Source organism: Trachypithecus francoisi, unplaced genomic scaffold (genome assembly GCF_009764315.1).
Source record: "Trachypithecus francoisi isolate TF-2019V2 unplaced genomic scaffold, Tfra_2.0 Lachesis_group8, whole genome shotgun sequence".
Classification (NCBI taxonomy): Eukaryota; Metazoa; Chordata; class Mammalia; order Primates; family Cercopithecidae; genus Trachypithecus; species Trachypithecus francoisi.
Window position 1 is genome coordinate 12,520,708 of NW_022681473.1, and position 237,067 is coordinate 12,757,774.

Here is a 237,067-nt window from a genome sequence, read left to right on the forward strand (position 1 = left end):
TTGTACAGTTAAATTCCAATGTCAAGTTCAGGAAGGGAAGAATCTTTCGATAGGAGTTAGAAGACCTGACTGGTAGTGCCTAGTTCACCACCTGTAAATATGGACAAGCAGTGTAACCCTGGTCTTTTTCACCTACAAAATGAAAATAATAGCTGTTCTGCCTTCTGCACATGAATGTTTTAAAAAACAGATAACAAATGTGAATGTTTTATAAACTACCTGAATATGAGGAAGTATATAGTGTGGGTGATCTTGGGCTCCAGAAAAGCTTTTGGCTTTAAAAAGCCAGGTGAAGGAGGGTTCAATGATAAAGTGAGCCACAGACCAGATGATAATGTGTATTGGTATCAGGAATGGCAAGATCAGTGTAAAAACAAACTTTAGGAGAAGAGACCTAGAGACATAGAGGGGCTATCAAGATGTGAAACTTAAGAAAGGAGGAAAAAAAAAGTAGTTGGAATACCTCAGAATGTAAATGAGTACTTTCAAATTGGGTTCCATGGTAATCCACATCTTAGGTGTACGTCATGCTTGCTAAGACACCTGTTCCTATGCTGTAGCAATCTCTAGTTAAGGTCTAGGCGTCTGGTTTTTATGCCCCAGATGACTTACAAACTAAATTGTGAGGACTGGTAGCTTAGAGGCAAAACTGAGCTTCATCTAGGAGGTACCATGGTGGTGTAGAAAAGGAAGGACTTTATGGTTACTCTAGGTTCAAATCCCAATTCAATTTCTAAGCTGAATGCCCTTGGACACATGACTTAACATCTGATTAATTTCCTTCTGCCTCATAGGATCATTATATGAATGAAATAACACTTTGCCAGGCACTGGATGAGGAGTAGTCTCTACAAGCTGCTGCCATGGTATGGAGCCGGAATCTGAATCTGTGTTCTAAATGCTTCCTAAACTGGGCCAGACCACTGCAGTCACTTGCTGGTTCTAGCCATGAGTGTGAGTAGCTGAGCAGGCCTCTGCCAGTTTATGACCAGGGCCTGTTGCTTTGCTCAGTTCTTGCCACTGTCCCAGAATGTTGGTACCTCCAGTTCTGTGTGGACTGTAAAGCGCTTCCCTTGACTCTAGTGAGCACAGCCTCTGGCCACGATAAATCTCAAAGACTAGCTACACTGATTCCTGTCCTCCACTGCCTCCACTGCACCAGAAATAAGACATTTCTGTTGTATGTCTTAATCATGTGACTAACTGCATCTACACAGGTGGTTCCATCAAGCATCAGGAAAAAATGAACATTGATCAAGCAACCCACAGGAAGCACAATGTCCTAAACCTCCACATAACCACCCAGTAAATGAGAGGACTTCCTATTCCTAATCACAGCCGCATTTTCAACCATCATCCTCATCCTCAAGTATGAGGAAATGGAATTTCCTTGATCCAGACAGACTCCTAAGGCAAGAGTTCTAGTTCTACCTGTTAATAACCAGATGTGTGGTGCTGGTTACGTCACTTCTCACCTCTAAGCCTGCAGAGTCTGGGGTTAGACTTGGTTCTTCTCTAAGATAGGTCTTTAAATTCTAATGGATTTTATAAGGTGCCCTTAAACTTCCAGTTGAGCCTTCCAATCATTTATATTGCTGTGGGGGTGAGCTTAACCAGTGAACCTCTAAATTAAATAGGCCATACAGAATGGGCTGTCTTCCAGTTTGATACCAGTGACTTCTTCAAAACAGGGAAAAAGTAGCAGAAAACGGGTATTAGTGGGATTTGTGATTATCAGGGCAGTTCCTATTGAAGGTTTTGTTATTGTTTCATGGTTGATTAGACCTATCTACTCTGGTTTTTGGATAGTCCCCAAGGGCAGCTGGGAGGCAAGGGCACAGAAGGGGTAGGAAACAAGAAAAAGCATCAGTGCTTTGGACAGCAGAGCCCCTCAGGATGAGAATGAGCCTGATCATAGTAAGAGTTAAAAACCAGCATAGAATGCTGAAAGTTACATTTTACTTTGAGTAAGAGCAGATAATCTAGGATTCATCTGAAAGCAGACAGAAGAGCCTCAAGGTTTTCTGAAGTGGATTCTGTCGTGGCTCCTCATGGCTTCTTGGAATTAAAAAACATGGCCACTGCTGGGCACAGCGGCTCACGCCCGTAATCCCAGCACTTTGGGAGGCCAAGGCGGGTGGATCACCTGAGGTCAGGAGTTCGAGACCAGCCTGGTCAATGTGGTGAAACCCCGTCTCTACTGAAAATACAAAAATTAGCTGGGCATGGTAGCGGGCACCTGTAATCCCAGCTACTTGAAAGGCTCAGGCAGGAGAATTGCTTGAACCTGGGAGGTGGAGGTTGCAGTGAGCCGAGATTGCACCATTGCACTCCAGCCTGGGCGACAAGAGCGAAACTCTGTCTCAAAAAAAAAAAAAAGAAAAAAAAAAAAAACATAGCCACTACCAAGAAAAACAGGAATAATTTTAAAGATGCTTACTTGGAGAAAGAAGTATACATTGATCTAGAGTGACAGTTCTCCTGCTTAAAAAAAAAAAAAAGTTCCTTTTATGTTAATTCCAAATTTTGTTTTTGAGACAGGGTCTCACTCCTGCACAGGTTGGAGTACAAACATAGCTCACTGCAGTCTTGACCTCCTGGGCTCAAGCTGTCCTCCTGCCACAGCCTCCTGAGTAGCTGGGACTACAGGTGTGCATCACTACACCTGGCTAATTTTTAAATTTTTTTTTTTTTTTGAGACAGAGTCTTGCCCTCTGTCATCCAGGCTGGAGTAGAGTGGCGCGATCTCGGCTCACTGCAACCTCCGCCTCCTGGGTTCACGCCATTCTCCTGCCTCAGCCTCCCAAGTAGCTGGGACTACAGGCGCCTGCCACCATGCCTGGCTAATTTTTTTTTTTTTTTGTATTTTTAGTAGAGACAGGGTTTCATCATGTTACCCAGGATGGTCTCAATCTCCTGACCTCGTTATCTGCCTGCCTCAGCCTCCCAAAGTGCTGGGATTACAGGCTTGAGCCACCGCACCTGGCCGAATTTTTAAATTTTTTGTAGAGACAAGGTTCTTACCATATTACCTAGGCTGGTCACAAATTCCTGGACTCATGTGATCCTCCTGCTTCAGCCTCCCAACGTGTTGGGATCACAAGTGTAAGCCACTGTGCCAGGCCTCAAAATAATAAAATAAGTGACAAAAAAAAAAATCAGCTGGTTGCAGTGGCTCACACCTGTGTACTCCTAGCACATTAGGAGGTAGAGGTGGGAGGATTGCTTGAGCTCAGGAGTTAGAGACCAGTCTGAGCAACATAGTGAGACCCTATCTCTACAATGAATACAAAAATTAGTTGGCTGGGCATGGTGGCTCACGCCTGTAACCCCAGCACTTTGGGAGGCCAGCAGGCAGATCACGAGGTCAGGAGTTTGAGACCAGCCTGGCCAGCATGGTGAAACCCCGTCTCTACCAAAAATACAAAAAAAAAATTAGCCCGGCATGGTGGTGCGCACCTGTATTCCCAGCTACTTGGGAGGCTGAGGCAGGAGAATCGCTTGAACCCAGGAGGCGGAGGTTGCGGTAAGCTGAGATTGTGCCACTGCACTGCAGTCTATCCAGTCTAGGTGACAGAGTGAGACCCCGTCTCAAAAAAAAAAAAAAAAAAAAAGCCAGGCATGATGGTGTGTGCCTACTTGAGAGGCTGATGTGGGAGGATCACGTGAGCTAGGGAGGCAGAGGTTGCAGTGAGCCAAGATCATGCCACTGCACTGCAGCCTGGATGACAGACTGAGACACTGTCTCCAAAATTTAAAGAAAAAAAAAAAAAGTTAGTTTAGAATATGCTTCTTCCAGTTACACATGGCCCACTGGAAACGGCTAACAATTCCCTGTAAGAAGAGTGAGACAAGATGCTGACTTTGGGGCAGAGTGAAGCAAATAAGCAGTCTTTTGCATGATGAGACTTGAAGAAGATACAGAGGATGGCAGTGCATTCAGGGTTAATTTAGGCTGTAGCTTGGGGAAGAAAATCAGTGGTCATCACTGCCTTTGTGTGCACACTGTGTCACTAAGCAAAGCTCCTGAGAACAAACCGCTGGGATAGTCACGACCCTCTCTTGGAGTAGATGAATTCTAGGGACAGGTGCCATAAGGAAAGGCTGCAACCCCCACAACAGAAAATACATATTTATTAAAAATAAAGTTAGTTTCATGATGACAGTAGAAAAATAACACTATGAGCTACTAAAAACGTTCTGGAAACTCAGTCTCCGAGGACTGGGGTGAGAGGCTTTCGCATCACTCTGGAAACCCACCAATATGAGGCTCTCTGTGCTCATGTGGGACAGGTATGGCACAACTCGTACAGGGAGCACGTGGCTCAGGTCCTGCTTGAAGCCCAAGGAGCCTAGATGGTCCACACAACATGCTCTGGCCACGGTGATCAAAGAGGAGAACTTGAGGTCAGCAGGGGACTGGTTCTGAGAAGGGGCAGGATGGGAATAACCTTGCCCGTCCCTATACCGGAGTGTAGAACAGTCTCTTGAGCTCATGGTCCTGGTTTAGAAGATGGTACCCACTGGCCTTATGCTGAGTTGCTTGCCCAAATGTCTGTGCTGAAGAAAAGCCACACAGCCTTTCTCAGGATAACTTGTCCCACCAATTCTCACTGGTGTGGCTAAAGTACCAGAAGCAATATGTGTGGTGTCAGCCTGATGGGGTGCTGGCTGAAATTCTGTACTTCAAATCCTGTCCATACTGATGGCAGAAAGAAAGAAAATGTTAAAAGACCAGTGAATGAGAGTAGCTGGCCTCGACTGTTCTATATTCCAAGTCTCCTGGCCCCAAAGAATAGGGAGGGTATCCTCCCTGAGTGGGAATCGATCTACCTACCCTAAACAGGAAGGCAATCCAATAGCCACCCCTTTCCCCTCCTCTAGAGAAAAGTCTTCTAGATCCCTTAGGCTTCAGAAGAATACTGAATCCCTCCCTGGGATGGGAACCCAACCCTCTAGTGATGAGAAATGGTCCCTCAGCGAAGCAGTACCTGGAGAAAGCAGCCAAGGTGAGCACCTCAAGTAAAAGCTCTGAGCCACAGAAGAAGAGCAAGATGCCGTTCATGATGGCTTCCAGGCGGAGTACATAGGTCTGCAGCAGCAGGTAATAGGAGGCCATCATGGCAGATGGGAAGGTCAAGGCCACGCTAATACTGAGTGGCATCTTTCGTTGGCAGAGGTTTCCCTTTGTACCTGTGTCAGACAGAACCCATGGAGTCATCTCCAAATGGTCTGCTTTTCCTGGCCCAGGGGAAAGATGTGGGAGATGTGATGGAATGGCAAGGCACAAAAAATGATCCTGAGTGGGGGTATGCAGATTTATAAATGGGGTCCCACTGTACTGAAAGTTTGAGGCTTGGCAGAGTTACAAGATTAAAGTCACTTAATCCAGAGGTCCTGCTTCCGGTCTGGTCCCCACTCAAGGGACAATGGGATCTTTATTTGGGGAAAAATTTTTTTTTTATTATAAAAATAATATATAATCATTTAAAAATTTTCAATGGCCAGGCATGGTGGCTCACGCCTGTAATCTCAGCACTCTGGGAGTCCGAGGCGGGCGGATCACAAGGTCAGGAGATCAAGACCATCCTGGCTAACACAGTGAAACCCCGTCTCTACTAAATATATTAAAAAAAGTGGCTCAAGCCTGTAATCCCAGCACTTTGGGAGGCCGAGACGGGCAGATCACGAGGTCAGGAGATCGAGACCATCCTGGCTAACACGGTGAAACCCCGTCTCTACTAAAAAATACAAAAAACTAAACGGGCGAGGTGGCAGGCACCTGTAGCCCCAGCTACTCGGGAGGCTGAGGCAGGAGAATGGCGTAAACCCGGGAGGTGGAGATTGCAGTGAGCTGAGATCCAGCCACTGCATTCCAGCCTGGGCGACAGAGCGAGACTCTGTCTCAAAAAAAAATAAAAATAAAAAAATAAAAAAATTAGCCAGGTGTGGTGGTGGGCACCTATTCCCAGCTACTCCAGAGGCTGAGGTAGGAGAATGGCGTGAACCCAGGAGGCGGGGCTTGCAGTGAGCAGATATCATGCCACTGCACTCCAGCCTGAGGAACAAAGTGAGACTCTGTCTCAAAAAAAAAAAAAAAAATTTCAACACAGAAAATAATTTTTGAGTATATAGAAAGTGAAAGGCCTCCATGTCTCTACACCCTGAAGATTATTAGAGAATGATGTGTATTGTTTAAGATTTTTTGTATGTATATATTCACATATTACTATTTATTATTATAAAAATAGAAGCATACTCTACATCCTGTTTCGCAACTTATTTTTCCCCACAGACATTTTTCCACACACAGAGCTACCTTAATTTTTTTTTTTTTAGATAGTGTTTCATTCTGTCACCCAGGCTGAAGTGCAGTTGCATCATCATAGCTCACTGCAGCCTCAAACACCTGGGCTCAAGGGATCTTCCCACTATAGGTACACGTCACTATGCCCAGCTAATTTTTTTTTTTTTTTTTGAGACAGAGTTTCTTGTCACCCAGGCTGGAGTGCAATGGAGTGATCTTGGCTCACTTCAACCTCCACCTCCCGGGTTCAAGCGATTATCCTGCCTCAGCCTCCCAAGTAGCTGGGATTACAGGTGCCCGCCACCATGCCCAGCTAATTTTCATATTTTTTAGTAGAAGCACTATTTCACCATGTTGGCCAGGCTGGTCACGAACTCCTGACCTCAGGCAATCCACCTGCCTCGGCCTCCCACAGTGCTGAGATTACAGGCGTGAGCCTGGCCAATCTTTTTTTATTTTATTTTTTGTCTCACTATGTTGACTAGGCTGGTCTCGAACTCCTGGCCTTAAGCAACCTTCCTGTCTCAGCCTCCCAAAGTTCTGATTACAGGCATAAGCCACTGCACCTGGCCTTAACTGTTTTTTTTATTTTTAAATTTTTAAAATTTTTTTATTTTTTGAGACGGAGTCTAGCTCTCTTGCCAGGCTGAAGTGTAGTGACGCGATCTCAGCTCACTACAACTTCCGCCTCCTGGGCTCAAGTGATTCTCCTGCCTTACCCTCCCTAGTAGCTGGGACTACAGGCACACGCCACCACACCCAGCTAATTTTTGTATTTTTAGTAGAGACGAGGTTTTACCATGTTGGCCAGGATGGTCTTGATCTCCTGACCTCGTAATCTGCCTGCCTTGGCCTCCCAAGTGCTGGGATTACAGGCGTGAGCCACCGTGCCCAGCAACTGTTCTCTTTTTTTTTTTTTTTGAGACGGAGTCTTGCTCCTCTGTCGCCCAGGCTGGAGTGCAGTGGCCGAATCTCAGCTCACTGCAAGCTCCGCCTCCCGGGTTTGCGCCATTCTCCTGCCTCAGCCTCCCAAGTAGCTGGGACTACAGGCGCCTGCCAACAAGCCCGGCTAGTTTTTTTGTATTTCTTAGTAGAGACGGGGTTTCACCGTGTTAGCCAGGATGGTCTCAATCTCCTGACCTCGTGATCCGCCCATCTCGGCCTCCCAAAGTGCTGGGATTACAGGCTTGAGCCACCGCGCCCGGCCGCAACTGTTCTTTTTTAATGGTTATATCTAAGTCCGTTGAATCAGTCCCGTAACTTATTTAATAATCCCATATGGACAGATGTTTAGTTTGTTTATAGTGTTTTGATGTTACCAAATTTTTGGCAATAAACATTCTCATATAGGTATCTTTGCATATCTGTGGAATTTTTTTTAAAATCTAGTTTAGAAGTGAAATTGTTGGGGCTAAGAGTAAAATATTACATGGTAATAACTATTACTGAAAAGAGTTGTACTAAATTAAATTACCACAAAAGTGTATAACAATCTGTTCCCCACACCCTAATACTGGGTGTTATAAATCTTTATCTTTGCCAATCTGATGGGTAAAAAAGTTACTTTGTTTCAATTTGATTTTTATTAGTGAGTTTGAGCATCTTGTCAAGTTTTACTGGTTCTCTGTAATTATTTTTACATGAACTGCCTATTAATGTCTCTTACCAATTTTTTTTTTTTTTTTTTTTTTTTTGATTCTCACTGTCGCCCAGGCTGGAGTGCAGTGGGTCATCTTGGCTCACTACAACCTCCGTCTCCTGGGTTCAAGTGATTCTCCTGCCTCAGCCTCCCGAGTAGCAGGGTTATAGGCACGCACCACCACACCTGGCTAATTTTTGTATTTTTAGTAGAGACAGGGTTTCACCATGTTGGCCAAGCTGGTCTCAAACTCCTCACCCACCTTGGCCTCCCAAAGTGCTGGGATTACAGGCGTGAGCCACTGTGCCCGGCCAATATTTAAAGTTATTTTGTCTTTTCCTTAGTGATTTATGTGAGCCTTCTTTTATCCTTTCTTATATGTTGCAAGTAATTTTGTTCCTAAGTTTGTGCTTTAACATTTATTTCAGGGATGACATATTCTAACAAATAAGGGTTTTGCTCTGTATTTCTGGGATTATAAAACCTGTCCTACAGGCCAGGCATGTTGGCTCATGCCTGTAATCCCAGCACCTTGGGGAGGCCAAGGCGGGAGGATTGCTTGAGGCCAGGAGTTTCAGACCAGCCTGGGCAACGAGACAAGACACTGTCTCTACAAAAAACACAAAATGAGCCAGGTATGATGTCGCACGCCTGTAGTCCCCGCTCCTCAGGAGGCTGAAGTCGGAGGACTGCTTGAGCCCAGGGCTTCAAGGCTGCTGTGCGTTATGATCGTACCACTGTACTCCAGCCTGTGACAGAATGAGACCCTGTCTCAAATAAATAAATGTTTAAAAAACAAAATCTGGTCAGGTGTGATGGCTCACACCTATAATCCCAAGCACTTTGGGAGGCCAAGACAGGTGGATCATGAAGTCAGGAGATCGAGACTATCCTGACCAACATGGTGAAACTCCATCTCTACTAAAAATACAAAAACTTGCCAGGCATGGTGGCGGGTGCCTGCAGTCCCAGCTACTCAAGAGTCTGAGGCAGGAGAATTGCTTGAACCCGGGAGGCGGAGGTTGCAGTGAGCTGAGATCGTGATACTGCACTCCAGCCTGGGAGACACAGCGAGACTCTGTCTCCAAAAAAAAAAAAAATCTGGCCAGGTGCAGTGGTAATCCCACCACTTTGGGAGGCTAAGGCAGGCGGATCACAAGGTCAAGAGATGGAGACCATCCTGGCCAATATGGTGAAACCCCATCTCTACTAAAAATACAAAAATTAGCTGGAAGCAGTGGTGAACGCCTGTAGTCCCAACTACTCGGCAGGCTGAGGCAGAAGAATCGCTTGATCCCGGGAGGCAGAGGTTGCAGTGATCCGAGATTGTGCCATTGCACTCCAGCCTGGCGACAGAGAGAGACTCCATCTCAAAAAAAAAAAAAAATCCTACTGAGATCCTTATTCAGAGAATTGTTAGGGATCTTAGTACTGATCTGTGCAGGATATGCTGCCTGCCCTGACATGGAGTTACAACTGAACCTGTTCCCCCAAGAATACCAGTGAGAAGAACCAGGCACTCCTTTTGCTGTTAGGCAGCTGGGAAGGTATCATATAATATCCCATTCTATTGCCCATCTCTAGCCTTACAGAACAACAAACAGGTAAATCCTGACCCAATGTAAGAAGCAGCAACTTGAAACTTCAGAGAGGGAGTAATGGGATATACAGATCCAGTCTCTGATAGTCAACCTAGGTTATGTACTTTTCTTGTTAATCAAGTTACAGATACCAGCTTGTCTCATAAAGAGTGGAAATATTCTCTGGACAACACTCACCAAAAAACAGGCGAATTACTTCAATTCCAAGATAAAGGAGGAGCATCACCACATCCAGTACTAGGTTAGCTGTTGGATATGGTAGCAGGACACCTGCCAATACAAAAGCCAGAGTTTGCAAACAGCATAAAACAGCACCCACAAGAACTGCCACACACTTGAGAAGAAAGAGGACATCAGTCTCAGCTTTCCATGAGCTAGTTGGTGAAATGTGGGCATTATTACAGCTGCAGGATACATAAACTCACAGTGTGACCCAGGCTCATTATTATGCTATTTTATTCCTAACTCCAAAAGACTCTGGGGACTCCACTCTCCAGAATGATTGGATGCACATGGGTACACGGGCCACTGAATAGTTTCTAAGGGTCATCAATGGGCTTACAGTGGAGCTCAGCAAAGACCAGTGATGTGGGCAGAGTCAGAATGGAGAAGCCCACATTCCCCAAACTCAAGAAATTCTTGGCCGGGCGCGGTGGCTCAAGCCTGTAATCCCAGCACTTTGGGAGGCCGAGACGGGCGGATCACGAGGTCAGGAGATCGAGACCATCCTGGCTAACACGGTGAAACCCCGTCTCTACTAAAAATATACAAAAAATTAGCCGGGCGAGATGGCGGGCGCCTGTAGTCCCAGCTACTCGGGAGGCTGAGGCAGGAGAATGGCGTAAACCCGGGAGGCGGAGCTTGCAGTGAGCTGAGATCCGGCCACTGCACTCCAGCCTGGGCGACAGAGCGAGACTCCGTCAAAAAAAAAAAAAAAAAAAAAAAAAAGAAATTCTTGCTGAGGGGCTGCCTATGGAATCATACTCAAAGAAGCCATCTGATGAGGAGGCCTGCCTTGCAGCGACAAAGAACTGCAGGGGGCAGAAAAGAGCGGAAAATAAAAAGGTTCTTGGTCCGGAGTTGGCTCTGAGCTGAAGTGGGGAAGGGATGCTGTCGTCAAGCCCCACGCCTTCCTTACCTTTATACAGAAATATGAAAAGTTCCAGTAGGAAATAGGTAGCATTATACCACGCGTTCAGAAAGAACAGGATTTCCAGCGGGGTGGAGGACAACCGTTTACCTGAAACAGCAGCATAGAAAAGTGGGATGGGCAGGAAGGCAGCTCCCTCTCTGCTCCTATGGGTTGGTGTCTAACTGGGGAAACCAGACGCCGCAACTAATGGGACTGGCCACCCAGGGGCACTTCTGGTTGCTGATAATGAGGGGCGAGGGTACGGGGTGGATGTGGAGGGGGCTTCCCTCGTTTCCCAGGAATCACCGTGAAACTCGACTCTTTGGCTTCAGGAGTAAAAGTCAAGAGGTAACTCTCAGCTGACAGACATCTCAAAGATCTCACCCTGTCACTATTTGGGAGGGGAAGTTGGGGCGTGGAGACCAACAGATTCGTACCTGAGCCATCCTAGAAGTGGCCCAGCCAAGGATCTGCGGCTATTTGAGCCACGCACCTTGAAACCTTCAGGGACCCGGGTGGGCGGGTCCGCGGAAGCCCGCTTTGGACCAGGGAGGCTCGATGTCCCTAACGCTACAGAATGGAGGGTTTAGGTCAAGCTCTGGGACAGAGGTGCGAGGGAGGGACCAAAGGGAAAGGGACCAGCGACTCACACACCTCCGGAATCTCACCTCGCGGCGCCATCTTCAGTCCCCGTGGAAACTGCGTACGCTGCCACAGCGGCTCCCGGAGCAACGCGGCGCTGCCGGAAACAGGGACTGAGCGGCCGGGGTTTCCGGCCCCTCTGCCCGCCCGCGGCACTCTGTGGTCACCCGGAGCCGGACGAGCTCGGGCCAGGCGGCAAGTGGCCCCCGCTCGGATGTCCTCTCTCCAGACCTAAGGGAAAACAGTGACCGCCCACGACGCCGTCGTCTGCAGGAGCTCGTGGGTGTGGGGTAGGACCCTGGAGGCCCTTGGGCTACCGGGCGTTGGGCGGAAGTGGCCAGTTGTGACAGTGTTACCAGGAGACTGGCAAATAGGTCCTCTCCCACGATTCCCATTTTTCGACGGAAGACGAGAAACGGTGTGAGCGACGGATATCTGCAGATGCGGGATGGGAGTTAGCATTGGTCTTTTCTGCGGCCGATTTACCTACCAGGTAGAGACACTAGGGAAATAGAGCGTCCTTTCCAGGAGCACACATAAAGAAACTGAAATGAGTCACCACGCGATCCCTAAAGTGGTGCAGTGGGAGCTGAGAGGACAAAGCGCTCCCAGGTGGAAATCTAAGTTAGTTTCCAAGAGACGGCCTGTGAGCTGGGCTTCAAAGCCTGCCTGATTCGGATTTGCAGCGGTAGGAGCGTGTTGCTGGCCGGGTTTAGTGGCTCACGCCTGTAATCCCAGCACTTTGGGAGGCCGAGGCGATGGATCATCTGAGGTCAGGAGTTCGAAACCAGCCTGGCCAACATGGCGAAACCCCGTCTGTACTAAAAATACAAAAATTAGCCAGACGTAGTGGCGCGCGCCAGTAGTAGTTCCAGCTACTTGGGAGGCTGAGGTAGGAGAATCGCTCGAACCCAGGAGGCGGAGGTTGCAGTGAGCCAAGATTGTGCCACCGCACTCCAGCCTGGGCGACAGTGAGACTCTGTCTCAAAAAAAAAAAAAAAAAAAAAGCATGTTGCTCCAGGCAGGGAAGTGCAAAAAGAAGGGTTTTGAGAGGACTCAGGTTGACTTGACTTGGCTGTTAGCCCGTTTGTCAATCAGGCTAAAGCCGGAAACAGATGGCACGCTCCAACCAGGTAACCTGAGGAAAGTGACTAGGCTTTATTTTATTTATTTAATTTTATTTTTGAGACGGAGTTTTGCTCTTGTCACCCAGGCTGGAGTGCAGTGGCGCTATCTCTGCACTCAGCCTCCCAAATAGCTGGGATTACAGGTGCCCCCCACCACACCCAGCTAATTTTTTTTTTGTATTTTTGGTAGGGACAGGGTTTCACCATCTTGGCCAGGCTGGTCTCAAAACTCCTGACCTCAGGTGACCCGCCCCCCTCGGCCTCCCAAAGTGCTGGGGTTACAGGCGGGAGCCACTGCCCCCGGCCAAGAGTGACTAAGCTTTAAGCCAAGTGCTGTACCCCTGGCTAATTGGGATGGGGTGGGGCAGTAATTGTTACTTCTAGGCTTAAAAGGGAAGGGCCTGAAACAATTCCCTGAAGCTGGAGAGAGTAATATGTGCATAGAAGGCCTCGCACTAGGAAACCCCACTCTCTAAGAGGCTAGTGGAGAAATAGCAGGGATCTCCCTTTCCCTTCTCCCGTCTCTGATCTCTGCTTGTGTCTCCCACTGGTACAACTTAACTGCAAGCTGGAGAGCAAGGAAGCCCTTAAATACATTTTTTAGGGTCAGTAGGAAAGCACAGAGCACAGAGGTTAAGGTGGAAAGGGATCCAGATCCTGCTTCCCCATCTTCGCTGCCTACAAGACAAGAGACATTAGACAAGTTCCTGCTCTGAGCCTCATACGGAAAGAAAGTGGGCCAGCTGCACCAGGCGCGGTGGCTCACACCTGTAATCCCAGCACTTTGGGAGGCCGAGGCAGGTGGATCACTTGAGGTCAGGAGTTCAAGACCAGCCTGACCAACATGGTGAAACCCCATCTCTACTAAAAATACAAAATTAGCCGGGCATGGTGGCACATTCCTCCAATCTCAGCTACTTGAGGGGCTGAGGCATAAGAATCGTTTGAACCTGGGAGGCGGAAGTTGTAGTGAGCTGAGACCGAGCCATTGCACTCCAGCCTGGGCAACAAGAGTGAAACTCCATCTCAAAAGAAAAAGAAAGAAAGTGGGCCAGCTGCACCAGGCGCGGTGGCTCACACCTGTAATCCCAGCACTTTGGGAGGCCGAGGCAGGTGGATCACTTGAGGTCAGGAGTTCAAGACCAGCCTGACCAACATGGTGAAACCCCATCTCTACTAAAAATACAAAATTAGCCGGGCATGGTGGCACATTCCTCCAATCTCAGCTACTTGAGGGGCTGAGGCATAAGAATCGTTTGAACCTGGGAGGCGGAAGTTGTAGTGAGCTGAGACCGAGCCATTGCACTCCAGCCTGGGCAACAAGAGTGAAACTCCATCTCAAAAGAAAAAGAAAGAAAGTGGGCCAGCTGCTTGTTTTTGTAAATAAAAGTCCTTTGGAGAACATCATCATGGTCACTTACTTACATGTTATTATATATTGCAGCTTTCATGCTGTTATGGCAATGTTAAGTAGTTGCAACAGAGACTACATGGCCCACAGCCTTAAATACCATCTGACCCTTTAAGAAAAATTTTGCTCACCTATGTCAGAGTATGCCACAATGTCACAGATGCCAAAAGCTGACAGTGAGGCCAAATTACTGATGGCAAACAGCAGGAACATCAACATGGCAACCTGGGCCCCCTGCTCCCAAGTCCTATGAGTGACACAATGACCCCAGATGGTGCTGCACTCAAGGAGTTATGCCACAGCTTGGCAGAGCCCAGAGCCAAAGGCTCAGTACCTTTTTTAGCAAGCAGCAAATAAAGCCAGGCCCCTTCCGCTGGGGTGGGAGAAATTACACTGTCATCACACTATGGTCACTTTGGTCTACTTAATTGCAATTGCTTGTGTGCTCAGTATCAGGAGACAGACTTTCAGTTTGACATAGTAAGAACATGCAGGGATGCTTGGGACCCATATAAGACTGTCCCAACAGCCAGTGCCCTTGCTAAATTGATTTTTTCTAGGAGGCTTGTTTTGTACATGATCACATCATCAGTAAATAAAGACATTTTTACTTCTTCTCAATCTCTATACCTTCAATTTCTTTCTTTTTTTTTTTTTTGAGACAGAGTCTCGCTCTGTCATCCGGGCTGGAGTGCAGTGGCCGGATCTCAGCTCACTGCAAGCTCCGCCTCCCGGGTTTACGCCATTCTCCTGCCTCAGCCTCCCAAGTAGCTGGGACTACAGGCGCCCGCCACCTCACCCGGCTAGTTTTTTGTATTTTTTAGTAGAGACAGGGTTTCACCGGGTTAGCCAGGATGGTCTCGATCACCTGACCTCGTGATCCGCCCGTCTTGGCCTCCCAAAGTGCTGGGATTACAGGCTTGAGCCACCGCGCCCGGCCCTTCGATTTCTTTTTCTTGCCTTATTGCACTGGCCAGGACTGCCAGTGTAATGTTGACCAGAAGTAGTGATGATGGATAGTCGTCTTGTTCCTAACCTCAGGGGAAACATTCAGTATCTCACCATTAATATGGTAGCTATAGGTATTTTTTGTAGATACTCTTTATCGGATTAAGAAAGTCCCTTATTATCCTAGTTTGCTAAAAGGATTATGATACATTTTATTAAGTGTGTTCTCTTAATCTATTGAGAGGACTATATGATTTTTCTCCTTTATTCTGCTAATATGAATTAAATTGATTTTCAGAGGTATGACCAACCATGTCTTCCTGGAAAAAATAAAAAAACTCATTTGCTTATGATACTGTACAGAAAAAACTTAACATAGCAGACCTGAGGCTGCTGTCTTTGGAGAGGCCTAACTGCAAGGTTGACCCTTGCCTGGTGTAAGGGAATTTTGGCTTTTGGGAGTGTTCCCACCAATTTAAAGTGGCTCACAGTGCCCAAACTGTACAAACAATGTGGCTTATGCTAAATACCTGTTCTCCTTCTCAGAGTCTGGAGTTTTGAAACATGTTAGGCAGAGGGTGCCTTCATGATCAGCTCCCAATAAAAACCTTGGGGGCTGGGTCCAGTGGCTCATGCCTGTAATCCCAGCACTTTGGGAAGCTGAGGCAGGAGGATCAGTTGAGCTCAGGAGTTCAAGACCAGCCTAGACAATATAGTGAGACCCTGTCTCTACCCAAACAAAAAAAAATTTAGCCAGGCATGGTGGTGCACACCTGTAGTCCCAGTTACTTCAGAGGCTGAGGCAGGAAGATTGCTTGAGCCCAAGAGGTAGAGGAAAGAGGCTGCAGTGAACCATAACTGTCTCAAAAAAAAAAGAAAAAAAAAAAAAACAAAAAAAACAGCTTGGACACTGAGTCTTAAGTGAGCTTTCCTGGCAGACAACGTTGCACCTATGTTATCAGAATTTGTTGCTGCAGGAATGATGAATGTTTTGTGTGATTCCCCCTGGAAGAGGCCTCTTGGAAGTGTGCTGCTGGTTTCTCCTGGATTGCGCCCCATGTACCTTTTCCCTTTGTTGATCTTGCTTTGTATTTCACTGTAATAGATCAGAGGCCTGAGTATACCTGTATGCTGGGTCCTGTAAGTCCTCATAGCAAATCAGCCAAACTGGGCGTGATCTTGGAGACCCCTGACAAAGATGTGTTATCCTTTTTTTTTTTTTTTGAGACGGAGTCTCGCTCTGTCGCCCAGGCTGGAGTGCAGTGGCCGGATCTCAGCTCACTGAAAGCTCCGCCTTCCGGGTTTATGCCATTCTCCTGCCTCAGCCTCTCAAGTAGCTGGGACTACAGGCGCCCGCCACCTCGCCCGGCTAGTTTTTTTGTATTTTTTAGTAGAGACAGGGTTTCACCGTGTTAGCCAGGATGGTCTCGAACTCCTGACCTCGTGATCCGCCCGTCTTGGCCTCCCAAAGTGCTGGAATTACAGGCTTGAGCCACCGCGCCCGGCCGTGTTATCCTTTTTATATGTCACTGGATTTCACTTGCTAATGTTGTACAGGTTTTATGTATGTTCATGAGAGAGATTCGTCTGTAATTTAACTTTCTTTGTCAAGGACCTTCTCAAGGGTGGGTATCCAGGTTAAGGTGGCTTCATCAAATAAAGCAAGAGGTGTTTCTTCTTTTTCTATTCTCTGGAAGAGATAGTAGAAGCTAGGTAATATTTCTTCTTCAAATATTTGAAAGAATACACTGATGAAGCCATCTAAACCTAAAATTTTTGGTGGGGGGAAAGTTTAAAATAATGAAATCCCTGTACTATATATAAGAACACTCAGATTTTCTACTTCTCCAGTAAGGTTTGCGTGAATTTGTGTTTGGGTAAACCTTGAGTAAGGTTTGAGTAAATCATTTTGTATACATTTCCAGATGTATTGGCGTGAAGGTTTTCATAACATTGCTCAATTCTTTTTTTTCTTTTTTCTGTATTATAAGTCACTTGTCCGGCCGGGCACAGTGGCTCACATCTGTAATCCCAGCACTTTTTTTTTTTTTTTTTTTTTTTGCGACAGAGTCTCGCTCTGTCGCCGGGCTGGAGTGCAGTGGCCGGATCTCAGCTCACTGCAAGCTCCGCCTCCCGGGTTCACACCATTCTCCTGCCTCAGCCTCCTGAGTAGCTGGGACTATAGGCGCCCGCCATCTCGCCCGGCTAGTTTTTTTGTATTTTTTATTTTATTTTATTATACTTTAAGTTCTAGGGTACATGTGCATAACGTTTATATCATGTATAACTCCCCAATGCAATCCCTCCCTCCTCCCCCCTCCCCATGATAGGCCCCAGTGTGTGATGTTCCCCTTCCCGAGTCCAAGTGATCTCATTGTTCAGTTCCCACCTATGAGTGAGAACATGCGGTGTTTGGTTTTCTGTTCTTGTGATAGTTTGCTAAGAATGATGGTTTCCAGCTGCATCCATGTCCCTACAAAGGACGCAAACTCATCCTTTTTGATGGCTGCATAGTATTCCATGGTGTATTTTTTAGTGGAGACGGGGTTTCACCGTGTTAGCCAGGATGGTCTCGATCTGCTGACCTCGTGATCCGCCCACCTCGGCCTCCCAAAGTGCTGGGATTACAGGCTTGAGCCACCGCGCCCGGCCTATCCCAGCACTTTGGGAGGCCAAGGCGGGTGGATCCCTTGAGGTCAGGAGTTCGAGACAGGTTGGCCAACATGGTGAAACCCTGTTTCTGCTAAAAATACAAAAAAATTAGCCAGGTGTGGTGGTGCCTGCCTGTAGTCCCTGGTACTCAGGACACTGAGGCAGGAGAATCGCTTGAACCCGGAAGGCAGATGTTGCAGTATGCCAAGATCATGACACTGCACTACTCCAGCCTGGGCAACAGAGTGAGACTCTGTCTAAAAAATAATAATAACTAATTAATTTTTAAAAATTAGAAAAGTCACCAGGCAGTCCTTAAATATTACTTAATGGATGTAAGAACTGCAGTGATGTCCCTTTTCTTTCATATTTTTTCTTCAATAGTTTTGATAGGTGTTTATCAATTTTATTAATGTTTTATTTTTGTTTTTTTATTTTTTTTTATGAGACAGGATCTCACTGTATCGCCCAGGCTGCAGTGCATTGGCATGATCTTGGCTCACTGCAACCTCTGCCTCCTGGGCTCAAGCAATTCTCGTGCCTCAGCCTCCCAAGTAGCTGGGACTACAGGCATGCACCACCACATCTGGCTTTTTTTTTTTTTTTTTCAGTAGAGACGGGGTTTGTCATGTTGCCCAGGCTGGTCTCGAACTCGTGAGCTCAGGCAGTCCACCTGCCTCAACCTCCCAAAGTGCTAGGATTACAGGCATGAGCCACCATGCCTGGTTTATTATTATATTATTATTATTATTATTATGAGATGGAGTCTCACTCTGTCACCCAGACTGGAGTGCAGTGGCACGATCTTGGCTCACTGCAAGCTCCGCCTCCCAGGTTCACGCCATTCTCCTGCCTCAGCCTCCCAAGTAGCTAGGATTACAGGCGCCTGCCACTGTGCCTGGCTAATTTTTGTATTTTTAGTAGAGATAGGGTTTCACCATGTTGGCCAGGCTGGTCTGGAACTCCTGACCTCATGATCCACTCTCCTCAGCCTCTCAAAGTGCTAGGATTACAGGTGTGAGCCACCACACCGGCCTTATTAATTTTTTAAAAAACAGCTTTTGACTTTCTTTTTCTTCATTGTATATTTGTTTTCAATTTTACAGATTTTGCTCTTTATAATTTCCTTCTTACTTTCTTTATGTTTTTTGTTTTGTTTTGTTTTGTTTTTGTTTTTATTTTTGTTTTTTGAGACAGAGTCTCACTCTGTTGCCCAGGCTGGAGTGCAGTGGTGCGATCTCAGCTCACAGCAGCCTCCACCTCCCAGGTTCAAAGCAATTCTCCTGTCTCAGCCTCCCGAGTAGCTGAGATTGCAGGTGCGTGCCACCACACCCAGATAATTTTTGTATTTTTAGTGGAGATGAGGTTTCACCATGTTGCCCAGGCTGATCTCAAACTCCTGACCACAAGTGATTTACCCACCTCAGCCTCCAAAAGTGCTGGGATTATAGGCGTGAGCCACTGCGCCCAGCCGGCTTCAAAGTGTTTTCTAATTTCCCTTATGATTTCTTCTTCGACCCATGGGCTATTTATAAGTGTATTTTGTTTTATTTATTATTTTATTTTATTTATTTTATTTTAAGACAGAGTCTCTGTCACCCACGCTGCAGCGCAGTGGTGCGATCTTGGCTCACTGCCACCTCTGCCTTGCAGGCTCAAGCTATTCTCATGCATCAGCCTCCCGAGTAGCTGGGGCTACAGGCGCGTGCCACCATGCCCAGCTAATTTTTGTATTTTTAGTAGAGATAGGGTTTTGCCATATTGCCCAAGCTGGTCTGGAATTCCTGGGCTCAAGTGATCCCCCAATGTCGGCCTCCCAAAATGCTGGGATTACAGGCGTGAGCCACCATGCCCAGCCTTATTTAATTTCTGAATATTTAGTGGTTTCCTAGTATGGCAGTTATCAACACATTGCCTCAGCTCCAGATTCACTCTCAGTACCTGTTCTGTTCCATGATAACCGGGTGGACGCTAAGCATTTATCCCGTACAGTGAGTACAGTATTAAGCTTTGTCAGCAGAGGGCACTAGAGGGCTATTGCAGAAACAAAGAGGCTCTCGTCCGCGTTTCAGTATGCAGCCTTCGGATTTTTCTAAGGAAACCATGGAGGTCAACTGTGACCGTGATTAGTTACAAAAATGATCAATTACAAAAACGAACACTGTAGTAGCAATGCATATTCTTCTTTGCTTCTTACATGCATGGGTTTATTTGTATGTACTGACCATGTCTTCTTTTTGCCTCCCTTTGTTATTTTATGTACAAATTGTTGGAGGTCAACTTTACAATCTAGTTTTTAGGTAATAGACTGTTTAATGGGATCATGACAAATTTGTGGAGTAATCTAACCAGCTATGGATACAGCGACTGTTTGGACTGTGTGTCTTATTTGGGGGAAGGCTGAGAACTTCACTTTTATAGAGGAGATATCTTGTTAGTAGGAATGTAGCTACTAAGGGAGTTCAAAGTTTGTGTAAAGAGTGCATATGGTAGTGGGTGGCTGGAAGAATGGTCTCTGCCAGTTACCTGTTTTTTTGCCTCTCAGCTTCATTATTTAACCTTCAGTGTCTGTTAAGCGATAATAACTGGACTCGAAGCATTTCTCCCTGCAGTGAGTACAATTTTAGGCCTTGTCAGCAGAGGACGCTAGAAGGACATTGCAGGAAGGAAAGGGCTTGTCTTCTGGTTCCAGTGCGCTCCAGCTAGGGGCCTTGCTCCATCGTCCATCAGCAGGGCACGCCTTGGGAGATCTGCTGGTGCTCTGCTCCAGCTGCACGCCCAAAGCTGGCACTCCCTTGGCAACTTTGCCGATCTGATCTCGGCCCCATGACCCACTTGCTGTGGACTCCCTGTGATGGTTGCCGCTTACTCCAGGCCCTCCGCCTGGGGCAGCTCCCTAACTCTGTGCACCTGCCCCCTAGTCTTGGCTTACCTATGCCACGGATGGTTTTCTCCAAAGCCCTGCAGGCATGGACAATGTACGCCCAAGGCTGTGCCCCCAACTTCCTCTGTGCGTCTGCTCATCAATCTGAATTCTTGTGCATCCCAGAGGGTTGATTCCCATCCTCCATACCCTGTGTGGACACCCTGCACTCCAAGCACATGGAGCACTCCAGCTCTTTTGATGCATCTGTCTGACAGCCAGGGCTCACCTGTGACCTGGGAGATTGTTTCCTAGGGGCCTCCCAATGCGGGTGCTGTATGCTCTGGGCAGGTGGTGTCCGCATGTGCTCTGAGCACCTGCCCACCAGCCTTAGCTTGCTTTTGGCCTGGAGGGTTGTTTCTTGCCTGGCAACTGTGAACCAGCTCTGGCCTGGGCTAATCAGTGAACTTCACCACCCACCCAGTGGGTGGCATACAGTGAAGTCTGAACCCCAGCCTTGGGGGTGGGGACTTTACTGAGTTTGTCCTTCCTTGGGTACTTTCCTCTTTTCTTCCTTATAATTCCTCTCATTATAGTTTAATACTTTTTTACTTTTTCTATTTTTTTTTTTTTTTTGAGACGGAGTCTCGCTTTGTCACCCAGGCTGGAGTGCACTGGCGCGATCTCGGCTCACTGCAAGCTCCGCCTCTGAGGTTCTTGCCAGTCTCCTGTCTCAGCCTCCCGAGTAATTGGGACTACAGATGCTCGCCACCTCGCCCAGCTAATTTTTTGTGTTTTTTTAGTAGAGATGGGGTTTCACCGTGTTAGCCAGGATGGTCTTGATCTCCTGACCTTGTGATCCGCCCGCCTTGGCCTCCCAAAGTGCTGGGATTACAGACGTGAGCCACCGCGCCCGGCCCCTGCCTTAATGTTTCTTATAGTGCAGCACTGTTGGCAACTAATTCTCTTAGTTTTCTTTTATTTGAAAATGTTTTTATTTCAGCTTCATTTTTGTTTTATTTTCAGTAGAGATGGGGTTTCACTATATCGGCCAGGCTGGTCCTGAACTCCAGGCCTCAGGTGATCCACCCACCTTGGCCTCCCCAAACCCTGGGATTATAGACATGAGCCACCTCACCCAGTCCGAGGTTGCCTGTTTTTTAATTTACTGAGATAATATTTTCTTTTCTTTCTTTTTTTTTTTTTTCTGAGACAGAGTCTCACTGTGTTGCCCAGGCTGGAAGTGCAGTGGTGCTATCTCGGCTTACCACAACCTCTGCCTCTCGGCTTCAAGCGATTCTCCCTGCTCAGGCTCCCAAGTAGCTGGGACTATAGGCACACGCCACCAGGCTCGACTAATTTTTGTATTTTTAATAGAGACGGGGTTTCACCATATTGGTCAGGCTGGTCTTTAACTCCTGACCTCAGGTGATCCGCCCGCCTCGGCATCCCAAAGTGCTGGGATTATAGGCGTGAGCCACTGTGCCCAGCCTTGAGATACTATTTTCACTGATGTTTTCATATTCTTGTTTGTTAATTCCGATATCTGGACCATCTCATTGTTGGTGGCAGTTGTAAATGTTGGAGACTCGTTTCTGTTACTTTTCTCCAAAGAGTGATGATTCTTTAATTTTATCAGGCGGTTAGCTCAGTTACATATATACTACAGTCACCCTGATTGAGTTGGCAGCTCCAGTCCTCAGTTTAGATCTTTTTTATTTTATTTTATTTTATTTTATTTTTAGAGATGGGGGGTGGTTCCTCGCTATGTTGCCTACACTGGTCTTGAATTCCTGGCTTCAGCGTCCTGAGTAGCTGAGATTATAGGTGCAAGACACCACACCTGGCCAGTTTAGATCTTCTGTCTTTGAGCTGCGTGGAGTCTGAGTTGCCTGTGTGGGGTTCAGCGCTTGGGTGGAGGTGTGGGCAGATGGAGTGTGGGGATTTCCCTCTCTCTGGCTCTTTCCTTTCTAAGATTCCCATCTTCCTCTCTAGTGGTTTCAGTTGCTCACACACAGGACCCTGTTTAAATATTGAGAAAGAGACCGGGCACAGTGGCTCATGCCTGTAATCCCGGCACTTTGGGAGGCCGAGGTGGGCGGATCACGAGGTCAGGAGTTCCAGAACAGCCTGGCCAACATGATGAAACTCCATGTCTACTAAAAATACAAAAAAAAAAAAATTGCCGGGCGTGGTAGTGGGCGCCTGTAATCCCAGCTACTCGGGAGGCTGAGGCAGGAGAATCTCTTGAACCCGGGAGGTGGAGGTTGCAGTGAGCTGAGATCGCACCACTGCACTCCAGTCTGTGTGACAGAATGAGACTCCGTCTCAAAAAAAAAAAAAAAAAAAATTGAGAAGGAGAAAAATCTTTTATCTGAGGAACATGGGTCTCTTTAAATTGTCAGGCTCAGAAATGCATTTAAAAACATAGCCACGGTCACGTCTCATTTCCCCCTTGAGTTAAATAGTCACCTCTTGAAGCTGCTTGCTATGTGGACTCTAGACTGACACCAAGGAGCCATAAAATACCATAAACCCTATAGTTTAACAAGGTATAGCCAATCACGAACCAATGTTCCTTCTGTAAATCAATAATTCCTGACGAACAATTTTATAACTACCCCCTCTCTTAATTAGCTTGGTTTAATTTTTTTTTTTTCTTTCGAGACAAGGTCTTGCTCTGCTGCCTAGACTGGGGTACAGTAGTGCAATCGCAGCTCGCTGCAGCCTCAACCTCCTGGATACAAGCAATCCTCCCACCTTAGCCTCCTGAGTAGTTGGGACTACAAATGCATACCACCACACCCAGCTAATTTTTAAAATTTTTATGTAGAGATGGGAGTTTTCCTATGTTGTCCAGGCTGGTCTTGAACTCCCAGTTTCAAGTAATCCACCCTCCTCAGTCTCCCAAAGTACTGGGATTACAGGCATGAGCCACTGCATCTGGCCAGAATCTTTGCTCTCGAATACACTCTCTTTAAAATACATTCTGACCCTTTTGATTATTTTAAGTTAAAGATATTTTGTTTATTTCTTCCATATTTTCCTTTTTTTTTTTTTTTTTTTGAGATGGAGTTTCGCTCTTCGCTCTTGTTGCCCAGGCTGGACTGCAGTGACACCATCTCAGCTCACTGCAACCTCCGCCTCCTGGGTTCAACAGATTCTCCTGGCTCAGCCTCCCAAGTAGCTGGGATTACAGGCATGCGCCACCATGCCGGGCTAATTTTTGTTTCCCTCTATTGTTGACTCCTTGTCTGCCTTTTTTAACATTTAGATCACCTATTTCTATGTCCTAGTTTTTCTCTTGTTTTATTGATATGGCCCTACCTCTTAACAAGCTAGTAATTTTTATTAGACCCAGAAATTGTCTATAAAAACTTATAGATGTTTTTTCTTCCAACCTTTCCTTGCTAGGCAGATAGAATGGGTGCTGATCACTTTAACCCCCTCAGGGACTTTATGGTTTGAGGCTGCACTACAATTTTTTTTTTTTTTTTTTTTTTTTTTTGAGATGGAGTCTCACTCGGTCACCCAGGCTGGAGTGCAGTGGCGTGATCTCGGCTCACTGCAACTTCTACCTCCCAGGTTCAAGCGATTCTCCTGCCTCAGCCTCCTAAGCAGCTGGGACTATAGGCACGTGCCACCATGCCCAGCTAATTTTTTGTACTTTCAGTAGAGACGGGGCTTCACCATGTTAGCCAGGCTGGTCTCGATCTCCTGACCTCGTGATCCGCCCGCCTTGGCCTTCCAAAGTGCCGAGATTACAGGCGTGAGCCACCATGCCTGGCCTGCATTACAATTCTGACAAATTTCAGTCCACCTGTTTCATCCTGTACCAGTAAGAAGCCCTCCTGAGCATTCATATGAAAGCCCTGTGTGTTTGCCAATCCCTTTGCCCAGGTGGGTCCTAAATTCTAATCTTCATCACCATCAGTCAGAAATTCTACTCTGCTTCTCAGAGGTTTGGGGCTTATTTTATTATTATTATTATTTATTTTGAGACAGAGTCTTGCTCTGTCACCCAGGCTGGAGTGCAGTGGCATGGTCACTGCACCTCCGCCTCCTGGGTTCAAGTGATTCTCCTGCCTCGGCCTCCCGAGTAGCTGGGATTACAGACACACGCCACCAGGCCCGGCTAATTTTTGCATTTTTAGTAGAGACAGGGGCTCACCGTGTTGGCCAGGCTGGTCTCGAACTCCTGGCCTCAGATGATCCACCCACCTCAGCCTCACCAAAGTGATGGGATTACAGGCATGAAGCACCGCGCCTGGCCGGAGGCTTTGATTTTTATAACCTCTAGTTCTACGCAGCTTCAGAATTTGGCAAATATCCTAAGGAAAAACTCTGTTATGTTTTAAAGGCTCTTTGACGTCCGGATTTTCTTCCTCCAGTGTTATGAGATGACTCAGCTCAGCTGGCTTTTCTGCAACCTTGTCTGGGCAATGCTTGGATTCTTAGCCTCTTGCCCAATCGTAGAATTAGTAAATGCCCCGGGGAGGATTCTGTTGCAATTGTCAGCTGGCTTCTCTATGATTCTCCCAACTCTAGAATTTTAGGCCTGCTGGTCCTTCTTGCTTCACCAGCTCTCTGAGAATATTAAAAACATGATTTTTAAAAATTATTATTTAGGCTGGGCGCAGTGGCTCAAGCCTGTAATCCTAGCACTTTGGGAGGCCGAGGCGGGCGGATCACGAGGTCAGGAGATCGAGACCATCCTGGCTAACATGGTGAAACCCCGTCTCTACTAAAAAATACAAAAGACTAGCCGGGCGAGGTGGCGGGCGCCTGTAGTCCCAGCTACTCAGGAGGCTGAGGCGGGAGAATGGAGTAAACCCGGGAGGTGGAGCTTGCAGTGAGCTGAGATCCGGCCACTGCACTCCAGCCTGGGCGACAGAGTGAGACTCCGTCTCAAAAAAAAAAAAAAAAAAAAAAAAAAAAATTATTATTTAGGCTGGGCACAGTGGCTCATGCCTGTAATCGCAACACCTTGAGAAACCAAGGCAGGCAGATCACCTGAGGTCAGGAGTTCGAGACCAGCCTTGCCAACATGGCGAAACCCCATCTCTACTAAAAATACAATATATATATATATTAAATATTTATATACATATATACATATATATCTCCCACGCCACTGCACTCCAACCTGGGCAATAAGAGTGAAACTCCATCTCAAAAGAAAAGCCTCAGGCCGGGCGTGGTGGCTCATGCCTGTAATCCCAGCACTTTGGGAGGCCGAGGCGGGCAAATCACAAGGTCAGGAGATCGAGACCACGGTGAAACCCCGTCTCTATTAAAAAATACAAAAAAATTAGCCGGGCGCGGTGGCAGGCGCCTATAGTCCCAGCTACTCAGGAGGCTGAGGCAGGAGAATGGCGTGAACCCGGGAGGCGGAGCTTGCAGTGAGCCGAGATTGCGTCATTGCACTCCAGCCTGGGCTACAGAGCGAGACTCCGCCTCAAAAAAAAAAAAAAAAAAAAGCCTCAAACTGAAAATCATATATATATATGATTTTTTTTTTTTAATCTGGCTTTTCTAGTTCCTCACTGGAGTGTTGGTCAGTTAGAAGAATGGAAGTCTCTAAGGCCTTTCAAAGTGCTTTTTTCCACCAAGTGCAGTGGCTCACGCTTGTAATCCCAGTACTTTGGGAAGCCCAGGCAGGAGGATTGCTTTAGGTCAGGAGTTTGATACCAGCCTGGGCAACAGTAGGAAGGCCCCATCGCTACAAAAAAAAAATTAAAATTAGCCAGATATGATGGTATGTGTGGGTGTTTTCTCACACTGACAAATTATTCAACATTAGCTGGGTGTCCTAGAATTCGATTCAATTCTGACACTACATGGAGTTGGCATCAGAGCCCACAGGTTAAGTAAGGCTCAGTCCCACAAGAATGCCCCCACTTCAAATGCTGATCGCAAGTCTGGCTCTGTGGTACTTCTGACCCACTGGCTATGAATCAGAGATTCCCACAGCCCTCTCCTTGGGTTCAGTAATTTGTTAGGATGGCTCATAGAACTCAGGAAAACAGTTGACTTACTAGATTGCTGGTTTATTACAAAAGGAAAGAACTCTAGAATAGCCAGATGGAAGAGACGCATAGGACAATGTATAGAAAAGAGCCAGGGAGCTTCCATGTCCTCCCTGGTGTAGACCAAAAGTAATATTCTAAGTCCCCTAACAGACCGAATGAACCCTCCCCTCAGCCAAGGGGATTCCAAACTCAACCTGCAAAACTAGTTCAGGTCATAATTGGAAGAGGTGTTTGGACGTGCTTCATCATACTCTCTTCCCTTTGGAATTCAGGCACAATTGACCAGTGCGAAAGGAAAATAAATCTTGGATGGCCAAGTTAGTGTAAACCCAGAAAATTTGAGACAGTTCTCAGTTAATTTAGAAAGTTTATTTTGCCAGGTTGAGAACAGGTGCCTGTAACAACACAGCCTCAGGAGGTCCTGACAACATGTGCTCAAGGTGGTCAGAGCACAGTTTGGTTTTATACATTTTAGGGAGACATGAGACATCAATCAGTATGTGTAAGATGTACATTGGTTTGGTCTAGAAAGGTGGGACTACTCTAAGCAGGGGAGCGGACTTCCAGGTCACAGGTAGATGAGAGACAACCAATTACATTCTTTTGAGTTTCTGATTAACTTATCACTGAATGCACAATTTACATGTGAGAGGAGGGTAGAGGAATAGTCACATATGCCTTAGTCTGGCTCAGTGAAACAATATGGCGGGACAACTCAAAGCAGGGAGGGGCTTACAGGTCATAGGTAGACAAGAGACAAATGGATGCATTCTTTTGAGTTTCTCATGAGTCTTTCTAAAGGAGGCAATCAGATACGCATTTGTCTCAGTGAGCAGAGCAGTGACTTTGATTAGAATGGGAGGCGGGCTTGCCCTAAGCAGTTCCCAGCTTGACTTTTGTCTTTAGCTGAGTGATTTGGGGGCCCAAGATACTTTCCTTTCACATTTCCTCCTTTTTCTTTTTAAAAATATTTTAGAGAAAGCATTTTAGAAAAAAATGAGTCTATCGTCTCAGGTTTCATCTGATCTCTCATGGCTAGGATGGTTTATTTCTAGACGAGTAGGTCCTGAGTTATTAGGAAAATTCATTTTTAGAAAGTTGTGAAGTGTCATGTCCTATGAAGAGAAAATAGGGGGAGGAAGGGAGAACAGCAACAAACAAAAGCACAATCCTGGAAAATCGCTATAAGCCACATTACTCTGAAGTCCAAATATCGGTAGGCAGGTATGTAAGTGGCTTATGTATGTAAATAGTTGCTGTTATTTTCTTCTGAAGTTGTCTAGATTCAGTTTGCAGGGCTTTACGAAAGCACAGCTTAGTTTTCAGTGACTCTAAATTAGAAAAAAATGGAAAAAAGAAGAAAAAAATTGAAAACATTATTTTGAAGACTTGTAGCCAAGAAAAATTAGAATTCAGTCCAAACTGTAGAAAATAATAAAATTGAAAAATATTAGGCCAGACTAGACTAACAACAGGTGTGCTATAGTTCTTGAAACAATTTTTCTCTTTCCAGTTTTCTTTTGTCTTTTTTTTGAGATGGAGTCTCGCTCTGTCATCCAGGTTGGAGTGCAGTGGCATGATCTCGTCTCACTGCAACCTCCACCTCCTGGGTTCAAGTGATTCTCCCGCCTCAGCCTCCTGAGTAGCTGGGATTATAGCCATGCACCACCACACTTGGCTACATTTTGTATTTTTAGTAGAGATGGGGTTTCACCATGTTGGCCAGGCTGGTCTTGAATTCCTGACCTCAGGTGATCCACCTGCCTCGGCTTCCCAAAGTGCTAGGATTATAGGCATGAGCTACTGCACCTGGCTGAATAATTATTTTTTACACAGGCTTTTACATTGGCTTTGATGAAACTTTGTTCCATAGAAAGAATCTCAGATAAGACTTTTTTAAAGCAGAGCCCAGCCAAGGATTTGTGCCATCAAATACCTATGAATTGCATGATCCTCTCCTCTTGAGGTTCCAAGATAAACTTGGGACTCCTGGGCCTGTCAGAAAGTGATGTTCTTTACTTGTCACAGGTCAGGAACCTTGGACAGGGGCTGTGTGGACAAAGGTATGGGGTCAGTTTTTCCAAGGGGCTTTTATTGGCTCCACAAAGTCAAATTTGATTGCTTAAAGGAAAGCACACCATTCCAGTAAAAGCCTTGGTAAAATAACCAGTTTCTCCAATTGTGTCCTGTTACAAATGAAAACAGATTCTTATTGCACTTATGCAAATAACTGTATTTCATAAGTTAAGAATACTCACACCTGGGTGCAGTGGCTCACGCCTGTAATCCCAGCACTTTGGGAGGCCAAGGTGGGTGGATCGCCTGAGGTCAGGAGTTTAAGACCAGCCTGGCCTACATAGTGAAACACCATCTCTACTAAAAATACAAAACTTAGCCAGGCATGGTGGTGCATGCCTGTAGTCCCAGCTACTCGGGAGGCTGAGGCAGGAGAATGGTTTGAACTCGGGAGGCAGAGGTTGTGGTGAGCCGAGATCACACCACTGCACTCCAGCCTGGGCAACAAGAGCGAAAGTCCATCTCAAAAAAAAAAAAAAAAAAAAAAAGTCTCACAATAATGTCCAAATTCTGTAGAAATCAGATAGAGAAAAACAAATATGCTCCAAATTTTGTTCATAGGAGTATACTCAATTGTTAAAAGCTGTAAATAGCTTAAAAGTTTTCTTGACTTTGAAAAACAAAACACAGGATCAGCAACGTTTTAAGTGTAAAGTTAAAAAGATCACTTCAGACACCTATTAGTTTAGCCCATGCAATTAATTCCTGTTCTGCTTGATTTTCATGAACATTTCAGTTCTCCATGAGTCGTGAAAGGTTTTCCTCTATTCTGATGTGACAGTCTCTAAAGTTATCAGAAACCTGTATTCAAGAGTACCTATTGGAGTTTGTTTGTTTGTTTGTTTGTTTTTGAGATAGAGTCTAGCTCTGACACCAGGCTGAAGTTCAGTAGCACCATCTCAGCTCACGGCAGCCTCTGCCTCCCAGGTTCAAACAATTCTCCTGCCTTAGCCTCCTGAGTAGCTAAGTAGCTGGGATTACAGACACCTGCCACCACACCCAGCTAATTTTTGTATTTTTAGTAGAGATGGGGCTTCACCTTGTTGGCCAGGATGGTCTCAATCTCCTGACATAATGATCTGCCCACCTTGGCCTCCCAAAGTGCTGGAATTACAGGTGTGAGCCACTGCACCTGGCCTAGAGTTTTATAGCTGATTATAAAACCACCTTCAAAAGAGGACCAAAACAAAACAATAATTGTCCATGGATAACAAAAAGTTTTAGGGCAGCTATAGTCAAAGACAAAATTGACAAGGAAATTTGTTACCTCTGTGGCACATAATAATTTAACATAATAATTATAATTATTACTGATAATATACATTAAGTCATATCAGAATTATAGGAGTTTCCAAGGCCAGTGGCGGTGGCTCATACCTGTAATCCCAGCACTTTGGGAGGCTGAGACAGGTCAGGAGTTCAAGATCAGCCTAACCAACATGGTGAAATCCTGTCTTTACTAAAAGAAAATACAAAAATTAGCTGGGTGTGGTGGTGGGTGCCTGTAATCCCAGCTACTTGGGAGGCTGAGGCAGGAGAATCACTTGAACCCAGGACGCAGAGGTTCCGGTAAGCTGAGATCGTGCCAGTGTACTTCAGCCTGAGTGATAGAGCAAAACTGTCTCAAAAAAAAAAAAAAAAAAGGAATGGGTGCGGTGGCTCACGCCTGTAATCCCAGCACTTTGGGAGGCTAAGGTGGGTGGATCACCTGAGGTCGGGAGTTTGAGACCAGCATGGCCAACATGGTGAAACCCCATCTCTACTAAAAATACAAAAATTAGCCGGGAGTGTTGGCAGGCACCTGTAGTCCCAGCTATTTGGGAGGCTGAGGCAGGAGAATCGCTTGAACCCAGGAGGCGGAGGTTGCAGTGAGCCAAGATCGCACCACTGTACTACTCCAGCCTGGGCGACAAGAGCAAGACTCCATCTTTAAAAAAAATAAAAAGAAAAAAGAATTATAGGAGTCTCCCATAATTTTAGAACACATCCAATAACATATTTATACAAATACAGCCCAAAGAAAACCAAACACCATTTTATATTTGACAATGTTTCCTGTATAATTTTTATACCCAGTAAGCCAAATATGTCATTTTTGGACTTCAGGGAACCTATTAATAATATCTTAAAAGGATTAATTAGGTCTGAAAAAGACATCATTGATAGTTTGATTTTGGAACTTTGTCAAATATCAAAGGTTATCACAGGCCATTGTTAAATAAGTCATTCATTCAACCAGTGATAACTCAAGGATTTCAAAAAAAAAAAAAAAAAAAGGTAAAAACCTTCTTTCTTTGAGGGAGGAGACTTAATTTTCCAAACAATAAGCCCTCATAAAACAGCATGAAGTCAATTAAATATAACTTCCATAAGCCTTTATAACTTTTATAACCTTTATTAAGAGTCAGTTACTGCTTCAAGAAAATCTTGTTGACCGGACACAGGGACCCATGTGCTGGTCTTGCATCAGTGTGCCTTTGACATTAATGGTTAATTTATAGAGGAACTGGACTTATTTTCTCTCTCAAAATCAGCCTTTACAATCTCCTATGTCCACCTCTTCCTTGAGAGTCCCTGGGCCTTGAGGAGTTGAATAGCTTTGATTTTCCAGCCCGGTGCTTCAGGAATGAAGTTTATTTTGATCGGCGTCTTCTACTGGGCCTGAAGATGGGGCTGTAATTGCTGTCAGTGTTTCACATTTAGCAGGACTTGCTGTCCTTCTTAGACCCAAGAGTCAAAGCCCTGTAACTCAATGTTGCAAGTATTTTAAAAGCGCATATAGACAGATATACAGATGTAATAACCTTAATTAAAAACTTTGTTTTAAATCTGTTTTTTCCCTAGGCAAACCAAACTTAATGTGGCAACCTGATCATATAAAAGTTTTTGGCTTTAAAAAAAAAAAAAGTAAATCCTCTTACTTCAACTTATACAGACTGTTAATGAAATGCTGGAACTTTCTGGTTTGTCCTGAACATCACTCCTTCTTTCTTTGTTGTTTTTTTTTTTTTGAGACAGAGTCTTGCTCTGTTGCCAGGCTGAAGTACAACGGCATGACCTCAGCTCACTGCAACTTCCACCTCCTGGGTTCAAGCAAGTCTCCTGTCTCAGCCTCCCTTGTAGCTGGGACTACAGGCACACACCACCACGTCCAGTTAATTTTTGTATTTTTAGTAGAGATGGGGTTTCACCATGTTGGCCAGGATGGTCTCAATCTCTTGACCTTGTGATCCGCCCGCCTCAGCCTCCCAAAGTGCTGGGATTACAGGCGTGAGCCATCGCACCTGGCCACATCCCTCCTTCTTTTTTTTTTTTTTTTTTTTTTTTTTTTGAGGCGGAGTCTCACTCTGTCGCCCAGGCTGGAGTGCAGTGGCCGGATCTCAGCTCACTGCAAGCTCCGCCTCCCGGGTTTTACGCCATTCTCCTGCCTCAGCCTCCCCAGTAGCTGGGACTACAGGCGCCCGCCATCTCGCCCGGCTAGTTTTTGTATTTTTAGTAGAGAAGGGGTTTCACCGTGTTAGCCAGGATGGTCTCGATCTCCTGACCTCGTGATCCGCCCGTCTCGGCCTCCCAAAGTGCTGGGATTACAGGCTTGAGCCACCGCGCCCGGCCATCCCTCCTTCTTAAACAACCAGTCATTTTACTCTAGGACTATATTTACCATACAAGATTCTTTCTCTCATGAAATTATTTCTCTTTAAACTTTCTTACCAATAATCATAACAATAATAAACTTCTTTATTTTTGTAACTTTCTTTACATTTCTTTCATTTCTTGGTTCCTTTTACCTTGTTTTATACACGACTTTTAAATAAGCTTTGAATCAGACAAAAATTATTCACTTTTGTGTGTGTGTTGCGGGGCGGACTGGGGGACAGAATTTCACTCTTTGTTGCCCAGGCTGGAGTACAAAGGTGTGATCTCGGCTCACTGCAACCTCTGCCTCCTGGGTTCAAGTGATTCTCCTGCCTCAACCTCCCGAGTAGCTGGGATCACAGGCATGGGCCACCATGCCCGGCTAATTTTTGTATTATTGGTAGAGACGGGGTTTCACCATGTTGACCAGGTTGTTCTTGAGCTACTAACCTCAGGTGATCCGCCTGCCTCAGCCTCCCAGCATGAGCCACCGTGCCTGGCTGAGAAATGGCTATTCTTCTAAGGGATCAACTTTTTTTTTTCTTTTCTTTTTTTTTTTTTTGAGACAGAGTCTCGCTCTGTCACCCAGGCTGGAGTGCAGTGGCCGGATCTCAGCTCACTGCAAGCTCCGCCTCCCGGGTTTACGCCATTCTCCTGCCTCAGCCTCCAGAGTAGCTGGGACTACAGGCGCCCACCACCTCGCCCGGCTAGTTTTTTTTTGTATTTTTTTAGTAGAGACGGGGTTTCACCATGTTAGCCAGGATGGTCTCGATCTCCTGACCTCGTGATCCGCCCGTCTCGGCCTCCCAAAGTGCTGGGATTACAGGCTTGAGCCACCGCGCCCGGCCTTTTTTTCTTTTTTGAGACGGAGTCTCGCTCTGTTGCCAGGCTAGAGTTTAGTGGCGCGATCTCGGCTCACTGCAACCTCCAACTCCCTGGTTCAAGTGATTCTTTTGCCTCAGCCTCCTGAGTAGCTGGGATTACAGGCACACACCACCATGCCCAGCTAATTTTTTGTATTTTTAGTAGAGACAGGTTTTCACCATGTTGGCCAGGATGGGCTCGATCTCCTGACCTTGTGATCTGCCCTCCTCGGCCTCCCAAAGTGTTCAGATTACAGGCGTGAGCCACTGTGCTGGCCTCACCTTTTTTAAGAGGACAGTTTTTTTGTTTTTTTGTTTTTTTTAAGAAAGCATGTTTTCCAGCTGGGCATGGTGGCGCATGCCTGCAATCCCAGCAACTCAGGAGGCTGAGGCCAGAGAATCATTTAAACCCGAGAGGCAGAGGTTGCAGTGAGCCGAGATCATGCCATTGCACTCCAGCCTGGGAGACAGAGTGAGACTCCGTCTCAAAAACAAAACAAAACTAAGAACCTTACCTTCTACACCCCCATATTATCTTAACTGCAAACATTTCTGTGGACTTCAACACTTTAGGTAGAATTGAAGACTTCAACTCTTTAGGCAGAATTTAACCCTTTTTTTTTTTCGAGATGGAGTCTTGCTCTGTTGCCCAGGCTGGAGTGCAGTGGTGCAATCTTGGCTCACTGCAACCTCTGCCTCCCAGGTTCAAGCAATTCTCCTGCCTCAGCCTCCAGAGTAGCTGGGATTACAGGCATGAGCCACCATGCCTTGCTAATTTTTGTATTCTTAGTGGAGACAGGATTTCACCATGTTGGCCAGGCTGGTCTTGAACTCTTGACCTCGTGATCCACCCACCTTGACCTCCCAAAGTTCTGGGATTACAGGTGCGAGCCACTATGCCCAGCCCAAATTTAACCCTTTCAACCAGTTGCCAATCAGAAATCTTTAAATCCACCTGACTTGCAAGGCGCTCCCTTTTGAGATGTCCTGCCTTTCTGGACGAAATCAATGTACACTTTGCATCTATTGATTTATGTCTCTGATTGTAACTTCTGTCCCCCTAAAATATATAAAATCAAGCTGTAACCTAACCACCTTGGGCATATGTTCTCAGGACCTCCTGGGGCTGTGTCATGGGTCACTGTCCTCACATTGGCTCAGAATAATACATCTCTTCAAGTATTTTAGAGTTCCACTTTTTTTTCTTTTTTATCAATACAAGCATCATCAGTGTGAAATCTAACAAATTCTTACTTGAGGAGCTAGACTTAGATTTCACACCTAAAGTAACAATTGGCATGTCCTTGTTTTATAGGAGGATATACATCTTGAAAGAGTTCAAAGCCAGCACAGAACGATTTCTGAGGGCAGTCATCTAAGGATGCCTGAGGCCTTTTTCCTTCCGCTGGGGGTCTGGGGTCTGGCTAATGCATAATGCTTTGACACAAGGCTGTGAAGTAACAGAAATTCATCTGGGGCTGGGCCAGGTGGCTCACTCCTGTAATCCCAGCACTTGGGGAGGCGGAGGTGGGCAGATTATAAGGTCAGGGGATCGAGACCATCTTGGCCAACATGGTGAAATCCCATCTCTGCTAAAAATACAAAAATTAGCTGGGCATGGTGGCACGTGCCTATAATCCCAGCAACTGGGGAGGCTAAGGCAAGAGAATCGCTTGAACCCGGGAGGCGGAGGTTGTAGTGAGCCAAGATCGCGCCACTGCACACCAGCCTGGTGACAGAGCTAGACTCCATCTCAAAATAAAATAAAATCATTTATTTGGGAAAGTGGGGCGGTGTTGCGTGACTCAGTCTCTACGCTGAACTTTCCCTCTGGCATAATGAGTTTGGGGGTCCTGAAATGTTTGGGGGCCCCCAGCTGAGGTTACTGCAGGCTAGCCAACTGCTAGTGGATCCCAAGGCCATCACAGCTGCCTAGCTGACCTGCAGTTGACACACAAGCGAGCCCAACTGAAACCACCCACACTTTCCTGTTACCTATGTATCCTATAGTCTATGGAAGCTTTCATGCTTCAGTGTCATGGTTGAGTGGTTGTACCCTCAAAATCTCAAATATTTACTATCTAGTCCTTCTCAAAAAAAGCTTGCCAACCCTGCCAAAGCATCTCTGAAGAACAGGTTTCACAGAGCAGCCCTCTGGCGTGAGAGACTGGGTGAATTAACCGCCCCCTTCTTTACTCTTCCTGTATTCATGCCTTTGGCCTTGAAACTTTGTAGCGTTTTTTTTTCTTTCTTTCTTTCTTTTTGAGACAGTCTCGCTCTGTCGCCCAGGCTGGAGTGCAGTGGCGCAATCTCGGCTCACTGCAAGCTCCGCCTCCCGGATTCACGCCATTCTCCTGCCTCAGCCTCCCCAGTAGCTGGGTCTACAGACGCCCGCCACCTCGCCTAGCTAATTTTTTGTATTTTTAGTAGAGATGGGGTTTCACCATGTTGGCCAGGATGGTCTCCATCTCCTGACCTTGTGATCCGCCCACCTCGGCCTCCCAAAGTGCTGGGATTACAGGTGTGAGCCACCACGCCCGTCCGAAACTTTGTAGTGCTTTTGAGACAGAGTAGAGACAGGGCGTGGCTTCAGCTCACCCCCACTACAGCATCCTTTCATGCATCCCCACTGACCACAAAACCCACACCTCTACCTTGCTGATGTATCCACTATTGCCAATGTGTTAGTCATACAAAGTAAATTGCCATTTTGTATTCATCTTCTGTGCTCTCACAATGTTTACCCAGGCCTTTTACTTAAAAGAATTCAGGAACTGGCCTTAGGAGGTCCAAAATATCAAACCAACATTGTGTGTGGAGTGTCCCTCCTCAGGAAAGAATACAGATTTGTTGCCATTGGCCAGACCACCTGGTGGTCCATTATTCAAGATAACCCTCACAACCAGATGCTGACCTGCACACCCTACCCCTCATGTGCTTTGCTCAGCCCAGCCTGCCTACCCTACCCGAGGTCAATTCCAACACTTTGCCTAAGAGAAAAACCCTGCAGGCTTTTTTCGGAGTCAGTCAGGGAACTCTCTCTTTCATTTGTGTTGTGTCCCTTATGCCCAGGCATAAGCTCCAATGAAGCCTTGTTGGCAAATTCTTTTAGCCTCATGTCAATTTCTATAGCAATGAGAGTCTAAGAACTTGTGGTTGGCAACCATTTCCCACTTTGATTCTGGGCTTAGTCGCATGACTTGCCTTGATCAATAGGAGTCTAAGAGATACAAGACAAGCACAGGCTTGAAACGGGGTTGCACACGGGACTTTCCTGCTCTGCCACTGGCGTGTGAGCAGATACAGGCTAGTCTGTGGGAAGTGAATCCTGCAAACCAGAACTGAGTAACCCCAGTCACTCCAGCTGAGGTCATGGCAGGCTAGCCAACTGCCAGTAGATCCCAAGGCCATCACAGATGCCTAGTTGACCTGTGGCTGACCAGACACATGAGCGAGCCCAGCTGAAACCACCCACACACAGCCTTGATCGGCTGAACCCAAGACAGAGAGCCAGGCAGCTGTTTATTGCTGTATGCCCCTGAACTTTGGTGGTGGTCTGTTACACAGTATTCTGGCAATAGAAAACTGATACTATGGACACATGAATTTTAAAAGTTGCTTTTGCCAAAACTGGCTAAGGAATATTTTTTTTCTTCTGAGGGCAGTTAAGGTTTCTGATAAGGACAGTCTGAACAGAGCACAGAAATCTGGAACTCCAGGAATGGGGGATGCAGCATCAGATTCCATCTTGAATTTCCACTAAAATACTTTGTACTCGGCCGGGCGCGGTGGCTCAAGCCTGTAATCCCAGCACTTTGGGAGGCCGAGACGGGCGGATCACGAGGTCAGGAGATCGAGACCATCCTGGCTAACACGGTGAAACCCCGTCTCTACTAAAAAATACAAAAAACTAGCCGGGCGTGGTGGTGGGCGCCTGTAGTCCCAGCTACTCGGGAGGCTGAAGCAGAATGGCGTAAACTCGGGAGGCGGAGCTTGCAGTGAGCTGAGATCCGGCCACTGCACTCCAGCCTGGGCGACACAGTGAGACTCCGTCTCAAAAAATAAAAAATAAAAAAAAAAACAAAACAACAACAACAACAAAAAATACTTTGTACTCATAGTGGAACTCAATAAAGATCTGTATTTCATCTGTGGCTCAATCTTTCCTCTGGGTCAAGTAGATGCTAAGCTGGACCTTGGCACGCCTCTTAACCGTGAAGAGATCTAGCTAGACAGACAGACTCCACCATTTATGGAACAAGAATTCAATTTATTCTCTATTTATAAAACATTTTTTAAAAGTGCCTTGGGTATAAAAATCTAAATGTCTGCGGTGTGATTGGTCAGGAGCATGTAACTATCACTCTTTGCATCCTTTGGTCACTGGGAGATCCTTTGGGGCTGAGAGGTCCTTCTGTCCCAGGCTAAAGGAAGAGCTTCACAAGGGTAAGAGCCACAGAACCCTCAGCAAGAAAGGCGAGTCAGGGAGAATGAATGGTACAGAGGAAAGGAAGGAAAGGGGGTGGAACGGAGGTAGGAGGCAAGGAAGGGATGCCGCACTGGAGACCGATGGGGACACTCTGATTTGCAAGAGGGAAGATCTTCCTTCTTGAATGCTGAACACAGCTGGTCTGAACCTTCCTTGGAAAGTCCAGCTGCTTCCCCATGCATAGGGCCAACTCTCCCTGCAGAGCAGCAAACACAGCTTCTATCAGGAAGGAAAAGTATCCATCAGTGTGACAAGAGGTCACCTTCGAACTTGCATGAACTCCTTGCGCAGCCACAAAGAGTCCTGGTAGAAGCGAGGGTCGCCTAGTCTTATGGCTGTCCGTTTATAGAAGTAGCAGTACAACACTGCCGCTGCAGGGAGGAAGCAGAAGAGAAGCCTCAGCGGTGCTCCTGAGTGTCATTTCAGGTTAAGAACAGAACCTAATGAGGCTGGGCAGCTCTGCCTCCTGATTTCCCATGGTCTTCCAGCAAGGGCAGGGGCAGTAATCCTTCCTTTCCTGGTATGGCTGTTGCAACCATCCCAAACCAGCTGGGACAGGGCTGGGAAGCCAGAATCAAGGGCCTTACTGAAAGAGACACATGTGGGACCCAAGAGAGGCCTGATCTTGCTCTGGTCCTTACCTAGTCTCTGGAATACAAACAGCGTTTGAAGTCCATCTGTCCATATGAAGCTGTTGGAGTTTTTCCAGCGTAAGTTCTGAAGGAGATGTGAGACACACAAAAGTTAACGGCCACAAGAGGCCCTCATGTCTCCAACTTGGTTAGCCGCAGATGCCAGTTGGTTTAAAATCACACTAACCTCTCCCTCCTTTCTACAACCCCAACGAGTGTTTCTCGAAGGAGCCTCAAGCTCCCTTTTTTGCTGCAAAGGGAATATCCTTTTAACTTTGAGGGAGGAAGTATGAACTAAGTTATTTATCCTCTTTCATTCCATAACCTTTGCCAAGGAGAAATGATATACTCATTATCTCAGGAGTTCAGCTGGTCAGTCTTGCCTTGAAAAACGCTGGCTCAGCTCTTGTCAGATAAAGACTTTGGTGCACTCAGGGTTTAATGAGATTAACGGCTTTTATAGTACAAAGCTAGGACCTATTTTGGCTCCAGGAACCAGAGCACAGAATCCTCTTCAGGAAGTGCCCAGAGACTCTGGTGTTGCTTTGCTTCTTTCCTGGGAGTTCTACTTCTCTCTGTGGAATCACAAGCGCAACCTAACAGGGGGTTCAGGTGTGAAAGTGGCTTCAATAATGAAGTGACAACTAGAGAACCCTGAGGTTTTAAAGAGTTCAATTCAATTGAGTGCATGAGAAACATATAAGATACTTAAAGAGCTGGAAGAATTTGTGAAGCAGAAGAAATCTGAAACCATGGACACTGGATCCGATCTGAGGCCTATGTTAGAACCAAAGGGAGGCATCTTGGAGGCCGGTTCTCCTAGTTAAAGTGATGGGAGCTCGGCAGAGGGCATGGAGCACTCAAGGGCAAGCAGCAATCCTGCTTGGCTACTTCCCAGAAACGGCCACTGCCTACAGCATTAGCCATGGGGCACTGATGCCTAAGAATAACCCGTATCGACATCCACCTGCCCGAATAACTAATGATGAAACACGTTCAACTACCTGTTCTAGCCCTGGTAGGCCTGTTTGGGGCAAAGGTGAATTGCATGTTCTGGAAGAGTCCGGTGACTCTTGGACATGGCTGTTTTTCAACACTTAAGGTTGGTCAAGAGTACCTTATGAAACTCTCACATGCCCAGAGCTCCAACCCAAACCACTTTCATTTCACCTGTTCTCTATGAAGGATTATGTGAGATGTCAAAGAGTGAAGCTGAGTTCCCAGAGAAAAGATATCCCAGTGGCCAGGCATGGTGGCTCATGCCTGTAATTCTAGCCCTTTCGGAGGCTGAGGCGGGAGGATCACGAGGTCAAGAGATTGAGACCATCCCGGCCAACATGGTGAAACCCTGTCTCTACTAAAAATAAAAAAATTAGCTGGGCATGGTGGCGCGTGCCTGTAATCCCAGGTACTCGCTTGAACCTGGGAAGTGGAGGTTGCAGTGAGCTGAGATCGTGCCACTGCACTGCACTCCAGCCTGGTGACAGAGCGCAACTCTGTCTCAAAAAAAAAAAAAAAAAAAAAAAAGAAAAGTTATCCCTAGCCCTTTAGGGATTCAGGAATTCAGAGTTCAGGCTGGGCACAGTGACTCATGCCTGTAATTTCAGCACTTTGGGAGGCAGAAGCAGGAGAATCGCTTGAGCTCAGGAGTTCGAGACCAGCCTTGGTAACATAGTAAGACCCCATCTCTATTTAAAATAAAAATTAAAAAAAGAATCCAGACTTCCACTCTTACCATGACCCAGACATGAAGGGAGATGCTGAGGGCAAAGTACACAGCTGTCAGGATGATGGTCCCTTTGAACTTATGGAATAGGAGGTTGACCAGGCCAGCCTGGAAGACGAAGGTGTTGAATAACATGAGGAAAATGATGATGATGTTGAAGAGGACTGCAATATCCTGGATGCTGTAGACATAAAAAAAGTACAACCAATGGAGGCCTGCGTGAGGACCCAAGAGCAGGTACTATGTCCTGAGGGACACCATGAGGCCTGTCCTTTCCTGTGAGATAGGCATCTGACATCTTAAACCCTCACAGAGATAACATGGGTTTTGGGACCTGAATGACATGAAGCTAAAATTACCTAAAATTACCCACTGGCCCCATCAGTTAGATTGCAGTCCATAGTCAAGGCTTTCCTGCTCTGATACTCTTTTTATTTTTAAAATTTCTTCCATACATAGTCCTATAGAAGATTCTCTGAGACTCTTTTTTTTCAAGACACGGTCTCATTCTGTTGCCCAGACTGGAGTGCAGTGGTATGATCACAGCTCACTGCAGCGACTTCCTGGGCTCCAGTGATCCTCCTGCCTCACCCTCCTGAGTAGCTGGGACCACAGGTGTGTGCCACTATACTCAGCTAATTAAAAAAAAATTAGCTCATGCCTGTAACTCCAGCACTTTGGAAGGCTGAGGTGGGTGGATCACTTGAGGTCAAGAGTTTGAGACCAGCCTGGCCAACATGGCAAAACCCCATCTCTACTAAAAATACAAAAATTAGCTAGGTGTGGTAAATTAGCGGGGTGTGGTAGCGTACACCTATAATCCCAGCTACTAGGGAGGCTGAGGCAGAATTGCTTGAACCCAGGGGGTGGAGGTTGCAGTGAGCTGAGATTGTGCCATGCCACTGCACTCCAGCCTGGTGACAGAGCTAGACTCCGTCTCAAAAAAAAAAAAAAAAATTATTTTTTAGTAGAAACGAGGTCTCACTATGTTGCCCAGGCTATCTGACACTCTTAACATTTTTTTTGTTTTTTGAGATGGAGTCTTGTTCTGTTGCCTAGGCTGGAGTACAGTGGCATGATCATGGCTCACTGCAACCTCTACCTCCTGGGTTCAAGCGATTCTCCTGCCTCAGCCTCCCAAGTAGCTAGAATTACAGGCATGTTACACCACGCCCATCTCATTTTTTTTTTTTTTTTTTTTTTTTTTTTTTTTGAGACGGAGTCTGGCTCTGCCGCCCAGGCTGGAGTGCAGTGGCCGGATCTCAGCTCACTGCAAGCTCCGCCTCCCGGGTTCACGCCGTTCTCCTGCCTCAGCCTCCCGAGTAGCTGGGACTACAGGCGCCCGCCACCACGCCCGGCTAATTTTTTTGTATTTTTTAGTAGAGACGGGGTTTCACCGTGTTAGCCAGGATGGTCTCGATCTCCTGACCTCGTGATCCGCCCGTCTCGGCCTCCCAAAGTGCTGGGATTACAGGCTTGAGCCACCGCGCCCAGCCGTCATTTTTATATTTTTAGTAGAGATGGGGTTTCTTCATGTTGGTCAGGCTGGTCTCGAATTCCCGACCTCGGGTGATCTGCCCACCTTTGCCTCCCAAAGTGCTGGGATTACAAGTATGAGCCACCGTGCCTGGCTTTTTTTTTTTTTTTTTTTTTTGAGATAGGGTCTTTGTCACCTGGTTGGAGTGCAGTGGCATGATCATGGCTCACTGTAGCCTTGAACTCCTGGGCTTAAGCAATCCTTCTACCTCAGCATCCTGAATCACTGGGATTACAGGTATGTGGCACCACGCCTAGCTAATTTTAAAAATTTTTATTAGGTAGGGACAGGGTCTTGCTATGTTGCCCAGGCTGGTCTTCAAACTCCCAGTCTCAAAAGATCCTCCTGCCTTGGTCTCCCAAAGTCCTGGGATTAAGGGTGTGAGCCACTGTACCCAGCCTACTAATAACTTTAAGACACTAAATCACCACTGTCAGGGCCTTTGAATTGCTTGGGTTCAGCTTTCAGAGTGCCTTACTGCACGCACATGAAGAGCACAAGCTGGATGACAGGAGCCTTTCGGAGCAGTTCTGAGAAGGAATTGACAAAGAGGTCATAGGACAGCAGCAGGAACTGCAGAGAGAGCACCAGGCTGTAGTTACTGGTCTGGAGCATCTTCCTTCTGTTTTCTTGGGCCCCCAAGGGCACATCCCACAGTTCCCCAGAAAACAGCTCCTGGCTGTCTCCCTACCACTAAGGGAGACGCTTCTAGTTCCTTTGAATCAGAGCTGTTTCCCTTGCTCTAAGGCAAGCACCTGTTGGGGCGAAAAAATAAGCAGGGTTAGAAATGTATTAATACCTGAAACATTTACTGGTGACCTACTATGTGCCAGGTACCACTCCAGTTGCGTGGGATACTTTAGTGAAAAACCCAACAACCAAAAATCCCCAAGAAGTCATTTATTCTAGGACCTTCACCAACTTTTCTCCACGCCTGGAACCTTCTAAATGCAGAGCTGTCTCTAACCAAAGGAACCTAGTAGTATTACTGAGAAGAATGACTGCCTGGTCATGTAGTAGCAGTGGTAACAAAAATGGCAGCAAATCCTTACACATTGCTTACAATGTGCCAGGGAGTGTTCTACAAGCACTAACATTATTTAAACCTCACAAGGTAGATGATATAATACATTATTACCTTCTCCATTTTACAGATGAGAAAATTGAGGCCAAGAGAGGTAAAATAATTTGTCCAAGGTCACATCGTTAGTAAGTAGCAGAGATGGTATTCGGATGCAGGCTGCCTGGTCCACAGTCTGTGCTCTTAACTACTAGACTTAAGCTGTCTCTTACAGAACTAATAGACCGAAACTTAACTAGGCAGGAAAAATGCCGGCACAGAAGTGTGAAGTGCGGTAGGCCTAAAAAGCAGAGAGGAAATAGGGGTCTCCCGGAAAGCTTTATCTTTAGGGTTATAGTAGCAACACAGTGGCAGTTGTTTCTTTTCATCTAGTCCAAGACCCACAAGTTGCTCTGGGGGTGTCCTATGACCCTGCTGCTGTGCCAAATCTATAAAGAAATTTCAAAATGCTTTGGAGTGTTAGCGATAAAATTAGCATCGGTAAAATGTTTTGCAATTTATAAGCTCTTTTCACATTTCTAACCTTACTTAATCCTACACCATCTTGAGAAGTAGCCATTATAATGTATATTATCCCCATTTTACACAGAAGCTCAGGAAGGTTAAGGCACCTCCTCCACCTCAGCTGGTGAAGTCCCACCTTACTGGACGTATGTACGCGGTTTCCTCATTCATTATATATATATATATAATGAATATATATATACACACACATATATATGGAGAGAGAATATATATACACACATACATATATATGGAAAGAGAGAGAGAGTCTTGCTCTGTCGCCAGGCTGGAGTGCAGTGGCATGATCTCGGCTCACTGCAACCTCCACCTCTCGGGTTCAAACGATTCTCCTGCCTCAGCCTCCCGAGTAGCTGGGACTACAGGCGCCCGCCACCACGCCTGGCTAATTTTTTGTATTTTTAGTAGAGACGGGGTTTCACCGTGTTAGCCAGGATGGTCTCGATCTCCTGACCTGGTGATCCACCCGCCTCGGCCTCCCAAAGTGCTGGGATTACAGGCGTGAGCCACCGCGCCCGGCCGCATTAAATAATACTGATAGCTACTACCTAGGTACCCACACCACGATAAACTTGTCAACCAAGATCATTCCCTTTAATCCTCCCTACAACTCTGCAAGGTGGGAATTATTCCCATCCTACAGGAAACAACACAGGAGTCAGAGTTCAAGGCATTCCTCCAGGTCTCAAGTCAGCAGTACCAGGCTTCGTAACTCTGACGCCAAATCCGTGCTCTTAATCACTACTCACAGGCCACCATCCAGGGCTGTTTTGTGGATCCGTTATGCAGAAACGCCCATGGCTGTCTCTACGTACGACGATCCCCTCCAGTTTAGGGCAGTGGGGATTCGCAAGCTCATGAAGCTCTTTAATTCGTCCACCGCTACCTGCCGCCTTCCCTTTGTACCTAGGGCAGTATTCTTCACGCCTCCCAATCCATTTAAAAACGAGGCTTCCTTGGCAAACAACAACAAAGCATAAAACCCATGCCCAAAACAACAGCACCAAAAATTCCCACTTCTCGTCAATCACTCTCACCTCCAAACGCCAACGTCGGTTGTCACGGTGACACCGTCCCGGCTTGCGGAAGCTGGCTTTAAATTCCGGAAGTAAATGGAGGACGCGGGCCCCGTCTGCGCCGTGCTGCTTGCTAGTCCCCGGCTTTCTCTTCCCGCTCTACGGCCAGTCCGGCCGCCATGTTGGAGCCTTCGCCGTTCGGGGCGCGGCCTGCTCCGGGCCCTCCCAGCTTCGCCGCTAGCTGACTTAGGGCTCCCGCCCACACTGCGCATGGCCTTGCTTAGGGCTGGCTCGTGGTGGGAGGCTTCGCGTTCACCTGAACATTTCCGTCCCCTCTAGATGCGGGATGAGAGGCGAAGCTAATGAATCACAGCAGTCCTGGATCCTGACTTAGGACTTGGAGAAGAAATGCCGAGGAGGAACGGGAGTTAGGGGGCTAGCACCTTGGCGCGCTAGGAGCCGGCCACCCCGGGCTTCTGGACTTCACTTCCCAGGAGGCCTCGCGCGCGACTGGAAGTGCTGCGAGCCTATAAGAAGGCGAGCCAGCGCCAGCCGGCTGTAGGCATTTGGGGCAGTGTCTTCTGCGTCTCCTAAGAACCTCGGGAGCTGCAGCTCCAGCGCCTGGTAGCGAGAGGCGGGTTCCGGAGATCCCGGCCCCACTTCGTCCCACTGTGGTTAGGGGTGAGAAAGATCCCGGTCTGGGAGTTCAGGGACCTGGGTTCGAATGCTGGCTCCGCTGCTATCTCGCTTCGCACTGTCGCGACCCCCTTGCTCGGCCTCATTTTTCTCTTTTAGAAAGTGGGCACCTTTCTCCGCGCTCTTCCTTCCAACGTGGTGGCTATAAAGGCACGAAAGCTCTTCAGAGGGCGCAGAAAGCAGCTGGAGCTCCTCGCCCCAATTTTCACCCATTGTTAGCTGGCATGAGCACCCAGCAGAGGAGTCAGGGATCACCCCTCGGGCGCCTGGAACGGTTCTTTGGTCACCAGAGCCGGACCTAGGCACAGTCCGAAGTCCGGGTCTGTAATTATTACAGTGCTAAGGCGTAACTTGTTCACCTACCTCCTTGGCTGGAATATTGAGCCCCTCACTCCTGATGTTCCGCCTTTAACAATGAGAATAAGGAATCCTCAGAGCTGAGAGGGAGTGGACCCGAATTCCTGTACCAGCCTGCCACTTACCTTGGCAAAGTCATTTTCTCGTTTTGGGCCCCAGTGTCACAGTGTTTTTGATTTGTAAGATGAGGGTTTAGGACTTATATCCTAAGGCTGGTCCTCAAGATTCTTGAAGTACCCCAGTCCATCGGGGAAGGAGAGCAGCAAACTGATTTTCTATCCCTTCATTTATTTGTGGTTCTTTTTTTTTTTTTTTTTTTGAGACGGAGTCTCGCTCTGTTGCCCAGGCTGGAGTGCAGTGGCCAGATCTCAGCTCACTGCAAGCTCCGCCTCCCAGGTTCACGCCATTCTCCTGCCTCAGCCTCCTGAGTAGCTGGGACTACAGGCGCCCGCCACCTCGCCCGGCTAGTTTTTTGTGTATTTTAGTAGAGACGGGGTTTCACCGTGTTAGCCAGGATGGTCTCGATCTCCTGACCTCGTGATCCGCCCGTCTCGGCCTCCCAAAGTGCTGGGATTACAGGCTTGAGCCACCGCGCCCGGCCTGTGGTTCTAAATTATAAAAGTAACACTGCAAGAGTTTGGAGTACAGCCTTTTTCTTTCTTTTTTTTCTGAGACGGAATCTCACTGTCGCCCAGGCTGGAATGCGGTGGCATGATCTCAGCTCACTGCAACCTCCGCCTCCCGGGTTCAAGCGATTCCCCTGCCTCAGCCTCCTAAGTAGCTGGAATTACAGGCGCCCGCTACCGCGCCCGGCTAATTTTTGCATTTTTTTGTAGAGACAGGGTTTCCCCATGTTAGCCAGGCTGGTCTTGAACTCCTGACCTTATGTGATCCGCCTGCCTGGGCCTCCCAAAGTGCTGGGATTACAGGCATGAGCCACCGCGCCCAGCCTGAGTAGAGCCTTTTTCAAAGACTAAGGGCTGGATAGGAACTAGCATTTATTTTATTTTATTTTTTTTTTGAGACAGAGTCTTGCTCTGTTGCCCAGGCTGGAGTGCAGTGGCTCAATCTTGGCTCACTGCAAGCTCCGTCTCCTGGGTTCACACCATTCTCCTGCGTCATCCTCCCAAGTATCTGGAACTACAGGCGCCCGCCACCATAAACGGCTAATTTTTTGTATTTTTAGTACAGGCGGGGTTTCACCGTGTCGGCCAGGATGGTCTCGATCTCCTGACCTCGTGATCTGCCCGCCTCAGCCTCCCAAAGTGTTGGGATTATAGGCGTGGAGCCACTGCGCCCGGCCGGGAACTACTTTTTCTTACCCCTGGACCCGACCTGTTTTAGCTCAGCCAGGAGAATCCTTTTTCGCAAGAAATTAATAATATTTTGTGGGCCGGGCGCGGTGGCTCAAGCCTGTAATCCCAGCACTTTGGGAGGCCGAGACGGGCGGATCACGAGGTCAGGAGATCGAGACCATCCTGGCTAATACGGTGAAACCCCGTCTCTACTAAAAAAATACAAAAAACTAGCCGGGCGCGTTGGCGGGCGCCTGTAGTCCCAGCTACTTGGGAGGCTGAGGCAGGAGAATGGCGGGAACCCGGGAGGCGGAGCTTGCAGTGAGCTGAGATCCAGCCACTGCACTCCAGCCTGGGCGACAGAGCGAGACTCCGTCTCAAAAAAAAAAAAAAAAAAAAAAATAATAATAATAATATTTTGTGGCATGAAAATTATGTGAAACTCAGACTTCAGAGTCCATAAATAAATATTACTGGAACACAGCCGTGGTGCTCATTTGTTAAGATGTTTATGTGGCTGCTCTTGCACGGGCAGAGTTGATGACATAGTTGTGACAGAGACCATGTGCTCTACAAAGCCTAGAATATTTACTACCTGGACCTTTACAGAAGAGCTTGCTCACTGCTCCCTTAGAATGGGACTCTGCAAAGTGAGGGCGCAACAGGAGGCGGAACCATGGTGAGCACACCCTGGGATCACAGCCCAGCCTGCCCTCTTAGAACAAATGAGAGGATATTTTCAAGCATTTGCGTTGCAATTTTCACTGGTTTCCTTTGTTTTTTGAGACAGGCTAGCTCTGTCGCCCAGGCTAGAGTGCAGTGGTGTGATCTCAGCTCACTTCAGCCTTCTCCTGGGCTCAAGCCATCCTCCCACCTCAGCCTCCTGAGTAGCTGAGACTACAGGCACATGCCACCACACCCAGCTAATTTTTTTTTTTTTTTTTGTAGAGATAGGGCTCACTGTTGCTCAGGCTGGTCTGGAACTCCTGGGTATTTATTTATTTATAGACAGAGTCTATCTCTGTTGCACAGGCTGCAGTGCAGTGGCGTGATCTTGGCTCACTACAACCTCTGCCTCCTGGGTTCAAGCAATTCTTGTGCCTCAGCTTCCTGTGTACCTTGGATTACAGGCGCATGCCTCTGTGCCAGGCTAATTTTTGTATTTTTAATAGAGACGGGGTTACACCATGCTGGCCAGGCTCGTCTCGAACTCCTGACATTAGGTAATCTACCTGCCTTGGCCTCCCAAAGTGCTGGGATTACAGGCATGAATCACTGCTGGTCCTTTACTGCATTCTTCCTTTTCTCCTGTTTTGCTCTATTTCAGGAAGTAGGAGGGCTTATCTGTGTATTGTGAGCAGGGCAATATAACTCTGCAGCTCTCTGTCAGGAAAGTGTGCCCAGGGTCTATTCTAGTCTATCACAGAGCAGTAAACCAGGACCTCTTCTAGGGTATGGCTTCAGATCCTTTTGGACTACATTTAGTTTTTACTTTTTTTTTTTTTTTTTTTTTTTTGAGACGGAGTCTCGCTCTTTCGCCCAGGCTGGAGTGCAGTGGCCGGATCTCAGCTCACTGCAAGCTCCGCCTCCCGGGTACGCCATTCTCCTGCCTCAGCCTCCCGAGTAGCTGGGACTACAGGCGCCCGCCACCTCGCCCGGCTAGTTTTTTGTATTTTTAGTAGAGACGGGGTTTCACCGTGTTAGCCAGGATGGTCTCGATCTCCTGACCTCGTGATCCGCCCGTCTCGGCCTCCCAAAGTGCTGGGATTACAGGCTTGAGCCACCGTGCTCGGCCTAGTTTTTACTTTTACAAAGAAAAAAAAAAAAAACAAAACAGTTGTGGAAGTAGATACTGTCAGATGAGTGAGCCTGCTGATCAAGATCTCTTATATTTCATTGAGGGATGGAGAGTGTTTTAGGTGAACATCTGGTGACCTGAAACGTCCTCTGCCCTTGGAGGAATTGAAGAGGCAGTTCTAAGGCTGGGTAGTAAATCTCTGAGTTAAGTAGTTGAGTCACAAAGCTTCTAGGAAGCTGGTGGCATGATTTTCTCCTGCCAGCTTCATGGAAGCTTTTCCCCCCCAGTCCTTGGACCTTCTTTTCTTTTTTTTGAGACAGTCTCGCTCTGTCCCCCAGGCTGGAGAGCAGTGGCATGATCTTGGCTCACTGCAGCCTCCACCTCCAGGGTTCAAGCAATTCTCTTGCCTCAGCCTCCCTAGTAGTTGGAATTATAGGTGAGCGCCACCACACCCAGCACATTTTTGCATTTTTAATAGAGACACGGTTTCACCATGTTGGCCAGGCTGGTGTTGAACTCCTGACCTCAAGTGATCCGCCCGCGTCAGCCTCCCAAAGTGCTGGGTTTATAGGCTTGAGCCACCGTGCCTGGCTGGACCTTCCTTTCTCAGAGATTACTGGCAAGTTGGGTCACCTTGTGAGAGTCCAGCATTTTCACCTAAGTAGGTGGACCTTTAGCATGGGGAGAGCTGGTATGGCATGACTGAGGGCCACTGAGAGGCCTGGGCAGGCACAAGGAACGTGAGTTGCATGTTTTTGTTAGTAATTAGGATGAAGTGCATGACAGCAATGACTAAGAATTCTATTTTTTTTTTTTTTTACACAGAGTCTTGCTCGGTCGCCAGGCTGGAGTGCAGTGACGTGATTGCGGCTCACTGCAGCCTCCGCCTCCTGGGTTCAAGCGATTTTCCTGCCTCAGCCTCCCGAGTAGCTGAGACTATAAGCATGTGCCACCACGCCCAGCTAATTTTTTAGTTTTAGTAGAGATGGGTGTCAGGGTTCACCATGTTGGCCAGGATGGTCTTGGTCTCTTGACCTCATGATCTGCCCACCTCGGCCTCCCAAAGTGCTAGGATTACAGGCGTGAGCCACTGCACCCAGCCTATTTATTTATTTATTTATTGAGATGAAGTTTCACTCTTGTTGCTCAGGCTGGAGTGCAATGGGCGCAATCTCAGCTCATTGCAACCTCTGCCTACCTAGTTCAAGCAATTCTTCTGCCTCAGCCTCCTGAGTAGCTGGGATTACAGGTGCCCATGACCACGCCCAGCTAATTTTGTATTTTTAGTAGAGATGGGGTTTCACCCTGTTGATCAGTCTGGTCTCGAACTCCTGACCTCAGGTGATCCACCTGCCTCAGCCTCCCAAAGTGCAGGATTACAGGCGTGAGCCGTTGCGCCCAGCCAAGAAGTCTAATACTTGACTTCTACAATGTGCTACATTCATTTTCTCACTTGATCTGCCAACCTGTGGTCAAGGAAGCGCGTGGGCCTTGAAGCTAAACATACAGGATTTGAAACTCCCCATCCACTCACTGGGTCCTCATACTAATTACTCATCTCTCTCAGCCTTAGTTTCCTCATGGATAATATGCCTCCCAGGGTTAAGAGGAATAAATGGGATCTTGTGTGTAAGGCTCTGGCGCTCGTAGCTGGTGTTCGTTATTCTTATTGTTCAAATATTCTTATTGCCATGTCTTTCTTGCAGGTGAGTCCTGCGAATGTTAAGTGATTTGCTCAAGGTGCCCATTTCGCAGGGATTGGAGCCCAGGCCAGTCCTCTGAGCCTATCATTAGGGCTAAAGGTGAGCAGTCAAGTGTTTTGCCTCCATGGGGGCTATTGGCTATTTCTTCTCTCTATTGGCTGGTTCTGAGTGAGGGGCCTCAATGCAGGAAGCCACATTGTTGCCTTCTTGGTGTGAGTCCATGGGACAGGGCGACTACCTTGATGCCTGGGCCCGTGCTGCCTACGTATTAGCTGAAAGCAGGGCCAGTCCTGCGGCTTTGCCCACTTGTCTGGGGTTTAAGAGCAGCTGCTCAGGGCTTTAAGCATTTGCCATGCCTGAAACTAGAGTTGGTTTCTGGGTTTATCAAGGACTTGCGGAAATCTCAAAATAAATCTCTTGCTTTCTGGACCGTGAGTTGTTGCTTCCTCTTTTCTTCTCTGGACTTTCCCCAGAGGAAGAGAAAGCAGAAGTCTCAGGTCTGGAGACAGCTGAGGGGCATCAGCTGGTTCAAGGCGTGGAGTGTGGGCAGTGGAGTGAAGGCCTGGTTACCTCTCCAGTGAATATTAGCCCCGTAGAGCTCACTCTCTGGGGAAGAACTTTTCTGACTTCTTCCTGTCTAGTGTGATAGTGGGATGTTGGCTCTTTTCAGATTGTAATTTTTGCCTTCTTATGTTAGAACCCAAGGCCTGGGCATTTGCATGATTTAGCCTGGATTTTGATTCCTGTCCCTTTTTTCCTGGGGGGTGTGGGGTGGTAATTCTTTACCTTCTGCTCCTGTGAGGGGAGAGCAATCCCAGGACTCTGGGTCTTGGGGCTTGGCATCTGGCCTTCACCACGGCCAGCCACAGCCTTGAGCTTGCTGCTCTGTCTGGGCACTGCCAGGTGCTGGGGTGGGGCCTCAGTCATTGTGACTGAAGATCAGGCCCACCTAGACATTGAGGCCTCGGGGGGGTGGTGCCCAGGCTGATGCAAGGGAACTGAAGCAAAAAGGTTCCGTCCCACAGGTCAAGAGCGAAATCAGTGTTACCTCCTTTAGCCAGAGAACTGAGTGCACCTGAGCCAGTGGAGACTTGTGACTTCTCCTTCTTCCAGGAGTGCATGATCAGAATGGCATCGGGATGGTTCTACCTGTCCTGCCTGCTGCTGGGGTCCCTGGGCTCCATGTGCATCCTCTTCACTATCTATTGGATGCAGTACTGGCGTGGTGGCTTTGCCTGGAATGGCAGTATCTACATGTTCAACTGGCACCCAGTGCTTATGGTTGCTGGCATGGTGGTATTCTACGGAGGTGGTGAGTAAGAGGTCAGGAAGGGAGGCGGGATAGGGCCCAGACTGGACAAAGCTGCACTTTCCCTCTCCAAGGCTGGCCTTTGTTAATGTTGGGTTTAGGGCCATGTGGGTAGGGTGGGTTGGGCTGTCTCTGGGCCCAGCTGTCATTTGGGGGAGGAAGGGATTAAGACTGGGGGCATCTCAGAAGGATGGCTTCACAGATACTCTAGGGCAGGAGTTGGCAAACTTTCTGTAGAGGGTCAGATAAATATTTCAGTGTTGTAAGACATAGAATCTGTGTTGCAGGTACTCAGCTCTGCCACTGTATTGTGAGAGCAGCCATAGACAACAGATAAACACTAGTGTGGCTCATGTGTTCCCATAAAGCTTTATTTGCAAACATAGGTAGCGAGCTGGATTTGGCCTTTGAGCTGTAGTGTTTTTTTTTTTTTGAGACAGAGTCTTGCTCTGTTGCCCAGGCTGGAGTGCAGTGGCGTGATCTCAGCTCACTGCAAGCTCCACCTCCCGGGTTCACGCCATTCTTGTGCTTCAGCTTCCCCAGTAGCTGAGACTACAGGCGCCCGCCACCTCGCCTGGCTAATTTTTTTGTATTTTTAGTAGAGACGGGGTTTCACCGTGTTAGCCAGGATGGTCTCGATCTCCTGACCTCGTGTGATCCACCCACCTCAGCCTCCCAAAGTGCTGGAATTACAGGCGTGAGCCACCACGCCCGACCTGAGCTGTAGTTTTTAACCAGCTCTAGAGAACAGGAGATTGAAGCCTCTCAGGGTTTAGTCAGGCCACCGAATGAGGGACTTGCTTGCTTTTCCGGGATCTTTTTTTTTTTTTCTTCTTCTTTTTTTGAGATGGAGTTTTGCTCTTGTCACCCAGGCTGGAGTACAATGGTCTGATTTTGGCTCACTGCAACCTCTGCCTCCTGGGTTCAGGCTATACTCCTGCCTCAGTCTCCCAAGTAGCTGGGATTACAGGTGCCTGCCATCATGCCCAGCTAATTTTTGTATTTTTTAGTAGAGATGGGGTTTCACCATGTTGGTCAGGCTGGTCTCGAACTCCTGACCTCAGGTGATCCACCCGCCTCTGCCTCCCAAAGTGCTGGGATTACAGGCGTGAGCCACCATGCCCAGCCTGGGATCCATCTTTGTAATCTTTGTCCCATGCTTTCAAATCTATGCCTTGGGGCCCTGGTGAGCCTCATTTTCCCCACTTGCAAAATGGCAATACAGTGCCATTGATGATAGCAGCTTATCACGTGTAGTTCACATATATCATCCCATTTTGTTCTTACAAGTTTCTGAGGTGGACTCTGTTATGTTCCTTTTACAGATGAGGAAATTGAAAGTTAGAAAGGAGAGGCCAAACAGCTAAGAGGCAGAGCCTGGATTTGGACCTATGTTGCCTGACCTTAGTACCTGTATTCTTGACAGCCAGCCTCAGTTGTGACAATTCAGTTTGATGAAATAATGACTGTCACAATGCTTTTTAGCCTAGAAACCGCAAACAAGCTGAATTTATTATTGTAAAAATAGAATGAGAGGTCTAAGAAACCTGCTTCTCCCCTCCACCTTTTTTTTTTTTTTTTTTTAGGAGACAGGGTTTCCCTCTTTTTCAGGCTAGAGTGCAGTGGGATGATCATAGCTTGCTGCAGCCTTGAACTGTTGGGCTCAAGTGATCCTCCCACCTCAGCCCCCCAAGTAGCTGAGAGTACAGGCATGTACCACCACGCCGGGGTAATTTATTTTTATTTTTATTTTTTTGTGGAGACAGGATCTTGCTATGTTGCCCAGGCTGGTCTTGAACTTCTCACCTCCCAAAGTGCTGACATGAGCCACCGTGCCCAGCCCTCCTCCCTTTTTAATTTGAATCTATTTATTTATTTCTCTCTGTGGCCCAGGCTAGATCGCAGTGGCATGATCATAGCTCACCGTAACCTCAAACTCCTGGTCTCAAGCAGTCCTCCCACCTTGGCTTCCCAAAAAGTGCTGGAATTACGGGCATCAGCCACCTTGCCCGACTCCTCCTCCCTTTTTAACTGGCCCTTCTCTCCTCCCTTCGTGGCTGACTGTTATCCCACAAATTACGGGAGGATAAAAGATGCCAAGGAGTTGATACCAGTGCCCTAGCATTTCCTGTTCCCTTGCTGGGAAACCGTGTAGGATCCTATCAGGGTTATTCCCTGATGTCTGGGTGAGCATGAGGGGAGAGGCTGAGCCCTGGGACTGCCCTCTCCTGGATGCTGAGCCCTAGGACTGCTCTCTCCTGCAGCGTCACTGGTGTACCGCCTGCCCCAGTCGTGGGTGGGGCCCAGACTGCCCTGGAAACTCCTCCATGCAGCGCTGCACCTGATGGCTTTCATCCTCACTGTTGTGGGGCTGGTTGCTGTCTTTACGTTTCACAACCATGGAAGGATTGCCAACCTCTACTCCCTGCACAGCTGGCTGGGCATCACTGCTGTCTTCCTCTTCGCCTGCCAGGTGGGTTCTGTCTGCACTTCTCCTCGAGGTTCCCAGAGCCATGAGCTCTGGTTGGGGGTTCACTTGCATGAGCACCAAATATTCCTTCTGCTCACTGCTTGGAGAGAACCTTGGAGGTTGTATCCTGTAGAATTGACAGTTTATTCAAGGGCCGTGGGAGGTCAGTGGCCTGAACTTACTCTGTTCCTTTTATCCCTCCCATTGCCCGTCTCTTGTCCCAGAGCCCTCTCTGCTAACTTTGTCATGGCACGTACCATGCTGACTCTAATCAGCCATCTGGCTTCCACTTTCCCCACTCCCACCTCTGTGAACCAAAAGAATTCTAGAAGTGCTTCCCATATTCTGATCTCAGGTCTGTGCAAGTGAGGAGTTTTATGAGCAAGGACTGGAAGGAAGCAGAGACAAACAAGGTGGTTAGGTTTGCTGGGAGTGGGATAGTAGCTAAGCATGTCATTTACTGTTATTGTTGCTTGGGTAATAGACAGGCCACATTGAGGAAGCTAGCATGGTGGTGGGCAATGCCTGGTGGGAGGGTCTGAGTTGTGAAAGAAGATCCAGGGAGTAGAGATGGGGAGGAGGCACTGCTGGAGTGGGTTGTACTTTGGTCACACACAACACAGTTGGGTGCGTCCTCCCTTTTGTCCACAGTGGTGCCTGGGCTTTGCTGTCTTCCTCCTGCCCTGGGCGTCCATGTGGCTGCGCAGCCTCCTGAAACCCATCCACGTCTTTTTTGGAGCCGCCATCCTCTCTCTGTCCATCGCGTCCGTTATTTCCGGCATTAATGAGAAGCTTTTCTTCAGTTTGTGAGTGCAGTGGGGTCCCCAACTCTAAGGTGAAGAGGAGGGAATAGGGTCTTCAAAAGATACACCCTGTGATCACAGAACTCACCCGAGGGAGGAGAGCTTTTGGGGTTGGGCCCATTCCTGATCTGGAAGTTAACAGAATTGATCTTTCTTTAGGCTGAAATTGGTAAGTCAGCAGATATTTATTGAGCATCAGTTTGATTTAGCACCTGCTGTGTGTCAGAAACTGTCCTAAGCACCTTACATTTAATCCTGTCAATCACCCTACATCATTGGTATTGTTGTCATTGCTATTTTCTTTTTCTTTTTTTTTTTTGAGATGGAGTCTCGCTCTGTCGCCCAGGCTGGAGCGCAGTGGCACAATCTTGGCTCACTGCAACCTCCAGTGAACTGCCAGGTTCAAGCAATTCTCCTGCCTCAGCCTCCCAAGTAGCTGGGTCTACAAGAACGTGCCACCATGCCCGGCTAACTTTTTGTATTTTTAGTAGAGACAGGGTTTCACCATGCTGGGCAGGCTGGTCTCAAACTCCTGACCTCGTGATCTGCCCGCCTCAGCCTCCCAAAGTGCTGGGATTACAGGCGTGAGACACCGTGCCTGTAATGCCATCATTGCCATTTTCAATTGAGGGAACAGATTCTGCAATAGGACTGTTCAGGTAAAAAGGAAACAAAACAAAACAAATGAGGGAACAGAGGGGTTACGTAAACTTAACCAACAGCACACAGCCAGTAAGTGGCAGAGCTGAGACTCGGGTTAGGCAGTCTGACTCTAGAGCCTTGCATGCCTGACCACTACTGTCCATTTTTTTGAGGCAGTGGGGTGTAGTGAAAAGCAACTAGGACTTAAGGTCAGACTGTGGTTTCGATCTTGGCTGTGCCATTTACTAATTATGCAACTTTGGGCAAGTTAATTTCATTGCTTTGAGCTTCAGTTTCATGGGTAAAAGGATTATTACAGCTGGGTGCAGTGGCATGCACCTGTAGTCCCAGCTACTAGTGAGGCTGAGGTGGAAGGAGTCCAGTCTGGGCAACGTAGGAAGACCCTCTCTCTCTCCTTTTATCCCCCCCACCAAGAGATAGCATCTCACTCTGTTGCCTAGGTTGGAGACCAATGGTATCATCATAGCTTACTGCAGCATCAAACTTCTGCACTCAAGCGATCTTCCCAATTTAGTCTCCCAAGTAAGCTAGGACTGCAGGCATGGACCACCTCACCCAGCTAAACTTTATTTTTGTAGAGACAGGATCTCACTATGTTGCAATGTTGCACAGGCTAGTCTGGAACTCCTGGGGTAAAGCAATCCTCATGCCTTGGCCTCCCAAAGTGCTGGGATTACAAGAGTGAGCCACTGTGCCTGGCTCATTATACAAATATTTGCAGGGACTTAGAAAGGGTGTTAAAATTCTAGATCACGGCCGGGCGCCGTGGCTCAAGCCTGTAATCCCAGCACTTTGGGAGGCCGAGACAGGCAGATCACGAGGTCAGGAGATCGAGACCATCCTGGCTAACACGGTGAAACCCCGTCTCTACTAAAAAAAAAAAAAAAAAAAATACAAAAAATTAGCTGGGCGAGGTGGTGGCGCCTGTAGTCCCAGCTACTCGGGAGGCTGAGGCAGGAGAATGGCGTAAACCCGGGAGCGGAGCTTGCAGTGAGCCGAGATCTGGCCACTGCACTCCAGCCTGGGCGACAGAGCGAGACTCCGTCTCGAAAAAAAAAAAAAAATTCTAGATCACATGTGGCCCTGGGAAGGTTTTCTCACCCTCTCTTAGTGACGTCGAGTCTCCCACTAGACAAAAATAGGTGGAAAAATCTCTCGAGGGCTCACATTGTTTTGTTATCTTCAGGAAAAACACCACCAGGCCATACAACAGCCTGCCCAGTGAGGCGGTCTTTGCCAACAGCACCGGGATGCTGGTGGTGGCCTTCGGGCTGCTGGTGCTCTACATCCTTCTGGCTTCATCTTGGAAGCGCCCAGAGCCAGGGATCTTGAGCGACAGACAGGTATGGGTTCCAGTCCCACATTCCAGGGTGAGACAGGGCCAGGTCTAGAGAAGGATCTCCCACAAAAGACGGGGGCCTTGACAAGACTAACCCTGTGGCACAGTGAGAAACTAAGTAACTTGAGGGTGGAGTTAGGGTGGCTGATGGGGAGCACTGGTTCCAAACCAGCACATCCCAGCGAAATGCTGGGACTCCCCAGGGTCTGTCCATTGGGCGACAGAATTTCCCCCCGAATTACTGTGGTTCTGTGGGGTGAAGTGTGGCCTTATCTTCTTCCCCAAGGAAGGGCTTGCCTATGACAAGGGTGTGTGATTTCTCCTTTACCAGCCTGGGGGCTAGTCTAGTGGGATGGGTACGTGGTGAGCAGCTGAGTGCTCAGAGCAGGTCTTGATGGGATGTAGGGAGATGGGGTGTGTACCAGGCTCAGGGACTTTGGGGCTTCCCTGAGGGATTTGGTGGCTTGGGTGGGGACCACCCTGCAGGTTGGGGGTCTCTCTGAATAGCTTGGGCCTGGTGTGACTCCTGCATCATGTCATTAACTCCTTGGCATCTGCCTGTCTTTCCAGTCCCTGCTGCATGATGGGGAGTGAAGCAGCAGGAAGGGGCTCCCAGGAGCTCCTGGTGGCACAGCCTGTGTTCCCCAGAAGCTCTGCTCTTCCCAGGGCTCCCAGCTGGTTTCAGCAGGCAACGTTCTTCGAATGCTGGGCCCAAACTTCTTGCCTGGGTACTGGGCCTGCCTTCTCCAGCTGCTTGCTGCCTGTCTGCTTTTCTTGGTGGCTTTGGCTTCTGTACTCCTTGGCATCAGCCTCTCAAGGTCCTCCATTCACATGAGGTCCTCCTTGCTCTGGCCACTCTTGCTGCTCCTGTCTGAAGAAATCAGACTGATTTCCTCTTAAGACTCCTAGGGATGTGGTGAAGAGCTGGGACTCAAGTGCAGTCCACGATGTGAACCATGAGGGAGGTGAGGTATCTGTCCGCTTCCCCCGTAAAGGCGTGCATTTCAGTTAGGCTGCCCCACCACAGAGCAGGCTTCATCTGCTCTGCCATCCAGCCCCGTCTGGATGTGAGGTGGGGTGGAGACATCATGGGGTGATTGCAGAAGCGGGGAGTGCTGGCCCACACAGCTTCTGCTGAGGAGCTGACTGCTCTGAGCTGTTCTGTTTCGTACTGCTGCTCTGTGTCTGCGTGTATTGTGACCATGCGGCTCCACCTCTTCCAGCTGCTGCTACAGCTGAGGCCTGGATCCCGGCCTTTCCCTGTGACTTATGTGCCTGTCACCGGCAGGCAGCCCTACGAATCCTGGTAACCTGCTCTCCCAAGAACAGAGCCTGTCCCCAGATGTCCCAGTAGCGATGAGTAACAGAGGTGGCTGTAGACTTCCTTTACTTCCCCTTGCTGGATCAGGGCCTTCCTTCCTCCTGCTGGGCAGATCTGGCCTTGCTCTCTTGGCAGGGCCCCAGCCCCTCTGATCACTCTGCAGCTCCCCATGCAATTGATGCCAAAGTTGTGGTGTCCTGTGTGCAGCAGCCCTGGGAGCCACTGCCACCTTCAGAGGGTTCCTTGCTGAGACCCACATTGCCTCACCTGCCCCCATCATGGCTGCTTGCCTAGCCCAACCCCGTGTTCTGTGCCATGTTAGAGCTTGAGCTATTTTTCTTCTTCAGAGGAGGAAATACGGTGGGGAGGGGGAAAGGTCTTGCTCCTCTCCTAAGTGTTGCTGCTGTGGCTTTTTTGCCTTCTCCAAAGACGCACTGCCAGGTCCCAAGCTCCAGGCTGCTGTGTTTAGTAGGCAAGTGAGAAGCCTAGGGTGTGGAGCCCACCTACTCTCTGGCAGCATCAGCATCCTACTCCTGGCAACATCAGGCCAACTGTCCGCCCCAGCCTCACATTGCCAGATGTTGGCAGAAGGGCTAATATTGAACGTCTTGATTGGCTGGAGCCTTCAAAGCCACTGGGATGTCCTCCGGGCACCTAGGTCCCATGACCAGCTCCCTGTCGCCATAGGGGTAGGCATTTCACTGGTTTATGAAGCCCGAGTTTCATTAAATATGTTAAGAATCAAAGCTGTCTTTGTTCAGGCTGCTCTAACAAAAATATAATAGCCTGGGTGACTTAAACAACAAGCGTTTATTTCTCTCAGTTCTGTAGGCTATAGACATCCGAGATCAAGGCACTGGCAAATGTGGTGTGTGGCAAGGGCCAGCTTCCTCAGAGACCCTCTTCTCACCATAACTTCACAGGGTGGAAAGGGCGTGAGAGCTCTCTGGGGCTCCACCCTCATAACCCAACCACCTCCCAAAGGCCCCACGTCCTAACACTACCATAGTGGGGGTGAGCCTTTCAACACAGGAAAGTGCGGGGGGACACAAACATTCAGTCTCTAATAACAGCCCTCTGATGAAATGATGCTGTGGTTAAATGAATTCTGGGCCAATGTGTAAAAGCCTCAGGACAGGTCTGACCCTCACAGACCTAGAGAGGGGCCAACCGGAAGGCACCAGAGATCCACATGATCCTCTGTCTTCATAGAATGGCATGTGTGGATTCACATGCAGCTCATTTATGTGCGGATGTCCTTAATTGCTAATGGCACTTGCTTATCTTGCGAGGAAGGAAATTTTTCCTATTTCATAATCTGAGAAAACAAGACTCAAAAAGGTTAAGTGACTAGGTTGAGGTCACCCAGCCAGGAAGTGACAGAGCTGGGATCCACATGCCACTGTCTGAGGCCAGCCTTCTTTGCAGCTGCTGAGCACACACCCCTGTGCAGGATGCCTTGTGGTCAGGGACATATGGTGCAGCCAACAGACAGGACCCTGGGTAGAGAAGCCCAGGCACTGGGGGAGCCTACAGCCAATTTGGGCGAAGTAGGTGACGGGGGTTGGGGGGTGCAGGAGGCTGTTTCCTACCAGCTAGTGGTGGAGCAGATGACCTGGGAGGGGCTGGGGGCCCAACCCTTGTGATAACTCCCAGTGAGTGAGCACTTGGACTGTGCTGGGCTTCATCTTCATCAGTTCATTGGAATCCTTTCATGTCCCCGTGAGGTGGGTACCATTCTGATTTTACAGATCCCAAGGGGCTAAAAAATAGGCCTTAGCTCATGTAACCAGGTTAAAGCAGAACCAGATTTCAGATCATGTGTATGAGTCAACAGCCAGTGCCTTTAACCACTCCCTACCCTACATGTGTGCCAGGCATGTGCTATTGGTCTCCACATGCACAGAATGCCCCTGCTCACCCTGGTGCCATCAGTGATTGCTCTAGAAAGAGACCTAGGGGCTGGCTTGGCCACAGCCCTCCTCTCCCCTCCCCTCCCCTTGCTTTGTTGCCCAGGCTGGAGTATAGTGGCATGATCATGGCTCACTGCAGCCTCAACCTCCTGGGCCCAAGCCATCCTCCCAACTCAGCCTCCCAGGAAGTTAGGACTACAGGCACACACTACCATGCCTGGCTAATTTTGTATTTTTTGGTAGAGCCAGGGTTTCACCATGTTGCCCAGGCTGGTCTTGAACTCCTGAGTGTAAGGGATCCCAAAGTGCTGGTATTGCAGGTGTGAGCCACCATGCCCAGCCTGGCTGCATTTTCTGATCTACAACTGAACCTTAGACTATGATGATTTATTTTCCTTCTGGTGTCCCAAATGCCCATTTGACTCACGAGGAGCCACTGAATTGTTAATTCGATGCTGAGAAAAGCCTTTCTACCATTCTTACACGAATCAAGTGTGTGTACTGGAAAAGGGACAGGTCGGGGGTCTCGGTGGAAGCAGCCCAGCTGAGGAGACACTGATTTAGGGGCTCAGGTAATAAAGATCTGCCTGGTAGAAGATGGGTCATGATGCCTGCAGCCAGGGCTGTGGGCCCCTTTGTTTACATGCACGGGAAAAGGTCCCTCAGAGGAGGCAGTGGCTTTCTTGCTTCCATGTATTATAGTTTATTAACTTTCTTTTCCATGCTCATTGGGATTAAGGTGCAGAAGGCATTTCATAGGGAGTCTTAAAACCAAATTAGGATTGCCAAATAAAGGCTGCACAAGGAAAATGCCTTATCTCTGAAGCCCAGAACTGGCAGGGGAGGGCGTGACCCAGGGACTCCACCCTCTCACAATTGAAAGGGCATGCTGGAGAGTCACGGGGACCCACTCCAGCTCGCTCTGGGTGCTGTCTGTAGTTCTGGAAGCTTGGTGGAGGATTTCCTGCTCAACTTAGAGGGTGGGCCAATGGAGCCAGGCCAGGGGAAGGTGACAGTTGGAAGGCAGAAAGAAGTGACAAAGGCCACCTCAGCACAGCAGTGAGAGGAGCTGAGGCCAAGGGAGGCAGTCACACACCCTAGCTCTGCAAGACCTCCAGGATGGCCCGGAGGATGGCAGCAGCTGCCACTGCCCCGGGGTCTGGCTGCTCCAGCCGTGCTGAGCTGATATAACTGGCTCTTCCGGCTCCAGCTTCCATATTCTTGGTGGCCTCTGCTGCAGCTTCAGCACTCTGGGGGATGGGGTGTGGGAGCAGGTTCAAGGGCAGGCCATCAGGCCGCCTCCTTCCTGCCATGGACAGAACGTCTCTGCCGTGCAGCCTGGCCCTGCACGCTCTTGCCCTGGCTCTGCCAGCACCCTCTGCTCTGTCACCAAATGGAAAGTTACCTCTTATCTACTTCCAGCAGGGAAAAGGGTCACCATTCACTGAGGCCCTGTCACATCCCAGGCAGTGTGCGGGGCTCTACATGTTTCCTTAGCCACATAACCACCTTCTGAGAGAGGTGCTCATCTCCATTGTACAGAGAAGGAAACTGTGATCCAGGAAGGTTATTAACTTGCTCAGGGTCACATGGAGACAGGAGTCTGGTGGCTAGAAGCCTGTCTCCCTGGGTGGCTGGGCCCAGCCTCACTCACCTTGACTGCTTTGGTCAGGACTTGCAACAGATCGGCTCCTGGGCTCTTCCAGGCTTGGAGCTCCTGCCCTGCTGCCCACAGAGAATCCAGCTGGATAAGGTGAGGGAAAGGGGGCTGAGCACAGGCCCTGCAACTGAGGGTGCTCTTTAGGGCTTACAGGCTCAAAAGGAGAAAGGTCTAGGGCCACAGCCTGAGTACACACCATAGTCCTGTCCCCTGGGGCAGCCTTTCCATACCTAGCAGGGAGAGAATGAAAGAGGCTCACTATAGGGAACCAAGGGAATCACTCTGAGGGTGGGGCTAGGGCCTGGCGGGGGGCAGATGTCACCAACCACCTCCCCCAGCCCACCCCTGGTCTGATGCACAAGGCTCCAGCTCACTTCTGCATGGCTTCCAGGCCGGCATCCATGGCAGCAGACCAGGCTGGGAGGCTGGTCTTGACCTTGAGGGGCTGGGCAGCCGCAGTCAGGAACAGGCCATAGAGCTGGGGAGGATGAGAACATTGAGCATGTGGTGCTGGCCTGGACCCCAGCCGGCCCAGCCACCTCCCTGTCAGCCCTTCAGCCCTCAGGCACCCACCGCTCCAGATGAGCCTCCCATTTTCTCCAGGAGCAGGACAGACAACTTGGAGAGCAGCTGGGCAGGGCTGGCAGGGGGTGGGCCCTCCTTGAGCCACTCCCGGATTGCTGCAGGCACAGAGAGACGGGGAGGAATTCGGAGACCCTCCCGCTATCTGCCAGACTTCCGGCCAGCACCAATGACGGCTGGAAAAGGCTGACAGGGAGGTGAAATGAAGGCATCCCAAGATCCCTTTCCACATTCAGTGTGCAGTCTAGAGAGGTGCTGGACTGTATAACCCAAAGGGGCCTGGGGAGGTGAAGTCTGCCTCGAAGCCCCTCCACCTGACACTGTGTACTCCGCTTCCTGGCTTGGTTTTTCTCCTTAGCCCTTTGTGCTAACATCCTCTGTGTTTTACTGATTTATCTTGTTGACTGTCTTCCACCCAGAACATAAGCCATGAGGGCAGTGATTTCTGTCTGCTCTGTTCACTACTGTATCCACAGTTGAGAGCAGTGCCTGCCCCATGGCAGACACCAAATACCTTTTTCTCAAATGAATGATGCTGGACAGTTAAGAACTTTTCACTGGTCTGGGTAAACTGAGAAAAATAAGGACAACAGAATAAGTTTTGCTTGAGTTGTAAGTTATTCACTGTGAAGGATTTCATTTAATTCTAAGATAATAACCTCGTACATTTGTGCTGTTAAGAAGGTCACTGTCGGCCAGGTGCAGTGGCTTATGCTGTAATCCCAGCACTTTGGGAGGCCAAGGTGAGCGATGGCTTGAGGTCAGGAGTTAGAGACCAGCCTGGCCAACATAGTGAACCCTGCCTCCACTAAAAACACAAAAGTTAGCCAGGCGTGTTTGCGCACGCCTGTAATCTCAGCTAGTCGGGAGACTGAAGCAGGAGAATCGCTTGAACCCGGCGGGACGGAGGCTGCAGGGAGCCGAGATCACGCCATCGCACACTCCAGCCCAGTGACAGAGTAAGACTCCTTCTTAAAAAAAAAAAAAAAGTCCCTGTCTTCAAGGCAACAGGTGGAAGGGGGTCTAGGGTTTTGTGGATGACCTAACTTGGAAAAGTCCCTGGCACCAACCTCTGGCCGCACGGCTGTGGGTGGTGCCACAGTCGCCGTCGCCAGCAGCCCGGTCCAGGGCATTCAGGTGTTCCTCCAGGCCCAGGAGGGTGCTGCACACCCGTTCCAGCACCAGCGCCATCCGCTTCGAGGCTGAGCCTAGAAAGGGAGGATGGTGAAGAACAGGTCCACCAGGCCCTTCTCACAACCACACTTGACTGAGGTGGGAGATGTGGGTGCCAGGGCCCCTACCCACCCCACCGCATACCCCTGCATCCTTTGGGAAGCCTGTCCCTTCCCCAGAGGCAGGAGTTGGTACCTCCTACAGCAGTGGAATCAAGGGCCTCCTGGGGCTCGGCAGGGGCTACCCGGTTCCGCTTCCTCCCAGTGATGGAGACTGCGGCCACGTGAGGCCAGGCTACTGCAGTGGTTTCAGCATCTAAGAGCAGCAAGATAACTCTCTTAGACATGGCTGTCCAGCCAGGGATTCAGCAGGGCTTGGACCCCCCATCCTGGCCCTGGTGGACTGGCTCCCTCAGCAGCCCTGGAGGGAGTCCACCAGAACAAGCATGGACTGAGTGCCTACTGTGTACAGGGGTATGGAGAGAGGGTCCCCAGGGAAAGGGTCAGGCCTATCTGAGGAGGATCCTAATACCAACTCCTCCTAGTACCAGTGACAGCTGGAGAAGGCTGGAGAAGCCCAGAAAGGTCCTTCTTCACAGGCTGCAGAGCCCTGATTGTCACGGTCAGCCCTGATGGAGTCTCCAAGTCTCCCTGGCTCCTTCCAGCTACAAGGAGCCCTGGCTTGGGTGACCCCAGGTTCCAAGTCTCACCTATCAGTTTCAGGAGAGGCTCATCCACCAGCAGGAGGGTGAGAGAAATGCCAGGCATCTCCAGTGCTGACATGAAGGTGCCCACCAGGGCACGGGCAATCTTCACCCCGCGGCCCTCTGCAATACCACAGCATGGCGGTCCAGAAGGGAAAAATGGGCATCAGGGAAAGAAACAAAACAACAGAAAAGCAAGGACCTTGGAAGCTGGGGAACTGAGGTCAGGACGGGGATGGCCTGATTTCCTCCTGGCAGGCATCCCTCAACCCCACAAATGACCATGTTCCCCGGAGGTGTCCCCTACTTCACGGCAGATAATTACAGGTCTCATTTACTCAGTTTGTGCCAGGTGCTGGGTGCTGTGTTGAGTGTCTTACATATGTTTAATCTCACTTAATCCTCACAACAACGGTACAACGCAGGTACCGTTATTATTACCCCCAATTTGCAGACAAGACAACAAACAGGCCGGGCGCGGTGGCTCAAGCCTGTAATCCCAGCACTTTGGGAGGCTGACACAGGCAGATCACGAGGTCAGGAGATCGAGACCATCTTGGCGAACACAGTGAAACCCCGTCTCTACTAAAAAATACAAAAAAACTAGCCGGACGAGGTGGTGGGCGCCTGTAGTCCCAGCTATTCAGGAGGCTGAGGCAGGAGAATGGCGTGAACCCGGGAGGCGGAGCTTGCAGTGGGCTGAGATCCGGCCACTGCACTCCAGCCTGGGCCACAGAGTGAGACTCCGTCTCAAAAAAAAAAAAAAAAAAGAAAACAAACAGAGGCTCAAGGTATCCGGCAATTAGGTGGCAGAGAGATGATTTAACTCAGGCTTATCTGACGCACAGTCCGTGTTCTGTGCCATCACAAGGCCCTCCCTCAGCCCTTTCCAGAGGGCTGCAGGCTCCCCTTCCCAATGCATGGCTCACCCAGGGAGCGAACGGCAGCATCGGCTATGATGCCCAGTTCCAGGAATGACAGGCCACCCAGGTTGTTGACCATCATCACAACTGAAGAGCCTGTGGGTAGACATGACACCCCAGGTGAGACCCTCTGGGCGTCTCCTGACCAGAGGTGTAGGAAGGGTTGGGAGACGTGGGCGAGAGGCTACCCACCGGGCTGCACAGGCACATGGGACGCATTGGTGGTGTCTGTCATGTGGTCGAGCATGAGTTTCACAATCTCATCAGCAGTTGCCATCTGTCACAGGGAGCCAGGAATGAGCTGCATCTGGGAGGCCTTGGCCTTAGGGTGGCCTGTGCCAGGGCGACCACTTACCTTTATCCGGCGCACACCAGCTTCCCCGTGGATCCCTGTGGATAGATGTGGTCACTGCTGACCCACTCAGGGCCTGGGGATTTGCTCATCGTTTTTATCAAGGGCCCACACAGTGCTGGACTCACACAGTAAGTGGGCGGGAGTCGGGGATGGAAATGGACAGAATAATGAAAAACATGGTCTCTGTTCTCTGGGAGCTCATGGCTTGGTGGTGGAGATAGCTTTAATTAGAGGTAGTCAAGGTGGAAGCCCAGGGGAGGAAGCAGAAAGCTTTGCAGCCAGGTGATCTTTGAAGAGCCCTTGAAAGAAGGGTGTATTCTGGCAGGGACAGGAGGACCTGGGAATGGTAGGCAAAGTCAAGGAGGTGGGCAGCGTACAGAGCTCCACATGGCCAGAGCCCTGGGTATAGACGGCAAAGCAGGTAGGAATCAGGCAGGTTGGGCCAGGCTGGGCCTCAAATGCCCAGATAAAAATGCTAAGACTACCTGGGGAGAGGACCAGGTTGATGGCTCTCAGGGTATACAAGGTGGGCAAAGTCCAGGGCTAAGGGGCAGGCAGGGCTGGGATGGGTGGCCACAAGCTTACCCAGGCCCAGCTCCACCTCATCGGCTGAGAGCTCGAAGGTGGGTTTGGAACCAGGGACGCTGCAGGAGGATAAGCTCACCCCCAGGGTACCTATGAGAAACAAGGCATGAAGGGATGACTGTTCTACTCTCAGCACTGGGCATCAGGAAGGGCGGCAGCAGCATCTCAGAAGTCCTGCCCACAGACACCCTCTTCTCTGAGAAAGCCTGCCGGACTCTCCACTCAGCCATGGTACCCAAGGCCACCAGTCCCCAGGAGCTCCCCCAGGGATACCTTCCCTAGACCCCTGGGAAATAACCCGGGGAGCACTGCTAGACAGCCAACAGGAACCTGCTCCTTGTCCCAGGGCTGTCCCAACCTTCCCCACTCTCCTCCCCAACTCCCAGGCTGGCACTCACCCATGGCCTTGGCGACCATGTTCACCTGCTTTGTGATCTCCTCCAGCCCCACACCTGCCTCGGCCAGAGCACCTGCCACCTGCAGCCACACAGAGTTAAAAGCCCCAGCGGGGCGGGTATCACTGTACCACGTGGGGTAGAAGACAGGCAGGGGGTGAGTTTCTTGTTGGGAAGGGGGAACCTCTTAGGATTTCCACAGTCAACCTGGCCCATCACATTTAGGGCAGAAGAGCAAACTCCCGCCATTCACATTGTACCTGCCAGAGATCTTCAAGAATTCTAGTCTGTTGGAGTCAGAAGAGACTTTACAAATGGGGAAATGGACCCAGAGAGGGGAGGTGACTTGTCCAATGTCACACAGCCAGTGGGTGGCCAGTTTCCCAACTCTAGAGTTCCAGAGTTCTCTCTCCCATAGCCTTGCTATTGTGGGTCACTTTACCCATCTATCCATCCATCCAGCCAGCCAATTTTTACCAAGCATCTAGTATATGCTGAAAAGGAAAAAAGGCAATGAAGTCACAATCCCCACCTTCAAGAACTCACAGCCTGGAGAGAGGGTAGGGAAGCAGACACACACAGATGGAAAATTTATGTGAGGTGGTAATTACAATTACACTAGGAGGGGCTGCCAGCCAGCTCAGGGTAGTGGGAGGATGTAGATCAGGGAGAGCCTTCCAGGTGGGGAGACATCAGAGCTGGGCCTCTGCAGAATGGTAGGAGTTAGCCAGGCCAAAAGGAGGCTGGACAAGGAAAGAATTTTCCAGGCCACAGTCACTGCATAAGCAAAGCCAGAGATGATCCACAGCCTGGCAGGTACAGGAGAGGCATGAATGGACCACAAGAGGAAGGCAACGATGGCCGGGTGCGGTGGCTCACGCTTGTCATCCCAGCACTTTGGGAGGCCGAGGAGGGCAGATCATTTGAGGTCAGGAGTTCGAGACCAGCCTGGCCAACATGGTAAAACCCCATCTCTACTAAAAATACAAAAATTAGCCAGGCGTGGTGGCAGGCGCCTGTAATCCCAGCTACTGGGGAGGCTGAGGAAAGAGAATCGCTTAAACCTGGGCGGCGGAGACTGCAGTGACCCAAGATTGCGCCACTGCATTCCAACCTGGGCAACAGAGTAAGACTCTGTCTCAAAAGAAAAATAAATAAAAAATAAATAAATAAAAGAAAATTTAAAAAGAGGAAGGCAGGGATGATAGGAGATGAAGGTGGGGAGTCACGGAGCTGGAGTGAGGGCTTGTGTTGATTCCAAGGACCCAAAAAGGCTTTCAGTGGATGAACCTAGTCAGATACACATTTTTTTTTTTTTGAGACAGAGTCTGGCTCTGTCACCCAGGCTGGAGTGCAGTGGCTGGATCTCAGCTCACTGCAAGCTCTGCCTCCCGGGTTCACGCCATTCTCCTGCCTCAGCCTCCCGAGTAGCTGGGACTACAGGCGCCCGCCACCTTGCCTGGCTAGTTTTTTACATTTTTTTTAGTAGAGACAGGGTTTCACCGTGTTAGCCAGGATGGTCTCGATCTCCTGACCTCGTGATCCACCCGTCTCAGCCTCCCAAAGTGCTGGGATTACAGGCTTGAGCCACCGCGCCCGACCCAGATACACATTTTAAAAAGACACCTCTGGCAGTAGTGTGAAGAATGGATGAGCAAGGCCAGAAGGCAGGAAGCAGGCAGGGGAGCCCAGTGAGGAGGTGGCTGCAGCCATCAGGCATGAGCAGATGACCCCCGAACCAAGGCAAAGCAGGAGGATGGGGTCTGAGGAGGATGTGTGTTATATACATTTGGGAGTAGAAGCGCCAGAACTCGGCAACTGATTGGGTGTGGAGAAGAGAAGGGGACGAGTCTGGGAAAATGCCTATATCTGGGCTTAGGTAGCTGAGGGGATGGCGGGGCCTTCTGAGATCAGGGAACACTGGAGAAAAAGAAGCAGCTTCTTGGGGAAGGGCTGGAAAGGTCCAGTTACAGGGTGCTGCCAGGCAAGGGAAGGCTGAAAGGGGCTCGCCAGTCTCTGCGTCTCCGGTGGAAGCCCATCTTGTGTATAAGCACCGTGCCACACAGCCCCCGCCGGCCTGCCTTCTTCAGGACGGTGAAGGCGCTGTCATCCCCGATCACCACCATCTCCACCGGGATGCCTTCAGCCCGCGCCTGCTCCCGGGCCAGGCCGAAGTTGAGCCGATCCCCAGTGTAGTTCTTCACGATGAGGAGGGTCCCCACTGCGGGAGCAGCCAGCAGGGCTCAGCGCGCTTACTGTGCCCTCCCCGCCGCAGCCCCTCCTGCATGCCAGGCTTACCTGTGCCGGCCTGGGCCACTGCCCTGATGGCTGCCAGGATGCTGCCCACTGCTGGGGAGGTGAACACGGCTCCTGTGACGACCCCGGTCAGCATCCCCTTCCCTATGAAACCTGGAGGTGGAAGGGGTGGAGTGAGCATGCCAGGTGGGACTCACGCCTGTAGTCACTGGGGCTTCCCACGCTCTGGGGGGTCATGGTTTGGTGAGCCCTACTGTGTGCTTGGTGCTCGGAGATCCCCCAGGTCTTCAAATGGCTGACTCCTTCCTAGGAGGCACCGTAGAGAGGCCTTCTGCGACCTCCCAGCCTGAAGCAGTCACCAGCTCCCTCCCCAGGGACTCACTGTTCCTCTGCCCTGTTTTACTGTCTGTACTAAGTCACTTAGCACCCTCTGAAATGATCTCATTTACTTTCGTGTTTACCTGGCTATTGTCTATCTCCCCTAAGTAGAATAAAAGCTCCACGAGCGCAGGAACCTTGCCTGTCTGGTTCATTGCTGTATCCCTAGTGCCCAGTACAGTGCCAGGTACACAATGGGCTCATGAGTGTTTGCCGAATGAATGGATTTTGCTGAAGGAAGACAGGAAGGGGACAAATGATGTACATCCTAGTCCCTGCCCTCCAGCAGCCCTCAAGGAGAGTTCGCGTCCCTGGCTCCACGTGTGGGGCACGGCAGGTGGGAATTCAGAAGAGGGGTGCTACTCTAGGCTGGAAGAGTCAGGAAGCCTTCATGGAAGAGGGGGTGGGTCTGCTGGGCCTGGAGGGTCCAGAAGGTTCATGGAATCACCGACTCTCAGAGCTAGAAGGACTTGAGGGATTGTTCGGCCCAACTTCATAGTTTTGTAGATGTAGAAACAGATTCAGAGAGGCCGTGATGGGCCCCTGAACCCAGCCGGAGGGAGTGGGAGAGTGGGAATCGGCCCCAGTTCCTGACTCTGGGCTGGGGTCTGTCCTGCACCTCATGGCAGCACTGAGGATCTCACAGGAGGCCCTGTCCACTCCACCAGTACCCCCTGCCCCACCCCAGGGTACTCACCAGCATGGGCAGGCTCATGGCCAGAGCCCCCACCCGACAGCAGTGCCACCCGGCCCTTGAGGCTGTCCAGGTCAGAACGGAGGGCCACGCGGTGGCCCTGCAGGAGCTGCAGGTTGGGGTTGCAGGCCACCAGGCCAGCAAGGGCGTCATCAGCACAGCCAGCCACCGAGTTCACCAGCTTCTTGGAGGTCTGCAGGGGAGGAGTGAGAAGGATGTCAGAATGTGGTCAGCACAGACCCCTCCATCCTGCCCAGCCACACTGCTGTGGTGTAGACCCCTCTCCCACATGCACCTAGGAACTCCAGGAGCGCAGGACTTGCTTGAGTTGGGCGACATCTTAGGTGGATATTTCTGTGAGTTTTCAATAATGTGTGACTTTCTATTCAGTACCTAATTTATGATGTGTCTTGCACCATACCTTCAATTTATTCGAAAAAATGGCTGCAATACAAAGAAAATGGGGGAGTTGCTGTCTGCAGTGTAAAATATTTTAATAAAACTGGGGCCCAACACCTTCTTCTGTCAAAAGGAAGAAAAGCCCCAGGCTGAGGCTCCAATGCTGGGGGAGGAGCTAAGCAGGTTTCACAGCCACCGCTGCTCCCTGGTGCTCCAATGTGGGACAAACATTTCCCCAGCCTCTTGGCATGCCAGGCCCAGCGCTAGACAGTGTGTAGAGATAACGGCCCAGGTGCAGTGGCTCATGCCTGTAATCCCAGCACTTTGGGAGGCTGAGGCAAGCAGATCGCTTGAGCCCAAGACTTTGAGACTGGCCTAGGCAACATGAGACTCCATCTCTACAAAAAATATGAAAAATGATCCAGGCATAGTGGTGCATGCCTAGAGTCCCACTACTGGGAACGCTGAGGTGGGAGGATCGCTTGAACCTGGGAGGTCATGGCTGCAGTGAGCTGTCATCGTGCCACTGCACTCCAGCCTGGGTGACAGAGTGAGACTCCATCTCAGAAATAAAAAAAGAGATAACAACGCTGTTCCTGCCCTCAGGGGAAACACAGCAGAGGTCATAACCATATGTGGTGGGCACTGCTATGCGAGGAGTGCACGTGCACCATGGGAGCATGGAGGAGGGGCCACAGCCTCCTGAGGGGCCTGGAGGTCTCTGTGAAGGATAAGCAGGATCGGGGTAGGCAAAAGGGCGCAGGAGGCATGGGGGGAGGGAAAAGGGAGGCTCTTCCAGGCAGAGGGGGAGCATAAGCCAAGGCCTGGATGAGTGAATAGTGTGGTGGTGCCAGGAAGCATGGTTGACCAGCAGGGAGGGGTAAGGAGGAGAGGGCTGGCCACAGGCAGCCTCAGGAGGGGTTGTGGGCAGGCTGGTGGAGGGTTGCAGAGCAGCACCGCCAGGCTTGACTGAGTGGATACGGGGTGCAGATAGAAGTGAGTAGCGTGGGGGCCAGAATGGAGCGTGGCTTGAGCTCTGCAGTTACAGGGACTTGGGTTCAAATCCCACTTCTGCCTCTGATTAGCTGCAGGAACTCAGGGAAGATAACATCATTGTTGGGAGCTATAATTCTTCCTCTGTAAAATAGGCATTTACTAGAACAGAGTATATGCCCGTGATATAGTGGAAACTCAATCACAGGAAGCGACTCCCTTTTTCAAACAGGCTGTGAAAAGCCTGAACAAGGGCTGAACAAGGGCTGCAGCCCCTGGTTTTGTCCTGAAGACAGAGACTGGGGCGCAACCTGGACTCAGAGGGCTGGGCTCCCACCGCCACCTGGTGGCCCAGTGGGAACCTGCAGCTGAGCCAGGTCCTGGCAAGGTGAACTTCTGGCTGTGGCTTCTTCCTGACCCGGCTAGCACCAGCTCCTTTGTACAAAATTTGGCTCTGCTGCCTCCCTGCCAACCTGTCCTGCTTCAGAGTCGCCTAGGTCTGTAGGGAGCAAGAAGAAGAATAAGATTGGTTCCATTTGCCGAGCAGTGACTAAGCACCAGGCTCAGTTGTAAGTGTTTTTGAGCATGTCTCATTTAATCTTCCCAACAAGCCGGGTGTGGTGGCTCATGCCTGTAATCCCAGCACTTTGGAAGGCCGAGGTGGGTGGATTACCTGAGGTTGGGAGTTCAAGACCAGCCTGACCAACATGGAGAAACCCCATTTCTACTAAAAATACAAAGTTAGCTGGGCATGGTGGTGCATGCCTGTGATTCCAGCAACTCGGGAGGCTGAGGCAGGAGAATCACTTGAACCTGGGAGGCAGAGGTTGCGGTGAGCCGAGACTGCACCATTGCACTCCAGCCTGGGCAACAAGAGCAAAACTCCATCTCAAAACAAACAAACAAAAAAAACAAACTTCCCAACAACCATATGGAGGCAAGATGAGCCCAGTGAGGCAACCGAGGCACAGTTAAATGATTTTGCCCGAGGTCACACAGCCAGCAGGTGTCCAGGTCTGCCTGGCTCCAAAGCTGGTTCCCTTTTGGCCATATTATGCTGCTTTCTTGAGGGGCTGGAGGGAGGTGGAGGGTGACAGAGGTTGCCCTAGAAAGGGCATGGGCTTGTGGCTCTCAGAGCCTATCAGGGACTGGAACATACAATGAAGTTGTAAGTTGGCCTCACTCTAAGCCCAGCCTCCAGCACCACTACCCTCCAAGAAAGTGGCCTGCTCCCCATCTTGATAATCTGTCTTGCCTGAGATTTTCAACAATCCCTCTGCCAGAGCCAGAGGAGGGTTTAGGGACCAGTGCTATCCCTGGTTTCAGTGGCCTGAGAGGATGGAAAAGGAAAGGAAGTCAAGTGAGGCCTCCAGGACTCTGCTTGATCAACACCACACAACCACTAGAGGTAGGCCTTAATTTGCCTTGTAATGCAGATGAAGAAAAAGAGGCTCAGAGAGGTCAAATCTTCTGCAAAAGGTGATGCAGCTGGTCAGTGGCAGGCTGAAATTTGAATGCAGATATGTTCAAGGCTTGTTTTGATTCAAATCAGTGGGCCTGGAGCAAAGCCCAAGGACATGGCCAGCCTCCCACACTGTAGATCCCAGCTCCAGACCGGCCCACATAAGCCCCAAGGTTAGGAACAGTCACATGATCATTCTTCATGGTTCCTTCTGTGACTGGCACAGTATCTATTACAGAGCAGGTAACTGTTACTGTTTCACTTTGAATGCAAGACCCAGATAGGGGGCACAACGGCTCTGAAGGGACTCAAGAGGCTGCAGCCCCAGGCCTGGCTGGGACCAGTGGCCTCCAGGAAATGAAGAAAAGCAGGGATCAGGCCCTGGGAGAGAGGATGACCCTCTCTCTTCACCCGTGAGCCTCAGGAGGTAGTAGCATCTCTCAGTCAAGGCGTAAGGAGCTCTAGCATGCCCAAGGCCGGGATCCTGCTTTGAGACCATGCTGCCATTCCCCTGCCCCGGCCCTGTATGACTCACCATGGTGGGGAGGCTCTGAAACAGGCTGAGTTCACACCGTTGCACTGAGCTGCTGGAGGATGGACAATCCTGTGCTACTTGGGTCTGAGTACAGTGGAGGCAGCAGCAGCACCTGCAGGAGTGGGTAATGATATAAGCTGCAGAAGGCACTCACGGCCGACTGGCACAATCAAGTTTCAGCGCCCTAGTAATTAGGGAGCTGCCCCAGACTTCGGTCCAAGTCCAAACTCTAGTACATGGGCTATGGATGGAGAAGAGTGTGGGGTTGACCAAGGTTCACACCTGCACTTGGCTGCCAGAAGACAGATCAATCCATGTCAAGCACAGGGCTGCCTTTATGCCAGGAACAGCACCCACTTCATCACTAAAGAACAATGATCCTCAGAATAACTATCTTTTACACGGCATCACATGCCGTGAAAAAGTTAACGAAGCTCTTCACACGCTTGCCCTCACTGTCCTTGGCACCAAAAGGGCACGGAATGGGGGGAGCTAGCCAGGTTTGTGACCCATTTTACTTCTGGGAAACAGACTCAGAGAGCTCTAGGGACTTGTCCAAGGTCATACAGGTAAGAGCCAGGATCTAAATCCCTGTCTAGTTTTTCTACCAGGAGTGTGTGTTTACTACTGATAATTCCATGCCTCCAAAGTCAGGCAGAGTCTCTGCTGTGGGAAAGGTAAGACATAAACCACGATGACGTTCTAGCTTTCCTCAGTTCAGCCTGGTTCAGCTGCGTGTTGGCCTCTGTGTGGGTGCACAATAGGAAGAATCAACATAGCTCTGCCTCAGCCTACTTGGGGTTGGGGGGAGGGTCTTAGTAAACCAATTCCTCCCTAAGCCTTAGCTTCCCCATCTGTAAAATGGGGGTTGGCTCCTCTCTGGCATTCTGCGAGTGTGCCAAGCCACGTGGTTCTCCTTTTGTTCCCGGGGAGCCTGTTTGATGTGGGGCACCCTGGAGGCTGCAGGGCTGACTGCCCTCCTGGCTCATTAAGGTTCCCTACGGAGAAATGTTGGTTTTGTGTTTGAGGTTCTAATTGGTAGAGTAATAGAGGCACCAATGACGTTGGGCAAGCAGACCAGGGGGCCCTTCGAAGTCTGAAGTATCAACGCGCAAAAGGGAGGAGGTGAGTCGGTGGTCGTTCTAACGTCAGCCGAGGGCACCAGCTGGATCTGGAGGAACTGAGAGAGTGAAAGGAAGGCAGGCAAGGTTCTAGTCTGGTATGTGCACGAATAGCGGTCGTCTCCCTTCCGTCTCTAGGCCTCCGCAGTCCTTCCCGTTCCAAAAGGAGGAACAGCCCCGAGGGCTCCTGGAGCAACGGAAGGAGGAGGACTGGATGCGGGGAAGGGCAAAGGGCGCGGAACGGGGTGGGGAGTCCGTAGGAGAGCTCCGAGGACACTGGCGCACCTCCCCCGCCAGCTCACAGCCGCATCCGCCACCTCCGCAGGCTCCGCGACTTCCCGGGGACCCCCAGTGGTGCGCTCTCATCCGGGTCCTGCGGGCGCTGGCGGAAAGAGGCGAGGCGGCGCCTCCGGGGGCGGGGCCTCCTTCGGTTGGCGGCCTCGGGCTTCGGGAGTCCTCCAAGAGGCCAGGTGAGGCCGTCCCGTGATGCCCCGCGCCCCGGCCGCTCTGGCCTGCAACGTGTCTCTGGGGCGGAGGCAGCGGCAGTGGAGTTTGCTGCGCGCTGTTGGGGGCCACCTGTCTCTTCGCTTGTGTCCGTCTCTCTAGTGTCGCGCTCGCGTCCCGACGGGCCGCTCTAAGCCTCGACATGTCGTACAACTACGTGGTAACGGCCCAGAAGCCCACCGCCGTGAACGGCTGCGTGACCGGTGAGGCTGCCGGGGCCGGAGACCCCGGCGAGGGAGGGAGCTGGGGGGAGCCGCGGCCTAGGGAGGCCCGCGGCCCCCGTGGCGGCCGGGCAGGAGTCGGCCCGGCTAATGGAAGGCCCTGGCGGCCGAGGAACCTCCCCAACCCCGCGACCTCGAAAGAGCCGTCCCAGTACGCGCTTTTTGGGGGTTGGAAGCCGCTCTCAAGGGTCCCTTTTCGTCCTGGGGAGGTCACTCGGCCTCGAGGACAGGGCGGGCCCAGTGAGACGGAGGAGTGTGAGTTGGTTGTGCGGTGTTGTTTGGGCCGGAAGATTGGCCTCCTGTGGCCGGGAAAAAGGGAGGTGGTAATGGCGACTTTGGGGTCAGGATTTTCCTGTGGGGAAGTCTGGGGGCCCCAGGAGGTAGAGGGATGTGAGGAATGGCCGCATTATCCCACAGAGGGAGAGGAGCCCTCTTCAGGCTAACCGCTTTGCCTGGGGCAGTTGTTTACATGAGGGCCGTGCTGGAGAAGAGGGTTTGGTTTGCCTGGCCCAGTGCTGGGTTTTCCTTATTGACGATGCGCTTGGACTCTTAAGGACACCGAAGTCCAGAACCCGGGAAGAGTCCTCTTAACCCACATTCTCAGCTGAATATGCAGACCCCAAGCTTGCATGTTTATATACACCCTAATCACGATTCCAAAACAAAACTGTTTTTCAGAGTTGGAGGTAGCTGAGTGTGGGTGGGGGTATTGGTAGACTACCAGGAGGGCAGGGGGTGTGGACAAAACAGTGTTTTCCTGTAAAGCTCTGGGACTTTTCATTTGACTTGGTCTGTCAGATAAAAGTTTTGTGAGACTTTAGATGAAGACTGGAAGAAACGAACACTTTCTCCGGCGTTCTCAATTAGAGCCTGCCACTGTAACTGTAATAGGAAGAGTAAAATTTGAGGGACCTGAGCCATGAGAAGGGATTACGCAGTCATTGTCAGTTGGAGGACACACGGCTCTTAGGTCCAGTCCAGTTTTCTTAGTCTGATTAAGAAAGTAGCTTTTTTGAATGCGTGAACTGAGACTCTTTGAGGTGCCGGGTATGATGATAAGGGGAGTACCTGGAGGGAGTTGGAGAAGTATGTGAAGTAAATGAGAATTTTGGAGGTATTTAGACATAAGTGATAGGATTATTTTGAAGGGATGGGAGGCCCTTCCCCTGAGTTCAAAAGTTAGAGGGTCTGTTCTTTCAGGACACTTTACTTCAGCCGAAGACTTAAACCTGTTGATTGCCAAAAACACGAGATTAGAGATCTATGTGGTCACTGCCGAGGGGCTTCGGCCCGTCAAAGAGGTGGGCATGTACGGGAAGATTGCGGTCATGGAGCTGTTCAGGCCCAAGGTAAGTGTTGCAGTTGGGACAAGCAGTGGAGGGAGAACTGTTGGTTGTAGGTTGTTTTATGTTATTTTTGTTTATTTATTTTCTTTGAAACGAGTGTCTCGCAGTGTTGCCCAGGATGTCTTGAACTCCTGGGCTCAAGCAATCCCTCCGCTTCAGCCTCTGGAGTAGAGTAGCTGAGGGATTGTAGGCATGCGCCAGCGTGCCTGGGCTGTGTTACGTTGTTTTGCGAATTCTTGAGATGGGTGGAATGTACCTTTAGGAGAGAAACTCTCTTCTCTTTTTTCTCTCTTTGGATGGCAAATTTCAGTATGTACTCTTGACCAAGCTTTCTAGAAGTAAAAGGAGAGATTTATTAGGAAACATTTATGAAGTTGACTTCTTTAGGAGACAGAGATTAAAGCAGTTTGTTTCAGAGGATAGGCTACAGAGTGGGGCAGTCTTGGCTTCATTCCTTGTTAATTCTGACTTTAGGTGTCACTTAAGGCACCTTTCAGATCAAGTTCCCTGGGTTATTGTGAAGATGAAATGATTCAGTAACATAGGGCCTATCATATAGCAAGTATTTAAAGTTATGTTAACAATTACCAGGCTGGATGTAGTGGCTCACGCCTGTAACCCCAGCACTTTGGGAGGCCAAGGTGGGTGGATCACCTGAGGTCAAGAGTTCGAGACCAGCCTGGCCAACATGGTGAAACCCTGTCTCTACTAAAAATACAAAAGTTAGCCAGGTGTGGTGGCATGCGCCTGTAATCCCAGCTACTTGGCAAGCTGAGGCACGAGAATTGCTTGAACCCAGGAGGCGGAAGTTGCAGTGAGCAGAGATGGTGCCCATTGCACTCCAGCCTGGGTGACAGAGCGAGACTCCATCTCAAAAAAAAAAAGAACCAAACAACAACAACAACAAAAAATTACCATCAGTATTTTTATTATTTTAGTGCAAATGTATTCACCCAAATCACCACTACATTCCTTTATGATGTCTTAACTGAATCTGGCAAGAAAGCAGTGGGTTCAAAATTTTAATTATAACCCTTTGAACAAAACAGTAATTTTTTGGAGTCTGTGTTGAATAAGTAAGACTTTGTTGATCCATTTTAGCTTACGTTGTTATTCCCACATTTTTTTTCTCTTTCTTCAAATACTTGGAGAGGAGTGGAGGAGGCATTACATTCATCTTTCAGAATTTGAATGGGATTATTGAGATTAGCTTGAGATTGAAATAGATGAAGACTTTGTATATAGAACAGAGAGATGGAGAATAATGAAAGTGAGAAATAGATGTTTACCAGCTTCAGTTCTGGCTTTTTGTACATGCCCTTAGGGTGTATGTGTACCTAATGTGGGTTACAAGCTCACCACGTATTTTCTCTTCAGGGAGAGAAGAATTTGGAAAATTCTTAAAGAATTTGGTGTGCTTAAAGACTGGACAGGTTGTTCCTGTTTTAAAAAGAATCTCTTTTGATAGCATAACATTGGTTTCCAGGGGGAGAGCAAGGATCTGCTGTTTATCTTGACAGCGAAGTATAATGCCTGCATCCTGGAGTATAAGCAGAGTGGCGAGAGCATTGACATCATTACACGAGCCCATGGCAATGTCCAGGTGAGGTGGCTGCTTTAGGCCGACAAAAGTTTTCTAAGTAGGACTGTCATGATTCATGGAAAAAAATTAAAATGCTGGGGGTAGCTTGCTATTCGATCAGAGAAGTGAGGAGAAGACACTATGGGTTTGAGCTTTTTGGAGAAAAGACTCCTGTAGTTCACTCAAGGCCCAAGGGACAGAGCAGTAATTCATTGAGATTCAGTGTTTCATGAAAAAGACATGCACTGACATTGGGGCTCTAACTATTTGGCCTATCAAATAGATCCATTAGTTTTACTACCTCTCCTAAAGTTTTGTTTGCAAGTGGTGCCCAGTGTCCTCTGTTGCTCTGTGGATGTTGAGGTTCTTCCCTAATCCCAATTTTGTTTCTCAGGACCGCATTGGCCGCCCCTCGGAGACCGGCATTATTGGCATCATTGACCCTGAGTGCCGGATGATTGGCCTGCGTCTCTATGATGGCCTTTTCAAGGTTATTCCACTAGATCGCGATAATAAAGAACTCAAGGCCTTCAACATCCGCCTGGAGGAGCTGCATGTCATTGATGTCAAGTTCCTATATGGTTGCCAAGCACCTACTATTTGCTTTGTCTACCAGGTACTGGATCGGGAGGAGAGGGGGAGAAACTGTGAGGCTGATGTGATAGTTGTTTTTGCTAACTGGAATGTCTGGGTTTGGTAGGCTAGAGAGAACCGTTTACTGTGTTTGTCCTGAAATGTTTTGAACAACACAATTAATATGGGTCAGACTTTTGTTGCTTCTTGAGTGCAGTAGTACTTATTGTGGAGGCAGCAAGCTCTCTGGGGCTTGTAGCAGGTTTTTTTTTTTTTTTTTTTTTTTGAGACAGAGTCTTGCTCTGTTGCCCAGGCTGGAGTGCAGTGGCCAGATTTCAGCTCACTGCAAGCTCCGCCTCCCGGGTTCCCGCCATTCTCCTGTCTCAGCCTCCCGAGTAGCTGGGACTACAGGCGCCCGCCACTGAGCCCGGCTAGTTTTTTGTATTTTTTATTAGAGATGGGGTTTCACCGTGTTAGCCAGGATGGTCTGGATCTCCTGACCTCGTGATCCGCCCATCTCGGCCTCCCAAAGTGCTGGGATTACAGGCTTGAGCCACCGCGCCCGGCCAATGTAGCAGGTTTTAATCCTGAGATTACACTCTGGTTGTGGGCCTTGGGAGATTTCACAGGATGACCTAGTTTATACTTTGATTCTCTTACTGGAGTGCTAGGGGATTATTAAAACTTAGCTGTCGAGAAATTATCTAGATCTTGGCCTTTATATTAAGTGAAGAGAAATTGTCTTGGTGATGCCTTATATGTGTTTTTAAGAAGAGGTTTACATTTTGTCCAGCAATCACTTGTGACTTGCTGGCTTATTTTTATTTTATTTTATTATTATTTTTTGAGACAGAGTCTCACTCTGTCGCCCAGGCCGGAGTGCGATGGCCTGATCTTGGCTCACTGCAACCTCTGCCTCCTGGGTTCAAGCGATTCTCCTGCCTCAGCCTCCTGAGTAGCTGGAATTACAGGTGCGCACCACCCGCCCAGCTAATTTTTGTATTTTTAGTAGAGACGGGGTTTCACCATGTTGGCCAGAATGGTCACGAACTCATGACCTCGTGACCCTCCTGCCTTGGCCTCCCAAAGTGCTGGGATTACAGATATGAGCCACTGCACCCAGCAACTTGCTGGCTCTTAACTTCTATTTTAGTCTGTGCCTAAAACTTTAGCAGAGCTGATCCTGGGCAGCTGTTCTCTGGTCCAGATCTGTTAAGCGGGGGTGGGGTGGTAGAGCACCAGACTAACATGCCAGTATCTTGGTAAAATCTCCGCCCTTTAACAAAGGGCTATGCAGCGTTAAGATCAGTTCATTTGCGTGTGGCTGAATGAGTGACGGAAGGAGATGATAGTCTAGTCCCACACAGACAGCTTGATGGCCTTGTTAGGTGTTGGAAGTGTTGATATCTTTTTGTATATTTCTTAGTGTTACTGTAGTTCTGAGGCTGTTGGAATAAGGCCCAATTGAATAAGGTTGAAACCAAGAGATTTTGTTTGATCTTACTAAGTATGAGTTAAAATAAAAACTTAGAATTTCTCTCTGTTTAGTTTTGTAAAATATTAGGTCATTAAAACTTTGATGTTGTTGATTATTCAAGGTTGGTTGTTCTCAGCTTCAGGGCTGCCAGTTGTGATCAGATCTTCATTTCTGCATGTGTGTCTCAGAGGCCCAAATCCACACTTGAACTTTTTGCGAAGCTGTGTCATAACCCTACTCATTGATGGGAAAATGTTTTCATCAGCCAAAAATTACTATCTCCGTTTTATGCCAAAAATTCAATTTGACAAATATTTAGGTGCTTAATGCTATGTGAAAGGTATTCATGCTTCAGGAGCTATAACAGTGACTAAGATGTGATCCCTGCCCTGAAACACATTGCTGAATTCCTTCCATAACTTCTTTGTTGAAGCCGTCTTCCACTGGCTGAGTGTAGCTTTCTTCCCGTCCCTGCTCTTTAGCATCTTAAAGGTGACCTTGGCATTCCCAGGACTGACATGAGTCCTAATTCAGAAAAAGGAGGGGAAAGTGGTGTTGACAATGGCAGGACTGAAAGTTTTGACTTAACGGAGCAATCAGTTGTATTCTCTACTGTTACTCCATCAGAATGCTTTTGAGAATTGTATCAATTTAAAAAAATCTCAGCCGGCGCGGTGGCTCAGGCCTGTAATCCCAGCACTTTGGGAGGCCGAGACGGGTGGATCACGAGGTCAGGAGATCGAGACCATCTGGCTAACACGGTGAAACCCCGTCTCTACTGAAAAAAATACAAAAAACTAGCCGGGCTCAGTGGCGGGCGCCTGTAGTCCCAGCTACTCGGGAGGCTGAGGCAGGAGAATGGCCTAAACTCGGGAGGCAAAGCTTGCAGTGAGCTGAGATCCGGCCACTGCACTGCACTCCAGCCTGGGCGACAGAGCCAGACTCCGTCTCAAAAAAAAAAAAAAAAAAAAGTCATAGGTGTAGCTTATCAATGCCTGTTTCACTTAGCTATTTTGTAAGTTTCTTGAGGCTAAGGAACACACACAGGCACACACACACAGTATCTCTTTTTTTTTTTTTTTGAGACGGAGTCTCGCTTTATCGCCCAGGCTGGAGTGCAGTGGCGCGATCTCAGCTCACTGCAAGCTCCGCCTCCCGGGTTCACGCCATTCTCCTGCCTCAGCCTCCAAGTAGCTGGGACTACAGGCACACACCAACATGTCCGGCTAATTTTTTGTATTTTTAGTAGAGACAGGGTTTCACCGTGTTAGAGCCACGATGGTCTCGATCTCCTTACCTTGCGATCCGCCCGCCTGGGCCTCCCAAAGTGCTGGGATTACAGGCGTGAGCCACCGCGCCCGGCCTTTTTTTTTTTTTTTTTTTTTTTCTGAGATGGAGTCTTGCTCTGTTGCCTAGGCTGGAGTACAGTGGTGCCATCTTGGCTCATTGCAACCTTCGCCTCCTGGGTTCAAGCGATTCTCCCGCCTCAGCCACCCGAGTAGCTGGGATGGTAGGCGTACGCCACCACACAGAGCTAATTTTTGTATTTTTAGTAGAGACAGGGTTTTGCCATGTTGGCCAGGCTGGTCTTGAATTCCTGACCTCAGGTGATCCACCCACCTCAGCCTTCCAAGGTTCTGGGATTACAGGCGTGAGCCACTGTGCCCGGCACACAGTATCTCTTATGGTACCTAGTGCAGTGTGACAAGTTCATTTTTCTAATTCTTTAAACCTTTCTTGATTGGTTGAATGGCTAGGAATGGTAGATCTCAGATGCTGCAGTCTACCTAGGAATTAATCCCAGGCTCAGCTGGTGATTGTCAGTGTACTGATGGATGAGGGGGGGAGGGCTGATGTGACGGGACTGTCAGATGCTGGGTGGTGGTAGCTTGTCCCTTTCAGCACCTCTCTTTAGCCCAAGGCTTACCCTTCCTAAGGGCTAACCATTTCACCTTTCCCCCACCCAGGACCCTCAGGGGCGGCATGTAAAAACCTATGAGGTATCTCTCCGAGAGAAGGAATTCAATAAGGGCCCTTGGAAACAGGAAAATGTCGAAGCTGAAGCTTCCATGGTGATTGCAGGTTGGTTGGGGGTTTAGGAAATATGCCTCCACCCGGGTCTAGGCTAGTTCCCTGTTCTTGTTCTCTCTCTCACCTTCTCTGCCCTTCGTTTTGGCGCTCAGTATTATTGAAGGTGTGCATTGTTTACCACACCTTTATGTCTGCTTTCTCTAAATTGTGCTTTGTTTTTTTCTGTCTTTGAGATTTTCTGTTTTTCATTCCTCCCCCCAAAAGTATAACTTCTGTTTTACTTGGGTGGAGGGATTGACTATAAAACACTGAGATTGATTTGCACAGTGGCATATGGAAATGAGTCTCATTATTTTATTGCTGGGCATAACATTTAAAATTGAAAGGAAGCCAGGATGTATAGTCCCAGCTACTCAAGAGGCTGAGGTGGGAGGTTCATTTGAGCTTAGGAGTTTCAGTTTAGCCTGGGCAGCGTAATGAGACCCCATCTCTTTAAAAAAGAAAACAAAAACAAAAAACCCAAAGGGAGCAGTAGAGCTTATCTGATTTCTTTACCTCATAGATGAGGAAACAGGGCCAGAGGGACCTGCCCATGTCTGTCCGTGATCTAGCCTGGGCTAGAATCCAGGCCTCTTCACTCCTTGTCCTAACTCTGCCCTTACATTATGTTTGTCTCACTCAGTAGGGAAGTTTTAAAATTCTTAAGAGAAAATTGACTCTTCTAAATGGTGGCCCTGATAATGGGGGGAAGTTAAGCTAAGGAACAAGAGTAGAGACCAGGAAAAAAAAAGTAAAAGCTTTTACTTGGAAAGGATTAGAAGTTGAGAAGAAAAGTGGGGGAGAATGCATGGGGAAGAACATGGAGAAGACTCCCCGCCCATAGGAATAGTCAAACACCAGAAGAGTGGCAGTAAAAATATTACCGGGATTAGATAATGGCCAGTCAACAAATTCTAAGAATCTTGTAAAGGCTATCATGTTCCCTGGGTTTTGATGTCCTTTTTAAAATAATGATGATCTTAAAGTTTGTCTTGGGGCTAACTAGACCTGTACTCTTGCCAGTCCTGGTTTGGCAGACCCGGAGTGCTGAGCTTTCTAATTTTGCTGTCTTTCCTGCAGTCCCAGAGCCCTTTGGGGGGGCCATCATCATTGGACAGGAGTCAATCACCTATCACAATGGTGACAAATACCTGGCTATTGCCCCTCCTATCATCAAGGTGAGCAGCAGTCCTCTACCTTTTTTCCTTTCATCTTTTCTTTCCTTGTCCTCACCTTGCTCCTCCCTTTCTCTCGTGTGTCAAAAGGAGATTCACAGATGCCTGTTACAGCATTTTCTGTTTATACAAGATATTGCGTTGGCCATTGGGAATACAGAAAGAGATTAGCCTGGATTTGCTTACAGAGAGCTTGGTTGCTAGCTTAGATAAATGATAATCAAAACAGGCTTCCCCTTTTCATTGACTGGGGCAACTTTTTTTGTCAAAGAGACAAGGTCTTACTCTGTCGCTCAGGCTGGAGAGCTAGAATGCAGTGACATGATTGTAGCTCACTGTAGCCTTGAACTCCTGGGCTCAAGTGATCCTCTTGTCTCAGCCTCCCAAGTAGCTAGAATTACAGGCATGAACTACCACATGGGGCAACTTTAAGAAGGGAAAATTTTGGCAATTCCTTCCTTTTTTTTTGAGATGGAGTTTTGCTCTTGTTGCCCAGGCTGGAGTGCAATAGCACGATCTCAGCTCACTGCAACCTCTGCCTCCCGGGTTCAAGTGATTCTCCTGCCTCAGCCTCCCTAGTACCTGGGGTTACAGGCATGTGCCACCACGCCTGGCTAATTTTGTATTTTTAGTAGAGATGAGGTTTCTCCATGTTGATCAGGCTGGTCTCAAACTCCCGACCGCAGGTGATCCACCCGCTTCGGCCTCCCAAAATGCCAGGATTACAGGCATGAGCCACTATGCCTGGCCGTAATTTTGGCAATTTCTGTTGCATGTAATGTGTTCAGGGCTCAAGTCATATAAAGTAATATATTGATAAATTATAAAGGCTAAAAAAGTCAAAAATTTCATGGACTTAGAATATGAAGTTGTAAAAATTAAGCCTTAAAAGTTTCATTTTACTTTCTTTTTGAGAAAAAAGAACAAAATCTAGCTGGCTGCAGTGGCAAGTGCCTGCAGTCCTAGCCACTTGAGTGGATGACTTGAGTCTAGGAGTTAGGCTGCAGTGCACCGTGATCATGCCTGTGAATAGCCACTGTACTTTAGCCTGGGTGACATAGCGAGACCCTGTCTCTAAAAAAGAACAAAATCTGTGGTAGCATTGCCACAGTGGTGGGGGTAATTAGTGGTATTAAGAATAAATAACTACATTTGTAATAGCATGCATAGTTCAGTGAATTTTGGCAGCAGCTTCCTATTCTGTGTATTTCTATTTTCCTGCAGAATGACGACATATCAGTAAACATATAAGATATATTGATGGAGCTCCTCAGAAAATTATCTTCAAAATAAAAAAGCTCCCCATTTTGTATTAATGGGGAATAGGATCTATCCTCATTTTCATGTAATGTTATCTGAGCGATTTGTCTGCCGGTAAAATGGCTGGGTTTGGTAAAGGGAGTGGTCCAGTAGGGTTTGTTTTCTGGTGTGGAAGATGCTGAATCTCTGACTGTTTCCTCCCCATTGGCAGCAAAGCACGATTGTGTGCCACAATCGAGTGGACCCTAATGGCTCAAGATACCTGCTGGGAGACATGGAAGGCCGGCTCTTCATGCTGCTTTTGGAGAAGGAGGAACAGATGGATGGCACCGTCACGCTCAAGGATCTCCGTGTAGAACTTCTTGGAGAGGTAGAACTTGTTCTCCCTGTTCCTCTACAATGTTCTCTTAGGTTCCTAAAGATCCCAAGTGTGTGGTCCCACACCTCAACTCTGGGAATTATGTTACTTAACATCTAACAACAAACAGTTGTTCTTGCTGTGGAAGTTGACTATTGAATGAGTTAGGTATTGGAGAATCTCACAGGATCCTGTGAGAATCTACCCAAGCTGCCCGTGAGAAAAGGAAAAGAAAGAGAAACAAAAGGATATAATCTGGAATTAAATGTCAATCTAGCTGGTTTCAGTGGCTCACACCTGTGATCCCAGCACTTTGGGAGGCCGAGTCAGGCAGATTGTATGAGCCCCAGGAGTTCGAGATTAGCCTGGTCAGTATGGCAAAACCCCATCTCTACAAAAAGTACAAAAATTAGCTGGGTATGGTGGTGTGTGCCTGTAGTCCCATCTACTTGGGAGGCTGAGGTAGGAGGATCACCTTAGCCTGGGGAGGTCAAGGTTGCAGTCTGTGAGCCAGGGTTGTACCACTGCACTCCAGCCTGGGTGACAGCGAGACCCTGTCTCAAAAAAAAAAAAAATTGCTGATTTCAGTTCTGGGAGGAGGTTCCCAAAAAGTTTAATATTAATACTTAGAGCCGGGCGCAGTAGCTCATGCCTGTAATCCCAGCACTTTGGGAGGCCAAGGTGGGCAGATCACAAGGTCAGGAGATCGAGACCATCCTGGCTAACATGGTGAAACCCCGTCTCTACTAAAAAAATACAAAAATTAAAAAATTAGCCAGGTGTGGTGGCGGGCACCTGTAGTCCCAGCTACTCGGGAGGCTGAGGCAGGAGAATGGCACGAACCCGGAAGGCGGAGCTTGCAGTGAGCAAGATAGCGCAACTGCACTCCAGCCTGGGTGGTGGAGCGAGACTCTGTCTCAGAAAAAAAAAAAAAAAATAGGAAGTATCTTTTGGAGCAGGAATATACAAGACAAATGATAGATTTTTTTGAGTGTAGGGATGCAACAGATGAAGAATCACAAACCAGAGATTTAGAAATGTTTGCTTAGTGTGACCTGGGAATTTGAAACAGAACTGTCCTGAATTACGGCTGCAGTTGGGAGTTTTCTCAGCAGATGTCTGAGATGTGGGTAGTATCTGGATCCCATGTGGAGTCCATTCTCATTTCTTTCACATTGCTTACTTTCTTCCAGACCTCTATTGCTGAGTGCTTGACATACCTTGATAATGGTGTTGTGTTTGTCGGGTCTCGCCTGGGTGACTCTCAGCTTGTGAAGGTGAGAAGACACTTGTTTCTGGTTTCTTTTTCGCTGTCCTCACTGTTTCCTCATCAAATTTCTCCTATGTTTGGTGCCTCTCAGAATCTCTCCATTTTATCCACATCCCTACTATCCAGCTTTCTACTTGGTTAATTTAACATCCTACCTCTGACTAGATCTTTGTCTTTGTGGTGCATTCAGCAAATTTGCCGGGCAAGGTGCTAGGTGCTGTGGATACATTGATGAATAAGACCCAGCTCCTACCTTCAAATAGGTTATAGTTTAATGTAATGGACTTCTAGAATATGAAAATTTCGGACCTTCTTTGCAGGAAAATGCATGCAAACATTTTACATTAATTTTCAAACATTCACTTCTTCTCTGAAATCCATCCATGGACTCTAGGTCAGCCATCCTTGGCTGATTAATGGGTCACCTGCGGGACAACCGTATTCCTTAGTCAACAGTCCCCTTCTGGAATCATCCCTTGGAACATGAGAATGGCAGATCTAGAAACTAGTTATTGAGAGTTTCTTTTGGACAATAACCATCTCTTTTGGGTGGGTCTGTTAGGGTGTTCTAGGACTAACATAACATTGTTCTTTCTTCTTAGCTCAACGTTGACAGTAATGAACAAGGCTCCTATGTAGTGGCCATGGAAACATTTACTAACTTAGGACCCATTGTGGATATGTGCGTGGTGGACCTGGAGAGGCAGGGGCAGGGGCAGGTAAGGGCCATTCTGAAAGTGGATAGTTGGTATATGCCCACTCAAACTGTGTCCTCCTAGCTATGCTTATCTAGAATGGGGAGGGTGCACTGAAAATACCTTTAAGACCCCCCTCATGAATCCGAATGATACAAGGATAACTACTGTTTATTGAGTGCCTATCTTGGTCTGCCAGGCACTTTATCTATATTATCTCTAATTACACAAGTACCCTAGATAGGGATTTTTGGCCATCTCGGAAGTGAGGAAAATTAGGGCTGAGAAAGATTAAGTAACTTTTTCCAAAGTCACCTAACTTAGTAAGTGGCAGGTGTATATAACTCCAGATCCTTTGCTCATTCTAGTAAACTAGGTCCCAGGGATCTAAGCAAGCTTGCTAGGAGCAGTGGTAGAAGCTTTTTGCTTCTTGCACTAGGATGTCCTGTCTGCTCCGTAAATTTGAAAAACTTTGGAAATCAACCTCTGCCAAGTCTGCATCCTCAAACCAGCCCCACAATAAAGGTTCTTGGATTTAGGTATGCCGTATTTGCTTTCTGGGCATCAGTATGACTGGCCCAGTTTCTTGAGGGGGTTCTTTAGAAATGTTTTCTCTGCTTGCAGCTGGTCACTTGCTCTGGGGCTTTCAAGGAAGGTTCCTTGCGGATCATCCGGAATGGAATTGGAATCCACGAGCATGCCAGCATTGACTTACCAGGCATCAAAGGTAGCTTTTTTGGTGAACACAGGATGCAGCTCTTATATGAGGGACTTTGGCCTTGTTATATGTTGTGAAGGTGTTTTGGTGAGAGCCAGAGGAAAGCAAATCAAATGAAGAGTGAAAGTCATAACAACAGATCAGAAGCTTAAACATATCTGAAAGTATAGAAGTAAACTTTAAAAAAAAAACTACTAATCAAAATTGGTAGTAGAACATAGGACAAGGGGATTAAAAGATTATAAATTAAATTTAATGTTTTTATGAGGGAACTGGTAGAATTCATAAAGAGACAGGATATTTTATGAAGATATATGTATAAATGTAACATCTAGTTAAAAAATGTAAATCTTCCTAAATTCCAGGAGAATTTTAATAAAAAAAAGATCAGAGGCTAGGCGAGGTGGCGTGGCTCATGCCTGTCATTACAGCACTTTGGGAGGCCAAGGTGGAAGGATTGCTTAAGCCCAGGAGTTTGAGACCAGCCTAGGCAATGTAAACCTCATCTCTATAAAAAAATTAAAAATTAGCCAGGGGTGATGGTGCATGCCTGTGGTTCCAGCTACTTGGTTCTAGCCTAGGTGTTTGTAGCCTTGAGGCTGTAGAGAGCCATGATTGTGCCACTGCACTCTAGCTTGGGCGACAGTGAGATCTTGTCTCCCCCCCCCAAAAAAAGAGAGGCTACACAGTGAAAGACATTTACAATGTATAAGCGTAACCTAAAACAATATGACAGAATTGATATGGAACATAGTTGTCATGTCAGTAAATGTAAATGTCCTGTTTGAGGACAACATAATCAGATCAAATCATAAAACAAAACCACCTTAAAGTTGTATATAGGAGGCACATCTTTAAAAGAGTAATTCTGAAGGCAGGTGCAGTGGCGTGTGTCTGTAGTCCCAGCCACTTGGGAGGCTGAGGCAGGAGGATTGCTTGAGTCCAGGAGTTTGAGACCAACCTGGGCAGCGTAGCAGGATCCCATCTTAATTTAAAAAAGGGAGTAATTCAGAATATGAAAAAAAGTATGGGAAAAGGTGAATAAAGAAATAGAAGTATGGCCAGGCATGTTGCCTGATGCCGGTAATGCCAGCAGTTTGGGAGGCCGAGGCAGGTGTATCACTTGATTTCAGGAGTTCGAGACCACCCTGGCCAACATGGTGAAACCCTGTCTCTACTAAAAATACAAAAAATTAGCCAAGCATGGTGTGGGTGCCTGTAATCCCAGCTACTCGGGAGGCTGAGACAGGAGAGGCACTTGAACCTGGGAGGCAGAGGTTGCAGTGAGCTGAGACTGTGCCGCTGCACTACAGCCTGGGCCACATGATGAGACTCCATCTCAAAAAAAAAAAAAAAAAAAAAGAAATAGAAGTATATGAAATTGCAAAGGAAGAGATCATGTAACTATAAACCCAAGATAATCAACTAAAAACCTACTATAGACAATAAAAATTCACTAAGGTAGCAGGATATAAAAGTAATGTACTAAAATTAATAGCTTTCATGTAAACACAATTAGAAAGTATAATAGAGGAAAGGGGGCAATTTACAATAACAAGAAAATGATAAAGTATCAAGGACTACATTTAACAAAATTGTGCAAAACCTATACAAGGAAAACTTAAAAATACTCCTAAAGGATGAAAAGAACAAGTTGATCAAATGAAAAAGACACACCAAGGTCTGCAAACCAATATAAAGTTGTTCTCTCTTTATATATAATGTACCTCAATATGTATACATTTTTTCTTTGACTTAGACAAGTCCAAATGGAAAGAGGAAGAAGCAGGCATAACCAGGAAAACTTTAAAAAGAGCAGTGAGAGGCAGGGCGTGATGCCTCATGCCTGTAATCCCAGTACTTTGGGAGGCCGAGGCGGGCAGATTACGAGGTCAGGAGATTGAGACCATCCTGGTCAACGTGGTGAAACCCCGTGTCTACTAAAATACAAAAAATTAGCTGGGAGTGGTGGCGCGTGCCTGTAGTCCCAGCTACTCGGGAGGCTGAGGCAGGGGAATCATTTGAACCCGGGAGGCGGAGGTTGCAGTGAGCCGAGATTGCGCCATTGCACTCCAGCCTGGCGACAGTGAGACTCCATCTCAAAAAAAAAAAAAGCAGCGAGACAGGTTAACCCTACCAGATACTGAAATGTACTGTTAAGCCTCTATAATTAGAAGTGTTGTATTGCTGATGAATAGGCAGAGTCTAATGGGCAGATTCAGAACTCCAGAAATGACAATTACATGTGGAAATTCAGTGTATGATAGTGGTGGCTTCTCAGTTCAGTGAGTAAAGTTGGGACTTTAAAAATTTTTATTTTTATTTTTATTCATTTTTTGAGATAGAGTCTCACTCTGTCACCCAGGCTGGAGTACAGTGGCATGATCACGGCTTACTATAGCCTCAGTCTCCTGGGCTCAAGTGATCTTCCCTGTCTCAGCCTCCCAGTAGCTGGGACTGCAACCATGTGCCACCATGCCTGGCTAATTTTATTTTTTTGGTAGAGACAGGGTCTCCCTATGTTGCCCAGGCTGGTCTCAAACTCCTGGGCTCAAGCGATCCTCCCTCCTTGGCCTTGTAAAGTGCTGTAATGACAGGCATGAGCCACTGAGCCTAGCTTAAAGTTGGGACTTAATAAATGGTGTTTTTGGGATAACTGATAGTCATTTGGGAAAAGACAAGTTTGGGTTCCTACTGCCTGCCAAATATACACTTGGCTAGAATCTAAATGGATGAAAAACTTAATGTAAAAAAATGAAGCCATAACTATGACTCAAAGTACAGAAGCCAGAAAGAAAGATTGATAAATTCAACTATATAAAGATAAAACACTTTATAGCAAAAGCAAAACAAAACACTATTAGCTAAGTCAGAAGAAATGACAAACTGGATAAAAATATTCTGTAGTTCATCTTAGAGACAAAAGGCCCAGTCTGTAGTTCATCTTATAGACAAAAGGCCCAGTCTTCCTAATTTATAGGAAATGTATAGGAAGATCACTAAATTTTCTGTCCCCAGACTAGCAAAGGACATGAATGGACAGGCAGCAGTCCTGAGAAATGCACATTAACACCAAACAACTCTACTAGTTGACCAAAATCCAGAAGTGTGACCACATGTGATGTTGGTCAGGCATGAGAAAATAAACATGCTTGTTTATTGGGCATAAACATGCCCAATCTATAGACGGGAATTGGGCAATATCAGACACAGCATTTAGCAGTTTACTTAGTAGTCCCAGTTCTGAGCCTCTACCTGACCTTCATATGTGTAAAGTGAGATAAAAATACAAGCTTATTTCTTGTGGCATTGTATGTTATAGCAAAATACTGTGTAAATGTCATGAGAAGGGATTTGTTAATCTGCATAATTTAATAATAATTGTATGGATAAATGATTTACACAAATATTGTGTTCTGATAAGGGCTTTAAGCATATATTGTTAAACGAAAGAACAACGTGCAGAATAGTGCTTGATAAACTATATTATATTTGTATTTGCTTGTAATACTCTATTTCCTTAAATTAAAAAAAAAATTAAGCTTGGTGTTGAGTGGTGGGCCTGTAGTCCTCACTATTCAGGAGGCTGAGGTGGGAGGATCACTTGAGCCCCGGAGATGGAGGCCAGACTGGAGCAACATAGTAAGATCCCCCCACACCCCATCTCTTTACTAGAAGGCTAAACAAGATGCTTTTATTGATTACTTGTTTGGGGAATGGGTTGGAGGGAGGTATGGAAATGAGACTTTTCTGTGTACTTTTAAAAAATATATTTAGGCCAGGTGCAGTGGCTCACACCTGTAATCCTAGTACTTTGGGAGACTGAGCCGGCGGATCATGAGGTCAGGAGATCGAGACCATCCTGGCTAACATGGTGAAACCCTGTCTTTACTAAAAATAGAAAAAATTAGCCGGGCGTGGTAATGCGCGCCTGTAGTCCCAGCTACTCGGGAGGCTGAGGCAGGAGAATTGCTTGAACCTGGAGGCAGAGGTTGTAGTGAGCCGAGATCATGCCACTGCATCCACGCCTGGGTGACAGAGCAAGAGTGTGTCTCAAAAAAAATAAAAAATAAAAAATAAATTTAGACTTTGGGTCATGGAAATGTATATAATCCAATCCCAAATTTAAAATAGGCTCAAAACAGCTTTTAAACTAACTTTTGGCCGGGCACGGTGGCTCACACCTGTAATCCCAGCACTTTGGGAGGCCGAGGAGGGCGGATCACGAGGTCAGGAGATTGAGACCATCCTGGCTAACACAGCCAAACCCTGTCTCTACTAAAAATACAAAAAATTAGCTGGGCATGGTGGTGGGCACCTGTGGTCCCAGCTACTTGGGAGACTGAGGCAGGAGAATGGCATGAACCTGGAAGGCAGAGCTTGCAGTGAGCTGAGATTGGGCCACTGCACTCCAGCCTGGGCGACAGAGCAAGACTCTCTCACAAAAAAAAAAAGGCCAAAAACAACTAACTTTTTAGAGCCTTAAAACCAAGAAGGAGCAGAGAGGGAGTTTCAGCTCAGGGCTCCAAGTTCCAGCCCTTCCAGTGGTGTCAGGCTACCCTATCCATATATATACCTTTTTTTTTTTTTTTTGAGACAGCATCTTGCTGTGTTACCCAGGCTGCAGTGCAATGACATGATCATAGCTGCAGCCTCTTTCTCCTAGTCTTTTTTTTTTTTTTTTTTTTTTGAGACGGAGTCTCGCTCTGCCGCCCAGGCTGGAGTGCAGTGGCCGGATCTCAGCTCACTGCAAGCTCCGCCTCCTGGGTTCACGCCATTCTCCTGCCTCAGCCTCCCACGTAGCTGGGACTACAGGCGCCCGCCACATCGCCCGGCTAGTTTTTTGTATTTTTTTTAGTAGAGACGGGGTTTCACCGTGTTAGCCAGGATGGACTTGATCTCCTGACCTCGTGATCTGCCCGTCTCAGCCTCCCAAAGTGCTGGGATTACAGGCTTGAGCCACTGCGCCTGGCCACTTTCTCCTAGTCTTAAGCAATCCCCCCACCTCAGTCTCCCATGTAGCTGGAACTACAGTTTTGTGCCACCACACCTAGCAAGTTCTTTTGTATTTTTAGCAGAGACAAGGTCTGTCTCTCCATTTTGCCCAGGCTGGTCTAGAACTCCTGGTCCCAAGCAGTTCTCCTGCCTCAGCCTTCTCAAGTGTTGAGATTACAGGCATGAGCCACTGCCCCTGGCCTGCCCTGTTTGTAGATATGCACGCTAAGTGTTGGTATGTCCTATGCAACTGAATCCTTGGTCCTTGTTCCAGGATTATGGCCACTGCGGTCTGACCCTAATCGTGAGACTGATGACACTTTGGTGCTCTCTTTTGTGGGCCAGACAAGGTAAGGATGGGTATAGTCCCACCTGTTGGTGCTGGTGAGAAGGTTGTGAGGTGGGGAAGCTGGTCCCAGGCTGACCCAGGCCCTCCATTCTGCTGCAGAGTTCTCATGTTAAATGGAGAGGAGGTAGAAGAAACCGAACTGATGGGTTTCGTGGATGATCAGCAGACTTTCTTCTGTGGCAACGTGGCTCATCAGCAGCTTATCCAGGTGATAACTGAGAAAGGGGCAGGTGTTACCATGTACTTGAATTGACCTAGAGTGTAGTACAGAGTACCACTGGATTTTAAAACAACCAATTTTTATGGCTCCAAAAATAATGTAAAAATTCTAGGGGAAAAAAATTATAGATAACCCACTACTCAGAGATCACAGCTCTTAACCTTAGAGTTGCTCCTTTTAGCTTTATTTTTTTCTGCAAATGTATGTGTATTTATTTACATTTTCTTTTATAGACTCGGATTGTTGTATACATAAATATAAAAATATAGTTTTGGATCCTGTTTTAGCACTAATTTTATTTTCCGAGACACTCAAATTTTTTCCCTTTGTTAAAATAGTGATACATCCTTATTTAAAAAATTGGAAAATACCAAAAAGCACAAAAAAAGAAAAAATTTATCATGATGCTACCATCCAATATGACTCTTTCCACATGTTAATTGTAATCAAAGCTTACCCTATTCTGATCCTTACTTTCCATCTATCTGCGATACGGGGACAGATAGCCTTCTGGCATTTGTTATCCACGAGAGCCTCATTTCTGACATCCTTCCACCCCTCAGCAATTTTTGAAGTTTGGTGTGTCCCTGACATCCTTTAACTTTTTGCACTCTCTCCTAACTTTTTGAGCTATTCCTGACTCTGTGGCCAGAGTCCGCCTTGCCATTGGTGGGTAGGGCACTGGAGTGCCTAAGGATTAATGAACTGTCTCCATCTTTTTACCCACCCGATTTTCCTTTTAGCCACCTGGCAGTGGTAGATTGGTAAAACTGGAGGGAAATTCTGTCAGTTTGCAAACCAAGTGTGGGACATGCCCAGATACTGAGTCATTGCTTTGTCAGTGTTATCTAACTATTGGCCTGAAGACTGGCACCAGCTCACCTATCTATTATTAAAGAGCTTTCATCCTTAAATATAAACTCAATCATGCTAGGTAAGATGAATGAATAGATAACAGTGTCACCAACCTACTTCCTGTTTTATTTCAGTGATAAATTTATACAATATATTTCTATACAATTTTGTAACCTTTATTAAAGAACTTTAAATAATTTAACTGGCTCATACATAGTAAAGAACTTAGATATTTTAGAGGTCTGATTTGGAGGTTGAGAAAAACTGCTAAGACTGGTGGTTACAGCCAGGCATGGTGGCTCACGCTTGTAATGCCAGCACTTTGTGAAGCCAAGGTGGGTGGATCATGAGGTTGAGAGTTCAGGATCAGCCTGGCCAACATGATGAAACCCCGTCTGTACTCAAAATACAAAAGTTAGCCAGGTGTGGTGGCATGTGCCTGTAATCCCAGCTACTCGAGAGGCTGAGGCATGAGGCATGAGGCATGAGGCAGGAGAACGGCTTGAACCCGGGAGGTGGAGGTTGTGGTGAGCTGAGATTGCGCCACTGCACTCCAGCCTGGGCGACAGAGCAAGACTCTGTCTCAAAAAAAAAAGCCAAAAAAACTGGTGGTCACAGGGTCTTACTGTATTCATATCTTCCCACAGGATGCAGTTTGTATTACCCAAGTAAGCCTCAGTTAGAATGAAATAGGCCTTTTCCCCACTGGCTGTAGGTTTGGAAGCTGTAAGCTACTTTTAAGCTGGCCTTCTTCAGGCGTTCATCCAAAAATGACGTCTTTTGTAATCATTAGCGGGACTTTGGGGAATAAGAAATAGAAGCTGCATGTAGCTTATTCGTAGGGCTTTATTAGGGCTCTATTTACCACCTTTCCACTCCTGTGTGGATCCTGGCAGATGCTTGGAGACATTTGCTCATCTGCTCTTTATCTAGATCACTTCAGCATCGGTGAGGTTGGTCTCTCAAGAACCCAAAGCTCTGGTCAGTGAATGGAAGGAGCCTCAGGCCAAGAACATCAGTGTGGCTTCCTGCAACAGCAGCCAAGTGGTGGTAGCTGTGGGCAGGGCCCTCTACTATCTGCAGATCCATCCTCAGGAGCTCCGGCAGATCAGGTATGTGTTTTTTTTTCTGTCTGCTTGCTTTCCTTCTCTTTTCTCTAGGACTTCTTTGATCCTTGGATTCCTTCCTCTGCCATATTCTTTGTTCAGCCACACAGAGATGGAACATGAAGTGGCTTGCTTGGACATCACGCCATTAGGAGACAGCAATGGACTGTCCCCTCTTTGTGCCATTGGCCTCTGGACGGATATCTCGGCTCGTATCTTGAAGTTGCCCTCTTTTGAATTACTGCACAAGGAGATGCTGGGTGGAGGTATGTGTCATTTAGGGACCTGGGTTGGGACAGAGTCAAAATGTGGAACAAGAACATAATGTCCCCGTTTCTCACAGAGATCATTCCTCGCTCCATCCTGATGACCACCTTTGAGAGTAGCCACTACCTCCTTTGTGCCTTGGGAGATGGAGCGCTTTTCTACTTTGGGCTCAACATTGAGACAGGTGAGAGTAGTATTTTGAGTGAGGGACTCGTTCAAAATTGGAGTCTTAGAATTACACAGAATTCTTAGTCCCAGGGTTCTGCTTTTGAACTTTCACAGGCCAGCTATTTGTCCTGTTTTCTTTCTTCTTTTCTCCTGATGTCATTCTCTCTGTAGGTCTGTTGAGTGACCGTAAGAAGGTGACTTTAGGTACCCAGCCCACCGTATTGAGGACTTTTCGTTCTCTATCTACCACCAACGTCTTTGCTTGCTCTGACCGCCCCACTGTCATCTATAGCAGCAACCACAAATTGGTCTTCTCAAATGTCAACCTCAAGGAAGTGAACTACATGTGTCCCCTCAATTCAGATGGCTATCCTGACAGGTGAGTCTCTTTTTCCTTATGTAATGAAAGCTATTGATTGAGGGGATCATGATGTTTTCCTCAAACCCTTACCTCACAGCCTTTTTCCGGTGTCAAAGTCGTAAGTAACTGAGATGGGAGGTATAGTGCAGAGGTTCTCAAATCTGGCTACCCACTAGAAACACCTGGGAAGTTTTTTAAAACTGCAGGGTTTTTGGAATCCTCCTCAGAGTCTGATTCAGTAGGTCTGAGGTTGAGCTCTGGAATCTGTATTTTCAGAAAACTTACCAGGTGATTCAGATGATTGTTTCATAACCCCTAATTTAGAGATCATTTTGTGTCCCTCTAGAGCAGGAGTTCTCAAAGGGTGGCCCCAACCAGCAGCTACAGCACTACTTGGGAACTTGTTAGAAATACAGATTCTCTGGCTGGGCATAGTGGCTCATGCCTGTAATCCTGGCACTTTGAGAGGCCGAGGCAGGAGGATCATTTGAAGTCAGGAGTTTGAGACCAGCCTGGCCAACGTGTTGAAACCTTATCTCTACTAAAAATAGAAAAATTAGGTATGGTGGTACATGCCTGTAATCACAGCTACTTGCGAGGCTGAGGCAGGAGATTCCCTTGAAACTGGGAGGTTGCTGGGCGCCATGGCTCACGCCAGTAATCCCAGCTCTGGGAGGCTGCGGTGGGTGGATCACCGGAGGTCAGGAGCTTGAGACCAGTCTGGCCAACATGGCGAAACTCCATCTCTACTAAAAATACAGAAGTTAGCTGGATGTGGTGGCAGGCATCTGTAATCCCAGCTACTCAGGAGTTGAGGCAGGAGAATCGCTTGAACCCAGGAAGCAGTTTGCAGTGAGCTGAGATCCCACCATTGCACTCCAGCCACAAGAACAAAACTCTGTCTCAAAAAAACCAAAACAAAACTGGGAGGTGGAGGTTGCAGTGAGCTTACTTAGATTGCACTGCTACACACTCCAGCCTAGATAACAGAGCTGAGACTCTCTCTCAAAAAAGAAAGAAAGAAAGAAAAAGAAATGCAGATGCTCAGGCCCCATCCTGACTTACGGAATCAGAAACTCTGGGAGGGGACCCAGCAGACTGTTTTGACAAGCCCTCCAGCTGACTCTGACACAGGCAGTAGTTTGAAAGTCACTTTCCTCGAGCGGTGATTTTTTTAACTGTCTGCACATTATCATTAAATGGAAAGCTGTTGAAAATCTCAGCCTAGGCTCACCCAGACCAATGAAATAAGAGTATCTTGTGGATGGGACCAGGAATCAGAATTGTCTGTCTCTCCAGGTGGTGTTTAGCATGGAGTCAAAGCTGGTGTAATCCTGCCTTGTTTTTCTTTTTTTTTCTTTTTTTGAGATGGAGTCTCTCTCTGTCGCCCAGGCTGGAGTGCAGTGGCGCAATCTTCACTCACTGCAAGCTCCGCCTCCCAGGTTCACGCCATTCTCCTGCCTCAGCCTCCCGTGTAGCTGGGACTACAGGCGCCCACCACTGCGCCCAGCTAATTTTTGTATTTTTTTAGTAGAGACGGGGTTTCACCGTGTTAGCCAGGATGGTCTCGTTCTCCTGACTTCGTGATCCGCCCGTCTCTGCCTCCCAAAGTGCTGGGATTACAGGCGTGAGCCATCGTGCCTGGCCCCTGCCTTGTTTTTCTTCCTCTGTGGAGTTGCCTCATAGAATCTTTGCCTTCCTTGAGTCTCCTCAGTCTAAACCCAGACCCTTCTTTCCAGCCTGGCACTGGCCAACAATAGCACCCTCACCATTGGCACCATCGATGAGATCCAGAAGCTGCATATTCGCACAGTTCCCCTCTATGAGTCTCCAAGGTGAGGCCTGGGGTGGGAGAGTGGGATGTGGGAGTTGGTGTAGTGCGCTTCTGACTTTGTAAGTGACACTGTTGTTCCATACTTGTTCTGCAGGAAGATCTGCTACCAGGAAGTGTCCCAGTGTTTCGGGGTCCTCTCCAGCCGCATTGAAGTCCAAGACACGAGTGGGGGCACAACAGCTTTGAGGCCCAGCGCTAGCACCCAGGTAAGGGCAATGGACAAAGAAAGATGACATTGGAGCAGGGGCCAGCAAGCCTTCTGTAAAGGCCAGGTAGTAAAGGCTTTCAGCTTCGCAGGCAGTGTGGTCTCAGTTACCACTGACGGTTCAACTTGCCATCGCAGCCTGAAAGCAGCCGTAGGCAACAGGTGAGCATAGCTGACTTCTATAAAAGTGTATTTATAAAAAACAGTTCCTACTTGGTGGTCTTGCAGCATGAATAATTCCTTTTCTGTCACCATCAGTTTGGGTCCTTTGTAGGGCAGAGTAGTAGCATAGGGGAGGAGCATGGGTTTGGAGTCCGACAGAACAGGCTTCCAGGTTTTTTTTTTTTCTTTTTTCTTTTTTTAAAAATTATTTACTTATTTATTTATTTATTTTTTGAGGCGGAGTCTCACTCTGTCGCCCAGGCTGGAGTGCAGTGGCCGGATCTCAGCTCACTGCAAGCTCCGCCTCCCGGGTTTACGCCATTCTCCTGCCTCAACCTCCCGAGTAGCTGGGACTACAGGCGCCTGTCACCTTGCCCGGCTAGTTTTTTTGTATTTTTTTAGTAGAGACGGGGTTTCACGGTGTTAGCCAGGATGGTCTTGATCTCCTGACCTCGTGATCCTCCCGTCTCGGCCTCCCAAAGTGCTGGGATTACAGGCTTGAGCCACCGCGCCCGGCCTATTTTTTTTTTCTTTTTTAAAGACAGAAACCACCTTTTCAAAAGTGCCAACTGGGTTTATTTTATTTTATTTTTTAAATTTTATTTATTTTATTTTATTTTTATATTTTTATTTTATTTTATTTATTTTATTGTATTTTATTTTTTATTTTATTTTATTTATTTTTTTGAGACGGAGTCTCACCCTGTCGCCCAGGCTGGAGTGCAGTGGCGCGATCTTGGCTCACTGCAACCTCTACCTCCCAGGTTCAAGCGATTCTCCTGCCCCAGCCTCCCAAGTAGCCGGGATTACAGGCACGTGCCACCATGCCCAGCTAATTTTTGTGTTTTTAGTAGAGATGGGGTTTCACTGTGTTGGCCAGCTTGGTCTCAAACTTTTGACCTCGTGATCCACCTGCCTCGGCCTCCCAAAGTGCTGGAATTACAAGCGTGAGCCACTGTGCGTGGCCTGGCTTCCAGGTTTATTGCTAGCTGTGTGACCTTGGGAACGCCTAAACTTCAATTTTCTTACCTGCAGAATGAGGCAGGTAACAGGACAGTCTGGAGCTACACATACTAGGCTCAGTGGAGATACCAGCTGGTCATTTTCTTCCATGTATTATTCTCTGCCTTTCTTGTTTCCATACATCTGCGATAGGACCTCCCTGTAGTCCAGAGTTGAAGTCTTCGTGGCTTCTGTTTTTATTTGAAGTGCTCCGCTCCTCTTCCCATTGAGGGTAGTGGAGTCTGTCCCTTTATTAGGTCACCTAAGTTCCTTTTTAACTGTGTTTGATTGACTTGCAGCATCACTGCTTTGTCTTTAATGACCCTTAGAGTTTTACTGTGTTTTGGATTGATGTTTCAACTACATGTTTCCTCTGAAACATTCTCCTCAGACTCCTTGAGCTGCCAGCCATCGGAGTTCTTGGCTAGCTGCAGCCTCTGTCCCGATCTGACGAGTCCCCTCACAATGATGTCTCAGTGCCTCTTCTGCATTTGAGAAGGATGATGTGCATTCTCTCTTTTTTGCAGGCTCTTTCCAGCAGTGTCAGCTCCAGCAAGCTGTTCTCCAGCAGCACTGCTCCTCATGAGACCTCCTTTGGAGAAGAGGTGGAGGTGCACAACCTACTTATCATTGACCAACACACCTTTGAAGGTGCACATGAGCTCTTTCGATAATTTTTATCTGTGCCCTCCCTAATCCAGCTGTTCTGGGCTCTGTTACCTGCAAAGCCTGACAGATGTGGCAGACTATCCCAGGAGGAGCAGAAAGGAGGGGTGGGAGCTCTTTGAGATGGCAGTGAGTTTGGAGGCTTGGGCATCCTCTCCTTAGCTTAGGCTGGTGGGGGACGGATAATCTGATGAGACAGGGACAGCAGGTGGCACATGCTTTGTCACTGCCTAAGCCGCAGGCCTCACAGAAATACATGATTACGTGTGCGTGCAGATATGGATAACCTATCGTCACATAGTCATCTCTCTACTCTTTATTTAGTGCTTCATGCCCACCAGTTTCTGCAAAATGAATATGCCCTCAGCCTGGTCTCCTGCAAGCTGGGCAAAGACCCCAACACTTACTTCATTGTGGGCACAGCAATGGTGTATCCTGAAGAGGCAGAGCCCAAGCAGGGTCGCATTGTGGTCTTTCAGTATTCGGATGGTAAGGGGGCGCAGTCTCCGGTTTCTGAGGGATGTGAAATGCTGAGAAAGTCAGCAGGCCATTGTGAGGTTTCAGAGAGCCTCAGTTAAGCAGTAGAAGAAGTTGGGTTCATTGCTGTAAAGAGCGGTTCTTTTCTTTATTTGATTGAATTTTGGAGCATGTGAACAGTACACAGTAAAATTTAGCTTACATTTCTTTCTTTGCTACTCTTTGAAAGTCCAAAAGAACAAAAGGAGGGGTGGGAGAAGTGAATGATGGGTAAGGGAATCTAGTGACAACAGGTATAAAAATTAAGAATCCTAGATTTGTTTTCCACTTGGTTGCTCAGGCATTTAGATGCTCTTTCCAGCTTTAGCACTGTGTTTATCTTTTAATATCTTTTCTCATTACTCCCATCCAAGAGGGTTCTAAAGACTATCAGCCCGGAAATCTCATATCAGATAGCTGAAATGGGATTTGGTTTCCATCTTGAGAGAGAGATCTAGAATTTCAGGGTGGGGGGCAGATCCTAGACGCCAAGTGTATTTCTCTGCACTTTATCTTGGGGCTCATACTTCAGGTGGTGGTTAACTCCAGTAGATACTGAGTCTGTGTTGTTTTTTAGACGAGTGGCTTTGTGGGGCAAGAACTAGTACCAGAGGGGCCACCAGAGGATTGTTTTGACAAGGTAAAGTATGGGCTCATAGAGAGACTCAAACATATTTTTTCCACCCCCAGGAAAACTACAGACTGTGGCTGAAAAGGAAGTGAAAGGGGCCGTGTACTCTATGGTGGAATTTAACGGGAAGCTGTTAGCCAGCATCAATAGCACGGTGAGGCCTGGACCACTTGGTACTTACTTTAGGCTGCCCATCATTGTCTGCAGAATGTGTCTCTCTTAGGTTGTCTGGTGCCTCGTGTGTGTCAGATTTGAAGGAGAACAAAGTAGTGGGTGTGGAGGATAGAGCTCTGAGTTGAGAATCTGGGAAACTGAGGTTGAACCAGGTGTTGAACTAGGTTACATGAACCCCCATGTGTTTTAGATCCTGAGTGCTGTGGGACTTGAGAAATGAGTGAGACCTGTGGTCCCTGCATGTACGGTGTTCCATGCCAAAAGAAAATGAGCCAAATCAGAATATCCTGAGTGCATCCCTGAAAGCTAGTCCTTTGAAATATTCCACTGCTTCTGCCATGACCCTACCTCCCTTGCTAAAAAGTTTTTTTCCGTCTTTGTTGAGATATAATTGACAAAAATTTTGTATATCGAAAATGGACAACTTGATGTTTTGAGTAGGGAGATAGCAGCAAACAAAATGGACAGTGAGCTGCCCTTTGGGAGTTTTTGAGCAAATAAAGTACATAGTACATGAAATGGTGAGAAATAAAAGGGGCACAGGACTGGAGGAATGCCGACATGAACATGGAAAGTGGGGTTTGCTGTTTCATATCACATGGTCGGGAGGGTCTCGTGGATACACAGTGGCATTTGAGCAGATTCCAAAATGAAGGGAGGTAAGAACCCTACCTGTGCTTGGGGAAGACAAGTGCAAGAGGTGGTAGGTCACAGGCGAGAGTGGGCGGGCCTGGTGTCTGCGGGGACTGAGCTGATGGTCTGGTGAGAGATGAGTCCAGTGGACAGCCAGGGGCCAGAGCGTGAAGAGCCTGGTAGGCATGTCAGTGTTTTATTCACAGCGTGATGGCAACCTCTGGAGGGTTTGAGCAAGGGTTTGAACATGATTGAACTTGTGTTTTAAAAGATAATGTTGCTTCTCTGGAAAGGCTATAGGGGAGCAGGGGTAGAAGCTGTGGTAGAAGAGGTCAGTTAGGGGAGGCTCTTGTAGTAATCCAGATGTGGTCAGTGGTTGCTGGGACCAGGCGATGATGGAGGAGATGAAGAAGAGTAGTCACATTCTGCTTATATTATGAGGGTAGGATTGAAGGACTTTGATAGATTGAAGATGAGATGTGAGAGGCAGAGGAATAAAGTGTCAGGGGATTTGGCTTTGCCATTTACTGATGGAAAGATAGTGCAGCAGGTTTGGAGTGGAAACCAGAGGTTCTGGATATACTCAGTTTCAGTGGTTATCTAAGTGGAGATGTTCACTAGGTAACAATGAGAGAGGTATGGAATCCAGGGAAGAGGTACACCGGAGATACTAGCATGGCAGTTAAAGCTAAAAGTCTAGTTGACATCACCAGGCCGTCTGCTGAGAGTCCGTAGAGATAGGATCTGAAGATAGCCCTGGAGCTCTCCAGTATTTCAAAGACAGGGTGAAGATCCAGCCAAACAAAAGGTGACTTGTGAAGTAAGGGAAGAACCGAGAGAATAGTCTTTTGGAGGCCATGGAGAAAAAGTATTTGAAGCAGGAGGGAATTGGTAAACTGCAAGTGTTGCCGGCAGGTCAGGTAACATAAAGATTAGTAACATGGAAGTCAGTGGTAAAGTTGATCAGAACTCTTGGTTGAGTGGTGGGGCTAGAAACCTGATTGCAGTCGGCTCAACGGAGAGTAGGAGGAAAGGAGGCTGGTACAGAAAACCCCTCAAGGAGTTTTGCAGTAAAGGAGAGAGTGATGTGGACAGGGAAATTTCAGGATAATAATTTTCTGTTTTTAAGTTTTCAAGCTGGGAAACACTGCTGCATGTTTTCTATGCTGATGAGACTGATGTTAGAAAGAGAGCCATTGTTCTTGGCCAGGCAAAAGGAGGTGGGATCTCAAACCCAGTGGCAGAGAAGGGAACAGACATGGAAGTTCATGAAAATGCCCTTTTGACTGTGTCTCTGTCCTCTGTAAAACTGCTGAGAGAGAAGATGGGAAGGAGGTATTGGCAATTTGAGTAGAGTGGAAAAAGGATGAATTCATTGTTTTAGGACCAGAAGAGTGAATGGAGTAGGAAAACGCGTGATTCCTGAGAGGTTTAGGAACCCCCTTTCAGTTAGTAGTCTTGAATTTAAAAGAACAGTCATCCTGTTGGTTGGTTTTTCTTACTGTAGTGGAAGATGAAAATTTTATCCAAGTCGAGTTTTGTTGGATGAGCATGAGAAAGGGGAGAGGAGTCAGGGCATTGGAATCTGCAAGAGTTACTATGTGATTATGGTGGTAGACTATGGGCATCTGAGAAGAGGCAGAGTGGAGGACACAAGATTCAGGAAGAGTGCAGTTACTTGTAATGCCAGGCTTTAAGAGGTGGTCATAAGAATGGACTAAGTGGGAAAGAAGGGGTCAGAAAAGCGATGTGAGGGTATTAGAAGGACCTTCTCTGTGAATATTATAGTCATCAACATTTATAGGAGGTTGTGTGGGAGAGAGTGATGGGTGGGGTGGGAATTCAGGTGACTGCTTTAGTAGGTGATGGTGGTTGTGTGGTCTGGTGGTATGAGCCTCAAAACTGGTGTTTCAAGGGAGGGAGTGACAAGTCTGAAAGAGCAGACGAGGAGCATGGGAGACTGTGCTCCAGTGTTACGAGGGACAGTGGAAGAGAAAACAGAGAAGTTAAGAGCGCCACAAGGCCCTTAGGAAAGAGCCATGGATATCAGTTAGAATGAGAAGGTGAAGGGTTTGCCCAGAGAAGAGGCTGTCCATGATTAATGACTGTTCCAGAGGGTGCAATGAGTGGGCACAGGGATTAGGAGGGTGGAGGGTGGCATTGAGGTCAGGTGAGGACATATCTATTCTGTGGCTGGCCAATAGAAATATTATATGAGTAATGTATGTCATTCTAAATTTTCTAGTAGCCACATTAACAAATGCACAAAGAATCAGGTGAAATGAATAAGGTATTTTATTTAACCCAGTATCTAAAATATTTGCATTTCCACATGTAATCTGTATAAAAACACTTAAGATATTTTAGTTTTTCATACTAATAATTCAAAAATCTGGTATGTATTTTACAGTCAGAACACATCTCAGCAGGGACTAGGCACATTTCAAGTGTTTCATAGCCATGTGTAGCTAGTGACTACCATGTTGGACAGTGGAAATCTACAACCTTTTGGGAAGAGAATGGGAGTCTTGGGCTTCTGGCGGTGTCTGGCCTTGGTCTTGACTCTCTCCAAGGCGATGGGGAGGTTGAGAGTGTGGAGAGAGAGTGGTGGCAGGTGTTTGCAGGAACATGTGGAACTCTGAGGCCCCCCACCTTCACTCTCCCTGTTGGAGGTGTGGAGGCCCAGCAGGGTGGGCTTATCTGAAGAGGGGGCACTCTGGAGGTACCTTGTACCCTGTGATAGAGGTGTGGTAACCATGGTATGTATGTGTATATATATGTATGTATGTATGTATGTATTTATGAGATGGAGTCTTGCTCTGTCGCCAGGCTGGAGTGCAGTGGTGTAATCTTGGCTCACTGCAACCTCCACCTCCCTGGTTCAAGCAATTCTCCTGCCTCAGCCTCCTGAGTAGCTGGGATTACAGGCACGCATCACAATGCCCAGCTAATTTTTGTATTTTTAGTAGAGATGGGGTTTCACCATGTTGGCGAGGATGGTCTCGATCTCCTGACCTCGTGATCCACCTGCCTCAGCCTCCCAAAATGCTGGGATTACAGGTGTGAGCCACCGTGCCTGGCCAACCATTGTAATTATTACAAATGACTCTTGGAATATATTCCTGTATTGCTAGGGTTCTTTGGACAAATTTTGAGAAATTGTGGTTTAATTAATACGTTCTACGCAGGAGTTTCTAGATGTGCAGAGGCCACGGGGATTATCTGGATCCTGAAGGATGTGCCAGGGAAGGCTTGTCAGTTCAGATGGGTTGAGTCTGTCTTCTTCAGCACTGGGCCATGCCAAGTATCTCTCCATTTGTCTACTGATGATAAAGCATCTTCATTGTTTTGGAGATGTGATTGTAATTGAAGAAGCACTGCGGTGGAGACAGAAAAAAGCATGTTTTTTTTTTTGAGACGAAGTCTCACTCTGTCCCTCAGGCTGGAGTGCAGTGGTGTGATCTTGGCTCACTACAAGCTCCGCCTCCCGGGTTCATGCCATTCTCCTGCCTCAGCCTCCCGAGTAGCTGGGACTGCAGGCACCCGCCACCATGCCCAGCTAATTTTTTTTTTTTTGTATTTTTAGTAGAGATGGTGTTTCACTACGTTGGCCAGGATGGTCTCCATCTCCTGACCTTATGATCTGCCCATCTCGGCCTCCCAAAGTGCTGGGATTACAGGCGTGAGCCACTGTGCCTGGCCGCACAGTTTCTTTTTCCCTCTTGTGGGGTGGTAGAGGGTGGCTGTAGAATCAAGTTCTTTGGGTTCCTTTAGTTATTTGACAGTGTTTTCTGTTGGACTTTTCTTTCTTTTTTTTTGAGACAGAGTCTCGCTTTGTCACCTAGTCTTGGATGCAGTGGCATGATCTCAGCTCACTGCAACCTGGGTTCATGCAATTCTTATGCCTCAGCCTCCCAAGTTGCTGGGATTACAGGTGTGCGCAACCAAGCCCGGCTACCCACATTACTGTTTCCTTTACATGGACTCATTGTTTTGTGTAAAGGAAAACTTGGGAAGTCTTGTATTCCTAGTTTGGTGTGTGCATTGTGTTTTCATATTTCATAAATATATAATATTGAAATAATAAATGTTTACCCCAGTGCCTCATAAATCTGTTTCCTGTCCCGCATTGGACTTTGAGAAGTGGTGCTGTAGATGGAGGGTCGAGGAGTTGGGGGGCAGTTGTTCTGAGAGTGCTCTGGCCCCTTTGACTGAGAGAGACAATGCCCTTCCCAGGTGCGGCTCTATGAGTGGACAACAGAGAAGGAGCTGCGCACTGAGTGCAACCACTACAACAACATCATGGCCCTCTACCTGAAGACCAAGGGCGACTTCATCCTGGTGGGCGACCTTATGCGCTCAGTGCTGCTGCTCGCCTACAAGCCCATGGAAGGAAACTTTGAAGAGGTGATGCTGGTGGGGGGATGGGAGCAGACTTCTTTCTTGAGCCATGGCCCCTTGCAAGTGTCTCTGGTGGGGAAGGATAATCCAGCCCAGTATTAGGGGCAGAAATGTTTTCCGTGGAGCAGACATTCTACATTGATTAAGTATTTTTAGAGACTCCCAACTCGAACTCTGAGAAGGCTCCATCTCTGGGCAGTTGGCAATCAAATGGGCTGCGTTGGCAGAGAGGTCGGGGGAGAATCCCTCTAGGGCGACTCTTGTTGAACACCGGGCTACATCTTCTGCAGGGTGGGGCCTTGCTCCTGAATAAAGGAAACACAAGTCCCAGAACTGGATTCCATGCAAACTGCTGATTGTGCTTTCTTGTTTCACCTTGTCTGTTTTAAGATTGCTCGAGACTTTAATCCCAACTGGATGAGTGCTGTGGAAATCTTGGATGATGACAATTTTCTGGGGGCCGAAAATGCCTTTAACTTGTTTGTGTGTCAAAAGGACAGGTGAGTAGTGGCCAGCTCTGGGAGTGGTGGGGAGGGTTGGGAGCTCCCGGGTCTCTGGTGGATGCAAGCATTGGGTTCTGTGTCAGGTTCAGGTGCTCCTCTTTACAGAGATAGAACTTTCCTCGTGAGAGAATAAAAGGTGACAGAAATCCACCTCTTTAGACTGGCTCCCCTACTGTGGAGTATGTCAGCTCCCCAGGGAAGTTCAGCACCGTGACCACTGCACGTGGTCCTGTCACAGGGCCTGTGGTGGAAACAGGAGGTTCAGAAACTGACTTTCTTACCACCTTTCAGCGCTGCCACCACTGACGAGGAGCGGCAGCACCTCCAGGAGGTTGGTCTTTTCCACCTGGGCGAGTTTGTCAATGTCTTTTGCCACGGCTCTCTGGTAATGCAGAATCTGGGTGAGACTTCCACCCCCACACAAGGCTCGGTGCTCTTTGGCACGGTCAACGGCATGATAGGTAAGGTTATCCCCGTGGAGCACACCCCCACACAGGCCTCCTTCCTGATACCACCATTCTGAGGGACTGGGGAGAGCAACTGGACAAGACCTAGGTGTTTACTAGAGGAGGCTGCAGCACATTAGCCCTCCCCGAGCTGCTCGCCTGGGCTGCCCTTTACGTAGAGGATGCGTGCTGTGAGGTTGAGCTCCCTGCAGCTCACTGCCTCCTTCACTTCTTCAGGGCTGGTGACCTCACTGTCAGAGAGCTGGTACAACCTCCTGCTGGACATGCAGAATCGACTCAATAAAGTCATCAAAAGTGTGGGGAAGATCGAGCACTCCTTATATCCTTCCCAGAGCCATCCCCTTGCTGGGAAGCATGTCCCGGCATATGTGGCACATGGAATCACATTACCCAGAAGCTGCTATGTGTCTTGGTTAGGTTCCATACAGAACAGGTTTTTTGTTTTGTTTTGTTTTTGACTTTTTCATGTGGAAAATTTCTTTTTTTTTTTTTGAGACGAAGTCTCGCTCTGTCGCCCAGGCTGGAGTGCAGTGGCCAGATCTCAGCTCACCACAAGCTCCGCCTCCCGGGTTCACGCCATTCTCCTGCCTCAGCCTCCCGAGTAGCTGGGACTACAGGCGCCCGCTACCTCGCCCGGCTAGTTTTTTGTATTTTTTTAGTAGAGACGGGGTTTCACCCTGTTAGCCAGGATGGTCTCGATCTCCTGACCTCGTGATCCGCCCGTCTCGGCCTCCCAAAGTGCTGGGATTACAGGCTTGAGCCACCGCGCCCGGCCTCATGTGGAAAATTTCAAACATACACAAAAGAACAGTCCATTGACTCCCAAAGTACTTATCACTCAGCTTCCTCTGGTCCATCTTGGAAATGTACATTTATATTCCTGAAATGTGTCCGCCTCTGGCCCTCGGTGTAGCAGGTGAAACGTAAGTTTAGATCACAACACAGGAGCACATCCTTTCAGGGATTTGGTTGAGGGCAACAGTGTCTGAGACTAGAGAGACTACCAGAAGAAAGGGAAAGGTGAAGAAGCGGAAAACGCTGAAGCTCAAGAATCTGCCACCCTGGGACCCCCAGAATCCAAGTGCTGTTGCAAATTGGTTTAGTACAGGAGATGTAAAGGGCTCTCCCTGCCCCCGCTGGAGGTGGGAGGAGCTCCTGCCTGTGACTCTGGCCCAGCTCTAGTCAAGGAGGGCTGATGGGCTGATTTATTGTTTTTTGCTAATTATCAAGACTTTTGGCAGCCCTGTCTCACTGAGTCTCAGTTTATTCATCAAGGGAGCTGCTGCTTTTCTTCCTCTTTTTTTTTTTTTTTTGAGATGGGTTCTTGCTCTGTTGCCCAGGCTAGAGTGCCGTGACACGATCATGGCTCACTGCAACCTTGACACCTTGGGCTCATGGGATTCTCCCACCTCAGCCTCCCGAATAACTGGGACTATAAGTACATGCCTCACCTCGCTAATTTAAAAAAAATGTTGTTTTTTGTAGAGACAGGAGTTCATGGTGTTGCCCAGGTTTGGTCTTGAACTTCTGGACTCAAACGATCCTCCTGCCTCAACCTCCCAAAATGTTGGGTTCACAGGCGTGAGCCGCCACCACACTGACCCCTCTATGGAGCTCTGAGGCTAGACTTAGACAAGTGGTTTTTGTGCATCAGCTTTGCCTAGAGCACTTTTAAAGAACTTGCATACACGTATGGTCTTCACATTAATAGACTCTGATCTGTACTTTTAAAAACTATTTTGAAGATCACCTCAATTGAGAACCAGTTAGATTAGGTCATATTTTTACATTTTTTTCAGTTCCAAAAATGTCCAGAAAAAACCAAGACGAAAGGAAACTATCATTTCCTTTCAAATCCTGATGATTGCTTTAGATTGTGGTCTTATTCAAAGGTGGGGATGACTGAGGAAGGTGTTTCCTGATAAGCACATGTTCCTTAACTTACCCGTCCACCTGGAGATCCTTTCACACCGAGCGGAAGACCGAACCAGCCACAGGTTTCATTGATGGTGACTTGATTGAGAGTTTCCTGGATATCAGCCGCCCCAAGATGCAGGAGGTGGTGGCAAACCTACAGGTGAGCTGTGTGTTATTTAGCCCTGGGCTGGACAAGTCTGGTGCAGGTTGGGGCATGCCAGGAGACTGTCTCTGGGCACCTCTCCCCCTCAATTCCAAGGTGTGAGGGGCCCTCTGTGTAATCCTTACCTGATAGAAGGTGGAGTCTGAGGGAAAAGAGATGTTTGTGGTTGTGGCTTGTGGGTATCTACTAGGTACCAGATGCTGTGCTAGTAACTCTACCCATGTTAACCCCATCCTTGAGCAATGGAGACACATCTGGGATCTCTGGCAAGACCCAAACATGGGAGGCAGGGTCAGGATCCTATAGGGAGGAGAAATGGCCACTATTCTGGAGTTCAGGATATTGCTCACTGGAGATGGTGTCTCGGGGACAGCAGAAGAGGGAGAATCTCGAAGAGGGAGAAATAGACCAGGTGGTGTCCTTGCTGACCTGTACCACTCGGGGGGGAGGTGTGGGTTTCTGGTGAGTCCTTTCTCTGCCATGACGATGGTGGAATCTTGTGCCTCCTTCACTGGGGGCATTCCCTTCCCCAGCTGTGGGCGAGCGCCCTCTTGGTCCTCACAGCCCCGCCCATCTTCTCATTGCAGTATGACGATGGCAGCGGTATGAAGCGAGAGGCCACTGCAGACGACCTCATCAAGGTTGTGGAGGAGCTAACTCGGATCCATTAGCCAAGGGCAGGGGGCCCCCTTTCTGACCCTCCCCAAAGGCTTTGCCCTGCTGCCCTCCCCCTCCTCTCCACCATTGTCTTCTTGGCCATGGGAGGCCTTTCCCTAAGCCAGCTGCCCCCAGAGCCATAGTTCCCCTACGTGGAAGTGGGGCGGGCTTCATAGAGACCTGGGAATGAGCTGAAGGTGAAACATTTTCTCCCTGGATTTTTACCAGTCTCACATGATTCCAGCCATCACCTTGGACCACCAAGCCTTGATTGGTGTTGCCAGTTGTCCTCCTTCCAGGGAGGGATTTTGCAGTTCTTTGGCTGAAAGGAAGCTGTGCGTGTGTGTGTGTGTGTGTGTGTGTGTGTGTGTGTGTGTGTGTATCTCACACCCATGCATTGTCCTCTTTTTATTTAGATTGGCAGTGTAGGGAGTTGTGGGTAGTGGGGAAGAGGGTTGGGAGGGTTTCATTGTCTGTGAAGTGAGACCTTCCTTTTCCTTTTCTTCTATTGCCTCTGAGAGCATCAGGCCTAGAGGCCTGCCAGGCCATGGGCAGTCTGTGTGTAAAACCTGGAGACGGTGGATGATCCCCACACCACAGCCCTTTTGTCTCTGCAAACTGCCTTCTTCGGAAAGAAGGAGGTGGGAGGATGTGAATTGTTAGTTTCTGAGTTTTACCAAATAAAGTAGAATCTAAGAAGAAAGGTACGTTTGTTTTTGCTTTTATTCACCCTGCCCCAGCTATCCAGGACCTCAGGTATACTATTCCTAATTTACTACGAACGTAGGCAGTATCCTACTCTTTATGGCAGCTGTTGTATTCGCTTGCCCTTGCTGTTAGAACAACTCTTTTCAAGTAGTGAAAGTGAAGACATCTATACCTCTTCTTGATCACGTGATTGATGGGATCCCAAGGATGATGGGTTTAGAAATTCACTGGTCTTTTTGGTTGTCCTTGACACCATTTGATTCTTACTTGTCTCTGCCAGTAACCTGCTGGGCCTGGGCTGCCTTTCCTGGTTTTACAGCCAGCTGTGTGTGCAGTGTCTAGTCATCTAGCCCCCAGGCCACCCAGTAGCTTCTCCTGTCCCTCCCAGCTGCTAGTTGCCACATGCCCTTTGGACCCTCATTTTGTTTCCTCTGATCTAATCAAGTGACCATTTGGTGCTTTTGGTTTGAGAATACAGCAGGAGTAGGGCACATATGGGGTTCACTCTTCTGTTGGCAAACAAAGCCTGTCTTCTTTTCAGCTCGGTGGGCCAGTGTCTGGGCCCACGTTTCTCCCAGTGATCCAGTGGGAAGAAAGGCTGCTCTGTCCCCACGGTGGAGTAGGGTAGATCCTAGGCATATTGGTGGCTCCTTTAAGACCAGCCTTTGATACAGTGTCAGGAAAATTGTGGTTACAAGTTCAAACTGTGGTTTTAAGAGATTCTAGCTTAAAAGGAAAAGAGCAAAGAAGCATCCCTGGTTTGAGGGTCTTCTGGAGGAAGTTCCCTTCCCTGAAGGAATTCCTTGTGTTTTACTACCCTTTTTTCCCCTTCGTCTTCTGAGAGTTCTGGGGGTGGGGGATAAGGTCTTAACAAAAAATAATCAGCATCTCAAAAACCACAGTTTGAACTGGAAACCTAACACTGTGATTTGAATTCTAAAAGTCATGGTTTGAATTTGAAAGGGCTCCCCCCCACCACCCGCCAGAGGCCAGCTTTAATGAGGCAGGCAAGCAACAGTTTCCACATTGTGATTATTTTAAAAATTTAATCCTAGATGGGAGCACTGACTATAAGGTGTCATGATCAGAAAGACGGAATGTGTTGGGATGATCATTCTGGGGCACTTTCGTGGTCTGACCTGCAGCTGCTGAGACCTGGTATTGAAGGAGGTTATCAATGACTTGTCTTGAATTTGGAGGCTTGTGGAGTCCTTGCTATGTTTTGCTGTTTTTTTGTTTCATACACTCTTGGGTATATTCACTCGGGATTGAATTCCAACTTTGGAAACTGATGTTCTGCTGCCATACTCCCACATCCCCTCTTAAAAACCATTAATCACCTCTCTAGGGTGAAAGGTTGTCTTTGGAGCGTGGCTCTAGCCAGCTGGAACAGCTCCATTCCATGTAGGCGCTGATGAGCTAGCATCACTCCAGGCCTCTGCACGAAGGGACCTTTGGGAGAATAATAGAAACACTGACTCATCACATGACCATTTGGAGGATCACAAGCCAGAGGCCATCATTCTGCAGCCAACAACAACTTGGATCCTCCACCCTCGGTGGAGGGTCCCTTTTGTTACTGAGAAACCACAAGCCACAGAAGTGGGGAAGGAACACAGGAACTGCAATCAAGGGATATGCCTCAACTAGTCTTGAACAATAGTAAGAGACTCTGTGTCCAAACTGAGAAACCTCAGGGTCAAACAAAAAGACAAGAAAAACAAAAACCAAACTAAAGGGGCAAATGTTGATAGGAGCAGGGTGAATGCCATAAGGTCACCACAACTTTATGGGGAAATGAAAGAAATGCCAAGGGCAGTTTGGACATTATTTGGAGATTCACTAACAGGAATTTACTATGTACTAAGTATACTGAATTCCTTAGGGTAGATGTGGGTTTTCTTCAAGCACAAAGTTGCATCTCAGCTATTGCAGCTGCTCTTTGGCCAGTATGGAGCAAACTGCCAGAGAGTGAGTTTTACAGGGTGAGGTGGAGCGGGTGGGGCTCCATAATGTAGCTAAGAACAGAGGTAGCTGAGGTGTGCTGGAGTGTGAGAAAGAAGATGGCATGAAATATGGCAGCCATGTGGACACTTGTTCTGTATATGCCTGTTGAAAATTTGGGTAGCTCCCCTAGGGCCAGGAAGAAAGAGCACCTATTTGACATTGGTGGTTTAGGGGCAGTGGAGGGGGAAAGTGCAACCTTCAGATGTTTGGGGAAAGAGAGAAAGATGCCTTAGGATTCTGAGAGTCCTTGGAACTCAGAATGGATATGATGGAAGTCGCATTCATCTTATATTACAGAATATTTTGGCTCCTACTTGTTGAGAATATGTTGACTAGATTAGAAAATGGGCCAAAACAAACAAGGTGAGATACGGCCTCAAGGTGAATGTCTGCAAAAATGTAGCCACACAGCTTCAGGTAGGAAGACCGCTTGGCAGCTTGTGTTTAAATAACGTAAAAGCACAACAAAAAATGCCCGCTTTTTTTTCTTTTTTTTGAGACAGTCTTGCTCTGTTGGCCAGGCTGGAGTGCAATGGTACGATCTTGGCTCACTGCAACCTCCGCCTCCCGGGTTCAAGCGATTCTCCTGCCTCAACCTCCTGAGTAGCTGGGATTACAGGCACCCGCCACCGCTCCCAGCTAATTTCTGTATTTTTAGTAGAGATGGGCTGTCACCATATTGGCTAGGCTGGTCTGGAACTCCTGACCTCAGATAATACACCCGCCTTGGCCTCCCAAAGTGTTGGGATTACAGGTGTGAGCCACCACACCCGGCCACCTGCTGTTTTTCTTTACTGCAAACTCAGTGTGTCATAATTAACATCATGGGGTTGCCAAAAGTAATATTAGGGTGCATTAGTAAAAGTATGTTGTCTGCAGGAAGGAGGCGTGAGTCCAGGCCGCCGCTGGTACGCCATGTCCATTTGTGGCCACCAATGTTAAGCACTTCAGTAAAGGCAGAGGTAGCAGGAAGGCCAAAGGAACTGGGATTTTTCAGCTGGGAAGTGAAGACACTTTAAAACAAATGTGGTTCAAAACTGGATGGGCTGCTTCTTAACAGGTAGTGAGTTTCTTACCCCTGGAAGTATTTAAGCAAAATCTTGACTAATTGTGAGTGGCTAAGGGAAAGATTACTGCATGGAGCAGAAGGTAAAATCAGTTATCCTTTCAGCTTTCTCCCAGCGGGATGATTTTTATTTCCACGCACCCCTTGCCGCACCCCTTCCTTACCTAAATCCCTACACACATCCCCAGTCTCTGACCACAGCCTGGGGCAGCTGCAGAAGGGGCAAAGAGGAGCCTTCCAGATCTGCTTCTGCCTCTCCACTGCCAACGGTGCCAGCTGCTTCCTCGCCTTGCCACCAGCAGTCGGGAGGCCAGCCATCTGCCCCCTGGGTGCCCAGAGGAGGCCAGGGCTTCAAGAGTGCCTAGGTCCGCCGGCCAGGGAGCGGTTGGACCTACAGATCAGCGCACTTCGGCCAGGGGGCGGTTGGACCTACAGATCTACGCACTCCGGCGTTAGGGTGCAGACCTGCTGGCAGGCTAGGGGCAGGCCTAGAACTGCCCAGCAGCGCAGCGGCCTGGCGTCCTGGGTTCGAATTTCCACGGTTCCCACCTCATGAAAACAAGGCGTCTCGGGTCCCACGGACAGGGGCCATGCCCGGGGCGCGCAGCCTCGGGCGCTAGCCTTGTTCCTGAAGTCTGTTTCCTCCTGGGGCCTCGGTCTGACGCCCTCAGTCAGCGCTTCGCAGGAAGCCGACTCCCAAACCCGGGCAGGGGGTGTGGGCCGAGGGCGAAACCCCGCCCCCAGGGGTCCCTGATCTTTGCCCCAGCCCTGGGCTCGGCGCCTCTCGGAGAGGCATCAGCAGGCCGGTGGCGTTGCCTTTGTGTGTTTCCCTTCGAGGTGCCGGAGACCCTCCCCACAGCCGTCCGCCGCGTCCCTTCGCGGCCCTCGGCCCCTCCTCTCGGTGTCCCCAGCCCCCCTGCTCAGCTCCGCTTGCCAGTTCGGGGATTGCTGGTTCGCTTCCCGCGGCGCCAGGAGGAGGGGCAAGGGCCGGCAGCCCCCTCCCCCGTGCGCGGCGCAGGAGCTGAGCCCAGCCCGGGGGACCCGCCGCCGCCGGTCATGTGGGCCGGACTGCTTCTTCGGGCCGCCTGTGTCGCGCTTCTGCTGCCGGGGGCCCCAACCCGAGGCTACACCGGGAGAAAGCCGCCCGGGCACTTCGCGGCCGAGAGGTAAGCGCCCCGAGCTCCTCCCCGCCCCCTCGCCCGGGAGAGCGCTACCCGCGTGCAGCCGAGAGGCGCGGAGGGGCGCCCAGGAGCCACAGGCAGCCACGGGTCGGGGCTTCCTCTGGGGTGCTATCAGCGCGGGCATAGCTCGGGGACGGGACAAAGAGACAGCAACTTGTGCCTCTGGGCGGGTGCTCATCGTGCGCCCCTGGCTGGGGCTGTCCTGACTGGGACCTGGGGGGACGGAGGTCCAGGCGCTGGGTGACTCCTAATGTGCCCTGGAGCGCGGACCTCTGGAGAGGGGAGCCCAGGACGTGCCATCTGGTATCCGGACTGTCTGGCTCACCCCGCAGCGTGCCCATGGCTCTGCCTGGGCAGCGCCTGGCCTCCCCCGCTGCGCTGGGCTTTCCCTGGATCTTGGCCCTAAGAACGTCGTGTACCTTGGAACCGCCGGGGTCTCTGGGTCACCTTTCGTTTTCTGTTCGTGCGTGCGTGCGCGCTCGGCGGGGCGGGGGAGCGGGGGTGCATTCCCCTCCGCTGTCTTTCGCGATGGATGCCGCCCTCCGCACGTGCTTTCCCCAGGGCTGCGGCGGGGCGGTGAGCGTGTGTGCGTGATGCTCGGAGCTAGGGAACACGGTGTCAGCGGGCGGCCTGGCCTGCGGCCACGTCCTCCGGGGGGCGCGCAGCGGGGGCGGCCCGGCCAAGCTTGCAGCTCGCACGTGTGTTCCACAGCCACAGCCAGTTCCTGCTCAGATCCGGCCCCGGCGCCGCGGCGTTCCACAGGCTCCCACCACCTGTCCCTCTGTCACCAGCACTAAGAGGCTCCTTGGGACGCTCTGGCGGGTGCTCGGTCCCTGCTCACCTGAGAGTTCGACTCCATCAGCCTCCCTGGGCACCCTTTTATCTGCCGCCTTGGTGGCACTGCCTGTCAGTTTCTGAGAGTCCCAAGGCTCCGCTCATTCTCCTGGTCCCCTCCTTGTCAAGCTGCTGCCATAATCACAGCAGCAAGGGGGTGGGTGAGACTTCACTGCCAGCTCCCGCCAGCAGGAGGGCCCCCTTTTCTTCTGTGATGACCTCAGAGAGGGAAAAAGGCCCCAGGGACAGCTTTCCTCAGACTTTTCTATGCTGCCATGGTGCCCTGAGCTTCCCTTTCCGGAATACTTGTCACATTTTGGCACAGATTCTTCTCCCCAAGAACGCGATAAGTTTGCCTTGTCCCATGTCCCCAGTGCCTGGTGCGGTGCGCAGCGCAGAGTGGGTGCTTTACAGAGGCCTGCCTCACAGCATCACCTTCCCTCAGCTCTCAACACTGGTGGAACGCCGTTGGGAATGGGTTTCTTGTCCCTTTTCTGTGGCGGTGGGGTTGGAAGCTCAAACCAGGCTGGATTTCATCACCCTCTGTCCAGTCCATGACTGGAGCTGGTTGCAGTTGTCCTCTCTGTCCCCCTCGAGGCCTGCAGTTGTGCTGTTTTCCCTGCTGGAACACCCTCTCCCTTCCTCTTCTTTTGCTGGCTGCCCTACGTGTTTTTTTTTGAGACAGAATCTTACTCTGTCACCCAGGCTGGCGTGCAATGGCTTGATCTCGGCTCACTGCAAGCTCCGCCTCCCGGGTTCAAGCGATTCTCCTGCCTCAGCCTCCCAAGTAGCTGGGATTACAGGCATGTGCCACCATGCCCGGCTAATTTTGTATTTTTAGTAGAGATGGGGTTTCTCCATGTTGGTCAGGCTGGTCTTGAACTCCTGACCTCAGGTGATCCGTCCGCCTCAGCCTCCCAAAGTGCTGGAATTACAAGCGTAAGCCACCATACCCGGACTGTATTTTTTTTTTTTTTTAGTGGAGACAGGGTTTTGCCGGATTGATCAGGCTGGTCTCAAACTTCTGACCTCAAGTTATCCGCCTGCCTTGGCCTCCCAAAGTTTTCTCTCTGACCTCAGCCTAGATGCTGCCCTTCCAGGAAACCCCCCTGACCTCCTCAGGGCTCCACAGCCCGTTCCATTGTGGCATTTGTCACTCTATGCTGTTATCATCTGGCTCCTAGTCTGCCCTACGTTCCTTGAAGGTGGGGGCAGTAGCTTGTTTATGGCTGTATGGTCACGCCTCACTTAGCACCCAGCACCAGTTGGATGCATCTGGCTTCCCACCCTTTCTGGACCTCATTCCTGGTTGAACAGACCCCCACTGCCTCCAGTTTTGGGCGGCTCACTGATGACCCCACACCCACCCCAGAGATGTCACCTATGCCATTGCCCTTCTCAACCTTTCCCTCAACAGCCATTTATTGAACACCCACTATATGCCAGGCACTGCTCTAGGTGCTTGGGTAAACAGATGAGAAACCCTTGTCATCAGGGAGTTGTAGGGGAGACAATGAATTAATAAATTAAAAACTAATCTAATGTCCCAGGAAGTAAATGTTGTGGAGAATAAAGCAAAGTAAGGGTCGACAAGGAAGGCCTCTCTGAGAAGGTGCCTTGGGCAGAGATCTGGGTGAAGGGGGAGAGGGAGCCCAGTGTGTGTCTGAGGAAGAATCTTTCTTTTTTTTTTTGAGATGGTCTGGCTCTGTCACCTAGACTGGAGGGCAGTGGCGCCAACTTGGCTTGCTGCAACCTCTGCCTCATAGGCTCAAGCCATTCTTCCACCTCAGCCTCCCAAGTAGCTGACCCTACAGGTATGCGTCACCATGCCCAGCTAGTTTTTGTGTTTTTGGTAGAGACGAGGTTTCGCCATGTTGCCCAGACTGGTCTCAAACTCCTGGGCTCAAAATGATCATCCTGCTTCGGCTTCCCAAAGTGCTGGGATTACGGGCCATGAGCCACCGCACCCGGCTTTAAGAACCTTTCTTAGAGCAGGAACTGTAAGTGCAAAGGTCCTGAGGCAGCCACCCCTGGGGCTCCTCATCCATTGCACAGCCTTTCTTCAGCTCTGAGGCCCCTCTCCTGGCCACTCTGCTCTGTGTTCATGTGGCAGATATCTGTAGGAGGGCAGTATCTATTGTCTCACATTTGTCTGTCTTGCCTCCAGGAGAGACTGTCTGGGTCATTTTTCTGGAGAACTGTTCATTGATTGACTTACAGACTGGCTGGGAGACTTTCCTGTTGACCAGTGTCTCCCTTAGTATAGAATGAGGAAAGTGCTCTCTCTTCTCTTGCAGACGCAGGCTGGGGCCCCACGTCTGCCTCTCTGGGTTCGGGAGTGGTTGCTGCCCTGGCTGGGCGCCCTCTATGGGTGGTGGACACTGCACCCTGCGTAAGTGCTTGTCCCTGTGCCCCAAGCCTTCTCCAGCAGTGTGTGTTGCCAGCCCTCAGTCCCTGGTCCGAGGGGCAGACGGGGGTCCCCAGTCCCTTGTCTCTCACCTGCACTTCTCCTCTCAGCCCTCTGCTCCTTCGGCTGTGGGAGTGGCATCTGCATCGCTCCCAACGTCTGCTCCTGCCAGGATGGAGAGCAAGGGGCCACCTGCCCAGGTAACTGGGGATGGGCAGTGGCTGATGGGAACAGATGAATGAGCATTGAGGTTATGTGCTGGGCAGTGAGCACTTGAGATGGGTCCTGGCATCTCAGCTTCAGACAACTCTATTAGGTAGACATTTTGTGCCCATTTTATAGATGAAGAAACTGAGACACAGAAGTTATTGTCTTGCCCCGGGTCACACAGCTGGTAAATGACAGAGCTGGATTTAAACCCAGGCCTGTTTGCCTTCAGAGCTACCCTCCCAACAGAATTCAGGAGGATCCTGGTGAGGTGGGGGTGGCTGGGACTGCCACAGGATGCATGCTCACACCCATGCGATGCCTGCTCTAGAAACCCATGGACCATGTGGGGAGTATGGCTGTGACCTTACCTGCAACCACGGCGGCTGTCAGGAGGTGGCCCGAGTGTGCCCTGTGGGCTTCTCGATGACGGAGACAGCTGTTGGCATCAGGTGTACAGGTGAGACCTCTGGGAGTGCTGGGGGAGGGGGACAGCGGGAATTATATCTCCTCCCCATCCTGCCAGGATGGTCTCCAGTGTATTGCAAGAGCTAGGCTGAGCCAAGATAGGCTCTGATGTATCAGAGTGGGCAGAGAGACACAAAAACAAGAGAAATGTGTCACTTCTGTTATTTTACAAATATTTATTGAGCAGTTCTTAGGGGCAGGAACTGAGCTAGGGACTGCAGTTACGGGAGCCACAGTCGGTCCCTGTTAGGGAGTTCTTTTTGTTTTTGTTTTTTTTTTTTTGAGACGGAGTTTCGCTCTTTTGCCCAGGCTGGAGTGAAGTAGCATGGTCTCAGCTCACTGCAGCTTCCACCTCCTGGGTTCAAACAATTCTCCTGCCTCAGCCTCCCGAGTAGCTGGGATTACAGGCGAGTGCAACCATACCCAGCTAATTTTTGTATTTTTAGTGGAGATGGGGTTTTGCCATGTTGGCCAGGTGGTCTCGAACTCCTGACCTTGTTATCCGCCCACCTCGGCCTCCCAAAGTGGTGGGATTACAGGCGTGAGCCACCGCACCCAGCCCCTGTTAGGCAGTTTCTGAATATGAGGAAGGAAGACAAGTAATAGGACAAGAACAGCCCAATTATCATGGGGACCTTAACTGGGAAGGGCAAGGTGCCAGGGTCCACAGAGAGGCATGGAACCCAGAGTCGGTAGGGTTGGCCAGGGAAGGCTTCTTGGGAAAATATCATTTGAAAGATGAGGGAAGCTAAACTCAATAATTATTTTGTGAATGTATTATTTGTTTATGATTTTTAAAACGTTTCTACGGACAAAATCTGTTACCTTCCCCAGAAACAGCCACTGTGACCAGTTTCTTGCCAATCTTTCCAGAGCGACAAAAGACTTTTTGGAGTTTTAACTTGGTAAAAATAATGTTTCTCCCCCTGAATAGAAAATCAACAGATAGTTCATTGTAGAACATTTGGAAAGTAAGAGGAGAAAGATGAAAATAAGCATTCTCTGGAAGTCCCCACCCAGAGATATTTGTTACTAAAATCAAGTTTTTTTTTTCCTGCCCTTTTCCCTGGGTGTGTCTGTGTGTGTGTGTGTATATGTATGTTAAGCATGCATAGATGTGCTTAGAAAATTGGGGTTATATCTTACCTGTAGTTTTTATTATTTTTCCTATCTTATTTTATGTTGTAGGTATCACTAACAATTTCTTGCAACCTAGAGCTCGGTGGCTCACGCCTGTAATCCCAGCACTTTGGGAGGCTGAGGCGGGTGGATTACTTGAGTTCAGGAGTTCAAGACCAGCCTGGCCAACATGGTGAAACCCTGTCTCTACTAAAAACACAAAAACTAGCCGGTGTGGTGGTGCACACCTGTAATCCCAGCTACTCAGGAGGCTGAGGCAGGAGAATTGCATGAACCCAGAAGGTGGAGGTTGCAGTGAGCCAAGATCATGCCACTGCACTCTGGCCTGGGTGACACAGCAAGACTCTGTCTCAAAAAAAAAAAAATTATTTTTAGCAGTTACATATGTGGTTGCTGTAACTAAAATAAGTATTTGTCTGTTGTTCCTTATTTAAGAGGTTTGCAGTGTTTCACCACTATAAATAATGCTACCATAAAGAGGCTGCTTGTCGGCTTCTCTGATTATTTCCCAGAAGGACGCTGTTGGGTCCGAGGGTCTCACTAAAGGTGTCTTGGAGTTCCTTGCTTGTTGTAGCATCTCCTCCAGATAGGAAAAACAATGGAAGCAATTGATCTGCTCCCGAATATCTTTCACCTTGGGGCACTTTCTGCACATACTTCTTATTTCTGAGGCAAACGGAATCAAGGAGAAGACAGAGAACAATGTTAGGAGCACTTGCAGGACAGGGTGGCACTGACTGTAGCCACGAGACATCCCAGTGGAATGGGGTTAGTCAGGGTGGGTTTCTTAGCAATGTTGAGCATGGTCTTGACTGTCCAGCTGTTAGAAACAGTGGGTAGATGCTGGGTAGAAGGCTAACTAGGGGATAAGGAGAGTGGGGGTGTCCCATGGGCTTGGGGGCCACAGTGGGGAGACTCACTACACAGTGAGTGCAGACTGAGTAGACTGAGCTGAGCCCTTAGGTCCTCAGAAGCCGCTGCAGATCTTTGGCAGGGAAGGGATCGCATGCAGCATGATTTGGGGAGGTCTGTCTCCCAGCTCCTATCATCCCTCAGATCAGAACATCTCACTAGGCTCGCCTTCCTAAAGTACTACTTGGATTTAGTCACCACAACTTAGTCTCATCTTTTTTTTTTTTGAGACAGAGTCTTGCTCTGTCGCTAGGCTGGAGTGCAGTGGTGTGATCTCAGCTCACCGCAACTCTGACTCCCTGGTTCAGCGATTCTTGTGCCTCAGCCTCCCAAGTAGCTGGGATTACAGGCACGTGCCACCACGCCCAGCTAATTTTTGTATTTTTGGTAGAGACGGGGTTTCACCATGTTGACCAGGGTAGTCTCGATCTCCTGACCTCGTGATCCGCCCACCTTGGCCGCCCAAAGTGCTGGGATTACAGGCGTGAGCCACAGCGCCTGGCCTTAGTCTCCTCTTAATTCACATCTTTAGTCCTGTCTCCTGCTGCTTCGAAAGGAACCCAAGCTTCAACCAGTCTGGGCCTCAGGACAGTGTGAAAGGAGCCCAGCTGCTGCCTGGAAGCATATCAGACCCTTTCTTCACCTGGGCAGTCCCTCCCCCGATAATCCTGGTCCTCTCAGCCAGTCGCTCTTCCACGGCATGCCTGCTGGGGCCAGTCTGTCCCTGGTGAGGCATATATCACCCCAGCAGGCACTGTTCTCCCTTGGGTGTGTGTGTTGGCTCCTCTGTTATCAGACTGTGAACATCTGGAGTCAGCGCTGTGTCTTACTCACATTTGCGTCCTCAACAGCCCCATTCTGGGTCTGCAGCACACAGTTGGCGCTCAGTGAACCTTTAAGAGAATGACTGTGTTGATTATTTAATCAGCCTCCCTGTCCACTGCCCTCTGCCCTTTTGAGGGCCCTTTAGGGCTGCCCTGCAGGCAGGGCCATTGGAAACAGTTGGGTCCATCTTCTCTCCTCATCTGATATCCATGGGCTAAAGGGGGCCCCAGTCCCTTGGCCTCTTCCTTCCTGGGGTTTCCTCATAGCTAGTGACCTTCCTGGTGTCTGCTCTTTCTTCCTGGGGTGCAGGTGGGGATTCCACGCTGCTGAGGGCAGGCTTGGTGTGGGCTCAGGGTCCTTGTGGGGTTGCTTTGTTCCTAAGTCACAGTCATGTTCAGATAGGGCCATGTAAGGGGTGCTTTCTTTTCTTTTTCTTTTTTCTTTTTTTTTTTTTTTTTTTTTTTTTTTTGAGACGGAGTCTCGCTCTGCCGCCCAGGCTGGAGTGCAGTGGCCGGGTCTCAGCTCACTGCAAGCTCCGCCTCCTGGGTTTACGCCATTCTCCTGCCTCAGCCTCCCAAGCAGCTGGGACTACAGGCGCCCGCCATGTCGCCCGGCTAGTTTTTTGTATTTTTTTTTTTAGTAGAGACGGGGTTTCACCATGTTAGCCAGGATGGTCTCGATCTCCTGACCTCGTGATCCGCCCGTCTCGGCCTCCCAAAGTGCTGGGATTACAGGCTTGAGCCACCGCGCCCGGCCTTCTTTTTTTTCTTGAGACGGAGTTTCGCTCTTGTCGCCCAGGCTGGAGTACAATGGTGCAATCTTGGCTCACCGCAATCTCCACCTCCTGGGTTCAAGCGATTCTCCTGCCTCAGCCTCCCAAGTAGCTGGGATTACAAGCATGCACCACCATGCTTGGCTAATTTTGTATTTTTAGTAGAGACGGGGTTTCGCCATGTTGGTCAGGCTGGTCTTGAACTCCTGACCTCTGGTGATCCGCCTGCCTCAGCCTCCCAAAGTGCTGGGATTATAGGCATGAGCCACAGTGCCCGGCCTGCAAGGGTGCTTTCTTCCCAGACACTGACGAATGTGTAAGTTCCCTTGCGAGGACCACTGTGTAAACACGTGCTTTCTCTCTTTCCAGACATTGATGAATGTATAAGCTCCTCTTGCGAGGGCCACTGTGTGAACACGGAAGGCGGGTTTGTGTGTGAGTGTGGGCCGGGCATGCAGCTGTCTGCCGACCGCCACAGCTGCCAAGGTGAGCTGCAGAGAAGGAACGGCTGCTCTGGGAGGGGTAATGGGGATGCCACATTGAACACTCAGCCCTGCCATGCCCAGCACAGTGTGCTCTGTGCGCCACTGGATTGAACCTTCACCACCGGCTTCTGAGGGAGATGCTGATATGGTTCCTGTTTGACTGATGTGGAGACTGAGGCTTGCCCAAGGCCAAGTCATTAGTAAGAGGTGGAGTCAGAGTTTGAATCCCAGCACATCTAACAGTTGGAACCGACTGCTACTGGCCTGGCAGGATGGCTCACATCTGTAATCCTTGCACTTTGGGAGGCCGAGGCGGGAGGATCACCTGAGGTCAGGAGTTCGAGACCAGCCTGTTGGCCACACGGTGAAACCTCGTCTCTACTACAAATATAAAAATTAGCCAGGTATGGTGGCGAACGCCTGTAATCCCAGCTACTCAGGAGGCTGAGGCAGGAAAATTGCTTGAACCCATCTGGCGGGGGTTGCAGTGAGCCAAAATTGTACCACTGCACTCCAGCCTGGATGACAGAGTGAGACTTCTTCTCAGAAAGCAAAGTACCTGCTGCTGCTGTTGCAGGATAAAGGGATGGTGATGGAAGAGAGGTCATGAGGAGAGCCAGGGCAGAGTGGGCCGACCAACCTGGGGAAGGAGGCCACTGAGCAGAGGGAGGGCCGGGAGAGACTCGGGCTGTGAGACCAGAGGAGCCATGGGAGGGGCATACCAGGATGGGGTCATTCACTGACTTCATTCATCAGTTTCACCTGCCCCAGTGCTGGCCCAGGCTCTGGAGCTACCCCGGGGAGGGGGATCCCCCCAAGTCTGGTGGGGAGCGGAAGAACAAGGTTAGGATGAGGGATAAGTGTTGGGGAAACCCAGGGAAGAGAAGGAATCCCTCTTCAGTTTGTGGGATGAGAGATCTTACAATTATTACTCATTCTTTTAAAATGCCTTTTATTTACGCGTTATGGAAGAAAAGAATCTCACAAGGCGGATAATCGTGAGCTCCCCCGAATCTTACGTTATTATTTTCTTTCTTTTTTTTTTTTTGAGACGGAGTCTTGCTCTGTCGCCCAGGCTGGAGTGCAGTGGCCGGATCTCAGCTCACTGCAAGCTCCGCCTCCCGGGTTTACACCATTCTCCTGCCTCAGCCTCCCGAGTAGCTGGGACTACAGACGCCCGCCACCGCGCCCGGCTAGTTTTTTGTATTTTTTTAGTAGAGACGGGGTTTCACCGTGTTAGCCAGGATGGTCTCGATCTCCTGACCTTGTGATCCACCCGTCTCAGCCTCCCCAAGTGCTGGGATTACAGGCTTGAGCCACCGCGCCCGGCCTATTATTTTCTTTGTGGTTGACATTTTCATAAATTATAAGAAAAAATTTAAAAGCCATTGTGCTAGCCCAGGCCCTCTTTCCCACTGCTTCCCTCTGCTCTCCCTGGAGAATAGCCTGCATGTCTTAGTCTGCTCGGGCGGCCATCATAAAATTCCATAGGCTGGGCCGGGCGCGGTGGCTCACGCCTATAATCCCAGCACTTTGGGAGGCCGGGACGGGCAGATCACGAGGTCAGGAGATCGAGACCATCTGGCTAACACGATGAAACCCCGTCTCTACTAAAATACAAAAAAAATTAGCCGGGCGTGGTGGTGGGCGCCTGTAGTCCCAGCTACTTGGGAGGCTGAGGCAGGAGAATGGCGTGAACCTGGGAGGCGGAGCTTGCAGTGAGCTGAGATCCCACCACTGCACTGCAGCCTGGGTGACAGAGCGAGACTCTCTCAAAAAAAAAAAAAAAAAAAACAACAAAATTCCACAGGCTGGGGGCCTATACCACAGACATCGATTCTCATAGTTCTAGAGGTTGCAAAGTCCAAGATTAAGGCACCGGCTAATTTACTTTCTGGTGAGGGCTCTTACTGGCTTTCAGAAGGTAGTCTTCTTGCTGTGTCCTCACTTGGAGAGAGAGCTCTCCGGTATCTCTTCTTCTTTTTCTTCTTTTTTTTTTTTTTTGACATGGAGGAGGACAGAGGACATTCCCTCTGTCGCCCAGGAGTGCAGTGATGCAATCTCGGTTCACTGCAACCTCCACCTCCTGGGTTCAAGTGATTCTCCAATCCTCCCAAATAGCTAGGGTTACAGGTGTGCGCCACCATGCCTGGCTAATTTTTGTATTTTTAGTAGAGATGGGGTTTCACCATGTTGGCCAGGCTGGTCTCCAACTCCTGACCTCAAATGATCTGCCTGCCTCAACCTCCCAAAGTGCTGGAATTACAGGTGTGAGCCACCCAGCTAGCCCTCTCATGTCTCTTCTTACAAGGACACTAATCCCATCAAGAGGGCACACCCTCATGACCTCATGTAACCCTAATTATCTTCTTATCTACTTATCTTTGTATCTTCCAAATGCCATTACATTGGTGGTTAGGGCTTCAACACGATTTTTGAGGGGACAGAGTTTAGTCCATAGCACACAGGTATTGGTCTGCTGTGTGCCCTGACTGCCCTTTCCCATGACGTGTACGTACATACACTGGCACTTACAGAGATAAGATGTTGCTAAACTCTCGGGTCCTGGGTCCTGGACTAAGCACTTTACATGCGTTTTCTCCTTTCGCCCTCAAAATTACCCAGTGAAGTTGGTATTATTTATCTCCATTTATTGATAGGAACACTGAGGCTTAAGGGAATTGTTACTTGCTTAAGATCACATTAGTGCTAAGGTTTTTTTTTTTTTTTCTTTTTTGTAGAGATGGGGTCTTGCTGTGTTGCCCAGGCTAGTCTCCAATTCCTGGCCTTAAGCTGTCCTTCCCCCTTGGCCCCCAAAGGGCTGGGATTCCAGGCATGAGCCAGCTACTGCGCCCAGCCAGAGTTGGGATTTGAACCTAGTCATTCCTTTGCTTGTTCCCCTGACCCCCGCCCAATGTTGGTCTTGAAGATCTTTCCACATCAGGGTAAACAGACTTGCCTTGTTCCTTTTAACTGCTGACTCTGCAGTGCAAATATTTCATAGTTTACTAACTCTTCTCTTATTGATGAACATGGAGATTATTTCCAGTTTTTCACAATTTCAAACAGCACTAGGGAACTTTTACAGAGGAGGTTCCACTGAAGCTGAGTTTTGAAGTATGACTAGGAGTTTTCCAGCCAGACAAGAGAGAAAGGCATTCCAGGCAGACAGAAAATGTGGGCAAAAGGGGAGCACCAAAAGAGCATGGTGCATTTGGAAGATGGCAAGAATTTAAGCCAGTGGCCAGGTGCAGTGGCTCATGCCTGTAATCCCAGCACTTTGGGAGGCCAAGGCAGGTGGATCACCTGAGGTCAGGAGTTTGAGGCCAGCCTGACCAACATGGTGAAGCCACATCTCTACTAAAAATACAGAATTACTCAGGTGTGGTGGCGCGTGCCTGTAATCCCAACTACTTGCCAGGCTGAGGCAGGAGAACTGCTTGAACCCAGGAGATGGAGACTGCAGTGAGCTGAGATTGTGCCATTGTACTCCAGCCTGGGCAAAAAGAGCGACACTCTGTCTCAAACAACAACAACAACAACAAACAAACAATAAAATAATTTAAGCCAGAGTGAAGGTCAGGGGCAAGGAAGGAGGTGGGCAAGGCAACCAGGACTATGTTCAAAGGTGTCGTGAGCTGTGGGGCGGCATTGGTGTCTTACCCTAAGATGAGGTCTGTGACCCTTGGGAGCAGTGGAGGGGTTTTGAGCAGGGAGGGCCCTGATTAGAAGTGCCCTTTGGTCAGAACATCCTGGAGGCTGTGCAGAGGGTGACTTGAAGGAACCTAGGTAGAGACAGAGAGACACACTGGAGGCTGTGGCTATTCTCCAGACTAGAGATGAATGTGGCCAGGCTAAGGGGTAGCAGTGAGGATGAGAGACGTGGGCTGGTCCAGAGAGTATTTAGGACTGGATGTGGGCAGTGCAGAAGAGTGGCAGCTAAGGTGACCCCCCACAGCCCTGTGTGGGACAGGAGATGGAGATGAGAGAGGAAGAGGGGACCACGTTTCCAAAGTTCTGTTGGGGAAATGATCCCCAGTCTTGTCCCTTTTCCTGCCAGACACTGACGAATGCCTAGGGACTCCCTGTCAGCAGAGATGTAAAAACAGCATTGGCAGCTACAAGTGTTCCTGTCGAACTGGCTTCCACCTTCATGGCAACCGGCACTCCTGTGTAGGTAAGGCGGGGAGGACGCTGTGGTCTGCACACTTAGGCTGCCAATCAGGAAGATGGAGAGGGAGCCCAGAGACCCGGGAAGGTTACCAATCAGACCTTCTGGTCCTCTGGAGCCTGAAGGGGCTTGAGCCTTTGCTCAGAGCCTGCCTGTCCCTGGGGTTGGCGTGGCTCTGCATGAAGACCTGTCTTGGACTTTTCCTGGCCATTTGCCACTTTCATCCTGTTATGTTTCTCTTCCGCTCCTCTCCCAGATACACCCCAAGGATTCCTCTCTGCTCACCCATTTTCTTGGCTGCCTTTGCTCCCCTTGGTAAATAAAGCACGTTATGTCTTGGTTCCTCTGGTTTAGAAGGAGACCCTGTTTTCTCAGCCCATTAGCAGAAATTTCCAGAAAGGGATTGGCATGTTTGGTTTGAGCTTGGCTCATGGGCTGAAGGTGGGGTCCCATGGGCCTGAAAAAAGACCTTGTTTTAGCGGAGTTAGGTATTTGTCCCGAAGCCTACCTTGAGCAGCTCAGTGAATTTTGAGACTTTTTTTCGGAAAGAAAAACGGGAGGGTGGAAGGTTTGGAGATGAGCTTCTCAGCGGGATTTATCCCCACCAGGCAGCAATTAATTACCGCTGCATAGTGCTGGGGCTGAGTCTCTGATACTCGCATGAAATGCCTGCTGTATATGTGAACCTATCAACAAGACTAGCACTAGATTTCAGCCCCGCTCCCAACTGCCTGAGTCACATCCCGCACCTTGGGCAGGGATGGACCCTGTAAGAACGTGGCAGGGAAACTCCCCAAGTCTTTTGAGCTAAGGGTTGGGCGGAAGAAGGGCTCGGTACCCCAAACAAAGCAGCTGTCCGCAGCGAGGCTCTCCCGCAGATGTAAACGAGTGTCGGAGGCCATTGGAGAGGCGAGTCTGTCACCATTCCTGCCACAACACCGTGGGCAGCTTCCTATGCACATGCCGACCTGGCTTCAGGCTCCGAGCTGACCGCGTGTCCTGTGAAGGTGAGGCCCCCCTCCTCTCCTCCCCTCCCCTCCCCTCCCCCCACCCCTCCCCTCCCCTCCCCACCCCACCCCTCCCCTCCCCTCCCCTCCCCTCCCCACCCCACCCCTCCCCTCCCCTCCCCTCCCCTCCCCACAGTCGGCGACTGGCCACGCCCTCTCAGTGCCTGACTGGCCACGCCCCCTGAGAGCCTGTCCCCTCCCCATTCACACCCTCCGGGCACCCAGCCACGCCCTCTCAGCTCCTGGCCCTGACCTGCCCCGGCCCCGCCCACCTGGCGCCAGGCCCCCTTATTTCCGTCTGCCCTTGTTTTCAGTTCATCTTGTTTGTTACTTCCAACACTCCGCTTGCTTCCTCGCTTTTTTTTTCCCACTTCTTTATCCATTCTTCCTTCTTCTTTTCACTGTTTCCCCAGATCTTCTGTTTTTTCCCCAAATGATAAAAGGATAAAACCCAACAGGAGTAGAATAACATGGGCTGCAGCGACAAGCATTTCCGTGGTTCGCCCTGTCGCATGGCGACAGTGTGCCCATAAACATAGTAGAATGTTGCGCAGACCACGGGGGTAAACAGGGACTTGTGGTGGAGCTGAGCCCAGGCCTCCCTAAACCTTGCCTCCTGTCTCTGCTGCCCACCCCAGCAGACCTCCGTGCTTCTGTTTCAGCTTTCCCGAAAGCTGTGCTGGCCCCATCTGCCATCCTGCAACCCCGGCAACACCCGTCCAAGATGCTCCTGTTGCTTCCTGAGGCCGGCCGGCCTGCCCTGTCCCCAGGACATAGCCCTCCTTCTGGGGCTCCAGGGCCCCCAGCCGGAGTCAGGACCACCCGCTTGCCATCTCCTACCCCACCACTACCCACATCCTCCCCTTCTGCCCCTGTGTGGCTGCTGTCCACCCTGATGGCCACCCCAGTGCCTACTGCCTCCCTGCTGGAGAACCTCAGACCCCCCTCGCTCCTTCATGGGGAAGTGATGGGGACCCCTTCCTCACCCAGGGGCCCTGAGGCCCCCTGGCTGGCAGCAGGGCCCTCTCCCTGCTGGCACCTGGGAGCCATGCTTGAATCTGGGAGTCGCTGGACAGAGCCTGGGTGTTCCCAGTGCTGGTGCAAGGTGGGTACTAGGGGTCCCTGGAACTTCCTTGGTCTGGAGTCTGGGGCCTTGTGATGGCTGTAACTCCTGCTTGTGCTTCTAGGATGGGAAGGTGACCTGTGAAAAGGTGAGGTGTGAAGCTGCTTGTTCCCACCCAATTCCCTCCAAAGATGGGGGATGCTGCCCATCGTGCACAGGTGAGAGCTGGTGCCAGGGAAGGACATAGCCCTGCCTTTTCCTTTCTCTGCATCCTCCTGCCGCCAAAAGGCTGTTCTTTAACATTAGTGTACATTAGAATCTCCTGGAGGGCTTACCAAGCCACACTTCCCTTGGCGCTGCCCCCAGAGCTTCTGGTTCAGTAGGTGTGGGATAGGGCCAGAACATGTGCATTTGAACAGGTTCCCAGGTGATACTGACGTGCCTGGTCTAGCAACCACACTTTGAGAACCACCCGTTTATGCTGTAATATCCCTCAAGGGGGACTTTTCATCTTCTGGGCATTGTTTTCAGCTTCATTCGCTCATTAATTTATTCAGTCATTCATTGAGCCTCTTTAAATCCACTGTGCAGTCCCCTTCTCCTGCCCCAGTTCCCCTCCTACAGGGGGAGGAGTCATTGTTTCTAAATTCTGTCCCCTTTTTGACTACCCCCGCCATCTGCTGATGGTTTTTCATTTGCTTCTCATTCCTGGAAGGATAGGGACCCAAATTCTTCACAGATCCTTCACAGAGCTTCTCAAAACTTGCTCTGCACTTGGATCAAGGGGACTCTTACTAAAATGCAGATTCTTGGCTGGGCATGCTGGCTGAAGCCTGTAATCCCAGCACTTTGGGAGGCGGAGGTGGGCGGATCACTTGAGCCCAGGAGTTTGAGACTAGCCCTGTGTCTACAAAAAATACAAAAAATTAGCCAGGTGTGGTGGCGTGTACCTGTAGTCCTACCTGCCTGGGAGACTGAGGTGGGAGGATCACCTGCCCCTACTCAGGAGGACTGCTTAAACCCAGGCGGTCGAGGCTGCAGTGAGCCATGATTGTGCCACTGCACTCCAGCCTGGGCGACAGAGCGAGACCTTGGCTCAAAAAAAAAAGAGAAAAGAAAAGCAGATTCTCATTCATTTGGTCTGGGAGGGGATTCTTTGTCTGATGGTCTTGGTGATATGACACTGAGGTTGCTGGGGATTGAGCCAGCACTTTGGGAGGCCGAGACGGGCGGATCACGAGGTCAGGAGATCGAGACCATCCTGGCTAACACGGTGAAACCTCGTCTCTACTAAATATACAAAAAACTAGCCGGGCGAGGTGGCGGGCGCCTGTAGTCCCAGCTACTCGGGAGGCTGAGGCAGGAGAATGGCATAAACCTGGGAGGCAGAGCTTGCAGTGAGCTGAGATCTGGCCACTGCACTCCAGCCGGGCGACAGAGCGAGACTCTGCCTAAAAAAAAAAAAAAAAAAAAAAAGTCTTCCTAAGGGTTAAAATGGAAATGCACTGTTTTTTTTTTTTTTTGAGATGGAGTCTTGCTCTGTCGCCCAGGCTGGAGTGCAGTGGCGTGATCTTGGCTCACTGTAGCCTCTGCCTCCTGGGTTTAAGCAGTCCTCCTGAGTAGCTGGATTATAGCCACCCACCACCACACCTGGCTAATTTTTGTTCTTTTTTTTTTTTTTTTTTTTTTTGAGGCGGAGTCTCGCTCTGTCGCCCAGGCTGGAGTGCAGTGGCCGGATCTCAGCTCATTGCAAGCTCCGCCTTCCGGGTTCACGCCATTCTCCTGCCTCAGCCTCCCGAGTAGCTGGGACTATAGGTGCCCGCCACGTCGCCCGGCTAGTTTTTTGTATTTTTTTTAGTAGAGACGGGGTTTCACAGTGTTAGCCAGGATGGTCTCGATCTGCTGACCTCGTGATCCGCCCGTCTCGGCCTCCCAAAGTGCTGGGATTACAGGCTTGATCTTTTTTTTTTTTTTTTACTAGTGACAGGGTTTCACCATGTTGGCCAGGCTGGTCTTGAACTCCTGACCTCAAGTGAGCCGCCGTGCCTGGCTTGATTTTCTTAATGACTGTTGTGGGTTATGTCCCCGCTATATGCTGAGTCCTGAGTGCGAAGTATTGGGTACTTTATTGCCCAGGTTTTGGATACCTCCAAGTTCCCTGCAGGGTACCTGATGGTGTTTTCACTTTGCAGTGAAGACAGCTGGGTACCAGAGAGGTGAAGTGACATGTCCAGGGCCATGCTGGTTAATGGAGCTGGAGGGCCGGGGTTTTCTTTTTCTTTTTCTTTTTTTTTTTTTGAGGCGGAGTCTCGCTCTGCCGCCCGGGCTGGAGTGCAGTGATGCAATCTCAGCTCACTGCAAGCTCCGCCTCCCGGGTTCACGCCATTCTCCTGCCTCAGCCTCCTGAGTAGCTGGGACTACAGGCCCTCGCCACCGCGCCCGGCTAATTTTTTGAATTTTTAATAGAGATGGGATTTCACCATGGTCTCGATCTCCTTACCTTGTGATTCGCCCGCCTCGGCCTCCCAAAGTGCTGGGATTACAGGCGTGAGCCACCGCGCCCGGCCTTCTTTTTCTTTTTTTTAAGACAGAGTCTCGCTCTGTTGCCCAGGCTGGAGTGCAGTGCTGCGATCTCGGCTCACTGCAATGTCTGCCTCCCGGGTTCAAGTGATTCTCCTGCTTCAGCCTCCCCAGTAGTGGGATTACAGGCATACGCCACCGTGCCCGGCTAATTTTTGTATTTTCAGTAGAGATGGGGTTTCACCATGTTGGACAGGCTGGTCTCAAACTCCTGACCTTGTGATCTGCCAGCCTCGGCCTTTCAAAGTGCTGGGATTACAGGTGTGAGCCACAGCGCCTGGCCTCAGGTTTCGAACCCAGGCTGCCTTTCCTGCCCTCTGGGAAGAAAATGTTGTGCCCTCCAGACAGTCGTGAGTTTGTGAGACATGGATGGACCCTTCTGGGGCCACCACAACTGATGCTTGCAGGACTACACAGTCAGAGTACCCTGAATCTGCCACTCCTGGGACACCTGGGGCAGTGAGAGAATGTTCCATGTACATTAAGCATGGAGAAGCAGCGAGACCTCAAGCTTCCTCTTCTTTGAAGAGGTCTGATGCTTTTACCTCCTATTTGTCCTTCAAAGACTGTTTTCACAGTGGTGTCGTCCGAGCTGAAGGGGACGTGTTTTCACCTCCCAACGAGAACTGCACCGTCTGTGTCTGTCTGGTAAGCATCACAAGATCCTCAGAGCCTCATGGGTGTTTTCTTAACCTTTGGGGGTTTTAGAGGAAGGGGAAAAGACCGGATGTTAAAGGTGAGCTTGTTGAGTGGAAGGGAACATTCTCAGGTTGTGGAATTTAGTTAGAAGCTGTAGAATTTAAAAGGAGGAGGGAAGTATAAAGCGGGAAGGTTGGTGGAGTCGGAGGCTTCTGCTCCGCAGCAGACAGCCAGCAGGCACACAGGGTTGTCTGTTTAGAAAGGGGAGGGGACGAAACTTCCTCGGAAACTTCCCACCAGGGAGGCTGTTTTTCTCTCCAGGCAAAATATTTGCCAGCACAATAAAGGTCTCCACATCTGGGAGAAAGAAGGCTCATTACCAAACTCGGCTTGTTAAAAGTATTTGGCTTTGGGCAAATTCACTTCTGCAAGAATAGTTATTAAGCACCTACTGTGTGCCTGCCCTGCCAGATGCTGTCCTGTGTATTTGATTAGGAGCATCTACTGAGTGCCAGGCCCAGGGTTGGTGCTTTTCATCTCTTTCCTCACTGAGGCTCTCAGCAGCTCTTCGGGCTCAGCTTTACTGCCCCTATTCTGCAGACGAAAAGACAGAGGCTGGGAGGTGGCAGAGTTGGGATTTGAGGTCTCTCTGAGCCCAAAGTCAGGGCTCTGTCCACCAGCCTTCACTGCCACCTTCTGACCATCTTTATTTTTTATTTTAGAGACAGGGTCTTGCTCTATTGCCCAGGCTGGATTATAGCGGTGCAGTCATAGCACATTGTAGCCTCGAATTCCTGGGCTCAAGAGATCCTCCCATCTCAGTCTCCCAGGTAGTTGAGAGCACAGGCGCATGCCATTACACTCGGCTAATTGTTTTGTTTTTTGTAGAGACAAGGTCTCGCTGTGTTGCCCAGGCTGGTCTCAAATTCCTGGGCTCAAGCGATCCTCCCACCTTGGCCTCCCAAAATGTTGGGATTACAGGGATGAGCCACTGCACCTGGTCATGACCATCTTTAAATGTCTCTTGTTCTGGCATCAAAGGTGGAAGCTGCAGTGTGAAATCGGGCATGCAGACAACCACCAGCACCCTTTATCGAACTCTTCCTATGTGCTACATGAAAGCACAGCAGCCAAGTTCCCTCCCTCCCTCCTTTCTTTCCTTTCCTTTCCTTTCTTTCTTTCTCTTTCATGTTTCTTTCTTCTCTTTCTCTCTCTTCTCTCTTTCCCCCTTCCCTGCCCCTGCCTCCTGCCCCTCTCCTTTCCTCTCCTGCCCCTCTCCTCTCCTGCCCCTCTCCTCTTCTGCCCCTCTCCTCTTCTGCCCCTCTCCTCTTCTGCCCCTCTCCTCTTCTGCCCCTCTCCTCTTCTGCCCCTCTCCTCTTCTGCTCCTCTCCTCTTCTGCTCCTCTCCTCCTGCTCCTCTCCTCTCATCTTTCCTCCCCTCCCCCTCCCCTCTCTTTTCTCCTAATCTCCTTCCCTTCCCCTCTCCTCTCTCTCCCCCCTTACCTCCCCCTCCCCCTCCCCCATCCCTCTTCTCTCCTCTCCTCTCCTCTTCTTTTCTTTCTTATGGGATCTCATTTTGTTGTCCAGGCTGGGGTGCAGTGGTGCAATCATGGCTCACTGTAGCCTTGACTTCCCATGCTGAAGCAGTCTTCCCACCTCAACCTCCCGAGTAACTGGGACCACAGGCATGTGCCACCACCCCAGCTAATTTATTTTATTTTATTTTTTGTATAGACAGGGTCTCCCTATGTTGCCAGGCTGGTCTGAAACTGCTGGGCTCAAGCACTTCTCTCGTCTTGGCCTCCCAAAGTGCTGGGATTACAGGTGTGAGCCACAGCACACAGCCCCAAGTGCTTTCATGCATGATCTCATTTCACATAATCCTTGGAAACCCCGAGAGACACGCCGATTCCAGCCTATTTCTTAGATGGGGAGACTGGGGCTCAGAGATGTGATGTACTTGGCCCAGACTGTTGATAGCGGAGGAGCAGATACTGGAACTCAGGTGTGGCTGACTCCAAAACTGGGGGCTCTTTGGTCTCAATGTCAAATTTAAAACACTTACTTTGAAATTTAATTCTTTGACTAGCCAATATGAGCCACCTGATTCAAAACTTGGATGCACGGGAAGGTGTGTGGGGGTCTCCTTCCCTGCAGGAGTCAGCTCTGTTCTCTGCTCTCCGGTACCTTCCAGAGCTCCCAGGCACATTTGCATAAGGAAGGGAGCACGCTCTGCCCGCTGGGCTGCCCTGGCCTTTTTCCTGGAATGGTGTGTTACGGCCGGGAGGTGTTCTAACCACACCATATGTATTAGTCCATTTTCACACTGTTGATAAAGACATACCTGAGACTGGGTAATTTATAAAGAAAAGGAGGTTTAATGAACTCACAGTTCCATGTGGCTGGGGAGGCCTCACAATCATGGTGGAAGGTGAAAGGTATGTCTTACATTGCAGAAGGCAAGAGGGAACGAGAGCCAAGCGAGAGGGGAAACCCCTTATCAAACCATCAGATCTCGTGAGACTTACTCCCAGGAGAACAGTATGGGGGAAACCGCCCCCATGATTCAATTCAATTCAGTGTGAGAATTATGGGAGCTACAATTCATGATGAGATTTGGGTGAGGACACAGCCAAACCATATAAGCATCATAAACACCGGGAATGTGTCCCTGTGACATGGCAGCATTTAAAGGTTTCTGATAGCCTCCTTTAGGCAGCTTTCCTGTTCGAAGGGCCTGCTGTGAGATGGGGAATGAGCCCTGTTCCACCCCTGCACCCCCAGTGCCATCTCTTGCCTCCTCCTCAGGCTGGAAACGTGTCCTGCATCTCTCCCGAGTGTCCCCCCGGCCCCTGTCAGACCTCCCCACAGTCAGATTGCTGTACTTGTGTTCCAGGTAAGTGACACTCTTGGAGCATTTTTCTTTTTCTTTTTTTTTTTTAGATTTTTTGTAGACCTCGCTATGTTGCCCAGGCTGGTCTTGAGCCTCAGGTGGTCCTCCTGCTTCAGGCTCTCAAAGTGCTGGGATGACAGGCATGAGCCCCCAAGCCTGTTTTTGCATTTTGCTTCTTTTTTTTTTTGAGGGGGAGACTTGCTCTCCAGGCTGGAGTGGAGTAGCATGATCTCAGCTCGCTGCAACCTCCGCCTCCCAGGTTCAAGTGATTCTCCTGTCTGAGCCTCCGGAGTAGTGAGTAGCTGGGATTACAGGTGCCCGCCACCACGCTGGGCTAATTTTTGTATTTTTAGTAGAGACGGGGTTTCACGATGTTGGCCAGGCTGGTCTCGAACTCCTGACCTCAGGTGATCGACCTGCCTTGGCCTCCCAAAGTGCTGGGATGACAGGCATGAGCCCCGGAGCCCGGTTTTACATTTTGCTTCTTTGTGTGTGCAGGGGAGGTTGTCTTTTGAGTATGTGATGGGGTGGGGTGAGTGGAGGAGTCAGGGAGGAGATTGGTTTCTGCTTTACAAACTCAGATCAAGTGAAGCATTTCGAAGTGGCTGTTTTTATTGTGCACTTTTTATGTGTACAGCAGTTTGATGCTAGACTGTATTCACAGACCAGCTTTCCCCTGCCTTAGGAGGCACCTTCAGCTCAGGCAGGACTGGGTTTCAGTCCACCCTTGTCATTGCTCTGTCCCAGGGCAGGGAGGGGTCTCTCCTTAGCCACTAATGAGTTGGTCCTTTGTTAAAATCAAGGTTTTATTTCCTGGGATGGCTTCATCACTGTCATGGATGTTCCCTGCTGACCCTGTGCCCCTTGCTGTGTGGGGCACTTGCCAGAACTCCATCTCATGAAACCCTTATGTCACCACTCTAAGGCAGTACTATTTATTGCCCCATTTTGTAGATGGGAACACTGAGACTCGGAAAGTTAAAGTCACTGCCTAAAGGCACACAACCATTAAGTAATGGAGCAGAACTTGAATTCAGGTCTACCTGATTTCAAAGCTGGTGTTCTTTTTGAGTATTTTTTTCTTAATATTTAAATGTTATATTATATTTTTTTTTTTTAATTTTTTATTTTTTGAGACGGAGTCTCGCTCTGTCACCCAGGCTGGAGTGCTGTGGCTGGATCTCAGCTTACTGCAAGCTCCGCCTCCTGGGTTCACGCCATTCTCCTGTCTCCGCCTCCCGGGTAGCTGGGACTACAGGCGCCGCCACCTCGCCCGGCTAGTTTTTTGTAGTTTTTAGTAGAGACGGGGTTTCACCGTGTTAGCCAGGATGGTCTCGATCTCCTGACCTCGTGATCCGCCCGTCTCGGCCTCCCAAAGTGCTGGGATTACAGGCTTGAGCCACCGCGCCCGGCGAGCCCAGGGCATTCTAACAGCAGGTGACCCGGGGCAGTTTCTAAGGCTGTTTTTTCAGTAGAGTGGATCTTCAAATCAAAGACTCTCCCCAGATTCTCATAGCCTCCAGGGGGGTAAGTAGCAGCATTTGTCTAACGTGGCACGTTTGTCTTAGGTGTCTGGGACAGTCTCTTTTTCTTTCTTTCTTTCTGTTACTCTTTAGTTATTTAGGGCTCCCCCTGCCTTTCTTAGTTAAGGACCTCGCCTTACATGTGATTCATTCTTTGTCCGATTTTTTGTTGTTGTTGAGATGGGGTCTTGCTTTGTCGCCCAGGCTGCAGTAGAGTGATGCAATCACTATAACCTCAACCCCTGGTTTCAAGCCATCCTCCTGCCTCAGCCTCCTGATTAGCAAGGACTACAGGCACACACTGCTGCACTCAGCTAATTTTTAAAAGTTTTTGTAGAGATGGGGTCTCGCTATGTTGACCAGACTGGCCTTGAACTCCTGGGTGCAAGAGATCCTCCCACCTCGGCCTCCCAGAATGTTGGGATTACAGGCGTGAACTGCCACACCCAGCCCTTGTTTTGTGTCTGGGGTTTGGAGGAGGAGAAGTGCTTTGGGTTCCTGGGCATGGAGCATGCTTGGAGCATGCTGTGGAGTGTCGTGGGTGGGTGTTAAATGCCCCGGGGCTCCCCACCCATTTGTTCCCCCTTTTCTTTAGCTGCCTCTGCCCAAAGACCTTGAGCTGCTCCCTTTCTCCTCTGCAGTGAGATGCTATTTCCACGGTCGGTGGTACGCGGACGGGGCCGTGTTCAGTGGGGGTAGTGACGAGTGTACCACCTGTGTCTGCCAGGTATGGTGGTGGAGCGTCCCGAAGCCTGTGGAATTGATGGGGAGGGGAGCGAGGCACAACGCTTTACTCAGGTTGACTTGACTAGGAGAACATGAGCTGCCATACAGCAACGGGGAAACGGAGGAAGCAAAGGCACTACAGGGATCCCCCAGGCCTTCCCACAGTCTCTTTGAACTTCATCTTTCAGCACTGCTATTTACAGAGCACCTACTGTGTGCTGGGGACACAGCTAAGCACAAGGAAGTCCCAGTCCCCTTGGTCCAGAAGCCCACAATCTAGGTGGGTTGATGGCCAGGGGCCCAGGACTCCTGATGCCCTTTTGGAAGGCGGAATGTTAAGTAGAGATCTAGAGGGTGGCAGGGGCTCATCAGGCAAGGAGCTGAGGTTGCTGTACCCAGCAGAGGGTGGAGGACTGGAGATGGCCATTCTGGCTGGAGCACGGAGAGAGGCAGGCAGGCAGCAAGGCTACAGGAAGGGGTTGCATCTTGGGTTGTGTTCCCTAGAAGCAGGGCCTGTGCAGGCGACTTACCAAAGGAGTGCTCTCAGGAGAAACCAGAGAGGGAAGCAGGGTGAACGTGTGGTTTCACACTGATCCCTGGGAAGCTCTGGACAGTGGACCGTGCTGGGGAGCAAGGCTCTTGCACCCCAGGGCCAGTCAGTTACAGAGATTCTCTGTGTTCCCTAGGGAGTGGGGGCAGTGACCATCCAGGCATCTCTGGAGGATGCAGCTGCCGTCAGCCACTGGCAGCACTTCAGAGACAGGACCTGGGTGGGCACTGATAGCCTCTGCCCTGACTCAGTCCTGAAGGGCTCCACCAGCTGCATTGAGGGCTTTGCACTCAGTCAAGCTGCAGAATGGTTTTATGCGTGGAGGGATGCGATCAGATTGTGCTGGAGAAAGTTCTCTGGCTGCGGACCAAGAGACGATTGGAGGGGCCAGAGTGGAAGACAGTAGGGAGCCTGGATAGCAGCGGGAGGCTGAGAGATGGTGGACACCACGCCTATTCCCAGGATGCCCTCCTGGGCTCACACCCAGCCCCCATTGAAGGACTGCGGGTTCTCCCCACCCTATTGTTGTGCTCCCTGGAGATTTCTTTGTCAGTTTCACTTGAGTAGATTTCTTTGTCAGTTTCACTTGAGTAGTGGGAGGGTGATGGCAGCCTGCCACCCTCCTCTAGCTCTCCATGGTCTCCAGGCGCTGCCCTCATCATTCTGTGCCTGGGCTCTCTTCCAGAATGGGGAGGTGGAGTGCTCCTTCATGCCCTGCCCTGAGCTGGCCTGCCCCCGAGAAGAGTGGCGGCTGGGCCCTGGGCAGTGCTGCTTCACCTGCCAGGAGCCCACACCCGCAACAGGTGAGCTGGCCCAGGGCTACCCCACAGGGCAGGGCGTGGATGCTGGGGAGAGAGGCTGAGCTTCACCTGTTGAGACTGCTGGTGTGTGTGTTTGTGTGTGTGTGTGTACATGTGTCTTTGTGTGCGTGTGTATGAGTGTGAGTCTGTTTTGTGTAGTATCTGTGTGCCTGTGTAAGTTTGTGTGTGTCTGAGTTTGTGAGTGGTTATCTGTGTGTTGGTGTGTTACTAGTACCTGCATGTGGGAGCCTGCCTGTGTATGTGTGTCTTTGTATTTATGTATATGAGCGTGTGTCTGTGTTTTGTGTAGTATGTCTGTGTATCTCTTGTGTGTGTGTGTGTCTGTTTTTGTGTGTGCCAGTGTGAGCATGCATGTTTGTGTGTCTTGTGTCTGCACATGTGTCTCTCGTGTCTGTATATGTGTGTGTGCATGTAAGTGTATGTATGAGTGTGTCTGAGTGTAAGTTCGTGTGTCTGTGTGAGTAATGTGTGTGTCTGTGAGCATGTATATGTATGTGTGCATTTGTATGAATGTGTGTAAATTTGTGTACGTGTGTCTTTGCCTGTGTACAAGTTTGTATCTGTGTGTTGTGTCGTATGTCTTAGTGTGTGCCTGTGTGTTTCTGTGCTTGTGAGTAGTTTTCTCTGTGTGTGTGTCAGTGTGTTAGTGGTATCTGTGTGTGGGAGTCTGTGTACGTGTGTCTTTGTGCATGAGCATGTGTCTGCTTTGTGTAGTATGAGTGTGTCTCTGTGGTATTTATGTTTGTGCCTGTTTTTGTGTTTTTGTGTGTGCCTGTGTGAGCGTGCATGTTTGTGTTTGTTGTGTCTGTATATGTGTATGTGCATGTAAGTGTTTGATTCTGAGTGTGTCTGTGTGCAAGTTTGTGTCTGTGTGAGTTGTATCTGTGTGTGTATGTAAATCTGCATTTGTGTATGTGTGTGTCTCTGTGTGCATGAATGGTATCTGCATGCATGTGTAAGTATGCATTAGTATGAGTGTATGTGTGTCTCTGTGAACTGTATCTGTGTGTGTGTGTATAAATATGCATTTGTATGTGTGTGTATGCATGAATGGTATCTGCGTGCATGTGTAAGTGTGCATTAGTATGAGTGTGTCTCTGAACTGTGTGTGTGTATAAATACGCATTTGTATGAGTGTGTATGCATGAATGGTATCTGCGTGCATGTGTAAGTGTGCATTAGTATGAGTGTATGTGTGTCTCTGAACTGTATCTGTGTGTGTGTATATATAAATATGCATTTGTATGAGTGCGTGTGTCTGCATGAATGGTATCTGTGAGCATGTGTATGTGTACGTAAGTGCATTTGTATGAGTGTATGTGTGTCTGTGAGTTGTATCTGTGTAAATATGCATTTGTGTATGTGTGTGTCTCTGTGTGCATGAATGGTAGCTGCGTGCATGTGTAAGTATGCATAGTATGAGTGTATGTGTGTCTCTGTGAACTGTATCTGTGTGTGTGTGTATAAATATGCATTTGTATGAGTGTGTATGCATGAATGGTATCTGCGTGCATGTGTAAGTATGCATTAGTATGAGTGTATGTGTGTCTCTGTGAACTGTATCTGTGTGTGTGTGTATAAATATGCATTTGTATGTGTGTGTATGCATGAATGGTATCTGCGTGCATGTATAAGTGTGCATTAGTATGAGTGTGTCTCTGAACTGTGTGTGTGTGTATAAATACGCATTTGTATGAGTGTGTATGCATGAATGGTATCTGCGTGCATGTGTAAGTGTGCATTAGTATGAGTGTATGTGTGTCTCTGAACTGTATCTGTGTGTGTATATATAAATATGCATTTGTATGAGTGCGTGTGTCTGCATGAATGGTATCTGTGAGCATGTGTATGTGTACGTAAGTGCATTTGTATGAGTGTATGTGTGTCTGTGAGTTGTATCTGTGTAAATCTGCATTTGTGTATGTGTGTGTCTCTGTGTGCATGAATGGTATCTGCGTGCATGTGTAAGTATGCATTAGTATGAGTGTATGTGTGTCTCTGTGAACTGTATCTGTGTGTGTGTGTATAAATATGCATTTGTATGAGTGTGTATGCATGAATGGTATCTGCGTGCATGTGTAAGTGTGCATTAGTATGAGTGTATGTGTGTTTCTGTGAACGGTATCTGTGTGTGTGTATATATAAATATGCATTTGTATGAGTGTGTGTGTGCATGAATGGTATCTGTGAGCATGTGTATGTGTACGTAAGTGCATTTGTATGAGTGTATGTGTGTCTGTGTTGTATCTGTGTGTGTATGCAAATGTACATTTGTATCAGTATGTGTGCTTCTCTGTGTTTGTGCATGAATGGTATCTGTGTGTGTGTATTTAAGTGTGCATTTGTATGAGTATGTGTGTGTGAGTTGTATCTGTGTGTATATGTAAGTGTGCATTTGTATGAGTGTGTGTAAGTTTGTGTGTCGATGTGTGTGAGTGATACCGGTGTCTGTGTGTGTGTGTGCGCATAAGGCGTCTGTCCTTGCTGCTATTGTAGTCTAGGTCTTGTGCCCACTGTCTTTTCTTTGCCATTGTCCTCATCCAGGCTGCTCTCTCGATGACAACGGGGTTGAGTTTCCGATTGGACAGATCTGGTCGCCTGGTGACCCCTGTGAGTTATGCATCTGCCAGGTGAATGACAACCTGCTCGCCTTCAGCTGCTTTATCCGGCTGCCCCGCCTCACCCAGAGGAGACAAGCGTCCTGGCCCCTCCAGAGGCTGGCCTCAGGCTGGCTGCAGTCTCCCTCTGGCACTGTCAAGTTCCACTTTCACAGAAAGGGTTGGACCCAGTTTTTCCTGCCCTCAGTAGATGTGTGAGGACAGTGGCGCTTGGCACTTGGCCTTAAGAAGTGCGTATGGTTGGCTGGGCGCGATGGCTCACGCCTGTAATCCCAGCACTTTGGGAGGCCGAGGCGGGTGGATCACAAGTTTAGGAGATCGAGGCCATCCTGGCTAACATGGTGAAACTAAAATACAAAAAATTAGCCGAGTGTGGTGGCGGGTGCCTGTAGTCCCAGCTACTTGGGAGACTGAGGCAGGAGAATCATTTGAACCCAGGAGGAGGAGGTTGCAGTGAGCTGAGATCGTGCCACTGCACCCCAGCTTGGGCAACAAAGCAAGACTCCATCTCAGAAAACAAAAAAAGTGTGTATGGCCAAGAGTGGTGGCTCACGCCTATAATCCCAACACTTAGGGAGGCTGAGATGGGAAGATTGCTTGAGCCCAGGAATTTGAGACCAGCCTGGACAACATGGTGAGACCCTGTCTCTACAAAAAAAAACCCAAAAATTAACTGCGTGTAGTGGCATGCCTCTGTGGTCCCAGCTACTTGGGAGGCTAAGGTGGAAGGATCGCTTCCTCAGCTCCTGAGGCTGACCCAGGAGGTCGAGGCTGCAGTGAACTGTGATCACATTACTGCATTCCAGCCTGGGTGAAAGAGAAAGACCCTGTTTCAAAAAAAAAAAAAAAAAAAGTGTGTGTAACACACTGTGCATGTGCAGGGAGCTGCTGGCATGAGGAGTAAGAATTAGGAATCTTCATAGAAGGTTTTCCCCAGGCATGGATAACTGAGGGAGTGGGGCAGCCTGAGACCTAGTTGTTCAGGCTGTTTCTGTGAAATTGCAATGTTTTCTTCATGACTGCAAATCGTGTGACCTCACCATTTCAGAAATGGGTAAGGAGGTGCATGAGTTTGAGTCAGATCGACAGCAATGTAAACATAGCTATCCAGCCAGAAATACAACTCTTTTAGCTCATTATTGAAGCACTAGTCATTGCGGGTTTTTTTTTTTTTACCATTACGTATAATGGCAAAAACCGCAATTACTTTTGCACCAATCTAATACATGCTGGCTTTCCTTTCTACTTTAAGAGCTTCGAGTCTTTTAGAGGTTTATTTCTCAAAATGAGGTCTCTTGCACCTGCGTTGGGAGCCCTGGTTAGACGTGCAGGCTTTTGAGGCTCCGCCCACACCTCTGCCCTCATAAACTGCATTTTAACCTCTAGGTGATTTGTGTGCACTTTCTTTTTTTTTTTTTTTTTGAGACGGAGTCTCGCTCTGTCGCCTAGGCTGGAGTGCAGTGGCTGGATTTCAGCTCACTGCAAGCCCTGCCTCCCGGGTTTACGCCATTCTCCTGCCTCAGCCTCCCAAGTAGCTGGGACTACAGGCGCCTGCCACCTCGCCCAGCTGGATTTTTGGATTTTTGTTAGTAGAAACGGGGTTTCACCGTGTTAGCCAGGATGGTCTCGATCTCCTGACCTCGTGATCCACCCGTCTCGGCCTCCCAAAGTGCTGGGATTACAGGCTTGAGCCACCGCGCCCGGCCCTCTGTGCACTTTCATGTGGGAGAAGCCCAGCTTTCTAGTGCCTTGGATGAGCCGTTGGTTGAAAAGCTGTAAGCTGAACACGTCTCATTGAAATTAGAGTTGGGAGGAAAGTCCATCCTGTGCTATCTTCTCCTTTATGACTGATTTCAGGCACCCATAATCAGTCACCGAGAGAGTGATACAAAAGATTCAAACTGTCAGGTTTTTTTTTTTTTAAAGAAAAAGAGTCCGGGTGCGGTGGCCCACACGTATAATCCCAGCATTTTGGGAGGCCGACATGTGGGGATGATCTGAGGTCACGAGTTCAAGACCAGCCTGACCAACATGGTGAAACCCCGTCTCTACTAAATATAAAAAAATTAGCCTGGCATGGTGGTGCATGCCTGTAATCCCAGCTACTCAGGAGGCTGAGGCAGGAGAATCGTTTAAACCAGGGAGGTGGAGGTTGCAGTGAGCCAAGATTGCACCATTACACTCCAGCCTGGGCAATAGACTGAGACTCGGTCTTAAAAAGAAAAGAAAAGAAAAGAAACCTTGTATGGCACTTTGGCTCTCTGAAATAGACGTTTCTGGTGGCATTGTTTTTTCTAAAAATAATGTTTTATGGTACTCTGTAGGTTCCCGGTGAACCAGGTTTCCAGGGAAGAGGTGAGAAAGGATTTGGATGGGGGTAACGGTGCAGCCTTTGGCTGCTATAGGAAGCCGAGGAGACCAGAAATCCCAGCCCTGACTTTCCTTCTCCTTAAAGATGCGTAGACTTCCTGGAAGGCTCACGTGGCCTTTCCCAAGTAACCGGTCCTCTTTAGGGGGACCTGCCACCTTTCAGCTGCATCATGGTGCCTTTCAGGGCAAGCCTTGGCCAGGTTGCTACATTGCTGTTTCTTTTGCAGGGCGGGGAGGCAGGGGCTGGTGTCACCGGTGGGGTCTTGGTGAAGTTCCTCCTTCCTCCAGGCAGATGGCTTGGTGAGCTGCAAGAGAACAGACTGTGTGGACTCCTGCCTTCACCCGATCCGGATCCCTGGACAGTGCTGCCCAGACTGTTCAGCAGGTAATCCCCTGCCTCTGCCCCCAGCCCCCAGGGCAGGGCATCTCAGGGGGTCCCACCTCCAGGTTCACCCTGCACCAGGCTCCTTTGCGCTAAGCCCTATGCAACCTTCATCTCTTGTCCTAACAACCCCAAGGGACAACCCCATTGCACAGATAAAGAAACTGAGGTAAAACAGTTTGCCCAAGTCAGGCCGCCTCTGAGTGCTGGAGGCAGATCTGAAGACATGCAGGGCTTACAGTGCAGGTGGGCAGTACAGGAGCTGTACCTGTGAGACAATGGGAAAACAGCAAGAGGAGAGAAGTTTTAATAGTCATTTTTGCCTTTTAATAGTCATTTTTACCTTTTCCATGATTTCAGAAGTAATGTTTTATTATAGAAAATTTATTTTATTTTATTTTACTTGTTTTGAGACAGCCTTGCTCTGTCACCCAGGCTGGAGTGCAGTGGCGCAATCTCAGCTTACTGCACCCTCCGCCTCTTGGGTTCAGGCGATTCTCCTGCTTCAGCCTTCTGAGTAGCTGGGATCACAGGCGCCTACCACCACGCCCAGCTAGTTTTTGTATTTTTAGTAGAGACGGGGTTTCACCATGTTGGCCGGGCTGGTCTCGAACTCCTGACCTCAGGTGATCTGCCTGCCTCGGCCTCCTAAAGTGCTGGGATTACAGGCGTGAGCCAACACACCCGACTCCATTATAGAAAATTTAGGAAAAAAACACAGAAAGCAAAAATAAAGGCCGGGCGCGGTGGCTCAAGCCTGTAATCCCAGCACTTTGGGAGGCTGAGACGGGCGGATCACGAGGTCAGGAGATCGAGACCATCCTGGCTAACACGGTGAAACCCCGTCTCTACTAAAAATACAAAAAACTAGCCGGGCGAGGTGGCGGGCGCCTGTAGTCCCAGCTACTCCGGAGGCTGAGGCAGGAGAATGGCATAAACCCGGGAGGCGGAGCTTGCAGTGAGCTGAGATCCGGCCACTGCACTCCAGACCGGGCAACAGAGCAAGACTCCGTCTCAAAAAAATAAATAAATAAATAAAAATAAAAATAAAAATAAAAAATACTAACAAGGACCTATTACGACTGTTAAATTTGTGTTTATGTACTTCTAGTCTCTTTTTGTGATGCTGACACACATTTAGTAGATGTACATTTTACATATATATATTTTTTTATTTATTTATTTTTTTTTTTTTAAGCTTCCCCTACTGTCTCATCACCTGCTGTTACACTTACCAGTATGTTATAGTATCATCACTCAGATCAGGCTCCTGGGGCTGTCAGGAATCAGAGAGGGGAGTGGTGTTGGGGAATGTTCTGGATAGGCGGGGTTGGTGGTTTGACTGAGTTTGGAAGGCAGAGAGGAGGTTGGGGAGATGCTGTAGGGCCTCACACACACCTCGTATTTCCCAGTCCTTCCGCCTCATCCCCCCGATGAGAGGTAGAGGACGAATCTCCCCACTCTCCAGGGTGAGAACACTGAGGCCAAGACACTTGATCCTTTTGCTGAGTCCGGTGGGAAAAAAGTCAATACACGATTCAGACAATCCAGACAGGCATTTCGTCCCTTCCCTAACTCCCAGGGTGACTGCCTGGGGAGGCACATGGCCTCCCGTTTGCTATCCAGATAAGCCTCTGACCTTGGCCCTGGCGGGGAGCCTGGTCCCTGGCCACTCCCAGCTGGTGCTTAGCACATGCTCTCTCTGGCAGGCTGCACCTACACAGGCAGAATCTTCTATAACAACGAGACCTTCCCGTCTGTGCTGGACCCATGTCTGAGCTGCATCTGCCTGGTATGGACCACCCAGATCTGACCCCTGCCTCTGGAAACTCCCCCACAACTGACATCGGCTCCTGAATCCCAGAGGCAAAATCCAGAGACCTCCACGACAAGGGATGCTTCTGATTCATGGTGGAAGTCAGCTCCCTCCAGTCCTGCCCAGGGTGACCCTTTAGACAGGGCCAGATAAATTTTTTTGTTTGTTTTTGAGATGGAGTCTTGCTTTATCACCCAGGCTCCCAGGTTGGAGTGCAGTGGTGCAATCTCAGCTCACTGCAACCTCCGCCTCCCGAGTTCAAGCGAGTCTCCTGTGTCAGCCTCCCAAGTAGCTGAGACTACAGGCATGCACCATTACACACTGCTAATTTTTGTATTTTTGGTAGAGACGGGGTTTTGCCATGTTGGCCAGGCTGTTTCCGAACTCCTGAACTCAGGTGATCTGCCCACCTCAGCCTCCCAAAGTGTTGGGATTACAGGCATGAGCCACCATGCCCAGCCCAGATAAATGTTTTTAAACCTGGCTGGCAAAGTCCTTTGCTTCTGGGTTACCCCCTAGAGATGGTCTCAGGGATTCTTGGTGAGGGTGGAGGTGAAGCACACAAACCTAGAACCCGGTACTGGAACCTTTTCAATAGACCCACATGGTTGAGCTCTTGCTGAGTGCCAGGCCCCTCATAGGCATGCACTCAGCTAATCCATTCCAGAATTTATTATCTCATTCTTCTGGATGAGAAAACCAAGGCACAGAGAGAGTCTTTGCTCAAGATCCCATAACTAGTTAATCAAAGTACTGAGAATGGAACCCTAGCGTTGTGATTCCGAGATGCACATTTATTCTCCTGAGTCATACTGCCTCTCAGTCTGAAAAAGCATGTCCCATAGTATCATTTAAGTTTTGGAGAATGAAAAAAAATTTTTTTTTTTTTTGAGACAGGGTGTTGCTCTGTCACCCAGGTTGAAGTGCAGTAGCGTGATCATGGCTCACTGCAACCTTGAACTCCTGGGCTCAAGCGATCGTCCCAAGTAGGTGGGATCACACCCAGCCAGGATTACCACCACACCTGGCTAATTAAAACATTTTTTTCATAGAGATGGGGTCGTGTTGTATTGCTCAGGCTGGTATGGAACTTCTGGGCTCAGACAGTCCTCCCACCTCGGCCTCCAAAGGTTTTGGGATTACAGGCATAAGCCATTGCACCCAGGCAAAAAGTTTTTTCTTTTTTAAAAGTTTATTTTATAAAATTTTTATATTAAAAAATTTAAAAATTTTATATATAAAATTATTTTTATAAAAAAATTTTTTTAATAAAATTTTTTATAAAAATTAAAAAATTTAAATTTAATATTAAAAAATTTTAAATTAAAATATAAAAATATAAAAATATATTTTTTTAATAAAAAAAAATCTTGCTGTGTTGCCTAGGCTGGTCTTGAATTCCTGGCCTCAAGTGATCCTCCTACCTCACCTTCCCAAAAGTGCTGGATTATAGGTGTGAGCCACTATGCCCGGATGAAAAAAAAATTCTTTTATTTATTTATTTATTTATTTATTTGAGACGGAGTCTGGCTGTGTCGCCCAGGCTGGAGTGCAGTGACGCGATCTCGGCTCACTGCAAGCTCCGCCTCCCGGGTTTATGCCATTCTCCCGCCTCAGCCTCCGAGTAGCTGGGACTATAGGCGCCCGCCACCACGCCCGGCTAATTTTTTGTATTTTTAGTAGAGACGGGATTTCACCATGTTAGCCAAGATGGTCTCGATCTCCTGACCTCGTGATCCACCCGCCTCGGCCTCCCAAAGTGCTGGGATTACAGGCTTGAGCCACCGCGCCTGGCCTACTTATTTTTTTTGAGACAGTCTCGCTCTGTTACCAGGCTGGAGTGCAGTGGCACAATCTTGGTTCACTGCAACCTCTGCCTCCCACGTTCAAGCAATTCTCCTGTCTCAGCCTCCTGAGTAGCTGGGATTACAGGTGCGTGCCACCATGGCCGGCTAATTTTTATACTTTTAGTAGAGTTGGAGTTTTGCCATGTTGGCCAGGCTGGTCTCGAACTCCTGACCTCAAGTGATCTGCCCGCCTCGGCCTCCCAAAATGTTGGGATTACAGGAGTGAGCCACCGCTCCGGGCAAAAAATTCTTAATGTTTATTATGCTGACGGTCTGAATGTGGGATGACGCTGATTTGCTGGCGTGGGTACAGATGCAGTATTCCTTTGGTGATCTGTGAGCCTCAGCAGAGTACGTGCGTGACAAGGGACACGATCTGCAGAAAGATTGAGAAACTCAGGGTAAACAGCCCTGTGCATGTAAACAGCCCTGGGCTACTTACCCTGAGTGACCCACTGCACGTAGGCCCCAGTTGTTCTCAGCCTCGGGCTTTGGGGAACTTTGGCCCCTGGATTTTCCTGTCTTAGGTTTCGGTGCTCATCTTTTCTGGGCAGTTCATGCAACAGGCACTTGTTAACAGATGCACTCCGTGGACAGGGCCATGCTCTTACCTTTGAGGGGCTTGAATTCTAATGGGAAGATGGACCCCAACAGAGCAAAGGCGCCCCCTGCTCCACTGTCCCACCATGGACTCCTCCCACAATGTTGATTGTTTTGATGAGCACTCAGTGGCTATAGGAGCGGCGTTTTCCTGAGTGTCTGATCAGCTGCCCTGAACCAAGGGCCTTGTGTGTTTTCTGTGTCTTGCAGCTGGGCTCAGTGGCCTGTTCCCCCGTGGACTGCCCCATCACCTGTACCTACCCTTTCCACCCTGACGGGGAGTGCTGTCCCGTGTGCCGAGGTGAGTGGGACCAACTACCCTACATGCGAGGCTCCCGGCCAGGCCTCGGCTCTCATGGGCTCCTGTCTCCTCTGCCTCCACAGACTGCAACTACGAGGGAAGGAAGGTGGCGAATGGCCAGGTGTTCACCTTGGATGATGAACCCTGCACCAGGTGCACGTGCCAGGTGAGCTGGGCCTGGGAACCCAAGAGCGGCCCCAGAAGAGGGCGGCTTCTTGCCTTTTGTCCCTTTGCAAAACATGGAGCCCCTTAGCCGGCATAAGTCCATCCTCCTACCATCCTCCACCTTTAATTAACTGCCAGAATATCTTTGGTTTTGACCATCTCTCCCTCTGTGGAAGTCCAGAGGGAGAAGTGGTTTCCCTAAGGGGGTCCTGCCATGGCTGGCTTTACCTGTTCTCCAGGCGAGGGCTCAGGCACTGCAGCCTCTGTCCCGGGATCTTTCCATGGGTCCTGGTGCTGGTGCAGGAGGCCCTTGAGGGCACTGCCCAGGGCAGGCAAGATGCTCTGGGCTTCCTCATGGGGGTCCTTCTGCTTCCCCAGCTGGGAGAGGTGAGCTGCGAGAAGGTTCCCTGCCAGCAGGCCTGTGCCGACCCTGCCCTGCTCCCTGGGGACTGTTGCTCCTCCTGCCCAGGTAAGTGGGCCTCTGGGTCCTGGAGTGTCTCCACCATTTTCTTCCATTTTGCTCTTCTTCCCCAGTACGTAGAACCTGTAAAGGGCCAGATGAGAGAAAGCCAGGCTCAGAGAGGGAACACAGCTCACGCAAGGTTGTACAGCTGTGCTGTGACCTGCTGACCCTCGTCCCATGCTCATGACGCCACACACAATGGTGTTTGTTTATTTGTACTCCCTTTTTCTTCTTTATCTCTTTTCTTAATCTCTTCCTCTGCTTTCTTCTTTATTTTAAATTACAACGTGGGAACTAAGTCTGTTTTACAGAAGAGTAATCTCTAACATGCATTGAGCACCCACTGTGTGCCGTGATACCTCATGTGTCTATACCCCTGCAATACTCCTGTCATCCTGTGCCAGGTGAGAAACACACCCAGGGAGGTGAAGTGCTGTGCTTGAGTTCACATAGCTGATGGGTGGTAAAGCCAGGATTTCAGCCTGGAGTCGATGCTTTGAGATAGGACAGTGGATTGATTCCCAACAACTGATGCCACTGTACTCCAGCCAGGGCCACAGAGAGACACTGTCTCTAAACAACACAAAACACAACACAACACATATTCCTCCTGTCTCACTGAGATTTTGTACCCTTTGACAATCATCTCCCCATTCCCCTCGCCGCCACCAGCCCTCCATAACCACGATTCTACTCTCTGCTTCTTTGGGTTCAATCATTTTGGATTCCACATAAAACTGAGATTTTGCAATGGTTGTCTGTGTGTGTCTGGCTTATTTCGCTTAGCATAATGTCCTCCAATTTCATCCATGTTGTTGCAAATGACAGAATTTCTTTTTTTTTTTTTTTTTTTTGAGGATTCTCACTGTCACCCAGGCTGGAGTGCAGTGGCGCGATCTCAGCTCACTTCAACTTCCGCCTCCCAGGTTCAAGTGATTCTCGTGCCTCAGCGTCCTGAATAGCTGGGATTACAGGCGCACACCACCATGCCCGGCTAATTTTTGTATTTTTAGTAGAGACAAGGTTTCACCATGTTCGTCAGGCTGGTCTCGAACTTCTGACCTTAAGTGATCCGCCCCCTTCGGCCTCCCAAAGTGCTGGGATTACAGGCGTGAGCCTGTCATTTCCTTGTTTTAAAAGGCTAAATAATATTCCATTCTGGATAAAGAAATGTGGTATATGCAGACAATGAAGTACTATTGACGGACACTTAGGTAGGTTCCATAGCTTGGCTACTGTGAATAGTGTCACAGTGAACACAGGAGTGCAGCTGTCTTCCTCAAACTGACTTTAAATCTTCTGGGTAAATACTCAGCAGTGGGATTGCTGGATCTATTTTACGTTTTTTAAACTTCTAGGAAGACAGGGAATTTTTTTCACTGATGGTGGCCTGAATTTTCTTTTTTTTTTTTGAGACGGAGTCTCGCTCTGTCGCCCGGGCTGGAGTGCGGTGGCATGATCTCGGCTCACTGCAAGCTCCTCCTCCTGGGTTCCCGCCATTCTCCTGCCTCAGCCTCCCCAGTAGCTGGGACTACAGGTGCCCGCCACCTCGCCCGGCTAGTTTTTTGTATTTTTTAGTAGAGACGGGGTTTCACCATGTTAGCCAGGATGGTCTCGATCACCTGACCTGGTGATCCGCCCGTCTCGGCATCCCAAAGTGCTGGGATTACAGGCTTGAGCCATCGCGCCCGGCCCCTGAATTTCCTTTTTTATAAAATATTTGTTTAACTCCTTTAACCTTTCGAAGAGTATGTTCTCTTTTCGGGGGCAGCTCTTCAGATCTGTGGATGATGAGCTTTTAGGGCGGGTGGCGCCGGGAATATCCACTGAGCCTTTAAATCCATCATGTTGGGGACATCATAGATTGTACTTCATTGTAACCACCACAAACTTCTCTGCATGCTAGTGGATATTAGTCCCCGACTGTCTGGAGACTGATTGCTAGCTAACGTGCCAGGCAGTTTACTCAGCATTTTATACCTTACTTAAATGTATTACTCATTTAAATGTTCATGGAATGTTCCAGCGTGGCTGCTGTGTTCCCCATTTTGCAGGTGGGGAAATGGAGGCTCAAAGAAGTTAAGTTTCTAGTTGGTGTGTAAGACTTAAGCCTAGGTTTCTCTTATTTCCTATCCTGTGCTCTTCCCCATCCTGCCCTCCTACCTCCACATGGGGAAACTGAGGCCCAAAGAGGTGACCTTCAGGCCTGGCATGGTGGCTCACGCTTGTAATCCCAGCACTTTGGGAGGCTGATGTGGGCGGACCGCCTGAGGCCAGGAGTTCGAGAGCAGCCTTTCCAACATGGTGAAACCCTGTCTACTAAAAACAGAAAAATTAGCCTGGCGTGTTGGTGCACGCCTGTAATCTCAGCTATTTGGAAGGTTGAGGCAGGAGAATTGCTTGAATGTGGGAGATGGAGGTTGCAGTGAGCTGAGACTGCCCCCTGCCCTCCAGCCTGGGCAACAGAGCAAGACTCTGTCTCAAACAAAAACAAAACAAAGAGGTAACCTCCAGAGCCCAGCTCCTTCTCCTGAAACACGCTATGTTTACCACATACCTCTTACTAACAAGAGCTCCCTTTAAGGGAAAACAACTTTTTATTGAAGTAGAATATGTTTTCTTTTGATGATTTTTTTTTTTTTTTTTTTGAGACAGGGTCTCACTCTGTTGCCCAGGCTAGACTGCAGTGGTGCGATCACAGTTCACTGTAGCCTCGACCCCCCGGGCTCAAGCAATCCTCCTACTTCAGTCTCACAAGTAGCTGGGACTACAGGTGCGTGTCACCATGCTTGGCTACTTTTTTGTTTTATTTCCAAGCCCATGAAGTGATAAACGCTTGGCTAATTATTTTATTTTATTTTTTAGAGACACTGTCTTGCTGTGTTGCCCAGGCTGGTCCCAACTCCTGGACTCAAGCGATCGTCCCGCCTTGGCCTCCCAAACTGTTGAAATTACAGGCATGGGCCGGGCGCGGTGGCTCAAGCCTGTAATCCCAGCACTTTGGGAGGCCGAGACGGGCGGATCACGAGGTCAGGAGATCGAGACCATCCTGGCTAATACGGTGAAACCCTGTCTCTACTTAAAAAAATACAAAAAACTAGCCGGGCGACGAGGCGGGCGCCTGTAGTCCCAGCTACTCGGGAGGCTGAGGCAGGAGAATGGCGTAAACCCGGGAGGCGGAGCTTGCAGTGAGCTGAGATCCGGCCACTGTACTCCAGCCTGGGTGGCAGAGCAAGACTCCGTCTCAAAAAAAAAAAAAGAAATTACAGGCATGAGCCACCGAGCCCAGCCTCTTTTGATGATTTTTTAAAAGTATAACAGCTTTCTTAGGATAAAGTTCATATGTCATACAATTCACACATTTAAAGTATATGATTCAATCATTTTAAGCGTATTTTTAGAGTTATGCAACCATCTATTAATATGGAATAGTTGATTTTTAAAATATAATCATTCCAGTTTTTTATGTGCTTGACAACATCTGATTTTTCCTTGATCATACCTTTGATACTCTTTCTTCTTTTTTTTTTTTTTTGAGATGGAGTCTCACTCTGTTGTCCAGGCTGGAGTGCAGTGGCGTCATCTTGGCTCACTGCAACCTCCGTCTCCCAGGTTCCAGCGACTCTCCTGCCTCAGCCTCCCGAGTAGCTGGACTACAGGCACCACCATGCTTTGCTAATTTTTGTATTTTTAGTAGAGATGGGGTTTCACCATGCTGGCCAGGATGGTCTCAAGCTCATGACCTCAAGTGATCCATCCACCTCGGCCTCCCAAAATGCTGGGATTATGGGCATGAGCCGCTGCGCCTGGCCTGATACTCTTTCTTTTTTTGCTTCTTCACTCTTCATTTTCTTTTTGCTGAGCTTCTTCCTTCTTTCACAAATGATTCCTGACTTTCTGGTGGTTTATCTTAATGATTTTTTGACTTGACAAGGTGCAAAACCATCAAACTTTTGCTGTATTTTGAATTTTGATCTTTTCCTGGGTTATCAATGTGTGACACGTGAATATTCAGCACTTTATTAAAAAAACAGGGTTTGACTTAGATCTGATTTTGCCCAACTGTTGGCCAGTATAAGTGTTCTGAACACGTATAAGGTTGGCCAGGGTTCAGGAAGTGAGCTGTATTAAGTGCATTTTTGCTGGGCACTGTGGATCATGCTTATAATCCCAGCATTTTGGGAGGCTGAGGCAGGAGGATCACTTGAGCTCAGGAGTTTGAGACCAGCCTGGGCAACAAAGTGGGATCCTGTCTCTACTAAAATGAAATTAGAATAGAATAGAATACAATAGAATAGCCAGGTGTGGTAGCATGTGACTGGGGTCCCAGCGACTAGGAGAGCCAAGGTGGGAGGATCACTTGAGCCCAGGAGCTCGAGGGTGCAGTGAGCCATGTTCGCACCACTGCACTCCAGCCTGGACAACAGAGTGAGAACCTGTCTCAAAGAAGAAGAAAAAAAAAGCCTGTTTTTTTTTTTTTTTTTGGTGAAACGGAGTCCTGCTCTGTCTCCCAGGCTGGAGTGCAGTGGCATGATCCCAGCTCACTGCAGCCTCCGCCACCCAGGTTCAAGTGATTCTCGTGCCTTAGCCTCCCGAGTAGGTGGGACTACAGGCACGCACCACCACGTCCAGCTAATTTTTGTATTTTTAGTAGAGATGGGGTTTCACCATATTGGCCAGGCTGGTCTGGAACTCCTGACCTCAGGTGATCTGCCCGCCTCAGCTTCTCAAAGTGTTGGGATTACAGGCGTGAGCCACTGTGCTTGGTCAGAAATGCATTTTTTAAAACTTTTATTTATTTATTTTTTTGAGACAGAGTCTCGCTCTGTTGCCCAGGCTGGAGTGCAGTGGTGCGATCTCGCCTCACTGCAAGCTCCGCCCCCCAGGTTCTCACCATTCTTCTGCCTCAGCCTCCCATGTAGCTGGGACTACAGGTGCCCACCACCACGCCCGGATAATTTTTTTTTGTATTTTTAGTAGAGATGGGGTTTCACCATGTTAGCCAGGATGGTCTTGATCTGACCTCGTGATCCGCCCGTCTCAGCCTCCCAAAGTGCTGGGATTACAGGCATGAGCCACTGCAGCCAGCCAGAAATGCATTTTTGATTTACAGGTTTATTGGGATGTGACCCCATTGTAAGTCGAGGGACATCTGTGTTTATTTTTTCCTTGTATACTGAGCCTTTATGATGTGCCAGGCCCTAGGCTGAGACTTTTCTAAAAGTTCTTCAAAGAAACTATTTTTTAGAATGGTTTGAGGCTCATGGCAAAATTAAGTGGAAAGTACAGAGAGTTCCCATATGTCTTGGACTCCACACACCACAGCATCGCCCCCTATTAGCACCCCACATTAGCACCCCACACCAGTGTGGCATGTTTGTTATAATCGGTGATACCGCACTGACACTGACATGTCATTGACATCCAGTGTCTATAGTTCACATTGAGGTATAGGCTGAGACTCTCCATGCACCCTTTCATTCACACTCGGTCCTTACTGCTGTGCCCATTTTACAGATGAGGAAACAGAGGCCCAGGGGAGTTGCATGCCTTGCGTGAGGTCACACAGCTAACTGCCTGCCTCCCTCCGTTCATGGCTCCTTCAGTCTTCTCTTCCTGGAGGCGGGAGCTGGCCGGTCCTCACCAGGTGTGCTGAGGCCCCTCCGAGGACAGAGCTTGGGTGTCCCTGGCGTACCTTGTCCCAGAGCCACCTTGGCCACTGGAGAGAACCATTGTGCATCTCGTTTCGCCCTCCTCTCTCTAGATTCCCTTTCTTTTCTGGAAGAAAAGCAGGCGCTCTCCGCTCACAGAAATGTGGCGTTCAGCAAAGCTGCTAGGAGCCTGCATGGAGATGCTGAGGCCCCCGTCAACTGTAGCTCCTGCACTGGGACCCCAACAGCATCACTCTCGAGGCCGGCGCTCCATCTGCTCCAGCTCCTTTTGAGAACGAACTTGACAAAAACACAGACTTTACCTACAAGCCCAGCAGGAGCTCTTGGTCCACACTCACCCGCTTTGGGGCCCACAGGCACTTTGCCAGGGGAGCCTGGGGCCTCCCCTCGACTCTCACCAGGGCCTTCGACCCCTCCAGGAGCCCCCACTCTACCTCTAGCTTCCCCAGGGGCTCCTCAGCCACCTCCTGTGACTCCAGAACACTCATTCTCAGCCTCTGGGGCCCAGATAGCGTCCAGGTGGCCGCCTCTGCCTGCCACCCTCCTGACAGAAGCTTCAGCACTTTCCATGATGGACCCCAGCCCCTCGAAGACCCCCATCACCCTCCTGCGGCCTCGCACGCTTTCTCCCACCACCTCTAGACTCTCTGCAGCCCTGGCAGCCACCACCCACCGCGGCCCCCAGCAGCCCCCAGTGGGGGCCTCTCGGGGGGAAGAGTCCACCGTGTAAGTAGGTCACTGTGTCCGGGAGACTCTGGAGAGAGGACACTCTGCCAGTGGCCCAGGGAGTGTGCAGGGCGGCTCCAAGGGTGAACCTAGTGGGGATGCCTGGGCTCCCTCCTGCAGGGGCCCTGGTGAGGATGGAAGACCCCCAAGGCTGGATGTAACCTTGTTCCCAAGAAGTGTTTGGAATGTGCTGTAAGAACGGAGGAGGTGGTTTCCACTGTCAGCGTCCTCCCTGGACCGCATGGCCAGCTCATCTTTTGAGAAGGGTGGGGGCTGCCAAGTTCTCCCGGAGGAAGAGTCGCGTCCGGCTGGGATTCCACTCACTGGGACTGTACCACCAGGTGGCGTGCGTCCCCCTGAGGTTTCCTGATTAAAGGTTGTCTCGATTTCCCCAGGCTGCGCTGCTCATTCACCGCTTACCTGTGGGAAGGTGGGAAACGTGGCCCCAAGCCCACAGATGGTTAATGAGCGACCACCTTTACCCCACTGCTGGGGAGAGAAGCCGGCACTAAATTGTGACTGGGCTGGGGAAGGGTCCCCTGTAAGCACTTGGCGGCCTTTTATATCAGGAGACTTCTTTTTATTTTTTTCCCCAAGATCACGATTTTATTTTCTGTTTTTTTTTTTCACTTTTATTTTAAGTTCAGGGGTACATGTGCAGGTTTATTATATAAACTCATGTCACAGGGGTTTGTCATACAGATTATATTATTTCATCACCCAGGGATTAAGCTTAGTACTCATTCGTTATTTTTCCTTAGTCTCTCCCTCTACCCTCCCTCCACCCTTCCATAGACCCCAGTGTGTGCTGTTCACCTTCATGTGTGCATGTGCTCTCATCATTTAACTCCCACTTACAAATGAGAACATGCTGTGTTTGGTTTTCTCTTCCTGCGTAACTTTGCTAAGGATAATGGCCTCCAGCTCCATTCATGTTCCTGCAAAGGACATGATCTCATTCTTTTTTATGGCTGCATAGTATGTACACCATGGAATACCATGCAGACACTGGGGGGCTTCCACAGTGAGAAGGGAAAAGATGATGGAGGGGACTTGCTTCTGGGAAGGAATCTCTGAGACTAAATTACAGGACAGCAGTTTCTTCTTTGAGACGGAGTTTCACTCTTGTTGCCCAGGCTAGAGTGCAATGGTGAGGCCTCGGCTCACTGCAACCTCTGCCTCCCGGATTCAAGCAGTTCTCCTGCCTCAGCCTCCTGAGTAGCTGGGATTACAGGCACCCACCACGACACCCGGCTAAGTTTTTGTATTTTTAGTAGACATGGGGTTTCACCATGTTGGCTAAGCTGGTCTTGAACTCCTGACCTCAGGTGATCTGCCTGCCTTGGCCTCCCAAAGTGCTGGGATGACAGGCGTGAGCCACCGCACCCGGCCGGGCCAGCAGTTATCTTAAGACGTGTTTTCAGCATGAACACCTGTGGGCAGAGGGGAAGGAGCGGGGAGGGAGAATGGGGCTGCTGGGCCTTCTCGAAGCCTCAGCCAGCCGCCTCTGGGAACTCTGGGGCTAGGCTGGCCCTTCAGAGCTGTCCTGAGCTGGGGCCACGGGGCAGGGCTTTCTGCCTCATATTGACCAGAGAGCTGGTCAGCCATCTTCCCAGCAGCTGGGAGAATGATCCTTCAGTCCTAGCAGGGGGATCTGAGCAGTGCAGCACAGTGTGCATGAGAGACGGGAAGAGGACAGTGCCAGCATGAGTAGGGGGATGAGGATTTGTGATAAGGGAAGTGATGTGGAGCTAGGAAGCAGAAGCTGCCCTATCACCAAGTCACCACTTGCTACCATTTTTTTTTTTGAGACAGGATGTTGCCCTGTCACCCAGGCTGGAGTGTAGTGGCATGATCAGGGCTCACTGCAGCCTCAACTTCATGGGCTCAGGCCTTCCTCCCACCCCAGCTTCCCAGGTGGGTGGGATTAGAGGCACGTGCCACCATGCCTGTCTAATTTTTAACAAATTTTTGTAGAAACGGGGTCTCGCTGTGTTGCTTAGACTGGTCTTGAACTCCTAGGCTCAAGTAATCCTCCCACTTCAGCCTCCCTGAGTACTGGGATTACAGGCATGCAGCCCCACACTTGATGCCACTGAAACCCATGGAGGCTGCGGAGTGAAAGCACCCCCAGGGCATGGCCCATCACTTTGCCGAGGCCGCCCTCTTCTGAGCTCTTCTCTATCCTGCTGCTCACTCTGTGTCCCAGGGTGAAGGGTCTGCTGAAGTGTTTCCTGGCTGCAAAGGCAACCTGGTATCCAGTCGAGATGACAGTGTAGTCATGGCCTCTCACCTGAGCGTGGTGGCAGGAATAATGAATGTGGGAGATAGGAGCATGGAAACCAAAGAGTTTGGAGAGGCAAAGGACTTAAGAGACAGTTTTGTCCAGTAAGATACAAAGGGTCATGGTCATGAGCAAGGTCTGGGGCCCATGAAACTCAAATCTGAACCTCGCTCTGCTGGACTGGCTGTGGGATATTAGGTCTCTGCTCCCTTATTATTTTTTGAGATTGAGTCGTGCTCTGTCACCCAGGCTGGAGTGCAGTGACATGATCTTGGCTCACTGCAACCTCCGCCTCCCAGGTTCAAGCGATTCTCCTGCCTCAGCCTCCTGAGTAGCTGGAATTACAGGCGTGCACCACCATGCGCAGTTAGTTTTTGTATTTTTAGTAGAGACGGGGTTTCGCCACGTTGGCCAGGCTGGTCTCAAACTGACCTCAGGTGATCTGCCCGCCTTGGCCTCCCAAAGTGCTGGGATTACAAGCATGAGCCATCGTGCCTGGCTTTTGCTCCCTTATTTGGACAATGGGGATAATAACAGGCCTGCTTTATGGAGTTGTGACATTGACGTGTGATAATGCCTCTGTAAGTCTCAGTGGTTTACACTTGTGGCCCTGTGGCCCCTAAGCTTGCTACAGCCCACCTGGCTTGGTGATGACACGTGGGGTCTGATTTCAGGATGAAAGCGTAGAGTGCTCATTGTCCCCATGCTGCAACTTTTCAAACAAGTCTATCTGTCAATATGATAGTGGCTAAAAATTAGTGTCGATTTCCTCATTGCTATTCTTTTATGCAATAAGTTAGCATGCAATTTTAAGTTTAATACTAGTCCCCCCCACCTGCCTCTGCAAATAGGACTCATGTCAGTGATGTTCATTTTGAATGTAAAAAAAAAAAAAAAAAAAGGAGTCTGGGCGTGGTGGCTCATACCTGTAATCCTGGCACTTTGGAAAACTGAGGCGGGTGGATCACGAGGTCAGGAGTTCAAGACCAGCATGACCAATACGGTGAAACCCCATCTTTACTAAAAATACAAAAATTAGTTGGGCATGGTGGTATGTGCCTATAGTGCCAGCTACTTGAGAGGCTGAGACAGGAGAATTGCTTGAACCCGGGAGGCAGAGGTTGCAGTGAGCCGAGATCATGCCACTCCACTCCAGAGCCTGGGTGACAGAGTGAGACTCCATCTCCAAAAAAAAAAGAGTCGGGCGCGGTGGTTCTCGCCTGCAATCCCAGCACTTTGGAAAGCTGAGGCAGGTGGATCGCTGTGAGCTCATGAGTTTGAGACAAGCCTGGGCAACATGGCAAAACCCTATCCCTACAAAAAATACAAAAATTAGTCAGGCGTGGTGGCGCATGCCTGCAGTCCCAGCTGCTAGGGAGGCTGAGGCTGGAGAATCACTTGAGCTCAGGAAGCAGAGGTTGCAGTGGGCCGAGATCACACTACTGCACTCCAACCAGGGTGACGGAACAAGACCCTGTCTCAAAAAAAAAAAAAAAAAAAAAGAAAGAAAAAAGGTTAGTGGGGGTGGGGCAAGGGGACAGCTGTAAACAATTTTCCTAAGTTTTTCCAAGTATAAAAACATGCTTAACTGGACTGTTCCCTATCCAGTATTACAGCTGAGAAGCAGAGGCTCAGAGAAGTTAGGAGAGTGTTCTAAGGCTATGCAGATTATGACGGCTAAATGGGAGGAGAGCCCCATTCTTCTGACTCCCAGGCCAGGCATTTTTCCTTCGCTTCACATGTCACCTGATGAGGTTTTCCTGCTGGCGTTTGGAGAGACAGCTGATGGCCCACAGTTGAGGAGGGGCCCTGTGAACACTATTTGAGTTTGGGTTCCCCCTAAAGCAGACCCGGAGATGCTCTTCGGATGAAAGCCAAGAGAAAAAGACCAAGGGGCATTGATGAGCTGGTGACAGCTATAGGCAATTGGCACTTTGTCCTTCTAGGGACCCTCTGAGAGAATGTGGAGCCCATGCCTTGCCTCAGGATTGTCCCCCAAGGATGTGAAGATGCACCAGTAGTTGTCCCTCAGCTTTCGTCCCTCATTGGTGGATCCTCCTCCTGGGCTCTTGGCTCTCTAGCACACTCAGCTGGCCTTGCCATAGTACTGAGCCTGCCTTTCTGCTCGTCTGCAGGCACCAGAAAACTCTTGGGGCAGAGGTGCAGGGAGCCATCGGTGGAGGGCTGGGCCAGGGCTCTCACTGGGCCAGGTAAGAACATGCTCTGTCCACGATAAACCACAGTGCACCAGGAGGCAGGAGTCCACCTGAAGCCCCCAGCGGGGTGTGCAGTGCCTTTAATGGGATGAGCTGCTTCGAATTCTCAGGAGCCTGGGCTCCAACAAGCAAGGGGGTGTTCTTGGATGGAGGCACCCTGCATTTTTCCTGAGCTAGGATTCCACTTTCAGGGTTCTGAGAAACAGAACAGAATGGGGGTGTGTTGGAAGCCTATTCTGTGGCCTCAGTTTCCCTTGCACCTGGGAGCTTCCCAAAGGGCAGAATGATCAAACCTGTTTCAAGAGACCCAATTTTGAAGGTTATTAGATGCATGGCCTGAAGGCAAGTCACAGTAGGTTTCTAAGTAGGACAAACTTTCAGAGGCTCAAAATCACGTAATTCACTTTGTTTTTTTAACTTACCTTCTTTTTAAGATCTTTCCGAGGCTGGGTGCAGTGGCTCACGTCTGTAATCTCAGCATTTTGGGAGGCCGAGGTGGGTGGATCATGAGGTCGGGAGTTCCAGACCAGGCTGGCCAACATGGTGAAACCCCGTCTCTACTAAAAATACACAAATCAGCTGGGTGTGGTGGCAGGCGCCTGTAATCCCAGCTATTCGGGAGGCTGAGGCGGGAGAATTGCTTGAACCTGGGAGGTGGAGGTTGCAGTGAGCTGAGATCACGCCACTGCACTCCAGCCTGGAAGACAGAGCAAGACTCCATCTTTAAAAAAAAAAAAAAATCTTTCCATCTTAGCACCTAGCGAGCACGTTTGCTTTTTCCTTTTACAGCTGTGCATTGTGTGGATGCCGCATAAGCTGTTGAAGCAAACCCTGTGGATGGACTTTTCGGTCATTTCAAATCTTGCTTTTCCACATGATGCTGCAAAGAATCATGTCCTTATATCGTTTTGCACATGTACAAGTGTATCTTTAAGGTAAATTTCCAGAAGTGAAGTTACTGAGCCAAAAGGCATATGGTTTTTTTTTTTTTAAATGGAGTTTCACTCTTGTTGCTGAGGCTGGAGGGCAGTGTGGTGATCCCGGCTCACTGCAACCTCCGCCTCCCAGGTTCAAGCAATTCTCCTGCCTCAGCTTCCCAAGTAGCTGGGATTACAGACGTGTGTCACCACACCTGGCTAATTTTGTATTTTTCCTGCTGTTGTTTTGAGACGGAGTCTCGCTCTGTTACCCAGGCTGGAGTGCAGTGGCGCGATCTTGGCTCACTACCAGCTCCCCTCCTGAGTTCATGCCATTCTCCTGCCTCAGCCTCCCTACTAATGGGACTACAAGCTCCCACCACCACAACTAGCTAATTTTTTGTATTTTTCGTAGAGGCCCTGTTTCACCGTGTTAGCCAGGATGGTCTCGATCTCCTGACCTCGTGATCCGCCAACCTTGGCCTCCCAAAGTGCTGGGATTACAGGCGTGAGCCACCGTGCCTGGACTAATTTTGTAGTTTTAGTAGAGAAGGGGTTTCACCATGTTGGCCTGGCTGGACTCAAACTCCTCACCTCAGGTGACCTGCCTGCCTTGGCCTCACAAAGTGCTGGGATTACAGGCATGAGCCACTGCGCCCGGCCAGCATATGCGTCTTTAATTTTGATAGAAACAGCCAAATCATGCTCCGTAGGGTGGTGCCAATTTACACTCCCAGCAATGTGTGGAGTGATCATTTGGGACAGGTGATGATGGATGGGGCCAGAGACCTGTGAGATGAAAATAACACTCCTGGACGAATGTGAATGAGAAGGATGGAAGGAGCTGTGCTTAGACCCCTAAGGCCCTTACAGGAAGATGCATGAAACAAAGTCCTGAGACTGCAGCAAAGGCTTGTGAATTTCTCTTCTCTTGTGGAGCAGCATAGGGAGGATCGAATTGGATACATTGGCGTGGGGCTTTCTGGTCAAATGATCTGTCTGATGAGGAAGCTCTTTAGATGCTGGCTGGGTTCAGGAATCCCAGGTTGGGAATGGAAGAGGTGCTGGGAGAGGCTGAGCAGCAGCTGCTGGGGTTGAGATGGGGAGGAAGGAAGGATAGGGTCAGGCCCAGGAGAACAGATAGCATCCAGGAAAGTCTGAGATCAAGCTCAGCTGAGTTAAAATGAAACAGATCACTTTGCAGCCGGACTTGTCAGAGCCTTTGATTGGGAACTGAGGCTGGTGAACCCTGGGGAAGGGCCTAGGATGTAGCATGTTCCATACTTACTTTGAAACTATGTTTTTCATTGAACATTTCGCTACCAAGCCCAGTCTGAGAAACTGCTCCATTTCCTCTTTGCCTTTCTAGGGCATATATGCTAATGAGCGCACTTAATTCTCTGTCTCGCAGCCTCTGCTCAGGGAAGTGGAACACCATTCTGTCTGGTTACAGACGGGGAAACAGACGTGTTCAGTGTCTTGTGCCTGGGACCCTGGGGGAGATTGACTGTTAGTCCTGGTCAGCCAGCGAATCACAGGGGCATCCTGGAAGATTGTGGGGTGTCAGCTTCTTCCACCTCTCCTGTCCATGTCTTGCAGACAACACTGCCCTGTCCTGTCTACTTAGGGACATCGCCATTAGTGTCCACCTCTCCTGTTTCTCCTGATTGCTTTCTTTTCCTCATGATCTTTCTCCTTTTTTTTTTTTTTTTTTTGAGATGGAGTCCTGCTCTGTCACACAGGCTAGAGTGCAATGGTGCGATCTCAGCTCACTGCAACCCCCACCTTCCAGGTTCAAGCGATTCTCCTGCCTCAGCCTCCCGAGTAGCTGGGATTACAGGCACGTACCACCACGCCCAGCTAATTTTTGCCTTTTGAGTAGAGACAGGGTTTCATCATGTTGGCCAGGCTGGTCTCAAATTCCTGACCTCAGGTGACCTGTCCGTCTCAGCCTCCCAAAGTGCTGGGATTACAGGCGTGAGCCATTGCGCCCAGCCTTGTCATGATCTCTTATTGGCTTGGGAGAAGTAGGAAGCTGACTCCCATAACTAAGAGCTTCAGTGCCCTACTTTTTCTTTTCTTTTTTTTTTTTTTGAGATGGAGTCTCTCTGTGTCGCACAGTCTGGAGTACAATGGCACGATCTCAGGTCTCAGTGTCCCTTCTATGAGAAGACAATGATCCCAGCATTTTTGGTCCCCAGGTCTTTTTATGATGTTTCCAGCACAGCCCCCTGCAGCCCTCTGTCTTCCTGGCTCTACCATGATGTGTCCGCTGCTGGGATCACTATGTTGGGTGCCATCCAAGTGGATGTGGTCATTTTGGTCCCTGCCCTGGCGTTCTAAACCCAGTCATGTGAAGGAAAAAGACCAGCAAAGAGAAGCCGCTCCATAAAACTTATTTCAGCAGGTTGTGTTTTTATTCTACATTATTAGTAAGACAGGGAACAGGGCCAAGACCTCCACACTCCCCTGGGAAGGACAGTCAGGAGAATTAGATACATCTAAAGTGGGCACAGGACGGAGGTCAGATCTTCCTGGGAGGTGGCTGGAAAGATTTGGGCTTAAGCCACGGGAGCCAGGCCGACCCTGTTGTTTGCCCTGTCGAAGACAGTAAAGTACTGGCGGATGAAGACATCACCCAGGATCCAAAGCTCTCCAGATTCGGTGGTGAGGTCCATGCCCTGGAAGCCGCTGATGCAGATGTCCTCGCTCTGGAGAAAAGGAGAATAAAAGTGGAGTTGAGACACCGATTCAGCAGTGACAGGCGCTGGGTGATAAACATCCAGGGCACCCTGGTGCAGCTGCAAGGCACGTGCAAGGAGGAGCTTCCTGGCAGTGTTCAGGGACTCGGCTGTTCTTGGCCTGGAGTCGGCCTGTAGAAGCGGTCCACAGCACGATTGGTTTCTACGCATTACTGGACATTATCTGGCATTTCTGGCAGGCACAGGAACCCTGACATCAGCATCAGAGCTAAGGGGCTTGGGGAGAATTCAGCTGGTAGGAAGGAGTGTGAAAACCCTGTGGATACAGCCTTTTCTCATGATTATTGTGATCCCGACCAGGGGCAAACCGGATGAGCTGTTAACCCTCTTGTCTCACTAAATCACTGGGCTGCGACTTTGTCTGCACGTCACCTGGGGAGCTTTGAACCCCGCAGCCCCATCCCATTGCTCAGGCCTTGCCCTCTCCTAATGTAATCAGAATCACTGGGGGAGCCCAGGCATCAGTGCTTTTTGTTGGTAACATCAGTCCACTGGCAAAATCAGTTTTCCACCTGACATTATAATAATAGAAGGGAGAGTTTTCCTGTGGCTCGTATAGTTAAGATTGGCTACTTGGTAGAGACGGTAGGAGTGTCGGAAGCCCCAGCCTATGGAAATGAGGATTTCCATTTGCCCAGCGCTTGGTAGCTCTGATGTGATCAGTCTCACTTGGGTAACCTAACCGCACTCTGAGGGTGGGGAAAGCTGCCATGTCTACATTTTGGATGAGAAACCTGAGGCTGTGATGAGTTGTAGTTTCCTCAGAATCAATGGGCTGGTAATTGAGACCCAGGACTTGGACCCAGGGGTCCAGATAGAATCCTCTTTTCCCTCCCTTAGCGTTTGTTTCACTTGTTCCCTTGGGGGGCTGTATCCGAGTTCTTATTCCTGCATTTGTTTTTAATCTATTCCTTCTCTCTGGAGCTGTCTAGGGCAGATGTTCGTCTGCCTCTGCCTCTCGGCTTCAGCTGGTGGAAGCCCACTTTCCCTCTGCAGAGGGGACTCTGTGGCCACATTCTGTGTGGGCCCCTCTAGTGGATGGTCCAGAGCCCCCTCACCTTCAGGATGTAGGCACTGGGTGGCAAAGGGTACTGGACTCCGTTGATGGTGAAGATGATGTCGGGCAGGCTGCTGATGGCGGAGCAGCTGACCACCATCTGGAAAGAGTGAGGTGAGAAAAGTTAGCAGGGTTTTCATCCCATCTGCCTGGCACACCCACCACTTGAGCGTAGAACAGAGCAGTCGGGGCTGGACTCACCTCGCCGAGTAAGTTCTCACTGGCTCCGATGTCGCTCTGGATGTTGGCAATGGGGCTGGTTGGGCCGGTCAGCAGAGAGGTGCCGGTGTCAACAATGGCCTGGCAGCCCTCAGCGCAGGCGATGGTCTTTCCGTTCATGGTGATGCTGAGGGCAAGAAGCAAGTGAAGGTCCCTGAGCCCTCAGGGGTACATCTCTCCAAGGGGGAAACAGGAGGTGACCCCAGACCTTTCTTTCCCACCCGTCCATTGGCCAATGTGTGAAGTTTCTGTTTGTTTCGTTCACACACTCATTCATCCTGCATTCATTTACCCAACAAATATTTCGCAAGTGCCTACTCTCTGCCAGTCATGGGAAACGCAAAGCTAAACCAGACAGCCTCACAGTTCCAGGCTGCAGGGAGCTCCCGGCCTAGCTGTCAAGATAAGTTATGGTGGCAGAAGGGCAGGATGATAAGCCAGGTGTGCGGCAGGGAACAAAACAGGGTCCAGGGTGAGAGGCAGTGGAGGGAAGCAGCCAGGGGAGCAGACACCCAGGGATGCCAGGCAGGTGAAGAGAGGAGGACATCAACAGGGGATGGTATGCGGGGAGGGAAGGAGACCAGGGGCTGGGGCCGGAGTGGAAGGAACTGGTGAAATTCTAGCCTGGCTGGGCAGACATGAGGTGATCAGTGTGTCCTGGTTTGCCTTCGTTGGTCCCAGCTTTAGTACTGAAAGTCTTTGTCCTGGGAAATTGTTCACTGTTGAGAAATGACTTCACACAATTTCTCAGCCATTTTGCCCTACTTCTAGACTGAAAGTGACACGTTTCCTCAAGTGGGAGGAGCGTGTGCTGGTTCACAGGCAGGTGCATCGCCCAGCTTTCCCCAGGGATGCTGGGGATTGTCCTGCCTCCGTGACTAGGAGGACAGTGGCTATCTGACCCTTGCAGAGTCTCAGCTTCCCAGACAGCTCTTCCCTCCTCCGCCAGGGAGGTGTCTTTCTAGGGGTCTCTCTGGCTTGGCCAACTTCCATCTTCCCCCTGGAGTGTGTTCCCCTGTGTCAGCTGTTCTAAGGGGGATTCTGGAAAGCTGGTTAGCTGTGAATCCATAAGGACATGGGATCTGGGGCCCAGGCCTGGATGCTGCCCGTCCGTGGCAGTCTCACCTGTCCACGGAGATCTGCCAGTAACCCTCGACAGAAACAGGCACCCAGTTGAGACTTCCAGTGTAGTAAGAAGAGTCAATGCCACCAAATATCACCACGCTGCCACTCTTGTCATCGCTGTGGAAAGTGAGGGAAGAAGACATGAATTTCTCTGTTCGTTCATTTGTGTGAACATCTGCTGTTGGCTCCTCAGAGCTTCCCTTGATTGGGCACTTGGCAGGCTGTCCTGGGGTGTGACAAATGTGGTTTCTTTTCCTCTTAGGCCAGGGCCCACGTGGTGGACACTGTCACTGTTACTTCCCCTTACCATGAGGACACTGAGCCTGAGGGAGGTGAGGCCACCTGCCCAAGGTCACACAGCGGGGAAGTGGTGGAGCTACGTTTGGAAGAACACGGGTCTTTTAGGTTGAGTGTGTGGTTTCCACCGTGGTACTCACTCTAGTTGCCATGGGGACCCCAGGGCTGTGAATGGGTGACAGTGCCGGCTCTTAAGGACTTGATGGTGGAGATCACTTGTTCTTAGCTGGGAGCAGTTTCACCCCCAGGGGAATGTATTTTTTAGTAGAAACGGGGTTTTGCCACTTTGGCCAGGCTGGTCTTGAACTCCTGACTTGAGGTGATCCTCCCGTCTCAGAGTCCCAAAGTACTGGGATTACAGGCATGAGCCACTGCGCCTGCCCAAGTGTATTTACTTTCAATGGCATCTTTGGGAGCCAAAGATGAGGAAACTGGCACTGGGGGCCAAATGGCTGATGACATTTGAGTTGTGCACATCAAGGGACAAAGACACTGTTAAATAAGATGGAGTGCACATGGCCCGTCAGAGAGAGACTCGGCACTATCACTCTCCAAAGACACATTTCACCACCCAGACACTGACTTTCCAAATCCCTTGCTTCCCAAGAACCTCTCCATCGCAGCCAGCCTTGGACAGCTGCTGCTGGGCCAGAACACTGTGACCTCTGGAGGGGGAGGTGGGAGGAGGCCCCCTCCACCCAACTTACGCGCTTAGGTAGACAGAGAAGAGGTCCTGAGAAACCAGGCCCTGGTTCCAGATGTTGTCAAAGACGGGTGTGGCCCCGGAGGAGGAAATGCTGGGGTAGGCCAGCCCCAGGATGCCATCGAAGGGAGCGAAATACAGGAAGAAGCTGGGTTCCCTCTTGCTCAAGCCGAAGATCTGATTGGTGTCTGAGATGCCTCCAACCTGGGTGGGGGAACCGAGATGATGTTCACCATCTGGTCATGTTCATTGAGCTCTGGGTGCCAGCCTCAGGCCTACAGCTGCCCTGGTTCATCCCATGCAGGACTTGGCTTCCAGGGCATCAGCCCGGAAGGAGGGGAGAGGGACAGTCTCCTGGAATGCTCGTTCCTCTGCTGGAGGTAACCATGGCAGCTGATCTGCAGATGGCCGTGGTCTGTGACTCAGTGTGAGATTTTGCTGGAGAACAGATTCACTGTGTGTTTGTGTTACTGATGAACCAATGCAAAGCAGACCCCGGGCAAATCAGGGCCTTTGACCCCTGCCATGCCCCAAAAGTAGCAGAGAGGGTTTGTGGAGATTTCCTGACGTGGGGGGGTCTGCAGGTCGGGAGAAGCAGGAAGAGGAGGAGGTGCTAGTAGAGAATTGAGCCTTTCCTGACTGTCTCCCCACCCTCCATAACATTTTGCTTGGATTGAGCTGAGGCTGGCTTATGGCTCCCGGTAGCCCACCCTTTTACTCACTGCCACCCGAGCTAGCAATGTCTGTGACATCTCTGTTGCTTCTCCCCCACCCCGCACCCCCAATCAGGTTACTTTTGTGATCACCGAGACTCATGTTGCTGGAATAAGCTTATTGTGGGGGTGCCTGATGGCGGGATGCAGCGGCAGCCTGCAGGCGCCCACCTTGACAGTGTCGTATCCGAGGATGCCTGTCATGCTGCCGGTGCCGTAGGTGATGGAGACTGTCTTGCTGGTGGCCCGGTATGTGGAGGAGTCCTCAGGGTTGAAGAGGTTGTGGTCACCTACAAGGGCAAGCGGTGATTGTCAGTCTCTGAGAGCTGGGTGAAGGTCACGGGCTGGGATGTCTTCCTGGGATGGGGTGCCCTGGCCCCAGGAAGGGCTCTGGAGGTGAGCAGTGACCTTTCCCCCTAGACCCTTGGACCCCAAGAGACGCCAGGTTCTGTCCTGTCACATTGAACTCCTGGGACCCTTCACTGATGGCAGGTCCCCAGCCAACCCCAAGGGCCTCCTAGGGACCCCCCCAGGCCAACATTGAGCCGACCAGGCCCTTGGCTGCCCAGTGATGAGCGCTTTCACCCTCCAGCCCCTGGCCAGTGCTCCTGCTACGATGTGGAAGAAGCCAGAGGCACCTCATCTTTATTAAAACTCAGGTGAAAACATTAGGAGAGGAAGGAACCCGCAACACACATTGTTCATGACTTCCAAAGACAAACTCTTTTTCATGAGCAAACCAATCATTTTTTACATTTTGTTGTTCTTAAAAAAACGAGCTCAGCACTCATCTCCAGGGTGTCCTAGCCAGGCTTTGGAGCCATTTCCTCACACTGGACTCTTTCCTGGCGGGCTATTCTACAGCCCTTTGGCCGTGTCTTGCTTTGGGCCCCTACACTTCCTCTCCCAGGCTGTGGTTATTTTGGAGACCTTCTCTCTGCCCTCAGACTGGAAAGTCTTTGACCGCAGGGATCATACCACTCATCCCTTTACCCCCTGGAGCACCTGTGCCCAGTGCTTGGCACGTAGGAGGTGCTCAATAAATGCCTGTTGAGTGGCTCCAGCAGGTTTGAGGTGGGAGCTGTCTGAAGCCCACGGGTGTCCAGGGTTCCCCAGGGTCAGCTGATGTTGGGGAGCGAGAGTGGGTTGGGGCGGGCTGGGAACTTACTGCAGGCGAAACTGGAGCAGTAGACTGAGGGCACCCACAGGTTGGAGGATCCGGTGTCAAAGACGACGGTGAAATCCTGGGCAGGGGTTCCGATGCCGATAGTGCCAAAGTACTCCGTCTGCCGAGGCCGGGACAGGGCAGTTCATAGACCGAGGTCTCTCTGTCGGGGCCTCCCTAGGGGCTGTCTCTGGGTCATCTCCTCGGTCCGTCTCTCTACCTTTTCCTTCCTTCCTCACAGTTCTTGTCATTCCTTCCCAGCCACTGCCTTCATCCCTGAAAGCCCAGCCCTGGCGTCCCTTCCTCCTTGAAGTCTTCCCTGATTGCTCCCCAATTTACCCTCTGCTCTCTCCTAAGCACCACAAGCACCTAACAATCTGCTGCTCCCTCTTCAGCCGTTGTCTTGTCTGTCACAGTCTTCCCATCCTTGTAGCACATGTTCTCAGAGGATGGGGATGGAACCTTCTAGCACTGGGCAAATGACAGCTTAAGTGCTTATGCCTTAAATTTTTTATCAGAAGCTCAGCAAGCCACCAAAAGATGGAAACTCGGCCTGTTTTCTTATTTCTAAATCTAGATGTGTGAGCAGGTTGCAAGAGAGGCATTGCCAGTATTTTTCTTCTTCTTCTTTTTTTTTTGAGGCAATTCTCGCTTGGTTGTCCAGTCTGGAGTGCAGTGGCACAGTCGCCGCTCACTGCAGCCTCCACCTCCTGGGTTCCAGTGATTCTCCTGCCTCAGCCTCCCAAGTAGCTGGGATGACAGGTGTGTGCCATCACGCCTGGCTAATTTTACTATTTGTAGTAGTGACGGGGTTTCACCATGTTTCCAGCCTGGTCTCGAACTCCTGACCTCAAGTGATCCACCCACCTCAGCCAACCAACCAGTATTTTTCTTCTGAGTGGCAGCATTTTCCCCCCTTGCTGGCTCTGTTCCCGCCACACTGGTCTGCTTGCTGTTCCTTGGCGATGACCAGTCCCTCCTGCCCTAGGGCCTTTGCACTGGCTATTCCTTGTGCTAGGAAAATGTTTATTCTAGATCTTTCTTTGGTTGATCCTTTTTTCAAAAATCAATCATTCAGGTCTCTAGTCAAATGTCCCCTCTGCCAATAGGTCTTCCATGACCACTTTATCTAAATTTGCCCCCTCTCTATCTTCTTTTTCCTCATACTCCAATTAATTAATTTGTCTTGGCCCTCATCATTACCTGAAATTATCTTATATACTTGTTTATTTGTCATCCTCTTTAGAATATAAGCTCCAGGAACTTTGCTTATTCACCATCGTTTTGGCAACTTGCATAGCCTCTGGCACATAGAGAGGTGCCAATATTTGTTAAATATTTGTTAACTAAATAAATGCGCTAACTAAGCCTCTTACAAAGGGCCTGCCAGACCCCATGCTACGCACTCCAGAAAACATGATTGCGTTAATTCCTGGCAACAACCTCTGTTGGTAGATATTAGTGGTTCTGTTTTCCAGACCAAGAAACAGGCTCAGAGGATTTAAATGACTTGGCCAAGGTCCTGTGGCTTAGAGGCACTAGAACCCACATTTGCACCAGGTCTGCTGGATGGCAGAGGCCAATCTCTGAACCACAGGTATCACTGCTCTGTGCCCTCTGCCCTGTGCCAGGCACAGAGGGGACATACGATATCTGTGGGAAGGCAGGGTGTTTGCTATCGGGTGTCAAATAATAAAGTCAGAGTGATCTTTCTGAAACTCGGATCTGATTTTGTCACCCCCTGTTTGAGATAAATCGGTGGCAGTTAGGATGGAGCCTCTCTCCGTCCACCCCTCGGCTCCTCGGGCCGCAGTCTGCAGCACCTTCTTCCCTCCCTCTCCACTCTCCTTCAGATACCCTGTGCTCCCGCCTGCACAGGGTTCGGCACAAGTGATCAGGCTGTGCGGAGTTCTGTCTTCTTCTCTTGGAAATTCCTGCTCTTCCTGCCTGGCTCCAGGGAGGGTCCCTGCCCATGTGGCAGACTCTCGCAGTGTGACACCTTCACTCTGTAGTCCTCCTGCGGCCCGTTCTTTTCATTGGTTTGCAGGACTCCTTGATTACTGTCTTTCTCTCCTCGGCTATGACTTTGATCACCGCTGTTTTCCCCTGAGCCCAGCATATGCCCTGACATGTAACGAGGCGCTCAGAAGAAATAAACGTTGCATGAACGAGTGAAGGAATGAATGAATGAACAAGAAGCAACAGCTCTGAGTGTGAGCTTTCCTGCCTGCCCGGGGTCACTGACATCTAGGGGCAGACCCTGGGTCACTGCCTGGAGCCTCAGAGCCCCGGCCCGTCCTCCAAGACCCCAGGGAAACTCTCTTTCCTGCCAGCCAAGTCCTCAGAGCCGGCCCCGCCGCTTTCCCACACACTCACATCCAGGTAGTTCTCCAGGGGCTGTTCGTGTATCAGGGTGGGCGCCTCCCCCTGGGGGAAGTACTTCCTGGCTGGGTTGAAGTTGTGCTTCTTCAGGAAGTCCTTCAGCAGGCCATGCTCGGACAGGTTGCGCCTCAAGGACTTCTTTCTGACAAGGGGGACCCTGTGGTTTGGAGGAGGAAGAGGAATTAGGCAAGGATTCTGCTCACCGGGTGCTGTGGCAGCCCCAGAAGGGAAGGGAAGCTGGTGTAAGAGAGGAAGAAGGAAGGAAGGGAGACGCTCCCACTTGTGCCTAATAATGGAAAGAAGTTCAGCTGCCCAGTGATGGAGCTGGAACCCAACCCAGGCTGGACTCTTAACCAGCTGGTCTAAGAGAGGAAGATGGAAGGAAGGGAGGACCTGCCACTTCCGTGTAATAATGCAAAGAAGTTAAGTTGACTAGGGCTGGAGCTAGGAACCAGACTCAGGCTGGGCCCGAGTTTTAACCGGGTCTGCAGAGCTGATGGAGAGAGAGGCAGAAAAGGGGGATGGAGACAGCCGAAGACAGAGAGAGAAAACAGGGAAGAAGGAAGACGGGAGGAAAGAAAGGTGATGTGGGAGGCAGCCGTCTTCACACCCATGCCACCCGGACTCACTTGTAGATGATGCACTCAGAGAGCGCCACCAGACCCAGCAGCAGCAGCCACCTCATGGTTCTTCCCGGGTCCCAACTCCAGGGAGAAGCAAGACGGGAGGAAGGTGCAGAGCAGCAGCATGAGCTGCCCCTTATATACAACTTGGGTTCTGCCTTATCGTTTTCTGAAAGTCACCGTTCCCCTGATCCCAAACAGAAAAGCTCCTGATAAGATTGTCACTGCCCGGAGCCAAGTTCTGAGACTGTTCCAGCTGAGGCACTTTCCATTGTAACCTTGTGCCATTGTGGGGGTTGGGGGGTTGCCATGGGGCTGGACCCGGAGGGAGAGAGAGGAGCAATGGCATGGAGGCTTAGTTTTTCTTTTCTTTTCCTTCTCCTTCCTTTCCTTCCTTCCTTCCTTCCTTCCTTCCTTCCTTCCTTCCTCCTCCCTCCCTCCCTCCCTCCCTCCTTCCCTACCTCTTTCTTTCTTTCTTTTTTCTTTCTGAGGGACCTTTGCTCTTTCTTTCTGACGGAGTTTTGTTCTGTCACCCAGTCAGAGGCTTATTTCTTTAGCATTGACAAGGGCCCACGTTGAAACTTTACAAGCGGAGCATTTCCACAAAGTTGGTTACAAGTGTGTTTGACACAGCACTGGACAGATGGGAAGGAGCCCCAGGTGGCCTGATTTGTCCCAGTGGGGCACGCAGCTGAGATTGTTAGGGAGCAGTTCCCCGACTCAGTGATCGGTGGTACTGGTTGTGGTCACGGCTTATCCACAGCACACTGGGGGGTCGGTCATTTGGGACTCAGGACACAATTCCCCACTTCAGTGTCATTGTGTGGGGTTGTTGGGCATGTGACTAGCCTATGGGACTTCCGGCTTGCTTTTGATGGCAACTGGGCTGAGTCTGGGAAGGAGATGTGCGCAGTACATGGGGGAGGAGGGAGAGAACACCGAGAGAATGCTGCCTTCCTTCCTGGAGGAGGCAAACTTGAGACAGGCCAGGCATTTCTTTGGAATCTGTGTCCCTCCCTTTCTGCACCCCTTCTCTTTCTTTTGCTTCCTTCCCACCCTCTCCACCTTTGAGACCCACCTGGGTCTGATTTCTCCAGGTGCTCCAGGCTTACAACTGGGCTGCAGTCATCTACAATGGAGCAAAGCAATGTGGGCAAAGAATTCATACTCGTGGGTGAGTGACTTAGAAAGAGGATACTTAGCCGGGTGCCGTGGCTCACGCTTATAATGCCAGTACTTTGGGAGGCTGCGGCAGGTGAATCACCAGAGGTCAGGAGTTCAAAACCTGCCTGGCCAACATAAGGAAAGCCCGTCTCTACTAAAAGTAGAAAAGTCAGCTGGGCATGGTGGTGGGCGCCTGTAATCCCAGCTACTCGAGAAGCTGAGGCAGGAGAATCGCTTGAACCCAGGAGGCAGAGGTTGTGAGAGGTGAAACCGGCTGGTCTTCTGAGTCGAGTGGGGACTTGGAGAACTTTTGTGTCCAGCTAAAGGATTGTAAATGCACCAATCAGCACTCTGTGCCTGGCTAAAGGTTTGCAAATGCTCCAGTCAGTACTGTGTGTCTAGTTAATCGGGTGGGGAGTTGGAGAACTTTTGTATCTAGCTAATGGATTGTAAATGCACCAATCCGCTCTCTGTAAAATGCACCAATCAGCAGGATACGAGTGGGGCCAAGTAAGGGAATAAAAGCAGGTCACCCGAGCCAGCAGCGGCAACCCGCTCAGGTCCCCTTCCAGGCTGTGGAGGCTTTGCTGTTTCGCTCTTTGCAATAAATCTTGGTGCTGCTCACTCTCTGGGTCTGCACTACCTTCAGGAGCTGTAACACTCACTGCGAAGGTCTGCGGCTTCACTCCTGAAGCCAGTGAGATCAGGAACCCACCAGGAGGAAGGAACAACTCTGGACGTCACATTTAAGAGCTGTGACACTCAGCACGAAGGTCTGCAGCTTCACTCCTGAAGCCAGCAATACCACGAACCCACCGGAAGGAAGGAACTCCGGACACCTCTGAACATGTGAAGGAACAAACTCCGGGCTCACCGTATTTAAGAACTGTCACACTTACCGTGAGTGTCCGCGGTTTTATTCTTGAATTCAGCGAGAGCAAGAACCCACCGCAAGGAACCAATTCCGGACACAGTGCAGTGAGCAGAGATCCGGCCACTGCACTCCAGCCTGGGCGACAGAGCTAGACTCCGTCTCAAACAAACAAACAAACAAACAACAACACCAACAGCAAAAAAGAGGATGCTTACCAACGCAATGGATCCTCCACTTTGTGAGCTTTTATTCCGTGGACAAAGTAGAGTGAAAACTCTGATGCATAAATTGCTGGGGAGGAGGACAGGGGAGTGGGGTGGTCCCCAGGTAGATAGGAAGCCCTGTCTCAGGGTCTTGTTCTGAAATCAGATCCCCTGGGGCATCCTCAGACTGTCCAGCCATGAGAGCCACAGGTTCTATAAAATCTCCAAGTTGCCCCTAGAGCCTCCAGGTCTTTATTCAGAAGTGGGCTGTGGATAAGTTCAGGGACAGTGGTGGTGAGTAGGAAACACATCGACATTTCAGACTCCCCAGTTAGTTGACACGTTTGTGCCCCAAATGTGAATCCTGGGCCCATTTTTTTTCGTTTGTTTGTTTGTTCGTTTGTTTTTTTAACTGTCAATCTCTCTCCAGCATGAGTAGCCCTTGTATTTTCCACGTTCATGTCTTCTGGTGCCTGCTTCTCTTCCTCTCTCTTTCCTCCCTCTCAAGCCTCTCTCTAGCTCTCTCTCTCTCTTTTTTTTTTTTTTTTTGAGACAGCGTCTTACTCTGTCACTCAGGGTGGAGTGTAGTGGCATGGTCATGGCTTACTGCAGCCTCAACCTCCCACGCTTAATCAGTGCTCTGGCCTCAGGCTCCGAGTAGCTGGGACTAAAGTCATGAGCCACTACACCCAGCTAACTTTTGCATTTTCTGTAGAGACAGGGCTTCACTATGTGGTCCAGGCTGGTTTTGAACTTCTGGGCTCAAGTGATCCACCTGTCTCAGCCTCTCAAAGGGCTGGGATTACAGTGAACCACAGTGCACCTGGCCCTCTCTCTCTTTATGGAAAGATCATATTTTACATATTTTTTGAGTACCTGTGATATTCTGTTACATGCATAGAAAGAGTAATGATCAAGTCAGGGTATTTGGAGTCTCCATCTCCTTAAGTATGGGTTGATCCTAGACCTCATATGAAGAACTTGATGGTCCTGAAGATGCCTGCCTAAATTTTGGGGACACCATATGGAATCCCCTCACTGAAGGCTGCCACCAGATGGAAGGGAGGGAGTTTGGATCCCAAGGATGGATGCTGATTTTGGGGGCACAGCTTGTCTTGGGCCCACATGGGCATTTTGAGCAGAGGAGAAGTATATTTGGGAAGCCGAAGGAAGATTCCCCAGGCAGAAACCTGCACACACCTTAACACATTCATTCGAATGGCTGATTGTGCACTTGCTGTGTACCGTGCAGGGATGCTCTAGCTGCTGAGGGTACATCCCTGAGCATGGTAGGAATAGGCTGTGCCTTTGGCGGGTTTGTGATCAGTTCTAGGGAAAGCCGGTGTGGAAGGGGCTCTTTCTTTCCACCTGGATGGATATTTGGATCGCATTGAGGGGAAGCTCTCTGATTGATGAAGATGGTAATATTTCTCCACATTAGAGATTTTAGCATCCTGAGGGATGCTGGCATGCTTGCCGACACCAATTCAGGGGTATGGCAGAGAGACTCTAGGATGGTCCTCAATTATCCATGCTGCTGGTGTTCACACCCCTGTGTAATCCCCTCCCCTTTTGTGTAGTCAGGACTTGCTTCTAACCAACAGGATACAGCAAAGTAGATGGGACGTTGCTTCTGCGATTACATTATACAGGCTCGTAGCTTGTATCTTGCTAGCACACTCTCTGTATAGACTCTTCCCCTTGTTGGCTCTGATAAAGAAAGCTACCCTATAAAGAGACCCAAGGGGAAGGAACCAAGGGTGGCCTCCAGCCAACAGCCAGCAAGGAATTCAGGCCTTCATTGTGACAATCTGTAAGTAACCGAATCCTGCCAGCAACCGTGTGAGCATGGAAGCAGGTCCTTCTCCAGTCGAGCCTCAGATGAGACCACAGACCAGGCTGACATCCCTGACTGACAGAGGCCTCAGTTGAACGGAGCCTGGATTCCTGAGCCACAGAAACTGTGAGATAGTCAATGTGAGTTGTTGTCAGTCATTAAATGTGTGTTAAGTTGTCATCAGTGTCTTCAGCAATAGAAAACAGGACTGGAAACCTCGTTGAAACCTCCAGAAAGATCCACCTGGTTGCCTCTTGCTCTTCTGTGTTTTGAGACCTTTTCAGTGGTCTGCTAGGTGGTTTTCTGCTCAGGCAATGTGAGTGATCTGAAAAGGGGGAAGGTGACTTTGTTGGTCAGGTCATCTGCAAACCTCCCTCAACACAGCAGTGCTTATATTTCTGTGGCTCTTTGTGCTTTTCTGAATGTTTTGAATTATTTTAAAAAAGAATTATTATGCGATTACCCCCACTTTTTCCCAACTGACATAGCTCAGAGGGGTTAAGTGATCAGTGCAGGTTCACATAACTAAGTAATGACACAGGTGGGAGCTGAACCTGGGTCTCAGGGGACTCTGGTCCCTGACCAGGCTGTGTGACCATGTACATTCACCGGTTTCTCTTCATGGGTTAGTGTGTGACATGAACATTCCATGATGGCTGCAGCCTCCATCCCAGGAGCACTTGGAGAAGCCATTCCACTCAGCCCTCGTTACCAGAGGAACCCTTGGGATGGAAAAGGGAGTCCTGATTCTGCCATCACATGCTCCCATGAGACCTGATTGTCAGCCAGGGCTGATCCGTGGCTGCCAGCAAGGAAGCCACATCATCTCATTGTACCAGACTGGCCCGGCAGAAAGATTAGACAACAAGGTTTATTTTGCCATTAGCCCTGCCTGGTCCTCAGTATGGTAGTGCCTGGCTTTCAGAGGCACTGGTTGCAGTGTCTCTGATGCAAGGTAGTCCCTGCCAAGGGCCCAGGTGTTCAGAAATGTTCCATGAACGAATCAAATCAAGCAATGCAATGAGATCTAAGGAACCCAATCATGGCAAGCCTGAGATGGAGCACTTAAGCAGGATAAGTGTTATCCAGCTGGTCTGATAGGCATTGTGGCAGCTGGTCCCCTAGCAGCTTTCAATCAAGGGCTCACCCCAGGGACACGATCTTCCAACACCAAAGAGAACAGTGTGTTTTCCACTCCCCAGTCCCAGAGCTGGGCTGTTTCTCCAGAGATGCAAGCAGGTTTTTAAAGTTAAATTCATGATAACATTTTTGGCTCAACTATAGAAGTAATACATGATCATTGTAGATTATTCATAGGTAAATAAAAATTGTGAAATGACTTATAACCCCACTACCCAGAGCTAACCACTGTTAGCATAGTAAATTAATATGTTGGTTTACTTACAAATATAGGACCACAAGATATGGCACAAGTTGCTTTGCAACCAACCCGTTTTGATGAGCTCAGCTCACATCTGCTGTGCTACTTTATCTGCAACCTGAACCTGCTTTTAAAAGAAATACTGTGGTCCTGTATTTTGCAAGTAATTTTTTAGAAATCTACATTATCATTTTTAAACCTTTCTTGAAATATTGTATGCCCACAGAAAGGTGCATATCATAAAAAATAGCTTGATGAATTTTCACAAACCAAGCACACGCATGTAACCACAACCCAGACCCAGCAAAAGAGCATGTCAGGTACCCCCGGACCCCACTGCAGGCTCTTCCCAGTCACTATCCCAGTGCCAAACCAAGCATATCACTACTCTAACATCCAAACAGCAAAGATTCATTTCACCTGTTTTTGTACTCTTCATAAGCAGCACCACATAACAAGCACTTTATTTGACTTTATTTGCATTGAGCTTCTTTGCTCAAAATCATGTTACGTTGAGGCATCCACGAATGGCGTCGTGTGGAGTTGTTACTCAGTCCTGTTCATTGCTGTGTATTATTCCACTGCATCAATAAATCCTTTACTTATCTCTTTTCATTTCATAGGCATTTGGGTGCCTTCCAGTGTGGGGTTCTTAGGAAGAGCGCTGTATGAACGTTCTCTTATAATACACATCTTTGTTCTTTTCTTTTTATTTATTTATTAAAAACAATGGAAATGAAGTATGCTATGTTGCTCAGGCTGGTCTTGAACTCTTGGCCTCAAGCAGTCCTCCCGCCTTGGCCTTCCCAAGTACTGGGATTACACCATGAGCTACTGTGCCTGGCTCTTTTCTTTTTAATTGACATGTAATTATTGTCCATATTTATGGGTACATAGGGATGTTTCCATACATATAATGTTTAGTGATCAGATCAGAGTAATTAGCATATTTATCATCATGAACACTGATCATTCCTTGGTTTTTTTTGGAGACAGAATCTCGCTCTCTTGCCCAGGCTGAAGTGCAGTGGCGCCATCTCGGCTCACTGTAACCTCCGCCACCCGGGTTCAGGAGATTCTCCTGTCTCAGCCTCCCAAGTAGCTGGGAATTTACAGACATGTGTCACCACACCCGACTAATTTTGTATTTTTAGTAGAGATGAGGTTTCACCATGTTGGCCTGGCTGGTCTCAAACTCCTCGTCTCAGGTGATTCACCTGCCTCAGCCTCCCAAAGTGCTGGGATTACAGGCATGAGCCACTGAGCCTGGCCAGCATATGCTTTTTTAGTTTTGATAGAAACAGCCACATCATGCTCCTTAGGGTGGTGCCAATTTACACTCCCACCAGTAATGTGTCGGAGTGATCATTTGGGACAGGTGAGGATGAATGGGGAAGGAGACCTGTGAGATGAAAATAACACTCTTGGACGAGTGTGAATGAAAAGGACGGAAGGAGCTGTGCTTAGACCCCAAGGCCCTTAGAGGAAGATGCATGAAGCAGAGGCCTGAGACTGCAGCAAAGGCTTGTGAATTCATCGTCTCCTGTGCAAGAACATAGGGAGGATCCCTTCGGATATGTTGGCGCAGGGCTTTCTGGTCAAATGATCTGTCTGATGAGGAAGCTGTTTAGATGCTGGCTGGGTTCAGGAATCCCAGGGTGGGAATGCAAGAGGTGCTGGGAGAGAGAGGCTGAGCTGCAGCTGCTGGGGTTGAGATGGGGGAGGAAGGAAGGATGGGGCCAGGCGCAGGAGAACAGATAGCATCCAGGAAGGCCTGTCCGTATCCCTGGAGCCTAGCACACTGCCTAGCTTCAAAGTAGGTACCTGGGAAATGTCAGAAAAACAAATCCAGCAAAGGAGCCAGGACAGGGTGAAATTCCTTCCCAGAAACTTGAGAAATCCACCTGCTTATCCCATGACAAAATGTGACGAGGATGGAATGTTGGTGGGGGTGGGAGCTGACCCACCTGTTGTCAGTCACGTGGCCTTCGTCAAACCCTCTCCACATCTCATACTCTCATCCGATCTGAGTTGTTTCCTTTTAAAAACTCGTCGCTAATCACTCATTCAGCAAAAATTATATTGACCACCTACTATGTGCCAGGCCCTGCTCTTGCTGCTCGGCCTTCAACCCTAAACAAAACGACCACCATCCCTGCCCTTGTGAATCTTAAACCCTTAAATGCATGGTTACAAGTCGTGCCAAGTACCATGAGGGATAAGGTAGGCCCAGGCTCTATGGGGGAGTGGTCAGGGCGAGCTAATCACTTTTACAGGGAAGTGACTTTTTTTTTTGAGGTGGAGTTTCGCTCCTGTTGCCCAGGCTGGAATACAATGGCGTGATCTCAGCTCACTGCAACCTCTGCCTCCTGGGTTCAAGCGGTTCTCCTCACTCAGCCTCCCGAGTAGCTGGGATTAGAGTGTCTGCCACCACACCCAGCTAATTTTTTGTATTTTTTTTTAGTAGAGACTGGGTTTCACCATGTTGGCCAGGCTGGTCTCGAGTTCCTGACCTCAGTTCATCTGCTCACCTCGGTCTCCTAGAATGCTGAGAATATAAGCATGAGCCACCGCACCTGGCTGGGAAGTGACATTTAAGCCATGTCTGCAGATGCTAGGTGTTAGCAAGTCAAGAAAGAGGGAAAGCAGCCCAGGCAAAGGGAACAGCATGTGCAAAGTCTGGAGGTGGGAAAGCACTTGGGCTATTGTGGCCGTGGGAGCCGGGGTGGAGGGAGCTCAGGGCAGTGGGATCAGAGTGAGGCAGGGAAGGTCTGGAGGGAAAGGAGCACACAGGACCTGGAACTATGCCAAAGATTTGCTGTTTTGTTCCAAAGGCAATGGCAAGAAGGCATGAAGAGTTTTAAGCAAGGAAGGGATGAGATGAAATGTATGTTTCATAAAGTTTATTCAGCTGTGGAAAATGGGCTTGGGAGGGTGAGAGGGACCCTGGGGAGACTGGGTGTTGGAGCTCACCCCCGGTCTGCCTAGAGCCCAGCTCCGGCCTCTGGCAATGTCTTCAGCAGACAGCCTGGGTTGGCTGTCACCAGAAGCAGGAGCTATGGGAATTTTGGAGCGTGCATGCTGAGAGGCCCAGGGCTGTAATAGACTTCCTAGCAAGAGAGAGTCTGAGATCAAGCTCAACTGAGTTAAAATGAAAAGATCACTTTGCAGCAGGACTTGTCAGAGCCTTTGATTGGGAACTGTAGCTGGTGAACCCTGGGGAAGGGCCTAGAACGTAGCATGTTCTATACTATTTTGAAAGTATGTTTTCCATTGTATGTTTTGCTACCAAGCTCAGTCTGAGAAACTGCTCCATTTCCTCTTTACCTTTCTAGGGCATATATGCTACTGAGCGTGCTTAATTCTCTGTCTCACAGCCTCTGCTCAGGGAAGTGGAACACCATTCTGTTTGGTTACAGACGGGGAAACAGACGTGTTCAGGGTCTTGTGCCTGGGACCCTGGGGGAGATTGACTGTTAGTCCTGGTCAGCCAGCGAATCACAGGGGCATCCTGGAAGATTGTGGGGTGTCAGCTTCTTCCACTTCTCCTGTCCATGTCTTGCAGACAGCACTGCCCTGTCCTGTCTACTTAGGGACATCGCCATTAGTGTCCACCTCTCCTGTCTCTCCTGATTGCTTTCTTTTCCTCATGATCTCTCTCCCTCTTTTTTTTTTTTTGCTGCAGTCTCACTCTGTCACACAGGCTAGAGTTCAATGGTGCGATCTCAGCTCACTGCAAACTCCACCTTCCAGGTTCAAGCGATTCTCCTGCCTCAGCCTCCCGAGTAGCTGGGATTACAGGCACGTACCACCAGGCCCAGCTAAATTTTGCATTTTGAGTAGAGACGGGGTGTCATCATGTTGGCCAGGCTGGTCTCAAAGTCGTGACGTGTCCGTCTCAGCCTCCCAAAGTGCTGGGATTACTGTTGTGAGCCACTGCGCCCAGCCTTGTCATGATCTTTTTATTGGTTTTGGGAGAAGTAAGAAGTTGACTCCCTCAACTAAGAGCTTCAGTGCCATTTTTTCTTTTTTTTCTGGCCTTCTTTTTTTTTTGTTGAGATGGAGTCTCTCTGTGTCGCGCAGGCTGGAGTACAATGGCATGATCTCAGCTCTCACTGTCCCTTCTATGAGAAGACAATGAGCCCAGCATTTTTGGTCCCCAGGTCGTTTTTATGATGCTTCCAGCACAGTCCCCTGCAGTCCTCTGTCTTCCTGGCTCTACCATGATGTGTCGGCTGCTGGGGTCACTATGTTGGGTACCATCCAAGTGGATGTGGTCATTTTGATCCCTGCCCTGGTGTTCTAACCCCAGTGATGTGAAGGAAAAAGACCAGCAAAGAGAAGCAGCTCCACAAAACCTGTTTCAGTAGGTTATGTTTTTATTCTACGTTATTGGTAAGACAGGGAACAGGGCCAAGACCTCCACACTCCCCTGGGAAGAAGAATCAGGAGAATTAGATACATCTAAAGTGGGCACAGGACGGAGGTCAGATCTTCCTGGGAGGTGGCTGGAAAGATTTGGGCTTAAGCCACGGGAGCCAGGCCGACCTTGTTGTTTGCCCTGTCGAAGACAGTAAAGTACTGGCGGATGAAGACATCACCCAGGATCCAAAGCTCTCCAGATTCGGTGGAGACATCCATGCCCTGGAAGCCGCTGATGCAGCTGCCGTCACTCTGGAGAAAAGGAGAATAAAAGTGGAGTTGAAACGCCGATTCAGCAGTGACAGGTGCTGGGTGATAAACATCCAGGGCGCCCTGGTGCAGCTGCAAGGCACGTGCAAGGAGGAGCTTCCTGGCTCAGTGTCCAGGGACTCGGCTGTTCTTGGCCTGGAGTCGGCCTGTAGAAGCGGTCCACAGCACGGTTGGTTTCTACGCATTACTGGACATTATCTGGCATTTCTGGCAGGCACAGGAACCCTGACATCAGCATCAGAGCTAAGGGGCTTGGGGAGAATTCAGCTGGTAGGAAGGAGTGTGAAAACCCTGTGGATACAGCCTTTTCTCATGATTATTGTGATCCCGACCAGGGGCAAACTGGATGAGCTGTTAGCCCTCTTGCCTCTCCTAATCACTGGGCTACGACTTTGTCTGCACATCACCTGGGGAGCTTTGAACCCCCGCAGCCCCATGCCATTGCTCAGACCTTGCCCTCTCCTAATGTAATCAGAATCACTGGAGGAGTCCAGGCGTCAGTGCTTCTTGTTGGTAACATCAGTCCACTGGCAAAATCAGTTTTCCACCTGACATTATAATAATAGAAGGGAGAGTTTTCCTGTGGCTCGTATAGTTAAGATTGGCTACTTGGTAGAGACGGTAGGAGTGTCGGAAGCCCCAGCCTATGGAAATGAGGATTTCCATTTGCCCAGCGCTTGGTAGCTCTGATGTGATCAGTCTCACTTGGGTAACCTAACCGCACTCTGAGGGTGGGGAAAGCTGCCATGTCTACATTTTGGATGAGAAACCTGAGGCTGTGATGAGTTGTAGTTTCCTCAGAATCAATGGGCTGGTAATTGAGACCCAGGACTTGGACCCAGGGGTCCAGATAGAATCCTCTTTTCCCTCCCTTAGCGTTTGTTTCACTTGTTCCCTTGGGGGGCTGTATCCGAGTTCTTATTCCTGCATTTGTTTTTAATCTATTCCTTCTCTCTGGAGCTGTCTAGGGCAGATGTTCGTCTGCCTCTGCCTCTCGGCTTCAGCTGGTGGAAGCCCACTTTCCTCTGCAGAGGGGACTCTGTGGCCACATTCTGTGTGGGCCCCTCTAGTGGATGGTCCAGAGTCCCCTCACCTGCAGGATGTAGGCACTGGGTGGCACAGGATACTGGACTCCGTTGATGGTGAAGATGATGTCGGGCAGGCTGCTGATGGCTGAGCAGCTGACCACCATCTGGAAAGAGTGAGGTGAGAAAAGTTAGCAGGGTTTTCATCCCATCTGCCTGGCACACTCACTACTTGAGCGTAGAACAGAGCAGTCGGAGCTGGACTCACCTCGCCATCTGAGTTCTCACTGGCTCCGATGTCGCTCTGGATGTTGGCAATGGGGCTGGTTGGGCCGGTCAGCAGAGAGGTGCCGGTGTCAACAATGGCCTGGCAGCCCTCAGAGCAGGCGATTGTCTCTCCGTTCATGGTGATGCTGAGGGCAAGAAGCAAGTGAAGGTCCCTGAGCCCTCAGGGGTACATCTCTCCAAGGGGGAAACAGGAGGTGACCCCAGACATTTCTTCCCCATCCATCCATTGGCCAATGCGTGAGTTTCTGTTCCTCTCGTTCACACATTCATTCATCCTGCATTCATTTATGCAACAAATATTTCGCAAGTGCCTACTCTCTGCCAGGCATGGGAAATGCAAAGGTAAAGCAGACAGCCTCACAGTTCCAGGCTGCAGGGAGTTCCCGGCCTAGCTGGCAAGACAAGTTATGGTTGCAGAAGGGCAGGATGATAAGCCAGGCGTGCGTGCGGCAGGGAAGAAAACAGGGTCCAGGGTGAGAGGCGGTGGAAGGAAGCAGCCAGGGGAGCAGACACCCAGGGATGCCAGGCAGTGGAAGAGAGGAGGACATCAACAGGGGACAATATGCAGGGAGGGACAGAGACCAGGGGCTGGGGCAGGAGTTGGAGGAACTGGTGAAATTCTAGCATGGCTGGGCAGACATGAGGTGATTGATGTGTCCTGGTTTGCCTGGGATGGTCCCAGCTTTAGTACTGAAAGTCTTTGTCCTGGGAAATGGTTCACTCTTGAGAAAACCCACTCAATTGAGCACCGTAGCAGGCTAGGTGGGGAAGAACAGCGTGGAATGAGGCTGCAAGGGAGACCGGAGGGACCCTGAAGGGGTGCGTGGAACAAAGTGACTTCACACAATTTCTCAGCCATTTTGCCCTACTTCTAGACTGAAAGTGACACGTTTCCTCGAGTGAGAGGAGCGTGTGCTGGTTCACAGGCAGGTGGTCGCCCAGCTTTCCCCAGGGATGCTGGTGGATTGTCTTGCCTCCGTGACTAAGAGGACAGTGGCTATCTGACCCTTGCAGAGTCTTGGCTTCCCAGACAGCTCTTCCCTCCTCCGCCAGGGAGGTGTCTTTCTAGGGGTCTCTCTGGCTTGGCCAACTTCCATCTTCCCCCTGGAGTGTGTTCCCCTGTGTCAGCTGTTCTAAGGGGGATTCTGGAAAGCTGGTTAGCTGTGAATCCATAAGGACATGGGATCTGGGGCCCAGGCCTGGATGCTGCCCGTCCGTGGCAGTCTCACCTGTCCACGGAGATCTGCCAGTAACCCTCTTCAGAAACAGGCACCCAGTTGAGACTTCCAGTGTAGTAAGAAGAGTCAATGCCACCAAATATCACCACGCTGCCACTCTCGTCATTGCTGTGGAAAGTGAGGGAAGAAGACATGAATTTCTCTGTTCGTTTTTTTGTGTGAACATCTGCTTTTGGCTCCTCAGAGCTTCCCTTGACTGGGCACTTGGCAGGCTGTCCTGGGGTGTGACAAGTGTGGTTTCTTGTCCTCTTAGGCCAGGGCCCACGCAATGGACACTGTCACTGTTATTTCCACTTACCATGAGGACACTGAGCCTGAGGGAGGTGAGGCCACCTGCCCAAGGTCACACAGCGGGAAGTGGTGGAACTACGATTGGAAGAACACGGGTCTTTTAGGTTGAGTGTGTGGTTTCCACCGTGGTACTCACTCTAGTTGCCATGGGGACCCCAGGGATGTGAATGGGTGACAGTGCCGGCTCTTAAAGACTTGATGGTGGAGATCACTTGTTCCTAGCTGGGAGCAGTTTTGCCCCCAGGGGAATGTCTGGAGACATTTTGGATTGATTGGGTGGGGGCAGTGGATGCTACTGGCATCTAATGCTTAGAGGCTGGGGATGCTGCCAAACGTCCTACAATGCATGGCACAGCCCCTGGCAAGGACTTAGGCTGGTCTGAAATGTTAATAATGCCCAGATTGAGAGACTCAGATCTAGCTGGGGAGATACAATGGCCCCACGTGAAATACTTAAGTGCTCATAAAGGCCGATTATGTTTCAGAGCCACCTTGAACATCAACTGGCCAAGAGGAATACATGACAGTCTTCCTGTTGTAAATTGCAGGAGTCCTTGTTATTTCAACATTCATTTTCTAAATCTCTGCAGTTTCAGGGTAGATGCAGAAGCAAATGGAGATGGCAATAAGAAATTAGTCATCGGAGAACTGGCCAGGTATAAAACAGAACCCCCTCACTGAACCCACCTACCTTTGCTGTGAACGTCTCACAGTGCAATGCTATATAGTGAGGACCTAGACACGTAGTTACCAACCCAGGAAACAAGTGAATGATGGCGAACCCTTTCAAAAGAGGAGGACGTACGTGAGTGTCAGAGGAACGCTGAGTGTCTTAAGAAAGTGGATGATGCCCTCAGATATTCTTGTGTAACACTCTACTCAGCCCAAATTGACATTTGATTTATTCTTTGTTCATTTGTTTGTTTGTTCATGTATTTCTTTGTTCATTCCTAGAATTAGCCCATGGTCACAAATGGAACCTAGGTTTTATTAAATCATAAAAGAAACTTGCTTTCATGATTTAAAAATGTCATCATCCATGATATATCTTGATCAAATCTTTTCATTTTTGTTTTATGGAATTTTGGTCTGTTTGAAGTGTATTGACTTTATTTATTTATTTATTTATTTTCTGAGATGGAGTCTCGCTCTGTTGCTCAGGCTGTAATGCAGTGGCACAATCTTGGCTGACTGCAATCTCCGCCTCCCAGGCTCAAGCGATTCCCCCTGCCTCAGCCTCCCAAGTAGCTGGGTGTACTGGTGCCTGCCACCATGCCTGGCTAATTTTTGTATTTTTTAGTAGAGACAGGGTTTTGCCATGTTGGCCAGGCTGGTCTCGAACTCCTGACTTGAGGTGATCCTCCCGTCTCAGACGCCCAAAGTGCTGGGATTACAAGCATGAACCACTGCGTCTGGCCAAGTGTATTCATTTTCAGTGGCATCTTTGGGGGCCAAGGATGAGGGAACTGGCACTGAGGGGCAAATGGCTGATGACATTTGAGTTGTGCACATCAAGGGGACAAAGATGCTGGCAAATAAGATGGAGTGCACATGGCCAGTCAGAGAGAGACTTGGCACTATCTGCAAAGACACATTTCTCTAGCCTCAGACATTGACTTTCCAAATCCCTTGCTTCCCAAGACCCTCTCCATCACAGCCAGCCTTGGACAGCTCCTGCTGGGCCAGAACACTGTGACCTCTGGAGGGGAGGTGGGAAGAGGCCCCTCTCTACCCAACTTACGAGCTCAGGTAGACAGAGAAGAGGTCCTGAGAAACCAGGCCCTGGTTCCAGATGTTGTCAAAGACGGGTGTGGCCCCGGAGGAGGAAATGCTGGGGTAGGCCAGCCCCAGGATGCCGTCGAAGGGAGCATAATACAGGAAGGAGCCCGGTTCAGTCTTGCTCAAGCCGAAGATCTGATTGGTGTCCGAGATGCCTCCAACCTGGGTGGGGGAACCGAGATGATGTTCACCATCTGGTCATGTTCACTGAGCTCTGGGTGCCAGCCTCAGGCCTACAGCTGCCCTGGTTCATCCCATGCAGGACTTGGCTTCCAGGGCATCAGCCCGGAAGGAGAGGAGAGGGACTGTCTCCTGGAATGCTCGTTCCTCTGCTGGAGGTAACCATGGCAGCTGATCTGCAGATGGCCACGGTCTATGACTCAGTGTGAGATTTTGCTGGAGAACAGATTCACTGTGTGTTTGTGTTACTGATGAACCAATGCAAAGCAGACCCCGGGCAAATCAGGGCCTTTGACCCCTGCCATGCCCCAAAAGTAGCAGAGAGGGTTTGTGGAGATTTCCTGACGTGGGGGGGTCTGCAGGTCGGGAGAAGCAGGAAGAGGAGGAGGTGCTAGTAGAGAATTGAGCCTTTCCTGACTGTCTCCCCACCCTCCATAACATTTTGCTTGGATTGAGCTGAGGCTGGCTTATGGCTCCCGGTAGCCCACCCTTTTACTCACTGCCACCCGAGCTAGCAATGTCTGTGACATCTCTGTTGCTTCTCCCCCACCCCGCACCCCCAATCAGGTTACTTTTGTGATCACCGAGACTCATGTTGCTGGAATAAGCTTATTGTGGGGGTGCCTGATGGCGGGATGCAGCGGCAGCCTGCAGGCGCCCACCTTGACAGTGTCGTATCCGAGGATGCCTGTCATGCTGCCGGTGCCGTAGGTGATGGAGACTGTCTTGCTGGTGGCCCGGTATGTGGAGGAGTCCTCAGGGTTGAAGAGGTTGTGGTCACCTACAAGGGCAAGCGGTGATTGTCAGTCTCTGAGAGCTGGGTGAAGGTCACGGGCTGGGATGTCTTCCTGGGATGGGGTGCCCTGGCCCCAGGAAGGGCTCTGGAGGTGAGCAGTGACCTTTCCCCCTAGACCCTTGGACCCCAAGAGACGCCAGGTTCTGTCCTGTCACATTGAACTCCTGGGACCCTTCACTGATGGCAGGTCCCCAGCCAACCCCAAGGGCCTCCTAGGGACCCCCCCAGGCCAACATTGAGCCGACCAGGCCCTTGGCTGCCCAGTGATGAGCGCTTTCACCCTCCAGCCCCTGGCCAGTGCTCCTGCTACGATGTGGAAGAAGCCAGAGGCACCTCATCTTTATTAAAACTCAGGTGAAAACATTAGGAGAGGAAGGAACCCGCAACACACATTGTTCATGACTTCCAAAGACAAACTCTTTTTCATGAGCAAACCAATCATTTTTTACATTTTGTTGTTCTTAAAAAAACGAGCTCAGCACTCATCTCCAGGGTGTCCTAGCCAGGCTTTGGAGCCATTTCCTCACACTGGACTCTTTCCTGGCGGGCTATTCTACAGCCCTTTGGCCGTGTCTTGCTTTGGGCCCCTACACTTCCTCTCCCAGGCTGTGGTTATTTTGGAGACCTTCTCTCTGCCCTCAGACTGGAAAGTCTTTGACCGCAGGGATCATACCACTCATCCCTTTACCCCCTGGAGCACCTGTGCCCAGTGCTTGGCACGTAGGAGGTGCTCAATAAATGCCTGTTGAGTGGCTCCAGCAGGTTTGAGGTGGGAGCTGTCTGAAGCCCACGGGTGTCCAGGGTTCCCCAGGGTCAGCTGATGTTGGGGAGCGAGAGTGGGTTGGGGCGGGCTGGGAACTTACTGCAGGCGAAACTGGAGCAGTAGACTGAGGGCACCCACAGGTTGGAGGATCCGGTGTCAAAGACGACGGTGAAATCCTGGGCAGGGGTTCCGATGCCGATAGTGCCAAAGTACTCCGTCTGCCGAGGCCGGGACAGGGCAGTTCATAGACCGAGGTCTCTCTGTCGGGGCCTCCCTAGGGGCTGTCTCTGGGTCATCTCCTCGGTCCGTCTCTCTACCTTTTCCTTCCTTCCTCACAGTTCTTGTCATTCCTTCCCAGCCACTGCCTTCATCCCTGAAAGCCCAGCCCTGGCGTCCCTTCCTCCTTGAAGTCTTCCCTGATTGCTCCTCCAATTTACCCTCTGCTCTCTCCTAAGCACCACAAGCACCTAACAATCTGCTGCTCTCTCTTCAGCCGTTGTCTTGTCTGTCACAGTCTTCCCATCCTTGTAGCACATGTTCTCAGAGGATGGGGATGGAACCTTCTAGCACTGGGCAAATGACAGCTTAAGTGCTTATGCCTTAAATTTTTTATCAGAAGCTCAGCAAGCCACCAAAAGATGGAAACTCGGCCTGTTTTCTTATTTCTAAATCTAGATGTGTGAGCAGGTTGCAAGAGAGGCATTGCCAGTATTTTTCTTCTTCTTCTTTTTTTTTTGAGGCAATTCTCGCTTGGTTGTCCAGTCTGGAGTGCAGTGGCACAGTCGCCGCTCACTGCAGCCTCCACCTCCTGGGTTCCAGTGATTCTCCTGCCTCAGCCTCCCAAGTAGCTGGGATGACAGGTGTGTGCCATCACGCCCGGCTAATTTTACTATTTGTAGTAGTGACGGCGTTTCACCATGTTTCCAGCCTGGTCTCGAACTCCTGACCTCAAGTGATCCACCCACCTCAGCCAACCAACCAGTATTTTTCTTCTGAGTGGCAGCATTTTCCCCCCTTGCTGGCTCTGTTCCCGCCACACTGGTCTGCTTGCTGCTCCTTGGCGATGACCAGTCCCTCCTGCCCTAGGGCCTTTGCACTGGCTATTCCTTGTGCTAGGAAATTGTTTATTCTAGATTTTTCTTTGGTTGATCCTTTTTTCAAAAATCAATCATTCAGGTCTCTAGTCAAATGTCCCCTCTGCTAATAGGTCTTCCATGACCCCTTTATCTAAATTTGCCCCCTCTCTATCTTCTTTTTCCTCATACTCCAATTAATTAATTTGTCTTGGCCCTCATCGGTACCTGAAATTATCTTACATACTTGTTTATCTGTCATCCCCTTTAAAATATAAGCTCCAGGAACTTTGCTTATTCAACATCGTTTTGGCAACTTGCATAGCCTCTGGCACATAGAGAGATGCCAATATTTGCTAAGTATTTGTTAACTAAATAAATCCACTAACTGAGCCTCTTACCAAGGGCCTGCCAGACCCCATGCTAAGCACTCCATAAAACATGATTATGTTAATTCCTGGCAACAACCTCTGTTGGTATATATTAGTCGTTCTGTTTTCCAGACCAAGAAACAGGCTCAGAGGATTTAAATGACTTGGCCAAGGTCCTGTGGCTTAGAGGCACTAGAACCCACATTTGCACCAGGTCTGCTGGATGGCAGAGGCCAATCTCTGAACCACAGGCATCACTGCTCTGTGCCCTCTGCCCTGTGCCAGGCACAGAGGGGACATACGATATCTGTGGGAAGGCAGGGTGTTTGCTATCGGGTGTCAAATAATAAAGTCAGAGTGATCTTTCTGAAACTCGGATCTGATTTTATCACCCCCCTGTTTGAGATAAATCTGTGGCAGTTAGGATGGAGCCTCTCTCCGTCCACCCCTCGGCTCCTCGGGCCGCAGTCTGCAGCACCTTCTTCCCTCCCTCTCCTCTCTTCTTCAGATACCCTGTGCTTCCGCCTGCACAGGGTTCGGCACAAGTGATCAGGCTGTGCGGAGTTCTGTCTTCTTCTCTTGGAAATTCCTGCTCTTCCTGCATGGCTCCAGGGAGGCTCCCTGCCCATGTGGCAGACTCTCGCAGTGTGACACCTTCACTCTGTAGTCCTCCTGCGGCCTGTTCTTTTCATTGGTTTGCAGGACTCCTCGATTACTGTCTTTCTCTCCTCGGCTATGACTTTGCTCACCGGTGTTTCCCCCTGAGCCCAGCATATGCCCTGACATGTAACCAGGCGCTCAGAAGAAATAAACGTTGCATGAACGAGTGAAGGAATGAATGAATGAACAAGAAGCAACAGCTCTGAGTGTGAGCTTTCCTGCCTGCCCCGGGCCACTGACATCTAGGGGCAGACCCTGGGTCACTGCCTGGAGCCTCAGAGCCCCGGCCCGTCCTCCAAGACCCCAGGGAAACTCTCTTTCCTGCCAGCCAAGTCCTCAGAGCCGGCCCCGCCGCTTTCCCACACACTCACATCCAGGTAGTTCTCCAGGGGCTGTTCGTGTATCAGGGTGGGCGCCTCCCCCTGGGGGAAGTACTTCTTGGCTGGGTTGAAGTTGTGCTTCTTCAGGAAGTCCTTCAGCAGGCCATGCTCGGACAGGTTGCGCCTCAAGGACTTCTTTCTGACAAGGGGGACCCTGTGGTTTGGAGGAGGAAGAGGAATTAGGCAAGGATTCTGCTCACCGGGTGCTGTGGCAGCCCCAGAAGGGAACGGAAGCGGGTCTAAGAGAAGAAGAAGGAAGGAAGGGAGACGCTCCCACTTCTGCGCAATAATGGAAAGAAGTTCAGCTGCCCAGTGATGGAGCTGGAACCCAACCCAGGCTGGACTCTTAACCAGCTGTTCTAAGAGAGGAAGATGGAAGGAAGGGAGGAGCTCCCACTTCTGCGCAATAATGCAAAGAAGTTGACTAGGGCCGGAGCTGGGAACCAGACTCAGGCTGGGCCCAAGTTTTAACCAGGTCTGCAGAGCTGCCTCCCAAAAGGGGAGAGAGAGGGGCAGAAAAGGGGGATGGAGACAGCCAAAGAGAGAGAGTGAAAACAGGGAAGAAGGAAGACACAGGAGTAAAGAAGGGTGATGTGGGAGGCAGCCGTCTTCGCACGCATGCCACCCGGACTCACTTGTGGATGATGCACTCAGAGAGCGCCACCAGACCCAGCAGCAGCAGCCACTTCATGGTTCTTCCCAGATCCCAACTCCAGGGAGAAGCAAGACGGGAGGAAGGTGCAGAGCAGCAGCATGAGCTGCCCCTTATATACAACTTGGGTCCCGTCTTATCGTTTTCTGAAAGTCACCCGTTTCCCTGATCCCAAACAGAAAAGCTCCTGATAAGATTGTCGCTGCCCCAAGCCAAGTTCTGAGACTGTTCCAGCTGAGGCACTTTCCATTGTAACCTTGCACCATTGTGGGGGTGGGGGTGGTTGCCGTGGGGGTGGACCCTCAGGGAGAGAGAGGAGCAATGACCTGGAGGCCCCTTCCCTTCCTTTGCCTTCCCTTCCCTTCTGTCTTCTCCCCTCCCCTCCCCTCCCCTCCCCTCCCCTCCCCTCCTTTTCCTTCCTCCTCCCTCCCCTCCCCTGTTCCCTCCTCCCTTCCCTTCCCTATTCTCTTTCTCTCTCTCCCCTTCCCTCTCCTCCCTCCCCTCCCCTCCCCTTCCCTTCCCTCTCTTTTTCCCTCTTTCTCTCTTTCTTTCTTTTTTGTGACGGAGTTTTGCTCTGTCGTCCAGCCAGAGGCTTATTTCTTTCCTTTCCTTTCTGGCTTGCTTTTGGTGGCAACTGGGCTGAGTGTGGGAAGCAGATGTGCGCAGTACACGGGGGAGGAGGGAGAGAGCACCAGGAGAATGCTGCGTTCCCTTCCTGGAGGAGGCAAACTTCAGACCGGCCAGGTATATCTTTGGAATCTGTGTCCCTCTCTTTCTGCACCCCTTCTCTTTCTTTTGTTCCCTTCGCACCCTCTCCACTTTTGAGATCCCACCTGGGTCTGTTTTCTCCAGGTGCTCCAGGCTTACAACTGGGCTGAAATCAGCTACAATGGAGCAAAGCAATCTGGGCAAAGAATTCATATTCGTGGGTGAGTGACTTAGAAAGAGGATGCTTAGCTGGGTGCCGTGGCTCACGCTTGTAATCCTAGTATTTTGGGAGGCTGCGGCAGGTGAATCACCCGAGGTCAGGAGTTCAAGACCAGCCTGGTCAACATAGTGAAACCCCATCTCTACTAAAAGTAGAGAAGTTAGCTGGGCATGGTGGTGGGTGCATGTAATCCCAGCTACTCAGGAGGCTGAGGCAGGAGAATTGCTTGAACCCAGGAGGCAGAGGTTGTGAGAGGTGAAGCCGGCTGAGCTTCTGAGTCGAGTGGGGACTTGGAGAACTTTTGTGTCTGGCTAAGGGATTGTAAATGCACCAATCAGCACTCTATGTCTAGCTAAAGGATTGTAAATGCACCAACCAGCACTCTGTGTCTAGCTAATGGGGTGGAGACTTGGAGAAATTTTGTGTCTAGCTAAAGGATTGTAAATGCACCAATCAGCTCTCTGTAAAATGGACCAGTCAGCTCTCTGTAAAATGGACCAATCAAAAGGATGTGGGTGGGGCCAAATAAGGGAATGAAAGCAGGCCACCAGAGCCAGCAGCGGCAACCCCTTTGGATCACCTTCTAGGCTGTGGAAGCTTTGTTCTTTTGCTCTTCTCTTTGCAATAAAACTTGCTGCTGCTCAACTCTTTGAGTCTGTACTACCTTTATGAGCTGCAACTCTCACTGTGAAGGTCTGCGGCTTCACTCCTGAAGCCAGGGAGATCATGAACCCACCAGGAGGAAGGAACAACTCTGGATGCCATGTTTAAGAGCTGTTACACTCACTGAGAAGATCTGCAGCTTCACTCCTGAAGCCAGCAAGATGACGAACCCACCGGAAGGAAGAAACTCCAGACACATCTGAACATCAGAAGAAACAAACTGTGGCCACACCATCTTTAAGAACTGTAACACTCACCGCGAGGGTCCGCGGCTTCATTCTTGAAGTCAACAACACCAAGAACTCTGGAGGGAACCAATTCCGGACACAGTTGCAGTGAGCTGAGATCCTGCCACTGCACTCCAGCCTGGGCGACAGAGCTAGACTCCGTCACAAACAAACAAACAAACAAACAAACAAAGAAACAAAAAAGAAAGAAAGAAAAAGAAAAAGAAAGAAAGGAAGAAGATGCTTACCAACGCAATGGATCCTCCACTTTGTGAGCTTTTATTCAGTGGACAAAGTAGAGTGAAAACTCTGATGCATAAATTACTGGGGAGGAGGACAGGGGAGTGGGGTGGTCCCCAGGTAGATAGGAAGCCCTGTCTCAGGGTCTTGTTCTGAAATCAGATCCCCTGGGGCATCCTCAGACTGTCCAGCCATGAGAGCCACAGGTTCTGTAAAAGCTCCAAGTTGCCCTTAGTGCCTCCAAGTGAGTATTCAGGAGTGGGCAGTGTGGATAAGTTCAGGGACAGTGGTGGTTGGTAGAAAACATGTTGACATTTCAGACTTCCCTGTTAGTTGACGTGTTTGTGCCCCAAATGTGAATCCTGGGCCCATTTTTTTTCTTTTTTTTTTCTAATCTCACTCCAGTATGGCTAGCCCTTCTATTTTCCACGTTCACGTCTTCTAGTGCCTGCTTCTCTTCCTCTCTCTTTCCTCCCTCTCAAGCCTCTCTCTAGCTCTCTCTCTCTCTCTCTCTCTCTTTCTTTTTTGAGACAGGGTCTTATTCTGTCACTCAGGGTGGAGTGTAGTGGCATGATCACGGCTTACTGCAGCCTCAACCTCCCACGCTTAATCAGTCCTCTGGCCTCAGGCTCCGAGTAGCTGGGACTAAAGGCATGAGCCACTACACCCAGCTAACTTTTGTATTTTCTGTAGAGACAGGGCTTCACTATGTGACCCAGGCTGGTTTTGAACTCCTGGGCTCAAGCGATCTTCCTGCCTCAGCCTCTCAAAGGGCTGGGATTACAGTGAACCACAGTGTACCTGGCCCTCTCTCTCTTTATGGGAACATAATATTTTACATATATTTTGAGTACCTGTGATATTCTGTTGCATGCATAGAAAGAGTAATGATCAAGTCAGGGTAATTGGAGTATCCATTACCTTACGTATGGGTTGATCCTAGCACTCATATGAAGAAGTTGATGGTCCTGACGATGCCTGCCTAAGTTCTGGGGGCACCAGATGGAATCTCCTCACTCAAACCTGCCACCAAATGGAAGGGAGGGAGCTTGGAGACCAAGGATGGGCACTGATTTTGGGGGCACAGCTTGTCTGGGGGGCACAGCTTGTCTGGGGTCCACATGGGAATTTTGAGCAGAGAAGTATATTTGGGAAGCAGAAGGAAGATTCCCCAGGCAGAAACCTGCAAGCACCTTAACCCATTAATTCAAATGGCTGATTGTGCACTTGCTGTGTACCGTGCAGGGATGCTCTAGCTGCTGAGGGTACATCCCTGAGTATGGTAGGAATAGGCCATACCTTTGGCGCGTTTGTGGTCAGTTCAAGGGAAAGCTGGTGTGGAAGGGGCTCTTTCTTTCCACCTGGATGGATATTTGGATCACATTGAGGGGAAGTTCTCTGATTGGTGAAGATGATAATGTTTCTCCACATTAGAGATTTTAGCATCCTGAGGGACGCTGGCATGAGATGGGATGTCGCTTTTGTGATGACATTATACAGACTCGTAGCTTGTGTCTTGCTAGTACACTCTCTGTGTAGACTCTTCCCCTTGTTAGCTCTGAGAAAGAAAGCTGCCCTATAAAGAGTCCCAGTGGGAAGGATCCAAGGGTGGCCTCCAGCCGACAGCCAGCAAGGAACTCAGGCCTTCAGTGCAGCAATCTGTAAGTAACTGAATCCTGCCAGCAATCGTGTGAGCATGGAAGCAGATCCTTCTCCAGTTGAGCCTCAGATGAGACCACAGACCAAGCTGACATCCATGACTGACAGAGGCCTCACCTGAACCGAGCCTGGATTCCTGAGCCACAGAAACTGTGAGATAGTCAGTTAATGCAAGTTATTTTAAGTCATTGAATATGTGTTAACTTGTCATCAGCAATATAAAACAGGACTGGAAACCTTGTTGAAAACTCCAAAAAGATCCACCTGGCTGTCTCTTGCTCTTCCGTGTTTTGAGACCATTTCAGTGTTCTGCTAGGTGGTTTTCTGCTCAGGCAATTTGAGTGATCTGAAATGGGGAAAGGTGACATTGTTGGTCAGGTCATCTGCAAACCTCCCTCAACACAGCAGTGTTTACATTTCTGTGGCTCTTTGTGCTTTTCTGAATGCTTTGAATTATTTTAAAAAAGAATTATTATACGATTATCCCTACTTTTCCCCAACTGACATAGCTCAGAGGGGTTAAGTGATCAGTGCAGGTTCACATAACTTAAGTAATGACACAGGTGGGAGCTGAACCTGGGTCTCAGGGGACTCTGGTCCCTGGCCAGACTGTGTGACCATGTACATCCACCCGGTTTCTGTTCATGGGTTAGTGTGTGACAGGAACATTCCATGATGGCTTGAGCCTCCATCCCAGGGGCACTTGGAGAAGCCATTCCACTCAGCCCCTGTTACCAGAGAAACCCTTGGGATGGAAAAGGGAATCCTGATTCTGCCATCACATGCTCCCATGAGACCTGATTGTCAGCCAGGGCTGATCCGTGGCTGCCAGCAAGGAAGCCACATCATCTCATTGTACCAGACTGGCCCGGCAGAAAGATTAGAGAACAACTTTTACTTTGCCATTAGCCCTGCCTGGTCCTCAGTATGGTAATGCCTGGCTTTCAGGGGCACTGGTAGCAGTGTCTGTAATGCAGGGCAGCCCCTGCCAAGGGCACAGGTGTTCAGAAATGTTCCATGAACAAATCAAATCAAGCAATGGAATGAAATCTAAGGAACTCAATCATGGCAAGCCTGGGATGGAGCACTTAAGCAGGATAAGTGTTATCGAGCTGTTCTGATAGGCATTGGGGCAACTGGTCCCCTAGCAGCTTTCAATCACAGTGTTCAGAAATGTTCCATGAACAAATCAAATCAAGCAATGGAATGAAATCTAAGGAACTCAATCATGGCAAGCCTGGAACGGAGCACTTAAGCAGGATAAGTGTTATCGAGCTGTTCTGATAGGCATTGGGGCAGCTGGTCCCCTAGCAGCTTTCACCCAACATCTCACCCCAGGGACACAATCTTCCAACAAGAAAGAGAATATTGTGTTCTCCACTCCCCAGTCCTAGACCTGGGCTGCTTCTCCAGAGATGCATACAGCTTTTAAAAGTTAAATTTATGATAACTTTTTTGGCTCAAGTATAGAAGTAATACATGATCACTGTAGATTATTTATAGGTAAATAAAAATTTAAAAATGACTTATAATCCCACTACCCAGAACTAACCACCATTAGCGTAGTAAATGAATATATTGATTTACTTACAAGATAGGACCACAAGATATGGCACACATTGTTTTGCAACCAACCCGCTTTGATGGGACCAGCTTGCTTCTGCTGCGCTGCTTTAGCTGCAACCTGAACCTGCTTTTAAAGGAAAATTCACAGTCCTGTATTTTCCAAGTCATTTTTAATAAATCTACATTTTCATTTTTAAACCTTTCTTGAAATATAATATGCACACAGAAAGGTGCATATCATAAGAAACAGCTTGATGAATTTTCACAAACCAAGCACACGCATGTAACCACAACCCAGACCCAGCAAAAGAGCATTTCAGGTACCCCGGACCCCACCCCAGGCTGTTACCAGTCACTATCCCAGTGCCAAAGCAAGCGTATCAGTACTCTAATATCCAAACAGCAAAGATTCATTTCACCTGTTTTTGTATTTTTGATACATATCAAAAGTACCACATAACAAGCACTTTTTCTGCATTGAGCTTCTTTGCTCAAAATCATGTTTAGGAGAGGCATCCACGAATGGCGTCGTGTGGAGTTGTTACTCAGTCCTGTTCATTGCTGTGTATCATTCCACTGCATCAATATACCCTCTACTTATCTCTTTTTCAGTTCATAGGCATTTGGGTAGCTTCCAGTGTGAGGTTCTTAGGAACAGTGCTCTACGAACGTTCTCTTATAACACACATCTTCTTTCTTTTCCTTTTATTTATTTATTAAAAACAATAGAAGTGAAGTCTTGCTATGTTGCTCAGGCTGGTCTTGAACTCTTGGCCTCAAGCAGTCCTCCCGCCTTGGCCTTCCCAAGTGCTGGGGTTACACCATGAGCTACTGTGCCTGGCTCTTTTTTTTTTTAATTGAAATGCAATAATTGTCCATATTTATGGGTACATATGGATGTTTCCGTACATATAATGTTTAGTGATCAGATCAGAGTAATTAGCATATTTATCATCTTGAACATAGATCATTCCTTTGTTTTTTTTGAGACAGAATCTCGCTCTGTCACCCAGGCTGAAGTGCAATGGCGCCATCTCGGCTCACTGCAACCTCTACCTCCCAGGTTCAGAAAATTCTCCTGACTCAACTGCCCTAGTAGCTGGGATTACAGGTGCCTGCCACCACGCCCAGCTAATTTTTGTATTTTTAGTAGGGATGGGGTTTCACCATGTTAGCCAGACTGGTCTCGAACTCCTGAACCCAGGTGATCCGCCAGCCTCAACCTCCCAAAGTGCTGGGATTACAGGTGTGAGCCACTGCGCCTGGCCTTATCATTCTTTTGTTTTGGGAGCATGCAATATCCTCCCTCTAGATATTTGAAACTATATTACATACTATAGCTAATTACAGTCTACATTCTAATGTGTACATTCTAATACACATTATTTTATTTTATTTTATTTATTTATTTTTTTGATACAGTGTCTTGCTCCTGCTCCATCACCCAGGCTAAAGTGCAGAAGCACAATTATGGCTCACCACAGCCTTGACCTCCCGGACTCAAGCAATCCTTCCACCTCAGCCTCTCAAGTAGCTGGGGCCACAGGCTTGTGCCACCATGCCTGGCTAATTTTTTTATTTTTGTATATATGGGGTCTCCCTATGTTGCCCGGGCTGGTCTCAAACTCCTGGGCTCAAGTGATTCACATGTCTTGGCCTCCCAAGGTCCTGAGATTACAGGCGTGAGCCACTGCCCGTGTGCCCGGCTTCTAATACACATGTTTTAGAGAACATAAGTATGTATTTCTGTTGGGTGTATACGCAGAGTGGAGTGTGTCCTTGAGCAGGAAGGGTGCTGGGGTCTGTGGTCCAAGCTCTCAAGGGAGAGTCAGGAGGTAGAGAGAAGGCACTGGAGGCAATGTGCCCAAGCCCTGGGAAGGGAGTAGGAGAGCCGGGAGTCTCAACCACAGCCTCCTAACACCAAGCTGCTTGGCCCTCAGAAAGGGTTCTGACGCCTGCTTTGGGCAAAATACAAGAGAAGGTCTTGGAGGAGGCAGTGACAGCAATTTGGTACGGGGCAGAGCAAGGGTTAACCGGAAGCAGAAAAGAAAATGTTTGGAAATTGAGAGTGGGCTGGGGGCAGATGGAGAGAGGATGGAGCTATTAAGCAGGAGCTGGAAAATTCCTGGGAACTGGGGCATGACCAGGAAGTTGGCCTGCAGTCTCCAGGCAGGCACAGGGAGATTCTGGGCCAGCCTCCTCAGCCCCTCACAGCCCTACTCTCCCTCAGGGCACCTGCCCTGAGCTGCACCTGCCCAGAGCCCCACTGTAAACCCACTGAAGCTGGTGGCCTGGGGTGTGAACCCCTCTTGGGGGCAGAGGTTAAGGTCCCCTGATAGTGCGTCCTGCCCCCCACGGCTGCAGTTCTTTTGTCCTCAGTATCTCAAACACCATGTTACTCCCAAGTGTGCACAGCTCTGCACCTGGCCTCCTCAGCCTTTTCTGATTCAATGTGATCCCATCTACACCCTGTTCCTTCTAAGGGGTGACCTGAATCCTGGTTTCTGACCTGTGACTCTGTCACCATTGGTTCCGGGGGCAGTAGACTGGGGGTGTGGCTGGAGGGTATTTAAAGCGCCTGTCCTGGGCCTCCTGCTCCAGATGGGAGAGCCAGGGAGCCCAGCTGCCTTCCCCTCCAAAGGACCTGTAGCAGCAGCTTTGAGGGTCTTTGTGCCTTAGCCTGTGGTGGGCGGCAAGGCAGCAGATTCAAGCAGAAGGCTCTGCAGTCTTCTTACAGCCTAACTGGCCAGGCTCATGAGCCCTTTGCCTTGTTCATCTTCTCATTCATTCACTCATTCATTCATTCCACATGCCAGGAAGTAGGCTTGACAAAGATGAATCAGCCATGAGTTTTGCCCTCAGTGGGTTTACATCTGAGTGGGAGTAGTAAGACCCACACCTCAGTCACTGTAATAAAAAGCAGAAAACAGTAGAAATTATTAACTAGGGCAGACACTAAGAAGGGTATAAAAGGGGCAGAGTGCTATGGTCATTCAGGAAAATGAGCTCACTTCCAGGGGACATATGGGAAGCCATCGTGGAGGAGGAGGCATTTAAACTGTCTTGGTGTCTGGAGGCTGAAATCAACCCAGGAGTGTGTTCCTCCTTCCTAGGGGAACATCTCATTTTTACAAGGATCTGGACCTGGGGCAGTGTAGATGTTGAGGGAATGGTTGAGCATTAAGCATCCAGGTTGACTGTCAGGTATGAAGTTTTCATTGCTAGCAAAGGTAGAGGAGGGCTGGGCATGGTGACTCACACCTGTGATCCCCGCACTTTGGGAGGCCAAGGTGGCCAGATCATGAGGTCAGGAGTTCAAGACCAGCCTGACCAACATGGTGAAACCCCGTCTCTACTAAAACTATAAAAGTTATCCGGGCGTGGTGGCGCATGCCCATAATCCCAGCTACTCAGGAGGCAGAGGCAAGAGAACCGCTTGAACTCAGGAGGCAGAGGTTGCGGTGAGCCAAGATTGCACCACTGCACTCCAGCCTGGGCGACAGAATGAGAATTTGTCTCACAAAAAAAAAAAAAAAAAAAAAAAAAAAAAAAAAAAAAGAAAAGAAAAGAAAAGGTAGAGGAAGCTTCTGGGCCTGGCTGAAGGCTCCAAAATCACACCACTGTGGAGGAGGAGCACAAGCCTCCTGTTTTCGACCTCAGCAAGGGGTGTGCCTGGGCCATCCATGGTGGAGCCCTGGGCCTGTTCCTCTGTCCCAGTCCATGCTCCAGGACGGGCTCAGGTAAGGCTGTAGGCAGGCCCTGGCCAATGCGTCCTCTGGGGGTGGTGGATGTGGGGCTCAGGTGGGAGGTGTCAGAGTTCTCAGTTTCAATGCTGAGAGCTGTGACCTGGGCTGGAACAGCTTGCCTTCCTGCCCTTCTGCCCTGGGCCATCTGAATTCTCCCACTGGGCCATGTCCTTCCCTGGGTCTGAGCCTTGGCACAGGCTGTTCCCTTTGAATGCGTTTCTCTGTCATTACCTAGAGTGTCAGAGTCCTTGCGGAAGCAGGTGGCCCACCTAGAGGTTTGAAGAGATTTAGTGAAGGGGTGGGCAAGGGTAAAGGACCCCCAAAGCGATATTGAGGCAGCGGGAGTCAACAGCAGTGGAAAATCAAAAGGGGCACAGGGAGGGACCAGCACTGCCAGGACCCAAGCTGGGGCTGAAGGTGGAGGGCCCTGGAGCCTGTGGGCCAGTCTCTCAGCCCCAGAGCAAGGGGAGATCCTGGTGGAAGGCAGGAGAGAGGAGGAGGAGGAGGGCCCCTGCTAATGCTCCCCTTCAGACCCTGCTCCCCTGTACCTTCCTCCCATGTCCTGCGGTCGCCTTGTCCCCCAGCACCCAGCAGATGGTGTGTGACTACCTGCAGTCCACCCTGTGCTTGAGGGCAGGGGCAGGGTCTTATCCTCTCCCTCCGGCACCCACCCCAGTCTGGCACAGAGCACAGAGGTATGTGAAAATGGCAAGGAGAGCCGGGCGCGGTGGCTCACTCCTGTAATCACAGCACTTTGGGAGGCCAAGGTGGATGGATTGCTTGAGTCCAGGAGTTTGAGACCAGCCTGGGCAACATGGTGAAACTCTGTTTCTACTAAAAGTAGAAAAAATTAGCCGGGCATGGTGGCGCATGCCTGTAGTCCGACTGCTCAGAAGGCTGAGGTGTAGAATCACCTGAGCCCAGGAGGTGGAGGCTGCAGTGAGCCATAACTGTGTCACTGCACTCCAGCCTGGGCGGCCCGAGTGAAACCCTGTCTCAACAACAAAAGAAAATCTTTTAAATCTACAGAAAATGTGCCAGAATAGTGCAACAAATTCCCATGTATTTCGGAGGCTGAGGAGGGCAGATCACCTGAGGTCAGGAGTTGGAGACCAGCCTGGCCAACGTGGCAAAACCCTATCTCTACTAAAAATACAAAAAATTAGCCGGGCGTGGTGGTTCATGCTTGTGATCCCAGCTACTAGGGAGGCTGAGGTGGGAGAATGGCTTGAACCTGGGAGGCAGAGGTGGCAGTGAGCCAGGATGGCACCACTGCACTCGACTGAGCAAAACTCCCTCTTCAAAACAAACAACCCCCACCTCCAACAAATTCCCAAATATATTTCACTCAGATTCATCATTATTATTATAATTATTTTTAGATTCACTTATTGACATTTGACAGAATTTACTCTCTTTCTCCATATACATGCATACATGTGTATTATTATCATTTTCGCTGAATGATTTGAGTCAATTGCAGACATCATGATCCTTTGCTTCTAAATCTTTAGTGTGTGTTTCTAAAGAAATTTGCTTACGTGGACGATGTCAAAATGACCATGTGCAGTAAATCTAACGTTGATACGATACTATTATCTAATACACAGCACATATTCAGATTTCACCAGTTGTCCTAAAATGGTTCTTTTTCATGATTTTTAATATTCTGATCCACAGCTCAATCCAGGATCGCACATTCTTTTGGGTTCCAGGTCTCCTGGGTGTCCTTTGGTCTTGAACAGTCCCTCCCTCTGCCTTCTTCATTCATCACGTTGATACTTTTGAAGAGTAGTGGCCAGTTGCTTTGCAGAATGTCCCTCAACTAGGGTTTGTTTGACGTATTCTTTATTTATTATTATTATTATTATTATTATTTTTTGAGGCGGAGTCTCGCTCTGTCGCCCAGACTGGAGTGCAGTGGCCAGATCTCAGCTCACTGCAAGCTCCGCCTCCCGGGTTTACGCCATTCTCCTGCCTCAGCCTCCCGAGTAGCTGGGACTACAGGCGCCCGCCACCTCGCCCGGCTAGTTTTTTTGTATTTTTAGTAGAGACGGGGTTTCACCGTGTTAGCCAGGATGGTCTCAATCTCCTGATCTCGTGATCCGCCCGTCTCGGCCTCCCAAAGTGCTGGGATTACAGGCTTGAGCCACCGTGCCCGGCCCCTATTTATTATTATTATTTTTTGAGAGTGAGTCTCGCTCTGCTGCTCAGGCTGGAGTGCAGTGGCGCAATCTTGGCTCACTGCAACCTCCGCCTCCCCAGTTCAAGCAATTCTCCTGCCTCAGCGACCCCAGTCGCTGGGATTACAGGTGCATGCCACCATGCCCGGCTAATTTTTTTTATTTTTATTTATTTGGTTATTTATTGAGATGGAGTTTCACTCTTGTCGCCCAGGCTGGAGTGCAATGGCGTGATCTCGACTCACTGCAACCTCCGCCTCCCGGGTTCAAGCAGCTAATTTTTGTATTTTTAGTAGCAAATTTTTATATTTTTAGTAGAGACAGGGTTTCATCATGTTGGTCAGGCTGGTCTTGAACTCCTGACCTCAGGTGATCCACCCCCCTCGGCCTCCCAAAGTGCTGGCATTATAGGTGTGAGCCACCGCACCTGGCATAATTTTTGTATTTTTAGCAGAGCCAGAGTTTCTCCATGTTGGTCAGACTGGTCTAAAACTCCTGACATCAGTGATCTGCCCGCCTCGGCCTCCCAAGGTGTTGGGATTATGGGCGTGAGCCACCACACCAGGCCTAGGGGTGACTTTCTGATTCTATCATTTCTTTTACATTTTTAATTGGCATTCGATGGCAAGGAAGAGCTTTTCTTCATCCTATCTATTTATTTATCTGTCTATCTGTTTGTATTTCTTGATCAGTGTGGTGTCAAAGATTTCTGCTTTGGTCAGTGAGTTGTAACCCACTATTGCCATTTATTTTCATGCTTAAATTGTCCAGTATTCTTTAAACACATTCCAGCACTTTTTGTGTTTCTTGTTATGGGCTGAACTGTGTCCCCCCTAAAATTCATACATTGAAGTCCTTGTAGAAAGTAAAAAGTTCCTCTTCAAAGTTTCCCTTCTTGTTAAAGAATAAATCATAAGTGTTAAAAATAACAGTTTCTTTCAAACACTAACTTCCTTCAAGCCTCTGTACTTTATGCTGATAACTCTTCGCTGGGCCCTGTCCTATGTAGCTGTTAGACATGCTCACAGGCAAGTGGTACATTCTACGTCCTTGTACCTTAACCAGTCTATTTGTGCTAGACATGCTCACAGGCACGTTCCAGCTCACAGCCTATGCCCCTTCCCTATTTGGCATAAGCAACTTCCTCTTTTCCTTTATTTTTCCATTACTTTTATCTATTTAGAAAAGTTTTAAGCTGTTAGCCAATCAGATTTTAGTTTAGATTGTGTGGTCTGGCTCCAGCCAATGAAGACAGGACACAGGAGCAGGGACAAACTGCGTAAGGGATAAAAAATGCTTCCCTCCTTTGTCCAGGTGTGCTCTCGCCATTGTTCCATCTGCGATGAGCACCCTTTCTGCAGAAAGTAAAAATGGCCTTGCTGAGAGAATTAAATTTATGTTCAAGTACCACTTCTTTGCAGCACTGGGGAACAAGCATTCTGTTTCTAAATAACCATTTTTACATATAACAGCCCTGAGCCCCAGTACCTCAGAATGTGACTGTATTTGGAGACAGGGTCTTTAAAGCAGTGATTAAGGTTAAATGAGGGTTGGGCGAGGTGGCTCACACCTGTAATCCCAGAACTTTGGGAGGCCGAGGCGGGTGGATCACCTGAGGTCAGGAATTCGAGACCAGCCTGGCCAACATGGTGAAACCCTGTCTCTACTAAAAATACAAAAATTAGCCAGCCGTGGTGGCAGACATGGTGGTGGGCACCTGCAATCCCAGCTACTGGGGAGGCTGAGGCAGAAGAATCACTTGAAGCTGGGAGTTGGAGGTTGCAGTGAGCCGAGATCACAGCACTGCACTCCAGCCTGGGCAACAGAACAAGACTTCATCTCAAAACAAACAAACAAACAAACAAAAACACCAGGTTACATGAACTCATCAGAGTGGGCCCTAATCCAATATAAGTGGTGTCCTTATAAGAGGAGGAGATTAAGACACAAACACACACAAAGACCTTGTGAAGACACTGGAAGAAGACAGCCATTTACTAGCAAGGAAGGAGGCCTCAGAAGGAACAACCCTACCAACACCTTGAGCTTGGGCTTCTAGACCCCAGCATTGGGAGAACATAGATTTCTGGGGTTTTCTTTGGTGTTTTGTTTTGTTTTATTTGAGACAGAGTCTTACTCTGTCGCCCAGGCTGAGTGCAGTGGTGCAATCATGGCTCACTGTAGCCTCAACCTCCCAGGCTCAAACGACCCTCCTACCTCAGCCTCCTGAGTAGCTGGACTACAGGCATTCACCACAATGCTTGGCAAATTTTTGATTTTCTGTAGAGATGGAGTCTCACTATGTTGCCCAGGCTGGTCTTGAACTCCTGGATGCAAGCAGTCCTCCTGCTTCAACCTCCCAATGCTGGGATTACAGGCATGAGCCACCATGCCCAGCGATTTCTGTTGTTTAAGCCGCCGTGTCTGCAGTATTTGTTGTGGCAGCCTGAGCAAACTCAAGCAGGCGGCAATGTCCACGCTTCTTGCTTTTGCAGAGTTGCACTCAGCGTCCACCTACGACATTGGGTTTTCTTAACATTGAGTTCACCTGATGTTCATTCCAAAAGTATTTATTGAGCAGCTATTATTTCAGGCACAGAGTATCATCAAGGAACAGGACAGACCCAAATCTTTGCCCTCATGAGTTTACATACCAGGGAAGGAGACAGATAACCAACAAGATAAATAAGCAAATTATAGTGTGTGACTCTGTGAAGCCAGAAAGAAACTACAGTCAGGAAGAAGACGGGGCGTGTCAGGAGGGTTGACATTTTAGATAGAGGGACAACAGAGGGCCCCACTCTGGAGGGGCCGTGTGAGTGGAGACTGGAAGGAGGTGAGGGAGGGAGAGTGCTTGTTACTCATGATTTGAACTGTGCCTTTCTTTTCTTTCTTTTTTTCTTTTTGTAGGCAAGTCAACTTTATTTTTAGTTTGCATTTTATCTTTTCCATTGTTTGTCCATTATGTATCTACATACTTATTTTTTATTTTTTTGAGACTTTACTTTTTTAGTTTGCATTGTATCTTTTCCATTGTGTATCCATTATGTCTCTACTTTTTAAAAGTTTTTTGATACTGAGTTTCGCTCTTGTCGTCCAGGCTGGAGTGCAATGGTGCGATCTCAGCTCACTGCAACCATTACCTCCTGGGTTCAAGCAATTCTCCTGCCTCAGCCTCTGGAGTAGCTGGGATTACAGGCTTCCACCACCATACCCAGCTGATTTTTGTATTATTAGTAGAGATGGGGTTTTGCCATGTTGGCCAGGCTGGTCTCAAACTCCTGACCTCAGGCAATCCACCCACCTCAGCCTCCCAAAGTGCTGGGATGACAGGCGTGAGCCACTGCGCCCGGCTACATTCTTATTATTAGATCTTGCTGGGTGCAGTGGCTCACTCCTATAATCCCAGCACTTTGGGAGGCCAAGGTGGGAGGATTGCTTAGGTCCAGGAGTTCTAGACCACCTTGGGAAACATAGCAAGACCCCCAGCTCTACAAAAAAATTTAAAAATTAGTGGGGCATGGTGGTGTGTGCCTGTAGTTCCAGGTTCTCGGGAGGCTGAGGTGGAAGGATGGCTTGAGCCCAGGAGGTTGTGCCTGCAGTGAGCCATGATTGTGCAGCTGCACTGCAGCCTAGGCAACAAGTGAGACCCTGTCTCAACAAGAAACAAATTTAAAAACTTTAAAAAGTAAATGAATAGCCCTTAAAGTAAAACATTGTCTACCTAGGAAATATTTTTAAATAGCCAAATATATAAGTGTCTAACCATTGGAAACATTTAAAAGTCATAATATTTATTTAGAAGATAATATTAATTGTAGACTTTCTTTAGGAAATATGATATTTATTGTAAAATTGTATTCTATAGTTCATATAACCTTTGTAATAAAAACTCAGGCAGCTAATTTTTCATTGTATTCTGTTCTACACAACACATTTTTGCAATATATCAAAACTGTGTATCCATAAAAATGGTCTGTGCGGCCGGGCGCGGTGGCTCAAGCCTGTAATCCCAGCACTTTGGGAGGCCGAGACGGGCGGATCACGAGGTCAGGAGATTGAGACCATCCTGGCTAACACGGTGAAACCCCGTCTCTACTAAAAATACAAAAACTAGCCGGGGGAGGTGGCGGGCGCCTGTAGTCCCAGCTACTCGGGAGGCTGAGGCAGGAGAATGGCGTAAACCCGGGAGGCGGAGCTTGCAGTGAGCTGAGATCCGGCCACTGCACTCCAGTCCGGGCAACAGAGCGAGACTCCGCCTCAAAAAAAAAAAAAAAAAAAAAAAAAAGGTCTGTGCTTTTCTTTAGATGGATGGGCAGATGTAGTTCATGCTCATCACTTTAAGAGCAAGGAGCAGGTGGGGCATGGTGGCTCATGCCTGTAATCCCCGCACTTTGGGAGGCCGAGGTGAGCAGATCACGAAGTCAGGAGTTTGAGACCAACCTGGCCAACATAGTGAAACCCCATCTCTACTAAAAATACAAAAAATTACCTGGGCATGGTGGTGGGCACCTGTAATCCCAGCTACTTGGGAGGCTGAGGCAGGAGAATCGCTTAAACCCGGGAGGTGGAGGTTGCAGTGAGCTGAGATGGAGATCACGCCATTGCACTCCAGCCCGGGTGACAGTGCAAGACTCCATCTCAAACAAAACAAAACAAAACAAAACAAAACCCACAAAAATTAGCCGGGCATGGTGATGTGTGCCTGCAGTCCCAGCTATTCGGGAGGCTGAGGCAGGAGAATCTCTTGAACCCAGGAGCCAGAGGTTGCAGTGAGCCGAGATCGTGGACTGCACTCCAGCCTGGGTGACAGAGCAAGACCCTGTCTCAAAAAAATAAATAAATAAAAGAAAAAGAGCCAGGAGCAGATTCCTTCCTACTGATAATTTCCCTGCTGTTCGAATCTGGGGCGGCTTCCATCTTTCACTGGGAATAGATTCCCTGGGAAAATCTTTGTAGCCAATACATGTTTTATAACTAATAATAATAAACATATATTTACTAATGTGAGATGTACTTCTCAAAGTGGAATTCGCAGGTCTAAAGGTAGGAGAGTTTATGTTACAGTGGTTTCATGTCACCAAGTAACTGCTCAAGTAGTTGGAACCAATGGGCGGGTCTAGGACCACCACGCAGTGTGTGCCAGTGCATGCATGCATGTAATATCCGCCTTGGCCAGTAGGCGTCAGTCCTCCACTGACAGTCTGCTTCCTGATGGCCTTTTTTCTCTGGGGAACATTTCACTCCAGCAGGAACCCAGGCAACCCCAGCAAAGATATAGCCTCCTCTCTCTTGCGGGTCTTTCTCTCTCTTTTATAGAATAATGCTTAGCTTTGCCATGATCTTAAAAGTAATCACAGAAAAAACTCAGAAAAGTATGAGAGAAAAAAATTGTCCCTACAGTTGCCTTTTGGATAGAATGAGTGTTATATCCTTTGGCTAACTGTTAATCTTTTGGTCTTTGTCTGGTGTTGTTTAAAATAGAAATAGCTCATGCTACGAGTTGACAGGCATGTTCTAAATGTTTTATATGATACATTCATCGAGTCCTCACTGTAGCCCTAGAAGGCAGAAACTGTTCTTTCCTGTGATTTTTTGTTGTTGTTTATAAAATTTAACAGCTTTAATGAGGTGTGTTTCACATATCATAGATTCATAGTTCAGTGGTCTTTGGCATGTTTATGGAGTTGTAAAAGCATCACCGTGATTTAATCTCGAAACATTTCCAATACCCCAGGAAGAAATCCACAAGCATTAGCATACCTACTCTTGCCCTTGCTGAGATCGTGCCACTGCGTTTCAGCCTGGGCAACAGAGTGAGACCTTGTCTCAAAAAAAAATAAATACATAAAAAAAAAAAAAAGGCCAGGTGTGGTGGCTCACGCCTATAATCCCAGCACTTTCAGAGGCCAATTCAGGAGGATAACTTGAGTTGAGGAGTTTGAGACCAGCCTTGGCAACATATGGAGATCTTCTCACTCTAAAAAATAAAAAATAAAAGGAAAAGAAGAAACAAAAACGATAAAGAACCAAAAAGATGACTGCGTGATTTGTCTACCTATGCTGTGGGCACTCTGCTTAAGAGATGTTGGGAGGCTCCAGATTTTCCCTGTGTAAGAGCCTCTGCAAATTATATCCCTGCTCATCTATGTTTCTGGGGATTTCTGACCCTTGTGTTAGCCTAAATCCTGAAAGCAAAATTGCTGGGACAAAGGCCGTACACATTTTTTTTTCTGAGACAGAGTTTCGTTCTTGTTGCCCAGGCTGGAATGCAGCAGTGCGATCTCGGCTCACTGCAACCTCTGCCTCCTGGGTTCAAGTGATTCTCCTGCCTCAGCCTCCCATGTAGCTGGGATTACAGGCGTGTGCCACCACACCCGGCTGATTTTGTATTTTTAGTAGAGATGGGGTGTCTCCATTTTGATCAGTCTGGTCTCGAACTCCCGATCTCAGGTGATCCGCCAACTTTGGTCTCTCAAAGTGCTGGGATTACAGGTGTAAGCCACCATGCCCGGCCTGGCCATACACATTTTAAGGACAAATCATCTCCAAAAAGACTATATCAGTTTACACTCACAAGAAGTGTCCAAGAGCTGTCTTTTTTTTTTTTTAAGTGCTTTATTTCTTTTCTTTTTTTTAAAGATGGAGTCTCGCTCTGTTACCCAGGCTGGAATGCAGTGTTGTGATCTCTGCTCACTGCAAGCTCCATCGCTCCATCTCCCAGGTTCACACCATTCTCCTGCCTCAGCCTCCCGAGGACTACAGGCGCCCGCCACCACGCCCGGCTAATTTTTTGTATTTTTAGTAGAGATGGGGTTTCACATCGTTAGCCAGGATGGTCTCAAACTCCTGACCTCATGATCCACCCGCCTCAGCCTCCTAAAGTGCTTTATTTCTTAATATGCTTTAATGCTTTTTTCACTTTCTCCAAATTATAAACTGTAGGCTAATAACACCACCTAGAACTAAGGACATTTACTCAACACAATCTACTGATAGACGTTATAGTCACTCGCTCTAATTTCTTCTCACTTCTTAGGAAACAGCATAAAAATAATGGGAAGAATAGGCTGGGATTCTTTTCAGAAGATTAGAAATGAATCCCAGGCAACGTGCATGAATAATAAAAAGCCTCCCAAGCTTAAGGACTCTGATAATTGGGAATGATATACTCCGTTATCTTTTTGAAGTCCCATACAACACAGAGATCCTACAATTTGAAAACGTTTTAAAGACAGAAATTTTAATTTTGATAAGAGCCATCTTTTTCTGCACATTCTCTCTCAACAAAGGTTATAAATCTCTTTGGTCTGCAGTTGGTTAAGGATAAAAGTGGAGGGGGCAGAATTTTGCTTTGTTACTACTTACATTTATTTTATTTTTCATTTTCTTACAGACAGGGTCTTGCTGTGTTGCCCAGGCTGGAGTGCGGTGGCCTGATCATAGCTCACTGCAGCCTCAATATGCTGGGCTCAAGCGATCCCTCCCACCTCCACCTCCCCACATGCTAGGATTACAGGCATGCACCACCATACCTGGGCAGGGTTTTGCCTTGAAGATCAGAATTCATCCTCATGCTATTGGCACAGGCTACAAATATAGAACCTCAAAAAAGAGGGTTTTTTTTTTTTGTTGTTGTTGTTTGTTTGTTTTTTTGAGACAGGGTCTCACTCTGTTACCCCGTCTGGAGGGCAGTGGTGGGATCTCGGCTTACTGCAACCTCTGCCTTCCCGATTCAAGCAACTTTTATGCCTCAGCCTCCCAAGTAGCTGGATTACAGGTGTGCGCCACCATGCCCAGCTGATTTTTTTGTATTTTTAGTAGAGACGGGGCTTCACTGTGTTGGCCAGGCTGGTCTCGAACTACTGGCCTCAAGTGATCTGCCTGCCTTGGCCTCCCACAGTGCTGGGATTACAGGCATGAGCCCTGCCTCAAAAAGAGTTTAGCTCCCCTCTTCTCACCCCTGTACTTGATGAGTCTTAAAAAAAAAAAAGAGTTTGAATCATTAATAGACACCAGCTCCAGCCTGTGCCATGGAAACCTTCCCTTGGCTCCCTGAGGACAGAGGCAGACATTTAAGGGGGCAAACCCTGACCTCTTATGGTTGATATAATGGAAGTAAGCCATGCTGACACCATAGGTGTCTCCTGCCCGAGAAGCACAAGGTGCTATAGTGGGGGCATTTACTACTCATCCATCCATTTATACAAGACGTGTTTACAGAGTGCTCACTATGTGCCTGGTATTCAGTGCTGGAGCCAGACAGATCTGAGGAAACTTCCCTTATCTGTACAATGGGGACAACATTACCTGCCTTGCAATGAGAAAACATATGTAAAGCCCTCAAAAAATTAACTGGAGCTATTCTTCTTACTTTTTGTTTTTAGATGGAGTCTGTCTGCCGCCCAGGCTGGAGTGCAGTGGCGCAATCTCGGCTCACTGCAAGCTCCGCCTCCCGGGTTCAAGCGATGCTTCTGCCTCAGCCTCCCGAGTACTGGGACTACAGGTGCCCACCACCATGCCCAGCTAATTTTTGTATTTTAGTAGAGACAGGGTTTCGTGGTGTTAGCCAGGATGGTCTCCATCTCCTGATCTTGTGATCTGCCTGCCTTGGCCTCCCAAAGTGCTGAGATTAGAGGCATGAGCCACCGTGCCCAGCCTTCAAATTCTTAACATTTTTTGAACAAGGGGCCCTGCATTTTCATTTTGCACTGGGCCCTGCAAATTTTGCAGCTGGTTCTGGGCTCATGGTAAAATCATAGCGAGGGAGGAACAGCTCTGCAGACCCCTCTCCTTCCACATCCAATCCATCAGCACATCCTGTTGGCTCTTCCTCCACACACATCCTCACTCCCCGCACTGTTCTTCCTCTTCCTTGGACCAAGCTACCACCTCTTTCTTCTAAAGAGGCTGTGTAGCCTCTTCCCTGGCCTCTCTGCCTCCACTCTGGTCAGTGGGCATCCTCCAGTGGGCACCCAAGGTGAGCTTTCAAAACTGCAAATTGGATCATGTCTCTTCCCTGCTTACCCCGCTGCCAGAGGCCTCCACTCCACTCAGTACAAAACCCCAGGGTAGCCTTGCCCCTGCCTCCGCCTCCAGTGTTCCAGCCACACAGGCTCCCTTGCTAGTCCTCGGACACTGCATGCTCTCATTTCTCCTCTGCATTCGCTCTTTCTTGCTCCAGGCACTTAGTCACTCCAGCCTGACTCTCTCCTATTGTAAGGTCTCAGCTCAGGGAGGACTTCCCCATTGCCCATCTCACATCCTCATCCCTGTCTGTTCTATTGCCCTGATTTGTTGCTTTTACAGAACCAATTGCTATCAGAGTTATCTTTTTCCTTTATTTATTTACTTATTTCTCATCTGCCTTCTGTACTTCTTATCTGTCTCCTTCATGTGTACAGAGCAGTACCCAGCACATAGTAGGTGCTCAATGAATCATCTCCTTTGATTGAGTACAAGTGTTCCTGAGGTTCACAGAAGTTAAACACCTTAAGGTCATGCTATGGAGCCAGGGTTTGCACTCATGTCTCCCAGAGTCCACAGCCTCAACCATCATACTGTTCTGCTTCCTGCATGGATCTATGGGGTCAACCACTGCCTTTGTGGGGAGGGCGCAGTCTGTCCACAGGGCTGTCCTGTTGTCTGCGCTTCTTCCTTCTCCCCTACCTTCCACCAGACCCTACGTCAGTCAGGAGACCAACTTTCCTTTACCAAGCCCAGCGACTGGAGGCTGGCTGATGGATGGACCACTTGCCATGGGGGAGAGTCCTGAGGCTGAGTTCAAGTCCTGTCACTACCAGTACCTGACTGGGCAGTCTTGTGCAGAGCCCCTTTCTGAGTCTGTTTCCTCATCTGTTGAATGAAAGGACTGGACTACAGGGGTCAGCATACTTTCTGTAAAGGCCCAGTTTGTCCCTATTTTAGGTTTCATGGGCTGCACAATCTCTATCGTACTGCTCAGTGCTGCCATTGGTGCTCAAAAGCAGCCACAGACAATCATAAATGAATGAACATTCTTCTGTTCCAATAAAACTTTATTTACAAAAACAAGTGACAGGCCAGGTTTGGCCCCCAGGATATAGTTTGCTGACTCCTTGGACCAGACTGTCTCTAAGGAAACTTCTGGATCAGAGAGTCTGCAATTTTTCATGCAAGTGAAAGCTTCTTACAGCCGAGTTGGAGAAAGGACTTGTCTAGCCTACACTTACCTGCTCAAGTAGAAGGCAAAGAGGTTCTGAGAAAGGAGGCCTTGGTTCCACAGGTTGTCAAAGACAGGGGTGGCTCCTTCAACGCCAAGGCTGGGGTAGCCGAGTCCCAGGATGCCATCGAAGACCGCGTATTTCGTGAACTTGCCGGGCTCCTTGACACTCAGGTCGAACCCCTGGCCTATGTCCACAAGGTCCCTGATCTGTGGGAGAGAAGGGTGTTTCCGTGGAAAGATTTGGGAATTGGGGCTGGGGCTGTGCTGGGGTGCAGGTGGCTGAGGAGATAGCACTCACTCTATGGGGAAGCCTAGGGCCACTGTGCCGTGGGCGGCACCTATGCGAGTGTGGGTTCCTGTGGGCTGTGATTCTAACTAACTCCAACGCCTCCTTCACATCGTCCGAACTTAGCCACAGAGGCCACATTCCCTCTTTACAGGTGAGACTCCGAGTGTGACCACACGGTTCCCACTTGAGGACAAATGGGTAGAGAGCAGGATTGTCCCCTTTTTGGTGTCACTATGATCTGATGACAGAAACAGAGAATTCATTTCGGACTCCAAAGGTGGTCTTTTCTCATCCCCTGGGGGAAACAGTAGCCCGTTACACCATGTAGCCGCTAGGGTTCTTAGGAAAATTCTGCCTGGGAAATGCTCCTTTAGATGTGTGTGTGTGTATGTGTGTGTATGTGTGTGCATGTATGTGTATGTGTGTATGTGTGTGTATGTGTGTGTATGTGTGTGTATGTGTGTATGTGTGTGCATGTATGTGTATGTGTGTGCATGTATGTGTATGTTTGTGTATGTGTGTATGTGTGTGCATGTGTATGTGCGTGTATGTGTGTACATGTGTGTATGTGTGCGTGTGTGTATGTGTGTATGTATGTGCGTGTATGTGTGTATGTGTGTGCACGTGTATGTATGTGTGTGCATGTGTATGTATGTGTGTATGTGTGTGCATGTGTGTATGTGTGTAGGTGTGGGTGTATGTGTGTAGGTGTGTGTGCATGTGTGTGTATGTGTGTGTATGTGTGTGCATGTGTGTATGTGTGTGTATGTGTGTGCATGTGTATGTGCGTGTATGTGTGTACATGTGTGTATGTGTGCGTGTATGTGTATGTGTGTGCGTGTATGTGTGTATGTATGTGCGTGTATGTGTGTATGTGTGTGCACGTGTATGTATGTGTGTGCATGTGTATGTATGTGTGTATGTGTGTGCATGTGTGTATGTGTGTAGGTGTGGGTGTATGTGTGTAGGTGTGTGTGCATGTGTGTGTGCATGTGTGTGTATGTGTGTGTATGTGTGTGCATGTGTGTATGTGTGTGTATGTGTGTGCATGTGTGTGTATGTGTGTGCATGTGTGTATGTGTGTGCATGTATGTGTATGTGTGCATGTATGTGTATGTGTGTGTATGTGTGTGTGTGTGCATGTGTATGTGCGTGTATGTGTGTACATGTGTGTATGTGTGCATGTATGTGTATGTGTGCGTGTATGTGTATGTGTGTGCGTGTATGTGTGTATGTATGTGCGTGTATGTGTGTATGTGTGTGCACGTGTATGTATGTGTGTGCAGGTGTATGTATGTGTGTATGTGTGTGCATGTGTGTATGTGTGTAGGTGTGGGTGTATGTGTGTAGGTGTGTGTGCATGTGTGTGTATGTGTGTGTATGTGTGTGTATATGTGGGTGCATGTGTGTGTATGTGTGTGTATGTGTGTGCATGTGTGTGTACATTGTGTGTGTGTGTGCAGGCACTTCTAGGGAGGAGTTCCTAGTTTTTTTAGACTCTGAGTGTGACCACATGGTTCCCACTTGAGGACAAACGGATAGAGAGCAGGATTGCCTTCTTTTAGAAGACAAATGGGAAGAACCCATTTATGAGGCAGGGCTCCCCTGAAGCTGTGACCCCTGTTTTCCCTGCCTGGTGCCTGCAGCCCTCGGTCCCAGACAAGTTCTACCCTCTTCCGAGAATACTCCACACCCATGTGAGTCCTGCTTCACCTCCCAGCTCTGCTGCTTGCCAGCTGTGTGACCTTGGGCAAGGAACTCACTCTCTCTGTTGCCTCATATGTAAAACGGAGATAATAGTAGAGTCTGCCATGCCAGGTGGTTGTGAGGATGAAGCAAGTTATTCCAATGGAAGCATCCAGCATGGCACCTGCCACAGTGTGAGAGCACAAAATGGGGTGGTTTTTAACCACCCACCTCTGTCCCTGTGCCCAGCAAAATCAGCCTCGTACTCATTGTGGGAAAAGGGGCTGCAGATTTGTGCCTCCCTCACCCAAGCACCTCCAGCAGGATGGTCCCGCTCTCTGGGGAAGCTGTTCTGGAGGAGAGTGCATGCCAGCGGGGGCATCATCTCCCCAGGTCACAGCCCCACAGGGCAGGCGTCCAGCTGCTGATGGACTTTAGGAAAGATGGACACTCCCAGCTGCTTCTGCATCTGGTCCTATAAGTGACAGTCATGCCTAAGGCCAGCCCTGCCTCTGCCTCTGGTTTCCATGTTACCTTAACATTGTCATAGCCAAGACATCCCAACATTTGCCCGGTGCCATAGGCAATGCTGATGGGCCGGCCTGAGACCCGGAATGTGGAGGACAGCAGAGGGTTGAAGATGTTGTGGTTAGCTGCAGACACAGGGGTGGGCATCTGTCAGGCCTGCTGGGGACCGAAGAGGAGGTGCTGGGAGGATATGAGATGGGGGAGGGAGCACTCACTGCAGGCTTGGCTGGCACAGTAGATGGAGGGCACCCACAAGTCAGTGGAGCCTGTGTCCAGGATGACCTTGAATTCCTGAGGCGGTGTTCCAATGGTGATGATGCCAATGTAGGCCAGCTACCAGGAGCTGGGAGGGATAGTGAGGGAAGGCCTGGCATCCTGGCCATGCCCCTGGTTCCCAGGGTGCCTGCCCTCATCAGGCATTCCATGTTTGCTGAAATCACTTTCCAACAGCTCCACCACACAGCCTCTGCTCAAGCCACCACCTTCATTTGAGAAGCTCTCCAGTGTTCCCCACAGCTCTTCAAATCCTTTCTACCCTTGAAGACCTGGTCTGAGTGCCTCCTCCTCCAGGCAGCCCTCCTAGGTTGCCCAGGCCACTGTGCTCTTTCCTTCCTTTAAACTCAAATCACATAATATTAATACCACACAGTTGGTCCTTTTATCTGACATTTACTTACTTTTGCCTATTTCTCTGGGTGGGCTATGGGTTCTTGAAGAAGAGATGAGACTTTTGGTTATATAAGTAACAATAACCATATTGTTAGTTTATCATAGTATCCCACACCACAGGGACTCAATAACTTAAAATTTTTTTTAGAATCAGTGTCTCTCTCTTTTGCTCAGGCTGGAGTGCAGTGGCATGATCATAGCTCACTGCAGCCTTGACCTCCTGGGCTCAAGCAATTCTCCCACCTCACCCTCCCAAGTAGCTGGAACTACAGGTGCACACCACCACACCCAGCTAATATTTAAAACTTCTTGTAGCGACATGGTCTCACTATGCTGCCCAGGCTGGTCTCAAATTCCTAGCCTCAAGGGATCCTCTTGCCTTGGCCTCCCCAAGTGTCGGGATTACAGACATTAGCCACTGCATCTGGCCTCAACAACTTTTTTATTGGTTTGATTCTTGGGGCTGAAAAGGCTAAACTTTTTCGTTGTTGTTGAGATGGAGTCTCACTCTGTTGCCCAGGCTGGAGTGCAGTGGTGCGATCTTGGTTCACTGCAACTTCCATCTCCTGGGTTCAAGTGATTCTTGTGTCTCAGCCTCCTGAGTAGCTGGGATGACAGGCACGCACCACCACGCCTGGCTAATTTTTGTATTTTTAGTAGAGACGGGGTTTTGCCATGTTGGCCAAGCTGGTCTTGAACTTCTGACCTCACATGATCCGCCTACCTCGGCCTTCCAAAATGCTGGGGTTACAGGCGTGAGCCACTGTGCCTGGCCTAAACTTCTACCTAGGATGTCCAACTTGATTTGCAGTTTTCTTTGTGGTCATTTGTTCAGACATGGATTGCCCTTCAGTGTGGCTCCTTTAGCTCAGCGATTAACCTTAGTTCAGAAAGGGCAAAGCTCCCATAACAAGCACTGTCTTGGTTCAAGGGTGCCCAGTGACACTATCACTGGCACAGAAATGGATGCTATCTGGCACCTGGTCATTGCTGCGCACAGTCACTACGGACCAACAACAGAGGGTAGGATTGCCTTCTCCTCTGGAAACGGGTCCCCATTCCCCACTGTCTGCTGAAGCACCAGCCCTAACCCGCTGGCTCACAGCCCCAGATGAGCCCCAGTGCTTGCTAGGGGCCCTAGGGGGCGCTCTGGAGCTCCATCCTCCCAGCATACTCACATCCAGGTAGTTCCTCATGGGTTCCAAAGATATTCCATTGTCCTGATATTGATCAAGAAACTTATAGGCCAGTCCGGAAGGATATTTCTCAAGATAATCTTTCAGCATGTCATTTTCCCGGAGGTTTTCTCGAATGGATTTGATCTTCATCAGAGGGATTCTTCAACCGAGCATTGGGAAGGGAAACAAGTAAGAGACAGTCATCAGCTGCTCCTTGCTATCATGTGACTGTCACACTTTGCATTGTAATTGCACCGTGCATTTTCCAAGCTTTTTAATGATTGTTATCTTATTATCAGGAAAAGACACCCAATGCAAAGGAAAGACCACAGCAGTGGATCTAGGTTTAATTCCAGGTTCTATTGTGTAATCTTGGGCAGGCCATATGATCTTTCTGAGCCTCAGTTTCCCTATCTATCTATAAAAAAGATGGAATGATGATACCCTCCCTAGCATAGAATGTTTGGAGGTGTTAAGTGAGACAGTGGATATAATGTGCCTGCCATATAGCAGGTCCTGACAGTGACAGCCCTTCCTATTGCTATTGCCATCTCAGTGTCTCTTTCTTGGGCAGCCCTGGGAGGGCGGTAGAGGGGGAATCATTATCTTCTTTTTATAGGGAAGGAATCTGAAATGCAGGGACTTTGTGTCTTGGCTCTGGTTACATTGCTTGTTAGTGGCAAACCTGGGCCTAGAAGTAGCCCTCCTGATCTCTCCAGGGTTCAATCAGAAGAAAGGGGTGAGAGAGGAAGCCAGGAAGTGAGAAAATGAATGCTGAGATGGGGAATAAAGTGGGGAAACGAAGAGAGTAGAGAAACAAGAATGAGTCAAAACAGAAAGAAACACAGAGTGTTGCATACACAGAGACACCCAAAGAGACAGAGAGCTAAAAGAGAGAGATGCAGAGACAGAGGTGTAGCCACAGAGACACATATATAAGGAAACAGAGAGGGAGTAGAGAGAAAACCTAGAAAATTGCACAGAAGAAATTGTGTTTCTAGGTGGGACCACATGTACAGCTGCACATGTTGTGCACTGAAAAATTCTAGGGAGTCCCATTCACATAGCCCATGATGTGACTGGTGACCCTGGAATTGTGCAACTCTGCAGACCTGCCCCAAGACCTTTCAGCCTCACAGCACACATGGCTATTCATCAATAAATGGAGACTTGAATTTTATATGAGCATCAGAGAATGATTACATTTCCTTCCCCATCCCTGCACTGGAAGGAGAATAAGAGGCAAGAGAAGAAGAGGGCAAGAAGGAGCCCACAGAGACAGCTGACGTCACGTGTCTCATACTTACTTGACCAAGCATTCTGAGAGAGCCACCAACCCGAGGATCATAAACCACTTCATACTTCCTTCCTGGGTTTAAAGCACTCAGGAAAGAGTGAATTCTGAGCATGCAGTGGCTGTCAAGAGGAGCTCATTTAAATGCACTCTGATCTGCCCTAATCATCCCCTTGAGGGCCAGTATCCACTCGATAAGAAATACAAACCTTCCGGATAAAGTCTTCGCCTGCTTCCTGTTTGTGAGGAGGGGACCTAGAAAATTCTCAGAATACAGAGATTTCTATTCTAATCTCTTCCTTGGGGCTTGGCTGAAAAAACAAAAATAAACCATATAGGGAAACAAAGAGTGGGGAGACTCTTGCTATCTTGGAGATAAAGACACTGAGCATAATGTGATAAAAATAACTGTTGGATGCTATGCTTGACATTTATAATCTCATGCAGTCTTCCCAGTGACCCTGGGAGGTGTGCATTGCTGTCCTCATCTGGGAGGAGATTGCTAGGAGGAAGAGAGGTCAAATCACAGAGTGAAAATGTTGGGAGCGGCCCACTGACTTATGAGTGGATTTAGGTGGTGGGATGGCACACAGCAGGGCCACTTATGCTGCCAATCTGCTTCAAAGAGCGAGGCTAGAGCAGTATGACCATCGCACAATTTTAATATTGGAAGAAATGTGACGCATGCAACCTGAAAATATTGTTTGTATCCAGTAAACATTTATTGAGGACCTGCTGTGTGCTGGAGAGTGGGATAGATGCTGGGAAATCAAAGTCAAATCAGACATGAACAAGCCTTGCCTTCAGGGAGTTTGCAGTCTGGGGCAGGAATCACAAGCTGGAGACCCAGGCGGCAAAGGAAATAAATGGAAGGGCTGGGTGGGCATCTCGGGCACGGGCTCCCCACAAGGGGGCAGCCTCTTCTCCGTTCCACCAGCAGTTGCCACACTGGCAGGTGGGTTGTGATGCCAGGTTGGCCAAGTTTTCAAGACGTGTAAGAGGGAAAAACTAAAATTGCATTTCTCTTACTACACTCTTTTTTTCTCTTTCTCTCTCTCTCTCTCTCTCTCTCTCTCTCCTTTCTTTCTTTCTTTCTTTCTTTCTTTTAAGATGGAGTCTCGGGAGGCTGAGGCAGGAGAATGGCGGAAACCCGGGAGGCGGAGCTTGCAGTGAGCTGAGATCTGGCCACTGCACTCCAGTCCGGGCGACAGAGCGAGACTCCGCCTCAAAAAAAAAAAAAAAAAAAAAAAGATGGAGTCTCGCTCTGTCGCCCAGGCTGGAGTGCAGTGGTATGATCTTGGCTCACTGCGACCTCTGCCTCCAGGGTTCAAGTACTTCTCCTACCTCAGCCTCCAAAGTAGCTGGGATTACAAGCGTGCACCACCACGCCCAGCTAATTTTTGTATTTTTAGTAGAGCTGGAGTTTCACCGTGTTGGCCAGGCTGGTCTCGAACTCCTGACCTCAGGTGATCTGCCTGCCTCGACCTCCCAAAGTGCTGGGATTACAGGTGTGAGCCACCACGCCTGGCCTCTCTTACTACACTCTTGCGACATGTTTCTTACACCAGATGTGTGGGGCTTTTCTCCCCACCAACAAGCTCACAGTCAACTCTGCAGCAGACATCAGCCGGCTGTCCTCCAATTCAATTCTGACACCGTCCACCTGGGGCTAGCATCAGATCCCACAGGTTGAGGGCTCAGTCTCATGAGACTGGGCCCCACTTCCAATGCCAATTGCAAGCCCCAGGTTGTTTGACCTGTGCTTCTGACCAACTGGCCGTAAGTTGGGGTTCCCAAGACCCCCTCTTTGGGTTCAGTTAATTTGCTAGAGCAGCTCTTGGAACTCAGGGAAACATTTACTTACATTTACCTGTTTACTATAAAGGGTATTGCAAAGGATACAGATGAAGAGCTGCACGGTGGGAGGTATGGGAGGGGGGTGTGAAGCTTCCATGCCTTCCCCGGGCGCCCCACCCTTCAGGAACCTCACATGCTCTGCTCTATGGAAGCTCTCCGAACTCCGTCCTCTTGGGCCTTTCATGGAGACTTCATTGGATAGGCATGATGGAGGCACAGACAGCCGTGTAGAAGTGTGATTGAATAGCTGGGTGCGGTGGCTCACGCCTGTAATCCCAGCACTTTGGGAGGCTGAGGCTGAGTGCTGTAATCCCAGCACTTTGGATCACCTGAGGTCAGGAGTTCACTACCAGCCTGGCCAACAGGTGAAACCCCGTCTCTACTAATAATACAAAAATTAGTCGGGCATGGTAGTGCACACCTGTAATCCCAGCTACTCGGGAGGCTGAGGCAGGAGAACCACATGAATCTGGGAGGCGGAGGTTGCCTGTGATAATCCATGGTGACAAATTGGGGCAGTAGGGGTAAAACTGACACAGAACCCCAGCCAGGCACTGTGGCTTATCCCTGTAATCCCAGCACTTTGGGAGGCCAAGGCAGGAGGATAACTTGAGCTTAGTTCAAGACCAGCTTCAACAACATGGCAAAAGCCTGTCTCTACAAAAAAAAAAAAAAAAAAAGCAAAAATTAGCTAGGCGTGGTGAGCCAAGATCGCGCCATTGCACTCCAGCCTGGGCAAGACTTTGTCTCAAAAAAAAAAAAAAAAAAAAAAGAAGTGTGATTGAACAAAAAGGGAATGATCTAGTGTTGATAGACTGAGTGGGAAACCCAGCAATGCCTGTCTGTTCAGATTCTTGGTCTCTCTGTGCAGCATTCCTTCCTGCAGGGTGTGCAGCAGGACCCCTCTGAAGTGGAGTTTTATGACCTGCAGTCATGCAAGGCCAGTCAGAGAATTTCTTTATGGACAGAGGCAGGGGAAGATTAGAATATATTTTTAGGTGCTAAGGCCTGCCTGAGAGAGAAAAAGGAGCAGGTGAAAAGAAGGCCGGAGGAGGTCTGGGAGAAAGATTCTGTTTTCTGAGTCCTGGTTAGAGGCCTAACACACTCCAACCTTATAACAAAACACTGTAACAAGGGCTATGAGGGTTATGAGCCAGGAACTGTGGATGAAAACTGATGTGTGTGTGTGTATGAGTGTATATATATAAAATAAGAAGTCAAAAGTCTGGATATTTATGTGAAATCCCTGCTGTTTAGAGGTTAGCAGCTAATTACTTTGTTTTTCAAGAAACATAGTGTGCGCCAAACCTTAAGCAACTGTGGGATGTGCAAGTTTTTATTTCTGGCCGAGAGGAGGGAGTAGAAGGGGGCCTAGAAAGGGAGGGTGTAGAGGGCTAGAAAGGGAGAGTAGAAAGGGGGTAGAAAGGGAGGGTGTTCAATTCATGTTTGCTGAATGATAACAGATGGAATGCATTGATTTTCCTCCCGCTTGTAAGGAAAGACTACCAGGGTCCGCTAAACCAGCTGACTTACTGAGAGCTCCCACCTGATGGGCAACTGCTGTAATTCCCCCGATAGGATCCAGACTGGAAACATTTTGTCTGCCAATTAAAAAGAAATAATTAAAGAGCCTCGCCAACCAAAAAAGGTAATAAATGACCACCAGGAGCTTCTGCTTGCCTGAGATGAGAAGAGCTACCTTCTTAAACTGGTATTATTCCAGGCAAAGTAAAGAAAATGGAATGGTATGGCTCCTTCTGGGACTTCCAGGGTCCTCATGTTCCCATGCAAGATCCAGATCCAGTCCATGCCCATCTTGGGAAGAGCAATGCCAAGGCTGATCTGATCTCCAGGGTTGGGTTGCAAATGACGTGGGGCCAAGATTGCTCCACTGTCACAGGGATAAGTCTTTTCTATATGAACTATATTTTGGGTAATCACAAATAGTTGACTAAAAAAATTTTTTTAAAAAAAACATTAGTTTAAGGAATAAGGAAAAAAAGTTGTTTTATTAAAAAATTCTTGGCTGCGTGTGGTGGCTCACACCTGTAATCCCAGCACTTTGGAAGGCTGAAGTGGGAGAATCACTATGAAGTATTGTAATTAAAATTTTGAATTCAAGTCTAGCTCTCATGACCAATTTTCAGGAAATAATGCAGGTAAAGGAGCAAAAAAAGCAATCATTCAAATCCTATACATGGGACATCCTGTAGGACAAATGACCTCTCCATGCTCCCCCTACTTAAAAAAATAGACTACTTTTTAGAGCAGTTTTAGCTTCACTGCAAAATTGAGCAGAAGGTACAGAGATTTCCCATATATCCGTGCCACCCCACCTCATATGCACAGCCTCTCCGTTATTAATATCCTGCCCCAGAATGGTACATTTGTTACAATTGATTAACCCATGATGATGCTTCATTATCACCCCAAGTCCATGGTTTGCATTAAGATTCACTCTTGGCATTGTATGTATATTCTATGGGTTTGGACAAATGTGTGATAGGTACCCACCATTATGATATTATACAGAAAGCTGGGCGTGGTGGCTCACGCCTGTAATCCCAGCACTTTGGGAGGCTGAGGCAGGTGGATAATCTGAGGTCAGGAGTTCGAGATCAGCCTGACCAACATGGTGAAACCCCATCTCTTCTAAAAATACAAAAATTAGCCATGCCGTGGTGGTGCATGCCTGTAATCCCAGCAACTCAGGAGGCTGAGGCATGAGAATTGCTTGAACTGGGGAGGCAGAGGTTGCAGTGAGCCAAGACTGTGCCATTGCACTCCAGCCTGGGCAACAAGAGTAAAACTCCATCTTACCAAAAAAAACAAAACAAAACAAAACAAAAATCATACAGAACAGCTTCGCTACTCTGTGCTCTGCCTATTCAACAGCTGTACTACTCTGTGCTCTGCCTATTCATCCTTCTCCCCTGCCAGCCACTGGTTACCACTGATTATTTTACTGTCTCCATAGTTCTGTCTTTTCCAGAATGTCATATCGTTGAAATCATACAGTATATGGTCTTTTAAGATGGGCTTCTTAGCCAATTCATTTTCAACAAAGGCACCAAGAACATACAATGGGGAAAGGACAGTCTCTTCAGTAAATGCTACTGGGGGTGCCAGGCACAGTGGCTCACGCCTGCAGTCCCAGCACTTTGGGAGGCCAAGGCAAGCGGATCACATGAGACCAGGAGTTCAAGACCAACTTGGCCAACATAGCGAAACCCCATCTCTACTACTCAGGAGGCTGAGGCACAAGAACTGCTTGAACTCGGGAGGTGGAGGTTGCAGTAAGCTGAGATCAATCATGCCATTGCACTCCAGCCTGGGTGACAGAGCAAGACTCTGTCTTAAAAAAAAAAAAATGACCTGGCATGGTAGCTTATGCCTGCAATCCCAGCACTTTGAGAGGCCGAGTGCTGGGATTACCTGAGGTCAAGAGTTCGAGACAAGCATGGCCAACATGGTGAAACCCTGTGTCTACTAGAAATACAAAAGATAGCCAGGCATGGTGCAGGCACCTGTAATCCCAGCTACTCGGGAGGCTGAGGCAGGAGGCTCGCTTGAACCCAGGAGGTGGAGGTTGCAGTGAGCCACGCTTGCACCATTGCACTTCAGGTATTGGAAAAACTGGGTATGCTATGCAGAACAATGATGAAACTAGATCATGCAAAAAATTCAAATCAAAATGGATTAAATACTTATATGTAAGACCTGAAACTATGAAACCAGTAGAAGAAAACATTGGGGAAATGCTTCAGGACATTGGTCTGGGCAAAGATTTCTTGGATAAGACCTTAAAAGCACAGGCAAACAAAGCAAAAATTAACAAATGGGATGTAAATCAAGCCAAAAGGTTGTGCACAGCAAAGAAAACAATCAACAAGGTGAAGAGACAACCCACAGAATGGGAGAACATATTTGCAAACTATTCATCCAACAAGGGATTAACAACCAGGAATATATAAAGAACTCAAACAACTCAATAGCAAATAAACAAATAATCTGATTAAAAATAGGCAAAAGATCTGAATAAACATTTCTCGAAAGAAGCATACAAATGGCCAACAGGGGTAGGAAAAAAGACTCAACATTCCTAATCATCAGGGAAATGCCAGTTAAAACCACAGTGAGTTATCATCTCACCCCAGTTAAATAGCTGTGATCAAAAAGACAGAAGATAACAAGCACTGGTGAGGAGACCAAGAAAGGGGAATGCTCATTCACTGCAGGTGGACATTTAAATGAGTACAGCCTCTATGGAAAACAGAATGCAGATTCTTCAAAGAACTAAAGATAGAACTATCACATGATCCACCAGCGCCTCTGCTGGGTATATATCCGAAAGAAAGGAAATTAGTCGGCCAGTCTGTGGCTCACGCCTGTAATCCCAGCACTTTGGGAACTCCCAAAGGAGTTCGAGATCAGCCTGACCAACATGGAGAAACCCTGTCTCTACTAAAAATACAAAAAAATTTAGCCGGGCGTAGTGGCGCATGCCTGTAGTCCCAGCTGCTCCAGAGGCTGAAGCAGGAGACTCACTTGAACCCGGGAGGTAGAGGTTGCCGTGAGCCAAGATCATGCCATTGCACTTCAGCATAGGCAAGAAGAGCAAAACTTCGTCTAAAAAAAAAAAAAGAAAAAAAAAAAGAAAGAAAGGAAATTAGTCTATTGATGAGATATTTGCACTCCCGTTTTTATTGCAGCACTATTCACAGTAGCCAAGCTAGATATACTAATTACCCAGATTTGATCATTACACATTGTATACTTGAAATCAAAATATCCCATGCACCCCATAAACGTGTACAACTATTACGTATCCACGTATACATTTTTAAGACTGGTTTTTTTCACTTACTGATATGCACTTAAGGTTCCTCCTTTTCATGGCTTGATAGCTCATTTCTTTCTTTTTTAAATTTTTATTTTCATTTTTATTTTTTGAGACAGGGTCTCATTCTGTTGCCCAGGCTGGAGTGCAGTGGTACCATCTTGGCTCACTGCAACCTCTGCCTCCCAGGCTCAAGCCATCCTCCCACCTCAGCCTCCCAAGTAGCTGGGACTACAGGTGAACACCAGCATGCCTGGCTAATTTTTCTATGTATATATTTTTTGTAGAGATGGAGTTTCACCACGTTGTCCCTGCTGGTCTCGAACTCCTGAGCTTAATGGATCCACCTGACTCAGCCTCCCAAAGTGCTGGGATTACAGGTGTGAGCCACCGTGCCCAGTCGATAGCTCATTTCTTTTTAGTGCTTAATAATAATCCATCGTCTGGATGCACTACAGTTTATCTACTTATTCACTTACTGAAGGGCATCTTAGTTTCTTCCAAGCTTTGACAATTATAAAGCTGCTATAAATAGTCATATGCAGGTTTTCATCTGGATATAAATTTTCAACTCCTTTGGGTAAATCCAAACAGTGTGACTGATGGGTAATATGGCAAGAGTATGTTTAATTTTGTAACAAACTGCCAAGCTGTCTTTTAAAGTGGCTGTGCCATTTTGCATTCCCACCAGCAACGAATGAGAGTTTCTGTTGCTCCATATCCTCACCAGCATTTGGTCTTGTCAGTATTATGGATTTTGGCCATTCTAACAGGCTCCATACACTTACTTGATAAATAAATTAATGGCATATAAAGGGGGACTGCTATCTATTAAAAGTATGTATTATTATTACTTTCTGAGATGGAGTTTCGCTCTTGTTGCTCAGGCTGGAGTGCAATGGTGCAATCTTGGGTCACTGCAACCTCCGCCCCTTGGGTTGAAGCAATTCTTCTGCCTCAGCCTCCCGAGTAGCTGGGAGTACAGGCGCCTGTCACCAGGCCTAGCTAATTTTTGTATTTTCGGTAGAGATGGGTTTCACCATGTTGGCCAGGCTGGTCTCGAACTCCTGACCTCAGGTGTTCCGCCTGCCTCAGTCTCCCAAAGTGCTTGGATTGCAGGTGTGAGCCATTGCGCCTGGCCTATTAAAAGTCTTAAGAAACAGCCACCAAATGCAACACATGCAGATAATTTCGAGATCTTGATCCTGGATCTGAATATATCAACTGTTAAAAGGCATTTTTGAGAGAATCAAAGAAATTTGAACATGGACTGGATATTAGGTGATATTAAAGTTGGTAATTAAAAAAATAAAGTTGGTAATTTTGTTTGGAATAAAAGAGCATTGCCACTATAAATATATATATATTTGAATATATATATTAATTACAGCTGTGTACATATATATATGACCCTTGTCTCCTAGAAATGTACAACAAAATATTTACAGTGAAATGGTAAGCTGTATGCCTTAAAATATTACAGCAAATATAAATATATAAAGAATAAAATTTTTTAAAAAAAGAGTGTTGCCAGGTGCCGTAGCTCATGCCTATAATCCCAGCACTTTGGGAGGCTGAGGCAGGTGGATTGCTTGAGGCCAGGAGTTTGAGACCAGCCTGGCCAACATGGCGAAACTCTGTCTCTACTAAAAATACAAAAATGATTGGGGTATGTTGGTGCATGCCTGTAATCCCAGCTACACAGGAGGCTGAGGCATGAGAATTGCTTGAACCTGGGAGGTAGAGGCTGCAGTGAGCCGGGATCGCACCAGTACACTCCAGCCTGGGCGACGAAGTGAGATAAAAGAAAAAAAAAAAAGGGTGGGTGTATATAAAACAAAGATTTGCAGAACGGTGTGTAATTCTTGATGCTGAATGATGGAATATGAGGTCCATGACACTATTCACTTTTACTTTTATGTTTGACCCTTTTTTGTAATAAGTTGAAAACATTTCCATTTTGAAGTTTCTGTCTTTAGTGGTACCCCGAGGGTCCCAAGCAAGGCCGACTTGGGTGGGCCCCACACTGGCTGAGTTGCTCCTGAGTGTCCCCTGCCCACGGCTCCGGCCCTCGTCCTCTCTCCCACCATTACCTCTTGAGGTTGTCTGACCATCAGCTTGAGACTTTGAGGAGCCGTATCAGGGCCTGGAAGTGGAAAGGATGAGAACAGCTTTAGAAACAACAAAATGGGGGTCTCCCTCCCGGCTTTGTCAGCTTCAGTATCATCTGCAGGGAAGGGGCAGGGGCCTGGGTAGGGAGGGAGCCAAAGACTGAAGCAGTGGGGGTGTTTTGAAGGGAAGGGAGGAGGGATTCATAACTAAATAACAGAGAGGAGGGCAGCTTGCACAAGATGCAAGACAGACTGGGATGGGAGAGAAGCCCGGGGCACGAACAGAGGGTCTGCAGAGCAGAACAAGATGTTGGAAAAGGGTCTCCTCTGGCAGTGGGACGTATGCAGTGAGTTAAGTTTAAACAGAGAACAGCCGGCTGTGGGAAGGAGAGAGCTAGGATTTCTGTAGTACCTACCAGCAGTCCAGTCCCATTTGGATCTTCTGGTCAAATGGTGCTGGAGGCTGTGTCCTTCCTGCTGGAATTCCTGCTCCAGACATGGAGGTGGTAGAGATGCTTGCTGCTGGTGGGCCATGGAAAAGATTCAGTGGCCCTTTTATTACTCTGTGGCCATTGGCATCATCTCAAGCTGGACGGTAAAATAGCAGGTCACCCAAAACATCTCTCCTTTTAAAATATTGTCTAATATATCTAACCTTTCTTGGCATGTCTTGGACCTAGAATTTTTTTGTTGTTGTTGTTATTCATTCCTTTAGTAAAGGTAATTCATCAGCCTGACTCAAGTTTCCGTTGAAGAATCCCCGAGCTTCCCAGTTGGTAACTTCTGCCTGTGGCTGTCAGATCTCATTCCACAGAATCCAAGTGTTAGAATGTTCCATTGGGCAGGGGTGCAAAGGTCCTTTAGCTCCTGCGTGTCAGTGACATGGCACCTGGTCTACTATGTTCCATTCTGAGTCCAAGACAGATGTTGCCAGCGAACCACAGCACCCCCGACCACTGGATGTGGCCCCAGAATCCTGAGCAACATGCAATCCCTTCAGCCACGTGTTCTAGCAACCAGCGTCAGCACTGGATCAGGAATGATTGCTATTCTTGGACAAGTCCAGTCTGTTATCCTGGAGACGGGGAAACTGAGAGCTGGGGTGTATAATTTACCGAACGGATGCAAGGTAGATTAGTGAAGTGCTGGGACCCAGGGCTTCTGGCTCTCAGGTAATCCTCTTCCCACTGGGCATAGGCTTGGGGAGCTCCAAGAAGGGAAAAGTGAGAGAGTGCCCAATTGCAGTCCCTGCTCCCAGCTTCCGTAGATCACTTTCAGGGGTCTGCAGGTGCCAGAGCTGAAGTTCTTTCCTCTTTCTCCTTAAGTCTGGCTCCACTTCTGCTGCCAGACCTGCCGTCTCATTGCAGCAGGAAAGCAATATTGGAAGCTGCCAGACACAGTGTGGGCAACCCCGGCTGGAGTGGCACCAGGAAGCAGGAGGCGGTGGTGCCGGTTAGTGCTTGACTTGTGCCCAGCTTGGCAGCCCTGCAGCTTCCCCTCCTTGTTCATACCACACTGACCCTCGTACATTGGTGTGGCACTGGCCTATATTTAGAGCAAGGAACATCTTCTGATCAGACTTTGACAGCTGAAACCCAACGTTCTATTTCATCTTTAGGGGATTCTTGGGTGAGTTGGGTCAGACAAGGGTGCATTCGAGGACCTGTTGCCTCTCTGATGCTCAGGAAAGACCTTGAAACTTTGAAGGCCCTGATGAGGGATGAACAACTCATGCTTTCTGGGGGCTTTGCTGTGTGGAGACAAAGAATGGATCAAGGAAAACCCACCGAGAAAGCCCGGGCATTACTTGGGTCTCAACTTATTTCAAGTTGAATTCTAGCCACCAGTCCTCATGGTCAGGTGCTGGTGCCCCATGGCCATCTTCCAAGAAGGAATGGAAGAACCAGACCCTGCCAAAGGAGCAGCCACCTTCGGGGGGCCCCTGTGATCCCACTGGGGGAGATTAGACAGGAGCGTTTACTTTCCTCCTGGCCCTATGGGTGTGCGGGGGGTTCCACCCAGGAGAACAAGCAAACCCCAGAGTTCCTGGTGGTGGCAGTGGCACCCACTGTGCCTCTTGGAGCTGGAGCGGCTGATGATAACCAGCTTATCTACATGGCCCTGGGCCCAGAGCAAACTCAGTTCTATTGACACCTCTTATTTTCCCGCCTCAGTTTGCACGTAGCCCCAGGGCTTGCTGTTCTGGGAAAGGGGTTGATAACTCATTGCTGGTAACTTGCTCTGAGTCAACAAATCAAGTGTGTGATGAGGTCATGGTGTGTAACTTGTGGCCTCGATGGCCTGGTTGATGATGGTGTGTTTGGACGTGGACGGAAGACTGGAGATGGAAAAGTGGGCCTTTGCAATTGCTGTTCCCCCTGTCTAGAAGGTTCTTCTCCCAGCTCTCTGGCTGGCTCCTCCTCAATATTCAGCCGCCATCTCAATGTTCCCTCCTCAGTGAAGCCTTCCGTGGTCACTCTGGTCTCCCAGCAGTGAAGCCTGACTCGGAGGAGCCCTGGAGACACCTGTTGAATGCCTTTTCCCACGTGCTCTTCGTGGGTGCCCTGTGAGGCTGATAGTGTCTCCAATTTATAGATGAGGAAACTGAGGCTTAGTGGAGCTAAGTAACTTCCTCAAGGATTTATGGCAAGTAAGTGGTAGAGTCAAGATTTGAACTAGGTCTATCTGGCTACAAATTTCAGGCTCTACAAATTCTGGCTACAAATTCCACTCTGCGGCTCATTAGTACTGGGCTTGGGAGATCAGGAAATGAGGCAGAACAAAAGGAGGAGAGGATGGGTGGGAGGAGGAGGGGATAACTGAGGACAGGTCTCATCTATTAGGAAATATTGATTCTTTCAGTGAACACTTGAGGGTGCTCGAAGCCAAGTTCATAAATTGCTCGCTGTTTGTGAATAGCCTTGCAGACAGGGCCATGGAGGACAGTGTACAAATTGTGCTCAGCACAGAGGTGTCAGGCCATGGGGGAAGGAGGCCTGAAGTCAGGTTATGATTCACTGCTGAGCCATGCACTTGGGCAGCTGCAGCCACCTGGAGGGGGCCAGCTTTTTCTGAATCTAACAAAGGCTTTAAGTGGGCTAGCAGTGGCCCTGAAGTGCAGGAAACAAAACGTTTAGAAAGGCAATGTGGCAGCACTGCAATAGAGGCATGCCCCGGGCATCCTGCAAAGAGGATGCCCAATGCTGCCTTAGGTGGAAAGTTAGGAAGGCTCCCTAGTGGAGGTGGCACCTGAGCCGAGTCTCAGTGGATGAGAGAACTTAGCCAAGTGGGCATGGGGAGGAGGGAACACCAAAGAGGGCAGCACTGGCATGATAATAGATCTAAGGGATTGTAAGTCACCTGGTAAGGTTAGATGGCAAGGGTCATGGGCCCAACTGATGCATGGTATTAGTCAGCATGGGCAGTATGTGCTGCAGTAACAAGCAACACCCAATTTCACAATAAGAAGATTTCTCTTTTGCTTTCCCTATTTGTCCATTACAGGTCATCTAGGGCTCTGGTTTAAGACGTCTTCACTGAGGCATGCAGACTGATGGAGACTTCACCATCTATGGTGTCACTGGTGGCTACAGCAGGGGGAGAGGCACATGCCAACTCATGCACCCACCACGCCAGGAGTGCCTGCAGGAGTGAAATGGGTCACTGCTATTTGCATTTCATCGCCCCAAGCAACGCTGAATTTCAAGGGACTATGGAAGTATAATTCAACACGGTTTTAGAATGAGGACTAGGAAAATCTGAAGAACAGTGCTAATGATATACGGCTTAACATGGGGAAGGAGAGCAAGGACCACATCACGGTAGGCTTTGAGTGCCATGGTCAGGCACTTGGAATGTTTCCTGTAGGCCATGAGGAGCTTTGGGTGGGTGGATGAGGTGTGAGCCTGCAAAGAAGGGAGCAGAAGAGAGGAAAGTGAGGTTTAAACATGAGAAGGGCGCCAGAACCAAGGGAAGAAGAAGGAAATACGAAACATCAAACAGAGGGGAAAGCTGGAGAAATGGGCTGGGGAAGCAGTGGACAGTGAGTGGAAGTCAGGCCCTCCTGCCTCCAACCCTCCCTTTCACTGGAAGGAGAGAGACTGGAGAGAAAGGGATGGAGGGAGGAGGTGGGGAAGACAGAGACCAGACAGACATTTTGAGGGGTTGCTTAGACTGGAAAATCAAGACTTCGGTGGAGCTTGGGGGCCAACCACAAATATCTAAAAGCTTTTCGCCAAAACAAGGGACTAGACTTATTGGATGGCAAATGTTCAGAGTAGCATAGGAACAAAATCTGGGAATTATAGGGAGGCAGATTTAACTTTTATTTGATAACAATTTCTGTTATTAACTTAAGCTTGTTATTTGAACTATGTACAAGCACCTTGCTGGGGTGAAGAGGTGTGTAATGTTTTGAAATGTTAATTTCCTTCCTGTTCTCATGGCTGAAGGAAAGAATGAATGAATATTTAATACTGCAGGCTAGGACTGTTCTTTGAGGGTGCGAGGTGACAGTTAATGGCTTTGTGGTATTCTAGGACTGTACTGAAGAAAACTCCCACCCAAGCCAGTGTTTAGAAGATGAAGTTAAATGAGAATGGGGAGGTAAATAGAGGGGTAAGTGCCATGTTAGAAAGGAAGAGGAAAAAGCTGGGTGTGGTGGCACACACCTGTAGTCCCGGCTATTTGGGAGGCTGAGGTGGGAGGATTACTTGGGTCCAGGAATTGGAGGCTGCAGTGAGCTGTGATCGCACCATTGCACTCCAGCCTGGAAGACGGAGTGTGACTCCATATCTAAGAAAAGAAAACCAAAAATCCCCCCAAAAATGAAAGAAGGAGGAGGCCTTCTCTGGGGGAAAGAGGGGTGATGGCTTCCTTACACAGCCGAGGCTGGTTATGCTACCAATTCTGGGGCACAAAAAGGGGCAGAACGTATGATCCTAGGTAGGTAGATGCCAGAGTCTCATTTCTGAGCATGTGTCTTTGGGAGGAGCTGGCAGGATACCCTAGGAATGGTCCTTGCCCTGGCTTGGGCCCTTGGAGTGGCACTCTGTGACCTGCCCAGCGACGGAAGGCATTGCCATATCACCCTGTGGCAGAGGAAGCTGTGGCTAAGAGGGTGATCACCATGGTGTCTAAACTCAGTCCCCATTCCTCCTAGTTTTCCTTTTCTTTCTTTTCTTTTTTTCTTTTTTTGAGATGGAGTCTCGCTCTGTTGCCTAGGCTGGAAAGCAGTGGCACAATCTTGGCTCACTGCAACCTCCGCCTCTCGGGTTCAAGCAATTCCCCTGCCTTAGCCCCCTGAGTAGCTGGGACTCCAAGTGCTCACTGGCACGCCTGGCTAACTTTGGTATTTTTAGTAGAGACAGGGTTTTGCCATGTTGGCCAGGCTGGTCTTGAACTCCTGACCTCAAGTGATCCACCCACCTCGGCCTCCCGAAGTGCTGGGATTATGGCATAAGCCACTGAGCCCTGCCTCCCCCTAGTTTTTCTGACACCGTGGTAGTCTGGAAATCTCACAGGATTCTATGGAGTGGGAGGAAGGAATGAATGCACTGCTTTGGGAGCCTCCAGGCCTGCATGAGGATCAAGCAGAGGCTGTTTGACCTCCAGCTGGTCCGAGGGCTGTTCTGGGATGCTGCCCAGAAGCAAGGCTGCCCTTTCATTCTGATGTCCAGCTGACCTTAGGGGTTGGGGGGATTTCTTTGACTCCCTGTGGCCTTATCTGCTGATACCATGTCATTTCTAAAGACTTGAGAACCTTCGCAACGTTCCTGGGCAAGTCCTTGTCCAGAGACCAATACGGATCCAAGTGTAGGGAGCTGCAGTGGCCGCCAAAGTTCAGAGTTCCTGGGGGTTCAACCTAATGGGATGGAGCCTGCTGGTCTTGGCCGAAAGCTTTATAATAATCACACCACTCCCTGAATCTTGCTCTTAAAAAAATTTGTGTTGGGGGGCAGGGATTTAAATGCCATGGGTGCCACTGGGGTGAATGCATTCTTCTTTCAGTTGCTGGCTTCTCCACAGCTCACCAGAAATATCTTTTCCTACTGGGTGCAGTGCGGCATGGCTGTAATCCTAGCTACTGGGGAGGCTGAGGCAGGAGGCTCACCTGATGCCAGGAGTTTGAGACCAGCATGGGCAACATAGCAAAATTTCATCTCTAAAAACAAAAAACAGGCTGGGCGCGGTGGCTCAAGCCTGTAATCCCAGCACTTTGAGAGGCCGAGACGGGCGAATCACAAGGTCAGGAGATCGAGACCATCCTAGCTAACATGGTGAAACCCCGTCTCTACTAAAAAAAAAAAAACACACACACACACACACACACAAAAACTAGCCAGGCGAGGTGGCGGGCGCCTGTAGTCCCAGCTACTCAGGAGGCTGAGGCAGGAGAATGACGTAAACCCGGGAGGCAGAGCTTGCAGTGAGCTGAGATCCGGCCACTGCACTCCAGCTTGGGCGACAGAGCGAGACTCCATCTCAAAAAAAAAAAAAAAAAGAAAAAACCAAACCAAACCAAAACAAAACAAAACAAAAAAAACAAAAAAAAACCCCCAAAAAACAAAAACTTAAAAAAAGGGAATGTCTTTATGTCTTTTCTGTTCCATTGAGGGGGTTTTGGCCACCGGGAACCAGAAAGGCTGTCTCCCTTGAAGCCTTTGCAGGATTCCTGATGTGATGTTGATGGGAGCAGAAGAAGTGTGGAACATCCCAACGCCACCTGAGGTTGCACTTTCACTGCGTTTGGGATGCTTTTGCTTCTAATGGCACCTATGACTTGTTTTTGGAGAATTGAATATGTTGGCCCACAGGTGCAGGGTGACCCTTAGTCAATGACTGAGGGCTGCAGGTGGGAGTGTGAAAGCCCAGCTTGCTTGCCTTGGGTTGGGGCAATTTTGGGGCATGACTTACATTCTAGGGCTCCCCTGTGGGATCAGGCTGGAGCTTCCCTCTGCAGGACTTGCATAAAATCACACTTTGCCTTGGCTTCATGCCCTTCCCAGTCCTGCTTCCCTGCTCCCTCCTCACTGGTTTCCTGAACCACCTTTGAAATAAATCACTTGTACATGAAACCTCATCTCCTGGTTACTTCTGGGGAGCTTGATCCGAGACAGTTTCCTTCAGGCAGCCACTGAGACCCCAGCTATGAGTTCATAGAGCACCTGGAAGCCTTCCCTGCCATGTGGCTTTGCCCTGGCCTGATTTTCTGAACCCCCAGCTGGACCACATGTTCCTGAGGGCAGGGATCTCACTTGACTTGTTCAAAAGCCCATGGGCTCTACCTGCCATAACTCTGTCAAAACCAGGCTAACACCCAGGAATTAGCCTGCAGGTTCAACTGCTGTAACCAAAGCCCCAAAACCAGAGGTTTAAGTAAAATACGATTTCATGGCTAGGTGCAGTGGTTCACACCTGTAACCCCAGCACTTTGGGAGGCCAAGGTGGGCAGATCACATGGTCAAGAGATCAAGACTATCCTGGCCAACATGGTGAAACCCTGTCTCTACTAAAAAAATACAAAAAAATTAGCTGGGCGTGGTGGTGCGCACCTGTAGTTCCAGCTACTCAGGAGGCTGAGGCAGGAGAATCGCTTGAACCTGGGAGGTGGAGCTGCAGTGAGCCGAGATTGAGCCACTGCACTCCAACCTGGTGACTGAGCAAGACTGTGTCTCAAAACAAAACAAAACAAAACAAAATTTTATTTATCTTTCATATAATAGTCCAGGTGGCTCTCCAGTGATCGAAACCCAAATTCCTTCTTTTTGCCTTTCCATCTTCAACACGTGGTATTCGTCTCTTGGTCTATTATGGCTGCTTCAGCTCATGTCATTACATCTGCGTTCCAGCCAGTGGGAAATAGAGAAAGGGGAGTGGGATATGCCCCTTTCCTTAAAAGGCATAGTCCAGAAGTTGCAAAGATTACTTCTGCTCCTATGTCACTGGCCATAATGAAGTTAACAGGGGCACTTCTAGGTGAAAGAGAGACTGGGAAATGTAGTCTTTAGCTGGGTGGCCACAGACTAGGGTGATAGTTGGAGTTGGATTACTGGAGGAAGTAGATGATGAGCAGTTCCTGTTATACCCTCCTGCTTCAGTGAAGATAAGCCGGTTTCCATCCTCCAGATCTCAGAGGATCAACACAACTAAGACTGATTTCTCACTCACAGCCGACCTGGGTTGGCAGAGAGCTCTGCTCCTTGCAGCCACACAGGGACTCAGGCTGAAGGATGCTCTGTCCTGATGCAGGGGAAGGGGATGGGTGAGAAATGGGACTCTGGTTTCTAAAGACTTCCACCTGGAAGTGACACACATCACCACTTCTGCTCACATTCCATTGGTCAAAGTATATTCCATAGCCATGACAAATGGGGTTGAATGGCGGGAGGGATGAGGGCGGAGGGGGATGGTGGTTTGGAAAAGGGAGAGGAACTGTGGTTCTGCTGCTGTGGTTATGAAGAGCAACAAAGGCCACACCTTCACCAATGTGCTCATGCCTCACTCACCTTTGGTTCTCACCACTCCTGCCCTAAGCCTCTTTTGGCCAACATAGGCAGACTTGGATAAGATTATACAGGAGGACGTGTACTAGGCTGTCAATCAGCAGGAGAACCAACCAAACAACCAAAGAAGAAAAAGCAGATAAAACATCCCCAAACTATGCTTAACCGTGTTTATAATCACAATTTGCATTTATGCAAGATTGTGTATATGTGCATTTAAAAAAATTTTTTTTAGACGGAGTCTTCCTCTGTTGCTGAGGCTGGAGTGCAGTGGCTCGATCTCAGCTCACTGCAACCTCCGCCTCCCGAGTTCAAGCAATTCTCGTGCCTCAGCCTCTGGAGTAGCTGGGATTACAGGTGCCCGCCACCATGCCCAGGTACTTTTTTGTATTTTTTGTTGAGATGCGGGCTTCACTATGTCAGCCAGGCTGGCCTCAAACTCCTGACCTCAGGTAATCCACTCGCCTTGGCCTCCCAAAGTGTTGGGATTACAGGCGTGAGCCTGTAATAGTCTGTGTTTTGTTTATTTATTTATTTATTTATTTATTTATTTTTTATGGCAGCCTGAGCAGACTAAGACACACCGTAACTGTCTAGTGGTATCAGGTTTAAGTTTAGGTGCATATTATAGAAAACCTGAAATAACCACAACTTTGAAAAGATAAAACTTATTTTTTCTCCCTTAAATAAATCTGGAGATAGGCTGTTCAGAGTTTGAATAGTTTCCATTTCCAAAGTCACCTAATAGTCCAACATGGCTGCAGGAGTTCCAGCCAGCACATGTGACATCTAGTGAGTAGTTAGAAGAAGTCGGGGGAAGGCAAAAAGACTCGCATCCCAGCTGAATCAGCTCCTTTAAAGCAGCCTTCCAGGAAATCCCCCTCAACACTCCTGCTTATATCAGAGTCACCTAGTCACAACTAACAGCAAAGGCGGTTGGGAAATGCAGTCTTTTAGCTGACTGGGCACATTGCAATCCTAAATGAAACGTACTGTTTTTAAGGAAAAACAGAGAATGGATAATTTTGTAGGCAGCTGCCAGCCCCTACCTCAGAGGCATAATCCATTGTCTGGGTTGTGCAGGCTGAATGGCTCAGCACAGCACGGGAGCCACAAGGAGGAAGTAGAAGTGAGAAACCAGCCAGACAGATCTGACTCCCAACTCTAGAAATAAAAAGATAAAGTAACTCTTCACTGGTGATCTTCTGAAGACCAAATTAGAGATTCTACATGCCACAAACCAAAACTCCCTTTAAAAACTGCTCTTCCGGCCGGGCACAGTGGCTCACACCTGTAATCCTAGCACTTGGGAGGCTAAGGCGGGCAG

At 49.1% G+C, this 237,067-nt stretch overlaps 9 protein-coding genes across 31 annotated transcripts; 3 read left to right on the forward strand and 6 right to left on the reverse strand.

The window, feature by feature from the left end:
* Nucleotides 1-4,115: 4,115 nt before the first annotated feature.
* Nucleotides 4,116-11,874, reverse strand: TMEM216 (transmembrane protein 216). Of its 5 annotated transcripts, none has more exons than XM_033203914.1 (5): nt 11,348-11,860; nt 10,686-10,787; nt 9,725-9,817; nt 4,992-5,193; nt 4,116-4,702 (listed from the first exon to the last, which is right to left on the reverse strand). In XM_033203914.1, exons 1-5 carry the CDS (start codon nt 11,358-11,360, stop codon nt 4,687-4,689), a joined length of 426 nt encoding a protein of 141 aa, XP_033059805.1. In that variant the 5' UTR covers nt 11,361-11,860; the 3' UTR covers nt 4,116-4,686. The 5 variants fall into 5 exon arrangements, with proteins under 5 accessions (XP_033059805.1, XP_033059806.1, XP_033059808.1 ...); XM_033203915.1 differs by having other exon boundaries at nt 4,117-4,702; nt 5,059-5,193; nt 11,348-11,874; XM_033203917.1 differs by having other exon boundaries at nt 4,117-4,702; nt 11,334-11,849.
* Nucleotides 11,875-37,178: 25,304 nt separating this feature from the next.
* On the reverse strand, nt 37,179-44,240 carry TMEM138 (transmembrane protein 138). Of its 9 annotated transcripts, XM_033203934.1 has the most exons (6): nt 43,954-44,089; nt 43,666-43,871; nt 41,792-42,068; nt 39,786-39,957; nt 38,060-38,135; nt 37,179-37,637 (listed from the first exon to the last, which is right to left on the reverse strand). In XM_033203934.1, exons 3-6 carry the CDS (start codon nt 41,926-41,928, stop codon nt 37,411-37,413), a joined length of 612 nt encoding a protein of 203 aa, XP_033059825.1. In that variant the 5' UTR covers nt 41,929-42,068; nt 43,666-43,871; nt 43,954-44,089; the 3' UTR covers nt 37,179-37,410. The 9 variants fall into 9 exon arrangements, with proteins under 9 accessions (XP_033059825.1, XP_033059830.1, XP_033059828.1 ...); XM_033203939.1 differs by lacking the exon at nt 43,666-43,871 and having other exon boundaries at nt 37,179-37,789; nt 41,801-42,068; nt 43,954-44,111; XM_033203937.1 differs by lacking the exon at nt 43,666-43,871 and having other exon boundaries at nt 41,801-42,068.
* Nucleotides 44,241-44,473: 233 nt separating this feature from the next.
* Nucleotides 44,474-58,432, forward strand: LOC117079822 (cytochrome b ascorbate-dependent protein 3). Of its 4 annotated transcripts, XM_033203926.1 has the most exons (7): nt 44,474-44,613; nt 49,785-49,880; nt 50,895-51,093; nt 53,355-53,563; nt 54,212-54,366; nt 56,213-56,369; nt 56,936-58,432. In XM_033203926.1, exons 3-7 carry the CDS (start codon nt 50,901-50,903, stop codon nt 56,957-56,959), a joined length of 738 nt encoding a protein of 245 aa, XP_033059817.1. In that variant the 5' UTR covers nt 44,474-44,613; nt 49,785-49,880; nt 50,895-50,900; the 3' UTR covers nt 56,960-58,432. The 4 variants fall into 4 exon arrangements, with proteins under 4 accessions (XP_033059817.1, XP_033059818.1, XP_033059819.1 ...); XM_033203927.1 differs by lacking the exon at nt 49,785-49,880 and having other exon boundaries at nt 44,475-44,613; XM_033203928.1 differs by lacking the exons at nt 44,474-44,613; nt 49,785-49,880 and adding an exon at nt 50,274-50,423.
* On the reverse strand, nt 53,562-74,215 carry TKFC (triokinase and FMN cyclase). 5 transcript variants are annotated; one of them, XM_033203922.1, is made up of 18 exons: nt 74,116-74,215; nt 72,693-72,804; nt 69,307-69,496; nt 68,274-68,384; nt 68,015-68,196; nt 65,979-66,057; nt 65,581-65,670; nt 64,996-65,030; nt 64,833-64,917; nt 64,647-64,736; nt 63,724-63,840; nt 63,210-63,329; nt 62,912-63,049; nt 61,833-61,939; nt 61,634-61,737; nt 61,456-61,489; nt 61,254-61,343; nt 53,562-53,687 (listed from the first exon to the last, which is right to left on the reverse strand). In XM_033203922.1, exons 1-18 carry the CDS (start codon nt 74,121-74,123, stop codon nt 53,655-53,657), a joined length of 1,725 nt encoding a protein of 574 aa, XP_033059813.1. In that variant the 5' UTR covers nt 74,124-74,215; the 3' UTR covers nt 53,562-53,654. The 5 variants fall into 5 exon arrangements, with proteins under 5 accessions (XP_033059813.1, XP_033059816.1, XP_033059815.1 ...); XM_033203921.1 differs by lacking the exon at nt 53,562-53,687 and adding an exon at nt 60,279-60,849; XM_033203925.1 differs by lacking the exon at nt 61,456-61,489.
* On the forward strand, nt 74,212-110,017 carry DDB1 (damage specific DNA binding protein 1). Its single transcript, XM_033203919.1, has 27 exons — nt 74,212-74,520; nt 75,739-75,887; nt 77,371-77,487; nt 77,861-78,082; nt 81,484-81,598; nt 82,667-82,764; nt 84,233-84,391; nt 85,573-85,656; nt 86,252-86,368; nt 86,969-87,071; nt 92,332-92,407; nt 92,506-92,614; nt 94,415-94,593; nt 94,690-94,853; nt 94,931-95,038; nt 95,194-95,401; nt 97,123-97,218; nt 97,312-97,423; nt 99,114-99,237; nt 99,577-99,741; nt 100,459-100,553; nt 105,443-105,613; nt 105,998-106,107; nt 106,402-106,571; nt 106,794-106,896; nt 108,531-108,654; nt 109,245-110,017. Exons 1-27 carry the CDS (start codon nt 74,460-74,462, stop codon nt 109,326-109,328), a joined length of 3,423 nt encoding a protein of 1,140 aa, XP_033059810.1. The 5' UTR covers nt 74,212-74,459; the 3' UTR covers nt 109,329-110,017.
* Nucleotides 110,018-113,769: 3,752 nt separating this feature from the next.
* VWCE (von Willebrand factor C and EGF domains) lies at nt 113,770-155,652 on the forward strand. 4 transcript variants are annotated; one of them, XR_004435907.1, is made up of 21 exons: nt 113,770-114,261; nt 117,408-117,502; nt 117,628-117,717; nt 118,056-118,184; nt 122,211-122,327; nt 126,387-126,503; nt 127,376-127,504; nt 128,167-128,609; nt 128,692-128,785; nt 131,713-131,795; nt 134,501-134,681; nt 136,843-136,928; nt 138,163-138,280; nt 140,843-140,928; nt 143,575-143,671; nt 145,378-145,460; nt 148,142-148,232; nt 148,316-148,398; nt 148,776-148,866; nt 154,378-154,507; nt 154,625-154,721. XR_004435907.1 is itself a non-coding variant. In XM_033205831.1 (20 exons), the coding sequence occupies exons 1-20, from the start codon at nt 114,152-114,154 to the stop codon at nt 155,260-155,262; spliced, it is 2,961 nt and encodes a 986-aa protein (XP_033061722.1). In that variant the 5' UTR covers nt 113,770-114,151; the 3' UTR covers nt 155,263-155,652. The 4 variants fall into 4 exon arrangements, 3 of the variants coding, with proteins under 3 accessions (XP_033061722.1, XP_033061723.1, XP_033061725.1); XM_033205831.1 differs by lacking the exon at nt 154,378-154,507 and having other exon boundaries at nt 154,625-155,652; XM_033205832.1 differs by lacking the exon at nt 154,378-154,507 and having other exon boundaries at nt 140,843-140,908; nt 143,579-143,671; nt 154,625-155,652.
* Nucleotides 155,653-163,073: 7,421 nt separating this feature from the next.
* LOC117079913 (pepsin A-4-like) lies at nt 163,074-171,933 on the reverse strand. The gene is made up of 9 exons (XM_033204277.1): nt 171,728-171,933; nt 171,093-171,255; nt 168,720-168,837; nt 167,723-167,841; nt 166,843-167,042; nt 165,839-165,955; nt 164,696-164,840; nt 164,496-164,594; nt 163,074-163,386 (listed from the first exon to the last, which is right to left on the reverse strand). The coding sequence occupies exons 1-9, from the start codon at nt 171,781-171,783 to the stop codon at nt 163,237-163,239; spliced, it is 1,167 nt and encodes a 388-aa protein (XP_033060168.1). The 5' UTR covers nt 171,784-171,933; the 3' UTR covers nt 163,074-163,236.
* A 9,605-nt stretch (nt 171,934-181,538) lies between these two features.
* LOC117079914 (pepsin A-2/A-3) lies at nt 181,539-191,612 on the reverse strand. Its single transcript, XM_033204278.1, has 9 exons — nt 191,352-191,612; nt 190,708-190,870; nt 188,333-188,450; nt 187,336-187,454; nt 186,456-186,655; nt 184,415-184,531; nt 183,166-183,310; nt 182,966-183,064; nt 181,539-181,854 (listed from the first exon to the last, which is right to left on the reverse strand). The coding sequence occupies exons 1-9, from the start codon at nt 191,405-191,407 to the stop codon at nt 181,705-181,707; spliced, it is 1,167 nt and encodes a 388-aa protein (XP_033060169.1). The 5' UTR covers nt 191,408-191,612; the 3' UTR covers nt 181,539-181,704.
* A 20,516-nt stretch (nt 191,613-212,128) lies between these two features.
* Nucleotides 212,129-218,494, reverse strand: LOC117080697 (pepsin F-like). The gene is made up of 6 exons (XM_033205915.1): nt 218,442-218,494; nt 217,135-217,294; nt 215,503-215,620; nt 215,294-215,412; nt 212,792-212,991; nt 212,129-212,162 (listed from the first exon to the last, which is right to left on the reverse strand). The coding sequence occupies exons 1-6, from the start codon at nt 218,492-218,494 to the stop codon at nt 212,129-212,131; spliced, it is 684 nt and encodes a 227-aa protein (XP_033061806.1).
* Nucleotides 218,495-237,067: the final 18,573 nt, after the last annotated feature.

What these genes read in the sequence shown, in the direction of transcription:
- LOC117079913 (XM_033204277.1), bottom strand. Translation starts at nt 171,783, where the DNA reads ATGAGGTGGCTGCTGCTGCTGGGTCTGGTGGCGCTCTCTGAGTGCATC. An exon ending in TGGCAGATCTCCGTGGACAG is followed by an intron (nt 164,841 to 165,838) that starts GTGAGACTGCCA and finishes TCTTGCCCTCAG; the next exon opens with CATCACCATGAACGGAAAGA. An exon ending in CCAGTGCCTACATCCTGAAG is followed by an intron (nt 163,387 to 164,495) that starts GTGAGGGGGCTC and finishes CCTTTTCTCCAG; the next exon opens with AGCGAGGACATCTGCATCAG.
- LOC117079822 (XM_033203926.1), top strand. Translation starts at nt 50,901, where the DNA reads ATGATCAGAATGGCATCGGGATGGTTCTACCTGTCCTGCCTGCTGCTG. An exon ending in GAGAAGCTTTTCTTCAGTTT is followed by an intron (nt 54,367 to 56,212) that starts GTGAGTGCAGTG and finishes TGTTATCTTCAG; the next exon opens with GAAAAACACCACCAGGCCAT. An exon ending in GGATCTTGAGCGACAGACAG is followed by an intron (nt 56,370 to 56,935) that starts GTATGGGTTCCA and finishes CTGTCTTTCCAG; the next exon opens with TCCCTGCTGCATGATGGGGA.
- TKFC (XM_033203921.1), bottom strand. An exon ending in CCATGTGCCTGTGCAGCCCG is followed by an intron (nt 64,737 to 64,832) that starts GTGGGTAGCCTC and finishes GTCTACCCACAG; the next exon opens with GCTCTTCAGTTGTGATGATG. An exon ending in CCACAGCCGTGCGGCCAGAG is followed by an intron (nt 61,940 to 62,911) that starts GTTGGTGCCAGG and finishes CTGTGCCTGCAG; the next exon opens with CAATCCGGGAGTGGCTCAAG.
- LOC117079914 (XM_033204278.1), bottom strand. Translation starts at nt 191,407, where the DNA reads ATGAAGTGGCTGCTGCTGCTGGGTCTGGTGGCGCTCTCTGAGTGCATC. An exon ending in CCCTGGAGAACTACCTGGAT is followed by an intron (nt 188,451 to 190,707) that starts GTGAGTGTGTGG and finishes CGGCCTCGGCAG; the next exon opens with ACGGAGTACTTTGGCACTAT. An exon ending in CTGCTCCAGTTTCGCCTGCA is followed by an intron (nt 187,455 to 188,332) that starts GTAAGTTCCCAG and finishes TTGCCCTTGTAG; the next exon opens with GTGACCACAACCTCTTCAAC.
- TMEM216 (XM_033203914.1), bottom strand. An exon ending in TTTCATATTTCTGTATAAAG is followed by an intron (nt 9,818 to 10,685) that starts GTAAGGAAGGCG and finishes TTGTATTGGCAG; the next exon opens with GTGTCCTGCTACCATATCCA. An exon ending in AGTAATTCGCCTGTTTTTTG is followed by an intron (nt 5,194 to 9,724) that starts GTGAGTGTTGTC and finishes TGTCTGACACAG; the next exon opens with GTACAAAGGGAAACCTCTGC.
- LOC117080697 (XM_033205915.1), bottom strand. Translation starts at nt 218,494, where the DNA reads ATGAAGTGGTTTATGATCCTCGGGTTGGTGGCTCTCTCAGAATGCTTG. An exon ending in CCATGAGGAACTACCTGGAT is followed by an intron (nt 215,621 to 217,134) that starts GTGAGTATGCTG and finishes AGCTCCTGGTAG; the next exon opens with CTGGCCTACATTGGCATCAT. An exon ending in TTGGCTATGACAATGTTAAG is followed by an intron (nt 212,992 to 215,293) that starts GTAACATGGAAA and finishes TCTCTCCCACAG; the next exon opens with ATCAGGGACCTTGTGGACAT.
- VWCE (XM_033205831.1), top strand. Translation starts at nt 114,152, where the DNA reads ATGTGGGCCGGACTGCTTCTTCGGGCCGCCTGTGTCGCGCTTCTGCTG. An exon ending in TGACCGCGTGTCCTGTGAAG is followed by an intron (nt 127,505 to 128,166) that starts GTGAGGCCCCCC and finishes CTTCTGTTTCAG; the next exon opens with CTTTCCCGAAAGCTGTGCTG. An exon ending in GTGCTGTCCCGTGTGCCGAG is followed by an intron (nt 148,233 to 148,315) that starts GTGAGTGGGACC and finishes CTGCCTCCACAG; the next exon opens with ACTGCAACTACGAGGGAAGG.
- TMEM138 (XM_033203931.1), bottom strand. Translation starts at nt 44,204, where the DNA reads ATGCGCAGTGTGGGCGGGAGCCCTAAGTCAGCTAGCGGCGAAGCTGGG. An exon ending in CCCTTCATGTCTGGGTCATG is followed by an intron (nt 38,136 to 39,785) that starts GTAAGAGTGGAA and finishes CATCTCCTTCAG; the next exon opens with AACTTACGCTGGAAAAACTC. An exon ending in GTTTGTATTCCAGAGACTAG is followed by an intron (nt 37,638 to 38,059) that starts GTAAGGACCAGA and finishes CCTTCCTGATAG; the next exon opens with AAGCTGTGTTTGCTGCTCTG.
- DDB1 (XM_033203919.1), top strand. Translation starts at nt 74,460, where the DNA reads ATGTCGTACAACTACGTGGTAACGGCCCAGAAGCCCACCGCCGTGAAC. An exon ending in TGGAGCTGTTCAGGCCCAAG is followed by an intron (nt 75,888 to 77,370) that starts GTAAGTGTTGCA and finishes ATTGGTTTCCAG; the next exon opens with GGGGAGAGCAAGGATCTGCT. An exon ending in CTATTTGCTTTGTCTACCAG is followed by an intron (nt 78,083 to 81,483) that starts GTACTGGATCGG and finishes TCCCCCACCCAG; the next exon opens with GACCCTCAGGGGCGGCATGT.